Source organism: Rhinopithecus roxellana, chromosome 21 (genome assembly GCF_007565055.1).
Source record: "Rhinopithecus roxellana isolate Shanxi Qingling chromosome 21, ASM756505v1, whole genome shotgun sequence".
In the NCBI taxonomy this organism is placed as follows: domain Eukaryota; kingdom Metazoa; phylum Chordata; class Mammalia; order Primates; family Cercopithecidae; genus Rhinopithecus; species Rhinopithecus roxellana.
The window spans coordinates 25,339,299-25,627,656 of record NC_044569.1 but is presented as its reverse complement, the minus strand read 5'-3'; the positions used below and the strand labels follow the sequence as shown (position 1 = coordinate 25,627,656).

The window sequence follows — 288,358 nt, the reverse complement described above, 5'->3', positions numbered from 1 at the left end:
TATTTTAGAGCTTTAGGTTTTTTATAACAGATGTTAGAGCAGTTTCAGATCCTCAACAAAATTGGCTTTTTTAATATATTAAATTATACACTCATGTTTATTTTATAATTTCACTGCTAACATGTTCTATGCTTTGAGGAATGATTTCAAGAGTGATTCTAGATGCTGAGAAGGCTATTAAACAACCAAGAGTGAAAACAGCCTCAGAGAGTTAACCAAAAAAAAAGAAGTCTGGAAGGAGAAACACTCTAAGGAACTGTCAGGCAACTATGACAGGAAGAAGCAAGGCTTGCTTAAGAACTAAAGGAAAAAAAAAAAAGAGAGAGACAGAGAGGGAGACCAGGATAGCTGGCATGAGAGAAAGGCAGGAATCCCCTTGTACTATACAAAGGCTTATAGGATATTTGAAGTTTTATCTTATTCCTAAAATAGTGGGAGTTGTACATAGTTTTTATGTACAAAACTGTGGGAGAAGGTTGAAAGTATTACAGACATCTTTTCTAAGCCAAGAAATATTTGGAAATGTCTTTCAGACATGTATAACGCAGGTGAAGAATAAACTCAACAATACTAAATTCAATAACATTAAATATAAATATAATCTTATACCTTTGAAATATATAATGAATCTACTGCCCAGTGTCCCTGGGGCATGTAGGAATCATTGCTACACACTATTACACCGTGAAGAACAAACCTTAAAAAATCAAAAACAAATATGCAAACAACAATTTGACAGCAGAAAAATATCCCCATATAAATAACAGTTTATTTAAAAGGAAAGTCAAAATAGCAATATCAGCCTCTTCTCATGTTATTCCTTTCCATTGCTAGAAGCTTCTTCAGAAAGAAGCACGCATTCTTTGTCTGTATTTCCTCATTTCTGACTCACTGGCCTCAGGTTTATTGCTCAAATTATTTAAATTAATCTATTCTTGTTACTAACAATCTATTATAGGACAAATTAATTGGTCTCTAAATACAGCCATTGCACTTCTGGAGTATGAGATATTGATAACCATCCAAAAATCTTCAAAATCCGTTTACCTTTAAATTTTAGAGTATTGCTTTATCTGAGAGTATTTTCTTTGCTTTTTCTGATTATTTTACTAATTTATTTGATGTATCCTGCTTCTTCTTCAAGCTCAAACATTTTTCCCAGGTTTCAGATCTCTCTTATTTTAACCCTATATTTATTAAAATAAACACTATCTGCTTGTCTGGATTCATTTGACTATGACTCTTTTGGCGATTATATGACTAGGATTTGGAATATAGCTAAATTGTGATAGATTGACAAAGTGAAAGTATTATACACATGATAGAGTAAAAAAGTATGTTCACATTATATAGTTAAAGGTTTATTTCAGAATATAAAAATAATTCATATATCAGTAAGATAAACATAGACAACTCAATAAAATTGATCAAAAAACTTGAACAGGCATTTTATGATAACCAGAGAACCAAAACACATATGAAAATATGCTCAATTTTATTAGTCATTGGGGAAAATGCAATTGAAACCCCACTGAAGAATGGAAAGGACAGATAAAATGAAGTATTGGTGAAGAGACAGAGCAACTGAAACTCTCATATACTTCCAATGGGAGTATAAATTTGCACATTCTTTTTGGAAAACTGGTAGGCAGTATCTTCTAAAGGAGAAAGTATGCATAATTTGTGATCAGGTGTTCATATATATTTAAAATGCATTCAAAATATATTCACAGTGCACAAATATTTACCAAAGGAAGCTATAAGAATGTTTAGCACAACAATATATGCAATTTCTAAAACACAGTAAAATTCAGGTGTCCAGGAACAGCAAAATGAATAAGCAGATTATGGTTTATTTATACAGTGAAATAAAAAGAAAACCAACAAGAATGATCAATCTAGAATTACTGACAAAAATGTAAGAATTCCACAGACACGATGTCAATATGAAGAGTCCAGACACATTCTCAGCAACCTGGAGATTGGAGACTATTATTCTAAATGAAGTAACTCAGGAATGGAAAAACAAATATCGTATGTTCTCACTCATAATGGGAGGTAAACTATGAGGAGGCAAAGGCATAAGAATGGCACAGTGGACCTTGGGGACTCAGGGGGAAAGCGTGGGAAGGGGGTGAGTGATAAAAGACTACAAATTGAATGCAGTGTACACTGCTTAGGTGATGGGGCACCAAAATCTCACAAATCACCACCAACGAACTTACTCATGTAACCAAACACCACTTGTTCCCCAATAACCCTATGGAAATAAAAAATAATAATTTTGAAGAGGCCAGACACATGAATTGATATGATGTATGACGGTATTTGTATGACAGCATTCAAAACAAGCATAATTAATCTATTATATTAAAGGACTGTTTTACCCCTTGGACAGAAGTTTAGCCATTAATGAAGCCCCAATTCTAACTGCTTTTCCAACTCTGTTACCGCATTTTGAACTTACAATTGAATAAATACATCCCATATTATCAAAAAATGTTTTCTATCTTGACTCGCCTATTTCAGATGACATTAAAGCAAAAGACAGATAATTTTGCTCATTTTCTTAGCACCTTCATCCATGACATTGCCAAATAGAATGTATTTGAATAAAATAGCTCTTTAATTATTTCCAAAACTATTGTCTTCCCTCAGTCCTATTTATTTTATACACTAATACCAGATTGCACTTCCTAAAATGCTACCTTGATTATATAAATCCATGCTTACAAAGAGGAAATGGATCACAACTTTATTCAGTATCTAGACTTTATTCTTCACTTTAATGTTCAGAGCTCATCACAGTAATGTTTCAGTTTGCCTTACCTGTCTGATTCATGATTCTCCCACATAGAGCCTGTAACACGTGGGAACTGGCCACTGGCACATGAATGTAAACCAGCCAACTGTGTCATTCTTTCTGCGTAAAGTGCATTATAGATTTCTCAGTTTTACTTCTGCAATGGAAATAGTGCTCCTTACAACAGGTATTTTCTGATTCTTTCTAATAGGAATATAATCAGTATTTTAAATCACAATTCTGTTATGACTGTGTCTTACTTTTAGTAGTATAGTTTTCTATAATTGTTATTTTTATTTATTCTGTTAGAATAGTATTTCTCAAACTTTATCATCTATCACAGTGACCTGGCGAGCTTGTAATAAAGCATATTGTTAGGTTCCACCATAAAAATTTCTGATTAAATATGTCTATAGTGATATTATGAAATTTTCATCTCTAGCAATTTCATACACGATGCTCTTGCTGTCTGTGTGCTACACTTTGAGAACTACTATATTAGCATCAGTCTCAAAGCCATAGGTCAGGTCTTATTAGCAACTGTTTTTCCTAAATTTATAACATAAATTTGCCTAAATTTGAATGCAAATTTTAGATAAGCACATACATACACTCCATGCAAAATAGCTAGAATTATAAGATATTTTGTCCCTTATAAGCACAATCATAATTATATTGAGATGAGATTGCAAAAGCTTTGGAATTTGTGAAATAAAATTAAAATAAAAACTTATTAAAATAATATATCACTTCCATTAAGATCATATTCAATTCTATTTTGTTTATAAGATTTTTGATGAAATAGTAAACCAATTTTAAGATTACCTCGAATGGAGTAGAGTTATAAGCAGCCACATGAAAAAAGGATCTTTATGAAAGTAGATGTGTATTTACAAAAGCAGACTTTTACTCTATTTATTAGAGTCTAAGAAGAATTAATATCCAGATACAAAATATTTCTCATACATAATAAAATATTTTGTGCAAATAACAGGAAATCAAATTAGTATTGAGGATTCAAAAATCAAGATTGAGTAATATTGCACCTTAAAATAAATATATATTTTGTGAGTGTTTTATTTTCAGTACTGTGTTAAATTACACTTTGTAGTCTACTTATGTAATGAACATTCGTATGTTTGCATCATCAATTTCAAAACAAAACACAAATAAATTTAACAGGTTATAAAGAGAGTGGCAGAAACAGAAATAAAATCAAATAACAATGATATATAATAAAAACAAGTGAAGATCGTGGAAGGAGCTTTCCAAATGTAAATATGAAAAGCTTAATAATTCAGCAGTGAATCTAAATTACTTTTTAAAAATTGTGTGCCAAAAGTCCATGAACATCAATTCTAATGGCAATATAAAGCCAAAAAAAAAAAAAAAATCTTTTAGAACTGTGCGTTTGGAAGGAAAGGCAGAAAGGTGGTTTTGAAGAGAAATAGCACAGATCCACTTCAAAAGCCAATATAGGCTCTCAGGCAGTGGCTCATTCCTGTAGTACTTTGGGAGACTGAGTCAGGAGGATTGCTTGAGGCCAGGTGTTCAAGACCAGCCTGTGCAACCTAGCAAGACCCCATTTCTACAAAAAAATTTATAAACAGCTGGGCATAGTGGTCTCAGCTACTGCAGAGGCTTGTGCTCAGGAATTCAAGGCTGCAGTAAGGTCTGATCATACTACTGCACATACAACCTGAGTGACAGATTGAGACAGTCTCTAAAAAATAAATAAATAAATAAAAAGTGCTTTGTTTAAAAAGCCAACATATATTGGAAACTTACTCAAAAACTATGTCCCATATTTTTATTCTTCATGAACTTTTCCTGGTCTCCTACTCTATGTCAAGTATTACACCAGAAAAGGGAAAGATAACATCGAGCAAAATCCACACGCTTTTATCTCATAGTGATAGTGTCCCATTTTAATTGAAGAATTTACATTGAGATCTAAAGAATGAGTTAGAATCAATGCACTAATTTTTCCAATACTTTCTTTGTCAGTAAATTCGAATTTCATTAATGAGCTAAATAAGCTGGAAACCTTGGTTTTCTTATATAGGTCTCAATTATCCCATTATGCCAATATTTTATATTTAATATGTGTGCATGTGTGTGTATCTCTTCACCTCCATTTTTACATTTTCACAATTCTGGAACAATTTTCTGTCACCTTTGCCTGGTCTAATGCAATATCACTAATAAATCTTCATATATTCTCGCTTCCCTCCGATGTTATCTACAAATGTAGTGTCAGAATAATTTTTTTTTCTTTTTTTTATTTGAGACGGAGTCTAGCTGTGTCGCCCAGGCTGGAGTGCAGTGGTGTGATCTCGGCTCACTGCAAGATCCGCCTCCCGGGTTCATGCCATTCTCCTGCCTCAGCCTCCGGAGTAGCTGGGACTACAGGCGCCGCCACCACGCCCGGCTAATTTTTTGTATTTTTAGTAGAGATGGGGTTTCACCGTGTTCGCCAGGATGGTCTCGATCTCCTGACCTCGTGATCCGCCCGCCTCGGCCTCCCAAAGTGCTAGGATTACAGGCCTGAGCCACCGCGCGCGGCTGAGAGTATTACTTTTAAAATGAAAGTCTGACCCTCTCGATAACTTCTGTTGAATAGTTCCAAGTGCAAGTCTTACCTCTTTGATGGCTTCCTATTGTTTTTAGAACATGCTCTACAATGTCTTAAGACTTGCGCGGTCTCCACTGTGTCTGCCACGCCAGGCATTTCCTGTGCTTCTGTTGCCTCATTCTTTTAGATATAGCCAAAGGAACCTGCTCTTTAGATTTCAGAACACTTTGCTTTCCACAATATCATAATTCTTACTTCTGTTCATATTTTGTATAGAAATAAGTATTTGAAAGACGATTTTCCGTACCTCGGGGCTTTAAGTTATTTTAAATGGCTGCCTGCAAAAATGCAGCCATTCAATTTTTTCTCATTTAATTTTTTAAAAAACTCTTTTATTTTGTTGTTTCTTATTTCTAAGTATTATGGATACATAATAGTTGTACATTATTATGGGGTACGTGTGGTATTTTGATACAAGAATGAATATGTAATGATCAAGGTAATTGGGATATTCATCACCCTAGAAGCATTTACCATTTCTTTGTGACAAGGACATTTCAATTCCACTCTTTGAGTTACTTTGAAATGTACAATAAAAAAATTGTTAATGGCCGTCCCCATTGTGCTTCTGAGCATTAGATTTTATTCCTTCTATCTAATCATATTTTTGCACCCAGTTACCTTCCCCTTTTTGTCCCCTTCTCCCCACTACCATTCCCAGCCTCTTGTAGCTATCATTCTACACTCTATCTCCATGAGTTCAACATTTTTTTTTCTGCCCCCCAAAAATGAACATTCAATATGTGTCTTTCTGTGTCTGGCTTATTTAACCTAACATAATATCCTCCAGCTCTATTTATGTTGTTGCAAATGACAAGAATTCATTCTCTTTTAATGGCTGAATAATATTTCATTGTGTATAGGTACCATATTTTCTTTACCCATCTTGGCTATTGTGGTTAGTGCTGCAATAAATATGGGAGTCAAGATACCTTTTCAATATACAAATTTCCTTTTTTTTTTTTTTTGATATATACACAGCAATGGGATTGCTGGATTATATGATAGTTCAATTTTTACTTTTTTGAGGTATCTTCATACTGTTCTCCATAGTGGCTGTACTAATTTACATCCCCACCAACAGTAATTGATGATTCCCCAAATAATCCAACTAAAACACAGGCCAGATATCTGAATAGACATTTGTCAAAAGACGACATACACACAGCCAATGAGTATATGAAAAAATGCTCAACATCACTAATCATCAGAGAAATGCAAATCAAAACTACAGTGGGATATCATCTCACTCCAGGTAAAATGGCTTATGTCAAAAAGGCATGCAATAATCGATGCTGGCAAGCATGTGAAGACTTTATTTTTTAAGAACAGTTTTAAATTTACAGAAAATTGAGGAGATAGTACAGTTTCCATATACCCCACACAGTTTTCCCATTATTAACATCCTACATAAATATAATACATATATTACCATTAATGAAACAAAATTGATATATTAACTGAGATATATAGTTGTTTCTTATCTCTTCACTTTTCACCTGCTATTTTATTTCTGTTCTAGAATTCCGTCTAGGATCCAAATTGCCATTAGTTACCACGTCTCCTTAGGCCCCTGATGGCCATAGACGTTGCTCAGACTTTTCTGGAAAGAAAAATTCTAGGCTCGTTTTTTCTGTTTCTTGTGCTGGTGATAGAACCAGCAATTTTTCCAAGGAACCCTGGATCCTTTTAGTGGAGCATGGTATTTGAAACCAAGATCTTGGCCCTAGGTGTGCTTGTTGCTACTGGTGTTTTTGTTAGTGATAACAGTTTTGAGGAGTACTGAGTAGATATTATGTAGGACACCCACTATTGAGATTTGTCTTATGTTTTTCTCAAATTAACACTGCGTTTAGGAGGAAAACCAAAGAGGTAAAGCTCTATTTTCATTCCATCAAATCAAGGGTACATACTGTCAACATGACTTATTACTGTTGATGTTGGCTTTGATCACCAGGCTGGGATAGTGTTTACTATGTTTCTCTACTCTAAAGTGACGCCTAACACCCCCTTTTCATTACTGTATTCTTTGGAAGGAAATCACTATGCATAGCACACATCTAAGAAGTTGGAAATTATACTTGTCCTGCTTGAATACAGACTACAGAAATTATTTGGAATTCTGCATGGGAGATGTTTCTTTCCTTTACTAATGAATTTATTCAGACATTTATCTATATCATATAAACTTATGGATATTTAACTTATATTTGAGTTATAATCCAGTTATATTTGATTTATTTTGTTGCTGAAGTTTTTCCAGCTTTAAACACTGAAAAAATTATTCCAGTTGGTTACTCTGAACATTTTGACATACCACCATCAGTATGTTTAGCACTTTCTTACTCTCACATTATAAATCAGTATCTAGGGTCCTACGTGTGCTTGTTGCTACTGGGGTGTCATTTCTTTTTAGGCTTGCTCGGTTGACAGAGCACAGAAATATATGTGTGTATACTAACTCATGTATATACACATATCTATAAATACATGTACAATACTCTGTGTCTGAATCATTCTAGACTTCATCCTTTGTCCATCTGCCAGTTCCCACTCCAACTGTAAGAAAGTTATTTTCCATTATCTTGCATCCATTTACATAATTATTTAATGTTATTTGCATGTATAGTAGTTTCAAAATGTTTAAGCCACACCTTGTAGAAAACATCTTTATCACCTAGCGTACAGCGCTTATGTGAGGTTCCTTTTGCATTTCATCTTCCTGACTGACTCATTTCTGAATTTACTTAGGTCAATGCCATTGCTCCCTACCTCCTTCAATAAGGTTGCTTCATAGTAAATTTTCTGTTGCTGTTTGCATAATTTCCTGGAATCCTCTAACCCTCTAAGTGATTTTGAAAATTTGCACAGATTAAAATTTAATCTTTCGCTGTAAAGTTTTATGGGTTTGACAAGAATGCCATGTGTAGATCTTCACAGTCTTTACTGCCTAAAACACCCCTTGCTTCACATATTCACCCTCTTCCTCTCTCTCTCTCTCAAACTCTCTGTAGGCAATGATTATTTTTATTGTCTCAATAGTTTTGCCTTTTCAAAAGTCATAAAATTGGAATAAAAAAATAAGTAGCTTTTTCAGATTGACTTCTTTCAAATAGGAATACAAATGTAAGGTTCTTCCAATTATTTTTGTGACTTTATAGCTTATTTCTGTTTATGCTAGAACAATATTTAATTGTATATATATAGTATTCAGAAACACTATGTTTCTATAATACAATATTTAATTGTATGTATGTATTATAGAAAAAATATATTTTACAATAGAATAGGACACATATAATACATATCCTATTAAAGGATATTTTTTGGTTTCTTCCCATATTTAGCTGTTACGAATAAAGCTACTATTAACATTCACCTGAAGGTTTTTCTGCGGACATAAGTTTCCAAATCTGTTGGTAAATTACTTTGGAGCACAATTGATTGATTTTTGGTAAGACTATGTTCATCTTTGACTCCAAAGTGACTGTACTGTTCTTTATTTCCATCAGTGAGAGTTCCTGTTGCTCCATATGGTTGCCAGCATTTGGTGTTGTCAGCATTTTTTGAATGAGCCATTCCAATAGGCTTGTATTGGCACCTCATTATTGCTTCAGTTGCAAATTTCCTGATGACATATAATGTTGAATATGTTTTCATATGCTTACTTATTACATTGGCTATGCCTTTCAGGTCTAGGACAAGATTCTACAGAAGACAATATACGGTCTGAATTAGCATGCAGTATATGGTGTTCTTTTATTTTTCTTTTTGCAGCCAGGATTCATGGGTCCAGGAATCAACATGTGGAACTAGGGGTGGTGCCACTCACTATCTCCCTTGAGGACCCAGTAACAAAATATCTGTTCCCTATTCTCAATATTTTATGATATGCTGGCCTGGAGGTGTCATTTCTGGAGAGAGAAATGTTTCTACCAGAAGATACGACAATGATTTTATTGATCTGGAAATTAAGACTGCCATATGTTCACTCTGGGTTCCTCATGCCTTTGAATCCACAAGCAAAGAAGGGTGTTACTGTGCTAGCAGGGGTGATTGATCCTGATCATCCACAGGAAATTGGACCACTGCTTTACAGTGGTAGTAAGGAAGAGTGTGTTTACACAACAAGAGATCAATTAGGATGTCCCTTAGTATTACTAAGCAGGCGACTGAAGCCAATTCAGATAGGACTACTAGTGGCCCAGACCCTTTAGGAAAGAAGGTTTGGAGGCCATCAGATAAAGACCCACAACCAGCTGCAGTGCTTGCTGAAGATTAAGGAATACGCAATGGAAGAAGAAGCTTCAAATATAAGTTATCAGTTCATGACCTATTACAAAGATGAGGACTGTTATTTTCATAAGTGTTTCCTCAGTTTTTATAAATATGTATGTGGGTGTATATGTGTGTATATATTTTTCTTTCCTCTCTCACTTCATTATCACATAACATGAACTATATAGACTTCATTTTATGCTGTGTAAGTTTTGTTAATTTTACACCATGTGTCTTAGTCCATTAGTGTTGCTATGAAGGAATATCTGAGACTAGATAGTTTTTAAAGAAAAAAGACATAAACAGTTTATTTGGCTCATGGTTCTGCAAGCTGCATAAGAAGCATGGCACCAGCATTTGCTTCTGCTAAGGGCTTCAGGCTGTTTCTACGCATGGTGGAAGGCAAAGAGGAGCCAGCATTCAGTGATCAGCTGGCAAAAGAGAAAGTGAGGGCCAGCGAGATGCCAGATTCTTTTTAACAATCAGTTATTGCAGGAACTAAAAGTGACAACTCACTCATTCCCATAAGAATGGCACAAGACATTTGTGAGGGATCCACACCCACAACCCAAATATCTCCGACCAGGCCCTACCTCCAACATTGAGGATCAAATTGCGACATGATTTTTGAGGGTCAAATACCAAAGCTATAGCATTATAGTATTTCACTTACAGGATAGCAAGAGGAGTAAATGTCACATAAGGGCTTTACTTATTCTGGGAAAGGGACTAGTTCATTTTCAGTTGTATGTAGGACAATTTTATTATGTTTGCTGGAATTGTAGTTATGTTATTGCATTTATTTAAAGATTAAGTCTGTTTTAGGGAGATGCATATGGGTGCCAACTTGACAACATGTGCACTTATGATAGTTAAATTTATGTGTTTGTCATCTGTATTATGTCACTGAGTGCTTAGATACTTAATTAAATATTATTTGTGCATGTATCTATGAGGTTGTCTCTAAAACATGTTAGTGTTTGAATTCATAGAGTGAGTAAAGCAGCTCATTCTCCCAAATGTGGGTAGATATCATCCAATCCATCAAGGGTCTGAATAGAACAATGTTGCAGAAAATGACGAATCTCTAACTCTGCCTGCTTGAACTGGGACATCAGTTTTCTGCCCTTGCAATGGCGCTATTGGTTTTCAGGTTTTCAGACTTATGCTAGTATTTATCGTATCAGTTTTCCTAGTTCCAAGGCCTTTAGACTTGGACTGGAACTATGCTATCAGTTTCTTGAATCTCTAGTTTACAGGGAGCAGTTCTTGGGACTTCTCAGCCTGCATAATCACACAAAATAATTCCCCGTTTGGATTGATGGATAGATAGATAGATAGATAGATAGATAGATAGATAGATAGAGACATACAGATCTATCTCCTATTGGTTATGTTTCTCTGAAGAACCTTGATTAATATGTCTTCACTTTTCTGATGGGTACAAAAGAAATTGTTGATTTTCAAATTGCTCAGCTTCTTTCTTGCTATAAGTATGAGGTATAATGATTTCCAAGGTCTTTCCATATCCAAGGTGAAAGCAAAGTCTTGTTCACCATATTCAGTACCAAATACATAGGTCATTATAGGAAATTCATAAATACTTATTGAATGAGTGAATAAATAAATTAATGTATTAGAGGAGATAGGATTAAGAAAATGCTAAAAGCTTGGTATGAGATATACAAAACATATTCAAGGAAATAAAAATATGTATAGTGATAAAGTAACAAGGAGCTAGAAATAGGAGGATGGGAAAAATCTATTTCAAAATGATGACTACGTCATGGAGGCATTGTCAGAGCTATAACTTAAAGTACTTGGCAGGGTAAGTTAAGGGGTTAAGACTTCATTTTATGAGTTGTGGAGACTCTTCAAAGGCCTGGGGACTCAACACGATCTGAATATTATGTGTTAAACATAGATTTAGTGGGTTTTATTTGGAGAAATGATGATCGGAAAACCATTTGGGAGATTATAAACAGGATAGAAGATGATGACGGTGTAAGTTAGGGTATCATGAGTATCAAGAGAAGCACAATAATTCATGTGATATTTAAGAAACAGAACTAGTAAAACTAAGAGATGGAAGAAAACAGGGAAAGAAAGGTAACCTAAAATATTAATAATATAAATATTAATAATATTAAAATATTAATAATAACTTCTCAACTCCTTAGACACTGGGTTAGAAACTTAGAGATCATTGAAACTAGAAATATAAGAACAAGTTCAAGTTGAGTTTTGGGGTGGTAGATATACATTCAGTTTTATATATCTTACTCTTTTAGTATTATTTTGGATGTAAATGTATAAAGCTCAAAAAATATATCTGGGCATAAGATTGAGGTTTGAAGTCATCGTCAGATATTAATTGAAGAAATGGAATAACATAGGAAAGAGCCCTGTCAAATGTTACAGTTAAGACATTGAAAAAAAAAATGAAACGACCCATGAAAATAGAGCTTATGAGCTCTTCTATTTAACAAAAGGAGAGTAAAGGGGAAAACCAGGTGAGGACATAAAGAATCAAAATAACACAGAAAACAAGAAAAGGAAATAGGTCAGGAAAAGAATTATCGATAGAAAATGCTGCTTACTAAGAGGCCTGTTAAAGTTAATTTGGATTCAACAGCAAGGGAAGTACTTAACAGTTTTGCAAGACTAATTTTAGGGTAAAAGCAAGTGTGCAGTGAATTGTCAATTATTTGTATGGTGATAAATGAAGCTAGTAACTATAAGAAACAATATACTAAGGAGGGAGACTCATAAAGCAGAAAAGTAGACTTGGGTATGCTTAATGTGGATAAGAATGTCAATTAGAGATTGAAATATAATCTAAGCTTTTAAATGACTTCTGATTAATACCTTCTTTAATGACTTCTGATTAGATATATATTGTAATCACACTTTAGCAGTAGTTGATTCATTTAGTCACTTTGTCATCCTTAAAATGCTATTTTCACTTGGGCTCAAGAAAGCATACATTGTTTTTTATTCTTCTTTTGCCTCTTAGTCCTTGCTGCTGATTTTCCCTAAGATTTCTGAATTTTTAATGTTAAGGTATATGTAGGACTAATTCTTCAATCTCCTTTTCCCTACTCATTCTCATTGCTGTGTGGATTTCATCCAATGTTGTGTCTTTAACTTCTATTTATATATAAATATTTCTTTAAAATTTTCATTTAGACATTCTCTCTAAAATCTAAAATCACATATAAAACTAACCACTTAGCTTCTCCACTTCAATGTTTTAATAGTCACCTTAATTATACTATAGCAAATACTTTGTGAGGTTTTATGCCAAATCTCTTCTTACGGTCTCAGCAAATGACAACTACATCCATTCAGTTTTTCATGCAAGACCTTGAAGTTATGATTGTTCTTTTCTTTTTCTCCCCATATAATAATTGCAAATACATGAGAATCTTGTTGGCTCTTCGTCCTGAAAACTATGTGTTCAGAATCTGACCACTTCTCATAATCACTAACATTATCATCTTCTATGTACAAGTCAACATCATACTACATCTGGATTAGTGAAGTAGACCAAAAAATATAAACAAAGACTTTCATGGAACCATTTTTGTAGTATTAATGTCCATCACAATTGAAGACATAGTTAACTTGTGGAATATTCATAAATTGAAGAGATCATGGCAATGCAAATTCCACCAGATACTATATGGAAGAAGGTCATAAAAATGGTGAGTAAAATAAAATAAAAGATGCAATATAATTTTACTTTAAAGTTCAAAATGTGTAAAATTTAAAATAAATTTTGCTCAGGAACGCATAACTATGTAGTGAAAATATCCAGTTAGGACTTCTACTTCCAGTCATAACGTAGTGACTGCTACTGGCCTCAACTTTCTACCACAAAGAAATATGTATAAAATTGGACATATGAGGAAAATGCTTTAAGGAAATTCTGAGAGACAGAAAACTCATGAAAGAAGAGGAAGTGCTATATCACTTCCATTTTTTTCCTGGGAACAATTTTATGACTGCAGTGTGGACAGCTGGAGCCAAAGAAGACATATATATTTTTTAAGGATCTGAGAATAAAAGTACTGAAGTGGCTTGAATCATAGGGTCAAGACAGCACAGAAGAGACAGTTACACATTGTGGGGATCCAGAAGTCTATGTCCAATTCCCCTATGTGTCTTTGTACCCAGACTTGACTATATATATGTAGAGTTTATCAGAGATTATCTGTTATGGTGATAAAAGGAAAACAGTAATGCTAGGGGTATATCAGTGCTCAGAAACATTGTTCCAGCTCAGCCAGGCTGGAGATATACCTTGAGAATAAGGAGCAAACCCTAGAGGAAGGTCTAGTCAATAGTCATAGAAACTAAGTAATGTAGTTTGGATAAGTGTCCCCACCCAAATCTCATGTTTAATTGTAATCCCCAATGTTGGAAGTGGGGCCTTGATGAAAGGTGATTAGATCATGTGAGTGGATTTCTCGTGAATGGTTGAACAACATCCCATTGCTGCTGTTCTCATGATAGTTAGTTCTCATTACCTCCGGCTGTTTAAAAGTGAGTGACCCCTCCCCCCAACCTTGTTCCTTCTTTCACCATGTTATATGCCTGTTCCCCCTTTTCCATCGACCATGATTGAAAGCTTCCTGAAGCCTCTTCAAATGCAGACACTTCTATGCTTCTTATACAGCTGTAGAACCATGAGTCAATTAAACTTCTTTTCTTTAAAATCACCCAGTCTTAGCTATTTCTTTATAGCAATACAAGAATGACCTAATAAATTAGGTAAATAAAAGCCAAATGTATAAAGATTTTGGAAGTTTAATATACAAAGTTAAAAGAATTCTGAGCTTTCCACAAATCAAACATAATAAAACATCCGATGAAGGGTAATCAAAATCTATATTCACAGCCAGTAATTGGACAACCCACCAAAAACAAAAATTAAAACTCTTTGGAGGAAATAAGGGAATCTAGAGCCCATATATTATCCAAAACATTTTAAATACAGTTCAAAAATCACTAGCCATTAAAAAATAGGAAAGTACAACCAAAAATAAAAATGGTAGTCAATATCATCCAATTGCAAGATGGCACAGATATTAAATTTTGTATAAAAAGATGTTTAAAAATGAATACAAATATTTTCAAGGACTTACAGGAAAATATGGTCCTTATGAGTGAAGAGATAAACTAACTGGAGAAACTAAAATCAAAATTAAAATATAACCAAATAGAAATTTTACAACTAAAACTAGGATAACATAAATAAAAATTTCCCTAAAAGTATTTTAACAACAGGTAAAAGATAGTAGAATACAGTATAAGTGAATTTGAAGATAAAACAATAGAAATAATTCAACCTGAAGGACAGAAAGTAGATGTATTGTATTAATCAGGGTTCTCTAAAGGGACACAAGTAATAGGATATACAGATATAAAGATGTATATAGGTATAGATATATGGGATATCTATATATAGATAAATATAGATATATAGATATAATTGGGGTTCTCTAAAGGGATACAACTAATAGGATATCAATATATCTATATCTATATAGATATCCTTTTAGATATATTATATATATTATATAAATAAATCATAATATAAATAAAGTAGTATTAACTCACGATCACAAGATTTCACAATAGGCTCTCTGCAAGTTGAGGAATATGGTAGCCCGTCCAAGTACCAAAGCTGAAGGACTTGGAGTCTCATGTTTGAGGGCAGGAAACATCCAGCACAGGAGGAAGATGTAGTCTGGGAGGCTAAGCCAGTTTAGCCTTTTCACGTTTTCCTGTCTGCTTTATATTCTAGCTACTCTGGCAGCTGATTAGATGGAGCCCAACCAGATTAAGGGTAAGTCTGCTTTTCCCAGACCACTGACTCAAATGTTAATCTCCTTTGGCAACACCTTCACAGACATGCCCAGGATCAATACTTTGCATCCTTCAACTCAATCAAGTTGACAGTATTAACCATCACATGTATTGACAAAAAAGTAACAGATACTCAAGGTCATGTGGAATGATACAATAGTTTAAAAATTACATATAACTGGATCTTCAAAGTGAAAAGGGAGAATGAGACAAAAAATATTTTAATAAATGGTTGATTTCCAGTTTTGATTTTTGAGTCCCAATTTTGATTATCACCATAGTTTTTTAGAAGGTAGAAAAGTTAATACTGACTTCAACATAAGAAGTATAATTCTGAGGGGTCAACTTGGGATTCTAACCATTATACACTATTAGGATAAGACTCTTCTGTTCATTCTACACTATATGTCATGAATTATGAATACTGGTTAGAACAGACACTGTCAGCATGAAGTGAGTGCTGGGTACTGTCTCTAATCCTTTTGGGTTGTTTCTCTGGCCTTGGATTGTTTGCTCATACATACACACTTATAATTACTCTGCTGAATAGTCCAGGAGGACCTTCCGGATAAGTCCAGAATGCCCACTTTGTGCCACTCCCTCCTACCTGTACTCTATCCTATGAAATCTCATTGCTTGGTTTTTCTAAATTTCTTCCATCTCTTTAAGTCTGCAGTCTTCCAGTCTTTGCTTTTGTTCCCTCTCTCTACACTGCACCCTGGAAACTCTATCAAGGCTGTAAAATAATGCAGTTATAGAACTTCCATCATTTTGGGGTTTGCCTCCCATCTTAAGGGATCAATATCACATGTTTTTTGATGTTTATTATCTTGAAAATCATTACTTCAAATATTTTACCCAGTTCTTTTGGTCATGTTAGGCAGACTGAGAAATTCAGTCTTTGTTACTCTATATTGACCAAGAGCAGGAATCTAGGAAACTTTTATAATTTAAAAAATGAATATAATTGGATACAGATAAACCATTAGAAAATTAAAGCCTGTTAACCCACTGATAAATATGGAATACTAAAAATAAGTATTTATTTAATCCTAAGTAGTAATAAAATAGAGGAGGCACAAGTAAAAAAAAAAATTCACAGAAAATAAATCCAAAATTATCAATAATTACATCGGATGTTAATTGACTATATGATCCAATTAAATGTCACCAATTATTAAATTAGATTAAAAAAGAAGGTCCAGTTATATGTCATGTTTATATTTAAAGATCTACTTTGAATAGAAATTTGTGAGCATGCTAAAATTATAGACAAATTTTTTTTAACTAAACCGAAGTATTTTTTAGAAAGTTAAAACAATATTAAACAATTTGATCAAAATGACATTAACAAAAATTACATTTAATAATTAAAGAAAACACTAAAGTACACAGAAAACTTTCATAAAGGTAATCTGTGAGCTGGACTATGAAATGATAATGAATGTCAAAATACTGAAATTTGACAGAGTATGTTTAGAAAATGGAAAAGTTCCTTGAAAAAAGATAAAGAGAAGCATTTCATGGTAAAAAGAAAACATTAACCCAAAGAAATCTGCAGGGCTACACTGCTTAATTGATGGATTTTATTAAACTTGAAGATATTAAAATACTACTAGTCATGCATAAACTCAGAAAACCTAAAAGGCTCATATGGCTATATTAGGAACTCAATATTTATTTTTATTGAATAAATATATTTAATAACATAAATAATTATATATATAGTTATGTAATGAAACTTAGCAATGTGTACTTCTCTCTGTCTCTCTCTCTGACTCTCTTTGTCTCTCTCTCACATAAACAAACACACACATGCTCACACAAACTGAATAAATTTTGACTTTGACCAACAATTGGTCACTAGTTCTACAGACCTATTCCAATGCTTCTGAGTTTGTAGAGTCATCAAATAGGCCATTGTGTTGTGAAAAAACACTAGTTGTTCTTTATAATTTGTAATGATTATTTTGTGTGCTTGCAGAGTTTCACTTTTACTCCACAATACTGAATACTTAAGCAGAAAAGAAGAATACATTAGATTATATATATGCCATGATAAAAGATACATTCTATATTCACTATGAATTTGAGATTACAATTAGTTCTCAATAGGCATTAAATAATAATGTGATGCAATACAACCCCAATTATACACACAGCAGGATAATGAGGACTACTCTCTGAGGAGAATAATCCATTCATTGATATTGTGCATTATTTGCTGATTCAGAAAAAGAATGTTGCTTTTTAAACACCTTCTGAAGAATTTGTCTTTTCTTTCATTACTAAATGCAACTGTATTTCACAAACTAAAGAACTAGTTTATAAAATAACACGCAATTAAATTAATTGGTATCTCAGACTCACATTAGACAATGTAGATACAAATTAAGGTTGATATATGAGTATTCATGTTCATTTATTTATTCATTATTTGAATTTTATTGAGCAAATATTTAATATCTACTAAATTCTCTGCACTGAACTAGGATAAAGTATGCAACATAAGGTATGGTTTACGATCTATGAATATTAAGTATAAAACATCACCTGTTTCAATAAGAAGATTTTCCATTTAAACTTGTGTGTGCATTGGCAAAATGTAATTTATGATAATATATACAGTGAAACTCACAGGATGTAAGTTCTTGTTTGGTTTCATTAATTATTGTGTATTTTTCTATACAAAGAATCAGATGTTAATACATTCCTTACAAAATCTATCTTTGTGACCAAGGCATTTTTCTGCCTTTTCTAAAGTGAGACCTTCCTTTTTTAACTTTCTAAAGTAGAATTTTCCTTCCGTTTTTTAACATAAATGTTAAAACTTAACATTTTTAACACCAGCACAACAATCTAAGCAATTATGTGAATCTCTACAGATGGACCCCTGATGAACCACACATTCTGGTATCCATGTTCATACATAGCCCCTCTTGCATTTATGCCCATTCTTTCACTATTTTAACCAACATGAGAGAAGGTGGTACTAAATTTCTTCCAAGGCTTGGAAACAAGACACCTTGTAGCTTCCATCAGGATCTCTTCAAACACCTGCTCTGAAGAACACCAGCTATAATGTAAGAAATCTGACTACCCTGTGACAATCATATTGGCTCAGACAGAAGCCAGAGGAAGAGAAAGAGATGCTTAGCAAACTCTAAGCTTTTGTAAGCATCCACTTGTGGTATAAGGTGTGTGAGTAAAGTAGTTATGCTGGACTTCTAGCATGATTCAACCTTCATCTGACTCCAGTTCCAGCTACCATCTAATGGCAACAACATCAGAAATACAAGGCAAGAATTGCACTGATGAACCCAATTAAACTTTAGAATCTTCACAATACATTATTGTTGAAGTAATAATTTTTAGATTACTTTTATGCAGCAATATATTACCAACATGTTAGTTGATATGGTTTGACTCTGTGTCCCCACCCAAATCTCACCTTGTATTGTAACAAATCCCCACATGTCAAGGGCAGAACCAGGTAGAGATAATTAAATCACGGGGCAGTTTCCACCAAGCTGTTCTTGTGATAGAGCTCTCATGAGATCTGATGGTTTTATAAGGGGCTTCCGTCTTCAGTCTGCACTCATCCTCTCTCCTGCCCACCCTGTGAAGAGGTGCCTTCTGCCATGATTGTAGTTTCCTGAGGCCTCCCCTGCCATGTGGAACTGTGAGCCATTTAAACCTCTTTTCTTTATAAACTAACCAGTTGCAGGCAGTTTTTTATAGCAGCATGAGAATGGATTAATATAGCAAATTGGTACTACAGAGAGTGGGGTGCTGGGTAAAAAGGTACCTGAAAATGTGGAAATGACTTTGGAACTGGGTAATAGGTAGAGATTGGAATAGTTTGGAGTGCTTAGAAGAAGGTAGGAAAATGTGGGAAAGTTTGGAACTTCCTAGAGACTTGTTGAATGGCTTTGATCAAAATGCTGTTAATGTTATAAACAATAATGTCCAGGCTGAGGTGGTCTCAGATGGAGATGAGGAACTTGCTGGGAAGTAGAGCAAAGGTGACTCTTATTATGCTTTAGCAAAGAGACTGGCAGCATTCCGTCCCTGACCGAGAGATATGTGGAACTTTGAACTTGAGAGAGATAATTTAGGGTATCTGGTAGAAGAAATTTCTAAGCAGCAAAGCATTCAAGCGGTGGCAGAGCACAAAAGTTTGGAAAATTTGCAGCCTGTTGATGCAATAGAAAATAAAACCCCATTTTCTGGGGGAGAAATTCTGCAGAAATTTGCATAAGTAGCCAGAAGCCAAATGTTAATCACCAAGACAGTGGGGAAAATGTCTCCAGTTCATGTGAGAGACCTTCACAGCAGCCCTTCCCATCACAGACCCAGAGGCCAAGGAGGAAAAATGGTTTTGCGGTTGGGGCCCAAGCCCTTCTTTCTATGTGCACCTAGGAATTTGGTGCCCTGTGTCCCAGATGCTCCAACTATGGCTTAAAGGGGCCAAGATACAGCTCAGGCTGTGGCTTTAGAGGGTGCAAGCCCTAAGCCTTGGCAGCTTCCATGTGGTGTTGAGCCTGAAGGTGCACAGAAGTCAAAAAGTGAGGTTGGGAACCTCTGGGTTGGAGTGCCCACACAGAGTCCCCGTTGGAGTACTGACTCGTGGAGCTGAGAGAAGAGGGTCACTGTCTTCCGGATCCCAGAATGGTAGATCCACTGACAGCTTGCACTATGTGCCTGGAAAAGCCACAAACAGTCAATGCCAGTCCATGAAAGCAGCTAGCACTGGGGTTGTACCCCACAAAGCCACAGGGGCAGAGCTGCCCAAGGCCATGGGAGTCCACCTGTTGCAACAGTGTGACTAGGATGTGAGACGTGGAGTCAAAGGAGATCATTTGGATCTTTAAAGTGTAATGATCGCTCCACTGCATTTGGACTTTCTTGGGGCCTGTAGCCCTTTTGTTTCGGCCAATTTCTCCCGTTTGAAATGGGCATATTACCAAATGCCTGTACCCCACTGTATCTAGGAAGTAACTAACTTGCTGTTGATTTTACAGGCTCATAGGCAGAAGAGATTTGCCTTGTCTCAGATGATAATTTGGACTTGGATTTTGGGATTATTGCTGGAATGAGTTAAGAATGTGGGGGATTGTTGGAAGCGCATGATTGTTTTGAAAGGTGAGGGCGTGAGACTTGGGAGGGGCCAAGGGTGAAACCATATGGTTTGGCTCTGAGTCCTCACCCAGATCTCATCTTGAATTTTAATAATCCCCATGTGTCAAGGGCAGGACCAGGTGAAGATAACTGAATCATGAGGGTGGTTTTCAGCACGCTGTTCTTGTGATAGTGAATGAGTTCTCATGGGATCTGATGGTTTTATAAAGGGATTTCCCCTTCACTGGGCACTCATTCTCTCTCCTGCCACCCTGTGAAGAGGTACCTTCCACCAAGATTGCAAGTTTTTTGAGGCCTCCCCAGTCATACAGAACTGTGAGTCAATTAAGCCTCTTTTTTTCATAAACTACCTAGTCTCGGGCAGTTCTTTGTATTAGCATGAGAACAGACTAATACATTAGTTAACAATGATAAAGATAAAGTATATTTGAAATAATATTAAATGATAAAACCACATGTAATTAAAAGAAACATAAACAATTTGAACTTTATTACAATTTTCAGTTCCTCTTTGTACCATATAACATTTTTTTATTAACAGAATATTGAGATAAATATAATTTAAAAAAAATTAAGTTCAACTGTTTATTACTTTCTTTTCAGACTTTAGAATTAACAAGCAAAAGAGCAAAATATGATTTATATCATCCTAACTTTAGAACAAGATACATTAAGGTTTTTTTTTTTTTTTTTTTTTTTGGTAAGTCTACACTTTTGTGTAAACTCTGATCAACTGGAATCCCTAATATTTCTACTACAATAGTTTCAGAAGCTGTCTCTAGATTCAGATTACAAAGAATGTCATGAAAGATCATCAATTGCTATCATTGGGGAGAGGCTGTAATATCCCATGTACCATGTGTTTTTCTATCCAAAAACCCCAAAATAGCTTTAAAAAAAAATTCATCAGTATTCACTTTTCCAAGCATGTAAGCAGATGTTACCACTGTAGGAATGAGTTAGGGCCTTCTTTGGTTTTTCTACACCCAGGAAAACTTTAGTAAGAATAGTTATAATTGGCCCCATCAAATAGGATGCCTTCTCCTGCTAACAACGTAAATATATAGTTGAGAGGAGATAAACCAATCCCTTTATTTAAGGCATTTCAAGCAGAGCGTAAGAGAGTACCAAGATAAACAAATGGCCACTGGAGTGTTTTACTGGAGTACAAAGAAAGCATATGGCCCAAGTTGAAGCATCGTTCCCTTTACAGTCATTGCTATAACTTTCTTTCCCAATCTCTATTTGGCACTCTACATGCCTGTCTTCTTACTATATGCTTTCTCTTTCTTATCTTTTATTTATTTTTACTATTTAACTAAAGGTGCTACTCCTCATTCCATATGCCCTAAATAAGGCTGTTACCTGATGTCTACTTAGAAACCAACCAAGGAGTATGCAAAAGTGCAGGAATAAAATAACTAGGGCACTTACAGTTATTTCACAGATGTCACTTAGAAGTCTAGGGGACTAGGTTTAGAACAGGCTTAAGATATATAAAGGAGTGATGAGAGGCCGGCTAGAATATCACATTGCTATCAGGATAAATATACCTCAAAGGAAAAATATGTGTTATGAAATATAACACCATCCAATGAGAACAAGTAAAATGTTAGCTCACACTGTATGAGTCATTGGTGGTGTATTTTGTGGTCTTCTCTTCTTTTGATTAACAACATAACAATAAGCTAAAATTTTGATGGCCAACTTGTTTTGAATATAACAAAATGAGGTGTTAAATAATCTTTTTTATTTATGACAACAGACAGTAAGAACATAACAAGTCAAATTCAAATCTAAAATGCTGATTCAATATAGTCTTTGTAGTATTCTGCTCTAATTATAGAAATTATAATAGGCTGAATTATTTGCTATTGAAAAGGCAATCTTTCATTAGATTATTTTAAATAACCCTCATTTGAATCATTTAATAATGTTACTCTTTTCTGCCAATTTACTCATGTTAGAAGGTAGCACTCAGCCAGATCACAAGCTTTTACCCTAACTCAAAAGGGTTGGAATTATAATTTCAATCTTCCAACTTTAAAACAGGAGGTTAAAATATTATGTTGAATAGAATGTTAAAAAGGTTTAAATGCAAAAATTGAGGCCTTGACCTCAATTTTTCCTTATTAAAAGAGTTTCTCTATCTTTTCCGGTTGAACCACAATGACCCTTCATTAGAGAGATTAACCTATTAGCATACAAGCACATTCAATTCGGCTGATTAAATTTTCCCCAGATTAAACCTGAAAAAGGGAGAGAGGCATTATATATGTATATATATGATATACTTATATGTCATATATATATAGTCGCCATTTTAAGCTTTAATCTTCCTTCATGCGAAAAGAAACACAAAACATGTACGGTTTGCTACTAAAAATTACTTTTAATCAAGACAAACTTATGGTATATTGTGTAATTAAAGACACATATCAGCAAGCAGTGGACACTTCAACTTTGAGAATGGCAACTATACCACACCTTCTATGAACAACTCTTAGGGTATCTTCATTTCAGTTCTATTCATCATCTCTTGGCCTTGGATGCTTCTGAAAATTTCAGTTGTTCTCTTGCCATTTGAGTTAATTTTATTTTTCTCTTTAGAAAATAATTTGGCAACTTTTATATGTTTGAATGTACACTTACTAAGTGATACTGTAATTACATTCCTAGCTATTTACCCAAGAAAAACAAATATTTACAAACAGCTGTATACAAATATTTACAGCAACTTTGTACATGATCACACAAAACTGGAAAGACACCAAATGTCCTTCACCCAGTGAATAGAAAAACAAACTGTAGTGCGTCCACAAAATACTGTTCAGATATAAAACAGAACTATTGGTTTCTACAACGATATCACTTTATCTCAACCACATTTTGCTAGGCTCTTTCAAGCCAGATTCAAATGCTACATACTGTATTACTGCATTTACGTAGCTTTCTGGGAAAGGAGAATGTATAGGTATAGAGAGTAGGTTTCCATTGGTTTGTGGGATCAGGTGTGAGGATGAATTATATAAAGGGGTAATATAAGTAAAGTTTCTGTGGTGAGGTAAGTGCTCCACATCTTGATCATGATGGTAGATACCAGAATTTATGCATTGTTAAACTTCATGGAAACGTACAACAAAAAATAATTTTATCATGCATAAATTTAAAAATTAATATTAAGCATACTTAAAAATAAAAAGTGTACTTCTCTGTAAGTTTTTTTGTTTCAAGTACAGGTCATATGGGTTTGTAAACTATAATATATATTGGCCAAAAAGTGAACAGGTGAAGAGCCTGATTTAGTAGTAATGAGTTTTATCCCATGTACACAACCTGTTTCAAGATAGACTATTTCTTTTGAAATGGGCCAAGTACTGATGTCCCAGAAATCAGACTAGGATGAGATACTGTTTCACTTTTACTATTCATCTTTATTAATTTCATCCTGAATGTAAATGCAAGGTGTTCCAGTTCAGACAGATTATCATTATTCACAAAAAGCAAATAATGAGTGTATAGTTTCCCACGTATTTCTTGGTTTATTATTCCTCCTGGAGTGATGCAATGAAAGCCAGGTCACGTCTCAGAAAATCATAGTCTGTATTTTAGATAAGGAAATAGATTGATCTGCTCATGCATGTGAAAGAGACAGAATTGCCTTTTCCTTCCCCTCCTTAACTGCGGAATAGAAACCTTTGCTCCTTGAATAGAAAGGACCTTGGGCTCTCACCCTAGCCTTTGGAATGTAAATGCCTGTCACCAAGGACCAGACAAGCACCTATGTCAGTGTCTTTCACTTTCATCACCTGGACACATATCCAAAGTTGCAAGCTTCGTTTTCCCTTGAAATGAAAACACGTAGTTCCAGAGTTAGGTAAATCTCTTAGAAATTCTTATAAAGTTTTTTCACTGACTATATAGCTGGAAATTAACTTCCCCAAGGCTTTGATGCTAACCCAAGATTCCAAGTTTTCAGCAAAATTTATTCAGAAAGCTGCAACTTGGAGAAACACAAAAATAGTTTATTTATATCCCACAGGTAATCTACCTAAGATGACAAATATAGAAATGAATAGGAAAGGACATTTAGAGGAAAATTTAAAGAATGCTCTCTGATAGGTATAGTGATGTCTCATTTTGGCATCAATTTGTATTTCTTTAATGACTTATGGCATTAAGCAGATTTTTGTGGGCTTGTTTGAATACATTTTCTTTGGTAAAATATTTATTCAAAACTTTCATCTATTTTTTATTGGATCACTTGTTTTCTTATTGATTAAAAAAACTTTTTATACTCTGGAATGAAGACACATAAATTGCAAATACCCTCTACAAGTCATTTACTTGCCTTTTAATTTTATTAACAATGTATTTTGGATGGAAGCTGTCTAAATATTTATTGATATGCATCTGGAATCTGTATTCTGTTTCATTGACCTCTGTATCTATTTTTTCATCAATATCGCACTGACTTGATAATCCTAGCTTTATAGTAAGTCTTGAAATTGGTGGTGTGTGTCCTCCAACTTCTTTTGCAATTTATCTTAGCTATTCTACTTCTTTTTCTTTTCCATTTAAATTTGTGCACCTGAATTTTTTAAATTATAAATCCAGGAAAGATTTGGATTGAAATTTAAAACTAAACATTATTGAGTTTTCTATCCATGGACATAAAATATCATTCAAATTCTTTAAACCTTTAATTTATTTTATCATTGTCTTATGGTTTTAGGTGCATAAACTGTATGTTTCATTTCTTTTTCTTTATTTTTATACTGGATATAATTTCCAATACAATGTTGAACAGGAATAGGGTGAGATGCATCCTTGCCTTGCTCTGAATTTGAGGGAGATGACATTCAGTCTTCAACATTAAGTAAGACACCATTTTCACAATTTTATCTAATCGGTAGAATTTATGTGAGGTGCCTTTTATCTAATCAAGGATGTACCCTTTTACTTCTTGAGTGTGGATAATTTCTAATCAGTAGTAAATATTGAATTTTGTCAATAATCATATGATTGTATACTTTTTTATTCTTTTAATATATTGAATTACTGTGACTGATTCTGAAACACCAAAATAGACTTGCATTCCTAGGATCATTGTCACTGAATATGATTTATTACAATTGATGAATCTACACTGACATATTATTATCACTGAAAGAACATAGTGTACATTAGGATTCACCCTTAGTGTTATAGACTCCATGTTTGTGTGCTGGTATCCCCACAGAATTTCCGTCTTTAAACTCTAACACCAATAAGAATGATATTTGGAGATGGAACCTTTGAGAGAGAATTACATCACAAGGGTAGAGCCCTTATGATGTTAGTGCACTTATTAAAAGAGACAAAAGAGAGTCAGCTTCTACTATCTCCCTCACCACGTGAGGACATAGCAAGGAAACCATTTACCAACTAAGAAGAGAGCCCTCACTAAGCACCCAAGCATGCTGGCACCACGATCTCACTCTTCCAGACTGTAGAACTGTAAGAAATACATTTCTGTTGTTTAAGCCACCCAGTCTATGGTAGTTCTGTTCCAGCAGTTTGAACTGGCTGAGACAGTATTGTAGATTCTCTGGGTTGGATACATAGATAATGACATGTATCAGTCATTATAGTGTCATGCTAAGTAGGTTCATTGCCCTTAAGATCCTTTGGGCTCTCGATATTCATGTCTCCTTCCTCACAAACCTCTGATTTTTTCAATGTCTCCTTAATTTTACATTTTCCCCAATGTAATATGTGGGAATTATACAGGATGTAGTCTTTTCAGATTGGTTTCTTTCTTAATAATATTCATTTCAGTTTCCTCCATGACTTTTCCTACATGGTAACTTATTTCATTTTAGGCCTGAAAATATTCCATTGTCTGATTAAATCACAGTTTATCCATTCACCCACTGAACAACATTTTGTTTCCAAGTTTTGTCAACTGTGAATAAAGCTGCTATAAACATCCAAGTACAGGTTTTTGTGTAAATATACATTTTCAACTCCTGGGCAAATACCAAGGAGCGTGATGGCAGAATTGTATAGTAAGAGTACATTTAGTTTCACAAGAAGCTGTCCAAATGGCTGTACTACTTTGCATTTTGACCAGTAATGCATGAGAATTTCTATTTCTCCATATCCTCACCAACATCTGATTTGTCAATGGTCTAGATTTTGGCCATACTAAACAGATACTGCTTCACACCTATTAGTATTTTTATTTTTTTATTTTATTTTTTATTTTTTGCCAAGTCTCACTTTGTTGCCCAGGCTAGAGTGCAGTGGCATGATCTCGGCTCACTGCAGCCTCCACCTCCTGGGTTCTAAGCTATTCTCCTTCCTCAACCTCCAGAGTAGCTGGGATTCCAGGTGCACACCACCACGCCTGGCTAATATTGTATTTTTAGTACAGACGATGTTTCAACATGTTGGCCAGACTGGTCTCAAACTCCTGACCTCAGGTGATCCACCCACCTCGGCCTCCCAAAGTGCTGGGCTCACAGGCATAAGCCACCATGCCTGGCCAGTATCTGCTGTTTTAATCTGCATTTTCCCTGATAACAAATGATGTGAAACACCTTTCATACGTCTACCCGCCATCTGTAGAACTTCTTGGTGAGTTATCTGTTTGGGTCTTTGGTCCAATTTTCAACTAGGTTGTTTATTATCTTATTGTGAAATTTTGAGTTCTTTATATATTTCAGCTAAATCTTTTATTAGATATGTCTTTTGCAAATATTTTCTCCATCTCTAACTTGTCTTTGCATTCTCCTGACAGTATCTTTTGAACAGCATATATGTATATATTTAATTTTAATGAAGTCTAGTTTATCAGTTCTTTTATGTATCATGCCTTTGCTGCCATATGTAAAAAGTTATTGCCAAACAAAAGACTATCTACATGTTCTCTTATGTTATCTTTTAACTATTTTATAGTTTTGTGTTTTCCATTTAGGTCTGTGGTCCATTTTGGATTAATTTTCATGAAGAGTGTAAGGATTTGTTTAGATTTTTTTTTTCGTTTTTTGTGTGAGGATGTCTAATTGCTCCAGAATCATTTGATGAAAAGACTGTCTCTTTAAAATTGTATTGCTTTTGCTCTTTTGTCAAAGAGCAGTTGGTTATATTTATGTTGGCCTATTTCTAGGCTCTGTGTTCTGTTCCATTTATCTACTTATCTTTTCTTTTTGCTAATAACACACATTCTTGATTCTGTAGCTTTGTAAGGAAAAACTACAAAACTTTAATGAAAGAATCAATGTCAAACTAGATAAAGAGTTATTCCATGTTCATGAATAGGAATATTTAATATTGTCAAGATCTCAGTTCTTTCTGCTGGATTTATAAATTTAATGCAATCCCAAGAAAAATCCCAGTAAGTTATTTTGTAGATATTAACAAACTAACTCAAAAGTGTATATGGTGAGGCCAAAAGTCTAGAATAGCCAAGACAACATTCAAGGAAAAGAACAAAGTTGAGGGACTGACATTACCCAATTTTAAGAATTATGATAAAGCGATTACATGGGAGTTTTGTAACTCAGATGATTTCTTACTGCTCATTAACATCCTTTTCTTTCAGACTGAAGGACTCCCTTTAGCAGTTCTTGTAGGGACAGGTCTGGTGTCGATGAAATTCTTCAGCTTTTGTTTGTTTGGAGGAGTTTTTGTTGCTCCTTCATTCTTTAAAGATATTTAACAGGATATAATATTCTAGGAGTAAAGGATTTTTGTTTGTTTGTTTTTTTCTTCAGCATTTTAAATATGACACGCAACTCTCTTCTGGTCTGTAATGTTTCCACTGAATGTCTTCTGATAGATGTATTGGAGCCTCGTTGTACGTTATTTGTTTCTTTTTGTCTTCCTGCTTTTAGAATTCTTTCTGTACCTTTGGCCTTTGAGAGTATGATGATTAAACACCTTAATGTAGCCTTCTCTGGGTTAAATGTGCTTTACGCTGTATAACCTTCTTCTACTTAAACGTTGACGTGTTTCTTTAGGTTTGCAAGTTCTCCAATATTATCCCTTTTAATAAACTTTTTACCCCTGTCTCTTTCTCTGCCTCCACTTTAGGGTCAATAACTCTTAGTTTTCCCCTTTTGAGACTTTTCTAGGGCTTGGATGCATGCTTCATTCTTTTTTACTTTTTCTCCACTGTGTATTTGCATATATCCTGTCTTCAAGCGCACTAATTATTTCTTCTGCTTAATTAATTCTGCTATTAATTAAGAAACTGTGATGCATTCTTCAGTATACCAATTGCATTTTTCCACTCTAGAATTTCTGCTCAATTTTTTTTAGTTATTGCAATTTCTTTTGTACGTTTATGTGATAGAATTCTGAATTCATTCTCTGTGCTATCTTAAATTTCTTTGATTTTTCTCAAAACAGCTACTTTGAATTCTCTATCTGAAAGGTCCTATATTTCTGTTTTTCCAGGATTGTTTTCTGGTGCCTTATTTTGTTCCTTTGGTGAGGTTATCTTTTGTGGATGGCCTTGATGCTTGTATATGTTCATCAGTGTTCGGGCACTGAAGAGTTAGGTATTTATTGTAGTCTCTGCAGTCTGGGCTTCTTGTGCCCATCCTACTAGGGAAGGCTTTCCAGGTATCAAATAAACTTGAGTACCAAGCCCAATAGCACTGTGGTTTTTGTAGACTTTTAGAGGTACCACCTTGGTGGTCTTGGATGAGATCTGGAAGAATTCCCTGGATTACCAAGCAGAGACTGTTGTTCTTTTCCCTTTCTTTCTCCCAAACAAAAAGAGAGAGACTCTAAAATAGAGTTTTGCATTATCAAACCTTCAGTTTCAGAAAGCTAAGCTCACACAGAGAGAGAGACTCCATCTTGGAGTCCTTAGTTTTCTAGAACTGAAGGTTTGTTGATGCAAGTACTCCTATAGCCACCACCACCGGGATCTGTGTTGGGTCAGACTTGAAGCCAGTACAGCATTGGTTCTCATCCAAGACCCACTATAACTGCTACTACCTGGCTACCACCTATGTTCACTCAAGGTCCTAGTGCTCTACAATCGGAAGGTCACAAAGACAGCCAGGTTTGTGTTCTTCCCTTCAGGGCGGTAAGTTCTCCCAGGCCCCAGGCAGGTCCAGAGATGGTGTCTGAGAGCCAGCAATTGATACCCAAAACCTTAGAAATTTACCTGATATTCTGTTCTGTTGTGGCTAAGCTGACACTTAATTCACAATACAAAGGTGTCCCTGCACTTTTCTCCCCTTTTCACAAGCAGAGGAGCATCTCCTTGTGACCACCACCACTTCCAGCCCATGGCGGTTCTGCGAGGCCACCACCAATGTTTACTTAAACCCAAGGGATAGTCAGTCAGCTTGTGGTGAACGCTGCCAGGCCTGCAACTTACTGTTCAGGGCAGTGGGCTTCCCACTGGCCCAGGGCAGGTCCAGAAATGCTGTTTAAGAGCCTAGATCTCAACTTGGGGACCATAAGAGCCTGGTTGTTGTTCTACGCCACTGTGGCTGACCTGGTACTTAAGGTGCAAGACAAAAATCCCCTTTACTTTTCCCTCTGGTTTTATCAAACAGGAGTCTTTCACCATAGCCACCACCGCTGGGAATGTGCCACATCACACCTGAAGCCAGCAAATTTCAGAGCCCAGGGTCCATGGGGTATACTACCTGGGTATCACTGCTGGTTATTCAGGACTCAATGGTTCTTTAGTCAGCAGGAGATGAATCCTGCCAGGACTGAGTTCTTCCCTTTAAGGCATCAGGTTTCCTTTTGGCCCAGTGTGTGTCTAGAAATGTCATCCAGGAGGTAGTTCCTACAATGAGGGCCTCATGACTCTGCCTGGTCCTCTATTTTACTGTGGCTGAGCTGGTAGCTAAGATGCAAGACAAAGTCCTCTTTACTCTTCACTCTCCTCTCCTCAGGCAGAAAAATTAGGCTACTTTTTGTTTGTTTGTTTGTTTCTGTGAGCTGCACTGCCTGGGGTTGTTGGAGAGATGGTGCAATCACTCCCTTAGCCACCCCAGCTAGTGTTCCCCTACCTCTTGTGCCACCCTATGTGTTCAGGATCTGAGCCAAGCCTAGCACTAGAATTTCCCTAGCTATTGTAGCCATTGTGTCCAAGACTTCCTTTCAAGTTTACCTAGGATCCCAGAGCATTTTGGCCCATGGTGGCAAGGCTTACTGAGAAACTCAAGTTTCAATGGCTGGGATATACAGTTCCCTTCAGGCTAGGTCTGTCCAAATTCTCCCTCCATGACTGGGTGCTGGCTGAGCTCCGCTTGGCTTTGCCCTCTGTCATGAGCCCTCCCTCGGCAAAGTGCATGTATTCTCTTTTGCTGGGGAATGAGTAACATTGACCATTCAAGATCATAGTTTCTATCCTCTTCAGTGATATAAAGTTAAAACTCAGGTGATTGCCCACCTGATTTGTGGTTCTTGTGATGACGCTTTTCTGTGTACAGATAGTTGTTACAATTTGGTGTTCCAGCAGGAGGGATGAATAGTGTAGGATTCTATTGAACCATCTTGCTCTGCCTCCTGGAAAAAAATTTGTTGCTATTTTCAAGTATTTTTCCCATTCTCTCACACTTAGGATTTAATTTTGTTAGACTACTCGATGTTTTCCTAAATATATTAAATACTTTTACCTTTTTTTCCCATTCTTTTTTATTCTTCTATTTTACCCTGAGTAAACTGAAAACATTTTTTATTGCTCTATTGTCAAATTTAGTTTTTTCACCAGTCCATTGAATATGTTGTTAAACACAATCTTTCTATTTTTATATCAAGAATTTCCATCTCATTCTTTTTTGTAATTTTTATCTCTCTTCTAGAATTATTCATCAGACATTTCATACTGTCTGTCTTTTCTACCAGATCCTCTACCATATTAACCATAGTTATATTAAATTTCTTGTCTGATTTTTTTCTAAGAGGTAGCTCATATCTGAATCTGTTTTTTTTTTTTTTTTTTTTTTTTTTTTTTTTGTCTTGTCTCTTAACCATATGCTACTGGGTTTTTCTCTCAGTTATGTATCAATCTTTTTTTAATGAAAACTGGACATTTTGGTAGAATGGCATAGATTGAAGTTAATAGATTCTATGCCAGGAAACTGGCATGCCTTTTCATCCACGAGAACTTCAGAGTGAGTCATTAAGTTGAAATAGATGCTTTTTCTCTGTGTTTAGGAGTTGATTTCAGTATGGTTACTCTTAGTGCTACACAGGTGTATTAGTCCCTTCTCACGCTGCTGATAAAGACATACCCGAGACCGGGTAATTTATAAAGAAAAAGAGTTTTAATGAACTAATAGTTCCACATAGCTGGGGAGGCCTCACAATCATGGCAGAAGGCAAAAGGTACATCTTACATGGTGGCAGACAAGACAGAATAGGAGAACCAAGCAAAAGCAGTAACCCCTTATAAGACCACCAGATATCCTGAGACTTATTCACTACCACGAGAACAGTAGGCAGGAAACTGCCCCCATGATTCAATAAACTCCCACCGGGTACCTCCAGCAACACGCGGGAATTATGAGAACTACAATTCAAGATGAGATATGGGTGGGGACACAGTCAAATTATATAAACGGGCTTCATATTGCATTTAATGTTACATTGTGTTTAATTTAAGGACTATTTTGCCAGCAAGTTTTTGTCAATGTCTACTCTACCCTCAGCTTTGCATCTTCCCTTTGTCCCAGACCTCAGAGCAGTCTGTCTTCATGCTCTTCACCTTTTCTATCTATAACTTGCTACTTGACACATTCCAGACTGGAGATGAGGTACAGGTTCTAGGTTGTTGTACTTAAGCCCATTCATAGGTAGGCACTGTGATCCTGGATCTTTGGGGTGAGGTCTCCTTTGTGCTTGCGCTGAGTCCTGGCTGTGTGTTTTTGCCCGGCTTGTATTCTTACCCTCTTCCATATGCAGGGGGTTTGTTCCTCTTCCACAATTTAAAGGTATTTTTTACTGGTTTCTGAAGGGTGACAGTGTTTGCTGCCTGTTCTCAAATAGTGTCAGGGTTTTTGCTCCATAGGAGAGCCGCGGGGCAGTGGGAGAATCTGGAGGAGGGGATGAGTCGTGGAGCAGTTTCCATTTCTTACCGCAGCTTCTGTTCTTCTAGCACAGTTGTGTACTATGGGGGAAAAAAAAAGGCTTCTCAGGGTTCTTGTCAATGACTTTTGTGAGCATCTGGTGATAACTTGTGGAGAAAAGCCGGAAGGAGTACCCATTTCCCTAATGCCTTCTGTCCCTAGAGTTTCTCTATTCTCTAACTAGTAAACACACATCCTTTTAAAAATCCATATTAAAATGTCAGATAATTTTTTAACATGTGTTTGGCAGCATCTCACCCTGCCAGGTAAGCAAGGCCGCATGCCCAGTCTCTTTGTGGAGGCAGTTGTCTTTCCTTAAATTTTAAAAGCAAGAGTTCAAGATATTCACTAAATGAGAATACGATGTCATTTTAAAGCTACCATTCATTGTACAGTTACATAGCTAAGCAAAGCAAATAAGATGAGGAATATGTTACTGTCCTCAGCTTCAAAGAGGTGCAGTATCCACACGGAGATAATCACAGAAACAGACATTGAATGCAAGGTATTACATATCATAATCACATGCAAATAGCTAGCCGAGGATATGTGGAAAAAGGGAATATCCTATTATTAGATGTTTAATTCCATTGCACTGCTGGACTCTAACCTAATATTAGAGCCTAGTCTAATATTAGTTATCAATTTAATCTATGACAAGGGTTATGCTCAAAAAGATTATAAAAAATTCATGTTAATTTTTATGCTGAGGTGACTGGAGATAACTCCTTTCCCCCTCTTTTTCCTATTCAATCATAGGCTCTTTTCCAAAGAAGAGTGCACAAAGAAACTACCAGAGAGATAGGGCAAAAACAAAGAAAACATTTTATTTCAGAAGCTCAGAAAGAACATTTTGAGAAAAAGATTGTCCAGTGTTCTAGTAAGTGTTTGGGTCTGTACGTTAGGACAAATTGGTTCTATGGACATATTTTTTGCCTTATGGTTTAAAAATAGAAAGTTTTTCCTATTTTCCACCCTTCCATAAATTCAGAATTCCAATCTAGCATTCTGTAGTTTTCCAGAACAAGCTATTCCCTGACATGAAATGCAGAATGCTCACAAGTTGATTAGTTGAATTATTGACATATAATGCTGCTCAGTGATTTCTATATGCTGATTATCTTTACTTGCTAACCAACATATTTTCTATCATTCACAAAAGGTGTTAATGACAAGAGATTTTTATAATGGTAGTTGTCTGCAAAGCCTTTGGCGATCAAGATATTTACATTTCACAGATACAGCATTAAGGTAAAAATTCAATCTTCATGTGTCTTCTTGTCATGATAAAAACTCAAAATATTTATAACTCTTAAAAGATAGTGAGGCACAGTAGTCTTTGAGGACCTCATAAGTCAAAATCACATGCGGATTGTTCATCATTTTCTCTTCCTAGGGAACTGCAATATAAATAATGTTATTCTTTTAAAAATCTATTTCTGAATACACTGTGAAAAAGGAGAAAAAATGAAAATCTAAAAAAAAGATAATTGTTTAAAATTTTCAGTGTGGTATATATCTGTGAAATGGATAAAAACACAGATATCTACGTATTGAAAGCACTTAGCAAGGAGTAGCCCCCCCCCCCAAAAAAAAAAAAAAAAAAAGAAACAAAACCTGGAACTAAAAATAAAATAATCATACACCAATTAATTGTGGAATTTGGAAATTATCAGTAAGACAACTTTTAAAATAATATTTCATGTCTTTATAAAAGCAATATTTAATTTATATATATATATATACACACTTTTATAAAATACAGGCTATTATGGAGCAGAAACATTACCTAAAACATCCATGCAGAGAAAATGACAACTAATATTTAGCTATGTCTTCTGTCTTCTTTCCAGGTATGTTTCTATATGTGTAAGTGTGGTATATACACTCATGTATAACAGATAATTATTTCTAATCATTTTACTATTGCATGTAGTATTTTATAACATTCGTATTAGTATTGTGCTATGTTTTTGTATGTGTATATGTGTATAAAATGCCTGTATCTAATTGACACATTACATATTATTGTGCATCTACCATTTTGCATCAGCTTTTACTTAACTTTATGCCAATAGCATTTTCCGAATCTTCATAGAATCTTAAATGCTATTTTTTGAATGAATGTTTAGCATTACCTTGTATAGATATACTAATTTTATATAATCATTTTCAAACTGATGCATGTTTACTTCATTTCTAAATTGCATAATATTTAAAGTGTTGCCATAAGAACATAAGTACTCAGTTGTCTGTGGGTGTATCTAGTTAGTCATAGAATGAGTATTATAAATTACTATATAAAAATGAATATGTGGCTGGGCACGCTGACTTGTGCCTCTAATCCCAGCACTTTGGGAGGCTTAGGTGGGAGGATGACCAGAGGTCAGAAGTTTGAGATCAGCCTCACCAACATGGAGAAACCCCTTCTCTACTAAAAATACAAAATTAGCCAGGCGTGGTGGCACAGGCCTGTAATTTCAGCTAATCAGGAGGCTGAGGCAAAAGAATTGCTTGAACCCAGGAGGGAGAGGTTGTGGTGAGCAAGATCACACCATTGCACTCCAGCCTGGGCAACAAGAGTAAACCTCTGTCTCAATAAATAAGTAAATAAATAAATAAATAAATAAATAAATAAATAAATAAATATGTATCAGGTTCTTGATACATATTTTTTGAGAAACACAATAGCAATTTTCACTCTCACTTAAAGAATATGAAATTAGCACTTAAATTTCATTTTAATGAAGATTTGCCAGTTCACTTGGAAATCAGATAATCCTCAGGACAAAAATTGTATGGTATGTATACCAATTATCTCAACCAAATTGTCTGTCTCCACCTCTCCCATCAGTCAGTGACCACAAAGTTCAAGCAGACATGCGCAAGCAGATAAATTATAATGGTATTAACACACATTAAAAAAATCAATACAAAATACCACAACTTAAGTTATCCTATAGATATACATTAAGATAAAAAAATTTAAGACTCAATTTACTTTATATGAGTTAATTATAGGAAAATATTATAACAAACTCTAGTGACATATATTATGCAGTAAATCCTTAAAGATAATTCTATTTTGAATTGGTTAAATGTGGTAACTAAAAATATTCTATTAAAAATGTAATACTTAAGCAGCCTATGGAAAGAAAAAGTTTAAAAATAAACAGTGACAAAGATAGTTTGACCACTCAAATACGAGATACAAATTAACCTATAAGACCCTGTAAGAGAACTACTGGGTACATACTAAGCCCCAGGTTCTGTGTAAGACTTGGGATAATTGTAAATGTACAGATAGGCTCCATATTCTCATGCCACAATCTAATGGGGGACAGAGATAATAAATAAAAAATGCATAACAATTATGTAATAACGATGGTGATATCTATTATAAAGAACAAGTAAAAAGAAGTACAGTGTGTTATATGAAGGTGTAACAGAAAACTTTGATCTTGATGAGATGTTAGGAAAGTAAAATTTACACTGAATGCTGAAAGGTGCTTAAGAGTTAGGCACAGAGGAAGGCAGGGACGTCTCAAGAACCAGAGACAATCTATGTAAGAATTTGAACCAGAAAATACCTTGATGTATTTGGAAAACTAAAATAAAGTACACTACTCAATGTAGTGAGTTTTAAATATAAGAGATAAAATTGTATCTCAAGAGCAAGAATTTCAATCACAGAAGTCCTTAAAGGCCACGTTGAGAAATTAAGAGTCGATCTTTAACAAAAAAAGGAGCCTGTTCAAAAATGTGCTTCAAAAAATTAAAGAAAAACCTATGGTATCTGATAGAAATTTCACAGAAAGGATGCAGAACTATAAGAATATCTTCTAAAATTCTGAACTCCATACAGCATATATATCAGTTTTTACTTTACTCAGTAACAATGGTAAATACATTCCCCCAAGTAAGCAATGTTTGTATCATTTAAGAGAAGTACTGTATATTAAAAAATGGCTAGGAGAAGGCAGACCCTCCTTCAGATACAGGAACCAATAACCTTCATCACTTAGACACATTTTTCCTAAACATTAAATCATAACATAGCAAATATTTACATGACTCTATTAAAATTTTCTGTGATATATCTCATGTATACCAAAAGGTGTAACTACTGCATGACAAATAGGACTTCTGCCTCCAGTTAGACTGTAGAAGTTGATGAAAAAACACTCTAACAATTAACAAAATCAGATAAATTAAAATGCTTGTTTTTTTAAGTGTCAGAGAGTTGTGGTTACGATGGAACTTAAAAGACCTGCAGTATAAAGGACAAGCCTAGGTGAGAAGAAGATGGGGTGCAGGGCCTACTTTCCTCCCTGAGGGTCCCTAAAGGAGCCTTAGCAGGAACAGAATTAGAGCACCTGTCATGGGCAGAGGACCCAGAAGAGTAATTAAAACCAGGAAAACATGGAGAACAGTTATCATCTTTCTATTTATTCATTCTGTTTCCCAAATCTTAGACTTCACATTTTTTTTATTTCAGAGAAAATCTCAACTATTATCTACGCACATGTTGGCTTCCTTCCTAATTTTTCATGTTATCTTCTGATTTTCCAATTAGATAATTAGATATTTCTCTTTTTAGCACATTTTCACTAAAACTCTTCCATAATTTCTTTTCTTATTTTCCTAGTGGCGAACTAAATATCTGTTGACTGACTGGTTGGTCCACGTCCATATGATCCAAAACTCTAGGTCAGACAAAAAACAGCATCCTCATTGAATAGGAATTAGTGGAATTATACGGAATCTAAAGAAGCTTTAATGAAACTGTTAGAAAAAGAGACTGTTTTTGACAAACCAGAAGCAAGTAACCTGTTCCACAATTACTGGGTACTATTTGATTAGAAAATTATTAATAAGTTTTGAAAATTTATACAATTACCCTTTATAAATGCCATCATAAATGGTTTAAAGACTGTATTCTTAAAGAAAACAAAGACACTCTTCAAAAATTGCTAAGAAATAGGTTGATCTGCAATTTAGATACTTATGTCAATATCAACTTTTCATCCGGTGTGTTGTATTGAACTCTTAGTTATTTGACTAAGAATTTTATATGACAAATGATTATCAAGTGATGTTACATGGTTCTTTTTGTTAATATTACCTAGGAGTTTTACTAATTCAGAAACTTTTCGCACAATTCAATTATATAAATTATTGGATTAAAATAATGGGAGAAAATTTTAGGTTAATAAGCAACAAAACAAACCAGTGTTGCATATTGTGTGTTCATTTTCAAAATGGTAATTAGAGCATGACTATTTGTGTAAATTACAGATTAATTAAATTTCACCAGGGTTAATTTTATGCTCATGATACTTTATTTAAATGCTTTTCCGTGTGCAGTAGCTCATACCTGTAATCCCAGCACTTTGGGAGGCAGAAGTGGGAGGATTGCTTGAGCGCAAGAGGTTGAGGCTGCAGTGAGCCATGATCATACCACTGCACTCCAACCTGGAAAACAGAGCAAGACCTTGTCTGGAATAAACAAATAAATGTCTGATATAATAGTAATAATAATTCACAATATAGAACAGAACCAATTTAAAATATAAAAATTTGTCAATTGAGTATCAATCCCAGTAAAAATGAAAGACTTTAAAATTTGCCTGCAAATTAATCTGAAGTTATTATTTTGAGTATAAACACTAAGGAACCTAAAACATACTGATATTTTATATATATATATATATATTCAAAGATAAATAAGAACTAAAATACTCAAAATATTCAAAGACCCAAAGTAAAATAAATTCATTTTTATAAGATATTGTTGAGAATTTTTTAATCATTTATTCAAGAATTCTATAATCATTTTGGTTAATTCAGAAGCCAACAGCAATATAATAAATTTTCGTTTTAGAGTCACAGAATCATGGGTTGAAATCTCTGCTTTTAAAATTTACCGTATCTTTTATCCCACAAATGCAATTTAATTTATCTGAGTCTCAGTTTCTCATTTATTCATGAGAATGAATAAATAAAATGAAAGGGACAAATAGTAATCTCCTGTGCATGTGTAAAAATCAATTACATTCATTTTTATGAAGTATCTAACAGTAGGTTTAACCTGTAGTGAACACTGAGAAATATTTTCATTTGAATCAATAAACATTTTATCACGGTTCACAAAGTTATTCACATTTTTTTTAAATCTCAGAAGTTCTACACGCAGCAAGAATTAAACTTCAGTGAGCTGGCAGAACCTCTCCCTGAAAACACAGGTGGCAGAGGAGTAATGAACATCAACAACTTGTGTTTCTCCAGATTGTAAAGCTGAAGGATTACTTACATGTACATTGGTATGAAAATAACTTGGTTTACAATAGTGAAATAAAGGAAAGCAAAATATGGCTTGGAAGATAAGGATAGTCTCTTTAATAAATGGTGTTGAGAAAACTGGATATCCACATACAAAATAATTAAATGAGACTCTTATCTTACACTATACACAAAAATCAACATTATATGGATTAAAGACCTAAATGTAGACCTGAAACCATAAAACCTCAGAAGAAAACTCCTTGGGTGGAAAACTCCTTGATATTGGCATTGGCAATGATTCTTTTTTGTTGACTGACACACCACACCAAAAGCTCAGGCAACAAAAGCAAAAGTAAGCAAGTAGGATAAAGTTAAACTAAATATGTCTGCCCAACAAAGAAAACAATGCAAAAAAGGCAGCATAAAGATTGATAGAAAACATTTCTGAACCAAATATCTCATTAACCAAGGGACTAAATACAAAAATATGTAAGGAACTCACACAACTCAATGGCAAAAATCAAAAACAAGCAAACAGACATTCGAAAATGGGCAAAGATCTGAATAGACATATTTCTGAAGATGTCATACAAATGACCAACAGGTATGTTTAAAAAATGCTTAACTCTATCAATCATCAGAAAAATACAAATCATAACCACCATGAAATATCACATCACATTTATTAGAATGTCTGTTATCAAAAAGACAAGAGATAAGATGTAGTGAACAAGGGCGTTGAGAAAAGGGACTCCTCGTATGCTGTGGACAGAAATGTAAATTATGTTATTATGAAAAACTGTATGGAAGTGCCTCACACAATCAAAAATAGAACTACCATATGACCCAGAAACCCCTCTGCTGGATATGTACCCGAAGGAAATGAAACCAGCACTCTGTAGAGATCTCTACAGTCCCATGTTCATTCTAACAGCATTCACAATAGCCAAGGTACAGAACTAACCTACATGTTCATTGATGAATGAGGACATACATTGTGGTACATATATATAATGAAACATTATTCAGCTGTACAAAAGCAAAAAATACTGCCATTGGTCACAACACAGCTGAAATTGATAGACATTATGCTAAGTGAAAGAGGCCAGACAAATACTGCATGATCTCAGAAAGACAAATATGGCATGATCTCATTCATATTTGGAGTCTAAAAATAAGCAGAATATATAGAAACAGAAAATAAAATAGAGTGGTGGTATAACCAGAAGAGGGAGGAGAAGGAAATGAGAAGTAGGTCAAAATGTGTAAGTTTGCAGTTACATAGAATGAGTAAACTGAGAGACCTAATGTACTGCATGAGGACTGTAACTTAATAATATTGTGCAGCATAATGAAAATTTGCTGAGTGTAGACCTTGAGTCCCATTTCCTCAAAAGAGAAAGTAATGTTAACTATGGAAGGTGAGGAATTTGCTGACTAATTTGCTTGACTAATTATTTCACTATGTATATGTATACCAAAACCTTATGCTATATACCTTATATATATGCAATAAAATAAATAAATAATAAAAATGTAGTAAATCCAAATTTGAATGTACCATGCATATAAAATACAAAATGCACCTTGAAGACTTACTATGAAACAGAATGCAAAGCAACTCATTACATTTTTTAATACAAATTGCATGTTAATAGAGTAATATTTCAAATACATTCAGTTAAATATAACATGCCTCTCTCTAACTGTGCTATTTCAAGAAAGTTACATAAATGGAATCATCTGGTATATGATCTTTTGGGACTGATTTTTTTTCACCCAGCACAATACCATTGAGATACATCCACGTTGTGCTTATCGTTAGTTTATTCCTTTTTATTGCTGAGTCTGTTCAACATTGACCTATTGTAAGATATTTTGGCTTTTTTTTTTTTTTTTTTTTTTTTTGAGATGGATTCTAGCTCAGTCACTCAGGATGAAGTGCAGTGGCATGATCTTGGCTCACTGCAACCTCCGCCTCCCAGGTTCAAGCTTTTCTCCTGCCTCAACCTCCTGAGTAACTGGGATTACAGGCGTGTGCCACCACTCCCGGCTAATTTTTGTATTTTTAGTAGAGATGGAGTTGGTCAGGCTGGTCTCGAACTCCTGGCCTCGTGATCCGCCCCTCCCCCCCTCGGCCTCCCAAAGTACTGGGATTACAGGCGTGAACAACCGCACCTGGCTGAATTTTGCCTCTTATGAATAAAGCTACATACGAACCATAAAGAAAGAAGAAGAAAATGCATGAACTATCCAGTTTAAAATCTAAATGACAAAACATCTAAGCCAACAACAGAGCTCAGTACTTAGACAAATAAATGTGGTAATCTAGGTCTACAGTGCTTTCTAATTCTGGCTCAGTCCTACTCTCAGTAAGTTCCGTGGCAGGCTTTGTGAGAAAGGGGGTCAGTCTATGTTACACTGTATTTTCCTTTTTTTTTTTTTTTTTTTTTAACATTTTTTGTTATGAAACCAGCACAACGCTATCTCTTTAATTTTATTTCACAAATGCTCAACTTCTCATGCTTTGACCCAAAATTTAAATCTCTCTAGTGACTTTTAAAAAGCTCGTGTTTTCCATTTCCTTTTACTTCATATTGGAATAGAATGGTTCCTAGGGGAATAGGTGAATGAATCAGCAAATGGTCAGCAGGTGAATGTTAAACAGACTCAAAAATAATAAAAAGGTATAAATTATTGATAAGCACAACATGGTCCTAGGGGACAATCTGGGCCAATGTCCTATCTTCAGTTTACTGTTTGAAAAATAAATGCTTTTAGCATTTAACTTTCTATTCCAAGCTATATATTCTATTTTTTAAAGCTACAAAATTTTATAAAATTCCATCAGTATTACATAATTTTCTTTTTGAGGATTAAGAACTAGATAAAATCCTTTATTTGACAAAAGTGTATGTACTGTGAAGATTGTTATAGAAAGTCACAAATATTTCTTGAAAATCCTGTATGAAACACATAACGATGCAAAAGGATAGATTATTGATTGACTTATTTCTATTGGAACTGTATTTAAACTCAAAATGCTTAATAAAAACACTAAATTTATGTAAACAGAATTTCAGGTGCATATGACAGTAAATGTCATAAAGAATATTACTAAAAGTATTTTTAAAAATAGCTAGATTATTATTCGAGTATGTATATTTGAAAAACATAATATTAATTAGAAACTGCTCCTATCAAAAGATTAGGAGCATAAGAGGCCAATTCACTTTGTCAATGGCTTTCCCTGGATTATCTAGAAGGAAAGCATGAGATGGGGATATGCCTCTCATCTGAAATATTGCAATCGCTTCTTAAATTGCTTCCTAGTTTTCCACCTAGGTGCTTTCACCTCTGATCATATTTCCTTTTTTTTTCTTTTGTATTTTTGAGAAAGGATTTCACTCTTTCAGGCTGTAGTGCAGTGGTGCAATCATAGATCACTGGAGCCTCAATTCCTGGCTTTAGCCTCCTGCTTTAGCCTCCTGAATAGTTGAAACTGCAGATGCATGCCATTAGGTCCAGCTAATTTTAAAGTTTTGTCTGGTAGAGATAAGGTCTTTCTACATTGCCCAGGCTGGTGATCATCTCCTTTTTTCTTTCTTTCTTTCTTTCTTTCTTTCTTTTTCTTTCTTTCTTTCTTTCTTTCTTTCTTTCTTTTTTTCTTTCTTCTTTCTCTTCTCTTCTTTTGCTTTTCGGGAGGTATTCTTCTTTCTTTCGGCTTCTTTTTTCTTCTTTTCTTCTTCTTTCTCTCTCGTTCTTCTTTCTCTCTCCTCCCTCTTTCTTCTTTCTTTCTTTCTTTCTTTCTTTCTTTTTTCTTTCTTTCTTCTTTCTTCTTTCCTTCTTCTTTCTTTTTCTTCTTCTTTCTTTCTTTCTTTCTTTCTTTCTTTTCTTTATTTCTTTCGTTCTTTCTTTCTTTCTTTCTTTCTTCTTCTTTCTTCTTTTCTTTCTTCTTTTTTTTTTTTATGCAGTTTTGTTCTGTTGCCCACACTGAAGTGCAGTGGCACGATCTTGGCTCACTGCAATTTCCAGCTCCTAGGTTCAAGCAACTCTCCTGCCTCAGCTGCCTGACTAGCTGGTACTACAGGTGCGTGCCACCATGCCCAACTAATTTTTGTATTTTTAGTAGAGATGAGGTTTCACTCTGTTGACCAGGCTGGTCTTGAACTCCTGACCTCAAGTGATCCACTAACCTCAGCCTCCCAGAGTGCTGAGATTACAGGCATGAGACATTGTGCCTCCAACTGGTGATCATATTTCTAGCATGCTTAAAACTATAAAAATATGCCCCCAAAATCCTCTTTGAACAAGCATAATATTAGGTATGGTCCACAATGGGCATGTGTCTCTTGCATCTTGTGTCAGACCCTGCCTTCCTTTCTGTGAGCCTGCCATATATATTCCCTGCATTTTCTCCAAACTTGAAGTCTTTGCCTGGAATTTCCACGCAAATTCACATCCTAGTCATCCTTCAGATATTGAATAAGTAGTTAATGTTCTACCTTCTCCCTCAAAAAAGACTAGGTTAAATTTCAATATTGCGTTTATGTCACTGTGTATCACTCATTTGTATTTCTTAACAAAGTTACCACTTTAATAATCTATTTGTATGAGTATTTGACCAATCTTTATGCCAACAGATTGACAAAAAAATAAAAAAGAATAGGAACCAAGTTTTCTTTTGTTCCCCAAAGTATCATCAGAATTTAGTACTATTTCTGGGAAATGGTAAACATCCAATAAATATTTTTCAAACGAATCAATCAATGAAAATGAGGTAACATTCTGTGATTTCAAGAAGTTGTATCTACAGTTAATATTGCTCTTCTTTGGAAAACTCAAGACCACTTACTATGAACAATCATTTTTTGTTCAGTAAATCCTATTAGCTACACATGCACTTATTCCCTTTTCATGTGCAAATTAAGAAAATAGAATACAAATGCTTTCCAATGTGGGTTTATTCTCTTTCAGATACGTATTTAAATGATTTGTCATCCTGAATTCTAGCAACATTGCACATTTATATTTGAAAGTACTTAGTGATGTCAGAAATAATTATCAAGTAATATGTAGAAGTATGTAATTACTTTGTGCTGTCGTGACACTTGTAAAGTAATTGCTTGAGGGGGATGAATACTTGAGCACACATAAAAAGTGAAATTAAATAATTCTGGGCAAAAAAAAAAAAAAAGAAGAAGAAGACACGAAGGCTATTTGTTCCATGACAAAACTAATAACGTTATAATAAGAGGAAAAAAGAAGAGTGATGTAGATAAGATAATGAAAAGAAGAGAAAGAACAGCATATGTGTGTGTGACTTTAGAACTTGTCAATATTGGACTGCTACACTAGACTAGTTTTCTCTCTCTCTTCCCTACCTCTCTAATAAAATAGAGGTATTTAAAATGAAAGTGGAAACATATCTTCCTAGTTTCTGTTTAAGTATGTATAAATATGACATACAACATTATTTTCACACAGTATATTTTGAAAAACCAAATGTTATAAAATGAAAAAAACAAACAGATAACTGCATAATTTGGTAACTTTTTAAATAGTCTAGAAGAATTTGACCTGTTTTGAGTCTTAGTTCAAGTGAGCAACTATAAATGGCTCATTAACATTAGTAATCCAGGAATGACACTGCCCATTCATCAGAGAATGTGTGATTAGGCAGCAGGGTCTTAGTCTAGAGCCTCATCTTTTCTAATTTTGAAAGGCAGCGGGCGTATCTCATTTCTTCATATTAAATGTCTATGATGCTTATTTAGATTAGGAAGCATTAATATTTCCTCAACAGATGAAAACAGATGGCAAGCCAGCATCTTTTAAAAAATAAATGTATTTTAATTTTAAGAGGGAATACTGTTTACTTTGCTTAAATACATTTCTGTATCTGTCTAATTTGTCAATGCTTAAATCTTAAATCAGTCATTAATCCAGTATGACTTTAACCTAAAGGTAATAAGCACAATTGAATTTCATTTTGCTGAACTAGAAGATAGAAAGTAAATAACTTTCTCTTCTTCGATGTTAATCTGTATTTCAGTAATGGTTATGATTGTTCCCACAGATCACACACTTTCTGTAAATTGGCACTTTGTAGCTCAGGAAAGAATACGTTTCAGAGGCTCCATCCTGGCTATAGAGCTACATTCAAAATAATGTGTCAGAAGAAATCCTGTGACAGTAAGTTATGCCCATATTCCAGTCCATTAAATATCATAAAACATAAAAGTTAAATATTAAATGAAACCATCTATTAGTTGAAGTTCTTCAGAGAAACAGAATGAAGTGTGTGTGTGTGAGTGTGTGTGTGCTTGTGTGTGTGTGTGTAAAAAATCTTCAAGATGAGCCAGCAGGTCATTTATCAATTAAATGAGTCCATTGCTAGTCAATGTCTTTATTACAGATCCTTGACAAGTAGATACATGGAATATAAAATTATATAAATATAAAAGCCAACTGCATAATCAAATAACTTTTTTGCTAGAGATGTCCACCACTGACTATAAAATTTAAGAAGTTTTTTTAAATGAATCTTGGGTAGGGAGTAAACTATACAAGAGTGAGCAAAATGACTTCCAAGGAATAATATTAAAAATACGTATCAATGCAAACATATTTAGCATCTGTTATTTATACTTTGTGTTTTAAGATTTTAAAATTTAAAATATATGTAGAATGACTGAAGTCTTTTTTGAACTCACTCCTCTCTAAAAGTTCCCTGCTAGAATGACCACCATCATGTTTGCCTGGATTATTTGAATTTCTTTTATTTTATAATCAGTTATAATTATTCTTAAATAATATCTTTTTTTGATTTATGCAGGTTATTTTCTCTCATTAGAACACTAACCATAGTTATATAACTGAAGAGACTGGGCACTATATAAAAAGATACATAAGAAAGATATCTATTAGTCTCAAAATTTAAAAACATAAGCTAGTTTTCACAATTACTATTAAATAACTGTTGCTACATGTTGAGTTCATAGACTACATTGCTACCATCTGAGCAGAAATACTACACTGAGCCATTGATAAGTATTGTAAATAGAAAATAAATGTGAATATTTCATGGTTCCTGAATAAAAATGGGAATACTCATTGATCCCCATGATAAAACTACAAAACAAATAAATTACAGACAAAAAGTAGACTCAGACTCTAACAAAAATTAATATAATAATTCCCTTAATTATTTTTGAATTTTATTTTCAATCACAGGCATTCAAGCTAGAAACTAGAAGAAAATAAAAGGACTGGCCTGACATGATGGCTCATGCCTGTAATCCCAGCACTTTGGGAGGCGGAAGCAGGTGGATCACTTGAGGTCAGGAGTTCAAGACCAGCCTGGCCAACATGGAGAAACCCTGTCTCTACTGAAGATACAAAAATTATCTGGACATGGTGGTGTGCATCCGTTATCCCACCTACTCAGGTGACTGAGGCAGGAGAGTTGCTTGAACCTGGGAGGTGGAGGTTGCAGTGAGCCAAGATAGTGTCACTGCACACAAGCCTCGGTGACAGAGTGAGTTTCCATCTCAATAATAATAATAATAATAATAAATAAGGGGAAATAATAATGACTAGTAGAAAATGGAGAAAATATGTAAATCAAAATAAGACAAGTAAAAACATAGTAAAATAATTGTACTTGTGTTCATTCACATATTGAAAAATATTTAAAGCACTAGCATTTTTATTTCAGTGTAATTACTGAACAAAAGCTAGAACTAAAAATTAGGGTTTCTTTTTTTATTCTTGTCGTACTACTACAATAAATCTGTCTTACCGGATCAATTGATTTTGTTTTAAAGTACAAAAACTATAATCCTTAAAATCATATAAAACCTAGATTTTTTTCAACTATCATAATTTCCTGTACTTATCATATAATCTCCAATTACAAAACATCTTCTGAAAATGATGTGGGATCATCTGCTGGAGAGGAGTAATGGTGTCGTAGCATAGTTTATGGTGTGTAATGCTGTGATATTGTACAAAGAGAGAAAACATACACTACGCCAGACAACGTTGGTTTAAATTTTCATGTTGCTGTTTTCTTATTATGTATTTGGGCAAATTACTTAGTCTCTCTGTTCCTTAGATTCCTCATCTGTAATATGAGATTAAAAATAATACCTGGTAAAAGTGAGAATAAAATTAGTTAATACATAGGGAGACCTTAGAGTAGTAGCTGACACAAAGTAAGCTCTATAAAGTATAAGCTATGAATATATTAAGAAGCAGTATTGCAAATATTTTTAACGTGTTTCTCACAATTAAGCACACATTTTTCAGGGTAGCACTCAAGTTCTTACCCAATGTAACCTGGTCTAATTTTCTAGAAATGTTTATTATATTTATGACTGTAAGCCATTGTTTTGTAGCTTTTTATATTAATACACTTTTATATCACCACCAAATTTTTAAATTGGAGTTTAGAATTTGAAATCTCTACAGGAATTTGCTACCTAGGCTTAAAATATTACTAAATTATCACCTTGTTATCAATACTACCTTGTTATTTTGAAAACATGGTTAATAACACTGACTAATTTCTTGAAGTCACTAGCTTATTTTGGGAAAAAATTTTAATATGACAGGGATACATGTGCTTTGTTGCTGAACTGAACTCACACAATGACATGCTTAGCTCCCATACCTGATACCTCATGAAACATGAACGATAGACACATGCATGTAGAACCTAACCCTTCCATTTTCCCTGACACTTCCATTTACAGAGAGAAGTTTTGCTCATACAGGTTAGATCTCACTCTGCATGTTAGAGCAGGACTATAAAAACAATGTGCAAGCCGAAACTGTGCAAAGTGATCTTAAAAACCGAAGAAGAATATACAATTGACTGTTCAGGGACCTTTAACCATTTTGACAAAACATTAAAAATTCTCATATTGTCGGTTATGAATGCATGGGAAAATAAAAAATATATTTAAATTTTATTTCGCAAACTGAAATTTAAAATATTAGAAACATAGACAAGTAGAATGTTGTATTCTTCATAAAAATTTATCAAGACTAGGCGAAAAGTTCTTGCTTCCTTCTTAGTATATCACTTATATTAAGGAGAGAAATAACTGAATAATTTAAATAGTTGTAAAGTTCGATTTTGTGTCTCTATTTTAGCTTGTTAGTTTTACATCTTTCGTTATTCTTTTAATGGTTGTCCTACAGAGTGAAACATAACTCCTTGATTTATTAAAGTCTAATATAATGTACTTCTGTTAGCATTTTTCAGAAAATACAAGAATTTTAGAGCACTTTAACTCTATTTACATCCCTCTTAGGAATAAAACGAAGTCAGACAATTTTTCATATTTAATGTCCAGTTTTCAAATATTACCCATCTTACCAGGAAGTAAGACTTCATGACTAAAAACAGAGCAAAAAATAGAACATATAACATAACCATAGTAGGTTCAGATATCAGAATTATCAGACACAGATCTTAAAATATATATGACTTATATATGCCAGAAATCAGATGATATGATAAAGAAATACACTAACTTCTATGCTATGAAAAATATCAAATGGAAATTCTAAACCTGAGTAACACAACAAATTAAACTTGGAGCTGAAAATATGGATCTAAGCTTTTTTAAATAGAATAAAAAAATGTATAAATTGGAACATAAGTGTCATTCTAGGTTTATTCCAGCAATACCAGTTTACTCTACCATTTAAAAATCAATTACTATGATTTGCCATATTAACAGAATAAAGGAAAATGCACATTCCAATAGATCAAAATTTTGATATCCAGATACTTATTTTTGAATTAAAATTATGGCAAATTAAAAATGGAATAAAGCATGTTCAATCTGATAAAAAAAAAAAAGTATGTGGGAAATAAAATTACAACATGATAATTCGGTTGTGCTTTGCTTCCAACTCTATCTGGCAAAACTATGTGGGTTAGCACCCACATCTGCTCTTTTTTTCTCCCAGTAATTATAATAGAAGCTTAATTAATATGAGTAGCTTTTGCTGCAATCCCAAACACTCCATCTGGTGGTTACTTGATAGAAAATTGTGAGAACAAAAGCACACAGCTTATCTTATGTATGAAGTCCTATATTGACCCTCAGTTTGCCACACATCCTGTCTTTCTTATCAAACACCCTGTCTTTCTTTTACACCTAAGAGATTGGTGTAAAATATGTGAATTATCATCAACCTAAATGAAAACAAAGAATCTATGAAATTGAGAAAGATCTTTTTGGGAGTTTTTCCAGTAGATTGCTTGTACAGTAGTCCACCTTATCTGTGAGGAATAGGTTTAAAGTCCCCCAGTCAATGCCTGAAACTGCAGATAGTACAGAACCTTATACATGCTGTGATTTTTCCTATACATATACACCTAATATAAATTTTAATTTGTAAATTAGACACAGTAAGATTAACAACTAATAATAAAATGGAACAATATAATTATATACTGTAATAAAAGTTATATAAATTTTATCTCTTTTACTCTCTCAAAATGTCTTACTCTACTGTTGTGTTGTGCCATCCATGTTGCCACAAATGGGATAATTTTTTCTCTTTTTAAGACTGTATAGTATTCCATTGGGCATTTACACCATATTTTCTTTCTTCATCCATTGATGGACACTTAGGTTGCTTCCATATCTTGGATATCGTGAATAAAGCTAAAATAAACATGGGAGTGCAGCTCTCTCTTTAAAAACTAAAAATAGAATTACCATATAATCGAGCAATGCCACCTCTGGATATATGTCCAAAGGAATTACAATTGGTAAGTTAAAGAGATATCTACACTTCCATGTTTATTTCATCATTATTCACTATAGCCAACATATGAAAAGATGACTTTGTTAAGGAAGACATAAATATAAAATTTAAAAAGTAAAACAATGCTTCATTTGAGTACATCCAAATGTAAAAACTTTCTGTGGAAGCAAAGAAATAAAAACAAAATTATAAGTACAATCTATTTATTGCACAAAGCATGAATGGCTATGAATATTTAAAGAATGCCTAGAAATCAATGAGGAAAATGCAAACAACTAAATAAGAAACTTGGCAAAGAACAGTGTAAACAATTCACATGCACACGAAGTGAATGGGGACAAAATTCCCCATTAAGAAGAATAAATCAAATAGAAACAATAAAATCTCATTTATTTCCCATCACACTGGTTAAAATTCAAAAGTGTAACAATAATATATAATGAAGATTTGGAGAAATAGGCACTCTCAAACACCAATGGTGAAAGTATAATAGAACAGCCACCTAGGAAAGCAATTGTTGCTTTACAGCATAGTTGAAAATACATATATACTGGTAACTGAAAATATTGTGTTTCTCTTTGGAAAAATTGTATAATCTTTTTTCTTAGTTTTCTAATTTCAAAAAAAAAATACTGGCATGTATTATAAAAATGTTATAGGGATAAAATCAATAACCAAATGAAAAAGCACTCAAAATCTGGTACTATTATTTTTATTTTTATCATTAGTATAAACTAGGAGACACTAATACATAGGCATATGGAGACATTTACAAGTAAGCATTGCAGCACTGTCAGCAAAAAAATGAGTGTAATGTAATTACTCATCAATAACATAGTGAGTATACAAATGAATTAGTCTCATGCTTAAATATTCTTAGAAATAATTTTAAATATTTTTTTAAAAAGTAATTAATACATACCTGATACTTCATTTAGGCTTAAATGGTATGAATTTGTTTATGATACTAATTCTCTTTACTGATAATAGGCAGATAAATCCATGTTCAATATGATGCTGTGAACCACAAAACCCAGACAAGGAAGGAGATTGGTTTTATTCAGGCTACTGCAATGGAGAGAGCACCCTTCATCCTAAGATCAGAGCGTCTCAGCTGAGTGGTTCCATATTAGATATTTATAGGGACAGAGGATAAGTTACGGACTGGATGATTTACACTTGGGATTGTTTTGTAAGGAGGGGAAGTCTCCATCAGTAGGCTGGACAGGAAACATTTTCTCTGTGTTTTGCTAGTTTAAGGGGAAAAACATTTCTAAACTTAGCTAATAATTACTGGACAAAAGAATAAAAGTTGGGGCAGGAGGCAGAGTGAGTTCAGAGTGAGTTAAGGTCGGCCCATGTTATTCATAAGTTGAAAACCTTTTAAGGAAAGCAAATAATACCAAAAAATGTACGCACACACACATGTGAATAAGTTCACTTGTGTGTGTGAACTTGCAAATGTAAGGCTGAATATTTGATGCAAAATTTATCATAGGCAATGCCTCTAGGAAAAGAGAAAATGGAAGGTATCTTGTATTAGATATCAAAGTAAACTTCAGCTTTAACTCTAATATTTATTTAAAAATAAAACAGGAAGTATTTGTGACAAAATCTTAACATTTTTTCCTGATCAGTGAGACTATATATGTCCCAAGAGAATTATTTTCATGTATTTTATGATTTTATGAAATTATGAAAATGATAAAGCAAAATAATCAGTGAAAATGAAAGAAAAATGGAAGTGATAAAATAGAACAGAAGACGTGAACAAGGGAAAGGAAAAGCATTAGCTCTAGTGTGAAAACAGGGGAAATGTTATATAGAAGAACTGGAGTATTTCTGCTGTTGTGTTGTGGAGGACATTCAAGTCTTTTGTGAAAGTAGAAGTGACAGACGTCAGGTTGGAGTGCATCAAGGGATGAGTAGAATGTGAGAAAATGAAGACACAGCAAGAAATATTTGAGGAAAGAAAAGGCAGAAATAGACAATTAAAAATGTGTAAGGATGCAAGGAATAGCTTCTTGTTTTATTTGGCTTTTGTATTATTTTCACAATGAGAAACAGTAAAGCAGTCTTTCTCAATTGTGGCTACATATTAGAACCACCTGGGGATTTTAAAAATTTTAAAAATTGCTGGTGCCTTGTCTTATTCTGTTCAGGCTACCATAAGAAAATACCGCAGACTGAGAAGTTTAAACAACAGACGTTTATTTCTCAGAGCTTTGTAGTTGGGAAGTTCCAGATCCAGGTGTCGGCCAATTCAGGTTCCTAGTGAGAGCTTGGTTCCCGGTTGGAGATGGCTGTTTAAAGAAGTCGTTCACAACACTTGTTAAGATTGTAAGAACATGTGGAGTGGAGATTTACAGGCAAGGGGTAAGGTGAGGTCAGTGGATGGAAAATTATGAAGCAGAAACATCGGGGATTTTGTTATTATTTTTTACCAGAACAGTTATTAATTAAAAATAAAAGAAAGGCAAGGTACAGTGGCTCACACTGGAAATCACGGTGCTTTGGGAGGTTAAGCAGGAAGAATTACTAGAAGTTAGGAGTTTAAGACCAAACTAGGCAACATAGCAAGACCCTGTCTTAACAACAACAACAACAACAGCAAAAAATCAAAAAAATTAGCTGATTGTGGTGGTGCACACCTGTAGTCCAAGCTACTAGGGAGGTGTGATGGTTATTACTGAGTGTTAACTTGATTGGATTGAAGGATACAAAGTATTGATCCTGGGTGTGTCTGTGAGGGTGTTGCCAAAAGAGATTAATATTTGAGTCAGTGGGCTGGGAAAGGCAAATGCACCCTTAATCTGGTGGGCACAATCTAATCAGCTGCCAGCAAATATAAATCAGGAAGAAAAATGTGAAAGAGAGAATTATATGCATATATCCTATTAGTTCTGTTCCTCTGATAGAACCCTGACTAATACAGGAGACTAATGTGGGAGGATCACTGGAGCCGAGGAGTTTGAGGAAAAAAAACAAAAAGAAATACATTTTTAAACTTTGTTTTCTGTTAACGTCACTTTTGCTTTCTTCATGGAGATCCAAATTTCTGATCTATATAGCATTTTTCTTCCATCTCAAGTTTATTTTTCAGTCTTATTGACTTATAATCGATAAATAAATATCTTCTTTTGACATTTCTTGTAGATTATGTCTGCTGGTAATAAATTCACTCAGTTTTTGTTTTTTGTTTTTTTTTTTTTTGAGAAAGTTTCATTTCTCTTTAACTTTTCAGAGATGATTTTTGCTGAATATAGAATTCCAGGTTGATTGTTTTTTCTTTCAATACTCTGCAATACTTTCATTACTTTACTCTCCTCTTGCTTGAATAATTCCGAACCAGAAGTGTCCCACTTCACCTTCCCCACCCCCCATCTTCTTTCAAGATTTCTCTTAGGTTTTATGCAGTTTGAACCTGATATTTCTAGGTAGAGACTTTTTGTATTTATCCTGCCTCGTGCTCTCTAAACTTCCTGGCTCTATGCTTTTGTGCCTGCCATTAATTTTGGAATACTTTCAACCATAATGACTTTCATTTGCTCCATCCTCTCTTTCTTCTCATTCCAGTATTACAACTGTATGTGTGTTACACTTTTGAAATTGTCTCACAGTTCTTGGATATTCTGTTCCTTTTTTTTTATTATTTTCATTCTTATTTTTTCTCTTTGCATTTCTGTTTTGGAAGTTTCTATAAACATTTCTTAAAACTCACTGATTCTTCAACCCAAATGTCCATCTGTGACAGACTGGATTAAGAAAATGTGGCACATATACACCATGGAATACTATGCAGCCATAAAAAAGGATGAGTTTGTGTCCTTTGTAGGGACATGGATGCAGCTGGAAACCATCATTCTTAGCAAACTATCACAAGAAGAGAAAACCAAACACCGCATGTTCTCACTCATAGGTGGGAACTGAACAATGAGATCACTTGGACTCGGGAAGGGGAACATCACACACCAGGGCCTATCATGGGGAGGGGGGAGGGGGGAGGGATTGCATTGGGGAGTTATACACGATATAAATGATGAATTGATGGGTGCTGACGAGTTGATGGGTGCAGCACACCAACATGGCACAAGTATACATATGTAACAAACCTGCACGCTATGCACATGTACCCTAGAACTTAAAGTATAATAAAAAATAAAAAATAAAAAAAAACTAAAAAAACCTCACTGATTCTTTAGTTGGCTGTGTAGCATTTTCTGATAAATCAATCAAAGGCATTTTAAAATTTTTGTTACAGTGTGTTTGATTTCTAGCATTTCCTTTAGATTATTTCTTAGGGTGTGCTTATATTACTTATCTGTTCTTACATGTTTTCTACTTTTTCTATTAGAGTTCTTAATATATTAATCATAGTTCTTTTAAATTCCATGTCTGATCCTTCCAAAATCTGTGCTGTTTCCGAGTTTAGCTTTGATGCTTGCTTTTTCTCTTAAAACGGTTAACTTTTGTATTATAGCACACCTTTTATGTTTAAAGGCAGGCATGATACATCAGTTGATAGTAACTGGGATAAATTTGGCTTCAGGGTTAAGTTTTATATTAATCTTGTTGAGTGTGGCTATGTTTAACATTTGTCGTAGCTGTGGGTGTCAGACGCCTCAATTTCTTCGTTTGTTGTTTTTGCCTCCCTTATTGCCTTTGGCTTTTACTAACAACTTCTTATGTACAATTTACAACTTTTTCAGCTATCATCCACTGTTATACTGGAGTCCTGTTTGTGTAAGACCTGTTTGTGGAGTCCTCTTTGTAAGATGCAGTATTGGTGAAGTGCATCCTATAAAATTATGATTGAACCTCAGTCATTAAATTGGTCAGAGTTCTTGGGCTGTGACCTTCACAAATGTGAAGGTGTTAGTTAGAGGAAATGCCCTCTCCTACATGCAATACGTATTTCATGAAAAATATTTTATCTTGGAGAGCATGACTTTGTCATGGAGAAGGTGCAGGGAATATTTCACAATGGTTACTCTTTTGGGCTCCTTACCATGAGAAGCTGCTGGGTGTCCTTGAAATAAAACCTTTAAAAAATGTGGGGTTGCCCTTGAGACTTAAGACTATGACCCCTAGAAATTTCTCATTCTCATGCTATTCTACACTCAGCCTCCAGCAATTTGTCAAAATTACCATTTAAGTGTTCCCAGCACTTTATGGCTCATTGGATTCTGCTCCAGGTAAGTTCAGCTTGGCTGTGATTGTCTGGATTTGCCTGTCTCTCCAGGTTTGGGGTAAGGGGTGGTTATTGTCCTATGACCTCAGTTTTCAGATATACCAAAGAAAAATAATTGAACTTTAGTTTTTTTCTGTCTTTTTCTTATTTTAAGGACATGAGTGAAGACTTCAGCTCTTACAGTTTGGATCTTTAGATGAATTCTTAATATCTCAATGACATAAACAAATCTGAGCCCCAGTTTTATTGGAAGTGAAAAGCACACCCTGTTGGTGAGAGTTGAGGGAAATAATGAAAATGATTTTTTTTTTTTTTAATTTGGCAAAGCATCTTAAACTCCAACTGTTACATGAAATGCTATTGACAAAAAATTCCCTCCAAGACAGTCAGTGTTAAAAGAGTCCCAGTGATTACAGAACTCTAACATTGGTTTGCTATAAAAACTAGAAAGCCATAGGTTCTATTCCTGGATCTGGATAAATTCTCTGTTCCTCCTTTCTTTAAAATTTGTGCAAGTCCAGTTTTTAATGCCTGTTTTATGGGCTATATTCACTTGCCTACAGTAGGCAAATTTATTAGTTGTATGCTATGCACTAGGCACTGTTAAGCACTTGAGGTTAAACAGTATGCAACAGAAAGAAAAATTCCTGCCCTCATGCAACCTACATTCTCATGTAAAGATAAAGAAAAATGAGAAAAATACATAAAATATAGTATGCTGGATGCTAGTAAGATCTAAGAGGGAAAAAATCAGACAATGGAAGCCTGGGGAAATTTGTTTTAGATAACATGACCAGAAAAGAGCTCTTTAAAAAGATAGAGTAAATGCCTGAAGAAGGTAAGGGTCTCAACCACGCATCATAACTGAGGAAAACATTCCAGGAAAAAGGAAGAGCAAATGTGAAGGCTGTGAGTTAAGAGGTGTCCCAAAGTTTTAAGGACCAACAACTAAGAAGCCAGTGTTGCTGGATTTGAGGCTAAAGGATGTAAAGTCAGAGAACAAAAGTAATATTGAGAGGAGGCAGGGAAATACTGGGTAGAAGAGGGTGGTCCCCAGTGAGGGCCCCACCTTCAAGCCTTGACCCACAGCCCAAAATGAAAACTTTGCATCCCTGTTTTCCCGCTCCAGTGTTGCCTTTTCCATAACCACCCTGGCCCATCCTGGCCCCCATCCTGTACCAATAAAATCCCCAGGCTCCACTGGCAGAGCAATGACAAAGAAGGAAAGAAAAGAAGCAGCAACTTGACATTGGAGAGAAGCAGCTTGACTTCGGAGGGAAAGCTTGATGGTGGGACCTCGGAGAGGAGCCTGGTCCGGGCCGCCAAACTCCTGCAGAAGAACACCTTCCCATTCCACCCCCTTTCCAGCTCTCCATCCTGCTGAAAACCACTTTTGCCGGCAATGAAATCCCCCACATTTACCATCTTCAATTCATTTGTGTGACCTGATTCTTCCCGGATTCTGAACAAGAGCTCAGGATACAGAGGGCTATCACACTGAGCTGTTAAACACTAAATCCATCCATGGATGGCAAAGCTAAAATAGTGCACTGTTAACACATGCCCTCTTGGGCTCTGGAGGGTCACGGATACCCCCCTACATGCTGCCGCAGGGCTGCATGGAGTTCTGCTTCTGCCAGTGCCCAGAGCATTCATCCCAGTCCCTGAACCTGCTCACCTGCATGCTCCCCACCCTGCAAGAGGCTGAGAGCTGCAAGTTGAGTAAATGAACCACCCCTTTCACAAGTCCCACAAAGGAGTCAGGGAAATTTTCGCATTTCAAAAGCAGAGCAGAAAGAGAAAAGTCATCTTACAAGTGCTTATGTAGGATCGTGTGTGTGTATGTGTGTGTGTGTGTGTGGAGAGAGAGAGAGAGAGAGGGAGAGAGAGAGATTGAGAGAGAGAGATGAGGGGTCTTGCAATGTTGCCCAAGCTGGATTTAATCTCCTGGGCTCAAGTGATCCTCCAACCTCAGCACCCTGAGTAACTGGGACCACAGGCATGCACCACTATGCCTAGCTGATTATTTTAATATTGCCAGAACTATAGGATCAAATCTGGGTAAGATACAAATCCACTGGAGGGTTTTGAGCAGAGACATGACATAATTTGACATAGGTTTAATAAAATTATTTGACCAGCTGTTCCTAAGTTGGGAGAAAATTATTGAAAGAATTTTTTAAAATGCATGTTTTTCCAGGCATGGTGCCAGGTTATGTATCATAAAATAAATAGTTTCATTTTATATCAAAAACCATCATCTATGACAGATAGTAGAATTAGTGAACTACAGGACTAATAATATTTGATCGAAGGAAGATGAAGGAAAGGGAAGAAATACACAAAGACAGACACGGTGTTGTGCCATGTTCTCAGTATCCTAGTGCTGGAGTCAGAGACTGACATAAAAGAGATGTCACTGAAAGTAGAGGAGGAGTATTACAAAGAGAAAAGGTAACAAACTTGAAGTTTTGCTAAGGTTTGACTCTGACACAGCTATCTTATTCTGATTCCAGTGCAATACCTTAGAATCATCTCGGCACTTTTATCCATTAGGTTTTCCTTGCTTGCTGCCTGAGACATAGTTGTCTTCCTATTTAGTCTGAAAGTTCTTTAGTTTGTTTACTTGACTCATATGTAATTGTTATCATTCCTTTGCCCACTTCCCCAACATCTTCATATAAATATTTCTTTCAGATACACAAAAATGTGACCTCATTTTCTGATAACTGTTTCTCATGTGTATCAAAGCCCAAAGTGTTTAGCAATTCAAGAATGATATATTTTATTCTTGCTGAATATAACTTTAATTTTCTATGGAGATCAATAAAAACAATATAAATTCCTTTAGGAAATGTGTCCCTGAGAGAGGATAGATACATAAGTGAAACATGAACCTGACAAGAAATGAGAATCCAATAAACATTTACACATTAACTTGAGAGCACTTTGCAGCTTGCCACATTTCTCTAAATTAGGATTTGATAAAGTGAGGCTTTATGAGAGATTTTCTCCTGTAAGAGCATTATTAAAGTTATTCACACTACATCTGAAGTCTTAGATTATTGAGAATCATCATCTCTCTGTCAAAGCAAGTATTAACTAATTGGTAACAGGGGACTAGAAGGTGTGAAAAAATACACATGGTCTTAGAGGTAATTTATTTTTTGAAAGCAATTGTTGACGGTTTGACATTACACTTAGTTAATACTTCTAGGGGCTTTTAAAATTATTCTCTCTGTCAGGCAGAACAGTGTCTATGCTTTCACAAGACTTATGAACAGACATTCCTTTTTTGATTTTCTTTCCATGCATTTTAATTAAAATGCAAACCTCTGTTGCTGCCTTTGCCAGATGCTATCCCAACATTTGTAACAGCTGCAATGTCCTTTACATTCAGATTTAACATTTTCACCTTTCAAAATGACAATTATTTTCAATATTTCAAATTTCTCTTTGGCAAGTAAGGAAGATCCCAGAGTAGAGCTAAAAATCTGTTCTATATAAATTCTGGAAAGAAGAGAAGCTTAAGCAGTTGGCAGTAAACACCATTAATAAAGACTGTATTTCTTGCTATAGAAAATAGTCTGCCTTCTCCAAACATCTCACATTTTATTATAATTTCAACCGTTTCTCTGCTGGATGATGGTGACCTTTTCAGATAATAAAAATTTTATAACTGAATTATGATTTTTAGACTTAAAATCAGCTGGAATTAGGCTTCACTGGGGTATTTTAGGCGTTGCTAAAAGGTGTGTAATACTTTTACCTAGACTGGGCACAATGGCACAGCTTGTAATCCCAGTACTTTGGGAGGTTGAGGCGGGTGGATTGCTTGATCTCAGGAGTTTGAGACCAGCCTGGGCAACAGAGTGAAACGTCATCTCTACCAAAAATACAAAAAATTAGCCGGGCATAGTGGCACACACCTGTGGTCCCAGCTACTCAGGGACTGAGGTGGGAGAATCACTTGAGCCTGGGAGGTGGAGGTTGCAGTGAGCCGAGATCATGCCACTTGCACTCTAGTCTGGTACAGAGCGAGACCCCAAGTCAAAAAACAAAACAACAACAGCAAAAGTTTAGCTACCTGATCCCATGACTACAACTACCCTGACAACTTGGTTTCTAACACTGGAAATGACTTAAAAATGGCAATTGTTTGGGTTTTTTTCATAATTAGCTATAACATTGGAGCTGAGTGTGGTGGCTCATGCCTATAATCTCAGGACTTTGGCAGGCCAAAGCAGGTGGATCACTTGAGGGCAGGAGTTTGAGATCAGCCTGGCCAACATGTGAAACCCTATCCATACTAAAAGTACAAAAATTAGCCAGGCATGGTGGCGCATGCCTGTAATCCCAGCTGCTTGGGAGGCTGAGGCACAAGAAACATTTGAACCCAAGAGATGGAAGTTGCAGTGAGCCGAGATCGCTCTACTGCATTCCAGCCTGGGTGACAGAGCAAGACTCCATCAAAAAAAAAAAAAAAAAGATATAACATTGGAACTCAAAATATTTGTTGGTTGGGTTTTAGATTAAAATTGATTCTTTTTTTAATGCAAGTAATTTGTAAGCAAGAGGAACCTGAAAGACTAAAATTAGTGTTGTGAAAATGTACAAGTAGATATCAGAGAGAAGAAATGGAGCTGAATTTAATAATATATAGATCATCAAAAGAGAATTAGACATATTTTGCCACCACATTGTAAGGTATGATCCTACATCATCTGTACTATCACTACACTGTATTTCATTGCACATGTGAGTTTAGAGCAATCTAACATATGAACAAGTGTATGAATAAAAGAGATACAGTTATATAAATTGTCCTTTAAATTTGACAGAAAAGTATACTTGAAAATGACATGTTCATCTTAAAATGGTAGTTTTTCATACACAAAAATACAAAATTTAATTAACATGAAGATTTATTTATCATATGGCTATGGTAGTAGTAGATTCAAATTTTTCCCAATTAACTAATTATAATAAACAAGAGAAAGGAAAGAATGTATTTATCTTTCCTAACCCTAGCCATATCCTTTTCTTAGTTTTATGACCTCGAATTTTTCCAAGTGATCAAGTCACAACACTTTTTGTATCAGAACATAAAAATCAAGTAACCATCAATAACCCTTAGGATTAGGGAACTAAGTCGGTCTTCTAGCCCATGTGTGGAGCCAAACTCCTAACAAACCTTGCCCTGGTAGTCAGGAAAGGCCAGAACATCTGCCTCAGGAACTGTAGCCTGTCTTCATGACATTTCATGGCCAAGAAATTCTCTAATCTTGAAATTCAGCAAGGACCCCAGACCATCAGCACCTATAGGAAAAGTAAACAAATTTCTTTCTGGAGGAAGAGAATGTTATCCTAAGACTCATGTTATTTGTATCTGTTTTTCTTCAATAAAATGTCTGATATACAAAGATCAAGGGAAACAGTGGGATGCATCACAAATGACCACAAACTAAAATAAATAAATAAATAAATAAATATCAGAAGATAAAACTAGGCTTAAAAACTTCATCAGTGAAGCAGAAATTCTAAAATTAGTATAGTAGATTTGTAGAAAAATTAAAATTCTAGAATAAAAAATACAGTAACAAAATTAAGAGGTCCCAATAGATGAGTTTATTAGCATATTAAAAACAACTAGAGAGACAGTTAATAATTGAAAACAAGTCAGAAGAAACTATAGAAAGTGATAGGCAGAGAGACAAAAGATGGGGAAAGGAGATGGTATGAAAAACTGACATATGTTTAATTGATTCACATGAAAAAAATAGCGAAAGTGAAGCAGAAACACATATTCAAGTCTTAAATTTTTGCAAATTAAAGACACCAATCCTGATATGCAAGAACCCAAAATATTTTCAAGAAAGGATAATAAAAATAAACTTACAACTTGTAAAACTCCAGAAAGCCAAATGCAAAGAACAAAGGTTTACATAAAGACCCCCAAAACACATGATGATCTTCAAAAAATTGAGAGTATGAAACTAATCTCTACAGCAACAGTGGAAGTCTAAATAAAGGTTAGCTTGTGATTGATGGCAAAATCACAGTCTTAGTGTAAAGCAGTAAAAGTTTACTTCTTGCTCACATCTCTGTTCAGTGAGATTGAATGGATCGCATCCATCTTGTATGTATGGCAGAGAAAGCACGATTGTGGGCAGAGAAGAAAGGGCAGAAAGATTCCACAAGATGATTTGGAGAACCCAAAGTGCTTTACTTCACTTTCTCATATCTCACATTGGCTGGAACCCCAGTATATGGTCCATACCTAATTACAATAGAGTCTGAAAAATGTGGAGAAGACCATTATTTGGTGAATCCTAGCCATCTCTCTACCTGACAAAAATACACTTTTGCTGGCATTACACAAAGCAAATACAATTAAGTTATTAAGGGAAGACAGTACAATGTGATTCCGATTCACTGAATTCAGCTCAAAGTCCAAGATATATCAATAGTGTTCAGTTCAGGCTTCAGAAAAATAAAAAGAATTAAAAAAACAAACCGAACACAACAGTGGTCATGACATCATTGTAATCCTGCAGATAATACACTGAAAGGGTATAGGGTTCCTTTAGTAGTAATTTTGCCCAATTATTACCTGTGTCGTTTTCTTTTCTACAGCATCTACTCCTGCCTTCTGCAAATTACTTCTCATCTCTCATGATTTTGTACAAGTAAAGTGAACACATCAAAATATGTCCTTTTGAACAAGCTATATACATATTTCTTGGCCCAACAGAAGGATGGATTCCTAAAAGATGTGTAAAATAAAAGTTTCAGAGGCTTTAAAAAAATCTAGGCTTGTGGTTTCTTTGGCAATACAACTTTCTCAAAGAACATTGCATTATTTTAATTTTATTTGATTCTTCAGATTTATTATTATTTATTATTTAAATTATTTATTATTTAAATTTATTTGATTTTTTCATGCACCGGTAACAATATCCAATAATACTCCAAATTGTTTTCTTCAATCATATTCATAAAATATGCTTTTTTTTTTTTTTTTTTTTTTTTTTTTACTTTATTGACTTTCCTTTCTCTCTCTATCCCACCCCTTTCCCTTAATTCAGGCTACTCCAAACTTATTATTCTGGTCTTTGTTTGAGTTATTTTATCATTTTATCCAATTGGGTAATTTAATTGCTTGTAACATTCTACTTATGTTTTAATATTTTCCCTGAGTTACTATATTTAACTGAATAGTTTTGCTCAGCCTCTGTCTTACAAAGCCTTTCTAATATTTTCCATTTTGTCCTGATATTTTCAACACTTTAAGGTCTTGGTTTATAGTGTTCTTTTTTTTTTTTTTTTTTTTTTTTTTATTATACTTTAAGTTCTAGGGTACATGTGCATAACGTGCAGGTTTGTTACATATGTATACTTATGCCATGTTGGTGTGCTGCACCCATCAACTCGTCAGCACCCATCAATTCATCATTTATATCATGTATAACTCCCCAATGCAATCCCTCCCTCCTCCCCCCTCCCCGCTCCCCATCATAGGCCCCAGTGCGTGATGTTCCCCTTCCCGAGTCCGAGTGATCTCATTGTTCAGTTCCCACCTATGAGTGAGAACATGCTATATTACCATCCACTTTTTGACTTGTAATCTTATCAATAATTTCTTAAACTGCCATCCATGTCACTGCAAGTTTAATTGAATATTTTGTCATAGCATAATATGGATCACCAGATACTCTGGTGACCAGATTGTCTAGTCTCCTGTATAAAGAGTACATGATGCATTTCCTCCCTTCGCAATGTATGGTTAGCATCTTATCTCTTGTTTGTATAAGGTGATGGAGTAAATCTGAATTTCCAGCATGTACATACTTCTCCATAACCCAGTAACTTCATCTGCAGAAGAATATATAGCTAAGTTTGCACGAAAAATAGGTTTCCAGTGTGATACTCTGTACATGTGCAATTTCAATATTAAAACACTCAAAATGAAGGTTCAAAGAGATATTAAGCATCACTTAATTTACAGTCTAGTAGATAGAACACCAAATTCCAAACATTTCCATTTCTCAAACTGTTCATTCATTTTGATTCTGTTAAAAAAAAAAAAAAGTGAAAGTATTTTGAGTCCTTTTACATTTTAACCAAAGTTTACCTGATCAGAAGTGGGAATTCAGTTACAGAATATAAGATGAACCTACCCAACTTCTTCCTCAAACAGAAAAGTTGTTATTTCCACGGTTCTCAATGTGAAAATTGAGCCTCACCCCTAGGCACATAATGAGCAATCAATAAATTCTAGTTGCTTCTTCTTAAAGACAAGAAAGACACATTGCTTATTTAAAGCCGATGTATAAAGCTAAGCCATCTGTACAGTTTTATTGTTCCCTGCGGTAACAGCACTATCAGGGATTGCTAAAGAGATAGTTGTTTAAATATAAACACTGAAGGCCAATCCATCTAAATATTTGAGTGTGTTTGCATGTAAACTGATTAATACATATTTAATTTATGCTTAATAGTAAATTAGGACTACCATCAAGATAGACTGCACTGAACTTGAAAATCAAGACAAAATCTGTAATATTTATTTTCAGGGACCAACTTCTATTCTAAACATATTTAAATGGATACTTACAAATTTCAAATGTGAATTTTTTTTGTGTAAGTGAAACTCAAAGTTCACTAAGAACCACTTATTTAGAAAACTATTCAAGTTACTAATGCATTTCCCAGCATCTCAATATATCAGCAACCAAAAGAATAATGTTATTTATAAATATTAATAAACATACTCTCCCTTAACACCAAAAGGTAGATGCATTTTTATACATAAGATGTCTCATATTTACTTATTAATTCTCTAATAAACAATTATATAGAATTTTGCTTCCAAGAACATCTCTGAAAGTTCTAGGCTTGGTATTTACCTGCTTGATGAAACTGGTTATTTATCTGAAAAGAAACCTATTATTTAACAAAAAATAACTCTTTGCACTCTATTAAAGAAGAATGAACAAAATCAATGCAATTCGATAGCTGAATTTTTAACAGGTAATAGCCTTTATACATACATGGAATTATATGAAAATTCCCATTCTTTATGTAATGAGAGCAGTCTGGATGTTTGACTTGAATATATTATGTTACAAATTTTCTAGAATATGACCGAGAGTTTTTTTTCCTAACAGTTTTAATATACAATAAAATCCCAAATTTATATAGATATTCCACCACTGAATTAACTTGTCACATAGGATCTTGGTTATACCCATTGTGCCAAAGGTTTTTTGTATATTTAGTGAATAGATACCGAAACATAATAGAATGTCACAAAAACAGAAAATATATTAGAAATAATTTAGTCCAATACTGCATGTTCTCACTCATAGGTGGGAATTGAACAACGAGATCGCTTGGACACAGGAAGGCGATCATCACGTACCGGGTTCTACTGTGGGAGTGGGGGAGGGATAGCATTAGGAGATATACCTAATGTAATGAATTAATGGGTGCAGCACACCAACATGGCACATGTATACATATGTAACAAACCTGCACGTTGTGCACATGTACCCTAGAACTTAAAGTATAAAAATAAAAAAAGAAATTTAGTACAAACCCTTTCTTTTCAAAGAGAAAAGTGCAATCTCATATAACTGCCACTCCAAAGCCTCCTAGCAGCAGAAGCAAGACAGATCTGACCCTTGACAGCACTACATGGTAAGTGGCTTGAACCAAATACCTTTCTTCTGGCTTTACTCCCAAAACTACCTGGCTAAAACACGGGAATTGGTGTTATTGTGTAATAATTACTCTGTACGAGGATGAGCTGAAAATAATTATCACCATTACTTGACCAATAAAAAACCAAGATACATGAATGTAAGAGGTATTAAATTCCTCGAAGCATGACTCTGTTACCCATTATTTCTAATTAAAAACTCTCATGTTGAAATTATTGACCTATCAAGCAATACTTTTCTGAGATATTAGATGAGTAAATAGAAAATCCATTTACGTGATTCAACGAGTGAAACCTCTGTCAACCAAAGGGTTATATTATGAAGCACAGCACATTTGGATGACTCACTTAGACCTCTAATTCTGTTTGAGATTTACTCCATTAAGCTGAAAGCTAAATATAATTGGCTATAGCTCTAAAATAAGACGTAAGGATAAGCATTCTATTAGGAATCTGTTCTATATAAATAATTTGATAATCTATGTTTTTTTAAAAAAAACATTTTAGCGATTAATATGTATATGAATTAGAGTAATTTAAATGGAAATTGAAAAATTCAAATTTTTCCTAAACTGCAAAATAATTCTTTATCTTAACAAAGAGACTCACTCTCAACAACATTCAACATATGAGAATTAAGGACAAGGTATTACCTATAAATGACCACATTTTCTCTGCCAGAAAGGAATTACCTACACATAAGTAAATTATAGTATAACTTAAACACTAGAAGTGTAACATACAGAAAGTAAAATAGAAACTGTGGTGCAATGTAAGAGATTGTAGCAGGCTAATGGGATTGTTTTAATATATAGTTAGTACATATGCATTTGTTATTATAATACAATCTAGAATTGCACTTAAAATAGATTGTTTTAAAAGTTTAGCAAAAGAATAGACTAACTGATTTTACTCAACTTGAGATCTTTTAAGGAATTAGTAAAAATAATAAATAATGCTTATAAAGCCCTTACTATGTATCAGGTTTTATGCTTATTACTTTAAGAAGGCCTCTACATTTAGTTCTCATCTCAGCCACTTGAGGTGGTGGGTATTCTTATGCCGAATCTAGAGTTGAGGAAAGTGAGATATATCAAATTTGCCCATGAGTGCAGTCAATAAGATGAAAGTTAGAGAATCAATTCAGAACTACAAAACTTCAAGGTCCAAACATTTGGTCATTATGTGCAGAGAGGTCGTGGCACGAAGGAGTAAGAAACCAGCTCCTAGGATGTGGCAGGCACTGCCCCAGATTCTGGATATAGGAGTGAGAAACAGGCAAAGTCCTTATCCACATAGAACTTAACATTCTAGCCAGAGAGACAGGTACTAGACAAACAAAAAACATAAATACATATTAAAATACAGACTACAATACAATGAGTAAGTCATGAATAAAAAAAATTCTATGTGAGATTATAGACTGAGTGCTCTCTTACAGACATTGATCAGAAGAGGTATCTCTGAGGAGATAATATTGAAGCAAAGGAATGAATGAAGCAAATGAGTCAGAGAACATCTAGAATATCAAGAGAAAAGGTGTTTTAGGGAGGGGAACAAATAACAAAACCCTGATGTAAAAGTGTGCTTGGAGGAATGGAAGCCACTGTAATAGGAATGAAATAAACCAGAAAAAGAGTAGTAAGAAATGAGATGAGAGCGCTAATTAGGAGTCAGATCATGTGTGACGCTGAGTCCAGGAAAAGGACTTCGGATTTTGTTTTGCACGGTGTGATTAACCATTGCAGGACAGAGATATAGAAGTTTCATAATTTGCTGTATACTTTAAGAGACCCATTCTGAAAGCTGTGTAAAGAGAAAACAGTATATTACCATGACTTGCAGTGAAGGTACTAGTTAGAGGATATTATGGTACGTCAGTCAAAACGGATGTATTAGTATTGCACCATTTCTTTACGTAGTACTAGACGAGATGCTGGAGATTGAGGGAGTAAGAAGCAGTCAGATCGAATGTTGCTTTTGATCACAGATTTAATTTTATTTGCTGCTGGATTGTATATGCGATGTGACCAAAAAAGGATTAAGAAAAATTTCCTAATATGGCTTAAGAATATATCTTCTAAAATTACTGGAGGATAAACAGACTTGGTCTGAGAAATAGTCAAGTAATCAGTGTGTACGTATTAAGTTTGATATGCCAGTTGGTTTTCCATGTGAAGATGTTGAGTAGCAAGTCCAATATAGGATTCTAGAGTTTAGGAAGAATTTAGGGATGGAGATGTATCTTTGCACTATGCAGTGAGTTGCTGCTGCGTAATCAAGGAGACTAGAAGATTTCAAGTAAACCCTTGGTGTACATAGAGAGGTGCTTTGAGGACTAACTCTAGAGGCCCCTCAAACTTTAACTTTGGAGAAGAGATGGAGGATTGAGTTAAGGGATTGAGTTAAGGAGGGTGAGAAAGGGTGAAAAATGAAGTAAGAAAGTAGAATGTGATGTTCTGAACATGAAGTATAAAAAGTGTTTCAAGAAGGGAGAGATCAACTCTCAAATATTGCGGAAGGAACAAGTAAAATGTGGACTAATAATCTGACATTGACTTTGATAAAATAGAATAACTGGTGGTTACCAAAGGGACTGAATTATTAGAATTCATAGTCCCAGCAGATACTAAAAAGTAGAAAAATATAGAAAATCCCTAACTTGACTTCCTCCAGGGATAGGTGAAAAGTTTAAAGTAGCTGCACCCAACCAGTATAATATCTGGATGTTTTCTGTACCAGAATAACAATATCCTAGTTAGGCTACTATGAGAAGCCTCTTGCCTCAGGGTCAGAAGATCATAATTAGTTGCAAAGTGTAATGGTGGTAAAGAGAATATTGCATTTGTGAACAAAAGCTGGGACTCTGAATTAAAGAACTGGGTTCAACGTTCAGTTGCTTCACTCAGAAATTCTATTATACTGTTGCTTAACTTCCCCGTTTCGTTTTCTTCAATAATAAAGTATTTTAAAAGTTTTCAGCATATAAGCTTGCTTTAAGAACTTAGTAAATAGTTGGTTCATTATTACTATTATTATTATTGCGACAATGGCAAAAGAAGAGATCCCCTACATCAAGCTCCCCACACACAGAGCATTACTCTTCCATGTGCCAATCCATTTTCTCCACTGAAACCAGAATAATTGTTCTAAATTTAAATGTAATTAAGAGGAATTGTTAAAACAGGGAAACTACTCTGTATGATACTATAATGTTGGATACAGGTTTGCTCAAACCCAAAGAACATCAAGAGTGAAAGCTAACATAAACTGTGGTCTTTGTGTGACACTTCTGTGTCAATATAGGTTCATAGATTGTACCAAATGTACCATCCTATTGGTGGTGGAGATTGTGCATATATGAGGCAAGAAGCATATAAAACTCTCTCTATTTTCTGCTCAATATTTCTGTGAACCTAAATCTACTTTAAAAATAAAGTCTATTAAAATTTAAAAATAAAAACATACTAGCGCATCTACATATTTTATGAGGATCAGAGGCCATATATTTTACAAGGATTGTTGGCCAGGGTGCAGTAGGAAGAGGATATAATTGGAAAACCGAAGTTATTTGTACCTTGACTTCTACTTAGAATGGCCTTATTTTTGCTAATATTTCTGCAATGGATAGGAAATTAAAAAGACAAATCACGTATAAAATGATGAGTTGCATTTTCCACATATATATGTGTGTGTATATATATATTTGAAACAAAAAAATTATTAATAAACCCTTAAGTTATTATTTTGGCTAAAATCTTGTCTTCTCCAAAGTAGAAGTAGCCCTGGGAAACACAACATAAGAGTGTATTAGCTGTGGGGTCATAAAATCTGTGGGCAGAATGCTTGGACTCAAGGCTTATCTCAAACACTCACTAATTGTGTGACCTTGGACAAGTGATGCAACTTTTTAAAATTGACAGATAAAATGTATATACGTCATGTGCATCATGATATTTTGAAGTGTATATATGCATTGTGGAATAACTAAATCTGCCTTTTCTCCAAGTTGCTCCTAGATGCTGAAGAATGCCCTGGGGTATTATTAAGTAACGTCCTGCTTTCATTATCCAAGTGGTACCTTAATATCCTGAAATAGCTGATTCAGCTAGCTAAACTCACTGGGATCAGATAATGTTTTAAACACTATGAGACTCTAGTGTAGCATTACATTGACTGAAAATTGTGAAAATAAGTTTTAATGGTCCACTTCAACAAGAACTATTACAGTTCCATTTTTAAATAAGAATAATCATTAACATAATAAATGGCGTCCTGGCAATATAAACTTTTAAAAATTCAAACTGTTCTTTGTAACTAGAGCTTGGCTATTTTAAATATTCTCCTCAAATCATTGAGGCTCCTGGCCTTGCAATTCAATAATGTCCAGATAATACAACTAATGTATTTAAATGTATAAAGACGTATCTCATGGTTTTCTGCAGACCATTATTTTATTTCATGAATGTAAATGGTCTCATTAGCCAAGATTGCCATGGGGGTAAAGCATCAACCAGGTCTAAAAGTGCATTTTAAATGCTTTCATAATTCTTGGGCACATTTTGAGAATTTTAGTGTTTTCTTTTTAACTGTCATTCATGAAATTAACAAAAGAAAAGAAAATCACAACATAGAAGAGATGAGGTAAAACTCAGAAATTAAAGCCAGAATGAATATGTGGTTCCTCTGTTTCCTAACTAGAGACACTGTTCAAAATCATCTGAAAATATTGTAGAGGGGACTGAAAAGACGGGAGTTTTGAAGTAACATCTCTAAGGGAACTCTTGAATAAAAGAGAAAATTCAAAAAAGCCTAAGGGAAACATGAATGTTAAAATGACAGAATTTTACTACCCACTCCCCATCTGCCATAATCTTTTGTCATAACTTGTAATAAATAGCTACGTTTCTAATTGAGATTCTAATGAACGCTAAGAGAATCTGAGTGGGTTTTTGGAATTTAAAGGAGGAGAGGGAAATAAACTCATACAACAAGGTTTCCGAAAAATCTAAACGGTTTAATTACTCAGTGGTTAATTTGTAAACCAGATTATTAGTCACTCAGTTTTCACAGTTGATGTTTAAAACGTATAAAGCCATGGAGTTCAAACGCTGGGATGAGATCGCCCATTCAATCTAGTGTTAAATATATACATAAAACTTAGCTCCTCTCTGTGCCTACTGAATCCATTTTAATGAGTGTGGGGACCAGGGAACTGTCACTTTTAACAGAGTAGGACCACTGACCTGCCTTTTGCCTTATCACCAGTTGTGTGCCTGTGGCTAAAATTTCATGATCAAGTTAAAGGCTAAAGAAAATTATCCTCTTTTAATCACAAGCCATATGATCCTCAGGCCAACTATATTCTTTATATTAGTAATACGACTCTCTCTAGGTTGCAAGGAGTCATGACCTCCTTGGGGGTCTAAATTCCTGAAATAACTAGAAAGTTATTGATGAGAATTTTGAGTCACCCTGGGCACTCTACCTAACTCTGCTGCTTACAGAGACAATGTTTTACATGGATTTTTCTCTTCCAGAACACAGGGTTTTAAAGCCTGGTTTCCTGATACTTACTAAATCTGTGAGACAGTCCGAAAACGGGGCTGGAAAAAACCAAGGCAGTTTCTCCTGACTCCAAATCCTGCACATCTTTCCTTCCCAGTGCAACACAGCAAAACATGGCAGACATTCTACTTGGGCGCTCATTCCCACAGTCACACATTCACCTGACGCTTGTTTGGGTTGCTGTTTATTTGTGTGTTTTCTTGAGTCTTTCTTTCAGAAAATTGAAAATAATTTATGTATTTTCTGACTTCTTTTAAGTTGCATCATTTTTAATGCAATATTAATGATACATAGAAGAGTTTTTTGTGTATAAAATTAACTCAAACTAAAACATACTATTTATGAAGATAGTAAATGTTGGATTTGTTGTTCCTTCTAAGCATAAAAAAGACAAAAACAAAGTGGACTAATGTGTTAATTCCCTAACATTGTCGCAGGAGGTAAGAGTAGGTTAGTTGTTCAAAGGCAGTTTTGATTGATCTTTCACCTTTAAATTTCTGAGTATACAATTGGTCCATCTCCATCGAGCTTTCCAGCAAGCATGCTTTGTTGATGAATTTATATTTTGGAGACTGGATGCTTCCTCAAGTATTGTGTTTTTGGAAGGGGCCATCATTCCCTCTCCTTCAGTCTATCTGACCAGACCTGGTAGAAATTACATAGGAGTTCAATGAAAGTCTCTCTAGACAAGTCACATTGGGATTAAAATTCAGGTTCTAGCAATTACTAACAAGAAGAACTTGAAGAAGTTGAATGATCACTGTAAGCCTCAGCTTTCTCATCTAGCAAAGCAGGTAAATACAGAAACTGCCTCATCTGTTGCTAATTATCTTCATATATATTTTATATGTGTATATATAATATATATTTTATATATAAAATATATATGAAGATATATAATATATATTATATATAAAATATATATAAAATATGTAATATATAATATATATTATATATAAAATATATATAAAATATGTAATATATTATATATATTATATATATATATTCTGGAAAAGTTGAATTTGAAAATATTTTGCGAGACTTTGCAACAAAGTCTTCTAGATTGCGGGATCATAAAAGTGAAGAAAATATACAGCTCTCCTTAAAAAGTTTGTAGCTTAGTTGGGAATTAGAACTTCCAGTGTGGGGAGAGTTAAATGTAACAGAGAGGCCAAATCAAAGGTCCATTGGGAGCTTATAAGGGGAGCACATAGCCTGGTCTTTATGCTTATTGTGCATTTTGGGGAGCAGTGGTGGAGATGAAGAAGGGAAGAGAGAAGAGGCAATGAAGAGAGCCTCCTGGGGGATTTTTGAAAATATATTCTTGGTTTATGAAAGTGATTATTTCTAGTCATTATTTTTTGATTAGTCCAGGAGTATCTGTCTTAAAATAGAACAGAGTTTCCTTAAAGGATAATAACATTTTACCAAAACAAGTGACTTTAAAAGCTGGTCAGAATATAGGTAGAAAATTAATTTTCCATTACCATATATTTTGTATTGATTTGAAAAATACCAACTTATTTTCCTTGCAAAAAAGCAATTGTCATGTGCATAATAATGGGTCTTATTAACATAAAACTCTAATAGTTACTATAAACCTTTAGGAACTAAATTGTTTAAAATATGGCATATATTTTAAGAGCACTTTTCCTTCTTTAGCAAATTAACTTTTACAAGCTCTTTAGCAAAAATGCATGGATCACCGCAAGGAAAATATCTCCTGAATGCTCTCAAACCTCCATCCAAGTCTGATTTATATGTCCACATATTATCATTGCACTGTCATTGTTGGTTTGCTAATCTATGCTTTCTGCTAGACTCCTAGCCTTTATTGGAGTAATATACAGTTGACTCTTAAGTAACATGGGCTTGAATTGTGTGGATCCATTTATACGTGGATTTTCTTCAACCTCTACCACCCCTGAGGCAGCAAGACCAACCCCTTCTCTTCCTTCTCCTCCTCAGCCTACTCGACATGAAGACGATGAGAATAATGATCCACTTCCATTTAATATATAGTAAAATTTGACTAGAATTCAAATTTTCTGATCATTAAAATGTATTTTACTTTTTCTTATAATTTTCTAAATAACGTCTTTTTTTGTCTAGCTTACTTTATTATAAAAATAGAGTACATAATACATATAACATAAAATACGTGTTAGTCAACTTTTTATTATTGGTAAGGCTTCTGATCAACTGTAGGCTATTAGTAGTTAAGTTTTTGGAGAGTCAAATGTTATACACACATTTCTGGCTGTGCAGGGATTTGGCCTCCTTTACCCCATCATTGTTCAAGAACCAACTATAATCTATTCTTTTATTTTGTTATTTACGTGTCTATTTTTTAGCATCGAACTTGACTCTAATAACTTTTACCAACTGTATGGTGATTCAACTAGCGAAAGGATTAAACTGATCAAAGCCATATCTTAATGAAAGCCATGACAGAAAGATTCTGGAGATTTGATTTAATAGGCAGAATCATGACCTCTCTCCCAAAGATACCATATCTTAATCACCCAAATCTGTGACTGTTACATGACATGGCAGAAGTGACTTTGCAGATGTGATTAGTACAGACCTTGAGATGGGGAGATTATCCTGAATTTTCCAGGTGAGCCTCAAATGTGGGGAAGGTATTTAAAAGCGATAAAAGGCAGCAGAAGAGGAGAGTCAGAGCAATGATCAGACAGAGAAAATGTTGCTGGCTTGAAGATAGAGGAAGAGGGCCTCAAGAGGACAAAAGCAAGGAGGTAGATTCACATCTAGGGCCTTTAGGAAGATACACTGCATGACCTGGCTGTTACCCACCTTCCATCTCTCTTCATTTTATGTCATGCTACCCTTGACTCACAGTGTTCTGGCTGAACTTGTTCATTTATCATCCCTGCCGTAGGACCCTGCCACTGCTCTTACCCTCAGTCTGACATGCTCTTTCCCTACATTTCCCCTATCCTAACTGATCTTACACATCCTTCCTGTTTCAGTTCAAGTATCATTTCCCCAGATAAATCTCATTGGTCAATCTCTCCACTCACCCTCAGTAGAGGTCAGATCACTTTATTATTTGCTGTCACTGAACTATTGTTCATTCTATTAGAGTACTTACTTCATCCTGTATTTGAGCATTCATCAGAATGATGGCTACCTTCCATCAGACCAGAAGCAATGTGAGAACTTAGACTGGATTTGTTTTGCTTAACATTGTGTAACCAGCCACTGCCGTGTCACAGTAACTGGTATAACTCTAATAAGAACCAGATAAGAAATTTTTGAAAAAAACAATTTATTAGTGCATCTCAAAATAAGATATTGGGAGGTTTAGAAATATGGAATAAAGAGAAGCAATTTCATTAAACTACCCTAAATTTTGTTTATTCACTACGTGTAATTTCCAGACTCCTACCAAAATAACATATTCACTATTATTGCTCTCCCAAATATTTTTCCTTACTTCTTGATCACAGTTTGAGGTGACAGATACAATTACATTCAGTTTAAGGATAAACAAAAGCAGAGTTGTTAAATGTCATAGCCAAGGAAAACGTTAATTTTATAGCTAGGACTAGAACTCAAATTTTCTGATCATAAAATAAATGATGTAAGACTCTTTCAGCTAACTGTGTATTTCTAAAATGGCCTGACTCAAATATTGACATGGAAATTCCTTTGGTATTCAGGGCTAGTGACCACTTTTTCAAAATTTCTCTTTTGAGACATAATCAAGATCCTGTCATCTTAAGATCTCAGAGCTCAAAGAGCATGTAAAAATTGAGCAGTGTGTTAAGGTGACATACTCCAAGGCCATTGAAAGACTCATAACTCAGAGGACATATTAACAAGCAGTACAAACCCTGGAGTGGTGTCAGTTTGAGACAGAGAAGCAAAGGAAATGAGGTGAGTTCCTTTAAATAATGCCAAGATCATAAATTCAATAGTTGTATGAAAGAAAAGTATCAACAATGGGTAATAGAAGATCAACAAGAAAAATATTTTAGTAACTTGATATGAAAGTTGTGTTACATAGCATAGTCTATTAAAATCTTAATTTGATATTTTCATGACATTAAAAAGAATAAAGTATAAATAGCCCTAAAATATGACTTATCTTAATTTTTAAATTAGTTTCATTGAGGTATAACTTACATAAAATTGAATTCCCACATTTTAGGTGCACAACTTGATTAATTTGAACAAATACATGTAGTGTAACCACCACCATCAAGACATAGAACATTCTCATCACCCAAAAGAGTTTGACTGCACCTTTTTGCAGGCTGTATCCTCTCTTTTCCATGGTCTTGATAACCACTAATCAACTTTATATCACTATAATTTTTCCTGTTGCAGAATTTCATATAAGTAAGATGATGCAGTGGTCTTTTGTGTCTTTTGTGTCTGTTTTCTGTCACTTCACATCATGCTTCTCAGATACATCTGTGCTAATTGCATATATCAATGTTGTTTTCATTTTGGGTGGTTCTTACTTTCTATCTTCTACCAAAGTCCTTGTCATATTTTTTTCTTCTACCAAAGTCCTGTCAAAATTTTTATATAAAAATGCTTTAAAATGAACAGTATGATTAATTTAAAATTGATTGCTTTGATTTTAGCCCCAAATAAATGGTTTCTGATTTTCAAACCCCACATCTCTTTCCCACCCACAACTAAGGCCACAGGACTTTCACAATCTGGCTCTAACCAAGTACCTAAAGAAGAAAATGACTTCACTTCCATTCTTGACTCACTGTCCATTAAATTGCATGCTTTTCTCAGTTGAAATTCTCTAATCTCATGATTTTATTCACCTATATAATGACAATTAACAAAATTGTGTCTTTAGATCGACTGGTCACCTGAGCACCAGACCTTTAGGACTTTCCTCTTGATCATATCTACATGGCCTTGTCTGCCCCCACACACAGGTCTGCTGGAACTGTGAAGAGTTTAAACTTTTACATTCCTTAGAAGCTGACAAACCTTCCTGTCAGAGTTTCTGATGGGGTGCTGGTGGAACACATGAGACTCCTGAGCCAGAGACGAAGGACTTCATCACACAGGCACAGTAGGCAGCATGAGCTTCATGTTGCTTCAGTTCCTCGCTCCTCCCAGATCTCATCAGGTAAGGTGAAGTGACCTGGGTAGAAGCTGTACACACAGTGGGTATATGTCACTGCTTAGAAACCATGACCTTAGGAAACTCCAGTCTTTTAAGGGAACTGCAAGTGAACCTGTTCAATCATTGCCCCAGAAGGAATCAGTGCCTTTATTTCCTTAGCCAACAAACGAACCTACCCTCTGTCCCAGAGCGAGATGTTGTATCTCTTTATGTTCTATATCCTTAGAAAGGCAACCCAGAACAAAAGATGCTACAAGGAGCGTAGAAACATAAGAGACTCAAGGAAAACTATCTCTCAAGAATCTCAAATCCCCAAATCCTCAAAGTGCAAAGCATAACATCTTTCTTACTCTCTCAGAAATGTCTGCCAAGTGTGGTGGCTCACACCTGTAATCTCAGCACTTTCGGAGGTCAAGGAGGGAGGATCATTTGAGGCCAGGAGTTCGTCACTAGCTGGACAACACGGTGAAACTCCATCTCTACAAAAAGTAATTTAAAAAGTAGCTGGGCATGGTGGCATGCACCAGTAGTCCTGGCTGCTTGAGAGGATGAGGTAGGAGAATGGCTTGAATTTGCAGTGAGCCATGATCACACCACTGCACTCCAGCCTGGGTGACAAAATGACACCATGACTTAAAGAGAAGAAGAATAAAAGGAAGAGGAAGAGGAAGAGAAAGAAGAAGAAGAAGAAGAAGAAGAAGAAGAAGAAGAAGAAGAAGAAGAAGAAGAAGAAGAGGAGGAGGTACTATTCTGTTCCTCCCTGTTGATTTTATTATCACTGCTAATATTGTCACCCAAAAGTATGAGGATAATACCAGACTTAAATGTAGTTACTTTCTCCTTCTTGAAAATGTTTATATCTAAATAGTTATCAAAATTATCCTCTTCTCTGCATTCTTATAGTGTATTTTTAACCTGAGTCCTCTTTGTTACTGTTCTGAAGTGGTACAATCATCTAGAATAGTCGTTCTCCAAATGTGGTTTCAGGTCAGCAACACCACCATCAACAGAAAACTTGACAGAAATGCAAATTCTGGGCCCCACTCCATAATTACAGAGTCTCTGGGGGTAGGGCACAATAACCTGCTTTTGCATGTCAAGTCTTCCAGGTGATTCTGATGTATATTGAAGTCCTAGATCCCCTGTTCTCAGTTGTACCATCTCCAGTCTTCTCTGAAATAGATTGTCCTCTTTGCCATAAAAGTGAGTCCATAAGAACACAAACCTGATCATATCACTCTCTTGTGAAAATTTTTAATATCTTTATAACTGGAGGATAAAGTCCAAGATTCTGCTTAGGTAGGCTGCTCCAGAAATCCCTCCTAAAAGCCTTAATTTGTAGAAAACCCTTCATCCCCTCACAACACCTGTGCATATTTTTAATAAACTACTTTAAGAGGCAGTTAGAGTTAGACTTCAAATTAGACTCACCTGAGATTGACTTTTTACTGCATACTAATTGTGTGTCTTTGATGAAGTAATATATCCTTTTTAAACTAGCTTTATCCTCTGTAAAGTTGGGATACTAATGGCACCTGCCTCAGAGGGAGAGTATTTAATTCAATAAGACATATAAATGCACAGTACATTCTCCTTGTTAGCACTGGCTTATTTTCCATTACTTAAAATTTGTTTCACTAATTATTATTTATAATATTTATTATTATTGTTACTAATCATTATTATTATGGTTGTTATTCTGGCAACACAATATATATTGCAGGTCTATGCTTACCTAACTGTACTCTTCTCTTATCTGAGTGATAACAGCAGCCCTGACAAATGGTTTTAAATAAATGTTTTTTAACTAAACCCACCTAATATGTTGTCAATAAAATATATAAAATCAAAAGAAATATAAAACCTATATAAATAGAAACTCATTCAGGTGAATAGTAATTTATATATTTAAGCCATAAGTAACAAAAACAATTTCAGCTTATATTGATTTGGCACTTGTGCATTACCCTTGAGAATACAAAGATTGATAAAACATAATTCATGTCCTCACAAAGCTCAAGGCCTCATTGGGGAAGACATTCTAGTAAACAGATACATTGCAATGATGTATTTCATAAGGATATGTGCTATTGAAGTTGCCTCCCCCAAAATTTGATAGGAACACAGCCTGGGCAGGAAGAAATTGGGGAAATGTTGTATCCAAGCTAATAAAATAAGGTACTGCATATTGAAGATATAAAAAATACAAGCTGGCAGAAAAATTTATGATTCCGTCTCTTAAAGCCTCTTCTTTACTGTTCAATAAAGTTGATGATAACAGCTTCCCATTGAATGAAGAAGAAATAATTCACGTAGGAAATATTTTTCATTCAATTGGGACTGAGGATTGGTAAGATCTTGACAAATGCTGTGTTGGGAAGTTTGCCAGGAGATATTTCTAACTGAGCAGCACCTTCGAGAAAGAGGACATACATACACACCAGAATCAGGGCAAGAACACTCTTCGTCTTTCCCAAAGTAGAACTCATAAAAAGAGATGATGTTGTGCTCCCAAAACTAAACCAATCTTAATGTTCCACTGATTATCTCAGGTATGACTGAGGCTATCAGACATCCTGCACAAAAAATGACTGGAAACATGAAGCAAATTTAATCATCTACAGAAGGAAATTAACATTCCCAAGAAATCTTTTAAAATTATTTTTATAATTTCAAAAAGCGATTCTTCCATAAAAATACAAAAATGGATTCTATGGAAGCTTGAAGATTTGCTCAGTATCTCAGTTTTTATCAGACACCCTTTAAGAACTAAGAATTCCATCAACCCTTTTCCCTGCAAATTATACAACATTGTTGCTGTCATTGTCAACCAGGTTAAAATAGTGGGTCTTTTCTTTAACATGTGAATTTTACAAATATTCAACTGTTGTATTATAGGCTCTTTTTACCTTGCATTAATTTGCAGAGTGAAACTTTCTCCACTTATTAACTAGGCTTTTGAATAAACCTATTTAACACAAAAATGTGGTTGCCTAGAGTGAGTAATTTTTTAAAAACCTACATATCCTCCTAGAAAATAGAATAGGACAATATCCAGAATGTCTCTAATAGAAAACAGTGTCTGCCATTTAATGCCATTTTTGATAACTGCAAATTTTCTTATACAAACAAAATTTGAACTGAAATTTGCAGAGGTTCTATAAAAAACTTACAGTATTTGGGCAAACAACTGCAGTCAGGTGTCCAGTTACCTGTAGAGTGAATGAATAGCCTTCACCCACAAACATCTCCACTGATTGAGGACATGGATCCGCTAATGTGAGGTTTTCAGGTTTCCTTGAGTCCTCTTGTACAACTAAATATACTCCTGCATAACACTCTTGAATGCTTCTGGTCATATATTATTCTGCTGCCTCCCTCTGACGATATGTTACTGTAATAAATCATCACAGTGCACTGCTGCTCTGATGAGCTGTTGCTTCAGTACACCATTGAAGCTGTCACAGGGATAATGTATGAGAAAGGCATACTGATGATGTTTTACGCAAAAGATGGTACTACCCAGGGAACAAAAGGTTTAGGAGAAGATTCAACATAATTACCCGATAAAAGTCAACCCGCACACAGCATGCTAGGAAATGCATTCATGGGTATGGTAAATCACTTCCCCTTAGTGTGTGGTACTTCTGGTGCTACTGTCATAAGCCTCTTTCCCTGAGCTACAGATTGGTCTATTATAAACATTTTTTTTAGTGGAAGCAAAAGCTTAAAGGGTGAAATTAAAATTCACCTAAAACTCAAATGTATAGGTTAACTCACAAAATCTGTATTGTAAACTAGTAAACTGGTACTGAAAGTTTTGTTTATGTTGTTGGAGAAGGAAATATTCCCTATTTGGAATGACCATGTGGGACTATTTCCCGGGAAAAACAAAAGCTTAAAGGGTGAAATTAAAATTCACCTAAAACTCAAATGTATAGATTAACTCAGAGAATCTGTATTGTTAAGTAGTAAAATGGTGCTGAAAGTTTTGTTTATGTTGTTGGAGAAGAAAATATTCCCTATTTGGAATGACTATGTGGAATTATTTCCTGGAAAAATATTAATACCCAGGCTAAAATCAAGAATTAATTTAGTTTTACACTCAATTACTTACCATGTAACATTTAAATGTCTGAGGAGCCACCTTTAATCATGACTGCTGGGACAAGATGCCAAATTATTTAATTTAAAAATGGCCTCCTGATTTTCATTTTTCTTGCCTCAGTTAAAAGAACATAAAAACAGGAATATGCAGTTTCCTCAAGTTTTCAGAGAACTAAAAGCTTGACACTTTCCTCTCTTCCTTCCTTCCTTCCTTCCTTCCTTCCTTCCTTCCTTCCTTCCTTCCTTCCTTCCTTCCTTCCTTCCTTCCTTCCTTCCTTTCTCTTTTTTTCCTTTTTTTGAGACAGAATCTTGCTCTGTCACCTAGGCTGGAGTGCAGTGATGTCATCTCGTCTCACTGCAACCCCTCGCCAAGCGATTCTCCTGCCTCAGCCTCCCAAGTAGCTGGGATTATAGGCGCCCACCGCCATGCCTGGCTAACTTTTGTATTTCTTAATAGAAACAGAGTTTCACTATGTTGGCCAGCCTGTTCTCGAACTGCTGACCTCAGGTGATCCAACCTCCTCAGCCTCCCAAATTGCCGGGATTACAGATGTGAGCCACTGCACCCGGCCAATTGATGCTTTCTGTATCTAGTTCTCCGTATGTAGTCAATGCTAAATAAATATTTGTTGATTTCATGTAAACTTCATAATTATTTGTTCCTTTATGATACTAGCTTTATTCCATGATGAGAAATATCAATCAACCAAACCAAGCAAATGAAATGAGCAGAAAGTATCCTAGAAGAAGAAGGAAATTTTTCTATGCTAAGTTTTTGAGGATTTTTGTTTGTTTTAAGTTAAGCTCTTGCAAAGAAAAAAATATGGGGAAATGCTCCACATCAACCCCAGGATGAGGACCAGTACTGGTCTGTGGCCTGTTAGGAACTGGGCCACACAGTGGGACGTGAGCAGCTGGTAAGCAAGTGGAGTTGTATCTGTATTTACAGTCACTCCCTATCACTCGCATTACCTCCTGACCTCCACCTCCCGTCAGATCAGAAGGGCAATAGATTGTTACAGGTGTGTGAACCCTATTGTGAACTGCGCATGTGAGGGATCTAGGTTGTTTGTTCCTTATGGTAATCTAATCCCTGATAATTGATTTGCAATGGAACTGTTTGATCTCAAAACTACCCCCCCACCCCAGCCTGTCATTGGAAAAATTGTCTTCTATGAAACCAGTCCCTGGTGCAAAAAAGTTTGGGGACCTCTGCTCTATACCACATGCAATCAATTAATTGCTATTTTGCTCATAGTTCCAATATAATTGACAATACATTTAATATTTCATCACATTCTGTTTTCATTTTCCATAAAAATTCCTCCAGGTTGGTATAGGTAGGTTTTCAGGAAATTGTCTAATGAGCATCTGTACAGATTGCATTTGCTCGAATTGTTAGAAAATGTAGGTTAGTCTCCAAAGAAGACATAAAAACTGTCTTTAATTTTTTACTTTGTTCCTTTTTCTACCTTCTGGAAAATACTTAAATTAGCTTTTCTCTGGAACGTTGACAACTTATTGCTTCTTAATCTAAATCGGGTTTTGGTAACCTCAAAATCTCTTGTTTAAAAAATCTTTTCCTCTTCTTTTATGCTGTATAAAGCTTACCTCAACCTAACCTCCTGGGTGGTACAGCAAGGAGGTGGCCATTTGTTAGAATAAATCTCTCCTGCAACCATCTGCTTTCTGGTAGATGCCAACAAAGGCTCAGATAAACCTATCCACAACCAAGGAACCTGGAAGTAAAATACTGTCCGGGTGCAGTGGCTCATGCCTGTAATCCCATCCCTTTGGAAGGCCGAGGCAGCCCTACTAAACTATAGCTGCTTAGGATCAAGCATATTTTCTAACATGTGCAGAACGTGCAGGTTTGTTACATAGGTACACGTGTGCCCTGGTGGTTTGCTGCACCTATTGACCCATTCTCTAAGTTCCCTTCCCTCACTTCTTACCCCCCACAGGCCCTGGTGTGTGATGTTCCCTTCCCTGCATCCAGGTGTTCTCATTGTTCAACTCCCATTTATGAGTGAGAACATGCAGTGTTCGGTTTTCTGGTCCTGTTTTAGTTTGCTGAAGATGATGGCTTCCAGCTTCACTCCCTGCAAAGGCCATGATCTCATTTCTTTTTATGTCTGCATAATATTCCATGGTGTATATGTAACACATTTTCTTTATCCAGTCTATCCTTGATGGGCATTTGAGTTGGTTCCATGACTTTACTATTGTAAATAGTGCTGCAGTAAACATACATGTGCATGCATCTTTATAGTAGAATGATTTACATTCCTTTGGGTATATACTCAGTAATGGGATTGGAGGGTCAAATGGTATTTCTGGTTCTAGATGGAAAGACATTTGCAAGGCCAAAAAACATATAAAAAAAAAAGCTCAAAATCACTGATCATTAGAGAAATGTAAATCAAAACCACACCATCTCACGCCAGTCAGAATGCCGATTATTAAAAAGTCAAGAAACAACAGATGCTGGCGAGGCTATGAAGAAATAGGAGTGCTTTTACATTGTTGACAGGAATGTAAATTAGTTCAACCATTGTGGAAGACAGTATGGCAATTCCTCAAGGATATTTTCTTACTCTTTTTAACCCTCTTCACTAGGTCCCTGTCAAGAATTAAATAAATAAGTGTTAAGTGAAGACATGCAAATAAAATCATTACTGCCAAATATATGAAGCATGAATATTTGTAAATTCAACATTTACTTTTAGTATAAAATCTCTTTCTATGCATATTATAGGTATATCACAGGTAATTTAGACATCATAGGTAATTACCTATCAAACATGTTGGTGTTCAGTAAATATGAGCTTTTTTTCTCTCTCCTACAAAAAGCAAGACTATCTATCTACAGCATGTGAACAGTTTAAAGAATGTAAAGTGCTAAAACCTACAATCATCTTCCTATGAAGATTTGGATCATTGTTCAAATATTGATCAGCATAGTGTTGTGGGAAGAACATGTGCTTTGGATTCAGACAAAGTGTTAGTGTTTCAACCACTTTTTTGAAAGTGTGAATTTGGTAAAATTCTTAGCATTCTTCAGTTTCTATATTTAAGTAGAAATAATCACACTTACCTATTACAGAAAGGGTTGCTGTAAATATCAGCGCAATGACCTTAGGATTGTGCTGGTTGGAAATGGTGACTCAGGAATGTTAGCTGCATCTCTAACTCAGTTACACCAGAGTTATGGATAATTAATTATCATATGATTAAGTTAATATCAACGTATTCTATTATGAGACTTTAGGTGATGTTATTAATGTGCTTGGTATTCGGTCAAAAATATATAATCCCTTTATATTTACATAGCGCTGCTACTAGATTATCCAGACCTCAGTGGCAATTGGAAGCGTAATACCAAGTAGAAGGGAAAACAGTAACCATTGGAGTCTACGGAAGAGGAAGTTGTTAAAATGGTTATTAAGACTTTGTCTGAATCCAGAGAATATACTTTTTGCTTTATACTAGGGGCATGTGTGTATGTGTGTGTGTATGTGTGTGTGCAAGTATTTGTGTAGTTATGACTCACTCTACTTTGCAAGACTGATTCAGCCTACCAGAATCTAGGTCAGAATCTAACCTAAGCATAACATTTACATAACAGTAAAGTCCATCAGATATTATCAATTTATTTATTGATAATAAAAACCACCATATGATTTAAGAAGTAACCTAGTGAAAAATATTGAAAAAATGTATTTTACATAACTTTTATGATATTACTTTTATGATATTATGAAGGTAAAAATCCTGTTTTCATAAAAAGAAAATCTATGATATATATCATTTGAGCACAATATGGTGTGATTTTTAGAGAGATAGTTTGAATATTATTACTCCTGGCCTCATACATATGTGGTTCAGCAATTAAGCATAAGCAAACATTAACAAAAATAATTCAAAACAGATTGCAATCGAAAATAGAAATCATGAAAATTTAATGGGGCTACAAGAATGTTATTTACCTAATGTGGTAGATGATTCATATATTTTCAGAATTATGTTAAAAAAAAAAACAAAGAACATCAACAGAAAAAAAAATACTTATCATTGTAATCCCAGCTTTTACATTATGGCACTCCATCTGTTTTATGAAGGTAATGTAATAAAGTGTATCCTATTGTAACACCAAAGAAAGAGATGGCTTGATATTTGTAAGTGTCAGTAATGGACTTTATGTAATCTCTATCTACCTATCTATCCATAAAATTTGAAAAAATGTTTCTCATTCCCATATTTATTCATCAGTATTTCAGAAGTCATTCACTTTAGAGTGAGTAGTTTACTGTGGACAAGCATAGAACCACAGCGGAGTTCAAGACTCACTCAAATGACAATTTTTCTTCAGCTTGATTTTTTTTATGCCCACCCTAACTTCACTCATCTGGCTGATGATTCAGGTTCTGTCATTTTGTTTGTCCAATTTCAGTTTTCTTTTTTCATGAGTCTTAGTGTAAATAACATGACACAATAAAATGCAGGCCAAGGTAGTAAGATATCATTTCTAAAACAAAAGTAGTTTACCTTAACCTTTAAGACAGTTTTGCCATGTAGATTTGGAGTATGATATTATGGCAATTTGTAAGCTCACAAAAAGGAATTTTGGCAAACACAGTGTTATATTACTTTCATGGAAATCTTATACTTAGCTTTATTTTATTTTCTCATTAAATAGTAGCACTTTTAATACATTGTAACAGATGAGAATTTCAACAGATATATTGTAAACGTGTATGTTTATGATTCAAGGCTTGGAGAAGGAATAGACTAAGGAGGATCTACTTAAGTACCACCTATGCATAACTGGCTGCCACATCTTAGAGCAAGGATGATAAACAGATCTACAGTTTCAGTTTTTTTGTACAGCATTTTTCCCTTCACATTTACCCATAAAGCCTATAAAAAGATAAAATTTTCTTCTTGAAAAAGTATTTTATAACAATTCCCATCACCTATCTTAATCATTAAGTTCTCAGATTTTGTTAGCCACTTTTAAATAACATTTTTAAAAAAGAGTGAGTGAACAGGAAGCAACAAGAAGGAGGCAGACTGAATACTGAATACTACTAAACTATCAGGGTTAGGATTTAAACCAAAAGGGAAAAAATAGGCACATGTAGAATAATAATAGTGAGGATGCACATAGCAATACTATTTGGAGGGAATCGTGATGAAATAAAGTGAATATATTGGACCAGGAATCAGAAAATTTGGTTGTAACACTGACTACCACTAAAAGGTATAAGATATTTGGTAAATTCATATTATCTGTCTGAGTTTCATTATATTCGCAAAAGGTTATACAGCTCATGACCTGCATTATACTTTTCAACTCTACATTTCTACAATGTTGGTATAATTTCATAAAAACAAAATAGGGGCAACCCATTTTTGTTTCAGCACACAGTTTTTTAGATATAGGAATTTGTCCAGCATTGTGTAAATTAAAAGACTCAAAACTAGCGAGTCAGCAACAACTACAATGCAGTCATGACTACAGGATAACAACCTCTCAAAGGGACTATAAAATGCAGCATTTGATACTCTGCAATTTACTTACCTTCAGGGCTGTGTCTTTGAGCAAAACTGTCTAATGCTGTAACCCCGCACTTTTAAATGTTCCTGGGCCAACGTTCTCATATGATCATTGGAACAAGCAGTTGTAATTTTTCTTTTTGTTTTATAAAGGGCTTCATGTTTTGCTTCAATTTTGGAGCTCTGGCGAACAACAAGCTGCACCTACTCCATCCCACACTGAATGACTCACCATGATCAAAATGAAATATAATAGAAATTACTATGCCAGTATCCAGCCCTAGTGTAACACACACACACACACACACACACACACACACACACACACATTTATCAATATTTGGCAAAGCAGGGCTCATAACTCTAGGTATGATGGACTGAATGGTGGCAGACCAACACTCTAACAAGAACATTAAGAAAAACTAAAAGAAAAAACAAACAACAACAGAAAAAAAAAAAAAAAAAAGAAAACAACCAACCAACCAAACAAACAAAAAAAACTATTAAAATCGAAGCTTGTGAAAGAGAGAAAATCAAGATATTGGTTTTCTGAAGAGGAAAGCACCCCAGAGATGTGAGCTGACTGTCTGGAGTGGCTTTTTCCCTAGGGAAAATGATGTGTCTTGGCACAGGGCAAGAGATTCGCTATTTGAGTTTTGCAAAAGCAGATGGCTGTGACCAAGGGGCAGGGGAACTAGTGCTGTTTTGTGTGATCTTGAAAGTTTGGAGAGACAGAGAATTGAAATCTGACTTGTCTCAGAGGTAGAATTATTTCTCATTGCATGGTATATGCTGAATTCTGAAACCAAACATGGCAGAAGACTGAAACACTAAGCAAAATATCTATGACAAGTAGAATTCAAAGCAGTCTCCTGAGATGATGAGACAAATATTAGAACAAAAGTATCTCTAAGAGCAGGTTCCTGATAAATTCACAAGCTCTGAGTTGAATGTCCTGCAAGAGGATGTCTGTGTTCAGGAGGAAATAGAACCAAGCCTTATCAAAATCTACTGACCTCCATCTGATTGCATTAAAGTGATCAGACAACACTGTATCACTCTGGCAAAAGAAGTCAAACAACTGAGCAAAATAGAAAGGGTTTTAAAAAATATATTAATTGATTTACTAATTAAAAAATTTTTAGGAAAAATGTCAAACAAAGAAAGGAACCCTCTCTAAAGAAAGATAACATTGTCTGCAAATTCTACCATATTTCACCTCATGGTCTGGCACTCAATTCTGCATCTGCAAATTCTGCCATATTTCACCTGATGGTCTGGCACTCAATTATCTTAGTAGCCACACCAATAACAAAGACTAAGAAAAGGGGAACATTTCCTGTTTCAATAATGACCAAGAAACAAGAGAGAAACCACACAACAGAAAAATCATAGGTAATTAGAATATTGCAGTAAACTACAAAATAACATCCAGTAAAGGACATTTAAATATTGTAAGATTGTTATGTTTAATAAAATAGATTTTATATTAAATCAGTAGATGAAAACAGTAAGGTTGTTATTAGAAAACTGATTCTAATAACTGATAAAAAGTCAATTATGTTCTACATTTTATAAGAACATAAATTCAAGAAATAGGAAAGTTTAATAAATAAAATTAAGAAACCAATGGATAGTGTTAACATCAGAATAAACATAATAGAAGACAGGTCCATAAAATGATAGCTGAACTGAGGCAAGAAAAGAAATAAAAATAAAGAAAAGCCTCAAAGGCATGTAGGAACCAGCAGAAAGATCTGACATGTATTTAGAATTGAAAGAGAAAGATTATGAACACAAAGAATACTGCAGTATTTAATGACTAAGTATTTTTAAACTTATGAAAGACATCAATACACATATCCAAGAAGTTCTACAGATGGGGAAAGCAAAGTGACAGCACTTTTTCCTTGACTAGAGAGCTAGAATGTTGCAAATCTGCTCACATTTTCTCAGAAAACTTTGCATAGCAAGCATGCCTCTGAATTCTGAACCCTAAATATGTCAGGTTTTTAGGCCACCTTGGTTGGTGGTGACATGATTACACCACTGTCCAGGCTACTGAGACTGAGACTTCTCTCTTGCCGACCAACAAGACACCACCTATATTAGACTGAAAGCTTTGGACAGTAGATGGTAGAGGCACTCACTAAATTCTGACCTAGTGGCAAATGGCAAAGGAGTTCCAGCTGAGAGAGTAGTACAAACTTATATTGGAAGTGTTGCCAAATAATTGTCAATTTGTCTTGGTTCTTAGGTGACAGTGTGAGAGCAAAGAAGGCAGTGGCAATGTCAAAGATAGCATACCAAATGCCACTATTTTATGTAATGGACTCAGTTGCAGTCACAATGTCCAGAAGAGATGGAACAATAAGAATAAAAACTAAATTCAGTTGCTAATCGTGGCCTGTAAGCCCCCAGTTACGTTAGCATTTTTCACTTATACTGAGCTGTTTATTTGAAATATTGCATCTCTTACAAAGTCTGTAAACTTTAACTACTTAAGGCGGTGATTTCCTTCTTTCTTCCTGGAATGCTCTATTGTTGCTTTTGGACCACCCCAACGGGATGGGGAAACTGATTGAGGAATAATTCAGGTGTCAGACTATCATTTCTCTACATATTTGTTTTCCTGATCAGAATCCACTATGTACTTTGTGAGCATTCGCAATACAAGCACGTAAAACACCAACAGTACTTATATATTCACCAGTGGAAGCCAGAATAATATATTATTTGGATCCAAAGTGTCCCTCCCTCGAAGATGAAAGTATAAACTAGTATTTTGCACAAATCTAAAACGATATGTGTGAATTAAAACAATGTCGGTATTAAGTGATCTTACCATAAAAAAAAAAAAAAACCTATGTTACGTGATGGATATGTTAATTCACTTGATTACAGTGATCATTTCAATGTGTATCAAAATGTCACATTGTACACTGTAGATATATATAACTTTTTTCATTTATTTTTCATTTTTGTTTTTGATAGAGATGGAGTCTCTCCCTATGTTGTCAGGGCTGGTCTCGAACTTCTGGGCTCAAGCGATCCTTCCACCATGGCCTCCCAAAGTACTGGGATTACAGGTATGAGCCACTGTGTTCAGTCCAATATATATACATTTTATTTGTCAACTACACTGCAATAAAGCTGGTGTAAAAAAAAAAAGACAATGTCTATAGGAAAAAAAATAGAATTAATAAGGGAATCTCTCAAGAAGTTGGATACAATGCCAATAGAAAACATGAAAAAAGAAAAAAAAAATAGGCCAGGCGTGGCAGTGCATGCCTGTAATCCCGGCAGTTTTGGAAGCCAAGGTGGGAGGATAGCTTGAGTCCAGGAATTGGAGACCAGCCCAGGCAACATAGGGAGATCCCATTGCTACAAAAAATTTAAAAAGTATCTGGGCATGGTGGCTCACATCTGTGGTCCCAGTTACTCTGGAGGCTGAAGTTGGAAGATTGCTTGAGCCCAGAAGGTTGAGGGTGCAGTGAGCTGTAATCACGCCACTGCACTTCAGTCTGGGTGACAGAGTGAGACTCTATCTCAAGCAATGACAACAAAAGACACTTGTTTATTAGAAACAAGAAGCAGGAAATCAAATTTTAAAAGTGATGTCATTTGGAATGGCATCAAAAATCCTTATATACCAAAGACTAAATCTGAAAATACTGCAATTATATTTAAATAAATTCTTAAAATCTAAACACGAGAAAAAATTCCTTCATTTGTGGATTGGAAAATTCAATATTATAAAGAAATTAATTCTTCCTAAGTTGATCTAAGGATTCGATCCATCCTAATCAAAATTCTATCAATTTTTTTGTGGAATCTGACAAGCTGAATTTTAAAGAATGAAAATACAAAGAATCAAAAACATTCGAGAGATCTTAAAGAAAAACAAAACTAGATGGTATAGTCTACTAGATATCAAGGCTTATTGTAAAGCTATAGTGACTACAACACTGTGGCTATGGGACAAGAGTATGTAAATAGACCATTAAAATAGAACACAAAGTCTGGAAACAAACCCGCTCCTATACAGATACATAATGTATAACACGAGTGACAAATGAACACCGAGTCAATTTTATACAAGATAAATAATTCTATATAGAGTGTTGATTTATATGTTAAAGATGAATAATAATAAAGGCTTTAGAAGGAAATATAGGAGAATATCTTTATGTTCTTCATATCCCATGGCAAAATTTTCTTAAGTAGAACACAAAAAATACCAACCATATTAGGAAAAACAAAATTGGATTACATTAAAGTTAAAAAGTCTACTCATCGACAGCACTGATAAAATTGTAGCCACAGAGTGGGAAAAGATATTTTAGACACATTCAACAATGACTTAAGTGGAGAATATATGTCTCTTAAAAATCAATCAGAAAAGGACAGTCACATAATTTTAAAATAATAAATAAAAATTTTGCATGGTTTTTTCAGGAAATAAGGTATCTAAAATCCAATTAGTGCATTAAAATATGTTCAGCTTCATGGCTCTTGGTACAATACACATTAAAATTGTAATGCAGTAGTACCACACATCCACTGGAAAGGCTTTAAAAAAATAAAAATAAAATAAAATAAAAAGTAAAACATATCAACTGTTTGCAAGCAAGTAAAAACCACCAGGTCTCTCACATACTACTAGTAAACACATAAATTGGCTTAACCACTTTGGAAAACTGGTGCCATCCATAAAGCTGAAAATATGCATGTCTTATGATCTAGCAATTCTCTTAGGACACAAGGATATTCAAAAGAATGCATACATATGTTCACCAAAAGACATTTACAATTATATTATTTGCAGCACTATCCATAGTAGCCAAAATTGAGGGGAAAAATGTCCAGAGGCTGATGAATAATGTATGACATATTCACGTAATTGAATATTGTATTGCCTTGAAAGAACTAAACTATGTATAACAACATAGATGGATCTCATGAGCCTAATGCAGAGTGAAAGAAGCCATGTAATAAATGGCGCACAAATTGTAAGATTCTACTTACATCAAGTTCAAAAACAGACAGAATGATTTATTATGTAGAAGTCATAATAGCCACTTCTTTAGAGAGGATTAGGGCCCAGAAAGTGTTCCTGGGGATCCATTAATGTTCTGTTTCCTCTTCTGAGTATTGTTATAATGAAATGTGAGCTTCATGAGAAGTCATTGAGTTGCATCATTACAATTTGTTCACTTTTATAAGTATTTCTTTATTAAAAAGTTTACTTACAGAGTCAAAAGCCAATAGCTCTAAAGGGTTATGTTTGTGCTGCAGCAAATGGACTGGGTAGAGTAGGCTGAGTTTCTTGTTCAGCTGATTTTGATTGGAGATCTTGAGCATTCAAGATGTTTATGTGTGGGTAGGCTTGGAGTTCAAACCTTCATGTGCAGGGGAGAGGATGGAACCAGCATTGGACAGAGGTAGAAGGCAAACTGTAATGCAGTCACAAAGAAAGACTCAGCTCGCCTACGGAGAGCTAGAAGCTGGACAGCTCTTAAGAGTTCTTCACAATGGTGGTAAGGGCGTCTCACCTTCTGGGTGACCAGTTATTGGATATGGTCTGCCCCTGGAAAACCTGTAACCTGAGTTAGGCAGTTTTCTTTAGCTGAAGCCACCCAAAGTCAATGTGAGTAAGGGTTATCTTCCCGCAGCATGCCCAGCAGATGGGGAAATCAATTCTCCATTCCTGTAGGGGTCTTTTGGTGGCCCGCCACAACATTCACCACACAGAGGATCCCATCTGAAGGCTTGAAGAAAATAGTGTGACAACGAAGGGAAATGGAACATTGAACAATGTTAAAATAAGTAGGAGGATATCTCCTGTTCAGTCATCCTAAATTCTCAAGAATATTCTTCCCTATAGCTAATCTTAAAGTCTCATGGGGCAGTTTTAAATTCATTTAAATCTGGCATCAAAAAGTAAAATAGCTGCTGAATAAAAGAAAACTTTATTTCTACCCTTTCAAAGCCAGCACTGTAACCTACACCTACAAGCCCAGACAAAAGATTTTAAATTGCTGAGCTAAACATTTCAATTCACAAAGGCTTTTGCATTTCCTCTTGTAAAAACCTTCGAAAGAATTCAGTAAAGTAGCAACCTTCTTTCATTTTTCCTATGTCTCAAAATAAGAAATAAGACAGATTTGAAAAGAGAAAAATCACTCTCTTAAATATTGAGCAACATTTAGACTCAATATTTTTCCAAATTCTAAATTTAATACTTGAATATTTTTGTTGCAATATATCATTTGGCAATAATCAGAGGTATAGATGAGACTGGTTAAATGACTACGATGTTTTGTTTCCTTAAGCTTGATTGAGATTGTAAGAAGACCTCAAATATTTACTTTATGCTATGTATGCATATTAATTACTCTGCCTATTATCATCATAAATCATTCTTTCCCCCAATGGCATACTTTTCACACTAATAACTGAAAATTATAAAGGCAAGCAAACTAATCTATCGCACAAAGACGCTTGATTTTGTTAATTCAATGAAGCTTAGCCCTATATGTCTAACAACAACTGTCTGGTTATATTTTTCCCTACCCTTGTGCTATAAATGCCATGTATTGGGAGCAAAATCTCGGACCACAAGGAAACTCTATTATTCTTTAATATCTTTTTTTTTTTTTTTTTTTGGAGACGGAGTCTCACCCTGTCTCCCAGGCTGGAGTGCAGCGGCGCGATCTCGGCTCACTGCAAGCTCCGCCTCCCGGGTTTACGCCATTCTCCTGTCTCAGCCTCCCGAGTAGCTGGGACTATAGGCGCCCGCCACCTCGCCCGGCTAGTTTTTTGTATTTTTAGTAGAGACGGGGTTTCACCGTGTTAGCCAGGATGGTCTCGATCGCCTGACCTCGTGATCAGCCCGCCTCGGCCTCATAAAGTGCCGGGATTACAGGCGTGAGCCACGGCGCCCGGCCTATTCTTTGACGTCTTTAAGAAACCACAGGAAAATAGGAAATAAGCTATCACTTATAAAAGGGCAGACTATAGTGTCGGCAAATTTATCTAATCTAGGTAAGAAAGAACCTTGGTAAACTAAAGCATTATGACATCCCTAAAACTTGATATGGCCCAAGTCATATCAGGAAATACATTCCCTTCCTTTGAATTGATACATATTCCTAGAATTCAGGAACGGCTTTTTATGTTTATGTCTACTATGCATGGTACAAATGCTATAGTCATTAACGAAAAGCTTACACTTTCTCAGGCACAATTTGTTAACCTGTTTAAAACATGCAAAATCCCTATTAGATAGGTTTCTATTTTTTTTCTCTGCTTTAATGATGAAGAAATGAAGTCACCAATGCCTTGCTCAGGGACATGAGTAACTAGAGAGTGGTGGTGAGATTTCAACCCAGGCATCCACCCAGGTGGCAGGGACTCCTACTGGGCCGTCGAACTACACTGCCCCTCCTGTATCTTGGTGAATAGTTCAAGTAAGTACATGCTTGGATTAGTTGGGATTTCTACTCTCATGTTATCTTCATATTAGCACTGTGTAGTAAAGAATATGTTTCATAGCACTGGTGAAGTTGGACGAGGCAAGTGTTGCAAATGGAGTTCTGTTAATAAGGAAACTATGGAACACACACCAGCAATCTAAGAAGTTGTTACAATAGGCTTTTCCAAGGCTCAGAACGAATGCTGTAAATTCTGTGTTGCATCATCAGTCATGATCATCATCAAACAGCACTTTTTTCCTTTTTCAAGAACAGTCTATTGGTGGGTGAAAGCATCATGACTTTTAATCACTGGGTGATTAATATGCTACTCAGTATTTCTGTCCTGAGTGACTGAAAGAACTAGGTACAACTTGTACTTTTGATGTAGCGGCTAGTGCCAGCTACTTTCCCCAGAGAAGGAGAAGAGAGGACCAGACAGGAGCTGGTATTTCAGCAGAAAATTTAATCTTATTTTTTTTTTCTCCCTAAACAATCTTCAGCATCATCTACAATAATCTAGAAACCTCAGTGTTAAAGAAGAAATCTATGAGAATTGTACTCTAAATTAAGATATAATATTGTTTTTTTAGTGGGGAAAGAGGGAAGCATTGTAAATTACACATCTCTTCACTGTATTTTCTTCTTCATCGTCGTCATCACCCCTTTCCCTGACTTGAGTGCATTTAATGAAGAAGTAATAAGATCAGTCACAAAATCAATATACGTTTCCCAAACAAATACTTAAAGTAAATTATGTTGGTCTAAACAAAGTGAAAACTGTGCTTTTGAAAGGGCTGTATTTTCACATTAAAGAAAACAATGAAAAGTTAAAAGTCCATTTCATCTTCTTCCTTTTCCAAACTTAATAATGAGGAAAAATAATTCTTAATATAAATATTTTATAAAAAGTTAACTGACTCAAACCTTTCTCAAAATCAGTTACTTTCCTTTTTAGAAGTTTCGCATTGCAAGGTCATTGTTTCTATGTATGCTATGAAACTGCTGAGGATCACATATATTACATCCTTCAACATTCTTTATTTTCATGCCAATTAATTATGATATGTTCTCCTTTATCCTAGAGCAGGGAGCACATACATCGTCATGTTTTTCTTACTGCTTAGTACCGTGGGAGTTCAGAAACAGATTTTTAACTTGTCCTCTGAAAATAAATAAATATTACTTTTAGGTAGCTTCTTTTCCTTGTCCCTTTTTTCTTAAAAAAAAAAAACTAGCATTTTGTAATAAGTGAGCTCAAATATGTTTTAGAAAGAGACATAGGATAAATAAATTAAATTAAAATATTTAGATGTAATAAATCAATAAACAGAAAAAAGAAATATTAAATAACACATTAGACATGAATTTCAAGTTTAATGGTATGTAGAAAGATCACTATCATTGTGCAATTTTTATATTCACATTCTGGAAATAAAGTTTTGTGCTAGGTAAGTTGTAGGTCCAGATATTAACTGTAGAAACTATGCTTCTCTGAATACATCCCTTTATCCTTCCAAGTATACTGTTATTTTTTAGCTATATGTGTCAATTTTATTCTGTAATATGGTCACTGTAACTATAAAACAAATTCAGCAGATGCAGGTCACTTAAAAATGTCCAATTCAACTGTGTGCTTTTTAGAATAGATTTGTCATGATTTCTAATCTATCAAAGGAAAAATATTGTTTGCCAAGTATTCAGAGAAATAATTGCCTAGTATCTTCTTTGGAAAACAAACAAAACAAAACAAAACAAAATGGCCAAAGGGTAATACAAGAAAAGCAATCAAATCAGTGGTAAAATGGTGCAACATTGTGGCCCTGTGGATAGAAAAACTTCAGAGAACAGAGGAGTCTCCCTGAGCCTGATGGTTCAAGGTTTTTTGAAGATGAGATTGAGGTTAAACCCAAGAAAATGATAAGAAGATGAAACAAGACATACTGTAAACAGAGCTACAGATATTGGAACATTTCAGGCTTGAGTAGAAGGTTCATGTGAGGAACAATGAGAGCATTGGGGTTAAAAATTAAAATTTTTAATTAAAATTTAACATTGGGGTTACAAATTAAAATAGTGTCCTTCTCAAAGAAATGGCAATTTCGTAAATGAATGTAAGATTTTTCTCCTGATTGTTAACTGCCACAGGACCCCGTCTTCTCCATTCAGTTTCCACAGAGAAAGGGCCTCTTCTTGTCTCAAGGGCTAGGCAAGTGACAATCACTTCGTGCCTCAGTTTCCTCAGCAGTAAATTAATGATAGCAGTATCTAACTCATAGGGTTGTAGTGAGATTCAAATGTGTCAATGCATGGAAAAATACTTAGCACAGTGCCTGGAGCTTAGAAAATTGACAATAAACATCAGCCATTATTATGTCAATACTAAATAAAAACTCCTTCCACCTCGTATATACTTTTAACTACTTCAGTGATTCTCTTTCCTCTGCAAAGTCTAATTGATGGAGGGCAGGTGAACCCCTAAACTGGGGCTTCACCTGGGAGGGTTTTTGTCTTCACCTAGGAAATAATCCAAAGGCAAGCTGGCGGTGTCAGCAATTTCACTGTAGCAGCAATGTACAGTAGCAACAGAGGTATTGTCCCTCATGGAGCAGGTCTACCCCATGGCAGCTGTGCCCAGAGCAGCAGCATATGGGATGTGGGTCTCTGTATTTATACCCACATTTAATTATATTAATTAGCATGTAATTAAATGTGGGTATAAATACAACTGTCAACTATATTCAGTGGGCCATGCAGAACTTTCTGGAAAAATGTTTCTAGAACTTTTGAGGTATTTCCAGGACCATATAAGGTAACTTTCTGGTCATTGCCAAAGCCCATTGCCATGGCATTTATAAACTGTCATGGCACCAGTGGGAGTGTCTTCATGTTAATGATGAGTGAGGGCAACTAGAGCTTGCTTTCATCGCCATCCGCTGGTTTCAGCGGGCTTTTTCACTGCTCCCTCTTTCAACAAGATGTGGCTTTAATTAGCAGGGTTGCAGCCAGGGTCAACCTATGCTCAGAAAGTAAGTCCTGATGAATTCCTACCTCATAATGATATCTCTTGATATTCAAGCTTACTCAGTTATAAAGATCAGAGGGTGTTCTAGTCAGGATTCTTCAGGAAAGCAGAACCAATAGGTTAGAGATAGATGATAGATAGATAGACAGATAATAAGGAATTGGCTCACATGACTGTGGAGGCTGAGAAATCTCAGGATTTGCAGCGGGCAAACTGAACATCCAGCAAGGCGGCAGATGGCATAGCTCCAGTCCTACCCCAAAAGGCTTCAGAAACAGGACAGCTAATGGTGTAGATTCCAGTCCAAGTTGAGTCTGAAGGCAAGAGAAAGCAGATGTCCCAGATGGAAGACAGCTTGGCACAGACTGAAAATTCTTTGTTATCTCACCTCTTGTTCTTTCTTGTCCTATTCAGGTCTCCAAGGATTGGATGAGGCCCACCCACTCTAGGAAGTATAATTTGCTTTAATTAGTCTCCAGACTCAATGTTAATGTCATCCAGAAATATACTCTCAGATACACCCAGAATGATGCTTAAGCAAATGTCTGGGCACCCTGTGGCACAGTCAAATTGATTCTCACAGGGAGTAAGAGTCACAATGTTCACTCCAATTTGTTCTTTCATCCCATCTGGTATTTGTCAGTTTCCTAGCATTCCACTGAAGTTGGCCTTAGTAATGTTACTTCTACTCTGCATGTGGCCAAATCCGTGTATCCTCTTCCCCTCATCTAGCTTGTCCTTTCGGCTTCACTGGAGATGTCTATCATTTCCTTTCTGACTTCAATGAAACCACATGTTTTCATGCTTAAAGTTTACTTTTCTAGACCTACTTTTTTTTTTTTTTTTAACCTGACCTTGAAATGTTTAGTATTTTGAGCACTTTCCCTTTAAAATACTACATAGGTAGGTTATTCATCTATTGTGTCTCAGCTCCAAAATCACTCTTCTATATTTTGCTCTGTCATACAGGCCTGGAACTCTGCAAACTGTGGGTCTTAGACTCCTTTGTCAGACAGCTCCTTGATCTGCCTATTTGTTGGTATGCCTAAAAGGAAAATTAGAAGATAAGAGGCAGTTTTGTTGTCCTGTTCACATCACACTAGCAGTTCGGTTTGCCCTATTCCTCAGAAAATTGTGGTCATTCCCGGAATCAACCTCATTTACATCAGTACCACCAGGAGGAAACCATTTATTCAAGCTCTTCTGTTACCTGTGAAACCTATTAGATTTCCTCTGTTTGAAAGTTCAAATAATGTTTCCACTTTCCTGACTGGATTCTGACTGATATATTATTACATGCTGACATTTTCACTTTAAGATATTCAGCCCGGCCGGGCGCGGTGGCTCAAGCCTGTAATCCCAGCACTCTGGGAGGCCGAGACGGGCGGATCACAAGGTCAGGAGATCGAGACCATCCTGGCTAACCCGGTGAAACCCCGTCTCTACTAAAAAAATATAAAAAACTAGCCGGGCGAGGTGGCGGGCGCTTGTAGTCCCAGCTACTCGGGAGGCTGAGGCAGGAGAATGGCGTAAACCTGGGAGGCGGAGCTTGCAGTGAGCTGAGATCCGGCCACTGCACTCCAGCCTGGGCGACAGAGCGAGACTCCGTCTCAAAAAAAAAAAAAAAAAAAAAAAAAAAGATATTCAGCCCAGAGCTGGATTTCTATTCATGTAATTATGTTTTTCTTTTTACAGATTGACCGTGGTATCATTTGAATACCGTGGAATTCACTGTATTTAAATGTACAATTCAATGACTTTTAGTATGTTTCCAGAGTTGTGAAGCTATTACCACAATTTGATTTTAGAACCTTTACATCACCCCCGTAAAAAAAGATGACCATTTGCAGTCTCACCCCATTCCTTTGTGCAGCCAAGGCAGCAGTTTTACTTTATTTCTCAATTGATTTACTTTTTTGGGACATTTTATGTAAGTGGAATCAAACAATATATGGTATTTTGTTAGTGACTTCTTTCACACACCATAATGTTTTTTAGGTTAATCCAAATTATAACACCGAAGAATACTTCTTTCTTTTTACTGTCAATAATATTCTATTGTAGGCATGCACTATATTTTGTTTATCCATTTACCAACTATTGGATATTTTCTCCCTTTTTTGGCCATTAAGGGTAGTGTTGCTGTGAGTATTTGCAAAGAAGTATGCACATATGTTCTCATTTCTATCAGGTATATACCTGGGGATGGAGACATTGGATCATATGGTAACTCTGTGTTTAACATTTAAAGAAACTTCCCAACTATTGTACAAAGTGACTTCACCATTGTACATTCCCACGATTGTTTCATGCTGTAGGCCTGCTTTACAGTCTGGGGAAACCTATGAGCCCCTTCTCAGACTAATGGTTTTAACTACATAAAATGACATATATAGTATTACAAAGAAAATTGCTGAAGTACACTTATCAAACTATTTTTTAAACTAATTTGTGAGATAATGTAAGAAATTCATTTAATACATTAAACAATAAAATTTAATGGAATGTTAAAACTATTTTACTTACATAGTGCTGACAGCATAAATGTTGAGATGTCTGCAATGACTATAAAGTACCATGAAAATATCTCTCATTTCTTTTGATGACAAAGTCACAGGCTCTTCAAATGTTATGGTTATTTGGTAAATTTTATTACGAGTGGGAAAAAAAGATGCAATGTTGACTCATTCAAGTGAAGAACCCTTAGTCCGTTTTCTGGGTTTTTGTTTGTTTGTTTGTTTGGTTTGGTTTGTTTTTAGTTATAACAGATTACCTGAGACTGGGTAAGGCTGGAAAATCCAAGATGAACGGGCCATTTCTGGTTGGCTTCCGGTGAGGGCCTTGTGCTGTGGCATAACATGCTAGAGAAGTAGAAGGAGAACCAGACAGGTGCAAACATAGTACACAGGAGAGGCAGCCTCATTTGGTAACAACTTGTTCTCACAGTAACTAGCCCAGTCCCTTGAGAACTCATCAAGTCTCACTTAATGACCTATTGACCTCTTAAAAACCTCACCTGTTATTGCTGTCACTTCAGGGATTAAACCACAACCCGAGTTTCAGAGGGAACAAAAATTTAAACCATAAAAGACCCTTAAATTCTATCCACACGTCTCCAAGGAGTGACCCCTAGTAGGAATTCCTAGGAATGGTTTCAATTGTGTTTACAGCAAACCCCTTACCACGTCTTAAAAGACCCACTTGATTTGGTACCCACCTGCCTTTCACCTCAGTGCCTGCCCTTTAATCTCACTCACTAAGATCTAGTCTCACTCTGCCTTACTGTCTCTCCAGGAGTTCTAGAATGTGCCAAGCTCATTTGGTACAGGGTCTCTGTATATGCTGCTCCTTCTGTCTGGAATGTTTCCCTGACTCCATAGCTGCTTCTTGACCGATCTTCCTCAGTACACTTTATTTTTGCCATAATAAAATGAATCACACATTTTAATTATTTTATGCAATGGTTTTACTTGCTTAAAAATATTTTCTCTCCTACTAAAATATGTTTGTGGGGCTAGAGAACAAATATAATGCCCTCAATTATATCCCATCCCCTGACATAGAGGAATCACACAGTTATAGGTATATATTGCAAAACTAGTGTTAAATAAATAAATGATCCTATAAACCTCCACAATCTTTCCCCTGAATGTCATTATTTCCAAGTGTACTATTGCAATAGCTGCAGCCCTTGCTTTCTTACCTGTGCTTGTTGTTGTTGTTGCTTGTTGTTGTTTGTTTTTGAAACAGAATCTCACTCTGTTGCCAAGGCTGTAGTTCACTGGCATGATCTCAGCCCACTGCAACCTACACCTCCTGGGTTCAAGCGATTCTCCTTCCTCAGACTCCTGAGTAGTTAGGATTACAGGCACATGCCACCACGCCTTGCTAATTTTTTGTATTTTTAGTAGAGGTGGGGTTTCACCGTGTAGGCCGGGCCAGTCTCAAACTCCTCACCTCAAGTGATCCACCCACCTAAGCTCCCAAACCTGTGTTATTTTTAATGAAACAGCCAGAGTTGTCTTTATTTATTTTTATTTAATTTTTTATTATACTTTAAGTTCCGGGATACATGTACAGAATGTGCAGGTTTCTTACATAGGTATACACGTGCCATCGTGGTCTGCTGCACCCATAAACCCATCATCTACATTAGGTATTTCTCCTAATGCTATCCCTCCCCTTGCCCTCCACCCCCTGGCTGGCCCCGGTGTGTGACGTTCCCCTCCCTGTGTCCATATTTATTGTTCAACTCTCATTCATGAGTGAGGACATGCAGTGTTTGGTTTTCTGTTCCTGTGTTAGTTTGCTGAGAACGATAGTTTCCAGTTTCATTCGTGTCGCTGCAAAGGACATGAACTCATCCTTTTTATGGCTGCATAGTATTCTATGGTGTATATGTGCCACATTATCTTTATCCAGTCTAGCACTGATGGGCATTTGGGTTGGTTGCAAGTTTTTGCTATTGTGAATAGTGCTGCAATGAAAATACTTGTGCATGTGTCTTTATAGTAGGATGATTTATAATCCTTTGGGTATATACCCAGTACTGGGATTGCTGGGTCAAATGGTGTTTATGGTTCTAGATCCTTGAGTAATCGCCACACTGTCTTTCACATTAGTTGAACTAATTTACACTCCCATCAACAATGTAAAATGTTCCTATTTCTCCACATCTTCTCCAGCATCTATTATTTCCTGACTTTTTAATGAATGCCATTCTAACTGGCATGAGATGTTATCTCATTGTGGTTTTGATTTGCATTTGTCTAATCACCAGTGATTATGAGTTTTTTTTATATGTTTGTTGGCCACATAAATGTTTTCTTTTAAGAAGTGTCTGTTCATGTTCTTTGCCCACTTTTTGATGGGGGTGTTTGTTTTTATCTTGTAAATTTGTTTAAGTTCTTGGTAGATTCTGGATATTAGCCTTTTGTCAGATGGAGAGATTGAAAATTCTGGATTGAAAATTCTTTTCTTTAAGAATGCTGAATATTTCCCCCCAATCTCTTCTGGTTTGTAGGGTTTCTGCAGAGAGATCTGCTGTTAGTCTGATGAACTTCCCTTTGTGAGTAACCCAACCTTTCCGTCTGACTGCCCTTAATATATTTTCCTCCATTCAACCTTGGTGAATCTGATGATTATGTGGCTTGGGGTTGCTCTTTTTGAGGAGTATCTTTGTGGCGTTCTCTGTATTTCCCAAATTTGAATATTGGCCTGTCTTGCTAGGTTGGGAAAGTTCTCCTGGATAATATCCTGAAGAGTGGTTTTCCAACTTGGTTTTATTCTCCCCCTCACTTTCAGGTACACCAATCAAACGTAGGTATGGTCTTTTCAGATAGTCCCACATTTCTTGGAGGCTTTGTTCATTCCTTTTCACTCTTTTTTTCTCTAATCTTATCTTTCCACTTTATTTCATCAAGTTGGTCTTCAATCTCTGATATACTTTCTTCTGCTTGATCGATTTGGCTATTGATACTTGTGTATGCTTCACCGAGTTCTCGTGCTCCATTTTTCAGCTTCATCAGGTCATTTATGTTCTTCTCTAAACTGATTATTCTAAGTAGCAGTTCCTGTAACTTTTATCAACAGTCTTAGCTTTTTTGCATCGGGTTAGAACATGCTCCTTTAGCTCACAGGAGTTTGTTATTACCCACGTTCAGAAGCCTGCTTCTGTCAATTCATCAAACTCATTCTCTGTCCAGTTTTGTTCCCTTGCTGGTAAGGAGTTGTGATCCTTTAGAGGAGAAGAGGCATTCTGTTTTTTTGGAATTTTCAGCCTTTTTGCTGGTTTTATCTCATCTTTGTAGGTTTATCTACCTTTGGTGTTTTATGTTGGTGACCTTTGGATGGAGATTTTGCATAGGCGTCCTTTTTGTTGATGTTGATGTTATTTCTTTCTGTTTGCTAGTTTTCCTTCTAATAAGCCCCTCTTCTGCAGGTCTGCTGGAGTTTGCTGAAGGTCCACTCCAGACCCTGTTTGCCTGGATATCATCAGCAGAGGCTGCAGAATAGCAAAGATTGCTGCCTGCCCCTTCCTCTGGAAGGTTTGTCCTGAGGGGCACCTGCCAGATGCCAGCCAGAGCTCTCCAGTATGAAATGTCTGTCAACCCCTGCTGGAAGCTGTCTCCCAGTCAGGAGGCAGGGAAGTCAGGGACCCACTTGAGGAGGTAGTCTGTCCCTTAGCAGAGCTCAAGCACTTTGCTGAGAGATCCAGTGCTCCCTTCAGAGCTTACAGCCAGGAATGTTTAAGTCTGCTGAACCTACACCCACAGCTGCCCCTTCCCCTTTGAACTCTGTCCCAGGGAGATGGAAGTTTTATCTATAAGCCCCTGACTTGGGCTGCTGCCTTTCTTTCAGAGATGCCCTGCCCAGAGAGGAGGAGTCTAGAGAGGCAGTCTGGCTACAGCAGCTTTGCTGCACTGCGTTGGGTTCTGCACCCAGTTCAAACTTGCCAGTGGCTTTATTTACACTGTGAGGGGAAAACCGCCTACTCAAGCCTCAGTAATGGCAGACGCTCCTCCCCCTCAAGCTCGAGCATCCCAGGTTGACTTCAGACTGCTGTGCTGGCAGTGAGAATTTCAAGCCAGTAGATCTTATCTTGCTGTACTCCCTGGGAGTAGGATCCACTAAGCAAGACCACTCTGCTCTCTGGCTTCAGTTCCTTTTCCAGAGAGTGAATGGTTTTGTCTCACTGGCATTTCAGGTGCCACTGGGGTATGGAGAAAAAAAAAAAAAAAAAACTCTTGCAGCTAGCTCAGTGTCTGCCCAAATGGCCACCCTGTTTTGTGCTTAAAACCCAGGGCTCTGGTGGTGTAGACATCCAAGGGAATCTCCTGGCTTGCGGGTTGTGAAGACCATGGGAAAAGTGTATTATCTGGGAAAAGCATAGTATCTGGACCACATAGCAATGTCCCTCATGGCACAGTCCCTCATGACTTCCCTTGGTTAGGGGAGGAAATTCTCTGACCCCTTGCGCTTCCCAGGTGAGGCATAGCCTCATCTTTGGCTCATTCTTCATGGGCTGCACCCTCTGTCTAAGTAGTCCCAGTGAGATGACTGGGTACCTCAGCTGGAAATGCAGAAATCACCTGCCTTCTGCATTGGTCTTTCAGGGAGCTGCAGACTGGAACTGTTCCTGTTCGGCTAACTTGCCTGGTCCCATCGTTGTCTTTAAAAAATGCATATCATATTGTCACTCCCTTATATAATACTACTAGATGGCTTACTTGGACAAAATCCATGGTCCTTACTTGTCATACAAAAACAAGCATGGTTTCACTGCTGCTTTACCTCATCCATTTTAAACATGTTTTCACTGTTATTAAGCAACCATAAGTTATGAATTTCATTTTTGAGTGGTGAATTCTGCTAGTGTTATTTCTACTTATGAGAATAAGTGTCCTTTATCTTTTTCTTTCATTCTTCAGTTCTCAACCTAAATGTCACCTCTTTAGAGGAAATATCTCTGAATATGCTAACCAATTAGGTTTTCTCGTGGTTTTCATGATTCTCGAATGTGCCAGGAACTTTGCTTTGCAGTAGTGAGTTGCTTTGCACTCACTGTATGATAGTGAGTGCAGAGTGGATTTATCATGAAACAAATAAAGCTTAAAATCCAGAGCCTTCCTGATTGCATGGACCCTGTCCAAGACTATTGACAAGTCTTAAATATATTTAATTGATGCTATGCTCTTGCAAAAATTTAAATGCAAAGGGTTCAGTCTACTCTTTCTCGATATTCTGGCCTATTATTTATCAAATAGTAACTAACTATTTATCTTAAATAAAACCTATTTAAACTATTTATCTTAAATAAAACCTATAAGCAGAGTTAGCCTGGATGAGAAAAAGCTGCCATGCCCCTGCTTTAAACTGTATATCAGTATAGTTTCATGACAAACAGAGACATTAAGTGGAGGATGACACTTCTAGTGCAAAAATGACTGTGCTGGAGAAGCCAAGGAAGTCATGAAGACCTATTACAGTGAAGATCAATTTAGTCATCTTAATATATCTGTCAGAGAAGTGTAAGGTATATTATCATCAACTATTTTAAAGATAATGAATCATAAATTGAAACATGGTCTTACTAGAAATCAAAGCAACACAAATTAAAATAATGGAATACTATGTATCACCTATCAAATTGGCAGAAGTGAATAACATTAAATTATGGAAAGGAAAGCAGGCTTAGTGGCTCATGCCTGTAATCCTAGCACTTTGGGAGGTTGAGGCAGGGGATTTCTTGAGCTCAAGAGTTTGAGACCAGCATGCATAACATAAAGAGACTTCATCTCTACAAATGTTTTTTTGATTAGCTAGATATGGTGGTGCATCCTTGTAGTTCCAGCTATTCGGGTGGCTGAGATGGGATAATCACTTGAGCCCAGGAGGTCAAAGTTGCAGTGAGCTATGACCATGCCACTGCACTCCAGCCTGGTGAAACAGAGCAAGACCGTATCTCAAAAAAAATAAAAAATAATAAATTAATTTTTAAATAAATAAAATAAATTATGGAGAGATAATCATGTGACACTATCTCCTAGACTTTGAGAAGCAATTGGTTGTATGCAACAGGAACTTTCGTAAGGATCACAAACATTGGCCTAATAATTTAACATCTCAGATTCTATCAAGGACTATAAGAAGATTTATATGTAAAAATTATGCATTTTAATTTTAGTTATGATAGCATTTCTTTGATAATGATGCATTGAGTAATAGAAAAAAATGGTTAAATAAATTGTGCTACCTGTACATGATAGTGTGTATAATTTTATTTATTTTTTATTTATTTATATTTTTAAAGATAGGTTCTAGGTCTATGGGTCAGGCTGCAGTACAGTGGTGCAATCCTAGCTCACTGCAATTTTGAACTCCCTAGGCTGCAGCAATCCTGCTGACTCGACCTCTAGAGTAGTTAAGAATATAGGCACATGTCACCATGCCTAGCTATTTTTAAAATTTTTGTAGAGATGGAGTCTCTCTATGTTGCTCAGGCTGGTCTTGAACTCCTGGCTTCAAGCAATTTTCCCACCTTAGCCTCCCAAAGTGCTAGGATTATAGGCATGAACCACCACACCCAGCCAAAAATTCTACTTTGAGAGACTTGTTAAGGAAAAGAGAAAATATGCATAATATATTGTTAAGCAAAAGAAAGGAGATTAAGAGCCAAGTATGGTGGCTTACACCTGTAGTCCCAGCTACTTGGGAAGATTACTTGAGGAGTTTGAGGCCAGCCTGGGAAACATAATGAGACCCTGTCTCTAAATATAAAGAAATAAATATTAAAAAGAAAAGAGACTGAAAACCTGTCTACATAATAAAATCTTAGTTACATATAACTACCAGAAACAAATATACCAAAATGATAACAGAAGTTTTCTCTGGTACAGAGATAATAATGCACAGCTTTTATTTTCAATTTTTAATTTTCTATATTTCAAATTTTCTGTAATGAGAATGTATTATTTTAAAAACATGATGAAAAAATACTATGTCATATAAGCAAATTAAGTCATTTTAATAAGAAAAAAGTGGTTAAAGTATACGCTTCTTGGACATAAATGTAGATTGCATACACTCATGAAATTGTATTGAAAACAGACAAGATTAATTCTGATGAATCAACTCTGTCTCTTGTAAAGGTTTTCTTCTTTGGCACTTGGGTGGTGTTGGGTAATTAGCATGATGCTGACAGAGGCTTAAAAGAAGTGTTTGAAATAAAGTTTTCTGACTTATTAATGAAACTACAAGGACAAAATCAAATGATTCAATAGGACTTGTGATCTTAGAAAAGACTGATAATGGATACTAAATTTTAATGAAGTCCACAGTAACACTGAAATGCACCGTTTCATTTGCCGTTAACCTTTCTGCTATGCTACTCAGAGGTCTTTAAATTCTTAGGACAGGATACCATTTAACGACAAGGACAGGTGACTGTTTCATTTAAATGAGCATACTTTACTAAAACATGGCTGGGGAAGAAAATCAGTGAATGATATATGTGAAGAGATATGGAAAATCTAGATGAAATTCAGGCAAAAACAAAGGAAGGGAAGGAGTGTTTTTCACAGAATTTAGCAAACTACTGATACTTCCATATGTGTTTTGGATATAGCACATTTTTTCAAAGTAATAAAATTTTCAAATGAATAACAGTCTTTTACAGATATCTGACAAGAAACATTTAAATCTAATTCCATAAAGCTTTCTTCAAGTATTTATTCAAATAAAAAACAATCTCTCCAGAGAAGTTCCGCTAAGGGAGCAATTCAGTAGTGAGATCTGAGTTGGAACACATATTGTTGGAAATTGGCAGTATTGAAAAACATAATTTTGCAACATTTCCACTATCATATTTCATAGCAGCAGAAAATTGTGAATATCAAAGTTACACTTCACAGCCCAGGTTCAGGATGAGACAGGTGGCATAGTAGTACGATGGATGAATCAAAAACATAGGGTACTCTTTCACACAATACTACAAGTGTTGAGTTGATTTTAGTTTTAGCTTTGTGGTTATAATGTTACCAAAAAATTCAGAGGCAATGCATCCAGTTGAGTGAGGAAAATAAGTGCACTATAATCCTCTGTTTTCTGCTGCAACTCCTAACCGCCTTCCTAGTCTCAGCATCTGATCCATGCTACCAGCCAAGTACTTTCCTGAACCCTGGTAAATGGCAATGCCTGCTTCCTAAAGCAAGGTCATTCATTCCCTTTCACTAATGTAAGAACTTCTCACATGGGTTTCAGTTTAGGGTTTAAGCCAGCACCTATTGACTACCTCACAGCTTCTGCAGGTTAGAACTCTGCTAGCTCGAGTGTATCCTCGGCTTAGAGTCTCACTAGCCTCACTGAAATCAAGGTGTCAAGGCCCGAGTTCCTTATTGGAAGCTCAGAGGAAGAATCTGCTTCCAAGTGCATTCAGGTTGGTGGTGGGGTTTAGCTCAGTGGGATTGTAGAACCAAAGTTCATGACTCTTAGCTCTCAGCCAGAGGCCTGCCTTTGCTCCTGGAAACTTGCTCCCATACCGTCTCAGGCTTTCTGTGAGGCCCCCTCCAGCAGTGAGAGGTGAGACCCTCTTATGTTTCCAATCTTTCTGATTTTGCCTTCTGCTGCATTTCTCTAACTCCAGCCAGAGAAAGTTCTCTGCTTTTAAGGACTTTTGTGAAGACTCAGATAATCTAGTTAAACCCCCCCATTTAAGGTCAGTAACCCTAACTACCTATATGAAGTTACTTTTGTAATGGAAGGTGACATATTCAGAGATTCCAGGGATTAGGAAATTGATTTCTTTGGGGGACCATGCTGTCTACTACACAGATACTAGATGTGTGCCAGATAATTTATTATTGACTTTTTTTGCATTGAATTTTAATGATAATTAGAATAGATTTGTAAGATACAACCAGTTTTGTAATTTTTAAGATCTTTTCAGAATAGCTCTAATTACCTGGTCATTTAGAATATATTACAACTTTCAAGTAAAAACTTCACCAAATCCATTATAGCCATTACCTTTCAGAGAAAACTTTGGGCATTTGCTGTGCTTTATTTATCAATATTTTGACAAAACCAACAAGCAAACCCCTCATAAGAATTATTCAATCCTTAGTAGCTGCTTTCTGTCATTAAATTCAAGAAACTAAGCATATATTGTTAACCAACATTTTATTAATTTATCTCAATAAAGGATTCATTTTGCAAAAGTGAAACTTCGTATTCTTTGATAAATATCCCATTTGATCATTTCACGATGTATATATATATCAAAACATCAAGTTTTACACTTTAAATATGTGTAATTTTTGTCAGTTATGCCCCAGTAAATGAAAAAAATAAAGTATGACAGTTATCTATAAAATAAAATTGTATCTAAAAGTATAAGTCTAAAGCACTATTGATGTATATATGAGTTATTACACATTAAATAATAAGCCAAAGACCATAAGGAAACTGACATTTTATTTTTTTTAATTTTTTTTTCTAATTATTATTTTTTTTTTATACTTTAAGTTCCAGGGTACATGTGCATAACGTGCAGGTTTGTTACATATGTATACTTGTGCCATGTTGGTGTGCTGAACCCCTCAACTCGTCAGCACCCATCAAGTCATCATTTATATCATGTATAACTCCCCAATGCAATTCCAGGGGGAGGAAACTGACATTTTAATGATTACACTTAAGCAATGATGACTTATAATTTAAGAAGCAAAAATAGAAACATTTTAATGAGGATTTCAAGATCGTGCTTACCATGGACTGATAGCAAATACTTAAAATTTCAGGAATTCCAAATACATACACACATACACATATACACAGAGAGAAAGTGCTTTACAAACTTGCCAATTACTGTATGGCAACGAGAATTCACAGAATACTGATTTAGAATTATTAGTAAACTGATCTGGTAGGGCATCACTTTAAAATTATGAACAACTAATTAAATAACATTTTTAAAATAATTTGTTTTAGATGTAGTAAAAAAAATCCTATGTTGTTGGTAAAAATACAATTTTGTGAAGGTATTCAAAATATACATTTTTAAAATTTACCTTTTTGGACACTTTGCAGTCTACTAGCAGGATATTCTTTGCCAGTGATGGTGTGCAGACTAAGTGCCGCTCCTGATACATGAAAGCCCCGATTTGCTGCATTTCCTATTACGATGATATGAATACTCTCACCAGGGCCCATTTCAAGGTCTCCACATGACGTCGCTGAACAGGTTGCTAGAAACATATGCACATAATCAGATCTCCTGAGCAGATTGGAGCCAGCTCCAGTACACCACAATCTGTAACCTGGTATCATACTTTGAGAAATATTGTTCTGTGGTTAATGTGCATCCGTCATCATCAAATTTCATTGTCAGACAGACTTGGGTCAATAGTCCAACTCTTTTCAATGACATCAACTTAATAGCCTCTGCAAACAATTAACTCATCCATTAAGAGAGGATAATACTACTTTCTTAACAGTTTCGTCATGAAGATTAAATTACATAACGTATGTAAAGTATTATACCCAGTGAATGCATTAACTCATATTATTATTATCATTGTTACAAATCTGTTCTAGAGAAACAGATTTTGCTACCCCAGATATAGAATAAAGTCTGTAAATAAGCTCTGTAAAACATCATAAAGAGAGTCTCCTAACAATATAGCATAATGTACAAAACATTTATGAGGTTTCAAGAATAGCCTATACACACGTGCATGTGTATACACACATACTGAGCCCAGTACCTTTAGAAAACCTGTTGTACCAGTCCGTCCTCACACTGCTAATAAAAACATACCTGAGGCTGAACATTTTATAAAGAAAAAGAGTTTTAATGGACTCACAGTTCCACATGGCTGGGGAGGCCTCACAATCATGGTAGAAGGTAAAGGAGGAACAAAGGCAGGTAAGAGAGCATGTGTAGGGGAATTGCCCTTTATAAGATCAGATCTCATGAGACTTATTCACTATCATGAGAACTACATGGGAAAAAACACACCCTCATTATTCAATTTCCTCCCACCGGGTGCCTCCCACAACATGTGGGGATTATAGGAGAGACAATTCAACATGAGATTTGGATGGGGACAGAGTCAAACCATATCACCTACTATGCAAGTGTCTTTACTTATCAACTGATTTTAACACTCAAATATAGAAAGAAATGACAAATTTTAAGGTGTGGATATTTATGAACTCCATTTCGTATACCATATTCTTTGAACTATTGTTGCAAAATATATGGAAATTTTACTTAGCAAAAGATGTTTGAATTAAATCATTCATAAATGGTTTCCTAAAAATGACTAAGAGAAAAGACAAAAACAAACTATACTGAAAACCATCTTTCATATGAGTATCCTGAAAAATATGCAGTATTCTTGCAAAGTATGTTTGGAATATAATCTATATTTCATGAAGTTTAGTAACTTTTTTTATATGACAGCAAATAGCACTTTAACATATAAAAGTAATAATTTGACATTTTTGAAAGTGTTGTTTAGATCTCAAATGATCCCTATTTGTTAAATAATCTGGATACCATTCTGTGAATATAATATCATACCAAAATGAAATAAAATAAATGTAAGAGAAGCCATATAAGCAGATATTTGTGTGCCACAGACTTCTCTGAAATCTTTCACTTCTTAGAAAATATATATCTCAGAAACTATTTCTATCCATATGTACTTGTCTTTTATATTTGTTATGTTTTGTTTCCTCCATCATCTCTGGGTTGGAGAACAAGAACCTAGTACTGAATCCAGGGTTTGTGTCAAGGCTGGAAGAACATTTGGTCTGGCTAGAGATAAACCCATATTCAAGCCATTCTGAGTCCTTTGCTTTCTCCAACTTTCTTATACACATTAAAACTCCCCAATAATAGAAAATTTGTATCATTTTTCCACCTTATCTACCACTAAAAAATATCCATTTATATATCTGTGTATTCAAAAAGTAATATAGACCTGAATGATGACTTCTTCCCCAAGAGCTCTGATCTTAGTACTTCAGGTGTGCTTCAGACCTATGGCGACCATGGCTAAGGAGGCATCAAGCTTTCCAGCCCATGCCAAAGTTGACCATAACTGAAGTCAAATACTTGAATTATGCTGCATGCTAATCTAATATTTTCTCAATATATGTCTGTCTAGTTATATGCTCCTTGCTTTGGAAAACCCATAGTTGTTTTGTCATTTGATTTTTTCAGAGTAGCTGAAAGCATTCATTTTAAGTACTAAATTATAAGTATGAATTTAGTACTTATAATGTACGAAATTGCCCGGGCACGGTGGCTCACGCCTGTAATCCCAGCACTTTGGGAAACCGAGGTGGGTGGATCGCATGGTCGGGAGATCGAGACCAACCTGGCTAACACGGTGAAACCCCGTCTCTACTAAAAATACAAAAAATTAGCTGGGCGCGGTGGGGGGCGCCTGTAGTCCCAGCTACTCGGGAGGCTGAGGCAGGAGAATGGCGGGAACCCAGGAGGCGGAGCTTGCAGTGAGCCGAGATCGCACCACTGCACTCCAGCCTGGGAGACAGAGCGAGACTCTGTCTCAAAAAAAAAAAAAAAAAGGATGAAATTACGGAAATTAATTTATAAAAAACAAATTTTAATGTTGATTCTCTTTTAAAGTAAGCTTAAATGTGATTAATATGCAGTTCTTGATAAATTGGTATGGTAATAATGAATACATTAAGTATAGCAATGATAATTCTGAGATCATAGAACAAAATTATGTTAACAGATATTTTCATCCCATGCCATTAATGATCTCTGATAACCAGACATTAATTACTACTAGTTATAAATCATTGTTAAGTTCAACTCACTATGTATTTATAGTTTAGTTTCTATATACAGCCAACCATATATATGCATCACTTTTTAAAAATTTTACTTTAAGTTCTGGGATACATGTGCAGGACATGCAGGTTTGTTACATAAGTGTACATGTGCCATGGTGGTTTGCTGTATCCATCAACCTGTCATCTAGGTTTTGAGCCCCGCATACATTAGGTATTTTAACACACTCTTCATTCTCCTCCATTTCTATTTTCTCTGCTCAGTGATAAATTGATTGCCGCTCAGTTCAGACACAGAATTGAGCACCAAGGGACTCTGACTACAAAGTGATGTTAGAAGGTCAGGATGAATCATAGCAGCTAATTTAGATCTCCATACATGAAAAAAGATGAAAGAGACAACCTGCCCATAATTTTCATATTATAGCAGAGGGGAAAAATAACAAATATAGACAAGGATTTGATGTTATGCCAAGCATTTATTTTTCCAATCCATGAAAGTTCATATAAGCATAAGTTATCATTTTATGTTGCTATGGCAGTCTTTAGAGAGCTGCACACAAAATGTGCTGCCAAGCCATACACAAGAGAATTGAACTTGTATCTTGAGAGAGGGAGGAAGAAGGAAATGTGGCAGTTGGTTAAAATAAGGAGTTTATAAGATGAAATATGAAAACATAAGTTTGTGATATTAGAGACTTACGCATTCAACAGAATTTATACACTCCTAATGTTGAAAGCAAGACACTAAAGATAGAATCTATTCCACTGACGTTATTTATATATCACATTTGAAGGAATATATATGCTTTAGTAGTTAGAAGAATACTTGAGCTAAAGTCAAATATGAAAACCAGAAGGCATGGACTAGTGACAGGATGCTAGTCATCCTACCAAATGCTCAGAGAATATGAGTATTTGTCTTTTAGAATGGGAGCAATCACCCTGCAAAGTAAATGACTAAGAGAAGCAATTAGCATAAAGAGTTTTTAAATGTTGTTAAATGATCATTTAATTTGAAAGAGTCATAAAGGTTCCATCATTATAAGGACTATATACCACACTTACATATTTTCAATGTACTTTATGATCATTAACTAGTAATTAGTGAAAAACTTTCTCACACCAGAGAAATAAATGAAAATACATTTTTTGCTTTCCTTACTATATAAAATCTCCTGTGCAACTTCACCTAGCTTGTAGTGGATTTAACTCCTTGTTTTTCTTAGTATCTAGCAGAGGTCTAAACCTTTATGATTTGTACCAGTGTATTTACAGAATGATTTAAAACATCCTTAACAAGTTAGTATTCAAACATCATTAAATATTTAATACTGGAGGGATGCTAAAAGTTAGCTCCTGTTCCATGAGAATAGTGTTAAAGAACACAACAAAAACTTATTAAAACTGCAGAGCTGGAGCAGCAGAAAAGTAAGAGGATCAGAAATTAAAATCATTGTCTCAAGGCAAGCTGTGACTAATGAAAATGTACTACTGATCATTACCTTGCATGTAAACTGCTTTTATTGACAACCACACATAAAATCAACAGAGGAGGTATGGAGAGTTATAGGAAGGAAGGAAAGCAACAAAAGCATTAAATCTTACAGTAACTATTTCAAGTATTATTACATTAATTTACACGTGAAGTAACTGAAACCGAGAAGGGTTAATAACCCAAAGAATAGAGTAAGCGAATGTCAGAACAAGGATTCCAAGTTTATCTGATTGAAAATGGCTTCATCTCCTCATCCTTCTATTTTCACTGCATCATCTCTGCCACTTCATTACATGCATAAACAGGGTCTAAATCTGAGTCCTGACTGAGAATTCTGTCCCCTAAAGAATACATAATGTACCTAAGTTCCTGAGATGTGAGATTTGATACTAATGTTTTCTAAAGTGGGTGGAGTAATGGGGTAAAGAGGGAAAATGAAAGTTACATTGCTCTTAAAAATGCTGCTTTGTGGCAAAGCATAGTGATTTTGCTAGTATGCCTTGTACATCTATGCAAAAGGGTTTCGAGGACATAAGGAAATAAACAAACGGCGATATTATGTGTTGCTTTGGAAATGACTAGGCAGCTGCCATGAGTAATTCACTTGTATTAATTCTTGACATTCCTCAAACATAACTTAACTATTATTGTTGTCTTTGTAGATTCATGCTCATGCCAAGTATCAAGAGGAATGCTCTGATGGACTATTCAGAGTCCCAATTTCTGTAACGATCACTTCTCAGTGTATTGAAAGCTGCTAAACATCAGAATCAACTGAACTGACTTTATTGTTTTATTACACTATATCGAATTGGATTCTTTGAGATTCTTATTCCCTCAGCAATGAAAGGAATAAATATAAACTGTGTCTGACAAGTGAAGAAAAGATGGAGATCAATAGTTTGTTAAAATAATTTTGATGTAAGCTATTATTATGAAATAAAATTTTGGTAGAATAATATAGGTATGCCACTGTTACTAAACAGTTTTTTATGTATTCTCATCATTTAAAGCAAATATAGCAATATGTATTAATTTAAACTCAACAAATTTTGCTATTAAAGTTATATCTAGATAGAAACTTATAATATTCAAAACTCATTAATAAGCAGATTAAGAAAATGACCTAATTTAATAAAAAATTACAGTTACTAGCTTGTTCCTTTGAATGGCTAGTTCAAATTATTAACAATTTCAGGAAAAAAATTTAAATTAATGATACAAAACATAGTATTTTGCAACGTCCTTAGGTATTTGTCCTATTTGATATCATATGGTTTCATGTTTATGAAGAACTATTTCAACTATGTCCTAAGTTGGTTTGCTACAGTTTTGCATATGACATCAGTTGAACACTCATAAGACGAGTGTTTGAATAAAATACGTTCATAAATGATAGACATCTCCCTGAGTACTTCATTTTACAGCAGTCTCAGACTTTTTAAATAAAAAGATAAGATTATTCAAACAGTGAATTCTCACTCTGGTGTGCTCAGAATCACCCTGAGGGCTTATTAAAGTTTGCTAGGCCTTACTTACAGAGTTTCTGATACAGTAAATCTGAAAGAAACATTCGGGGTGAAGGAGACTGGAGCAAGATTTGCATCTCTAACAAGTTCCCAGGTAATGCTGATGCTGCTGCTCAGTGATCATCCTTCGAGAGACACTACTATAAAGAAGGCTATTGAAGGTATTTAGCCACCTGAGTATGAGCATTCCGAGTATTCTGTATAATACTTCATGACAAAATTGACTAGATTGATCACAATAAGGCAATTTTAAACTCATTCCAGAAGAAAGGTTTGATTTTCATAAATCATTCATAATGTAGTTATTTTATAGTCTTCATAATTAGGTGAAAATATTTCATAAGATAAATATATTACCTAAATACTTCTTTGGTCTACCAGTCAGATTTAAGTTCAACATGCATATATGCCACTTTGGGTCATGTGAGGACTATCCAATCCAAGCTAGATCTACTTTGTTTAAATTAAACAATGAGACTAAAACATCAGAATGAATGAAACGGAAAACTCAAGGTGACATTCTCCTAAACATTTAGTCATTATGGGGAAAAATAATAAAACAAGATAAAAAAATGAAACAAAACTGTCAGTTATTCATGTGTTTCAGCCCTTTCTGATATTTGCTAACCTTATAACCTAGTATATTTTGATCATCTGTAACCTATTATATGAGTTACCCACATCATTAAACTCCTTTTGGGAAATAAAAATGATGGAATATATAAAACATATTAGATGCAGCCAATAAATAAGCCATTCCATTATATATATTTGACCATGCCTACCCTGAAGGAACCTAATAAAGTAACACTTTCTTAGCGTATCTTTGTTAAAATATAGCTGGTAGTAGATTTGAACAAAATCTACATGGTTCATTATGGGAAAATACTAATTCACAAAGTTTATTGTTTGAACATGAACTAGAGTTTTGTTTACAAACTCTAGGGTTACAACTTAATGAACAAAACTGATGAAACCATGATTCAAGGAAAAGATTAATTGAAGAACGAAAATTACCTTTGACTAAATAAAAGATAAATTATGGGTTAATTACCCAAGAGCCAGACCCAAAACAGAGAAATAATGTTTAAGGTTCGGAATTTACTTAATATGTAGGTAATTAATATCATGAGAAATAAATTTTAAAACCCTAAACTATTTATAATTGGGAAGCATTTAATAGGTTTTCTTTTATCTCTGTATTACTCTCTTTCTTCTAATTTTGATGATAGTTTCAATGGTTTGAAGTTGTAGTTATGAATTAATTTCACAAGAACCAGCCAGTACCCTTTATATATGGTCCAATACTATAAAAAAAAGATTTACAGTGACTTATGGTGATAAAGAAAACACTTTAAAGCCCATCTGGCAACCTCAATGCAGATGGCCAGGATTCACTGGACAACTATTGTCTCCCTAAGCTGGGGTGAGCCATAAGGAGATTAGCCATGGATAATTATTAATTCCCAATTGCTTGTTGGGCCGTATGGGAATACATTCAACTATGAAAAGCATCAAACTGCTCCAGTTCATATAATAAGAAGAACAGATAATCAATGACTTGAAACAAATGCTAATGACAGTTCTGTGTACAGATCTGAAGCTGGCACTTGAAGAATGCATGCAAATACAATAAAAAATATGTACATTATAACAAGCCCAGCAATATAACAGGGTAAATTTTATGTCTCTAGTAAACACAGCAGAGTATCAAACTAATTCTTCAGAATAAATGTAGAAACCGCAAATAAATTTATTTATTTGTGCCTCAAGTATGAGAGAATGAATCAGTATGGTAAAAATAGAATACCACATTTAGAAGGGTATGGCCCTTGGAACACTTTGAATGATAAGACTAAAATAAGGAAGAAAGATAAAGTCCTGAAATGCTTAGGTATAAATGACTGTTATGTAGGTAAGATCCACATGGATTCATTGGAAGAGGGCTAAACATTTAATTGTGTATATGGGAATTTCTACTTCTGGTCAAAATGGAATAACAGAGGCTAGATTTATTCTCTACAATTGCAAAGCCAGAAAAATAAAATAAAATCACTCTTGCAACATGAGACACAAGACAATGAGAGACACTGATTTCTGAGGGACAGAAACAAATTAGGTGAACCCTCCAAATACCCTCAGACATATTACCAAAAATAAATTATGTGGACAGAAAAAAGGCACATGAAAAGGGCTCAGGGTCATTAGTTAATAGATAAACACAAGTTAAAATCACAACTAGATAGCTCTACATGTCTACTTAAATGCCTAAAACTAAAAAGACTGTGCTTGTAGAGTGTTGGTGGGGATATGGAGCACTTGAAATGCTTATGTACTAGTGTGGTAGATAAACATATACCCACCACAGGGCACAGCCAATCCTAACTCAGAGGAGATGAATGCGTATTTTCATTAAAAGATTTCTACACAAATGTTCATAGTAGCTTTGTCTGAAATAGCTGAAAACTAAAAACAATTGAAATGTCCACCCACAGGATTATAGAATATCTATACAATGGGCTCTGAGACAGTGCCCTCACTGTCTAAGAGGCTAAATAAATAGAAAAAAAGAAAATAAAGCAAAAACAAAGAATTAATGTTCAGTAACAAGAGGAAGAAACTATGGACACACATAGCAATGCAATGTGGATGGGTATTGAGTGGTTATGCTGAACAGAAGAAGTTGGATTTTAAAAAATGCATTCCTTTCATATAAAATTTTAGAAAAATGAACTATTCTATAGTGAACCAGATCATTGGTTGCTTGTGAATGGTGGAGACACAAAAGGGCAAGAGGACAAGATTATAAAGGGGCACAGAGAAATTTTGGGTGGTCATGGATAGGTTCATTTTCTTGATTATGGTGATGAATTATCACCATATGTGAAAACATATGATACACTTTAATCATGTACTATATATTGTAGTTCAATTATACCTTAATAAAACTGTAATAAAAATAAGCAAATAATTGCATACATAAGAAGTTGCAGATGTGACCTATCTATATTGGAAAATGTCAAGTAGAGCATGGTGAAGAGGAGAAGTTGTAGAAATTCAAAGTGTTGCAACCATAGATCAGAATGTGAGATCCTGGCAATCTTTGGTATTGTAGCACACTACATATATATATAGTTCTTTGAATATATATTCAAAGAACTACACTTTTGAATTCATAAAAAATTCCTTTATGATTGAGAATGTAAAATAAGTTTTCAAAAATAAATCATATTATATAATTTGAAGAATTTTGCAGGACAAAGAATTAGCAATAACAGGAAAGTTAATGAGAATATTAGGTCAAAGTTGCACTTCAATTTTTTGGTATGACAAATCATACAATTGAAGCAGCATTAAGAAGAGGGATGTCTGAGAAATCGCAATATCCAAATGTAACACTCACAAATATCTATTCACTTTGGTTGCTTCAACGTATTGAATTTAGTGTGTAACAGTTGAAATTGTGCCATTTGTTAAATGGCGTTAGTCACAATGAGTTTGGCTTCTCTGATCAGCTTGGGTGCCCTAGAGACCTAGACTTTGAAAGGTTTGTAAAAATGTTTTTATTCATTTTAGGAACAATTTGTGATATATTGGACAGTGAGAGAAAATGGCAAAAAATTCTAATATCAGATGATTTGTAGACTAAAATTATTTTAAATGTGCTGCAAGGATCATAACTCATAAGGCTAATCAATAGCATTATTAGCATTATTAATTGAAAGGCATTGATGCTCTTTACGAGTTTATAACAGCTAGGCTAGAACATTTAGGGGATAACAAGTATCTTGAGCCCACAAAGCTTAATTAAATTGGGATAAATAAATAAAATTTGTAAGTCAATCTAATTAGGATCAAATACAGTGGTGCAATTATCTTTTATTATAAGACAGAGCCCATGGAGTTGAAAAATAATCCACTTCCGTGAAAAATACATTAAATGAACAGCAATCTTAAAGGAGAAGCTGAGAAGAAAGTAACCCATTATGCTTGGTCATCTTAGTCTCAGGTAAGAGAATATGTCATTATTTTAGTAGTATCATACGATTGACTCAGAGCCCTCTTTAATTTCATGCAACTTTTCTAAATGATATGTAGAATTAAGCAGGAAATATTTCAAAAATTACCAAACAGGGGATAAAGTATACATTGCTTTCAAAATGTTATATCATCCTTCTAAGAAAACTATGATGTTTGTGACTTTAAAATAATAATGTTACAGGATAGAGAACTAAGATTCTCAATGTCCTAAACTACAACTATAAAAAGTTAATATCTTCATTATAGAAGAGAGTCCAGCCCTTTGAGATGAGCAGGGACCAAGTTGAATCTATGGGTCAGTGAACACAGACTAGCCTCTTTCTGTAACAAAAACACTTTCAGTTTGTTCACTGATCATCACTTAATATTATCCTAGATATAAAAACTTTTTAAACTGCACCGCAGATAATGTCAAGATAACTCCAAGTTTTCTCTGCAATTTAAGAAATATACCTTGAAATTGTAAATATTTTCCGCATATTTTATGAAATAATGAATTTAATAACCAAAAAGTGGCAAAGAAAGAGGGCCCACTCTAACCATGGCCCAACTAATTTTTTCAACATATATTTTTGAGTCAGTGGACTTTAGAGTAGAAAAGTAGAATATTTTCTAATGCCAGATCTCCTTGTAGAGCACTCTGAGCTATACAACATTTTCAGTAATTCCTTTAACTTTGAATTCACATCAATAGGCTTACTGTTAACTTCTAACATCTCTTTCTCACAAAACTCAGATCAATAATTGGACTCACCTTCTTTTTAATATGACAATGCTCTTAATTTCTGGTGATGGTATTCATCCTAAACACTCTTTCCAATTTATGTGACAGTCATAGGTTGTAGTATACAGAGAACCAATATTTCTCCTCTTTGTATACACTACAGTTAAGTTAAGTGTGAATTTCTGTTCTGGATATGAGCAGTTTCATCCAAGTGTTAAAAATACATTTCCTAGTTTACAAATGTGATTGCTTTTGTTATTCCATGTTGTATAGCATTAATATGAGGTGTCATTTAATAGTTTCTTTTGACAAATAATCTTGCCAATGGCTCTCCTGCTTTACATGTTTCTCAGCAATAGTGTTTCTTGTTTACATTCTGGCTATGAGACATGCCACTTTGAATTGTGCCTTTGTAATTTTGTCTACTTTTCTACCTTTTAATGTTAGATAACTAATTATATGTAAGAAGGATTTGTTATTAAGCTTGTGGAGAAAGAAGATATTGATTCATCCAAGAAATTAATGCATTCTATAAATCATGATAAGCATTGATGGCTCATGAGACTTTTGATAAGTTTTCATATTGTGCACCTCTGTGGCAACTAGGGCTCTATGAATTGCAAAGTTAATAGAATGCAATTTTTACCATTCATGGAGATCCCTTCTACTTTTTTTAAAGCAATTTTTTTAAAAAGCAGCTTTTCATGAATTAATTAATACAGCACAAAATTATATATTCTGTTCAAGAATATATAAATTCGCATTCTGTACTGGCACTAGGCCCTCATTATTTGCATTAATAATGTTATTTTTAGTTGTAATCATTATGTGAATAACATTACTACCTTTTATTTCAATAACCCATGTTTTGGCTAATAATTCAGTCAGCATTTTGGAGATTTAATAGAACACAACAGTAACGATTAAAATGCAAACTTAATGAAGATAATGACAAAAAAGGGATGTAAAATTACATTTACAAATGACCTTCTGCTAATTTAGTATCTGCCAAGGCAAACTCAACAAGGTAGGCCATATAGCACAGAGTGATACTGTTTTAAATGTAATGAAGTTTGCATAAAAGGCTTATAATAAACCCTTTATTTCAATTTGTAAAATGAACATGCATTTTTCTTTCAAAATGTTTTTCCCTGTAAGTCACAAAACTGCCCAAAGACCAACAGGTTTTGGGAAAACTTGCTCCAGTGACTTCCTGACTCAGTATTAAAAGTTTAAACGACGAACTTTCTAATTATTTTAAAAATGATTTTAAAGAAAAGATGATCGTGTTCCACTGACATTTCCAAGGTATATTAAACCTATATTCCAAAAAGATTTTTTACTTTTCACATTAATACAATTTTTCACTTATTCTCTGTTTCAATAAAGAATTTTGCTCAATTGTCATGCCAAATAGTCTTCTCCCTCATTTAGCTGAAGATTGTGACGCATAAATAAGAATAAAACAGAAACAAAATAATGAAATGTAGGCCTAGAAGGAAAAAAACTGAGGCAAAATTAATATAAGTAGAGAGTTTATCTGGTAAAGCTTGAGGATTGCAAGCAGATAGCATAGATTCAAGTCTCTCTGAATACACACTCCAATTAGCAGCAGTTACAAGTAGGTTTTTAAAGAAAAAGAAGAGGCAGTTCTAAAGTTGTTCACTAAGAATTTACGTTAAAACAACCTAAACTGGCCAGGCATGGTGGTTCATGCCTGTAATCCCAGCACTTTGGGAGGCCGAGGTGGGCAGATCATTTGAGGCCAGGAGTTCGAGACCAGCCTGGGTAACATGGTGAAACCCTATCTCCACAAAAAAATACAAAAATTAGCTGGGCATGGTGGCATGCACCTGTAGTCTCAGCTACTTGGGAGGTGGAGGCATGAGAATCAAGAATCGCTTGAACCCGAGAGGCAGAGTTTGCAGTGAGCCGTAATTGTGTCAGTGCACTCCAGCCTGGGCAACAGAGCAAGACTCTGTCACAAAAAGAAAACAAAACAATCAACTATTAATTGTCTATACATTGTTCTTTATTATCACAAATTCCAGGAACGTGAAGATAATGGATAAAACATCTAGTCAGGAAAAAAGTGGCTTTAAACAATTGACCCCAGGCATTGGTGCCATGGCAGCAGCTGACTGAAGTTCCATACTCCTACCACTCTGGGCCTGATAAATTTTGCATGCCTCACATAACTCAAACTGCTCTGGGCTATCTTCCTTTTCTCAGAAACCTGATGGAAATGTAAACACCTAAGAACACCTGTGAAACCTACAACTGAAGGTGCAGTTGTATAAGATGATTAGTTTTTTTTTTTTTTTTTTTTTGAGACGGAGACTCGCTCTGTCGCCCAGGCTGGAGTGCAGTGGCCGGATCTCAGCTCACTGCAAGCTCCGCCTCCCGGGTTCCCGCCATTCTCCTGCCTCAGCCTCCCGAGTAGCTGGGACTACAGGCGCCCGCCACCTCGCCCGGCTAGTTTTTTGTATTTTTTAGTAGAGACAGGGTTTCACCGTGTTAGCCAGGATGGACTCGATCTCCTCACCTCGTGATCCGCCCGTCTCGGCCTCCCAAAGTGCTGGGATTACAGGCTTGAGCCACCGCGCCCGGCCTCGATGATTAGTTTTATACCCCGCTCTTTTTCCTGGGGCACACTTCTCTTATTCTTTGTTTTTGCTTTTGTTTCAAAGGCCGGTGTCACATAGAGTTTTGACATTTTTTTGATATAAAAAGCTAATAACATAACCCATCAGATTATGTTTTGGAGACACTGGATTACAATAATATCTAATGGAAATAGAACAGTATGAACTTCAAAGAAGCTCAAGGAAAAAATATGAAAACTAATGAATTAAAAGAAAAAAGTTGATAGATAAGGCAAATGTAGCCTATAGAATTAAAGTCTCACTTCTGTGCCAGCGAGAAAGGAAGGCTTTCTGCTTTTATTATTATTATTATTATTTTTGGTCACACAGGCTTATGATCTGCAGTGGTATAGAGGAAAACATGTTTGTCAAAACGAATCTGGAGTGAGCTAATCTGACACCAGCTTTAATAAGTTCCTGGCTTAGAGCCAAGGGAGCTGAAGTACAATGATAAATTAAAGTTAATGACAATGGTTTTTACATTATACTAGGACAAATCACCACTTTGCAACTGATTGGGGGAAATAACAACAAACTTTGTTTCACAATCAAATAAATACTAATGGGAGAGAGGGAAAGAAGAATGTAATTTAAAACTTAGTGTTTTGTTGATGAAAAAAGTCAAATTGTAAAATATTTGACTAGATTCTGAGCCAGATGTGAGGGCCCTGACCCATGGCACAGTCTCAGGAGGTCCTGAGAACATGCCCCCAAGTGGTTGGGTTACAGCTTGATTTTATACAATTTAGGGAGATAGAAGTCCAGGTGCAGTGGCTCACGCCTGTCATCCCAGCACTTTGGGAGGCCAAGGAGGCGCGCAGATCACCTGAGGTCAGGAGTTCAAGACCAGCCTGGTCAACATGGTGAAATCCCATCTCTACTAAAAATACCAAAATTAGCTGGGCATGGGGGTTCACGCCTGTAATCCCAGCTACTTGAGAGGCTGAGGCAGAAGAATCTCTTGAACCCGGAGGCAGAGGTTTCAGTAAGCCAAGTTTGTGTCACTGCACTCCAGCCTGGGGCACAGAGCGAGACTCCATCTCAAAAAAACAAAAGAAAACAAAAAACATAAATCCACACTGTACTTCATTAAGAAACTCTTTTTTTTTTCCTTAGAATACTTAGGTAAATCACTTTAAATGAAAGCAGCAACAACAACAACAAAAAACTCCTCTAATTGATAGATGACCATAGCAATAAAATGCCATATAGCCATTTTAGAAATTACAGCCAATTTAAAAATAATTTCAATCCGATTTGCAGGACTTCCAGAGTCAAATCACAACTCAAATCTTAAAGCAATATTTTCTTTCTGCCCACAGTCTACAAGTTGTCCATTTTGGCAATGTCCTTTCAAATGACGCAATTAGCGATCCCCAAACATGAAAAATACTCAGAATTTCAACTGATATTTTATAATTTTCTAAAACTTGTTTGAAGTTAAACTATTCTTTAAAAAATATATAATAAATTAGTGGCTCCATATCACTGCTTCAAAAGTCTACCATTTGGTCCATTGTTTGTTTCACATGGCAAATGTTAATATCACTGAGAGGTGTTTTCGCCAATAATACAGATCGGTTTTGAACTACTAAAATTTTTCCAGGGCTAGGAGACTTTTTTAAACCTAGTACAATTATGTATAAACCATGATCATAAAAATAAGAATCATAAAAATACCAAAGCTGGGAACACTCGTTCTATTTCATAGAATGAGGTAATGGCAATTTCAAATATCAAGAAAGAAAAAGAAAGAAAATCCTATCAAGGCCTAAATTATAGCATAGAATCTAAAAAATAAGAACTCTTCTGTTACTCTGTGCCATTTTTATCTTTCTTGCGTCAAGATACAGTATTCTTCAAGCAAGTACAAAGATTTTGAATGCTGGTCCACATGCTAGTTTAGAAAACCCTTTCCATTTGCAATCTATTATTTTTGAAAGCTAAGAGCACATACCCCGAGGCATGGCTTGCACAAACGTAAGGAGGAGAAGGACAGAGTAATTCAGAATACATAAATAATCACTTTTTTGATGGCTGCTAATGGGCTAATCATGTATTATAAACATTTTAAACATATGAACACATGGATTCTAATAATATTATAGGATTATTAAACAGAAGTATTTGTTCCTTGAAAGCACACAACAGCAAAGAAGTCTCAGAAACAGCAGATTTTGATAAACATCTCATCTGTACTTAGCTAGTTTTCTTTATTGCTAAATTGATGCTGATTTTAATCCTTTTTTTTTCTTAGATGTAACCTTTCTTACTCCCTTAAGTGGCCTTGATTTTTACCATTTAGCTATTCATTTTTTTTCTGCTTATGAAATTATGTTTTAAGGCCTTATTTGATTATAGCTAGGGACCCAAAATGCCTTCAGTTCACCTCAGTTTGCCTGCAGTTTAGACAGGCTTCTTCCTGAGAGTAGACTAGACCTCTGATTTACCTTTGCTTATAACATTTACTGTAGAAAGCTTGTCATTGTTCATCCTTTCTCTGCCCCTTTGGGATGTAAATCATTTTAAAACCTCTTTCTAGTTTCACAACCCAGGGATGTCTTTCTCAAGGACCTGGGAGCCATTCCTCTGAATGCAATCAGCAAGGAAGATGGTGCCCTACCTCCCAGTCTCTGTGGGAGGGTAGGGTCTTCACTTCACTGGGCACTTTGCCCCAAGTTGTGAAAACTACTTCCTTTCATGAAGATAGGAGGAGAAAGTTTACTTTTCCTTCAGGTAAAGCCAATTAGCAAACATAGAATGCCTAAGATCTTTCCACTCCAGCTCATAAAAATTCTGAAGCTTTCCACCCTGTTGTTTCAGGGGAGTTGAGTGCAAACTGAGTTCTGGCCTCTCTCTTCCATTGCAAATAGCCTTGAACAAATTCTTGCTTGCCTGTTTGACTGTCTGGTGTCATTTTTTGCTTTGACAACAGCATTTCATAGTAAGTTTGCCTGTGGTCACTATTGTTAATTTTAAAAGCAATTCCGCATGTACAGTCTAAAATGATCTTCTCCATAACCTGTGATCGGCAAGAAAGTTCTTTAAAGTACTGACTTTTAAATGCTATTTTGTCTGCCCAAGAACACAAATAAAACCATGGCTACTGTTTATGGATCTCTTCCTACTTCCATAGGTAAGTCTATTGCACACATTAAATCAATTCTCATAACTATCCCATAATGTAGGGAACTGAGCTGCTTCAGCAGGAAAATTGGGGCCCTTAAATGAGGCCAAACCTCAGCCATGTTGCAGCAGCAGAGAGATTCTGAGAAGTGTTTTGGGAAAATAATATGCAGACTTTTGCTTTTTGTATATCAGTAATCTCAAAGGAGATAGATCAGAATAGTGTTGTCAGTTCTCTACCATGGAAGGACAATTAAAAAAAAAAAAAACGGTTATAAAGTTGACTTTATAAAGGAAAAATTACTTTGAAACCTGAAATTAGAAGGGATGTTATTTGAGAGTTAGGATAGCTTTTTAAAGTAATTAAATTTAAATTTCTGCAGGAAATCATCTATCTCATGGTCTAATTTGGAAATCATTAGTTTAGAATGCATAACAATATTATATCTTGGAATGAAAACTACAGAAGTTATGCTGGAAAGTATTAGGGAGAAAGAAAGTGATGGAATACGGGTCACTGAAGGCATGAGTATGAGCGTTCAAGACAGGTGGCTTGGTTTACTTACCTAAGGAACAATGAACAATGATTACACAGATCTGAGGTAGGTAGGGTTGAAGTTGTTTCAGTGCTTAGAAACACCTGAGGTCCCCTGTCTAGATCAATATGAATTTTGCACTAATTAAAAAAGGTGATGTCCTCTCAGAAGTCCTAAGCACGGTGGTTCTTGATAAGCCTCTAAGTGAAGAAAAAGGTGGCCCATCCTCCAAGCTGAGGCAGACCTGGGAGAGGATACATGGGTTGGCTAGGAAAGAACAGGCTGGATCTCCATCTGTATTCCTTGTTTTTGCTGGGTGCTGTTATAAATTTCACAAACTGTGTTTTTTTTTTTTTTTTTTTTTTTTTTTTTTTTTTTTTTTTTTTTTTTCTGCGGAGCCTCTGAGGTCCCAGATAGCGTTTACGTTTTGTTCTCTCTAGCTGATTAATGCTTGTGCTCAGCAATCTAGATAGCATAATAGTGTAAATCTGCCCTACATAATTTACCTATCAGGAAGAAATTTAGGAGAATAAGGCCTGTTTTTTCTTCTTTTTTTTCTTTTCTTTTGGGTCTTTGGCCTGCCAGCTTGCCCTATATATTTTGGACTGACTAGCCTCCACAAACATGATAGCAAATTCCTTAAAATTTATCTCTCACTGTCTTGCTCTCTCTCTCTACACATACACACATACATAAAATGTTACATACGTGTATATCTGTATGTTTGCACATCTGTATGTATGTTTGTACATCTATATCTGTATGTTTGTACATACATATATATACACATGTTTTATATGTGTGTGTATATATATGTTATATATGTGTGTGTGTGTGTGTGTGTGTGAGATTTAGATTTAATTAAGTGCCTTACATTTATTTTATCTGGCTATCCTAGTTTGAAGGAAAGTCACAGGAAGTATAGAACAGACCTAGCGTGACAGATTGATTTCAGTAATGTACCTAATGATGATTAATTTATCAACTTATTTGTATTTTCTTTATGACAAGCAAACACATGAAAAGCTTATTTTAGTGCAAGCTATGCATGTCCAATGCTATAGATGCCCAGTGTCATTGATCCTAAGGAAAAAACAAATTAAAATTAAAATCCCAATGAGATACCACTCACATCTACTAAGAAGGTTAAAATTAAATGGACTGATCATACCAAGTGTTGATAGAGAAACTTGAACTCTCACATATTGCTGGGGGGAATAGAAAATGGTACAAGTTTGGAAAAGTTTTCCAGTTTCCTAATATAGTTAACAAATGCCAATTATATTATCCAGACATTTATACAAAAATACCAAATCCTATGTATACACAAACTATTATGCACAAATGGCTATAAAAGCTTTATTGGTAATAACCAAAATGGAATACAATCCAAATATCCCTCAGGAGGTAAATGGATGAACAAACATTAGTATATTTATTAATGAAATATTAATGAGCAGAAAAAAAGAATGAGCTATTGTTTCAACATCAATAAATCTCAAACGATTTCCCTGATTGAAAGAAAACAGATTTTAAAAGATTATGCACAGTATAATTTAATTTACATAAAATTCTAGTAACCAATCTATAGTAACAGAAGGATCAGTGCTTTCCTGTAAAGGGCATGGGTAAGGGGCAAGGAAAAAAGAATTATATTTAACAGGAACACTTAGGCAATCAATTTCTTTCTAGGCACTGCTTTGACTGCATCCCAAACCTTTTGAAATGTTAGATTTTTGTCGCTTATTTTAAAAGATTTTATAAATTATCTTTTGATTTTTTAAAATTCTATAATTTATTTAATAGTATTTCCAATGTTGTGGGGCTTTTTAAAGTATCTCTTTTTTATTTCTGACTTAGTATTGTTGTGGTCAGATAGCATAGTCTATAAGATTTCGCCGGGCGCGGTGGCTCAAGCCTGTAATCCCAGCACTTTGGGAGGCCGAGACGGGCGGATCACGAGGTCAGGAGATCGAGACCATCCTGGCTAACACGGTGAAACCCCCACTTTTTGAAACACATTGGTCCTTATTTGATGCCAAGCCCATCCTCTGTGTTGGTGGATATTAAATGTGAACTTGGAGAATATAATTTATATTTTTCACTTGTTCAGTGTAATTTTCTATAGGTATAATTTAAGCTCTTTTGGTTTATATTGTTCTTTATAGTTATTGCTGATTTTTAAAATTGTTTTTATTTCAGTATGTTTTGGTATACAGGTGGTTTTGCTTACATTAAGAAGTTCTTTACTGGTGATTTCTGAGATTTTAGTGAACCTGCCACACTGTACTCAATATGCAGTGTTTTATCCTTCACTCCTCTCTCAACCTTGCCTTCCGAGTCCCCAAAAATGATTGTATCATTGTTACGCCTTTGCATCCTCATAGCTTACCTCCCACTTACAAGTGAGAACATACAATATTTGGTTTTATAACGGCCTCCAGCTCCATCCAAGTCGCTGCAAAAGACATTATTTTGTTCCTTTCTATGGCTGAATAGTATTCAATGTTGTATACATACCACATATTCTTTCCCCATTTGTTGGTTGCTGGGCCCTTAGGTTGGTTACATATCTTCACAGCTGAAAATTGTGCTCATATAAACATAAATGTTCATGTGTCTTTTTCATATAATGCCTTCTTTTCCTTTTGGTAGATACCCAGTAGTGGGATTGATGGAAAACTTACTGTTTTTGGTTATACTAGTTTGTATTCCCACCAGCAGTGCAAAAGTGTTCCCTTTTCATCACATTCATGCCAACATCTATCATTTTTAAAAAATTTTTAAATTACAGCCATCCTTGAAGAAGTAAGATGGTATCTCATCTTGATTTTAATTTCATTGCTGAAATTAAAATTAAAAAATTTTAAATCTGCACTATTAATGTAGATTTAGCTTTTTTTAACTGCAGACCTTCCAGTTTTATTTCATATATTCTGAAATTCTAATCAATACACATTTTTACTTGTTACATTTTCTTGATGAATTGATGTGTTCATCATTATGAAATAATTTATCTCTGGTGAGATTTATTACTTTGAAGTCTGCACTAATTGATGTTAAGAAAACTGCACAAGTTTTTAAGCAGAAAGCTTGTCTGGTGTATTTTTTTCCATATTATTCATTTCAACCTATGCTTGTTTTGATATCCACACCTACACTGTGTGCCTCTTTTATATACAACATACAGCTCTTTCTTGATTAACATCAAGTTTGAAAACCTGTTGTTTTCATTGAATTATGTTTTTTCTATTTATATTTGCTGTAATTTTGATATCTTTTGGCTTAGGTCAACCATCTTGGTATGTGTCTTGTCCCGACCTGCGGGATCATTAACGCAGACCCTGGAGGAGGGGGTGGGAATTTAGAGAGACAAGAGACACAAGAAACGGAGACAAGACAGTGCTCTGATCAAGTCTCCTTTAATGGCGGCGGTGCAATGCCTTATATAGGCTGGCAGGGAAGAGGAAGGGCTCAGAGCAGGCAGGGAGGAGAATAATGAGAGACGTCACCAGGCGCATGCTTGGTAGACTTAGTCTTTCCGGGCTGGAGGTTATCTACGCGCGGGCGGGAAAAGTTCGTGCGCGCGGGTAAAGTTGATGATGAAGCACCAGGAAGTGCGCCATCTAGTCTTCACAATGCGGAACTTAAGCAACAGAGGCCGTGGCAATTTTCGGGCCTCACGGCTCCGGACAGTGTCTTCCATTTATCATTTCTCTTTTTTTGTTTTTCTGTTACTCCTTTCTCATATTCCATTGGCTTAATTGGCTGGGATTTTTTTTTTTTTTTTTTTTTTTTTGTATTTTCCTTCTTTCCTTTTTGGGCTTTTTAGCCATGTTTATTTTCTATCATTAATATTTAGTGTTTGTGTTAGTTTAATGATATCCAACTTTAATCTATCAGACTGCTAAATCTCAAAGTTTAATCACTTCACACTTCACTCATGTGCTCCTTTTCATTCAACAGCTGAATACCTTCTGGTTTCGCCTACCTCTGTCTTCAAATGGTTATTTTTCATCTATTTTAATGATAGTGTATCGTTAACTACAGGGAGATTTTTCTGATATAAGCTACTTCACCATCACCAGAAATGTAAGTCTTCATTTAATTTTATACACATGATAACATATGTTAGAAATTTCAGAATAAATAACACATTATCAAATATCTCTAGCAGGTTATTAAGACTATTCCGGAGATATTTGTTGTTTGTGTTTGTTTTCACATCATGATGTCTAGTCTAGATCTGAGATACACTTCTTTAATATGTAAGGTTGAATGTATCTTTAATGAATCACTGAGATTCCTTATTCAAATTATGTTGGTAGCCTCACCTCTTTTTCTTCTAGATTTATTGTTCAAAACAATATATTTCAAGTATATGCTATGTGTGACTCAGAAGGAAGTCTTCATATTTATGGAATGAAATAAGATATAAGAGAAGAGATTTTATCTTGTCTCAAGAAGTTTACTAAACAGTTGAATACAACAAACATGTTAAAACTAACTTCAGATTTTTAAACCTGGCAATAAAGTGTGTAATGTGTGTACAGATTTATGGTCATAAGGTTGAGGAAAGTCTGTAATGTCTTATTCGAACACGTTATTACATCTTCTCTCACTCTAAATTACAGTTTTCAAGCTAGAACTCCTGAAGACCACTCACTAGTTAGACTCAGATAAAGCAAATTAGAATTCACACGAAAGGTACATTTTAAAATCCTTTTTAAATGGATATAATGGTATCAGCTCTTTCACAGGAGTTAAGAGAGTCCCCCAAAACCAATGAATCAGAAGCTCACATTTTTGAATACTTTGCTTTTCCTTTGTTCTGTGGTTATGTGTTCATTGGTTTATATTTGTGTTTGTATTTGGAAAGAGTATAGTGTAGTCTATAATCTCTCTGGATTTTTATGATAAAGGAAGGTAATTGTTTCTTGTCTGTTAGAATTGTCTTGGAAAAAATAAAAGTACTCAGTACATTTGATATGATGTCTTTACCTTTTCTTTCTTTCTTTCTTTCTTTCTTTCTTTCTTTCTTTCTTTCTTTCTTTCTTTCTTTCTTTCTTTCTTTCTTTCTTTCTCTCTCTCTCTCTCTCTCTCTCTCTCTCTCTCTCTTTCTTTCTTTCTTTCTTTTTTACCATATCTAGATAATTAAATGTTATTACGGGGTTATTATCAGAGAATTAAAGCCATTACATGGTCAAATTTAAAATACTTCAACCAGAATTAAAAATACTTTGTCAATACAAGTATTGACCAAATATACAAACCCAGTTTTCCACTCTCAAAGAATGGACTGTCTGGGTACATCTGAACTATTTTTTTCGCAACACTTGTTATTATTTTTCAGGTTGATGTGGATTCATTTCTACATAACTATCTGATTTGTTTATAATAATGCAGGCATTCTTACAGAATACAACTGGCATCATGCCTAAAACTCAATTCTTTAGCAAATTTTATGGCATTAATTCCAAACTTATTTCAAATTTAGCATAGCTCTTCACTGGGTCTGGAGAGAGAAAATCCCATAGAAAAGGTGAAAAAGCACCAGACAGAGTAAAAGAATCATGGAGCATATGAACAGTCATATATTTCAAGTTGCTAAGGGCAGTCTTGTAAGATGCTGAGGGACTATTGCCCTCTAAATTGTCTCTTTCCATTCCTCTGTGTATTTTATGCTTGTTTTAGAGGCTCGAAGGCACTGGATTTATTTCTTGTGGAATGCAGCTTATATTTTACTCTCCTGTGTTCAATTTTACATTTTCCAAAGTGCACTACATTTAATAAATCTAGGTTAACAGTTCTCAAATGAATATGGGCAATTGTCAACACAACACAACATATTTCTGAGCTGTTTAAAGGTTGTGGCACACACTCAGGAATCAGTGATATGCACACATGATTAAAAATGCTTTTTTTGCTGCTTGCGAATGATGTACAATTTAAAAATCAAATCATTTGACTTTAATTTAGCTTTAAGCATATTTTAGCTTTAAGCATCAAGTTTGAAAGTGATACAGAACAGTCTGAAATTGAATGTCCAAGACTAAGGATATCTGCAGAAATACTCAAAGAAATAAATTATTAATCTTCAGATAGTTCAGTTATATCAGCACCTGAATTATATCCTGTTGCTCAATACAAAAGGAATAAATATACTACTTGAAACATTATGTCCTTTACACAGAAAAGAAATTCTAAAAAGTGAGTCAATTGCAGGTTCAAAACAAAGTTGAAAAAATAAACATAGAGGAATCTCTTTTGTGTTAAACTGGGGAAGCACCTTGAAAAGGAAGTATTCATGTAAGTTCTTTTCAGTGTGATGCAGAGGTTTATCTCTAACTTTTTTTTTTTTTTTTTTTTTTTTTTTTTGAGACGGAGTCTCACTCTGTCGCCCAAGCTGGAGTGCAGTGGCCAGATCTCAGCTCACTGCAATCTCCGCCTCCCGGGTTCAAGCCATTCTCCTGCCTCAGCCTCCCGAGTAGCTGGGACTACAGGCGCCCGCCACCTTGCCCGGCTAGTTTTTTGTACTTTTTAGTAGAGACGGGGTTTCACCGTGTTAGCCAGGATGGTCTCGATCTCCTGACCTTGTGATCCGCCCACCTCGGCCTCCCAAAGTGCTGGGATTACAGGTTTGAGCCACCGCGCCCGGCTATCTCTAACTTTTTAAAAAAATCCTTAATAAAGTAAAATGAATTTAATGATTGCCATTAGATTAATCTTTTTTTTTTCTAGAAGTAAGAAAGGTACGAGATATCATTAGGTACCTTTTAAGAGATATTGTTCACATGAAGGCCATTACAGTTATGTGCCTAGTTCAGTAGGAAGATGTATGAGTTTGCTTTATTTATATCCTGAATTATAAGTAACTTAAATACCCTAGCAAGCTGCAAAGAGAAAATAGTCCTTCATCTTACAAAAGACTTCATGCAGCTGTCCTAGTTTTGTAACATTATAGGGGGAAAAGTTCTGCAGATATCAATACCCACATTTTATCACTGAGATATAGTAATGGGAAGTACATTTTCCAAGGATGGTGATAGGGTTATTTGTGCTTTTTGTCCTCACCCCAATCTCATCTTGAATTGTAATCCCCATAATCCCCAGGTGTGAAGGGAGGTACCAGGTGGGGAGGTAATTGAATTATAGAGGTGGTTTCCCCCATGCTGTTTTTGTGATAGGGAGTGAGTTTTCAGGAGATCTGATGACTTCATAAGCATCTGGCATTTCCCCTGCTAGCACTCTCTCTCCTGCCACCTTGTGAAGAAGACACCTGCTTCTGCTTCACCTGGCACCAAGATTGTAAGTTTCCTGAGGCCTATCCAGCCATGCAGAACTGTGAGTTAATTAGACCTCTGTTTTGTATAAATTACCCAGTCTCGGGTATTTCTTTACAGCAGTGTGAAAATGGACTAATATAGGTGGTCTTTATGTTTTTGGCAACTTATAAATAGAAAACAAACTACATGAGTCAGAACTGAGTCTTGGAATCCAACTTGAGTTGAATGGCAAAACATATACATACATACATTAGAGGATAAATATTTGACATCTGGCCTCCTTTCTTTCATTAATAATTCTGGTGGTTTTTAAAACAAGCTTTCTAAATCCCTGTAATTTGCATATTCATAGTAAGTATAATAATACATTAACTTAATAAAATCAGGCTGGAAAAATAAAACTAGTTCCCAATGTTAGATATGTGAAATTATTTCTTTCTTAAGTTGCCTTTTCTTTCTTTGTTCAGGTTATAGTTCTAATTTTTAATCTAATTGTGTTTCAGAAAGGCAATTTTCTGTAGTTTAAAAATATTTTCCTTGTAGACAATATCCCCAACTCACATGCTCTCAAATGGTTTGCAGTTATTAAATACTTTTTATTCTCATATTTCAAACTAGTTATCTAATTAATCTGTATTTACTCTATAATACAACAAAATGAAGAAGTACTGAAAAGTTTAATGTTTTCTGAATAGCTTTACCATCATTTCCAGCTTCATAGGAAAATAGGTATGAAAGGGCAGAAACAGACAAATAGTGTTCAAACCTTTGTTTGTTCTTGGAAGAAAATGAATGTTTTAATTTTTATACAATGCATGCACCTTTATAGTGTCCTTGAATGTAAAATGCAATGTAATATCACACACGGTAACTTTTATTTTTCTGGGTATTGCCTGTAAGCAAGGCAAAATTGTTTGAGAAGCAAAAGAAAATCTTTGAAGAGCATTTTTATAAAGTAAAAAGGACTTCATTCTTAATAATTCCGATCGAATGCATCTCCAAAGAGAAAAGACGATCAGTGCAGTTAAATGCCCTGTCGTATTCCAATAGAAACTTATTTCTCCTGGGTGGATTTCGGCTCTTCCTGTGATGCTGTTAGGCAGTTTTTAGGCACCATTCCTTGTCTTAATGCTTTGCTTCTAAAATAGATAAACTTGATGACTTTAGATTATTGCTCTCCCTCAAAATTTAATCACATTTTACTTCTTTCAAGAAGATTTAGATACTTAGAATGCTAGAGTCAACTAAAGAGAATTTATTTCTCTTAAAAGTTTTATTATTTGAATTTCTATAGACCTGAGAAAGAATTTCATTTAGTAGACCTCATCTTTTCAGATTTTCTTAGAATTTCTGGACATGTCTTACAAATCTCCAGTCATACAAAAAAGTAAAGCATAAAGAGAATTAAACAAATATTTCAAAAGTTTAAAATATAATATGAAAACTAGAGCAGTAGAGTAGTGATGAGTTGTAACAGGTTTTCACATTGGGGATGTCCTCTGATAGTACACGATAATCCTGAAAAGTCATGTTAGTTAATTGGATGCATTCAAAATATATTCCATTTCTTAAAGGGGCCTTTGGGGGTAGTAGTGAACATAGAAAGGTGTTCAACAATATTGTCTTTGGATCTCTCTCTTTTTCTCTCTGATAGAAATAACAAAATTAATTAGGCAAGGGTGTATTCTTTTACTCATATGAATGGTCAAATTAGTTATGTGTTAATAATTAATTATCATTAAGCGGGACTGAAGATTTCTTCAACATTTTTATTGAACTTTTTTTTTTGTTTTGTTTAGTTTTAATGTTTAATTTTTAGTTTTTTTAAATTTTTTTTGAGACAGAGTCTCACTCTGTCACCCAGTGTGGTGTGCAGTGGTGCAAACATGGGTCACTGTAGCCTCCCGTCTTAGCCCCCTGAGCAGCTGGGACTACAGGCACATGCCCAGGTAATTTTTTATGTTTTGCAGAGATGTGTCTCCCCTGTTGCCCAGGCTGGTCTCAAATTCCTTGCCTCAAGCAATCCTCCTCCTTCAGCCACCCAAAGTGCTGGGATAGACGCGTAAGCCATGATACCTGCCCATTCTCTAACTTTCAGAACAAGTTTCTACCACTACTCTTCTAGAAATAACAAAATGATGCAAGAATGCTTGGGCAGGTGGGAAGAGCGCTTTCATTCGTGAGTGGTTTCATACTTACACAATGAAAGTCACTCAGTAATGCCAACCATAATCTAGACCACAAAGACTCCCAAACGACTACCAAAATTAGACATGTCAAATAGGCACAGTAATAGGCTGGTTCTATTAGTTCATCCATTTGATTTTATTTTTTCAAAGTAATCCAGGGATTTCAGTTTGGTAAGATTTCTGTTTATTTGGCAAATGCGGTGCCTAATACTGTTCTAAGTACTACTTCATAAGTGTTAATACGTTTCACTGTTTTAGCATGCATAGGAAGTAGATTATATTGTTCTGCCCACTGCATAGATGGTACATTTGAATATAAAGAGGCAAATCTTTTGCCTGGAGTCACTCAGAAAATAAGTAAGCTAGGAACCAGTAGGTCTACATCTAGTGGCTAGACATGATGGTGCCAGGTGGTCTCCCCTAATGACTTCTGAAAAATTCACCTTAAGATGTATGTGTGTGTATGTGTGTGTGTGTGTATGTGTCTATGCATGTGCGCAGGTTGATAATTAAGTAAATCAAAAATTAGAAGGTCAATACATACCTTTGCTTAAATAGTATATGTACTATGTTGGGATGTGGGATTGTAGAGACAATTTTAGTTGATTTCTGGACATGGTCAATAAGTTCAATAAGTGTTGAGCCCTTCCTGCTTGCTGCCAGAGGTTCTAGGATGTTGATGTGATCCTTTCCCTTCCCTTAATTATCTAATTCACACTTTTCTCTCATCCATCATTAAGATTTCTTCCACTTCCTCACATTCCACGGATGATTTTTCTCTTCTGTTTAGTAAGAACAATAAAAGTAACCCAAGAAGAAATTCCACATGTTCCCACTTGAACATGTTCCCATTGATACTAGTATCATTATGACTTATTATCTCTATTTTTCTATTTCTGGACTCTTCTTTTTTTTCTATCTAAGACCAATCTTTATGCATTCACTATACCCGTTCATGCTCACCTTCTAAAAGATGTAACTTCAGAAATTTTCTCCCCTGCATTGGTTAGCAAAAATATTGAACTATTGTCTTATCTTTAAAAAACTCTCCTTTGACCCTGCATTATCTTACAGCTACATCATCCTCTGCAATCCAACCATGTCAATGTCCAGAAGCCAAGGACTACCAGTAATAGACATATATAGTTCAACAATACTGAGTTTAACTGCGATTCCCAACAAAGGAGAACACATAGTACATAATTGTTGGGCATCTTAGTATGAGGATGTTAAAAAAGGCATATTATCAGAGCTTGTGCTTCAGTGACATAGGAAAGTTTCAAGAAAGCAAGGTCTCTGAATTTCATGCTGCTGGGAACTAGGATGATATCCTGATTGAGTGTCTTAAGAAACCTTATCTAAAAGGCAGAAGGAATAAAGGGAAAGGTAAACTTGTTGAGTTCATTATACACAATGATATTTTATTTTATTATTTACTTATTTATTTTTGAGTTGAAGTTTCACCCTTGTTGGGCTGGAGTGCAATGGTGTGATCTCTGCTCACTGCAACCTCTGCCTCCCAGGTTCAAGCGATTCTCCTGCATTAGCCTCCAGAGTAGCTGGAATTACAGATGCCTGCCACCACGCCTGACTAATTCTGTATTTTTAGTAGAGACGGGCTTTCACCATGTTGGTCAGGCTGGTCACAAACTGCTGACCTCAGTTGATCCACCCACCTCAGCCTCCCAAAGTGTTGGGATTACAGGCATGAGTCACTGTGCACGGTCCACAATGATGATTTAAATAGGATTAAGAGAAAATTTAAGATTCTTCAGTGGCAGATATTTAAAGGCAATACTATTAATTACACACAAAATTATATTTTATCTTTTGGCAGCCTTTAAAGCAGATAAAATAAGTCCCCCTCCATTTTATTGTATTGTGTTAGAGTGTATTTTGTTATTTTTACCCTTTGCTTACATATAATAATTTAAATTTCTTAAAAATGCTTGAATATGCAAAATGCTTCTCTAGTATACTGCGAATCTGTCAGTTGCAAGAGTTTTGACAGTAAATAATACTCAGCAATGACTCAAACCATTAGGCATTTATTATTTTCTTAATAAGTACAATGAGTGAGAATGTATCACTTAAAATACATCATGATATTTTCAATAGCTACCATAATTTCAGATATTTTCTAAAGAAAATTTCTAATTTTAAATTAATATATAGATTTCCATTAAATGAATCTATGTCAAACCAATCAAATACTCTGCCATTCACGTAGTATTAAAAAGTGATGTTGGTTACAATCTTTATAGACCTTTATTTAAAAAAAAAACTAATTGGATTATTTAAAAATTAGTTATTATCACCTAATATTCCAATAATAAAATATGACCATGACTAATAATCACAATAACTAATTTTTGAACAAACCAATTATTTTTGTAACATACATATACTTTATAGATCATTTCTTAGAATCTTGCAAAAAGAAATACTGTCATATGGAAAAAAAATTACTGATTAGCAGCTCTTTGGCAATCACCATAGAAACTATTCTACTTCCAAGTCTGCATTGTATGCATCAGTATTGCCATGTGCAAATCTATCTTATTTTATCTTATCTACTTTGATTTATCTGGGGAACTAAGATAATGCTGTCTATACTATTCTATTTCTACTGTAATTAAATATTTCATTTGTTATTTATTAAATAAAAAAAGATTTCTTCATGAAATCTCACAGAAGCTAGACTGTCAGGTTGTAGTTTCAGAAAAACATTTAGGGAAAAAAATGCCTTCTGACTATGAAAACACTTGCATTGCATTTATACAATTTTTAAAGAATCTGGAACCTTCCCTAGCTTTTCTTTATATTTGTTGATCTTGACATTTTTGAAAAATATAGGCACCTTATTTTGTATAATGTTCTTTTATGGTTTGTATTGTGTCCTTCTAAATAGAAATAGGTTATACATATCTGTCAGGAATAGCACAAAAGCGATGTTGTGTCCTCAGTGCATCGTATCAGGACATATTTCACAACATTTTTTTCTAATCTTTTTGATCAGCTAATTCATTGGTTCAGGCAGTGTCTCCCATATTTCTGCACCAGCAATTATTACCTCTGTAATTAATACATTCCTTGTGAAAAAAAGTTGAGTGTTATGTAAACATGTTTATTGTCTTATGTTATACACTAGTTTTAAAAAACTTTGATGAATTTCTACTTTCATCATCCCTTCAATATTTATTGGTTGGCATCCTACTACAAGAAAGTACTTGTATGAATCTCTAAATATTTATTTGTTTGTGCCAGCATGGACTCAGGTTATAACTCAGGTTATACTCCATGATCTTAAAGCGGTATCTCTGCTAGGAGTAACACCTGAGGTTCGTTGTCCCACAGCCATGGAAAACTAGGATGTGGACACACCAGAGTGAGGCTAAGAGTGGAAATTTAATAGGCAAAAGAAAGAGAAAAGCTCTCTCTGCTGCAGATAGAGGGATCCTGGAGAAAATGGGTTGGCACTTCTATGGTGAAGTGCAGGAGGTTTTACAGATGAGCTTGAGGAGGCAGTGTTTGATTTACACGGGGCATGAAAGATTGGTTAGACCAGGTGTGTGCCATTCGCATAGTGTGCAAAAATCTGGTCACCCCTACTCTAATCTTTGATTACGCAGTTTGGTTCTTTACCTGGCTGGTGCCATATTGCCTGCTTCTTTTACGGTACGTATGGTGACAAAGAAAAGGGAAGATGAAGCCTCCATGTTGAACATACCTGACGCACAGGTAGCCTTTTCCCAGTGGAACAGCTGCCGGCAGTCACCCATGGATGCTTCCAGCTTGCTTATCTATGTCCGCAGCTTGATTTTTTTTAGGCTGCTCTTTGTTAGAAAGGAAATGATTTGGGGGCTGCTTTTCATTAAAAAGAAAGCCTTGCCGAGGACCCCTTTGTCCTCACTATCTGCCTCTCCTGTATCACTCACTATTAGCACTTATTCTGATGGTCAAATTGCAAAAGACTATTTGAAGTGCTTCAAGTCAATGATGATTATAAAACTTTCCTTACTCAATATGGAGAACAATTGGTTCCCTGTATAATATTAGAATGAACATACAATGAATTTTATTTGCTGATCCGCATGGTGGAGAACCTGACAGAGGCACTTGTTGCTACATTTTCTTTTTCTTTCTTTCTTTTCTTTCTTTCTTTCCCTTCCTTCCTTCCTTCCTTCCTTCCTTCCTTCCTTCCTTCCTTCCTTCCTTCCTTCCTTCCTTCCTTCCCTCCTTCCCTCCTTCCCTCCTTCCCTCCTTCCCTCCTTCCCTCCTTCCCTCCTTCCCTCCTTCCCTCCTTCCCTCCTTCCTTTCTTCCTTCCTTCTCTCTCTCTCTCTCTCTTTCTCTTTCTTTCTTTTTGAGACAGAGTCTTGCTCTGTCACCCAGGCTGGAGGGCAGTGGCGCGATCTCGGCTCTCTGCAACCTCCACATTCTGGGTTCAAGCAATTCTCCTGCCTCAGCCTCCCGAGTAGCTGGTACTACAGGCGCGTGCCACCATGCCTAGCTATTTTTTTTTTTTTTTTTTTAGTAGAGATGGGGTTTCACCTTGTTGGCCAGGATGGGCTTGATCTCTTGACCTCGTGATCTGCTTGCCTTGGCCTCTCAAAGTGCTGGGATTACAGGCATGAGCCACTGAGCCTGACTGGGACATTTATATGGTAGTTGTTACTGATCAGGAGGAGAGAATGCCCTGAAATGCTAAGTTTTTCACTCCTAAAAATTCTAATTCCATGTGCAATATGAAGTCTGCAGAAACACACTAAACAAGAATTCTGTTATGTAACAGGAATTACTATCACTTAGGTAATCCAGGAATCACATTCAGAGAAAACTGTCTAGTAGCTCTAGTAATATTATCTCTTTAACTCATTGTTGTATAGCCAGTCCCCATCCCATACAGATGCTTACTTCTAAATTAATGAATGAATGATAAGATTTGTAGAAGCTGAATTGAAGATGAGGAAGGATTTTGACATGAATTACAACTAATTTGAATAATATTTTTCTATAAATATCCTACTCTCTTGTTTTACAATTTTTTGGTCTTTTTTAATCAACCTCTATTCTGCTCTAAATTACTGTACTTTCAAGCAACATTGTTTGAAACTTTAGCCAACAGTTTGAATGGGTTTAAGAATGCAGACACCTTTTTCTAATTGTTTATATATTAATAGCCTTGAAGATGATTTCAACTGCAAACATAACATGTTATAGCGGTTATCATAACAAAACTGTCCCTTTCCTGTTTCTGGTAGGTGCATTTGTTTCTCAGTGTGGTTAATACTGAGGATTTTTGTTTCCATCATACCTTCTACTTCTAGCCCTCATCCATTGTTTCACTAATTCACTTCTAATCTTTACAGTTGCCCAAATTGTTTATTGGGAATTCTTTTGCATTCCTGTTTGACTTGTATATACACCAATGTGGTGCTATGAAGGTGAACTGATATTTAAAACTTAAAGACTTGCCTACATAAATTTGACCATAAGCCCACTTCACACATTTTCTCACCGAAACATAGAGCTTAAAGGGTTATCTTTTTAGGGACCTTTCCCCTCTGAGCAGCTGGAGGAAAAACAATAAACTTCAGTTACTTATACTTACCTACCTATGTGATGTTAACACATACATTTATTTATTTATTTATTTATTTATTTATTTATTTATTTATTTATTTTTTGAGGCGGAGTCTCGCTCTGTCGCCCGGACTGGAGTGCAGTGGCCCGATCTCAGCTCACTGCAAGCTCCGCCTCCCGGGTTTACACCATTCTCCTGCCTCAGCCTCCCGAGTAGCTGGGACTACAGGCACCCGCCACCTCGCCCGGCTAGTTTTTGTATTTTTAGTAGAGACGGGGTTTCACCGTGTTAGCCAGGATGGTCTCGATCTCCTGACCTCGTGATCCGCCCGTCTCGGCCTCCCAAAGTGCTGGGATTATAGGCTTGAGCCACCGCGCCCGGCCAATACATACATTGAACAGGTGAAATTACAGTATCATCATATGAAACTTCAAATTACGAATGTTCATAGCAGTGTTAAGGCAGAATGGAAGTAAACTGGGTCAGGTCCTGCCCTATCACTCAATGCTTGTGGAATGTTGGTCAATTCATCGAACCTCTTGGAGTTTCACTTTCCTCGTGGGTTAAATGCTGGTAATAATACATGTCCTCAGAAAACACTTGTGCAATAATGGTGAAATATACTTCATATAAATAAGTTTTTTAAATTTCAGTTCAGGAGCATTTATGTGATTAAACCTCTCCTGATATAATTATACATAATAAAAATAATGCATAATGCATATTTAAAATTTAAAAATATCCTTTCTAAATAATTGGTACATATAATTCAACTAATTATTTTCATTTTGGAAGCTAGATATTACATGCTTAGATTAAGGAAAGTGAAATATGAACCTTTTTAAGTTTTTTAATATAAGTGAGACTTTGGTCTCTTCTGCATGCTTATAGTCATATGCACATTCTACTTAACCCACCATGAACTAGGAGACTAAATTTTATTCATTTACTATTCTTTTTGATGAGGGAACTGGATGGTTTTAAGTACAAAGGATCTATGCCTGTCATACAACCCTGGCATTGTTAACATCTTAGGAAAACAAGTAGTGACATATGCTCATTCCTGACCCACCATTGATGCAAAAAAAAAAAAAAAAAAAAAAAAAAAAAAAAAAGAAGAAGACAGCAATCTTTGCCTTGAACTAGTACTAAGAGAATCCCCTTTACTACCAAACTGTGAAATGGCAAAAGCACAGCTTAGTTATCTTTATGAAACTTTAAATCAAGATATTGAAGACCACCTAGAAGTGATAAAGATCAGAATTACTCACTGGTAAATCAATTGAGAGCTGAAGAATTGACCCAGTCCTCAACTCATTTGATTTTCTGGCTATTGAATATATTGTTAAAAGGATTTTGGTGGACTAAAGAAGTAGGAAGAGAGTATTTAAAAGAGAAGAAAAAACACAAAATCTTGATTTATGCCACTTAAATCATGATTATATTGTATCTTTTCTGTACAACCCAAATAAATCCCCCTTTTATTAGAGGAAAAAATAGGGCTTTATTTTGATCTTCACTAACCCCAGAGAAAGTAATCCAAAACACCGTAGAGAGAAAAGATAAATTAAAACACAGAGTCCATATTTAATTATCTGATTTTAATTAAAATTGCTTGGGCATCCTGATCACTTTTCATAGGTGTGCCACACATTCTGATGAATGTACATAATTTATTTTTGCTAGAATTGAAGCTTCATAAATTTATAACAATATTGGTTAAATGGACCATTAAGCTGAATAAATTAAACCAAGTCGTACGAAGTCGGTAAAGCTTCCTATAAAGATAGTGGCATAGGAGGCTTCAGGTGAAGTTAAGCTACCATTAAAAAAACAGGAGACACCTGGTATGGTGACTCACACCTGTAATTCCAGCATTTAGTGAGGCAGAGGCAGGAGGATGACTTGAGGCCAGGAGTTAAAAGCCAGTCTGGGAAACATAATGAGACCTTGTCTAAAAAAAAAAAAAAAAAAAAAAAAAAAAGTGGGGGCAGTGGAGGTATCACACAAGGCAAAGGAACATTCTAGAATTCTGATGAACAAAGATCACACTGGTTATAAGCATGTTAAACTCTGTATTTTATCCTTGTCCCTTATATTCTTTCAGATTATCTTTTTTTCTCTATGTGGCAGACTAATTTCTTGCATTCTATTTTTCAGCTTCACAAGTTCCTTCTTGCACAGTGTCTAATATAGTATATATGTCTAATATAGTATATACACTCTTCATAGTACTTCTAGCTTCAAAGATATATTTAAATCTTAAATACACTATTTGGTTATTTTGCAAGTATACACCATCATAGATCATCTTTTCATTATTGCTTGTGTTTTATTCTATATTTTACACAAAGTTTTTTCTTGTCATATTTCTGATAATTACCATATATGAAGTTCTTGGAGATTTCTATGAACCATCTCCCTCATGGTGGGTTATCATCTGTGTTTGGTCATTTTTGACTACTAATTCATATTTGGTCTAAAATAATCTATGGGAGATAGGGGTGAAACTGTCCTCAAATGACACTAGCACCTTTATGGATCTTGGCTTGATGCAGGTACCTTGCTGCCTTCCACAAGCCCAGTGCTGGGTTGGAGCTGCCCCCATGGCAACTTCAGTAGATCTGTTGGTTGACAGTTTAGCTTCATAAGATTTAGCTTTTTCTTTCTTTTTCTTTTTTCTTTTTGGAAAAGGTGGAGGGCTTGTTGGGATTTTTCTTCTACCCCGTGAGCCAACTATTCAATAACAAGTTTATGAATCTGCAAAGTGGGTAACCCTCAGAAAATCTGCTCTGCCATGTTTTTGTGCTATCATCCATTCTTAAAACAATGTCCCACCTCAAAGACATAATAGAATATCAGGGGAACCAGCCCTCAATATTTCAACATAGGTTCTTTTCTATTTTCCCTAAGTGTCAGCTGGTCTGAGAAATACAGAGAAAGAGTACAAAAGAGAGAAATTTTACAGCTGGGTCTCTGGGGGTGACATCACATGTTGGCAGGTTCCATCATGCCCACCTGAGCTGCAAAACCAGCAAGTTTCTATTTTACTAGGAAAAGAACTCAGCGATATTTCTCCTACTCTTTTTCTGCAATAAAGAAAACATGACTCTGTTCTACCTGGCCCCGCAGGTAGTCAGAACTTATGGTTATCTCCCTTGTTCCCTGAATATCGCTGTTATCCTGTTCTTTTTCAGGGTGCCCAGATTTCATATTGTTCAAACACACATGTTTTACAAACCATTTGTGCAGTTAATCATCACAGGATCCTGAGGTGACATACATCCTCATCTCACAGAGATGACGGGATTAAGAGATTAAAGTAAAGACAAGCATAGGAAATTAAAAGAGTATTGATTGGAGAAGTGATAAATGTCCATGAAATCTTCACAATTTAAGTTCAGAGATTGCAGTAAAGACAGGTGTAATAAATTATAAAAGTGTTAATTTGGGGAACTAACAAATGTCCATGAAATCGTCACAATTTATGTTCTTCTGCCGTGGCTTCAGCCAGTCCCTCCATTCGGGGTCCCTGACTTCCCACAACAATTGAGAATAGATTGAGACATACTGGTGAAGTGCCATCATCATGACAATATAAATATTTCTATTTTCTCATTACATGGAAACATAATTTAATGTCACATCCTGATTAAATTATTTTTTTAAAAAAAAGAATCACAAGGAAGTTTCATAATCCTAGTGAGGGAACTGAAGCCTAATTAAGATTGGAAAGTCAAATTATTAGAGTTTCAGCTATCTTCTTATCCTCCTAAACCAAACCATCATTTATTGACAGTCTAAGATAATAGAAAAGATAAAGGGCAAAATGTCCCAAAGTTTTTTTTTTTTTTCTTCTTCTTCTTCTTCTTTCATTTCCAGCATTTACTTTATGTGGTGTTTTTTTTTTTTTTTTCATAAGTTACAGTTATTCTGGTCATCAAAGTTTTTCCTTAAAAAACCTAACAATGCCTAACTTGAGTGATTCACAGACTTATATGAAAATTGAAATAATGTATATGTTAGAATGTTATGGAACTTAAAATTACATATCTATGGAAAAACTTTATTATGATAATTTTATATTAAAAAATCAGTCACTTAGAAGAAAATGTTAAACTTTAATTACAACGATACTCATTTTCTGTACCGAGTTGTCAGGAGGTATATGTTGGAAACCAGGTTGACACCACCATCAGAGCTGAGAATGATGACAATAGAAGTCTTCATTGTAGTGAGGTACCAAGAATTGAGGAAATTATTTTCTTCCATGTATCTTACTCTGTGACAATTTTTTCTTATTTTTTTAAAATATAGCAAAACACACAAGAAAATACAACAATACACTGATCTCTCACATTCTCACGGCTTGTCTTCCTACATTTATTTCAGTTCAGAGTACACTTTGTATATATCTCTTCACTTGTTAGTTCTGAGACAGTACCCTATTTCTTATATTTGTTTTAAACATCTCCAATACTGAATATTGTAGAAGCCTATTTGCCAGAAAGATAGCACTTAAGCTGAAAGAAAATAATCTATTTTGTTCTGACATACATCCTGACCTCAAGTTTTATGCTTCATGTCTCATTTCCAAGGTTAAGTGAACTGGATTTTCAGGATCAATTCTGCAGTCAATTGAATTAACATTTTTAAGACTGTTTTATTATACAAGTGACTCTTACATAAGCAAAAACATTTAAAAAGTGGTTTTAGTTCTTTTTAATGTAATTATAATGGAATCTCATAAACATAAAAGTCACAGTTTCATTGAAAGTAATGCTGTGTGTTTTACTAATGTGAATTGTTCATTCCTCTAAATTTCAGAAAAAAAATTCTGAAATCTCTACTAAAGAGAAGTTTTACAAATGGGCATTTTTTTCTCAGTATGCTCATATAATTTAACTGTAGAGGTTGGATCTAATTTAAAAGTCATTTACTTCAACAGTTAGCCTCAAATTGTGTGTGTTCCTGCATATGTGTATGTATGTGTGTGCATGCTCTCTCTATATATACACACACACATATGCACACATAATCCAAAGACAAATACATAATATATATAATATATAAGTTGTGTAGTGAGTTGTTTTTCCTTTTCCTTTTATTTTTGGACATTTAAAATTACTGCATGTAAAATGAAATTGGTATATAGTTATCTAATGTTTTAAAACTTGATTGTTCTTAAAGTATTGGTCATATACAATATACAACATATTCCAGATCTTGATATACAAAAACATAGTGTTTATACTCACAAAAATAGAACATGAAGCTGTAGGCTACTGAATCATATAATTTTTTCCAGCTTATAAAAATATAAACTATTACCATAATTATATTCATTAATAAAATGAAAATGCAAGTTTAAGTTTTTGAATGAAAGTATGCTGTACTTCTCAACATTCTCATTAGTTACATAGTTATTAATATATTTGTTTCTAGTGTCTGTTCACATGAGCATAAAATAACCAGATAACTAAGAGCTAAAGTTGAGAAGAGAGTTTATTAACATTCATCTTGGCATCACTTACAAAAAGTAATATCTATTGTATATTATTTTTTAGTTTCCTAGAGTTTCTTCATTCATGAGATTAAGATGAGCTATCGTAAGATATAAGAAGTGAGTTTGAGTCATCAAGAGTACATTGCATTCAGAATGGTTTTCACGTTAAGCCAATATCATTGCATTCTAATTTTTTCAAGTGTATAAATTATTAATTATACATATGTCACTGTGACTTTAAAAAGTATTGTATTCTCTAGAACTTCATTTTCTTTATCTACTCTGGATGCCTGGAAGACCACTTAACTTATACTCATTATTGTCTTTTTATTTTCTCTATTCTGGTGTTTTGTGTTCAGCAATGAGGTTGGGATCATCTAAAGGCAGGCCTTTGTCTTCTACTCAGTCATCATCATAAGTAGGAAAGATTTGTTCTTTATTTACAATCCCATTCACATATGGATATCAATTCATATGAATGGTTGAATTAGGTTGAGTTAAACTTCACTCTTTTAAGATCTTATGACTGTATTTGAATGGCTTCAATTAATTATGACAATTTTCTATTTGAATATTATTTCCCAATGTAGGATACCAAATTGCATGTATTTTTCCTTAATGTATATATCTCCAAACAGAATTTCTCTGTTTACCATATAATAATAATCGGCCTTTTTACATAATTCCCATTATTTCCCATAATAAAGCTCTATATTTTTATAGTGTTTTACAGTTTACACAGTCTTTCACTTAATCATTCACAAGCCTCTGAAACAGGATAGTAGTTAACTCAATTTTAATCATGAAGCTATAAAAGTTCAGAGAATTAGAATGGCATCTAGGGCACAGCAAAAATGTGGTGAAACTGAGCTTCTGACCTAGATTTTATAACCACAGACCAGAGGTAATTTCTGGTATACCACACCGACACCAAAGCCCAGTAACATTTCATAACAAATAATTCACACTGTATATTCTGTGTTAACAAGGAGATTAAATCTACACAATAATATGTGACAATTTCTCAAATAATTCAGCTAAATGTTCTTTCCTTAGCTACTGAAATCCTTATCCTAATATAAATTAGATGGTTACAGCAAATAAGATATTTCTCCTTTCATTCAGTACCATATTTTCTAGTCTTATTGCCTAACAGTCACTTGGCAAGTGACAACAATATGCCAGCATTTACCAGGCATTATGAGACTCTTATTTTTACATTGCTTCAGATACATCTCTCAAGGTTCCCAATCACACACATAAAAACACACACACAGGGACACATCCTTTTCAGTTAAATTCTGAGCCAGTAGAAGTTAGCATAATAATGAAAAAGTGTCAGAATGCAACACACACACTGCCTGCCTTGATTTGCTTGAAAAGTTTTACCCACAGAATCATACGTTACAGCATCCGCCAAATCACAGCCTTAAACATCTCCCATGTTTCTTAAGGTCTTATCCCACTCTTCTGAAATCATTTCAATTATATTTAAAATGCAAATGCTATTATTCCTTTCTTGTTCTTTATTATATCCAGCCAACTAACATGATTGTATTAGCTTTCATTGCCAACTTTCATACACCATCACATATACACACAATATACATTATTCATAATTAAAAAATAAACATACACTAACATAAAATAAATTGGTTTATCTATTAGTTGCCATATATATTTCACCTGCCTCCAGGCATCGTTGACCAGAAAGAGTTAAAAAATAAGTTGAAGCTTTCATCAACTTTAATTTGATTAGGTCAACTGTAAATAAAACTTTAAATGGTGACTTGGAAAATAATTAGGGTTATTATTAGAACAGTTTGTAAGTGAATATATGTTAAATTGAAAATCTGAAGATTAATATTTACAGCTAGTGCTTTAAAACTTTAACATGTTTAAACTAAATCATTTAGCTTCTTGCAGGGTGTTTAGCTTAGTTTATTTTAAGCTCCTTTAGATTTTATATTTCAATATAAATGCTAACACTATTTGCATTTGCATTTCTTGGGCATGTGGGTCATATCACAAATATCATTCCTACATTGTGTAACTATGCCGTTGACATGAAAATAATTGCCTATGTCTGTTTATCATCCATTGTAGTAAATGTAATTGTGCATGAAGATAAAATAATTTAAAACATCCTCAGAGGGCAGAGTGAAAAGGCAGCTACCATCACTTAACCACTACTACCTCCTGCATGTATCTTGTAGACAACTAATCTCAACTGTAGTCATAAGCAAATAAAGATATTTACCAGATCCCTGATCTGGTGATTGCTTGTAGAAAAATCTACTTATTGCCTGTAAATTACTACCTAATTTTTTCTTGATTTTGTTCCTTTAGCTGACTGATCTAGGAATATTTCTTTGAGAGACTAATTTGTGAATTGAGATTGATAATTTAGGTTTGATCTCCAGAAATCCATTTTCTTAAGTTTTGATTTTTATATTTTTATGTTGATTTTAAATAATGCAATGGTGACAATTCAGATTAAGGGCTTGGGTGTATCTCCTTGACATAGACAGTAACAAGTAAAATGCATCTGATTTTTCAATAAATTAAACTGTTCAAAATGGGCATAATTTGGCACACCCTGAGTTTCTATTGATGCTCCTATATGGACAAGTGGAAGATATTTAAATATATTGACTTCCTGAACTATTGTCTCTACTTAAAAATTAGCCATTGTTTTCCATAAAGAAGTGAATCCTCTCCTTGTCTACAAGTAGCTCCAAGGATTTCACGTCAGGAAATCACTACCATATGCATTGGTATTTAGTAGTAAAATATAGCATAAATTCCTTTCATGTCATTATTTTAAATCATATAAATTCATAACATATTTACAATTATCACATGTCCTTTTATAAAATAATTTAAGCAGTAGAGTTGCTGGTAAATGTTTAACAACTTGTTCTCCAGAGAAAAGGGTAGTGTTTGCTAATTACTGTTGTGGTCTAAATAATCCCACCAAGGCTGACATCAACATACCAAAATGATATCACTGTACCTGGAGTTGGGCAGAGATATGCATAATTAGTTCTTGTGAGCTCATTCTAGTTGGTTTCAGTATAGCACTGAATTTAAGCAACTTGATAATATATATTTATTTAAATGATTTTTGGAGAATTTTCCAAATAGATTTAATATTAATTTTGTCAATCAACTCTTCAATCTCTGTTTTTAAAACAAAGCATATATCTCAAGTATTGTCAGTCATCATATATAGCATTAGTTTTCAGAAGAAAAAAGAAAACTAAAATAAGCAACAGCAGAACATTTACTACTCTTACAATTAAGCTTAGACGACTTCATGTAAATACTACCTATATTAGGAACATTCTTCCAGCCATCTCAAAAAATTTTTTTAAATTAAACACTGAATCAAATTTAATACCGCATTGATATAATCATCTGCACATAAATAGCAATTGGGTATATGCAATAATTTTAAATTATTATTTAAATGTGAACCTTTCTTTTTCCAATCTATCACTGGTAAACATTTGAAAAAATTAATGAGAAAAAACACACATTTTAAAAGCGGAAAAAGAAGGGTGAATGATGTGTGTTCCTTTTCTAAAATACATCCACACCTCCGTTTAGTGATATGTGCAACAATCAGCAGTTTTGACAACATAATCCAAATGTACTAAACTATTTCATCTTCTTGCAGACAAAAACGGAATTATTACAAACTGTATTCTCAGCACCTTGCTGATTTACATTAACATCTATGTAATTCCTGCACCACATTCTGATTTTATTAAACTGGGTAAATACACTGCTTTTTTTTTCTTAATTTAAAAATCTTGCATGTGTGATTAAAAGTTATGAACAGTATATTTCATTCTGTTATAATTTTTTAAAATATATATGCATATTAATACAGCAAGAAGCATATCTATATAGTTATAAAACAATGTTTACAAAACTTTATTCAAATTAAAGAACTGTTTGCAGGTAATCAAATTTATTGGATTATCTATTTTTATGAAGCTGAAGGTCACTTTTACATACTTCATTTCTAAAGTTGGGCTGCAAGTTTACAGAATCCTATGTAGTTCTTCGTTGTGTAATCAACATATTAATATTCTAATTTCACTGTCTGCCTTTCAAAAAGCACTTTTAGAACATGATTCTCTACACAGTGTTTACTATCTGTAAATGTATTAGGAGCCCAACAATGAATTATTTTCAAAAGAGAAAGGAAGGAAAAAATAAATCCATTCTTACTTGAATATGTATGCACATTAGACTAGTATTAACCTAGGAAAAATAATAGGTAGAAATATCATTTTGGTCATGAAAGTCATACTCTAAGCAGCTCATCTCAGACTTAAACACATGATGACTTGCAATTGCCTTCCTTCCTTTGGCAAATCTAAACCACATAGAAATCATACATTGCTTGGTTAATTCTTGAGGGACATATTTGCATCAGAATTTAAAGATGGATTTTAGTCTTTATAACATTATATTGTTTAAGATTTTTAAGAAATCAGTATTTTACTCAATATGTTTGCAGCAAGAAAGGTTGGGTTCTTGAAAGTCTTTGGAGCATGTAGAACTTATGACCTTGAAAAATAATTCTTGCATCAAAGAAAATCTCAATTCGCTCTGAAGTCTTTCTAAAATACAAATATTTTATTCCAATGTTTTGACGTTCTAATGGCTCAGAAGAACAATTTATATGTCCTTGTAGCTGTGCTCCTCCTTGAGATGTGAACTGCAACAGGGCTCAATTGCTTTACTATTCCATTTCCATGCTTCATTTCCTTCATGTAGCTCGGGCTGGAGAAAAATCAGCATGTTCTGATGAGTTTAATACTATGAGGCAGTATGATGGACCTGAATTTAGTGGAGATTGGAGCTCCAAAATAAATACAACACCATGTGTCAAATAAAGAAGAAAAGATATTCTCCTGTACGAATCAGAAGAGAGAATAAAAATCAATGAATAGACAGCAACTTTTTTTTTTTTTATCATACCTACACAAGCATCTCAAAACTATCACAAACTTCAAAAATTATTTACCTTTTTCTTATTGGAACACTTTATAATTTATTGGATAGACAATGGTTTATATTGCCTTAAACTAAATTTTACTGGCTTTTGTGGCAGAGTTTTCAGTTAGGAAGGAATTTCTGGGAATTTACATATTGCTAAATAAAATATTTCTGTTAGTCAAGAGCAACATAATTCTGTTGGATTCAATAATATAGTAAGCTATAAGCATCTCTGTAAATTAAATTTGTCCCAAGTTTTGATATGTAAGAAGTTCCAGGGTTTTTCAATAGCTCATCATGTTCTCTTCCTCTCAATGACAGTACCATGAAGGTATGTACAGAGCATCTTTGATTCACTGACAACACAGGGCACTACTTTCTCATAGAGGTTTGGTGCCTTTGCAGGTAGATGAGAGTTGCTATCTATTCACAAACCACTGAGCATTTCTTTTTATCAAAAAACCTTCAAACGCTCAGAGTCTGTGGTCAGTGCAGTCCCTTAGATAAGTCTAATGAAGATATGCCTCACCAAGGCAGAAACCTAAACAATTAAAAATGGAGAAATATTTACAACCATCTTTCTCCAGCAAGTGGAGTTCTTGTTTTCTGTATGTAGTGGTTTATTTTATTTCATTTTATTTTATTTTTTGCTGTTACTTTTTCTTCAGTACATTTCAAGTTAAGGTTCCAAGGCTATGAGTACAAACTCTCTTGGCCAGTCCCATACATGTCCGCGAGTCGTTTAAAGCGAGGTCCCCAGTCACTTAGGTAGTCATAGTTCTGATCAGAGTTTGAGCTGATGGAATCTAAAGAGCTGAGTGACTCAGCAACTGAGCCATTTCCTTCGAAAGCATATGTTTGCAGGGAGTCATAAGGAGGAGCACTAGGATCAACATCGGCTTCTTTTAATCTTTCCCAAATAAATTCCCTAAAGATGACATTATCTGGGATGCTTTTAAAAGCTGGTCGACTCAGGAACTGAATTTCTGGAGTCACATCCCTCCGGGTCTTGGTGTCTCGGATGACGTTGAGGTTTCTCAGTGCAGCCATGTCAAAGGCTTCCGTGTCCTCCTCTCCCCCGCCCTCGTCATCGTATCTCACAATATTTTCTCTGATGTCTCTTTCTTCGTCAAAAATAAGGGGCTCTTTTTTCCGTCTTCTCATAGTGACGATAAGGAGGATCAACACTGAAACAATGAGACAGGAAGAGAAAGTTTCAGTAAACTCACCCATTGCCCCAGGTCATGGTAAAATTAGGCCCAGGACACTGAGTTACAGGTTTTCTTCCCTTTAAAGAGAAATGAATTGGCCACCTACTTCCACGAGGATTCACAGCGGTAGATGTGCTAAAATTGCTAAAATGGCTTTAAAATAGAACACTTTTATACATCAAGGAACCCTTTTTCACACCTGTTCAGAACTGATGTCTTCCTCTTTAACGTAACCTCCAATGTATTTGATAGAAGAAATTGAAGGGCCAGTTCATAATAAACATAATCATTTCAAAGCCAGGAAACACAAAGGGATTTTTTTGAACTCCTTAATTGCTGGAAAGGCAAATTGAAATTCATAAATGTTTTGTGTCTAATTTAACAACTGCAATTTCAGAAAGAAATGGATTATAGCATTCAGTCAGGTTCTTTGAAGAAATGCCTACTCCTTCTCTATAAAAGTCAACTGTTAAATAAAATCCAGCATGTCAGGCCATTTACAAAGATTAAAAGCTTCTCTATAATAAATTGAGGCCCACTTTCATGTATAACATACTGAACTTGGTCTTTATCCATTATACCTACAGACAGAATACAAGCTGTGAGATTTTCAGCAACTGTCCAAGCTAAATTTAAGAAATGAATCACCCCTTTAATGTTAGGAATTTATCTTCCTATATCAAAACTGATAATTAAATCTTAAAGCAGGAGATTGCACTGTAAAACAAATAAGAACAACTACACTGGCTATATGGGAGACTTAAACAACGTATTCTGTGCATTGTTCACTAGTATACACAAATAAGGAAAGTGCTCTGGCCTCCGAGTGACTGCATGCTCCTTGATTTGGGAATACATTTAATTTCACTGCTACTTCAACTAAACTACAATGAAATAAAAAGGGTATTCTTGAATTTTGGAATTTAAAAATATGTAAAGCAATGAAGTACCTTTATTCGTCTACAAAATACCTTTTAACAACTTATATTGCATCAGCTTAAGATTTTTTTTCTGGAAAGTCAGAACAGCCCAAAACGTATATTATATGGATTATCGTTTTGGCTACGTTATTGTCATCATATTTTTAAAAGCGGGCATGAAATTTTTTTTTTTTTTTTTGAGACGGAGTCTTGCTCTGTCACCCAGGCTAGAGTGCAGTGGTGCGATCTTGGCTCACTGCAAGCTCTGTCTCCCAGGTTCATTCCATTCTCCTGCCTCAGCCTCCCGAGTAGCTGGGACTACAGGCGCCCACCACCACGCCTGGCTAATTTTTTTTGTATTTTTAGTAGAGACGGGTTTCCCTGTGTTAGCCAGGATGGTCTCTATCTCCTGACCTCGTGATTCGCCCGCCTCGGCCTCCCTAAGTGCTGGGATTACAGACGTGAGCCACCGCGCCCGGCTGGCATGAAATATTTTTAAAGTATCTTGTAAACTTTTTACTCTGGCATTAGTAACACTTTTGAAAATAAAAATACAAAACCAAAAAGGGCATCAGTGTCCTTCACTAACTGCAGTAACTAGGGGTGAGGCATACTCCATCCCCCACCTCAGTGTACTTTCAAAAACCAAAAGACTGAGCACTTATTTAATTTTAAATAAAATGAATTCGTCTTCAATAAAAATATATGCTTTCCTAAATGTCTATCAGCTATCTGTGTTAACATCATCAACAGGAATGTGACTGATGAACAAACTGTACTGGTGATCTGTGGAAATAGTGGTGAAAACAACTTTTTGTGTGTGTGGCACTTTTTCCTTATCTTTCCCACTGGATCCTACTGTACTGCTCTTCTCATAAGCTTTAGACTTTAAGGATGACCTACAGTTCAGAAACTGATACATTTCTGAGCTTTTCTGGCCACCTTCTCATGCTGCATTGGCACAGATATGCCTGTTCTCTTTTTGCTCCTGTTTACTCCATTTGGATATTTTCAACCAGCTTCACCAAGAGGGCATATAGGTATTAGGTTGATGCAAAAGTAACTGGTGTTTGCAATTAATAGCAAAAATCACAATTACTTTTGCACCAACCTAAGTTCAAAAGTTACTGCTTGTATATCTTTCTGTTCCCATAAGTAGTCTGGTATTCACCTTCTTTCCCTGTTAAGCGGATTGTCCTTTCTTGTCTACTTAGAATTAGCACTTTCAGCACTCTAATGCCTTGCAGTTGTCAAGGTACATGCCAGAATGCTACAACAGGAGCTGCGGCGTTGGTGTCAGAAAGGCCTTGTCCAACCTTCCTACATATTAGTTGTGTGATGTTGGAACAAGTAACTTTTAAACTAACTGAAATTAGCAATATATGATAATCATATTCCACATCAATCTTCACAATGTGGACTGAAGAGATAAAGAACATTGGAAATAACATAAGTAGAGTTATCAGAATCCCAGTTACTTGTCAGTATGCAACAGAGCAGTTTGTTTTTAAGGTAACAAGCAACGTAGAAAGTGTACCATATATGGCTAGGCATATGTACCAAAGATTAAATGGGAAATAGGAAAGGTGGTATCGTGAGAAATGAAGGTCTGCACACAGTACATATTATTTAACACTCACAACAATTCTCTGGGGTAGGGGTTTTCCCATTTGATGGTTGTCTTAGACACATAAAATAACTGTCTAAATGTAATTAAATGCAGTAGTAAGGGGTGAGGCATACTCCATCTCAGTCTGTCTTCAAAACCCTCACGCTGTTTATAATACTGTATGTGTAGTACTTTCACAGAAGGTGATTAAAAAACAAAGGCTAAGGGTGACAAGTATGAAAGCTCAAAAGGTAATTGCTTGCTCAAGAAAGACAACAATTTTTAAAATACATGGATGAAAAAATAATTATGTTATATTTATATACAACTTCAGTTTCTGAAATTTTTTACATAGTTCCCCCAAAATGAAAGTAACTGCAGTAGAAAGAAAGTAGAACCCAGTAGAACTTCTTAGTGAGAAATCAAATAAAGGAAAGCAGGGAATGAAGAGGGATGTTGAGAGAAAATAGTGATGGGATGCACAGATGGAGGCAGGTAGAAATAAGACATCTGTTACACATGTTGAACAGCAAAATTAAGGAGGAGAAAGGTCCAATTGAGAACAAAAGGATGTAAGAAATGAATGAGTATGAGAGTCAGTAAGGGTATAAAGAGGGTAAGAATTACATAATAATTAGATGCTCTTTTAAATCAATGTCTAAATAGACAAAAACATTCCAAAATTATCAATTCTTTAATTATAATAAATGTTGTCATAAATATATACCTATATATAGTATATATCAATTATTTCTTATATTCGATTGTAAATGTATTTCATGCTACCAATAAACTTGACTTTTGATTCTCAAATCTTCAATCAAAGTAAACCTCTAAAGTACCTGTGGGTATATCAGCCCTAAGGTACAACACACATCAAGCATATTAATGTCTTATGCAGTTTGCTTTATTTCCCAATCTTGTCCAAGGCAAAGAAAAACATGGTATTTTGGAAAGTCAGATAATTTAACATTTGAATGACCTCGGAAAGTATTAATTTCTAACTATGTAAGTGCATATAAAAAATAGAATTTAATGTTTATATAGAACAAGAATTAACTGTTCTTCATAGACTATGGTGTTAATCACTGTATTAAGAAGAATACTCTGCCTAAATAAGCATAAGATTATATATTTTAAGAGGTTTTATCATTTCTCTTTTCTGTCATATGACCTCTACTTCTGAGTGGAAATAGAAGAAAAGATTTAGTTCTAGCTGAAATCTAGTCATATTTGACACTTAGATTGTTCTGGTTGTTCAGGAATTTACATATCTGTTTAACAAAAATATGTTAACCATTTATGATGTGCACTAGGTATTGTAGTGTAATGTTGTACATAGAAGCAGACATGTAACATTTACTCATGGACCTTACAATTCATTGAGACCAATAGATATTGATCCAAACATTAAAATAAATAAATGCAAAAGTGGAATTGTAATAATTGTTCCAAAAGAGGGAAACGTGATCTTAAAAGAAATATACTAGGGGAAATAGATGCAGACAAAAAAGACTTAACTGCTGATAACTGCAGGCTGAGGGTAGGGACAGGAAGGAGATGTGATATAGAGGAACATGCCTGGTACGGTGACGACAGTGAGCAGATATTTGAGGCCAATGTGGCTGGAGGGCAAAGAAAGAGGTGAGGTAAGGGTGGAGCTGTAGGCATGAGTCAGACCCTACAGGCCCAAGAACAAACATATTTTAAGGACTGCATGATATAATCAGATTGTTTCAAAAATAAAAAATAAAAAACATTCTTACTGGACCAAGGAGAGGAAGATAGGAGAGTCGATGTCAGAAAATAAGTTAGAGTGCTATTACAGCAGTAAAAGCACGATGCAGGCCTAAATTTCTGGTTTTGGAATTCAGTCTTACAACATTCAATTCAACATTTTCTGTGCATCCTAGGAGATAGGAAATAGTGCTACTTGCACTTGGCAGAAGCATATCAAGAGAGGGTTCCTACAAGAAAGCAGTTCCAACACTGTAGACCGTATATTCACAGATAAATATAGTATGAATCTTAGTGCAATTCATTGTAAGAAGATACAGACATGCATAGGTGCAGAGAAATATGCAGAAAAGAGAATTACAAGAATAAAATTATATAAAATTACAACACCCTACTGCGAACTATGTCACAAATTTTTATGTAATTCTTTACACTCTTTTGAACTGATGTGTCGTTAGCTTTATTTTTGTTTTATTTTTAGTGTTTGGAGACAGAGTCTCACTTTGTCACCCAAGCTGAAGTGCAGCAGAAGGATCTTGGCTCACTGCATCCTCGATCTCCTGGGCTCAAGCAATATTCCTGCCTCAGTACCTCCAAGAAGCTGAGACTACAGGCATGCACCACCACACATGGATATTTTTTGTACAGACAGGGTTTCACCATATTGCCTAGGATGGTCTCAAACTCCTTGAGCTCAAAAGAGTTTTGCCATTTTGCCCAGGCTGGTCTTGAGTTCCTTGAGCTCAAGCGATCCTCCTGCCTTGGCCTCCCAAAGTGTTAGGATTACAGGTGTAAGCCACCACGCCCAGCCTTTTGTCAGTTTTAAATTAGTTTTAGTTGTCCAGCAATTGGATAGAATCATTCTCTCAAAACCAAGATAAATAAAAGGAAGGGAATATGGAGAAAAATATTGATGTGCAAACACACACCATACTACAAATCAGTGGGCATCTTTCTTCTCAGCTATAGTGTGACCTTTGGCAGATGTCTATTTGCACAGTAAAGTGGAGCATGATTTCTACTGGACTATCGTCAAGTCCTACAGTCCTAACTAATCTTCCCACTTGATGATAACCATGGACTTACTGGTCTCTACAATTAAGCATCCCTTCTTTCCAATGAATGTGTTCTATGAGGAACTGTCCTATCCTCTTAAAGATGGCAGACACGTTAGAAGTCACCTAGATTTGCTCTACAGCAGGGATGTCCAATCTTTTGGCTTCCCTTGCCCACACTGCAAGAAGAATTGTCTTGGGCCACACATAAAATACACTAACACTAATGATAGCTGATGACCTAAAAAAATTGCAAAAATATTTCCTAAAATATTAAGAAAGTGTACGAATTTGTGTTAGGCCAAATTCAATGCTGTCCTGGGCCACATGTAGCCTGTGGGCCTCAGGTTGAACAAGCTTGCTCCACAGGCATGTGTAGTGTTTAGCTTGTCTTGAGTTGAAAACCTCATTGTCATCCTGAGTTCCCTACTCTGGATGTTCTGTGCCTGGAAATGCCAGAATTCTCAATATTCAGTTTTGGCACCCAGAACTAGCAGAATTCTGCCGATGAGATCTGATCACCACAAAATGATACCATTGCTAAATAAGGCTATATATATATACACACACACACACACATATACACATACATATATAGTTATAAATATATATATACCCTTTATATATATGCCTATATATGTGTATACATATAAAATACATATATTTAAAATTTTAAATTTTTATGTATTTAGGGATTAGAAGTGAAGAGTTTTTACATGCATTTATCTTGCAGTGGTGAAGTCTGGAATTTTGGTGTACATTACCCAAATAGTGAACATTGTACTCATCAGGTAGTTTTTCAACCCTTACTCCCTGCCAACTCTCCCACCTTTTGTAGCTTCCAATGTCTATTATTCCACCATGTTATATCCATGTGTACCCACTGTTTAGCTCCCATTTATAAATGACAACATGAGGTATCTGGCTTTCTAAAGCTACTTATATTAAAGAGAAAGTAACTCCACTAATGTATTGTTTTTTAACATATTTAAAATGTTGAATCTGGTATCCTTTTAAAGTCACTCAGTCATATAAATTACATCCCACTAGGCTTTTTCCTAGCCTAAAACTCTGTAAAAAAAAGTTTTTAAAAAACCAAATCGCATAAATTTATATTTGTATCTGTTAAATATCACTTTCTTAAGTTTGATCCATTGTTTAGTGGCTACTACCACAGGTTTAAAGCCTAAATTCCATTTAATTCAATAATATTTTTAATGAGTACTAATTGCTGAAACTGTAAGCCATATGAAGGGTAGTGACTTTGCTTTTTACAGATTTACCCTAAGCACAAAGAATAATACATGATAGTAAGTATGTGCTCAATAAATATTTGTTAAATGGGTTAATAAATTATAGGCAAGGAAATGTGACTAGAAATAAGTAGACTTGCTGGATTGCCATCAACAAGCCCAACATTCTGAATAAAAAATAAACAGTCAAATATCATAGAATGAATTAAATATATAGCAATATAAAATATGCTAGGAAAATTTGTATGGGAAAGGGATTATTTCTGCCCAGGATCCTCAGAGAAAGTCCAACATAACAGATGACATTTGAAATGTGACTTGAGGGATGAGTAAGTCTTTACCAAAAACACCATCATCTATATGGTGTCTTATGAACAATCTTCATTTCTAATTAGCCATAAAATAGTCATTTAAATTTTCATTGTCTACCATAGTTGCCACTAGCTACATGTGGCTATTGAACACTTGGAATGTGGCTATTCTTCATTGAGATATACTCTAAGTGTAAAATAAACATATGATGTTCAAGACTTGTTTCTTTTTTAAAAAAGTGAAATATTGTCTCAATAGTCTTCATGGATTACATATTAAAATGATAATTTGGTATAGTGTGTTTGAAATACATTATTAGCATTTATTTCAATAGTTTCTTTTTACTTTTTCTAATAAAGTTATGTGAAAGTTTGAAATTACATATGTGTTTCACACTGATGGTTCACAATAACTTTATTTTGCACAACTGATCTAAACAAAAGACTCAAACAGCAGAATGATCTAATTACATATGGTCTTAGAGGTATTCTCATATTTATTGTCAAATGACATATTGAAGAATAGGACAGCTATAATCAGTGTAATGATTAGTGTACCTATAAGTATACTTGAAAAATAATCTAATCAAAATAAAAAATCTGCCAGCACAATCTATATACAATTTCAATAATTTATTTTAAACAATCATCCACATTGACATGCAAATATCAATGTTTCTGTTTTGTAATTCTTCACCATGTATTGATCCTGTTGATTTACATGAAGTTTATTAAAAATCTATCAGTTTTTTCTACTGAGCACTAATTAAGTTTTAGTAATTTTTTTCTTTTTTTAATTTCAAAAATGGTTTAATTCTGTTTTTTAAATTTATTTTTAATTTTTAGACATTTTAATTTTTTAAAATTAATTAATTAATTAATTAATTAATTTTAATTTTTCTCACTCTGTCACCCAGGCCGGAGTGATCATGGCTCACTGCAGCCTCAAACTCCTAGGCTCAAGCAATCCTCCTGCCTCAGCTTCCCGGGCAGCCGGGACTTTGGGTGCATGCCATCATGCCTAGCTAACTATTTTATGTTTTGTAGAGAAAGAGGTCTTGCTTGTTGCTCAGGCTGGTCTCAAACTCTGGCTTCAAGTGATTCTCTGCCCTCGTCCTCCCAAACTGCTGGGATTACAGTCATGAGCCACAGCTCCCAGCTTCTTTTCCTTTTAATATTGAACTGAGCTTGAATGTTGTTGGCTTCAGATGGATCAGAAATAACCATGATGAAGAAACATGGTATCCTCACTCTTTTCAGGGTCAACTTGAAACTCTCTCCACTGCCTCCAGACACACTATTCCATCAGAGCTCAAACAGGGAGGACATTAAGTGGACACAGTTTCCTGAAATTTTCCAACCAACAGTTTATCTTCATATACCCTCAATATTATTAACTTTTATGTAAAAGTAGCCTACTCCACATTGCCACTTTCTTATATCCTGATTGCTCTCAAACTAGAGCAATCTGAGTTTTCCCTGCTATTTCCCAGGGTCCAAGGCTACCAATGACTCACATTTTGCCAAATCCAATGACCACTTTGTGACCCCTTTTTCACATGGCATGTGTGTCCTCTTTGACACAGAACTTCATGGAAAATTGTGTGGGCCAGCTCTCTTGAACTTACGCAATAGTAAACAATGCAGCTGCTTGCAGCCAGTTTAAAAGAAAAAAAAATTTATTTTCTTATTTCAAACCATTTTTTTTTTTTGTAGCCTCTCTCTTCTAAGAAGTACTTACAGTAAATCTTCCTCAAGTTCCATACTTGGCTTCTTGGCTTTTCACCCCACATTCTTCCTAGGCAAGCCCAGTGAAACCCCAGGTTCAACTGCCTCTTGTATGGCAAAAGCTGATGTCTCTGACATCTAAATCTCTCATTTATCTCTTTGGATAACCAGGCCGTATTTTAAAATGACTACTCCTATTTTTGATAATACAAATATATGTACTCGTCAGAATATAATAAATGTTCAAAACGGTAATTATTATCATTGTTATGATTTGTTATGACCACTTCCTTTACTGATAACAACGTTCTGTCCAATGACTCTCACTCATACACCATTCAAAATCTGTAAGTTTAATCTCATTAACGTTCCTCTGATTGGTTTCCTATCTTGTGTTCTTTTCTCAAGTAAGAGAATACCCAAACCAGAAACTCCAAGTCACCTTTGACTCCAGCTTCTTCATTTCCTCTTTGCTTCAACTCTTCATCACCACATGTTCCACTCAACCAATTCTTCTTACTCACTGTAACCCATGGAATACATCTCAAGTCCCATCCCTCAGTCCATGGCTCCTGCCTATTTAAGGACCTCGTCTGCATTGAATCCCTGTTATTCCATTTCCTGGATGTATGGAGGTAGGTGAGATCTTTTACTTCTCCTTGCCTCAGTTTCCCACTCTCCAAAATGAAAATAATAGTCTTTACCTCTTTGAAACCACTTCATAGTAACTTTATGAAGATTAAGTGAGTGTCTAATTGTAAAGGGCTTAAGTAGTGTGACCCACATAGGCAACATCTGTTTTTATTCAATAATAGGTCCTACATTGTGGAATTTCTACAATAAATTCATACGATTCAGTTCCAAAATTTTGGGTCTCACTAAAATTTGAGTCATGTAACTCATACACAGATAAAATGTAAACTTTACCATGCTCTCACTTGTGATTTTGATGACCTCCTGTAATGTAGTTAATTTATCTGTTATCTACTCTATTCTAACTGATGGTAGAATAATGAAGTATAGAGGATACTGGACCTATTCCTGAAGGGATTAAAATATGTGGATAAGGTTGCAAAATTTACTGTAGAGTACAATAAATAATATTTATGGATTAAAAATATTGTCTCTATATGTGCCTATGACAGGCCTCAATAATATACCGGTTAAGAAGACAGACAGACTTGAAGATCACTACATTGAAAAGCTTTTATATTTGAGCAAAACAAACAAACTTATATAGTTACAAGTTGTGATAAGCACTACAAAAGAAATAAATACTATGATGGAGAATAATGGTGCTTAGGACACTCCTCCTGGGGAGATAACACTGAAGCTGAGGCATTAAAGATAATCTAAACTTGACAGGTGAAGGAATGCAGCAAGAATGTTTCAGGAGGAGGGTAGCACACTTGAAAATAATGGGAAGAAATGCACTGTGGGTCCTCCTACTGGATGAGAGAAGGATCCGACAGCCTGATACCTTAGAGAGGTAAGCAGGTGGCCGAACATGCTTGCTTTGTGGACCATGATAAACATTTGGATTTCATGCAAGTGCATCTGATTCTTTTGAAATGTTTCAAGTAGAGACGTAAAATAATTTATGTCTTACAAAGGAAAGTGATAGGAAAAATGCAGGAGTACCAGCACCATCTGGTTGTGATCAGAAAAGGATGTCATCAGAAGTGGCATTTAAGCAAAGATCTGAAGGATGGTGGAAATCAACCTGTCATTTTGTCTGGATTTATGTGCTGTGGAATCTGAGGCTCATGCAGATCCCCAGTAATACAAGGCTAAAATTTTATCTTGCACTTAGGGACCCATTCTACTACTTTTGCAAAGGATAACTAAAGATTCATAATTGGTATGATCCAAGTGAGTGACTGAGATATTAACTGTAACATTTAACTGAATTTTAAACTGATAAATAAAATATCTCTGACATCTCATCTGCAATATTTTCTCTATCTACCTTTGGTCATTATTCTAATTTGTTTTCTTAAGCCATTATATAGTTCCATGGCTATTAACCTGAAAACATCATTTAAATTCTTTTAATTTGTGACACATCCATTTTCCTGAAGAGTTAAAGAGATAGACCAAATCTCAGAAAAAATGTCCTAAAAATATAAAGTCTTGGGAAACAGAAAAAACAGGGTCTAATGGAGATACTCCTACAGGTAATAAAAATAAGTCAAATCAATTATTCTTTTCCACAATTGAGTACATTCAAATCATTCATGCTTCATTTATCATGCATGTATGGAATGTTCTGTATGTGTCAGATCAGCATCTGATTAGCTGATATAAATAATGATAAAATAATGCTTTTAGACTGCCTCTAAAAGCAGTCTACTGGAAGAGATGGACAAGAAGATAAACCAATGAAACAGACAAGTCAGCCATGTCAGATGCTCAAAGACTGCTAGATACAAGGTGCTGTGCAAAAATACCTTATAAAGAACATTTAGGAGGCAGGCTTCCCTGTGTTTGGGTCCTGACTCTGACACTCGTTCGCCCTATAACTTTTTGTGTATTTCCTCTAAGTTGTAGTCTTCTTATAAAAAATGTGGGCATAGTAATACTTGCCTAGGAAATTTGTTATGAGCATTAAATTAGATAATGCTTGTAAAGCACTTAGGCTGATGTCTAGCACGTAGTACAAGCTTATGAAATGCAATTCATTTTTTATTATACTCATGCTTGTTTGAGAGAGGAACACATCTGCTACCATAAATTAGCCAACTGTAGTCTGCACATTATTATCTCTAGGGCTGCTATGCCAATTATGTTCGATCATTATAGATTATGATGGGGATCAATTTTTTTTACATAGTGCTACCACTTTTTTTTTCTACGCAATTTAACATATTTTTTCCTTCAGTAATGCTCACTATCACTTGCAAAAACAAGAAAATATTTTTCTGTTGGAAAAAAGTCATGAATAGCCACAGTTACTGGTGACCAAATATAGTTTAGTACTTGGGAGATCAGGGAAGAAAAGTGAAAAGATGCATGACAGCTCACTGTCAAGCTGACCATCATAGACATACTGGAAGAGACTGAATCCCATGCAGTGAACAGCAAGTTTCTACAAACACCTTATTAAACCTGAGTTTATGAAGTTGGGCTGGTCTAACTAATTCCAATTGTTCCAGAAGAGCAAAGAGCTGGAAGGAATGCTACAGGACTTCAATGACTGCCACCTCGAAGTCCAAGTACAGAAACACCCAAAACTTAATATAGTAAATTCAGTGGCAGCTTTATTGTGCAAGAAACAGGTTTTATTTTTGTGTGTGCGGAGGAAAAGAAAAAATTTAGCTGTAATATTTTCAGAATAGGAGTACAATATTTAATATTGAAACCATATTTTTAAACAAAACAGCTGAAATTCTTCCCCTTTATTATAAAAATCTACTGAATAATCTAATGTCTTAGTTATTCATAGATTTTTTTTCTTTAAAGTATTTTTAGCCTGGTAGAAGAATAACTGTATATGTCTGTAAGTGTGAATTTAACTATGATAAAAATGCATAATTAAATTGGTATTGATGTTATTCATGGGTTGTAATTTCTATTCAAAATTTAGAATACCAGAATATCTTGCCATGTATTGATGGACTTTTTCTGCATGAAAAATAATTGAGGCATCTAATTGATTATTTTATGATGAAATGTGAGTATAGCAATAACGTATCTCATTCAAACTGTACTCACTGTAAATAAAGGAATCCCATGTTCTAAGTTTTGGATTTTTTTTTCAAATTTAGAGAATTCAGGTGCAAATAAATTAGAGAGAGAGGTGAGAGCAAGGATGAGAAATCAGAAAGCAGTTCATCCATAAAGTTAGAAGAATATGGATGGAGATGAAGACTGACAAATACAACTCCAGGTAACATGGATTATTTCAGCAATATATAGGAGTAAACATTTTTATATTTTCAAGATGTATTTCTTGTGCAGTTTAATAAAAATCAGTGATTGAGAATAAGGAGACCTAGAATCTTATCCCATCATATCCTCTAACTGTACTCCTACAAATCCTCAAACCTACCCTACACCTCAACTTCTCCCTCTGTAAGGTTTGGGTTAGCATGGATACCTGGGATGCCTTCCAGCATTAAACTTCCGGTAACGTCAGTGCAGTCCCCATCCGTCATGTTACAAGTAGCTTTAATTTGTCACATCACTGGAACACAGACTTAACATGTAGTCAAATACTTTTATTTTTTAAGAGTCTAAAGTCCAGGTACTCTATAGTTTCATTCTTAACTGAACTTGATTTTCAAGTTGTTATTCCCATCTCCACCTCCTCACCTTGCTATTTCCTAGTAATATTTGTTCAGAAGTCTTAAAAGGTTTGAGTTACAAATCCTGATACCTAATGCCTAGAAATGAGATTCGCACCACTTTCTATGGTGTCATAAAGAATGAATTGTGTACTAGAACTCCATTTTCATGTCAGGCTGCAGGCCTCACTTGCACCCCCCGTGAATACTTAATCTCATTGACTTCAGCACTTATTGTGTGAAAATCCAGAGACTACAATACTGGCAACAAAACTAAAAACGTCTAAAAATTCCTAATTATCTGCTTTTAAAAACTTGGGAAATAAGACACAAAGAGACCACATTTCTGGGCTAAAATGCTAGCATTTGATGATACTGATTATTGTGCGGTCACTGTAGAAATGGAAGCTGCAGGCAGAAGTCCCTTGTTCCAAACAGTATTTCAGTACAATAGACTTTGTTTTACTTAAGGTTTTGGAGACTTGAAGTAACTCTTAAAAAATGAATAAAATATAGGGCACAAAAAAATGGATCCTTAGAAGTGGAAGAGGGATTCCAAATTTGGTGTCTACTTAAGCAATACGTTCAAATTTAGCAGAAAGAGTAGCAATACTTAAATTCTGACAAAATCCCTCAAACCTTTATGCACAGACACACACACAAACACACACACACATACTGTATATGTATACTTGTATATAGTATATCTAATAATGAAATCTAATAAATCTCTATTTCAGTGACTTTCAGTAATAATTAGCTGATAATTTTTAATTAATTAGAATCATCAAGCAACCTAAATCACAAAAAAACCCCAAATTCAAAGGTGAAAGTATTTACTAAAGTGAAGCAAGCTTCATCAGACAGCCTTAAAATAATCAAAAATCAATTCATTAATGAGGATCATTATAATTGGGGGAATACAATCTTATTCCTTTGAGGCATAATCTAAGTTGTTTATGATAAACGGACCAAACTTAAAAAGTCTTCCACACATCATCTACTTGTCCTCTCATTATTCTTTCTGATTCTGTGCCTTCAAGCTAAAGACATTCTAAACATGAATGGAATTTTTAAATCTTCTAATGTAGGTTATTCTGCTACTATAAAATAAATATGCAATTTACATCTTTTTTATTAAGTTTTAGATTCCAAAATTTAAATCTTTTGACTTCCCTGGGCCACACTGAAAGAGGAATGGAATACTTGTCTTAGACCACATATAAAATAGACTAACAACAGCTGAAGAGCAAAAAAAAAAAAAAAAAAAAAAGCACACACAAACACAAAACATTTCATAATATTTTAAGAATGTTTAAGAATTTGTGTTGGGCCGCATTCAAAGCCATCTTGAGCTATATGCGGCTCGCAGGCCACAGGTTGGAAAAGTTTGCTTTAGAAGCTTTTAGATCAATAAAAAGTTGTTTGCAGTGGTTCTACCTTTTTCAAAATTTAATCCCTTAGATTCTAATTAGATTTAGCAGGTAATTACTTTCCAATTCTAATGAAATTCTGAAAGTTTCTGCATCTGTGTAAAGTTCTATGCAAAATACAGTTTATTTTCTTTTAGATTTACTTGTTTAGCTTAAGTTACTTAAGCCAATAACATCGATTTTCATGACAGCATTTATAATGTATTAGTAAATAGGTCTTAGTTGATAATTTGCCATCAGTAACACTTAAAATTTATCGAACGTTCACCATGTGGTATGGTATATTGAATGTTTACTCTGTTCTTTATATGAATTGTTTGATTTAATTCTCACAACAATCTTATGAATCTAGTTTGGTTATTTTTCACTTTTAGGTTAATTAACCAGCTACTGAAGGATTAACATTAACCTTGGGAAGAAGGAGTACATGTTGGAGGGAGAAGTAAAAGCTCAGTTTACCTAAATCCACAAATCTAGTTTTTAAACATTATACAATGGTGACTATCATTGTAAATGCTGTTATAGAAAAATGTCATAAGTGGATTCACTAATTCTATTAAAACCCAGGAAAACACAGAGTATAGTTTCCGGTAACATATTAAGTGCTTGTTGTCCGTGTTACAGGCAGTTATGTTGAGAAGAAAAATGTTGCTTTGGAATGAACCCATTACCCAATGTCCACACTAGACGTCTCCCAATTTTTAAAAGGATGCTGCAAAATCTGAGTTCCTGCAAGCATGAGTTATAAATTGAATTTAACCAAGTAATAATCATAGAAATGTACAATTAAATATGCTAGTATTTAATACTTTAAAAGTATAACATTTGCATTGCTGAAATTGTAATCATTTCAAATTTGCAAATTATTTAAGAAAGCCATCTTAAATATTTTCTTTAAAAAGTAGAATATAAAGCCATAATTTCTAAAATAAGCATATTATCAAAACAATATAGAAAATGTATTGTCCAGTCTAGTGTATCTCCTCTGTCGAGTGCTCTAAAGCAAAGAACTGGGATGAGATAGATTCTTTTTAATCTTAAAAAACATTAATTTAAAGCATAAGCCATTTATCTTCACTGTTGTTTTGAAAATGAAATTGACAGAACTTTTGTCTGAGTTATACTTTAAATATACCACTGGAAAGTGTGGCCAACAATTGCATTACTTAGTGAGCAAAACACCATCCAGGCCAGGAGCTACGGCTCACTCCTGTAATCCTAGCACTTTGGGAGGCCAATGCAGGTGGATCACCTGAGGTCAGGAGTTCAAGATCAGCCTGCCCAACATGGTGAAACCTCGTCTCTACTAAAAATACAAAAGTTAGCTGGGTGTGGTGGTGCACCTCTGTAATCCCAGCTACTCAGGAGGTTGAGGTGGGAGAATTGCTTGAACCTGAGGGGCAGAGGCTGCAGTGATCCGAGATCCTGCTACTGCACTCCAGCTTGGGCAACAGAGTGAGACCCCATCTCAAAGAAAAACAAAACAAAACAAACACCATCTAGCAGAATGTCTGCATATGTTCACCAAATGGAGAAGAAAATAGGCAAGTCGTGACACATGGTTATTGTGACAGCTCTTTCAGAGCAAGCCCTGGAAACAGTACCTACCCAATAATGTCAAGACACAGGCGAGTATTGCTATCAGGGCTCCTGTACTGAGGCCAGCAGGTAAGACATAGGCCTCTGCATTGCAGGTCTGGGCTACACCGTCGGCATCACAGTCACACACGCGGATGGTGAGGGTGTTGGTGCTGCTAAGTGAAGGAGATCCACTGTCCACAATGAAAATTGGCAGATAGTAAACCGATTGTTCCTGTCTCCGGAAGCCATTTCTCCTGGTCAATATTGAGGCTGTGTTGTCTAGGATAACGAAAGCAAATGTGTAACACAAGATTTCTGACGGAATCAGTCTTCCCAAACTTTACTTAAGTCACTCTATTTTCTTTGATGCCTTAATTAGGGAAATCTCTGGAATTGCAGATTTATTTCAACAATTTTCTTTGAGTTCTCTGGGACAGAGGGACAGTTCCAGTTTAATACATTATAAGATACTTATGTTATTCTACACAGTATAACAATAGTTATAAAGTAAAACAAAATATGAAAATGTTTATGCATCACTTATTACATTAATTGCAACTTTATAAAAACTACACCTTTTTACTTATCTTAGATTTTATACCATAAACTTATAGAAAGGATGGTACATATTAACAGCTTAAATAGTTTGCAGCATCATCATATAGTACAGACAAAATTTTCAATCTATCCTTTTATTGTCAGGTTTCAAGACCAATATTTAAAAAGGGTAAAATCGGCTATTTTAACTTTATTTAAATGGAATATATGGGGTATTCAGAATAATTTTATTGTAAAATTTTAAAAATTCTATATTCGTATTTATAGCTACTCTATGTGTATAAACATTTTGTCAGTGATAAAACAGGCCATTTATGTTTAATTTGTATTCAATATTTGATTTCATCTAAGCAATTATAGTAATTATAAACTTTAAAAAAGTGATCAATAAGTCTTTATAACATGTGAGATTTATACATAAAAAATATATTTTGTCTCTGTTAGCAGTTTTCCAAATAACTTGTCTTAATTAAATAGAGTATTTATGAGATTTTTAAAATTAATAGCTATTGATAAAAATATAAAGGAAAAGAAGAAAAATCAGGATCAGAGTTCCATGCAGTGTGCTTTTATATATTTTTCTCTCTTCCAAATTGTCAAAAAGATTTATTCAATGATAGCATGAAAAAATTAATGGTACTCTAGTGAAACAGCAAGATGAAATCTGTCTCAAACAGCACAAAACAGCAAGCTCATATTAGACTGCAGAAAATGTATTACATGCAATTATAGAAGAGACAGTAATAAAACGATTTGATTTTCAGATTCCATCTGGTAGATTTTTATGTAAACAAATCTTTTATTTTAAAATGTATGAATTCAAGAAGGTATGCAATAAAAAATTAAGCTGGAGTTGTTGAAGGATACAGTTTTCAGTAAGTTCCTGTACATTTCACAGTAGCATGCAGGCCTATGCCTTTGCCTCCTACCAATTCAGATGTCAGATGCATTTATGACTTGATACAAAAAGTTTTAGAAAGTTGATTTGTAATGTAACATGAGTGATATCAAAATCACACACACACACACACACACACACACACAATTGAGGAACACAAGCTGAAATGCCTAAAAAGTGAGAATATGACTCTATATTCAGAAAAGCGATCATATGGAAGACTTCTTAAGAACTGACTTTCTCTGTATTCATATGTTTCCCTTCAAGGTACAGTCAAGGGAGCTCTGGGCTTAAAGTAGATAATTTTTCAATTGTGTGGCAATGTGGATGTCCTATAAATGCAGACATTTTAGTGCACGCACTGTACAGCAATCATGGTGGTATTGGATGATGACACATGGGGGATATATTCACATTCTCCTTGTGAAGGTCATAAATTCCCTTCTCTGCATTTGTACCAGACGAATCTAAATGCTGAGAATTATCCTTCTTAACTATGTTTAAGTCAGTGAGTCTGGAGTTACCCATGTAGAGAATGCTCTACCTTTTATATTACTAAAGGGACACAATAGTATTCTCATTGAGTAGGAAATAAGATCAGGAAAAATTATTACTTTCGAATTGAATTTTTGAGGCCTAGGTTGCACTAAATAAGGTGATGGCCTCAGGCAAAAGTTCTTGTCCACCTTTTGGTAGTAAGTCTGTTTTAAACAAGCCAGTACTGACTAGCAAATCCACTTCTGCATTTTTCCCTAAAACCAGATTTACATAAACAATATAAATTTTTAAAAATAGATATTTTCCATGTTGTTGGGGGGTACTATTCACCCTCTACATCAGTTTCAAATGCTCTCCTTCCTCTAAAATAAATATCTTGAATAAAAACTCATTCAAATATATAATTCAAAATTAGACAATGATAGCAGGTTCTCATGCTTTAAGTTCTCATAATTGCCAATATATAATATTATGCAAAACTAAAATCTACTTATCGGTATTTGTAAGTGTTTTTTTACTATAATGATATTTAGGAAACCACTAAGACTGTTTACCTTTGAAGCAGAGAAATATAATCTCACATGAGAGGGAGTCATTTTGTTATTTTTAATATTTCTTAGCTCATAAATATGTCATTATTTTATTATTATTTGCATGAATTACATTTGCATTTATGTAAAAATAAAAGAGTAAGGGGTGTTATTATTGAAAACATTAAGTCAAAGCTGATTTAGATTAAAATGTGTAATATCCAGTTCTTATGTCTCAAGTTGCATCTATGAGCATAGTACTTATTAGGGTATTTAGTTGACCATCAACTTATTAGATTATCTGGATAATCAACTTGGTACACAAGTAAAAAAATGAGTGCCTATAAGAAAATAATAAAAAAAATCTAACTTTCCCTCCTATTTGGCTTTAGGCCTAAAATAAGTTAAATAGCACCTTTTCCTTCATGACAGTAAATCCATAGATAAAAATTACTTGAGGTGCTCATTGCCCTTTAATTAATATCTTTGCTTTAAAAAAAAATCCATAATCACCATTCCTGAGGGAGAAGCTTAGAGTATCTGGACCTGCTACCTCTATCAGTAACAATATTAATACATTACCTTTGTTATCTTTCAATGAAAAGTTGTGGTTATTTGTTGCATCCGTTGTTAAGCTGAAGTAAAACTGATGTCCATTGGATGGCTCATCTTTATCCACAGCACTGATCTTCTGGATAACCTAGGAAAAGAGAAAGTAAAAGTTTAAAGCACACTGGTGTGCTATGCTTAGTTTTATGTGTCAGGACAAAGCAGTTTTACACTTTATAATAAATACCACCTCCCTGAATGAGCTAGGGAGAGAGGATCAAATGTATTATTATGAACCCAATCTAAAAAAGGGCTCTGAAAAACAAATCATGTCCTTTTCTTAGTTCATGTTTGAATTCACTTTTGTGAACTTCAGAAATAAGCTGTTCCAATTGATTAGACATCCCGGGAAACATTACAAGACACTGAGCAATAGAAGAACAAACCAACCTGAGATTGAAATGCACTTAATTCTTAGAATTGTAAGACACTTAAACCTGGTTGTGTAAGGTGGAAACAGCCCAATCAGCGTACTATGCTATCTTTCTCCTAAAGGAGTCTAAGTTCTTAGCCATTTAACAGAGCTTTTACAACGTTTACCTTTTCTTCCTGAGGAATTTTCATCACCCCAATTAAGCTGGAATTTGAAGGTTCCTTTAATATTAGTTCATGCTACACATCAAAGTGTTAGTTTTGCTGAAACAAGCTGATTATGTTTTATCTTAAAGCTAGAAGAATTTCAAAGGCAACTGCTGCTGGATATTTTTTAAGAAACCACAAATTAGAAGCAAAGTGTTCTGAAGACTCTTACCTGCCCTGGCTGGGCATTTTCACAGACGGTGGTCTCATAGTCCATGGCAAATTCAGGGGCGTTATCATTGATGTCAAGTATAGTGATGGCCACATAGCCTCTTCCTACTTGAGATGGATTCTCTAATAAATAAGACAATGTCTTATCATTTACGCCTTGCCCCTCTAAAGCACAATTCTAATAATAAAATGACTAAGCTGAGAATGAAATCTAGAATTATAATGCTGTATTACTTAAAAGGAGCTATAGAAAATTGAAAATATGATCCAAATACACACTCACATACATTCATATGTATGTATATATTTGTATATGTGTGTATATATACACACATATACATACATGTGTATACATACACGTGTATGTATATATACATATGTATACCCAAATATATACATATACATGATTATATGTGTGTGTATTTGGATATACATGCACATATAAAAATGTATATTTATAGTCTGTATGCGTACTTGTAGTTTTTTAGTCCCTGATGAGAAAATTGTTGAAAGAAGAATAAATGGTAAACCATGAATTTCAATATTCTTTAATGTTAGAACTCATATTTGTATGACTAGACATTTGTATTATCAACACATGTATTATAAATGCATACATATTAAAATATACAATATATCATATACATATATACATGCAAATATGCATTCATTTTTCAATAGTTTTTATTTTATTACTTATTATTTTATTTTATTTTTTATGAGGGACTAAACTTAGTTAATATCAGAATATTCAAATCCAGATGTCTTGGTTATAGATCAATGTACTAATTTTTATAAGCTATTTCACTAACTCCATAACAGCATAAACATGATATATGAATTGTGATCAGAAAACAAGAAATCCTGTGAAGGTAATATAGGCCCATTGTTTTTTAGTCCTTGGTTTTCATAAATTTTGTAAATATTAGCATACAAAGACAGTGAAGATAAGTATATTTCACAGCTTAGAAATTTGGTATTCTCAAGTTTTTGTTCAATTCATATAAGGAACTATTTTAATTAAGTTGAATTTACAACCTCATGACAATCGGTTCTCCACTCACTGTCCTCCATCTTAATTTAGTTTTAAGCCTCACAACTTACGGCTCTCCATTGCAAGTACTGTGATATTGTGAATAGCATTTGTCTCTCGATCCAAAGACTTGGCAGTTGTGATGACCCCACTGTTGGCATCAATATTGAAGTATCTCTCCAAGTCTGTGTTTCTGTCAATTGAGTACCTAATTGAACATTGAAGAAAAGAAAAGCCTTCAACATGCATGTTTGATTATAATTTGCTAAAACTATGTCATTATTTATGTAGCTCATCACTAAATCCTACTGACTCTCTGATCTGTCATATTAATCACATAAATGCATGCCATGTTTAAAACTCTACTCACATATTAGATGGTTTATAACCTGTGTCTCACTAATATATTTGCTTTTCTGTCAGACATTACTAAATGAACACCACAGTGATCTTCACAATGGCTTTGAATATGTCATTGGAACTACAAGTTCATTATTATTACTATTATTATTTATTTATTTTTGATACAGGGTCTTGCTGTCACCCAGGCTGGGGTGGAGTGGATCACTGTAACCTCGAACTCCTGGGCTTAAGGGATTCTCACACCTCAGCCTCCTGAGTAGCTAGGACTAGAGGCATGCAACACCATATTTGGCCATTTCATTATTATTAGTATTATTATTATTATTATTTGTAGATGCAGGGTCTTGCTATGTTCCTCAGGCTGGTCTTGAATTCCTGGGCTCCAGTGACCCTTCTGTCTCAGACTCCTAATATGCTAGGATTATAGGCGTGAGCCACCGTCCCTGGCTAAATTCATTATTATTATTATGACTCCTGTAAACCATTTACAATATATTTGGTAACCCTGCTCACGATTATGGACCCTTCTTTTTTTTTTTTTTTTTTTTTTTTTTTTTTTGAGACAGAGTCTCGCTCTGTCGCCCAGGCTGGAGTGCAGTGACGTGATCTCTGCTCACTGCAAGCTCCGCCTCTCGGGTTCCCGCCATTCTCCTGCCTCAGCCTCCCGAGTAGCTGGGACCACGGGCGCCCGCCACCTCGCCCGACTAGTTTTTCGTATTTTTATTATTATTATTATTATACTTTAAGTTCTAGGGTACATGTGCATAACGTGCAGGTTTGTTACATATGTATACTTGTGCCATGTTGGTGTGCTGAACCCCTCAACTCGTCAGCACCCATCAATTCATCATTTATATCAGGTATAACTCCCAATGCAATCCTTCCCCCCTCCCCCCTCCCCATGATAGGCCCCAGTGTGTGATGTTCCCCTTCCCGAGTCCAAGTGATCTCATTGTTTAGTTCCCACCTATGAGTGAGAACATGCAGTGTTTGGTTTTCTGTTCTTGTGATAGTTTGCTAAGAATGATGGTTTCCAGCTGCATCCATGTCCCTACAAAGGACGCAAACTCATCCTTTTTTATGGCTGCATAGCATTCCATGGTGTATATGTGCCACATTTTCTTAATCCAGTCTGTCACAGATGGACATTTGGGTTGATTCCAAGTCTTTGCTATTGTGAATAGTGCCGCAATAAACATACGTGTGCATGTGTCTTTATAGCAGCATGATTTATAATCCTTTGGGTATATACCCAGTAGTTTTTCGTATTTTTTAGTAGAGACGGGGTTTCACCATGTTAGCCAGGATGGTCCTGATCACCTGACCTCGTGATCCGCCCGTCTGGGCCTCCCAAAGTGCTGGGATTACAGGCTTGAGCCACCGTGCCCGGCCGATTATGGACCCTTCTAAAATGAAACATGTAAACATCTTGCCCATTTGTATATACTTAGTAACACCTTTTGTTCTGACAGCACCAACCTGTCATTAACCGTCTTTCTTTTATTTTTTTTTTTTTAAATCTTACTCAGTGGTCTTGACGAGGATTCTAAAGACATGTTTCAAAGTAGAACCCCTGAGATTGCATGGCTGTTTTTGCATGTAAAAGCCTTTTCTCGAAATATCTGTAATCCAAATATTTTTTCAGCAGTGAAAAATTACTGCTCCACTTGTATTTTTGTCCATGTTATTATTTGTTTTATACACAAAATTCACCCTCCCCTCATGATGATCAGCTTCAGGTTCCTCTCACAGTCTTTCTGGTTGGGTGAGATGGCTCTCATTTAAAAACAAACAATTAAACAAACAAATGAACAAAAGAACAAACAGAAAAAAAAAGCATACACCCACTTTAGACATGATGATTAGTAACTGCTTCAACTACACTCATGATCCATTAAACATAATGGTCTTTCATGTTCTTCATCTTCTTGATTCCTGATTTGCTCCTTTACTCCAGTTTTCATAGATTCTTATGAACATACCTTTGACTTGTCAGCTCTAATATATGCATTACTGTTGGAAACTCTACTTCAAGCATCTTACTCTCTGTTCACCACCTCCTACTCCAGCAATTCTCCATCCTGACAGGGATCTACAATTTACTGACACTAGCAACATTTTCTTAAAATCAGTTTGCCTTTATTTCCTCACATCTCTCTTACCAATTTATGTACTATGAGCCCTCATTATTATTACTCCTGTGTATATGCATATTACATTGTAATATATCAAACTTAGTGACATCAAACAATAATAATAATATATCTTATTTTGTTTGAGTCAGAAATTTGAAAGTGTGTTTGTAGGGCAGTTTTAGCTCTTAATCTCACAGGAGGTTGTAGTCAATGTTGGCTGGGTCAACCATGATTTGATGATTTGACTGGGATTGGAGGATCCAGTTTCAAAGTGTCTTATTCACACTGACGGCATGTGCATGGCATGGATGGTGAGCTGGTGCTGCCAAATGGACTCCTCTTCACAGCACTGCCTGAGTGTCCTCATGGCAGGAGAGCCAGCTTCCCCCATTTTTTTCAATTTATCTGACAGTGTGTTTTTTCTTCTTTAATTTCTTAGTATGATGAATTATATTGGTGAACTTTTGAATATTAAACTAATCTTATGCTTCTGGGATAAACCCTACTTTATCATGGTGAATTATTCTTTTATATATTGCTTGATTGAGTTATCTAAATGTTCTGTGGAAAATATTTGCATGAAAGTCTTGATCAAAGTTTTCTTTTCTTGTACTACATCTACCTGGTTTTGGTAGTAAGAATAAGGCTATGTGAAAATGTTGGGATGCATTCCCTCTTCTTGTATTTCCTGAACAATACTGTGTAGAACTGGTAATTCTTCTTTAAGTGTTTGGTAAAAATTTGTCACTGAAGTGATCTGGGCTCAAATATTTCCATTTTCAGAAAGTTTTTAACTAAAATTATAATTTATTTAATAGTTATGGGATTATTTAGGTTATCTATTTCATGTTGAGTTTTGAGAGTTAACACTTTTTGAATAATTGATCCATTTATTCCAAATTGTCCAATTTCACTGAAATTATAAACTTTATGTCAGTAGACGTGTTTATAGTATTTTCTTATTCTGGTTTTTATGTTTGCAGGGTCTGTAACATCTCCTCTTTTGTTCTTAATATTTATCATTTTTTCTGCTTTTTTTTTTTTTCCTTTTTCAGTGTTGGTAGAGGTTTATCACTATTTAGGTCTGTTCAAAAAAACAAGCATTTAATTTTATTGATTTCTGTATAATTTGTTTTGAAATGCATTGTTTTTTGCTCTTATAATTATTGTTTTATTTCTTCACCTTGCTTTGGATTTATTCTGCTAATGTTTTTCTAATTATTACTCCAGGACAGGGGACAGTAGAGGGAAAATAATGGTAAACCCATCACAGGTTTGGAGATACTTTGTAGTACCCTTCTTCACTAAACTACCTGCTAATATTTACTTTTCAGAGTTCTGATGGCTCCACTCTATCCAGGTTTCATAGTTGCATTTACTGTGAGATACAGGGTGGAATATGTTTACTTAGAACAGGATTATGTGTGTATCTACGTATACATATGTATATATACATGTACGTATATATACATATATATATGTATGCAACCAATATACATATATAAAATACACTTCTATACAAGTAATATTCAATGGCAATATGACAGCTGATATTAATGTTTGATAAGAGGATTGTAACTTAATGAGATTATAACCCATACATTCATGCATCAATTGAGCCAATATTAAAGCCTGAATTGTTCTCTTTGTCAAATCTCTAAGTTAATAACTGAGATAATGTTTGGATATTCATGAAAAAATAAATGTCTAGATTCTTAAAAGCAAAAAGGCCTTGAACTTGACAGACATCGGTCTAAATGAATTCATGAAATTCCCCACAGGGCTAACATCAATAACTAAAACACCTGCCTCTATTATCAATAGTCTCAAAGATCTTAGCATTAGAATAAAAAACATTAAAGTGGAGAATTTATTTAATATGCTAAACGTCTCCAACCACTATTTGCCTCACAGAAAACCACAAATAATTTAGGGATCTAGTTATAACCTAGGCCTCTATCTGTTTTGAAAAAACGTGGGCCACAAAAGTTTCTATCATTCAAATATTTATCATTTCTGAATTATAAATCTACAGCTTCCCCTAGTAGATATATTTATTTATTTATTTAGACAAAATCTACTCTGTAGCCCAGGCTGGAGTACAGTGGTACTCCATGAGCTCACTACAGACTCAACCTCTCAGGCTCAAGTGATCCTCCCATCTCAGCCTCCCAAGGAGCAAGGTCTACACACGTGGGCCATGTGCCAAGCTAATTTTTGTATTTTTTGTAGAGACATGGTCTCACTATGCCTCCAGGGCTGGTCCCAAACTCCTAGGCTCAAGCAATTCTCCTGCCTCAGCCTCTCAAAGTATTAGGATTATAGGCTTGAACCACACACCACGTCTGGCCCCCCTTCTAAATTGTGTGTATTTGTTAATAACTATAATTCCCACTTAGATCTCACTAAATAGCATATATATATATATATATATATATATATATATATATATATATGTGTGTGTGTGTGTGTGTGTGTGTGTGTGTATATATATGGTAATTTATGATGTTATAATTTCCTTATGTCTTCCATTTATTCATTTATGCATTTGGCAATTATTCTTGAGCACCTGCAAGTGACATACTATTTCAGGAAATACATTACATAAACAATTTTTTTTAACTTGCAACTAAAATAATAAATATTGAGGGATAAACTAAGAAGTTATTATGAAGGAGGTCAGGGTATGTTTGCAGAATGGTATTGACTTGAGAAGACATGGGATGCTTTGGCAAAGACAAGGTTTAGACTGACAATCCAGAACAGTCCTAGTGGTTATTACATTTCTTAATGACAAGGACTTGGGATCACCTAGTATTAAAGGGGTTTCCTATTTCTACCAGTCCTTCTGGACATGCAAAAACCTTAAGTTGTAGTATAAAGCATTAGCTAATGTATAAAGTTACTTGAGAAAAAAACGTCCTTAGGTAAGAAAAATAAAGAAAATACAGATACTTTTTAGAATGAGAAGTGTAAAATATCTCTGCCTTAGTAATGTGGGAGGGCTGATTGAGTCAAGAGAAGAAAGGCCCTAAAAGAAGTCTGAAAGGACACACTATTTGATGTTGTGGATTGACTGGCCTAGGGACCTGAGAAATGCAGTTGCCTGAGTTAATTGGAGGCTGAACTAGAAGTGTGAGGATAGGTGATTTCCAAATCATGAACCACCACCAACTACCGTGCAACTTCTGATGCCATTAGTGGTTTGTGGACTTAGAACAATCTCTCTAGCTTCTGCAAAATACAGCCTAAAATACTTGGCTACCTTTAGTGTATGTTGGAGTGAACAATTAGAGAGATCACTTTCACATTTTTGCAGCAACAGCAGTTAAGCTTCTGCCCTATCCACTTATTATGCTGACAGCTCTGTATCTCAATATCCAGTCTCAAACTAGTTCCTGAGATTTGTGTACACTGCTTTTTAGATGCCTGTACCATTACTAATACAATCATGATATATCTATGAGCAAATTTATCAACCTTTTCCCCAAATCACCCTACCTTCTGAACTTTTCTCTTTGCAGGATGTAATATTTAAAATATAGTTTACTTTCTTTCCTTAATTCTCAAACAAATATGTAAGGTCATATAGTGGCAGAAACTTCCATTTGCATACCTAATAATTATATTTCTCTTACGTCCTGTTAAGAGAACTGTGCTTTTGTTAGAGTCAGCCATACGTCCAGCTGAAAAACTATATTTGCTAGCCTCCCTTGTAGATGTGGTGTCTTTTTATTTAAGTTTTGGGAAATGAAGTACAAAATACATTTTTAGCCTACAGTCTAATTGAAAAACTCCTTAAAGGATGAGTGATAGTTGTTAATTTATCTGGTATTTGATTTCTGCCCTTCCCCTTTCTCTCACCTGAGGCATAAACACAATGGAAGAGATCCAGAAGCCATATTGTAAATAAGCGGTGACAAGTGCTTAAAAAATGAAGCCAAGGCTCTTGATGGCATTATACTGCCAAGGTGTCAGTCCTTGAGAACATAGCTCCAGACTTCTCATTAGTACGTCATTAGTGTTAAGCTTTGCTGCTACTAGCCAAGCACAATTTCTAACTAACGCAAGCATATGTTATTATTGAGGTTATCTCAATACTGGACTCTAAAATTTCACAGATGGGGGTTGGATCCAAGATTTAGAATCATGACTATTTGAGCCAGTTTTCCAGCACACTATGTTGCATATACATTAATTGTAGTTTCAGCCACCTACATCTCTATAATTCAGCTATTTGTTTTTTTTCCCCCCTCTGCTTTCCTATCTAAACTCATAACCAGTCAAACTGATGTATTAATTGGTGAACAAATATATACCACACACATCTCCAATTCTGTGCCTTTTCTCATGTTGGTCATTCTGTATCCCTGTTTTTCCTCCTTTCCAATTATTTCAGTCCTGCTATTCCTTGAAGACAAACTAGTAGCATTAAAGCAGCATGCCTTTCCAATTACATCAGAAGTCATGCTTTTTAAAGAAAACTTGCAGGGTGTGTGATCCGTGGAGTTTACCAAATGTTCCTTGTGCTACACCACCAGGAACCATAGACTGAGGACAGTATTTCTGGCTATGACCCTGTCACTAACCTACTGTACTAATTGGGGCTTTTCATCTGTGCTTTTTCTGTTTCTTCATTTGTTCAATGAGAAAGGTTTACAAGATTAATTATCATTTTCAGATCTAACACTGAATTTTTTAAAATGAGTTTTCATGTAAGATCTCTTCTACAGCTACATAACAAGAGGGTTTCTGCAAAAGACCGTATCTCATACATCTGTGTGTCTTCAGTGTTTGAACATCTGTTACAAAATGAATTCCCTAATGAATACCGGTGATTATCCTGCAGCTATTTGATAAGCTAAAGAGATCAATTAAAATGTTCTTCTTTATATTCACAGGTAGCATTCTTATCACCAGCTATTAATTTGCATATCAGTGTTCACAAACAGAAAGTGGGGGTGAGTGAGCTAGATTAACACAAATATATCATCAGTACTCCCAAAGTGGCAAAAGATAATGTAATAAAAAAGCATCAGAAAGTTTAATCAATTGAAATAGATGAATAATTTGAATTGAAAATTTCATCTACTATAAAGTTTGTCAGTATGCGTGTGCGCATTTGCGTGTGTCTATGTGGATTGCTGTAAGGATCGTACAGGTTTGATATAGACCTCACTAAAATCCTGGAACCATATTTTCTAACTGTGTGGCCAGGGATGTATTTACTTCTAAGAACATAGTAATAATAATGCTTGCCTGTTAGGAATTTAATGATAAGTAAACTTCAAAATAAACTATTGAGGCCGGGCACTGTGGCTCACGCCTATAATCCCAGCATTTTGGGAGGCCGAGGTGGGTGGAATGCTTAAATTCAGGAGTTAGAAACCAGCCTAGGCAACATGGTAAAGCCCCAGCTCTACAAAAAATTAGTTGGCCGTGGTGGTATGTGCCTGTTGTCCTAGCTGCTGGGGAGGCTGAAATGGGAGGATCACCTGAGTCCAGAAGGCAGAAGTTGCAGTGAGCCATGATTGTGTCATTGCACTCCAGCCTGGGCAATAGAGTGAGGACTTGTTTCAAAAAAAAAAAAACGAATAAAAATGAACTATTGATTTCTGAACTTAATGACAGCAGACACCTTGCTCACCCCTCTTCTGATTATGTCAACACAATTTTCCTTTAGGGTTTTAAACTTTTTCAAATCTCATATGCAATCTTCATGGCACTCAAGATGTCCAGAACATTTTGGAGAAGAGACGGCCACATATATCAATATATGAAAAAAAAAAAAAAAAAAAAAAAAAAAAAAACTCTGCAGCAAATGTGAATCTTAAACAGAGAGCTGCAAGAAAAGAGTTGCAGCTGATTCATCACAGTTGCTACATTCTGAAGAGCCTGCTACCCCTGCTACAAGTATTTACAGAGGAACCCTATTCCTCTCCTTTTCTGAAGATTGGTCATTCAACTTTTTCCTTTGATTCTTTGAGCTATACCCAATTATTCCAATAAACTTCTTTCTTTTTTTAACTAACCGTGGCCAATTTCTGTTGATTATGGTTAAAGAATATTAAGAGGACAGTACATGATAAAAAGTAATATTCCCTAACTTTTTAACCCCATGAATAATTCTCTACCATTTGCACCAAGAACATTGAATTTTTGTATTCCTTTATTAATGTGACTTTTCATTAAGTATTTTATTTAATAAATTATATATTATATTTTTAATATACGTGTGTGTGTGTGTGTGTGTGTGTGTGTGGCAGGGCATCACTGTGTCACTGAGGCTGGAGTGCAGTGGCATCATCTCAGTTCACTGCACCCTCTACCTCCTGATTTCAAGAGATTCTTCTGCCTCAGCCTCCCAAGTAGCTGGGATTACAGGCATGAACCACCACACCTGGGTAATTTTTATATTTTTTGTAAGGACAGGGCTTCACCACAGGGGCCAGGCTGGTCTCAAACTCCTGGCTTCAAATAATCCACCTGCTGTGGCCTCCCAAAATGCTGGAATTACAGATGTGAGCCACTGTGCCCAGCCCCCAGTAAGTATTTTAGATATGAAAAATACTTTAAGAAACAAATCAGAACAAATGTAATTTTCAATGAATTTATTTTACCTGGAGTCTTCCAAAAAGGTAACTAAGAAAGTCTTTGCTGACAGTAGAGCTTTGTAGTTCTACAGCAATATAATAAAACAAGAAAAAATGGCCGGGGTGGTGGCTCATATCTGTAATCCCAGCACTTTGGGAGGCTGAGGCAGGTGGATCACCTGAGGTCAGGCGTTCGAGGCAAGCCTGGCCAACATGGTGGGACCCTGTCTCTATTAAAAATACAAAAATTAGCCAGGAATGGTGGCGGATGCCTGTAATGCCAACTACTTGGGAGGCAGGGGCAGAAGAATTGCTTGAACTTGGCAGGTGGAAGTTGCAGTGAACCAAGATTGCACCACTGCACTGCAGCTGGGCAAAAGAAAAGAGAAAGAAAAGAGAAGAAAGAAGAGAAGAGAAGAGAAGAGAAGAGAAGAGAAGAGAAGAGAAGAGAAAGATGGCTCAGATAAATTAGGCATTTCCTAGAAAATTTAACTCTACAAAAGTTATCTCTGGATAGTAAGTACACTACTCTAACAAAAACACTTTATGTTTTCACCAGACATGAACATATACTCTCTTTTTTCATTTTTAGTGGTAGTTATGCTAAAATGAGCAGCATTTTGAAATAGAGTATAGCTTATAGTCTTCTCACAGATTTAATATCCGCTACTTTTTACGTTAATCAGTTTTACTGCTGCTATTATTTTTCTGTATGTTATGTTATCGGCTTGCTCATTTTCTTGGAATAAAATAGATATTCACAAATAATTTAGATTTCATATGTGCACATAAATGCATTAATACAAGCTACTCAAAAAATACACATTGAATTATTCAAATACTCCAAATATGTTCACACTAGTCACAAAAAGGAATTTATGATATACTATTACCAGTTTTTATGTGAGGGTATACAATACCAGGAATGCTGAAAAAGTCCACAGGTAAATATTATCCAAGAATCCTTTAACATAAATATAAACTTATTTCTATATTTAGATTATTAGAAATGCTTAAAATGATGCCTAGTACTTTTTCTTTTCCTGTATTCATATCTGATCTTATTTGTAATAATATCACGTTCCATTTCATTGGTCATTTTTAGCATAGGAATTTTGGGTTTGCTGTGATGCCTGCAGAAATGAATTTGCTTATTTCATAATTTAGTACTAGGCTTTTAAGATATAACCAAATAAAACATAAATGTATTTTGCATGATGTTTTCTTGGCTTGTCCAAATCTTGCCATCCCTTGAAGCCCTACTTACTCTACCACTCCTTCAAATGAAATCTCACAGCCTGAACTTGGAGTGCTGATTATTTATCATACAATTTGCCCTATTACAGTGCTGGCATATTTTCCCCGATATTGTTTAACTTTTATGAGATCTTATTACTTTATCCAGATTGTAAGTTTCTTGAGGTCAGAGGAAATGTTTCATTTATCTTTGTTTTCTCATTAGCATTTCCCCAGTGCCTTGCATAACATAGGTTTTTAATGAATGCCTGTTCAGTCATTGATCAGTCTGCCAATGCTGACATGAAAAATGAGTCAAATCCTCTAGACTTTAGGCTGTTCTTACAGCTTTTACCATCTTGGATGAGAAACACAGAAGTGAAGTTTCTATCATTCAGAAACATGACCAGCATCAACAGACCACAATCTGTCCTTCCAAGTTCAAGAGATAAAGCCCAATATTGAGTACTTAGGGCCAAAATACATGATGTGATAAACAGCTACTTATCAAATAACAAGCCAGAAACATGCTTGCCCTCAATTACCCATTTTTCCTAAAAAAAAAAAAAAATTTCCTCTAAGTATTCTCAAGTATCAACTAACTTCCACCCTTGGCTTTGGCTACAATTTTAGTTTACATATGGTTTCATTTCCACATACCACCCCCTGCCACAAAAGGACAGTACAGTGTACATGAAATGGTGGTTTACTGGACTTTCAGCTTAATCTTTCCATCTATGACAACTACACTTGCGAACATCAAAATGACCAGGTTCCAATAGTCATGTAGGTGCCCCAGTCTTTTTTTAAGGAAAAAGCAGATTCACAGAGAAGAGTTATGCATAACCTTTGGTCGGTACTTCAGTAAAGTAGGTAGACATTTTAAAATGCTGTGCAAAGCAGGGATCATGTAGGAAGACAATATCAACTTTGCCTTGCTGGGGGCAACTAAATATATATTTTCTAGAATTTTAACTTATTGCCTCATATATCAGAAAACATTACAAACATAAATGACATTTGCTAGATTTCAGTATTATACAACAAAGAATGTCAATAAATTCAAAACTAATCATCCCATTGGCTATACTGTTTTACAAGTCAAACCCTACTGGTCTAATTTTAAATAATTACAACAAAACAAATAATGCTTTTCCATTCCTCAAAGAACTACAATATTGCTAAAGGTGTAACGCACAAAGCTCACAATTGTTAAGACTCCTCGTGCCCCATCTCAATCTGGAGATTCACTTTTCCTAGTACCTCAGAAGACTGTGCTATTTATTCATCCACTGACATATGTTTTATTATGTTAAACATATATTATGAGACAGGATTTACATTTTGATAGTTATTGGAGTGCCTAATGCAAATACATGTTTATATTCATCAAAAAGCCCTATAATATGTTGTATCTTTTGGAATATGTGTGAGTACAAGACAACCTGCAATATAGATTGCCAATATGGTTGCGTACAAAATGCTATGTCTCTTTTACTGACTTCGTTAATCTCAGAATTAAAATGGCATGAAAACACAATAACCTATAATAATAGCAATACATAATAATAATACATCGTAATATTTAAGTCATGATTCACAGTTTAAAAGCTTCATTTACTTTTTCTCTCTTAGTCAATCATCAGAAAATCCTGGGATAAAGCATCAGTTACTTTTCCTTTTTGCTGGCTAATACAAAACCATAGGAAGCGGCCGGGCGCGGTGGCTCAAGCCTGTAATCCCAGCACTTTGGGAGGCCGAGACGGGCGGATCACGAGGTCAGGAGATCGAGACCATCCTGGCTAACACGGTGAAACCCCGTCTCTACTAAAAATACAAAAACTAGCCGGGCGATGTGGCGGGCGCCTGTAGTCCCAGCTACTCGGGAGGCTGAGGCAGGAGAATGGCGTAAACCCGGGAGGCAGAGCTTGCAGTGAGCTGAGATCTGGCCACTGCACTCCAGTCTGGGCGACAGAGCGAGACTCCGCCTCAAAAAAAAAAAAAAAAAAAACATAGGAAGCAAGGTGACATCTCCTAGGTCATTCCACAAACAGCAGTGCTGGGAAGGGAACCAGTCTTCAAGAGAATGCATGTGAGTAATGCAGACTCAACAAATTATAAAATAAGGAGACTGGCCTCTTAAGGGATATTATATAAAAGGATAGAGGAAGAGAAGTATGAGAAAGACAAATGCAGAAAAAAAAGGTGCAAATAATTGTGCTGACCTTACGAAAATCATGTAAAAACTTTCAAGTATGTAAGTATTAAACATGACTCAAGAAATTAATTCTACAAATGCAAAAGAAATATTCATATATTCAAAATAAAATGTTAATTCACTGGGGACAAAGTCTGTCTATTTCTCTCTTTGTGAGGAAACAATGTAAGCTAACACTAACTTGAACTTTCATGTCACTGTCATTACTTTTAAGGAAATGAAAGTGGAGTAAAAAACATGGTGCTGGGTAGATTCTCTTTCACTGATAAAGAACACAGAGATTTTTACTTCCAAAATTAGAAGTTCAGCCTTTGACCTCTGTGCTTCAGAGAACAGACCTGGAGCTGACTTCATCTCTCTCTAGTCACTACTTGCTCTTTCTCAAGTCACCTTCCACTTGGGCCCTCTATTCCTTCTTCTTCCTCAAATTATTATATAATAATATTGACACTTTTCCAACAAAAATACTATAAAAAGTGAAATATTTTCTTTTCTTTTTTTTTTTTTTTTTTGAGGCGGAGTCTCGCTCTGTCGCCCGGACTGGAGTGCAGTGGCCAGATCTCAGCTCACTGCAAGCTCCGCCTCCTGGGTTTTACGCCATTCTCCTGCCTCAGCCTCCCGAGTAGCTGGGACTATAGGCGCCCGCCACCGCGCCGGGCTAGTTTTTTGTATTTTTTAGTAGAGAATGGGTTTCACCATGTTAGCCAGGATGGTCTCGATCTCCTGACCTCGTGATCTGCCCGTCTCAGCCTCCCAAAGTGCTGGGATTACAGGCTTGAGCCACCATGCCCGGCCAGAAGTGAAATATTTTCTATGAAAGGCTTCAACAGAATGAAACAAGGGACTGGGTAATAGAAGAATTTGAACAGGATGAAAATATCAATGCAATCAGTGAAAATATTCTTAAATCCTTTCATTTTACTTATTCATTTATTTATTTTAGAGACAGGGGTCTCACTATGTTGTCCAGGCTGGAGTGCAATGGTTACTTACAAGTGCAATTGTAGCTTACTGCAATCTAGAACTCCTGGTCTCAAGTGATCCTCCTGTTTCAGCCTCCCAAATAGCTAGAACTACAGGCATTTGTCATCCCACCTGGCTCCATCATTCATTTTAGCAGTAAATTATGATATATATTACTGTCTTTCTTTCTCCATATCTCCAACTTTATGAAAGCATGTCTCTCTTTCCATTACATTAAATGATTCAAGCAAAAACCAAATTGTCCTAAGCAGCTAATCTATGCCAGTAATTGTGCTGTGGTTGATTGTTCATGAGGGCAAGAGATTTAAGGTTTCACTAAGAGATGGAATGCTATAGCAAAACTCACACTCATGTTTGCCCAAATTAATATAACTTGGTATGTGGGGCTGAACTGCAGTCAGGAAATTTTCTTGACCATGAAGGCAGGGCAATTACAGTGAAGAGGGGAAGCCTTATTCTATCTGCTATATTTGTGATTCATAAATATTCTTGTGCACAGATTATATTCTCAGAAATGGTCTATTATCACCACATTAAAAACAGTATAATCATCAATACATTCTGAAATTGCTGTCTAGATAAGGACATAATATGTATGATTTCATTTTTTAAATAACTGTTATTCTATACCAATCCTTTACAAGGTTCTATATATATGTGTATGTGTGTATATATATGTATATATACACACACATATATACATACATATATGTATATATACTACTTCAAAATATATGTGTGTGTGTATAAATGTATATAATCACTTTATTAGTTTAGAAAGAAACAACATTATGGGCTTTTTTAAACCAAGAAATATTAAGTAATTTTCATGACAATTTAGAGCCAAAGTCCGGACTTATCTCAAAAGTTAGCTGAAAAGCACTTACCATTGTTAAATATTATTTAAATCTAAAAATCTGTGGATAGCTTATAATTGAACATATCTGAATATAAAATAATCATTGTGTTTTCTTTTTCTTTTTTTACCTTATAGTCTTTGTAATCAAAATCAAACCTTTATGTTGAAAAGTGAAGTATTTTACTTACAAACCCAAATAAGACATATAATACAATAGATATTTTATTTCAATTATATTCTATTTTTTATAATGTTAACTTAAATAAGTCTCATAGAAACACAGAAACACACGTATACACACAAAAACACATGTAGATCTCAGATTATAAATTATAGCTAAAAAGTGCAAAATGTAAGGTTGACATATTTTGAAATGCTTACGTATCACCATTGTGTCAGTATTAAAGATATTATCTGGCTATAACAGTGTCTAGCCTCAACACAACACTACTGAAAGGATATTCTTAATAGTCTTTACATGTAGATAGTTTTTAAAAAATTTTTTAAGTGGAAATATTAAACTGAACAAAAATATACCGTTCAAGTAGACGAGTATCATTAAAATGATTTGTTTTCAAATTAGTCCCTAATTTGAATTGCTGATACAATTATTTTTCTAACATATGCATGTATCCTATAACTAAAACATGCATCGCTTCATTTTTGAACATGCTTTGCTTTAAAATAGGTTCAGGATAATTAGTTGAATAGAAACATAAGCTATGGCTTGTAGATAATAATGGATGCCTAAAAATATGGCTCAATGATAATGGCCTTGATAATCAGATGACGATTTTGAGTTAGTAAAATGTATGTTTCTAATCCTGTTTTACTTCTGCTGTTATAACTCTCTCTCTCTCTATATATATATATATAGTTTTTTATTTGTTATGAACAAAGAAGCATCATAGCATAAAACAAGAGTTGTGAAAAAAGATGCACTGTTTGTAAAACCATAGAAAAGGAGAGCAATGACTTTTTACCTCACAGGGCTATTGGAAGAATCTGGGTCATGAGCTGCTACAGTGCCAATGATATTCCCAACCTGGGTAGCTTCTGACACCTCCATAGGGTACAAGGGTGAAGAGAACACAGGCGGCTCATCCACATCTTCCACAATTATCTTCACGGTTGTTGTGTCACTGAATGGACCCAAGCTTAGAAAGCGGGGGTCGGCATCTTTATTTGCAGCTTCTATCCGTAGTGTGTAACTTGTTTTGGCTTCAAAATCCAGTTCCTGTAAAGAAAGTCATTAGGAAAATTAAATTACCAGTTAAATAGTCAGCAAAGCAGAGCCTTTTCATTTATGAATGTCAATAAGCACAGGAAAGAATCTGTCATGTAAATGCACCATCAGCATTCAAAAATAGTAAATAACAATGCCAATCAGAATTCTTGCTGCTTTCCTGGCTCACAAACAATGGTTAGTGCTTCTGAATCAACTTCATCCAATCTGCTGCTATACGCTGCATGAACAGACAGATATCAGTCTTTGGAATATTATTTGAAAGAAAAACTGGTCAAATTTATATTTTTCCAACAGGGACTTTCAATGTAATATTCTTCAACCATGTGATTTAACTGTACTACCCAGGGTGTACTTTAAAAATTAAGAAAAACATTACTTTCTATTGAATTTCTCATTTAAGGGTCAGTGATTTTGGGGACTACATTAGGATTCTGAGTTTTCAGGGCACTCAAAGTGTGGTTGCAGGGGCAAGTGTGCCATCCTGAGGTTGTTCAGTCTGCAAACATGGCCAGTTCTTTTCCATGAAGCATCCATCATGTCTGCCTTCACTATTCCTCCATCAAAATGTACTAGATTACTGGGGGAACCAGCCCCCAATATTTCAGCGTAGGTTCTTTCTATTTTCCCTAAGTGTCAGCCAATCTGAGAAATAAAGAGAAAGAGTACAAACAGAAATTTTACAGCTGGGCCTTCGGGGGTGTCATCACATATTGGTGGGACTGTGATGACGACCTCGAGCCATAAAACCAGCAAGTTTTTATTAGGGATTTTAAAAGGGGAGGGGGTGTACGAACAGGCAGTAGGTCACAAGGAATCACATGCTTCAAAGGGCAATAAAGATCACAAAGCCAGGCAAAATTAGAATTACTGATGAGGGTCTCTGTCCCACTGTGCACTCATTGTCTTGATAAACATTGTAACAGGAAACAGAGTTCGAGAGCAGAAATATCGGTCAGACTAGAATTTACCAGGCTGGAATTTCCCAGTCCTAGTAAGCCTGAGGGTACTGCAGGAGATCAGTGTGCATTTTACTTCTTATCTCAACCGCGTAAGACAGACAATCCCAGAGCAGCCATCTATAGACCTACCCCCAGGAATGCATTCCTCTCCCAGAGTCTCAATTATTAATATTCCTTGCTGGGAAAAGAATTCAGTGATATTTCTCCTACTTACACATCTGTCTATAGGCTCTCTGCAAGAAGAAAAATATGGCTCTATTCTGCTCGACTCTGTAGGCAGTCAGACCTTATGGTTATCTTCCCTCATTGCCTGAAAATTGCTGTTGTTCTGTTCTTTTTCAGAGTGCACTGATTTCATATTGTTCAAACACACATATTTTACAATCAATTTGTACAATAGTGGTCCTGAGGTGATGTACATTCTCAGTTTATGATGATAACAGGATTATGAGATTAAAGTAAAGACAGGCATAAGAAATTATAAGAGTACTGACTGGGGAAGTGATAAACGTCCATGAAATCTTGACAACTTGTGTTCTTCTGCCTCAGCTCCAGTCTTGGGGTCTCTGTTCGGGGTCCCTGACTTCCCGCAACACTAGATCTCTATTTTAGGAGGTTAACAGTTATATCTCAGAATCTTTACACTGTATCTAATTTTCCAACAGGATTTATATGCTACAATTTTCCTAAAAATTAGTGACCAACTCAAACTGCATGAGAGCTGAAAAAGTTGTAAGGACAATTAAACTAGTTGCACTAGCACAGTATCATCTTTGAAAAATAGAAATCGAAGATGGCCGAATAGGAACAGCCCCCGTCTCCAACTCCCAGCGCGAGCGACACAGAAGACCGGTGATTTCTGCATTTTCAACTGAGGTACTGGGGTCATCTCACTAGGGAGTGCTGGACAATCGGTGCTGGTCAGCTGCTGCAGCCTGACCAGCGAGAGCTGAAGCAGGGCGAGGCATCGCCTCACCTGGAAAGCACAAGGGGGAAGGGAATCCCTTTTCCTAGCCAGGGGAACTGAGACACACAACACCTGGAAAATCGGGTAACTCCCACCCCAATACTGCACTTTAAGCCAACTGGCACACCAGGAGAATATATCCCACACCTGGCCGGGAGGGTCCCACGCCCACGGAGCCTCCCTCATTGCTAACACAGCAGTCTGCGGCGATCTATCCGCAAGGCAGCAGTGAGGCTGGGGGAGGGGTGCCTGCCATTGCTGAGGCTTAAGTAGGTAAACAAAGCCGCTGGGAAGCTCGAACTGGGTGGAGCTCATAGCAGCTCAAGGAAACCTGCCTGTCTCTGTAGACTCCACCTCTGGGGACAGGGCACAACAGGGGAAGCAGCAGAGGCCTGTGCAGACGCGAACGACTCTGTCTGACAGCTTTGAAGAGAGCAGTGGATCTCCCAACACAGAGGTTGAGATCTAAGAACGGACAGACTGCCTGCTCAAGTGGGTCCCTCACCCCTGAGTAGCCTAACTGGGAGACATCCCCCACTAGGGGCAGTCTGACACCCCACACCTCACAGGGTGGAGTACACCCCTGAGAGGAAGCTTCCAAAGTAAGAATCAGACAGGTACACTCGCTGTTCAGCAATATCCTATCTTCTGCAACCTCTGCTGCTGATACCCAGGCAAACAGGGTCTGGAGTGGACCTCAAGCAATCTCCAACAGACCTACAGCTGAGGGTCCTGACTGTCAGAAGGAAAACTATCAAACAGGAAGGACACCTATACCAAAACCCCATCAGTACATCACCATCATCAAAGACCAGAGACAGATAAAACCACAAAGATGGGGAAAAAGCAGGGCAGAAAAGCTGGAAATTCAAAAAATAAGAGCGCATCTCCCCCTGCAAAGGAGCGCAGCCCATCGCCAGCAACGGATCGAAGCTGGTCAGAGAATGACTTTGACGAGATGAGAGATGAAGGCTTCAGTCCATCAAACTTCTCAGAGCTAAAGGAGGAATTACGTACCCAGCGCAAAGAAACTAAAAATCTTGAAAAAAGAGTGGAAGAATTGACAGCTAGACTAATTAATGCAGAGAAGGTCATAAACGAAATGACAGAGATGAAAACCATGACACGAGAAATACGTGACAAATGCACAAGCTTCAGTAACCGACTCGATCAACTGGAAGAAAGAGTATCAGCGATTGAGGATCAAATGAATGAAATGAAGCGAGAAGAGAAACCAAAAGAAAAAAGAAGAAAAAGAAATGAACAAAGCCTGCAAGAAGTGTGGGATTATGTAAAAAGACCAAATCTACGTCTGATTGGGGTGCCTGAAAGTGAGGGGGAAAATGGAACCAAGGTGGAAAACACTCTTCAGGATATCATCCAGGAGAACTTCCCCAACCTAGTAGGGCAGGCCAACATTCAAATTCAGGAAATACAGAGAACGCCACAAAGATACTCCTCCAGAAGAGCAACTCCAAGACACATAATTGCCAGATTCACCAAAGTTGAAATGAAGGAAAAAATCTTAAGGGCAGCCAGAGAGAAAGATCGGGTTACCCACAAAGGGAAGCCCATCAGACTAACAGCAGATCTCTCGGCAGAAACTCTACAAGCCAGAAGAGAGTGGGCGCCAATATTCAATGTTCTTAAAGAAAAGAATTTTAAACCCAGAATTTCATATCCAGCCAAACTAAGTTTCATAAGTGAAGGAGAAATAAAATCCTTTACAGATAAGCAAATGCTTAGAGATTTTGTCACCACCAGGCCCGCCTTACAAGAGACCCTGAAGGAAGCCCTAAACATGGAAAGGAACAACCGGTACCAGCCATTGCAAAAACATGCCAAAATGTAAAGACCATCGAGGCTAGGAAGAAACTGCATCAACTAACGAGCAAAATAACCAGTTAATATCATCATGGCAGGATCAAGTTCACACATAACAATATTAACCTTAAATGTTAATGGACTAAATGCTCCAATTAAAAGACACAGACTGGCAAACTGGATAAAGAGTCAAGACCCATCAGTCTGCTGTATTCAGGAGACCCATCTCACATGCAGAGACATACATAGGCTCAAAATAAAGGGATGGAGGAAGATCTACCAAGCAAATGGAGAACAAAAAAAAGCAGGGGTTGCAATCCTAGTCTCTGATAAAATAGACTTTAAACCATCAAAGATCAAAAGAGACAAAGAAGGCCATTACATAATGGTAAAGGGATCAATTCAACAGGAAGAGCTAACTATCCTAAATATATATGCACCCAATACAGGAGCACCCAGATTCATAAAGCAAGTCCTTAGAGACTTACAAAGGGACTTAGACTCCCATACAATAATAATGGGAGGCTTCAACACTCCACTGTCAACATTAGACAGATCAACGAGAGAGAAAGTTAACAAGGATATCCAGGAATTGAACTCATCTCTGCACCAAGCAGACCTAATAGACATCTATAGAACTCTCCACCCCAAATCAACAGAATATACATTCTTCTCAGCACCACATCGCACTTATTCCAAAATTGACCACATAATTGGAAGTAAAGCACTCCTCAGCAAATGTAAAAGAACAGAAATTATAACGAACTGTCTCTCAGACCACAGCACAATCAAACTAGAACTCAGGACTAAGAAACTCAATCGAAACCGCTCAACTACATGGAAACTGAACAACTTGCTCCTGAATGACTACTGGGTACATAATGAAATGAAGGCAGAAATAAAGATGTTCTTTGAAACCAATGAGAACAAAGATACAACATACCAGAATCTCTGGGACACATTTAAAGCAGTGTGTAGAGGGAAATTTACAGCACTAAATGCCCACAAGAGAAAGCAGGAAAGATCTAAAATTGACACTCTAACATCACAATTAAAAGAACTAGAGAGGCAAGAGCAAACACATTCAAAAGCTAGCAGAAGGCAAGAAATAACTAAGATCAGAGCAGAACTGAAGGAGATAGAGACACAAAAAACCCTCCAAAAAATCAATGAATCCAGGAGTTGGTTTTTTGGAAAGATCAACAAAATTGACAGACCACTAGCAAGACTAATAAAGAAGAAAAGAGAGAGGAATCAAATAGATGCAATAAAAAATGATAAAGGGGATATCACCACCGACCCCATAGAAATACAAACTACCATCAGAGAATACTATAAACACCTCTACGCAAATCAACTAGAAAATCTAGAAGAAATGGATAATTTCCTGGACACTTACACTCTTCCAAGACTAAACCAGGAAGAAGTTGAATCCCTGAATAGACCAATAGTAGTCTCTGAAATTGAGGCAACAATTAATAGCCTACCCACCAATAAAAGTCCAGGACCAGATGGATTCACAGCTGAATTCTACCAGAGGTACAAGGAGGAGCTGGTACCATTCCTTCTGAAACTATTCCAATCAATAGAAAAAGAGGGAATCCTCCCTAACTCATTTTATGAGGCCAACATCATCCTGGTACCAAAGCCTGGCAGAGACACAACAACAAAAGAGAATTTTAGACCAATATCCCTGATGAACATCGATGCAAAAATTCTCAATAAAATACTGGCAAACCGGATTCAGCAGCACATCCAAAAGCTTATCCACCATGATCAAGTGGGCTTCATCCCTGGGATGCAAGGCTGGTTCAACATTCACAAATCAATAAACGTAATCCAGCATATAAACAGAACCAAAGACAAGAACCACATGATTATCTCAATAGATGCAGAAAAGGCTTTTGACAAAATTCAACAGCCCTTCATGCTAAAAACGCTCAATAAATTCAGTATTGATGGAACATACCTCAAAACAATAAGAGCTATTTATGACAAACCCACAGCTAATATCATACTGAATGGGCAAAAACTGGAAAAATTCCCTTTGAAAACTGGTACAAGACAGGGATGCCCTCTCTCACCACTCCTATTCAACATAGTGTTGGAAGTTCTGGCTAGGGCAATCAGGCAAGAGAAAGAAATCAAGGGTATCCAGTTAGGAAAAGAAGAAGTCAAAATGTCCCTGTTTGCAGATGACATGATTGTATATTTAGAAAACCCGATTGTCTCAGCCCAAAATCTCCTTAAGCTGATAAGCAACTTCAGCAAAGTCTCAGGATACAAAATTAATGTGCAAAAATCACAAGCATTCTTATACACCAGTAACAGACAAGCAGAGAGCCAAATCAGGAAGGAACTTCCATTCACAATTGCTTCAAAGAGAATAAAATACCTAGGAATCCAACTTACAAGGGATGTAAAGGACCTCTTCAAGGAGAACTACAAACCACTGCTCAGTGAAATAAAAGAGGACACAAACAAATGGAAGAACATACCATGTTCATGGATAGGAAGAATCAATATCCTGAAAATGGCCATACTGCCCAAGGTTATTTATAGATTCAATGCCATCCCCATCAAGCTACCAATGACTTTCTTCACAGAATTGGAAAAAACTGCTTTAAAGTTCATGTGGAACCAAAAAAGAGCCCGCATTGCCAAGACAATCCTAAGTCAAAAGGACAAAGCTGGAGGCGTCACGCTACCTGACTTCAAACTATACTACAAGGCTACAGTAACCAAAACAGCATGGTACTGGTACCAAAACAGAGATATAGACCAATGGAACAGAACAGAGTCCTCGGAAGTAATACCACACATCTACAGCCATCTGATCTTTGACAAACCTGAGAGAAACAAGAAATGGGGAAAGGATTCCCTATTTAATAAATGGTGCTGGGAAAATTGGCTAGCCATAAGTAGAAACCTGAAACTGGATCCTTTCCTTACTCCTTATACGAAGATTAATTCAAGATGGATTAGAGACTTAAATGTTAGACCTAATACCATAAAAACCCTAGAAGAAAATCTAGGTAGTACCATTCAGGACATAGGCATGGGCAAGGACTTCATATCTAAAACACCTAAAGCAACGGCAGCAAAAGCCAAAATTGACAAATGGGATCTAATTAAACTAAAGAGCTTCTGCACAGCAAAAGAAACTACCATCAGAGTGAACAGGCAACCTACAGAATGGGAGAAAATTTTTGCAACCTACTCATCTGACAAAGGGCTAATAACCAGAATCTACAAAGAACTCAAACAAATATACAAGAAAAAAACAAACAATCCCATCAAAAAGTGGGCAAAGGATATGAACAGACATTTCTCAAAAGAAGACATTCATACAGCCAACAGACACGTGAAAAAATGCTCATCATCACTCGCCATCAGAGAAATGCAAATCTAAACCACAATGAGATACCATCTCACACCAGTTAGAATGGCAATCATTAAAAAATCAGGAAACAACAGCTGTTGGAGAGGATGTGGAGAAATAGGAACACTTTTACACTCTTGGTGGGATTGTAAACTAGTTCAACCATTATGGAAAACAGTATTGCAATTCCTCAAGGATCTAGAACTAGATGTACCATATGACCCAGCCATCCCACTACTGGGTATATACCCAAAGGATTATAAATTATTCTACTACAAAGACACATGCACACGTATGTTTATTGCGGCACTATTCACAATAGCAAAGACTTGGAATCAACCCAAATGTCCATCTGTGACAGACTGGATTAAGAAAATGTGGCACATATACACCATGGAATACTAGGCAGCCATAAAAAAGGATGAGTTTGCGTCCTTTGTAGGGACATGGATGCAGCTGGAAACCATCATTCTTAGCAAACTATCACAAGAACAGAAAACCAAACACCGCATGTTCTCACTCATAGGTGGGAACTGAACAATGAGGAAACTTGGACTCGGGAAGGGGAACATCACACACAGGGGCCTATTATGGGGAGGGGGTGGGGGGAGGAATTGCATTGGGGGTTATACATGATATAAATGATGACTTGATGGGTGCTGACGAGTTGAGGGGTTCAGCACACCAACATGGCACAAGTATACATATGTAACAAACCTGCACGTTATGCACATGTACCCTAGAACTTAAAGTATAATAAAAAAAAAAAAAAAGAAAAATAGAAATCATATACACAACATGTCGACGTTGTTTGTGACAATAACATGTTCCTTTTTCTTCAGTGGATATAGAAAGTAACAGCTTTTTATGACTTTCAATTTCAGTTTCACCACTGCAAAACTGTCCCCAAATTCTGTTTACATTTAATGATGTAAAACAAAAAGAATTAAAAATAGTTAAAAAAAAAACTGTATAGGAATACTGCAAAATATAATACATAATTTACTTAGTTGTCAGTATATACAAATAAAACATTATGAAATGTGAGCTAATATGTAATACTGAGAATTGTAATTCTAATTCATTCACTATATGTTTGGGTGTACGTGTGTGTATATATGCAGGCACACATTTATTCCAACTTAACCCACAAAGGATGTGATAACCAAAATAAATAAAACAATATAGTTACATAAGTATAAAATAGGTATAAAATAGGATATATATACACATACTGTACAGTGTATCATATATCCCATACTGTGTACAGTGCATATTCACTTTGCTACATAAAATATAACATATATATATACACACATATACACATTTTATATATAAATATATGTACACACATTACATATATATACACATATATGTGTGTATATATACACATTATATATATATATGTATGTTTGCACACAAATATTAAAGAGATCCCATGGTTTATCTCCGAGTAAGAAAAATGAAAAAAAAAAATGTATAAATCAATACAGAAAATAGGCTTACAATATCTAGATGAGACTGTACTTACTAAAATGCTTATTTAACATCTGTCTTAGCCACTAGATTTGAAGCCGTGACCATTTTGTTCATCACTATTACTCCCAGTACTTAAAATGCTTTTGATACATAGGGGAGTGTCAATAAATTCTTGAGCCTCCTTTTCTTGAATTAACACAACAACAACAACAAAAATTAGAACACGGATATTCAGGTACAAGTGGCTGAAAATTAAACTATACATCTGACCCAAAGAATCCTGCTGGTCAAAGTGAGAGACAAAGGAAGAAATATAGTCAGGTATATTGTTTTTCTTGAGCACGAAAACACTTTATAGAATTGCTCCACAACGAAAAAGTTTTAATTCTTATCTAAGGTTTTACATAAAAATGTTGGGGCACATGGAAAATACTGCCATTGTATTAACATTGTATTAACAAACTCAGTAATATTTTTATGAGGCTAACTTTTTTGGTTTTTTATTATCTAAGAGTTGGTTTTATCCAATGGTGGTCAAACAAAGGTGAGAATCAGAACCTACCAGAGACCCTTCCAAATTATGTGTAGCTCCTTCCAAGGGATTTTGATTCAGCAGGTGCAGGATGAGGCACAGGCAGATATATTTTTAGAAGACTCATCAGGTGATTCTGATGCAAATCTTCTCTTAAGAAACCTGACCTATTCATTAAAATTTTCTTGGGCCTATATATAAATTCCAACCTTTATTTTGAGGACACTTCTCAAAAGCATTCTCATTTACCTAAAAGCATCTACTGAGAAATCAAAACATACTTGCAAATAGTTTGGATAATAATCTCAATTTGTCCTTATATTCTTTATAAAAATTACTAACTATAAGAGAAAACTTATTTTCAAATATGATGTGTCTGTATGTAAAAGAATATGCTTAGAAATCCCATTTGTCAGCTCCTTTCAAATCAATGCAAAACCACAACTTTATTTATTCAGGTTTTCACATTAGCAAAAGGCATACCAAGTACTTCTGTATTCAAGTAAAAGTTTGTCTCCTTTATGAAAGAATAATTTAAAATTTACTGCAGAAATGAATGCAATTTTTTATAGCAACTTATTTTTTTAAATGTGTCTAAAAGGCAGTAACATGAGGTATAGACATCTGGATGCTAAAAAGTCATGAAGAAACACAGTATTATGCATGATGATTGGTTGCCTAAAAGCTATTATGAAAATAAAGCAATAAAAGAATTCATGTGAAAGTCTATGAATCAAGATTACAGACAAAAGGAATTGCTTCACAAAATTATTTTCAGAGCATATCAGAATATGCCAGGATCTAGTTTTCAAAGAGGGGAGCAGTGTGATGAATAAGACTGTTAAGCATTTGAATAAAAAATAAACTTTTACAGTAAAATTTACTTTTTATTTGATTTCTCATTGTTGATTTCTAGATAACATAGGCCATAATGATTAGAATTATTAAGATTATACTTGAAAAATAATAACAATTGAGAAAAGATACCAAAGAAGGAAATAGAAAAAAAAAAGTAATTTCTAAATAAATTATCTCGATGTTTGAAAGTACATTGTATTAGTTCGTTTACTCGCTGCCGATAAAGACATACCCGAGATTGGGCAATTTACAAAAGAAAGAGGTTTAATGGACTCACAGTTCCACGTGGCTGGGGAGGTCTCACAACCATGACAGAAGGTGAAAGGCACATCTCACATGGTGGCAGACAAGAGAAGAAGAGCTTGTGCAGTGAAACTCCCCCTTATAAAACCATCAGATCTCATGAGACATATTCACTACCACAAGAGCAGTACGGGGGAAAACCGCCTCCATGATTCAATTGTCTACCACTGGTTCCTTCTCACAACACATGAAAATCATGGGAGCTACAATTCAAGATGAGATTTGGGTGGGGACACAGCCAAACATACCATACGTGTAAGTGGATACTTACATAATTGGAAATTTAACCAGGATTAAAAAAGAAAAAAAAAAGGCCGGGCGCAGTGGCTCAAGCCTGTAATCCCAGCACTTTGGGAGGCCGAGACAGGCGGATCACGAGGTCAGGAGATCGAGACCATCCTGGCTAACATGATGAAACCCCGTCTCTACTAAAAAATACAAAAAACTAGCCAGGTGAGGTGGCGGGCGCCTGTAGTCCCAGCTACTCGGGAGGCTGAGGCAGGAGAATGGCGTGAACCCGGGAGGCGGAGCTTGCAGTGAGCTGAGATCTGGCCACTGCACTCCAGCCTGGGGGACAGAGTGAGATCCCATGTCAAAAAAAAAAAAAAAGGCTTCTTCTCTCTTTTAGTGTCTCTAGCCTTCCCAGAATGACTCTGTGGCTTCACCACTTCAAGTCTGGAATCAAATAGGGGACATACAGACCAGTAGATACTTTTTGAGTGACATCTGTGTTAGAGACACTAAAAGGGAGAAGGTTTTTTGTTATATTAGTTTCCAAAGTACAAAAGTAGTCTTTAAATTTATAATTAATTTTAAATTTATAATTAAATTTATAATTTAAATTTATAATTAAATTAGGATTAAATAAAAAGAATTCTGTGTAAGGCAAGGATCTGCAAACTTGTGAAGTGTAAGTATTAGTGACTATTAGCTTTTGCAGGGCATACATTGTCTGCCATATGAAAATGAATAAATATGATTGTTTGCAAATAGTAATTTTTTGATAGTTAACTCAGATTTTAAATTCTATATGGCTTTCATGTATCATGACACAGTTTTCTTGTTTTGAGATGTTCTAGTCATTTAAAAATATAAAACCATCTTTATCTCCTGGGCTGGGCTAAAACAGGCAGGCAGTTGTTTGCCAGTCTCTCATCTAAGGAGCCTAACATGGTAAGGCTAACATTTCAAGTGATCAGCATCCAGTACACTTTCTCTCTTCTAGTATATATCACCTGCTTCTCCTTCTTTCTCAGATGATTCAAAAATTCTATTTATTTCTCACATAACTTAGTCATTCCTCTCAGAGAAATCTTCTAGAGACTATCACCTTCTTAATAAGCATTTCCATAATCCCTTTACCTATGTAATAAAACTTTTTTTTATATTAAGAGCTAACTACAAAGAGTTGTACACACACACATCTTTAACATGCATTAAAAAAAAATGTAAGATTAGTGTTTCCTTTCATTTTATATTTGTGTCTGCCCCCCAAATACCACCAAAATTCATACGTTCAAATCCCAAGGTGATGCTATTAGGAGGTGGGACCTGTGGGATTTAATTAGGTTTTGAGTGTGGATCCCTCATGAATGGTATTAGTGCCCTTATAAATGGGACCTCAGAGAGCTCCCTCACCCTTTCTGCTATGAGAGGACACAGGATATGACTGTGTATGAACCAGAAAAAGGGGCCTCATCAGACGCCAAATCTTGACTTTGGACTTCTCAGCCTCCGTAACTGTGAGAAATAAATATTTGCCGTTTAAACACCCAGCGTATATTTCTGTTATAGTAGCCCAAATAGACTAAGACAATATTATTAATACACATGAAAAGTAAATAGCAAAGAGCTCTAGTGAAAGTCCAAAAAGCCCATGTTTAAAGAGCACAGATACTACATGAACTCACGGTCATGTATATCCATCACACTGTATAATGTTATCATGCATAAGCCCTTGCTGACCTCATCAACTTCATGAGGTTTTTGTAAATTACTGAGAAACAAACAGCACCTAGAACAGTGACTGACATAAAATAATCACTGTATAAATATGTGCTGTATTACTATTATGCTGTTATTAGAAGCATTATTTCCTGCTAGATTATAAGCAAATGGAAAGTAAAGAGTGTGTGTTTCTCATCTTTGTTCCGCTCTGGCACCTAGGTTATTTGTCTTTGGCAAATTCTATTGTTGGATTAAAAAATATGACTATCACAAATAGTGGAGTCTCAAAGTTTCCCTTGCCATTTGTAGCCTTTTCAATGATAAAACAAGTTAATTACTGAATTCATTTAATAAAATCATTGCACTTTATTTTTCTTCCTTAATATAGCTTTGCTTCTGGTTTATAGCCAAATATATACTCGTTAAGTTCGATGATCTTCTTATGGATTTTGCGCCTTTAGCCAATGATGTTAATGTTTCAGGAATTGATCCAAGTTAAATCCTTCTAAAATTCTCCATTTTCTGTTCTCTTTAATGGTAGCATGACACTATCAGGGCTGGATAGTGTATGTGCATATGTGTGTGTCTATATATTTAATGTCTTATGTTTAATGTTGATTTTGTTCAAAAGTTCTATGATGGATTGCCATCATTAAGAGTATTTCTTTCTCTGGAGATTCTAGCTGTTTTTTCAGATGAAAGTATATTTTGTAGCTTTCAATATCCATAGCTTTTCCCTACTTCTTGAACAAATAAATATGAATATTTTTTCCTAAGTAAATGGGCTTAAATGAGACCATACTTATGGAAAAATAACTCTCATTTATAACTTTTTCCCTTACAATAATTTTATGTTAGGTTGGGCACAGTGGCTCACACCTGTAATTCCAGTGCTTTGGGAGGCCATGGTGGGCAGATCATGAGGTCAGGAGTTCGAGATCAGCCTAGTCAACATGGTGAAATACTGACTCTACTAAAAATACAAAAGTTAGCTGGGCACAGTGGCACGTGCCTGTAATCCCAGCTACTCGGGTGGCTGAGGCAGGAGAATGGCTTGAACCTAGCAGGTAGAGGTTGCAGTGAGCTGAGAGCACGCCACTGCACTCCAGCCCCGGCGACAGAGCAAGATGGCATCTCAAAAAAAAAAAAAAAAAAAGAAGAAGAAAAATTCTCTAAATAAATATACTACCCAGAACCTTAAACCTGATCTACAACCTTGGATGAGGTATAAGAGCAGGAATAATTCTGTACATTTAAATATAATGATTCCCTAAGAATTTTTCAAAGTAAAATACATCCTCTTTATTATGAACAACTGCATTCTGTGGTTTTCTATTTTCTTATATCCCTGGGTTATGACCAAGAAGGCCTTATATTTCTTCTAGCTTGAGTAAATTTAGTCAGGTTTCTTTCTAATTTTAGGCCTCGACCTCTCTTTAGAAAATCTGTCATTGTAAATCTTTTCTCTGCCCTTTTAATATGTAAATCTTTTAAAAATCCTCTTGACACTTTTATTACCAAGGAATGTCTTCCTCAAGGACCCCAAAGCCATCTCTATGAAATTTTATCATTAAGGAAGATAGAACCAATACATCCCAGTTTCTGTAAAAGGATAAGAGCCTAACTTCAGCAGAAGCCTTGTTCCAAATTGCAAAACTATCCCCTGTCATGATGATACAAGAACATTTACTTTCCTATTGGTTAAAGCCAGTTATCAAACACAATTGGCCTATTATCCCCAGCCTCCATCCTAGCTCATAAAAGCTCTGCAGCCCTTTGCTTTAGCCAAGTTGAGTTTGGACTGAGTCTGGTTTCTCTCTCCTATTGCAACAGCCTTGAAGGAAGTCTTCATTACCTGTTTAACTGTCCTGTGCAATTTTTGTTTTCACAGAAAGTGATTTTGGCAAGTAGATGAGGGCTCTATTTTGAAATTTTTGTGACTCATGAATTTTAGCAAGAACTTATATTTTCTAGAGAAGAAGGTGAGAGAAAGATAATATATAAACAATAAATACTATGTTCTATCTAGGTGCACACTGTTGCTGCATTCATAGAGGTCTGTGGGTTATGGGGGAGAAGAGCTCTGGAGGTCTTGCCAGCTCTGTGTATTCTCTGCAGCGGGACTGACACTTTATCTTTCTAACTGTACTAGACTTGAGATTCCTATAGCAGGATCCTAACTTTATTAATCTTACAAATCTACAATAGATATGATTGTTTTTGAATAAAATAGAGATTTACTGATTTATGAAGAAAAAAATATCTAAGGCCAAACAAATTACCTGAAAAACAGTAAAATAAGTTTAAGCAAATTCAGAATAAGCAAAAGAGATTACTGGTTGTCTCCATGTCTATTTTATACTTTTATGATAGTCATTATCATTACTATTTTAATTATACTTGAACACAGATATTAGGACAGTACATGAACAAACACTTGCAGTTTGCAAATATATTATTACCAGTAGATAGAAAGTGCCTGTGCTCCAAAGGTAGGTTGAAACAAATACAATAAATAATTGCAGCAATGATTGGAGCCTAAAACCATAAATTACACAAAGACATGATCAGGAATACAATAATGATATAAATATCAGGAGATATTATTTTCATCATCTAGTAACACAAGTTAACACTGAAGAATGTTATCATCAAAGTAACCACAGCCATCATGTATTATTTTAAACTGAGCACAGAATTTCTGGCTCTGCCTATCCAGATTCTTATTCATACTTAGTTAACGAGCGTCTTCCTTTCTCTCTTCTGTTCTCCTGTCTGGATCAGCTTTCGCCCCCACAGAAATGTTCCATTTTGATTTCTGCATTAATTAATTTCATACTGCTACAGTAACAAATTACCAACGTCTTAGTGGCTTAAAAACAAATTTATTGCTTTATAGTTTGGGAGGTCAGAAGTCTAAAATCAAGGTGTTGGCAAAGCTTCACTCTTTCTGGAGGCTTCAGGGGAGAATTGTTCCAGTGTCCAAAATCTGCAGTATTCTTGGCTCATAGCCCCCTCCTCCATCTTCAAAGTACATCACTCCAAGCTTGGGTTCCGTTACTGTATCTCTTTTTTATAACACTGACTCATCCTTCTTTCCTCTTTAAGGAGCCTTGACTGCACCCAATTATGTGATCCAGGATAATGTTCCCATTAAGCTCCATAACTTAATCACGTTTCCAAAATTCACTTTGCCACATAAGGTAAAACATTCACATATTCCGTGAATATCTTTTTGAGGAGGAGGCATTATTGTGTCTACCACAGCCTCCTACTGTGAACTTAGGTAGTCTGTTTTGATTTTATAAGAATAAAGCAGAAAACAAGCCTTGGAAAGGATGGTTTTTCTGCCCAGCATCTAAAACCTGGTTTACCTTACAGCTCAGACCAATTCCCTTACTATGCTGAGGTCAACATTTTCCAGCATGCACTATAGCTACACCCAATGACTTCTAGAGGGTTTCATACATTGTCTGGGAAGCAGAATCCACATTATGACCTGAAGACAACTCAGCATATGCTTTCCTGGAACCCTTCATCAAACAGTGGCAAATCTTAACTGATCTTGATCAATAAAATGACTTTGTGAGATAGGCTAACAGAGGAGAATTGATGATGAGGGAAGTGGGCAGACCTGAGATTCAGTATTTTCTTTGCCATTTCATGAAGTGTAACCTGAAGGTTAGTTAGTCTCTAGAGCAGCGCTGGAAGTCAACATATTTTTTCGACTTTCCCTGTGTCCACAATACTTTATTGCTTCTTTCTTCTCAGGGATGTTTTTTCCCTTCACTACCTGAATCTAGGTTGTCCTGTGTCTTGCTTGGGTCGATATAATGTGGCAGAAATTACGATGTGCCAATTTTGTCTAACAGCCTCAAAAGACCATACAACCTCTATTCTTACCATTCTTGAAACAAGCCCAGGTTACCCAAGTGATGATAGGAGGCAGAGGTCCAGGCCCCTTGTTTTCTGGGCGGACAGACAGCCACCTTCATGGAGGCAGAGCCACCATGCTGACCAATAGCTGATGCATATGTGAACCCACTTAAGACCAGCATAAAAACACCCTACTGAGCCCAGGACAAATTAATGACCCACAAAATCATGAGCTAAGGAAATTAAAGCACCAGGTTTGGGGATGATTTATTAAGCAATAAGGTAGTTGATACAACCACAGATAGAAAGAGGATGAGAGTGGGTGACCAGTTTTTGTCAGGTGATGGCAGCGTATCCTGATAAAATGAACCAAAATAAACTTGAAATGGCCAAATTAAACAGTGGGGGAGAAGTCAGATCTTGACATGTGAATTTCTTTGAACTCAGCAAGAGCTCTAGTTCCTTGACTATTCGAATCTTTGCCTTATCTGTTATGTCCCATCATTACTATGTATCATAGATATCAGGATCCGTCAATTCTCTCTTCTATTGGTAATATATGCATTTTCTTCTATTCATCTAAATATAAAACTTTGTTTATTAGCCTCTTTAATAAGTTATTTTTAACTCCTCTTAAAATATCTTAATTCTGAAAGAATAAAACAGTTTGCCTTCTCTGAGTCTTTCTTTGCCATAATAACTTAAATTTTTCAGTTTCACTAAGAAATGTCTAAAGCCTTCTTTTCATCATTTAATGTATGCTCTCCATGGATGTTATCAATGGTCTCTTTAATTTTGATTACCATGCATGTGCATATAACTCCTAGACCTAAGAATGTACTATAGACCTTTTCCTTGAACTACAGACCTATATTCACGACTTCTTAAACATATTTACCTTGCTATTACAGTGCATCAAACATCACTTGCTCCAAGCCATCCTATACATCTCCACCCCATTCTCAAAGAACAACACAAGTATTCAGCTATTTACACAAACTAGAAACACTGGCTTTGTCTTTAAATTTCCTTTTAACCTTCCTCATACAATTAGTACATTCTCTCCTATCTACTTCTTATATATCTCTTTCTTGGAATCCTACACATTGAAATTGACCTAGGAACCAACACACCATGGGAGGGCTGGGGGGAAAGGAAGGACAATTTTACATGATCTGTGATTTGTGCTCGGCAAAATAAACTCCATAATGGACTCACCGAAAAACGTCTTTGATATACACATATTCTGAGAATACTGCTATAATAACTATCAAAATTAAAAAAAATCAAACAAAAGCTGAAATACTCTTAAGTGAACAAAATCAACAAAAGTTGAAATAATCCTAAGTGAAAAAAGGCAGTGCCTTTTGATCAGGTCAAATGTGTCAACATGTAAATTAGTATAATTTTCTTCAAAGAATGTTGATTTCTTATTTTCTTATTTTTATAAAACTCTATGTTAATCTCTACTCTTGACTGCTCAAGCACAGGTAAATTTATACCTTAATTAGCAGATAATAAGCCTATATACACAAACACACACACATAATGATTAAAACAGTATATACTTATATACATAGTAACAATGATTGAATTAAGTGGAAAATATAATCTGAAGTCCAGAAGCTCACCAAATTTTCTCGGCCTTTAAAACTAAAATAATCCAAAATTTATGCCTTATAATGGTCAAATGAGAGCAATGTCTTTGCTCAATTTTAAGAAATATGCATCCCGAGCAGCAGGATTAATTGAATAAAATGCTTGAAAGAAAATAAAAATGAAAGGAAGAAAAATAAATTGGAATTAACCTTGGTTTGATTTTCTTTCACCACATATCAGCAACATTTATGAAATACTAAATGAAATACATATTTGATTGTGGAAATTAGCCCTCAATATTGCAAGTAATAGGCAAAAGAAACATTTCAATACAAGATAGTAAACTCCAGATAGTCCACATCTGTGCAGCTTGAGTTGAAGGTTGGAACTGAATGGCAGGCAGACGGCATTATGAACGCCTCCACATCTTGCTCTATTATTTTGACTTCATTCAGCCTTTCATAGGGTATAGATATGAGAATATTTTGAATCTAGCACAGCAAAATTAGCCTTCAAAAGCCTAAATGTCTTAATAGTGTGACAATGTGGACCACCAAAGAAATCACATGTCAGATACTGGATGCATAGTTGCTTTCAGAGGAAATTAATTTTGAAAATGCTCATTTTTTACTCTATAGTAACTCCATAGTAACGTGTTTTATAGAAAAATAATCCATATTTAATCACAACTGAGGACTTATATTGAAAACCGAGGTCCATTGGAGGAGAGACCCCATATATTAAAGAAAAAAATTTAAAAAATACTAAAGTACCTAATTTTAAGTTATGATAGCAAATGTAAAAAGAAATAATTCTAGGTAAAACAAAAACTATTGTATTCACTGAAATGTGATAATCTCTATGTTTACACTATGTAAGTTTTCAAGTCCTATTTAACTGGTTATAAAGGGTATCACAGAAGCATTCATAAATGGTCAAGAAATAGTATTTGCATTGCTTTAACTGTTTAAGATGAAAATTTCATCATCATTTTTACCTTTAAACTATATAATTAGGTTTATTCTTACAGGAATGATTAAATCATAAAAAACTGTCATTATTTACAGCAATCTTTAGCCTTCCAAATTCTGCACATTTTGTCATATTAATAAATATTTTCTGTATAAGATATTGAAACAATAATAGACTAACCACCAGCATTATTTTCACGTTTCTCTATTTATTCTTTTTCAAATATTTATTTTAAAAATGATTGCTTTTGTGTTTTTCTCTTCCTGCTTCTAAAATTATTCTATGCCAAGTACAGCACATTCAAATGCTGCAAAATACAATGACAACTTTCGCAAACTGGAATAAATCTCATTGTACATATATCAGTACATTATTTATGAAAAGGGTATGGACCAAAGCTTTATTATAGTATAGAATAGAGAGAAAATAGATTCAGATGATTATCAAGCATGGTCTGCAGGTAGAAAGTAATCTAATTCCAATAGAAGTTACTCTATCCAGATGGACATTGAAACTTGATTGTCCAAATGTGAAGTAATATTGAGACATTCAGAACCACCAGAACAAGCACATTTATGACTTATAACAAAAATCTTGTCAACATCTGAGCAACGTCTGGTTGTAAATGTTTTCTTATGTGGAGAAGGGACTGGGAGACCAACCAAAAAACTGTTCGATTTGGTGGACTGCTATCCCAGTAAAATTTTAAAAATATTCTGTGGTGATAAAAGGAGGCCAAATTTATCTCTTTTTTTTTTTTTTTTTTTTTCAGAATTTCTGGGTTTTAGTCTTCCAACTTGGATTCAAAAATCCATTCTAAATTTCACATACAATGCCACTACTTTCTGGGACAGAAAGAATACTGAACTTAGGGGACTCATACATTGTTTTGCAGATCTCTCCTGCTATGAAAGGTCCCTGGAAAAGTTTTATCTAGAGAATAATGTAGGCTCCATGTTTATTTAAATCTTGGTAAGTAGAATTGAAAATCAAAATCCTGTCTTGTTAGGGCCACAAACAGTAAACTTTTAGTTCAGACAGAGAAATCTTGAGAACAAGACTTCCTTGATTCTGGGAAAACAACTCCAAATAAACTCTAGCTACAAAATGGTAAGCAAATCTTTCCTTATGAAATTGAGTATAGAGATACTGTTGGCCTTATGATGGAAAGACACCTGGATTTGGCGGTAAAGGCTGCCTTTGTTGGGCCAGCAGATCACATTCTTTTAAGATGGAAGGTTTTAGGGATGTGAATGAGAGTGATGGATATTCCTTACATAGGTCCTCACAGCTTGCTCTTCCACGGTTAGATTAAGCCCAGAAAATCACACAAATTTTCTCATGAAGTATATACAGTGAAAGTATTCATTTTTAACTTGTTTTGAAGCTCTCATTATTGAAAGTTCTCATTAATTTAACAAAGTTGTGATAAATTATTTTAGAATTTCTAAGTATATAATATCATTCTATAATAATTATTTCACTGCTTCCTTTCAATTGCTGATATTATTCTGTCTTTTTCCCTTAGTATTAGGTCGATTCTTTTAAGACTAGTTGGAATAATAAAAATATATAGTTTTGAGTTTAAACAGCAATTTTTTAAAAAGATGTATTTAAAAATGAAGAAGTTAGAAGCAGGCTATGAACTAGGTGTGGGGGACATAAAAATAACTTAAGAGGTGAAGCAATGATCACTAAGCTTAGGATTGTGTCAAAGGGAAAATAAACAGCCAAGAGCTATCATGACAGGAAGAGGCAAGGAAAGAAACTTAAAATAACTTCAAGGCTAAGAGAGAATAAGAAAAGAGAGAAGAAGGAAAGAAGGAAAGAAAGAAAGAAAATGAGAGAGAAAGAAAAAAAAGAAAGAAAAGACAAGAAAGAAAGACAAGAAAGAAAGAAAGAAGAGTGAGAAAGAAAAGGAAAGAAAGAAAGAAAGAAAGAAAGAAAGAAAGAAAGAAAGAAAGAAAGAAAGAAAGAAAGAAAGAAAGAAAGAAAGAAAGAAAGAAAGAAAGAAAGGAAGGAAGGAAGGAAGGAAGGAAGGAAGGAAGGAAGGAAGGAAGGAAGGAAGGAAGGAAGGAAGGAAGGGTATTTATAACCAGCAAGTAATAACGTTTTAAATAAATATTGATATTCATTATAATACAGTCATTTGAAAAGAAGTGAAAAGCTTGAAATGAATTAAAGTTATCACAGACACTTCCATGAATAAGTGTTTAAGAGAAATAAGCAAATATTTTAATTTTTTACTCATATTTTATTGAGCTGCACCTAAAATACCTTACAATATGTTTCATGTGTAATCCATTCTATTTGCAAAGCACTGTACATATATGTTCCTATTTACCAACAGCAGTTTTGTGAAGGAGTATTAAAAGCCCTCTCATTTATATTACCTCATCTGTTGCCCACATTCCCTTCCTCATTATTCTCCAGTGAAATCGCCCCAGTTCTTCTTTCTGTATTTAGCAGGTTATCTCATAAGTGAAGTCTCTGCACAGGTGGTTACCTCTGTGCCGCTTTCCCTTGTCTACCTGAGAAAAACAGTGTTATGGATCCACTATTCAACTTCTTCCCCAGGGCATGTTCAAATCCTTGAAAGCCCTGGTAGAACCGACCAGTTGGCTGACAGATGGGGCCTGAGTTCTCTTGGACACTTCTAAAAAGCCTTGGATATTTATTCAATCCTTGTGACCACAGCTAAGTCTATGAAAAAGATCACAATATTTATGGAACTGGGACATCTATATTCCATGATTAGACCAGTTCCCATGACTGAAGGGACACACACACACACACACACACACACTCCCTAGAAAAAAAAAAAATACATCTTGCTGGTCCAGGCGCTACGCTTCTTCTGTTTACTGTTTAAAGAAATAACAGGAGCGATTTTTTAGACTCAAAAGATGAGTATGGTAAGGGGCATGAAAGCAGAGCACAGGGGAGTCACCAGGCAGGGGGAGGTTTGAAGAACTGGAAAAAACTTTACGTTGCTTTCCAGGAATTACAAGTAGTTTAGTAACTGCTCTAGATTGTTGAGTGAAACTGAGGAATAGTGATATGTATCTGGCAATTATGAGTCTGAAGCGCCACAATTTTTTTTTTAATTTTACCTATTTCAAACAGCAAAGTTTCAAATATCTCGTTTTAATACCCATGTATCCTATTCTGATGAGTTAATGATCATAAAAATTTTACAGACCATACTGCTTAGGTTCATGCCTTCTGTTGCTATATACTTTAACTTTTAGAATCTAATGGTTCTGCCTCAGAATGGCAAACATAAGATAAAACTTAAAAATCAGATCTATTTTCCTCACTAGAAAACTGAAAGCAAGTTTAAGAGATCCCAATTCTAAGCATCTAATAGTTCTTTGCAGTTCATAGAAAGCATATGAACAATGTCTGAGGATAACAGGACAAACCCTGGATTATTCTGGAACCAATTACAGGGTAAGAAGCATAGAAGCTACACATAAACTTTGAATTATATATTTCAATACATTAATAAAATAATTGCTGAGAATAAGAAAATTATGAATTAATGGTAAATTTTCATCTAAAAACTAGATGAATATACAATTGACCTCTGAAAAACGTACGGGTTGGGAGAACCACCCCCGACACAGCCAAAAATCTGTGTATAACTTTGGATCGCTCAAAACTTAACTACTAATATCCTACTGTTGGCCAGAAACCTTACTGATAACACAATTAGCCTATTAACACATATATAGACTAATATCTTCATATATTTTAGGCATTCAATACATAACTATTTTTCTTAAAATTTTCAAGATGTCTAGGCTACATAAGTCATCTGTGAGTATTTTCAAATTGTCACAAATTTCCAAAAAGATTGTAATATAGTTATTGAAAAAATATCTATATATAAGTGGACTCACTCAGTTAAAGTCCATGTTTTTTAAGGATCAACTGTATAACACCATAAGCTTAAACTGCAGTAAAACTCAAATGTATCATTTCCACTATTTTTAGTCAACTCTTACAGAAGTTATTTATTTATGTTTGTTTATTCCAATGCAGATGAGAAAGTAGGATTGTTTGGACACTGGAACATATTAACAGATGATAAAACATTGTAAAATTTTTAAAAATTAGTTTGGAGGTGGAGGGAGCTTTGGAAATAAAACTTAAGCTCCTGTATATGAGTTAATTTTCCACTATCTAGTATCTACTCAGAACTACATGGAGAAGAAGGAGTGTAGGAAGAAAGTAAAAAGTAACATTTGCTAAGCCTAAAGATATTTTAGCATGAAGAAAACTGAGATCTTGTTTTCATTTATCTCCATGTTGATATTATCTGCTCTATATAAAAGCACCATACCATAGGTATTTTTAAAAATATTTTTACCTATTTCAAACAGCAAAATTTCAGATATCTCGTCTTAACAACCATGCATCCTATCATGATGAATTAATGAACATAAAAATTGCAGACCATACTGCTTAGGTTCATGCCATCTGTTGCTACACATTATTTTACTTTTAGAATCTAATGGTTCTGCCTCAAATGGTATATATATTCTCCACATTAAGATAAAACTTAAAAATCAGATCTACTTTGCACATTAGAAAGCTGAAAGCAAGTTAGTGCCATCCCCTTTAAGAGTAATAAACTATGATTAACTTCTTAGTCTAAATTATTGTTCATATAAACAGTGTATTTAGGCTCAAAATGATACAGAAAATCATGATAGCATTCAACAGTCTGAACTGTCTACTGATATGTATAAAATCCCTGGGTAACTAAACGTTATTTTTTTGACCTTTGATAGCTACTGGGTTTGGTTCTACACTTCATAGTAATTCAGGATGAACAAGAATTGTTTCATTACATATGAAGATTTACATTGGCTACTTATGACATAGAAGTAATATGAAATTTTTCAGCCACTGTTGTTTCTTAAGGTTCTCCTGTATATTGTGTGTGCTTAATTATTCCTAATCTTTGATGTTATATAAGAAAACAAAGAATTAGACAAGTATTTATGTATTGGAAGCCATTTAAGAAAATAAAATTTAATTTTAGTTGATAACTATCTCAAGTAAAAATAATGGAGTTTTGACCTCATATTCATTGAAAAAATTGTTAAAATATTTAGCTAACTTCTCATATAATGATTGATGAATAAATATTTAATAATAACCAATTATTGACTTTTATTAGATTCAAAGCATCACTCAGATTTTGGGCAGAAGTAAGGAATCTCTAGTACCAAAACCAAAAATTCTATTAATCTAAATTTTTAAAAATTTGGAATGTTTTTTAATCATAACTTATTAAATAGAAGATTATATCTTTTTTAATACCTAAGAGAACTTCATACATGAAATTTGGGTCCACTGAATATCCTTTCTGTGACTTATTTCTGCATTTGTAAAATAATTACCATCTCTAATAATAGTCAAAGTAGATTATACAGTGTTTTTAATGAGATTTATTTCAGTTTGGCCTTTTGAATAACTCTTTTATATATTTAACAACATTTCAATTATAACAATAACTAGTGAATACTACATATTATTGAAAAAGTAAATATAAGATCTAGAAATGATACTACTAACATTTTAACATTTTTCTTGTAATCTGTTATTCTGTATAAATATACTTTTTATAAAATGTGACTTTGTAAAAGTTTGGATACTGCCTTTTAATAATTTTTGAATAAAAATTTTCATATTCATTTGCAAAAACAACATCACCACATTACTACAATGATGGATGCAAATTTCTTAATATGATAATATCATAAATTATTTACCATTTCTTCAATTGTTCAATATTTTATGTTTCCATATTTTCAGTGTCCTAATAGTAGCTTCATGAAATTGTTGAGAAAATAAAATAAAGCCTGTAAGTTAGTCAAAAAGAAAAGCCTGACAGATATTAATTGCTACCTATAAGAATAATAATGATTTGTGATGTTTTTATATTGTTATAAGTGATAATCAAATTTATCCCTGCAATTTTTTCATGAGTTTCATGTTTTTAGATGACATAATTTTTAACCTAGGTTTTTTATGTCTCCTTTTGTAACAATTTTCTAAAATTTCCAGAAATGATATAAAATTAGAAAATAAGTTTTATATTTCCTTTACTAAATCAAATATTTTATATTGAATTTAGAATTTTCAAAGATTCGTGCTACCTTCATTATAATATATAAAATACAGGTAGCTGTTCAATAAAAAGTTTCAATTTGCATTAAAAATTCTTGAATGTGAACAGACTGATTTCAGATGACTCTTTGAAATCTTTGAGCAGCATTGCACCTTACTGAATTCCTTTTATTTTAGACAACAAAACAAAACATTTTACCAACAGTTGGCCTACTCTAGTTATTAAAACTTTTATACACAGATTGTAACCAGCTTAGCTAAAACAGCAGCTGTCCACTGGAAATAATTGCAGAAATGTATTTCTCATTGGCCTGAAATCAAACACATGTTTTCCTATAACAACTAAAATATAACTTTATTTATTGATATGTGCTGATTATTGAAAAGCATTAATTACAAAGTTATGCACTGGATTTTCACACTGACAACAAAATTCATATCTTAGGGATCAATATATTGATATATTTTTAATGTTTCAAATAGTTGATAAACTAAGACTACATTTTGAAATAACAGCTTTTGAGTTATTTTTGATTAAATATTTGTAAAAAGTCATGTCTCTATATTGAAAAGAGAAGAGTCCATTTTCTCCTATAACTGTGTTGAGAACTAATTTAAATATACTGATGGAAAATAATCTTTAGTTTAGGCTGTACTGACTTTCTCTTTCACACTCTAGAAATTACGATAGGTTTTACAACTTTTCATGCTCTTCTTGTATGAAATATTCAAGTCTCCCAATTACTATAAATTTTAAATGGCAATAATTGTTAATGTAGCAAGTCTTCAACATTTTGGTTTCTACTTGAAATTATATTATTTTCATTCATGGAGAAAATAATAGCATATGTTGTTTGCATCCACAGGCTTTTAGTTGATTTTAGGGTTTCATTAGTGGAACAGTCAAGGCAGAAACATATTCATCTCTCCAAATAGGTCTTTAAAACAGCACCTTGCCAGTTTGCTTTATTTTTATAGTGCTATAGATAACGGCTGTGAGTTTCTTAAAGAATAGAATTGATGGGTGTTATTACAAATGTAACTCAAGGTTCCCTAAGAGTCTGACACCTAAAAATAAATGCATAGCTTATCTTACTAAAATTAAAATAGTAATGATCCCATATGGCCATTCGTTTTGTCTAGTGCATTCTCCCATCAAACAGACAGGACTTCTCAGTAATCTGTGGTAAGAGATAAATAAAGAAAACATTACCTTCTGTATAGTAATGATTCCTTCCTGTGTTTCTTTGTCAACAGAAATCTTAAAAATGCCCAATCCATCACCATCCACAATTCTGTACTCCATTTCAGCATTAGCTCCAATATCTGCATCGGCAGCTTTAATTCTGGCCACAACTGAGGCTACAGGTAATGACTCTGGGACGTTATATTGATAAGACCCTGTGAAATTCAAAACAAGAAATGAATACATTATACCAAGACAACCAATAAAAACTTAACTATTGGGTTATTTTGACCTCATCTTAGCATAACTTCTTTTTATTTTTTGATAAAAAATATGCTAAGATAATGGAAAACAAAAGATGTTTCATATAGCCTTAAGAGATTTGATGGGAATGATTAGTTAATAATCACTGTGATAGCAGAAATAGATGGTGAGGAAAAGCAAGAGAAGAATCTCTAATTCTTGTATTTCTGGTGGTGAGAAATATCCTACACTGAAAAATAAAAATAAATTGAAAGTAATTATAATTGATATATAATTATTAAATGTAATTCAATATAATAATTACAATAATGTGTAAAACACTAAGAAATAAAAATAGAATAGATTGGGCTTCCAATGGGCAAATACAAGCCTAAATCGTTTTCATAACTTAATGTTGGAATTTTCTTAGCATCTTTTACCAAGAGAGTTTCAGAAAACTGGGTAAGAAAACTGGATAAGAAAGGATAAGAATGATTTGTGTGGGTCGTACGTACAACGGATTTGGGCCACAATGGTCCAGGAGCCTAGGCAATATTAGTCGAACAGAAAAAAAAAAAAAAAAAAAAAAAAAAGCCAGTAAAAGAGAAAAACACAACTTTTAAAAATTTTTGTTTAAATTTTGTAATAACTCGTCATCGCCATCCCTCAAACTAAAGAAAAAGTTTGGGGGCAGATGAAGAAATACATGAACCACATCACTCAGAAATGAGGAAACACCTCAGCACACTATATTCCTTCACTATTTCTTCTCTAATCATTTACTTTTTCCTGCCTCCTTCATCTTTTTCCATTTCCTTTGGTTGTTAAATTTTGTTGCATTTGTCCTGTCTTGGGAAGGGAGAAGAAAGGATTCTCTCTGAGAAGAATATAGAAAGGAAAATGTGTCTGTATGATGGAAATATGTATTAGACTGAGATTTGTTTGCGATTTTCTAGATTTTGTGAATAGTTACTGTTTGTTTTTAAAATGATTATAACATATGCTATTACTTTTGAGTGACCCCTTTCACACATCTCAAAGTGTCCTTTGTAAAATTCAAAAATGTCAAGGTTAAACTAGTGATTCAATGGTAGAGAAAAATCCCAGTAAAAATGAATAACAATGATATATCCTTGGCTTTTTTCACTTTAATAAGTTTGAGGGAAATCTATAATGGCCTAGAAAACCTATATCTTACTAAAATTCTACATAATTGTATCAATCTAGGCTTAAACAAAAGGAAAGCAGTTCATTTCATTATAAGCCCAAAATAACTGCATTATTTCCTTTTATAATTCTAAAAGTCCCTCCTTCTCCATGATAAGCCATCAAGATCACAATTAAGAATAGGCTTATTTAAAGAAAATAATGCTAAACTTGGGGTCACTTTTTTATATTACCAGGAGATATCGTTTCTTGTATAATATAAATATTAAAACTATATAAGATAAAGATGAAAATTTTAAAGAGGCAGTCATTGAAGGAAAAAACAGTGACACTCATATTTGCTCAGACAGCTTCCTTTTTTGATACAATTCACTTCTAAATTCTGTTGGTGGGAGTTTAGTTCCCATTTCTACTGGAAAAGCATTTTAGAGACATTGTGCAGACATTGTAGTCTGTACAATCTCTTTATTTTCTTGAGCATTCTAAAGAAATAACACATACACTTAGGGAAAAAAGGGAACTAAAAAGAGAGTGAGATGAAACGTCTTTTCAAACAGCACACCTTTACCTAGAGAATTTTTTTTTCTTTTTTCTTGGTTAAATCAAAAGCCCCTTTGGTCAAATAAGTGGAATTGAGGGCATTTGGTTTTTCAGTTCTTTAGATTGGTTTTTAAAACACTGAATGTTTGCACAAGAAAGATGTGGGGGAACTACTAATGGAATGTTCAGTGTGTACAAACTGGCTTTAAAAAGTGTGAAATGAAAAACTGGAAATGTTTATTACTCTTTTTTAATTTTCAAAAATAAATCAATATTTTAGTGCACAGAATGAATAAAATGTATTTGAATATGATTAATTGGCAACAACTTTATAATTTACAAAATATAAAAAGTAATTCTTAGAAAAAATACTAATACATAAACACAATTAGTAATTGTCTAGTATTGAAAATGTGAATGAAAGAAAAATCTTACTATATTTAAGATATGGTAGTCAAAATTTGCATTACTTAGAAGTAATACAAATAAATGATGGCTTCTATTTCTTCTCAATACCCTTATAATCCACATTGTTGCTGAATCAAAATTATGTCTCTAATGAAATGTAAATTTGGAAGAATGAAGTAAGATAATTATTTGCTTTAGAAATATTTGAAACTGTCAGGAAAAATTATTACACTTGTATCACTTAAGAAAACAACTTACTTCGAGGAAAGCGAGGTGGGTTATCGTTAACGTCTGTTAGGGTCACAGTGACTGATGTAGTTCCTGACAGTCCTCCATTTTGACCAACCATATCCTTTGCCTGAATAACAAGCAAATACTGGTCTTTAGCCTCTCTATCCATGTTTGGAAGGGCAGTCTTGATGACTCCTGTAAAATTTCAAATCCCAGTAAAACCCATCATGAATCACTGCATTTATACTAACAAAGAATACTGATACAAGTAGTAAGTCGCTCTTGAGTTGTTGCCTTTTGTTGTTTCGTTTGTTTACTTTAAGTAATTTTACTGTTTATTAAACACCAAAGGAATATGATAGTTTTACACAATGTTACAAAACAGAGAAAACATTATTAATGTGGTTTCCTCAATACTGAATAAAGAGGATTATCTTTAGGTTTCAGGGAAAAGTGGTTAAGAAAATAACAATTTATAAATAAATAAAATGGCCTTTTACCTAGAATAATGGACAATCACCTGTAAAAGTACACAGCAATGAACTTGTCCTTTCCTTCCATCTCAACAGCTTATAAAAATGTATAACCACTTATTATCAGTTTTCAAGTTAAATAATATTCTTACTATCCTTAGCAACAATACTTTTGTTTAAATCTGAGCACATTAGCTCTCAAACACAAACATACACATACATCAGCAACAGATCTGTATTGTAAGCATTCAAATTACACTTATTTGAGAAGTCCAGGTTGCTTATTTATTTTTTGACATTACTCATTTATTCTCATACATGAAGTGTAGTTGGATGCTATTGTCTTGGTAATCCAGGCTCACTTTACATAACACTTTCAATGAGTCCTTATGCGTGTCTATATATTTTATAATTGATCTTTGAAATATCAGAATAAAAATGAAAAAAAATCATGTACAAATTAGGTCCAGGTGGTAGATATCTAATACATATTCTTCTTAGAGCCATAATGATTTTATGGATTTTTCATGTTTGCTCTTCAATACTTCTATTAACTCTAATTTATAACAAAGCAAATATTGACTTCCCTCATACTGTCACCAAACATAAATAATCTTTGTGTGAGAGTTCTGGGACATATCTCCACCTTTTCCTTTTCTGTTTTTTGTTTGTTTGTTTGTTATTTTTTTGCTGTTAATCATCTTTATTTCTGTAACCCTTTTTTAAAAAATTGAGCATTACTTATTTTGAACATGACCAACACATATTTCATTTATATGAAAAATATTAATAAAACGAGTTATTTTTGGAAAAGAAGTCCCACTTACTTTTATGTTTTTTAAAAAAATTTGATTCATCTCTCATTTTTCCTTCTAATATCAATATGTGTGTTATCATCTGTGCATATTTATTGTGATGGAGAGAAGTCTATAACCCCTCAACTAATCAGTAAAGGAAACACTGCAGCCTCATCCTCTCATGGGTTTGCTTAGCGGAATTATTTTTGAAAGGAAATATAGCATCGTTAAGATAGAAGTCTGGTAGTCAACGTTTCTCACTTATTTTTCACACATCTAATTGTCTCTTTATAAGTGAGCCTATAAATAACACCTTTCCAAGGCAGAAATCATCACAAAGTTTGCAAATCAATGCAGGTAGGAAAGGTAATTTCCAAATGCCTCAACTATTGAACATATTTTTGACAAGAATAACATCATTGGGAAAAGCTGATTTGAAATAAGAACACCCACTAATAATAGATTTCTACTTGTATGGCATTTGCTCGCTTTTACTTTTAAGTAAAAACTGTCTAAATTTGGGAAAGCATTCTCATACATTGGATTTCATTTGTGTTTTGTCATGTATTATATAATTGTATATATAAATACACGCACAGAGAGAAAACTGTTAATATCATATTACTGAACTAGTAAAGTCTAGTCTTGACCAACTGGATACCTCTAACTCTGTGAGATTTTCATGCTTAATAATAATCAATAATTTTAAGTCACATAGGCTTAGCAAAAGAAAAAAAAAAGAAATTCTATCTATGGGCTCTTTGGAAAAGACATTGGCTTGTATTTTAGGCTTTGTGAATAATAATTTTTCTATAACTATATCATCTGACACCATAACTCAGAACTTTTCATTTATTTATAATCCATGTTCACAAAAAGCATTGTGCATGTGAAACATAAACTTATATTGCTATTGTTCAAAGCTGTTTTTAAGTACAGGAAAAAAATCTGATGATCCAATATCGTATCAGCCTCAGATGATTTTTTTAATGCATATTCAGCTACTATTGAATCTTTTTAAAAATTTGGTATATGTACCTCATGTAACAGATGATAGCCATTTCTGAAATCTTCCGCACTTTAGGGAAGGAATGGAACATGGGTTCTGCATACTCAGGCTTCAAATTACCCTCAGGAGTCTAGACAACCACGTGAACCCAAGGATTAATAACCAGGGGCTGGGGAGATTCACACTGTGAGGGCTCAACCCTTTAGGATTGTACTCACTAAAACTAAATAAACGTTTTTGGATATCACTTTGACTAGACTACCATTCCAAGGGGAATCTCAACATTGCAAAACCGGCTTCCTCAGGGATCTTGTTAACTGAGGAAGTACCTTTTCACAGTAACCAGGATCTGGGTCATCTGCACTTCCAACTCCTGCTCTCTCCATTACAGCCTTTATTGTTTGTAGCTATTCCAAGAATTCTAAAACCATACAATTAGACATTAAAGAAATTGGTTTCCTTACGGTTTTTATGTACTTAATAACATATATCAAGAGGTAAGTGATACCAAACAGTCAAGCCCCCAAATTGGGACTTAGCCCAGGAGATTCTTGGTTTTGGCCAAGAAAGAATTCAAGGGTAATCCAGTGGGTTTTGGATAGCAACTTTTATTAAATGGTACTGCTGTTTGTGGAGCAGTGCTAACTCATAGTCAGTGTGCCCAAACTCTGCAATCTATGGTCTCTTGGCAAAGTTATTTATACTTATGTAAACCCAATTTCAATTACATGCAAATTAAGGAGTGGGTCAATGCAAATTGAGGGGTAGATTATTTAGAAATTTCTAGGAAAGAGGGAAGTAACTTCCAGGTCATTGCAACAGAGACAGGTGGTAACTTTCAAGTTGTTGCCATAGTATTTATAAACTGTCATGGCACCGGTGGGAGTGTCTTATGCCAATGAGCAATGAGGGCAGCTAGGGACTGCTTATGTTGACATCTGCTGGTTCCTGCCAGTTTCTTCACTTTATCCTGTCTGAACCAGATCCTGTTTTGGTCAACAAGATTGTGACCAGAAAATCAGTCCTGTTGGTCTCCTACCTCATAAGGACCATGAATGAACTAAAGCCATTTGGTATGGCCATCACCAAAATGGAGCAGCCAATGAAGGCAGCACCATTGAGATATGGACAGGAGAATCACACAACAGCAAAACCTCATTTCAAATACATGTAGTTTGGCTGTTTGCTTTGCTTTTGTTCTAACAGAACTAATTGGATATCATGTTAGCTCTCTTGGTAACTCCTTTAAAGATAATTATTTTTGTGTGATTATTCCCTAGTGAATGAGAATAATAGATATAACTGGTAATGAACTGAATATGTATTTATGTAATCAGTTTCTGTCAACATGTATTCTTAGTATTTAAAATATCTCAGTGATACTTGTGACTAATATTAACTTATTCTGTTTTACATTATATCAATGAGTGCTATGTTACATGATGTTTAGAAATATAGTACATATTCAGGAAAAAATCCAATATGATGTCTTGCTAATGAAGACACAATTGAATATTTTAATTCAATGTGATCAGCTGTTATGCTATCTCCCCCATGCACATTCTGACTGGATAACAATGATCACTTCTGTAAATTTATTCTGAGTCCTAACTGCCACCTTCTTTCCCTTGGACAGCTCCTGTTGGAGCAATTCACCAATTATAATAAACTCAACTCATTCTGTAACATATTGATAACTATTGAAATTAAAAGAGAAAAAACTCAAAACCTTATAGCATACAAAGTTAACTAAAAGTAAATTAGAAATAAAATGGAGAATGGGATGTATAAACATCCTTAAGTATGTGCATCTTTGAGACTTGAATTGCATTGTGAAGACAAATGTACCACTCTATATTTTAAAAATACCATGAGTGCAATACATTGTGAACTCTTGTGTTACCTATTTGTAGAATTACAGAGACGAATACAGACTGGGGTCAAGCAACACTCTTTCTTGCAAATGTAGACACTGAGGCAAGAAGAAACAGATCCTGAACAAAGCAGTTTCAAATTAAAAAAAAAAAAATCATGATGCTTGAAAGTTAAATTTCAAAGGAACTTAGAAACTGAAATGAGCACAAATGTTTCAGGCTTGCTTTCTATTTTTAAAAATATCCTTTGATGATAATCGTTTAAATACTGGAATACAAATTATAAATGAATTTCATATAATAGGCAATAAAATCAAGTATGGCACTTTTATTACAGACATTTATCAGTAAATCAAATATGAAAGAAATGCACAGCCCTGGCTATGCAGAAACTATGTTACTGATTAGCTGAGAAAACTCTTGGGAGGAAGAACCTATTTATAAAACAAAATCACAAAAGTTTTTGGATGCTCATTTTGTTTTACACTTAAGATAAAAATCTGCTAATGAGTTTCTATTTCTTTCTAAATTTTGTGCCTAAGCTCTGTATTATTTGACTTGTCTATCTGTAGTGTAGATATGAAAGAGCTATAAAAAGATGGAGAAAAGCCAACAACAGTGAAGTAGTAAAGTTGGAAAATTCTGGAACATCAAAGAATTCCAGTGCTGGAAGAAAATGAAGAGTCATTGAGGAAGGGACTCTTTTTGCAACCTGTGGGGGATGTTCTTAGCAAGCTTTCAAAAGACACAGCACTCTTGCATAGAATGAGAACCGGGAGTGTGTGAAGGGTGTAGTTGGAAGAGGTCACTTGTTCTGGCAATATCCTTTACATAAAATTATGATGTAATAGGTATGCATGCAACACATAATGCAGCCACCACGTAATCATACGTCTTATGTCTAAAAAAGAAGTCCTAAATGACAAATGATGTTTAACACTCAATTCATTTTCCACGGCTTGCTTCATGGCCAGGTGGGCTGTACCATCATTCTCACCCTGTACTTAGTTTAAAGCTCTGCTGCTGATGTCTTCAAATCCTTAATCATTTAAGAATAAAGGACCTGCATGTTCATTTTAAGTTGCGAATTAGGTAGCCAGTCCTCCCATATATCACATAGACCCAAAAAAGGTATCTGTTTGCTTGCAGGTTACAAAATAAATAGATACACCTTAGAATGATCCTAAGTATGTTTAATGGAATAAATGTAATCTCCATAATCCCCTAGTAAGTTTGTGGACATTATGAAGATAGGTGTTGAGAAGTTTGAAGGGAATGTGCTTTACCTTGTTTCCAGTGTCATGCTACCTTGCTTGTTAAAGTCAACTGTCAACACTGGGTTTTGCAACTACTCACATTCTAGCTTGGGGGAAGGAGAAATTGATGCGGAAAACACAGTTTCCCTCTGGTCATTCAGCCTGTAAATAGTGCTATAGATGAAAATTTGTGCTCTGAGATTTTAGTCATGTTATTTTCTTAGAAATTGAGAAGAAGAAATTTATAGAAATGCACCTAACATTGATGGCTTGTGCCTATGGTTACATAATTTTTATTTAGCAAAATTTCAACATTTTTCCTGTCAAAATTTTACTTTCTGACCCCAAATCCCTCAGATTTGAAGGGGAAATAATGTTATTTCTCACATATAAATGAATCAGACAGACATCAGGAAACGAAGACTAACAAGACTAAGTGAACCTTGATTTACAATTCCCCATGCCCTTTAGGTCTGAAAACTTTCCATTTCTGTCAGAAAAACACGTAACTTATTTTTTCTCACAAGAAATGTACTCTACATATTATAAATTAGCAGAGAGGACAAAGATGCCCAGAATATCTCTGTATTAATGACCATGTAAAAAGAAGTTCCAGTGATTACCGCAATTACAGTATTAAAAAAAAAACTAAACTAAACTTTCCTCTTCTCTTGAAACACACAATCCTTTCAACTCTGAAATTAAAATCAGGTTTGAAGTATTAATAATGTAATCCTATGACATATACCATTGTCTAGTTGATCAACCGGTAAAGCTTTATCTCCAGAGTATTACATGGAAATCCTGTTATTCTGCAGCAAAGCCAAAATCACAAGCCAATCATTAGTAGCAGCAAAATATTTAATCCTTGAACTTAATACACGCTATTTTTGGACAAGTTACATAAGGCAGGAGCGTATGATTGTGAGCAAATTGTCAGGAACTTGTCAATGTCTTTTTAGGTTGTCAAGAGTAGGCATAGAAGGGAAGAGGTGGGTGTTTGAATTTAGATTTCTCAGATCTATCATTCAGTCAAACAGAAGCACGCTTTCCACATTCACAGGATTCATACCATAAATCAAATACTTTCATTTATTTCTCCTGTAATACTTGCTTAATCATGACTGTTTCTTCCTTATTAGACTTTCCATGTGGTTTCCAAGCCCTATCTCTACACTGGTATAAAATATGCATTCCATCTCTATGAAAGCTCTAATGAATGAGCTAAGATTGAATTTACTTCTCTGTTCATGCACATTACAACGGTCATTCCCAAAAGGTGTTCATGAGAATAAATGAATATTGTTCTTTTCGTAAATATGAAAAACAGGATCAATGGCATTAAAATATTCATTTAGGATTACAGGTACTGATGAATATTCATAATCATAAATTTATATATTTGAATAATTCTAACTCCATGATAAAGGCAAAATTATTTTTCAAAAGAGAAAATGTGGATTTTCACAGTGATTAAAAAAAATCAGTGACACACATCCACTAATATTCACACCCACCCACCCTTCCCTACACACACAGGACCAGAAAAACTGAATTCATTAAAATATCAATTAATAACCAAGATAACAATGTCCCATGTTATAGTCTTAATGTAAACAGTTTCAGTTTAAAAGCAAAACAGAACAAACCAACTATACATTCTATCCATACCACTTTTCAAACCAGTAAAAATTGCTCCCCAAAATTAGAAAATAGATATATTTAGTTTAGTTTTTGATTTGGCAGATCATCACCCTAACTGTTATGTTTAAACTAATTTCCCTGAGAAAAATAACATCTGGAAGAATAAACTGAAACTACTACCTATTATATTACATGGCAGAGCAGGTTTCTGCTTGAGATGTAAAGATTACCATGTATAATTTCCTATGTGAATGAAAACACAAAACTAAACACAAGTAAAACTCTGAGGTAAAGTATCAAAATTTCCTTAAGCATTCAGGAGATAGAAACTGAAATATTTTTGAATATATAGCATTATTTTTAATTTTAAGATACTGATGAATAAAATAAAATATTTTAAATGGTGATAAATCCTCAATAATATGATGCTTACCAAAGTAGACATATTGAGAGAAGCAGAATAAAATAGTATGTTATTAGTGTCAACTATATTTAGAAATAATGATATTAATTGTAAGAAACAAATTATGACTCTACAAGAATGTCACATTTCAATTTTTACCTGTCTTTGGCTCCACTGAGAAGTATGGCTGTCCTTGCAGAATACTGTAGACCACTCTGGCACTGTTGCCATACGTAGGATCATCAGCATCTGTCGCTGTCACTTGTACCACTGAGGTCCCTAGATGCCAATCCCAAAACCACTGAATTAAAAACTCCCAAATACCACAAAAGAAAGTAACTTACAAAATGTTACTGATTCCACATTAAGCATATTTGAAATTTTTCATTTATCTTTTTCAAGGCACATAAAAAACTGATACAGTATTATTTTAAAATAAACCAGCTCCAAAGAAATGATAAATATTAACAAAACCCTTGAAATATTTAAGGGATAAGAAAATATTCTGGCAAAAAAAACAAAAAAAAAAAACAAAAAAAAAAAACCATCGATGATGCCCATTAGGCTGGGATATACTCCGAATCGGATGGGACTGAAACTTTAGGTGTCTCATCCATTGGCCTCAGGTAATATATTTTCATCAACGGCAGCTTCTATAAGACTCAATCACTGTCTAGAAAACAGCATGACAACAGCATCTTGGACACTTGAATCATTGCAGGTACAAAAATGTCATAGTTAAGATGATCCAGATGGAAACCAAAATGTCATTAACTGACAAAGAATATTTGATGCAGCTAACTGGATATTAGGTGGCTACCCTATCTCCTTGGGATTTTTTAAAATTTTTTCTGCCAGTTGATTTAAAAACAAAACAGGAAATGAAAATTTAAACCAAACCTCTTGTAAAAGAGGAAAGCCATAGCAACTTTAAAAATTGCATTGATAGTTTTTTGGTTGTCACATATGATGTACAACATACGATGTTACATACGAAATGTTGTATTCTTTCTTCATTTACTATGTATTCACACATTCAATATGGAAAGCATTTCTTCTGATCTGTTATTTTTTTCCATTTGGAATGTAATCTTTAAAATATCAGAAAGACTCATGTTTGCTTAGTTTATATATTTAGTTATATACTATTATTTAGTAAATATCCTGTCTTTTAAATATGGAACAGGTCCCTTTCTTTATGTATTCTTTAAGGTCCTAGTTTGTTTCAAATAATTTCCTGAATATGACGTTTTTAAGCTAACATATTTTTAGATTGATTTCTATGTAAATATCTCTTTCAAAATGCCTTAAGCAAGTCATTAATGTCCACTTTGCTATAAATCCACTTTATTTTCTATATATATTTCATTGCCAATTCCATTTTCTTTAAAATTATGTGGAAATTATGAAAGTTAAGTATACAGCACTATTCTTTAAGCCCTAAAGTTTTTATTTATTTTATTTTATATTTTGAGACGGAGTTTCGCTCTTCTGCCCAGGTTGGAGTGCAATGGCACAGTCTCGGCTCACCGTAACCTCCACGTCCCGGGTTCAAGTGATTCTGCTGCTTCAGCCTCCTGAGTAGCTGGGATTACAGGCATATGTCACCATGCCCAGTTAATTTTGTATTTTTAATAGACACGGGGTTTCTCCATGTTGGTCAGGCTGGTCTCGAACTCCCGACTTCAGCTGATCCACCTGCCTCGGCCTCCCAAAGTGATGGGATTCCAGGCATGAGCCACCACACCCAGCCTGAAGTTTTTTATTTTATGGACTTAGATGATTGTGCCCTGCGGATGTCTGGTGGGGCCAAGATGGTAAATAATGAGTATTTTAAAATCTTTTTTAAGAATTAAATTTTGAATATTTTAAATGTTATAATAAATTACATTGATGTTCTCTCTTTCCTCTATATGTATCAGCTTTACAATATTTATTTTGGTAATATGCCTAAGTATGATTTTGCTACTTCATTTTAAAAGAAAGAAAACAATTTTAAACCAAATAATAAAAACTAAACTTCAGTAAGTTTGGCTGTGAACAATAATACTTTTTTTTTTCTGAAAAGTTCATTATCTCATTTAACACATATAGACACACAAACCAGATAATACACACACATATTCACAAATAAATTTAAACTTTCCATGCCTGTCTATGTTCTTCTGGCAATAAATAAAATATCTTAAAGGCTTACTAGTGTGTTTAAAATTTTAGGATTAGTTAATACCGAATAAAAAAAGATCCCTGGATATTAAACACTGAAAACTTGCATGGCCTATATCATACTATTTGATGGTTATTATACTTGGCTAGACTTAAGCACTTTGATTAACTGTAGTGTTTGATAAACTGTAAGTCCATACAACATATGTTATGTAGTTTAGATATTCCATGTTCTATGTCTCAATTTTTATATTAACTTAATTGTCTGAATCAGTGTCAGATAAACCCTGAAGACATCTGAAAATAATTTTCTAAGAAAGCTCCGAACCCATTTGAATCAGCCAAGTAAATAACTTAAATATAAATTATTTAAACACTGTGATATGGGCCTGGTGCAGTGGCTCACGCCTGTAATCCCAGCACTTTGGGAGACTGGGTCGGGCAGATCACGAGGTCAAGAGATCGAGATCATCCTGGCCAACATGGTGAAACCCCATTTCTACTAAAAATACAAAAATTAGCTGGGCATGGTGGTGCACGCCTGTAGTCCCAGCTACTTAGGAGGCAAGAGAATCTCTTGAACCCGGGAGGCGGAAGTTGCAGTGAGTCGAGATCATGCCACTGCACTACAATCTGTAAACACAGCGAGACTCTTTCTCAAAAAAAAAAAAACAAAGAAAAAGAAAAAGAAAAGAAAAAATAAAGAAAAGAAAAATGACTTAAAAAAGAAAAGAAAAAGAAAAGAAAAATTAATGACTATAATGCACACTTAAATAACATAAGTTATTTAACTTACAACATACATTAAGTATGCATAATAGTCATGCTGTTCCATGTCAGAGTACCATCAAAATCAAAACGACAGTGCACTATTAGATTTTTCTTTTTTTTTTTTTTTCTTGAGATGGAGTCTTGCTCTGCCTCCCAGGCAGGAGTGCAGTGGCAAGATCTCAGCTCACTGCAATCTCCACTTCCCAGGTTCACACCATTCTCCTGCCTCAGCCTCTGGAGTAGCTGGGACTACAGGTGCCCACCACCACGCCCAGCTAATTTTTTTGTATTTTTAGTAGAGACGGGGTTTCACTGTGTTAGCCAGGATGGTCTTGATCCCCTGACCTCGTGATCCGCCCGTCTCTGCCTCCCAAAGTGCTGGGATTACAGGCATGAGCCACCGCGCCCGGCCACTATTAGCTTCTAAAACAAAAAGTTCACATATACCTATATACAATTTGTATATCTATATTTTATGTGGGAAATGAAAACACTGGCAAGCCAATGAAGAACAACCAAAATGTCCATGAGAACTAGGAGTATGAAGTTGAATTAAACTGCTCAAACACATCTCAAAAATTCCTGATTTACCAAACATTACTAATTTGGGGAGGAAGATGTGCCCTTTCTTTTTTCTAAAATCTCCAAAATCTTGTAACAGTTACTGTTGCTGCTGCCCTTGTTGGTAAGCAGGAACAGCAGAAAGCACTTGGAAGGTGTGGATGGTAGTGAGGAAGAGTGAACACACCTGTTTGGTCACAGAAATGCTAGCAATGCTTACATATGTGCTAATTATAGTAAGATCATGCCACTGTGGTTCAAATTCTTCTTGGCCACAAGCATTGATCCTTCTGTCTCCTTGTCATTTGGCATTTGTCTAGCAGCTAGAAGCATGGTGGTGCCCCAAATAATTTCCCCTCTCTCTTCTAATAGGAACAGAAATTTAGGGCCACTAGACTGGGATCCCTTTAAGAGCACACATTATACACATCTTTGCAACCCCACTCCTCAGGGTCATAGGTATGTTGATTGAATGATTGGATGAATGAAATGACCTTTAAAAAAAATAAATCACATTGGTTAAAATGCCCATGCGTTAAAATATAAGTTCCATTATTATTTTAAATAAACTTCCTATTTCAATATTAAAAACAGCAGGAAATTAATATATAAATCAACCCATCTCTCACCCAGTCTCATAACTTTTTATTTTTTTTGTAAGATTGCCTACGCTTAAATTACATACTGGCTGTAAACTATTCCAAAAGTATTTGAATAAATGAAATTTAAAAGATAATTTCTATTATTTGATATAAATAAAGTACACACTAGAAATACTTTACTTGCTGTCTTTCTAGTAATGGTGCAATGACAAAAGGCCTTTGAACAAAAAAGCCTTCATTTTTTTAAATATATATCTCCAAATGGGTATCTCCTTACCATTGCTATAAATTCACTATAAATTTTCATTCATTTAAGGTTTTGGATAATTTTTTTTAAATTACTGGTGGCATGGACACATGGCAGGGAACAACACACACTGGGGCCTGCTGAAGGGTTGGGGGAGGAGGGAGAGCATCAGGAAGAGTAATTTAGGGATGCTGGGCTTAATACTTGGGTGATGGGATAATCTGTGCAGCAAACCACCATGGCACACGTTTACCTATCTAACCTGCACATCTGCACATGTATCCCTGAACTTAAAATTTTAAAATAATCAGTGGTGGCATGTGGATGGCCATTTGTAGGTTCAATCATACTCATTACAATTAAATAGATCAGCCAATCCAAATATTAGCCTGGCTAGCCATCAACGTCCTTCTTGATACACTGGCCATAGAGAGATGTTTAGAACAATGAATCAATATCTTAATAGCATGGAAAGAAAAGTAAAAGATCATCACTGGCCTGTGTCTGGAAGAATTCTGTTTGTTAACTTCTGAGGCATCACTGTAATCATTTAAAAATATAAATAAATATCAAGTTGAAAAAATGTAAGATTAAAGTAATTTCCTGAAAACATTGAAATAGCTGTATAAAAACAATTTCCTAATTTTCCATACAAACAAATTAATAAGTTAAGTTAATGGATACTGGCCACCAACATGTCTCAAATGTTTCCCTCACCCTAATTGACAATTGCTCTGCACATACTAATATATATACATATATAGTATGTATATATATACACATACTAATATAATATATATATATATATATTCAGTACTTAAGGATGATTTAATTTTAAATAAAAAACTCCCCAAATCAGCCACAGGCTACAAAGCAGATTGTTCTTTACTTACCCACAGGAGACATTTCTGGAACCCCTGCCGTGTATGGGCCATCCAAAAATTTGGGTTCATTGTCGTTGATATCCTGAATTTTGATGACAAACTCCGACTCGGGCTCCACGGGTTTGTTGGTGAGCCTGTCCAGAGCTTGAGCTCGGAGCGTGTAGTAGGCCTGCTCCTCACGATCCAGTCTCTTGGTGGCATGAATATCCCCAGTGTTCTCATCAATAATGAAAATGGAACTTGCCCCTTCGCCTGACAAGATGTATTTGATGGAACCATCTCCTTTATCAACATCAGAGTGAAGCTGGTGAAAAATTCATGTGAGATGAGATTAACTTACAAGAGAGTCAGCGATACGGAGATATGTAAAAATAATTCTTATGTCAGGTAGGAGTACAGGAAATTTTATTGTTCTTGGAAAGATAAGCTGAACGCTTATTGTGCACAGCAGAAAGGCTATGAGAATGTGTCAGCTTGTACTTGTGAGCAAGACAATTTCATTTCTTCCTGTAAACAGTCACATTTCCAAAGGTATTTTATATCAGTCCCAAAGTTGGGAACTGATTGTACTGTTATTTTTTATTTGATCTGTCCTTGCCAGTTTTAGCTATCTTCTTTGAACACAGCAGGCATTCAGTAAACATGTATAATTGGTTGATTTGATCTACTCCAAGCAAAGAAACTTTCTATAGTACATTTGTAAATCTAGTTCCAACATACCATTTAATATGCTTAGAAACCCTCATATTATTTAAGGGTGCCCTTCTCTCCCTCCTTCCTGCCCTGTCCCCACTCACACTCCTTTCTGTGATTAATGAGTATGGCTGGATGTCCAGTCTCTAAATCTGTCTCCAAATCCTGTTCTGTATTTTAAAAATTAGAGCTGAAAAAAATAACACAGCTCTCTCAAGTAGGAATTTTAAATCAATACACGCATGAGACTTCAGCTAAACACTTTCTTGAAATACCAAGAACTGCATTCGACTTGCATGATTAAGCACAGCATCAGCAGCACAGCAGTCCCTCCTGATTTGCGTTTCACATCTGGAGCTGTCCCTGCTGTATGTCAGAACATTATGCTGAACAGAGGAACCTCAGGAAACTCAGACATAATTACACATTTCCCTGAACTTCATAACCTGAGAAACGCACTACTCAATCCGTCATTTCAACAATCTTTCACCCCCTGTAACTGCCATCATTCTGGGCTTTGGTTAATATGAATGTAAAACCCAATTTACCAAATAATAAAGCTTTTCACTGCCCTTCAGAACTACGTTTGCATTTTTTAAAAGACAAGGTGCTAAAGAAATATAAAATATGAAAAAAAAAACCACCAAGGAAAGTATGGACAGTACATTTTCATCTTTCCCTGGCAGCTGTTGAGGACATAGCTTTTTGTACCTTGAATTTCTGTAAATGATTGTTTTACTGCACTGTAACAGCTGTGTTTATCCTCTGCTTCCAAGTACTTGAATACCTGATTTATCTTTTGGTTTCGATGGGACTAAATAATACAAAAAGTAAATTTCTGGCACGAGTTATAATTTAATATTTTTCATTGTGAATTACCTAATGGATCCTAAGCCACACGTTTATTCAGTGTATGGAAAAGGTGTGTTCTTCAACTACTGTGAATTATTTAACTTTCTTAAGTCATTTTTAGGGTTATGATTATATATGTAACTCCCTCTAATTTATAATACAAAGGGTGAAATATGAGAATTATTATAGTTTTAATTATTAAGAACTTCCTAGATGTCAGTCACTATGCTTAACATTCTTTTTTTTTTTTTTTTTTTTAACAAAACAATACTTTTATTTTAGGTTTGGAGGTACATGTGAAGGTTTGTTACATGGGTAAAACATTATTTACATAGTAACTCATTCAATATTCACATTTTCCCTTAATCCTACTAACAAATGAGGAAACTGAGGTAGAGAAAGGCTAAGAACCTTGCCTGAAGTGGCCCAGCCAACTCTCTGGCAGACCCAGGATTATGAAAACTGGCAGGCTGGTCTAAAGCCCACATCCCCACTCCCTATAATGAGATCCAGCCTCCAGGATAGGGACTGTTGTGCTGTGTGCTAGGGTCTTCAAGAGTTGATGCAAAGGGGAATGTGAGGAAAGAAGGGAATATGCAACCAACCCCACCTGATCACCCCCCAAATCTTCAAGAAGCTCAGTGCTTCGAGTGGTTTCCATCTGTACATTTTATGACTTACCAGCAGGGTCTCTTCTTGCCATTACATAACAATAAACTCCACCACACTCAGTAGCACATAGCAAAAAACTTGACTCCTAAGACAAATGCAGATGATGGATGAAAATAAGTTGTTTTTAAAACAAGCTTCCAGTCCCTGGGCCGCTTAAATGTTCAATGCTGCTCTCCTAATGCTCCCTCACCCTCATCTGTGCTCCTATGGGGCGGCAGCTGGTAGCAACTTATCTACACGTTACTGCTGACAGTGGCGTGCAATGTTAGAAGAACATCCAGAAGACCACAAGAAATATCAATTATACATGAGTCATGTCTTTAATCAAAGCTTTTTTACACTGAAATCACATGAACGATTTTCATTCACAGAACAAACCCTTATGATTCATTTACCTAATTCCTACCAGCTGATCACTGTTTTCGTGGCATGGCGCTACAAAGTCCAGGTGGTATTCCAAGTATGAGAAACAAATCAAATTTATTTTCAAGAAAAATCACAAAGTAAGTCCTGACTGTGAACTTCAACCAGAGCTCTGACGCTGCATTTTATTAAACATTATGGGGTTGTCAGTTGTTCTCCATTACTGACAGCATCAGAACTTAAAAGTTTCATACTGCTTGATTCTCCAATCATTCAACAATCAAATTCTTCCTCTTCTACTACCTACCCATGCCCCACCCATGCCCCACCACCCCCAGCCCCGCACACATCCTGTTTCAAGAGCCCTAAACTTTACTATTCTTCCCATCGCTGACAATTTTCTCCCAGCTGGTACCATCACTAGGCTTCTAACCACTGCCAAAATTCACAAGCAGAAAATTGCTTGGAGCCTATATTCAGTGTCTTTGCTATGTTACTGTAAGCATCTGTGGTTAAAAGTGACCAACTTTGAATTGTTAAAATGGGTACATAATTATCTGAGGCACTCAGACATTTAATCTGTGAGACTTTGTGCATTTTACTAATCTTAATAGGTGGAGTGAAATCCACACTCTTAGTAAAATCTCCTCTCTCCTTGATGAAAAAGAATGCTCAGCAAAGAAGAGAAATGTTCTCAAGTGTAGAAATAGCAAATCACGTTCTTAAGTTGACAAGTGTCTACATAGGCACGTGCACACTCACGGACACACACACATGCATGGACACATGCATGGACACCTTTGAGAATAACTATAACAACCCGAACAGAAAAATGTTACTCTCAACTGTGAAAACCTTTGACCAAGAAAAAAACAAACTATGATCCTATAAAATGGTAAATAAGTACATAAGCAAAATAAACAGTGCAACCAAAGACAAGTATTTGTGCTCTATCTGGGGGCAGAACAGCCCGAATCACCTAAGTCTATTCTATTCACAAATACCCTTGCAAATGTGAACCTGAGATTAGCCTAAACAATAATAAAATAAAATTATAATAAGCAGACAAAATTTGCCTTTACTCTCTGGGTTCCTAAATCATTTTCAAAGTATTTGTTTCGACTTCAAAGTAACTATTTACAGATTTTTTTTTCAAATGAGCACAAAAAGTGAGAGGCATAGGAACCTTAGTTGAATGTAGCTCATGATAAGGCAAAAGATAAGCTGAGGAGGAGGTACAATTATGTAAATCCTGTGTCATTATGTCAGCATTATGTATTAATATGTGAGAAATATCAGACTCTCATAAACTACATAGATCATGAATGCAAATCACATTTTACATGTACCCTAAAATATATCCGTGAATAATCCATTAATGTTCCATCAGGCCCTACTTGATAGAGCACCTCCGACCACGAGTCTATTGTATCCGAGCCCTTTTTCATTCATTCTGAACTATAATCCTAGTTCAGAATCATCAAACCTTTCACTTGGGCTATTGCAAACCACCTCAATTATTTTTTAATTTAATAACTCACATTGTCTAGGCTGTCACAATCAAATTATTTCCTCTAAAACATACATTAAATTATATCACATCCCTCATTAAATATGGTTTTGTCCACAAGAGTATCTTTACTGATAAGTGCTGAAAGATAACACTGAGATATCATGATATATCATATTTGCACAACAATGTTAGCTCTGAAGGACTTTCATGATGGATCACCCCCTGGGTGTGGCCTGGAGCTTCCCGATGGTCCAGCCAATTGTGGCTGATTATTCCAGGAAGCATCTATTGCTATGTTTATGCTCATTTTAGAGCCTATGGAAAGTACATCTGTGCTGAGAATTCAACTCTTTTGAAGTTATTTCAAAGTGTATGGAACATTTACTGTGCTGACTCTTGATCCTCCTTCTTTGGCCTTTTCAGCATGCTCACCAAATATATGTAATTGCTTCCCATGGTCTATGGATTTAACCGAAAATTCTAAGCATGAGTCCCAATCTGATTCCATTCTATCTCCCTGGCCTTGTTTTTCCACCACATCTCACACTGTAGTCTATGGTCCAAGCGTGCTGGACTAGTTCTCACTGCCTGAGCATAGCAAGCATTTCCCATGCTTCCCCACACACCCACTCACAGACATCCAATTGAGCTCGATGCAAGTTCCCTTTTTCTGAAGTTTTACAACTGTCCTGTTTATTTCCCATAGTTTCTTATTTCAATTTCTATGATCGAATTCATTTAATTCTGCTTTATACTGAAAATCTAGTTATTTTTATATTCAACTTTAATTTATAAACTCCTTAAGAACTAAGTTCTTTTTATCACTATGTTCTACATCCTTAATAAAGTCTGTTGTATTAAATTTGGTAAATTTATAATCCACTTTGTAAAATAGCAGTATTTGTTTTATTTCAATTTCTGCCCTTTAAAGTTTTAATAGCTTTTTAAAGAAAAACAAAACAAAACAAAAAACATCCTGTATCTCTGGTTTGTTCTCCATAATCCTCTGAACCACTCAGATGGAGTTCAGATGCCTTGCTTTGTTGCTCATGGTAACACTTAGTGTATGATTTTGTACTTTCACCCTTACATGTTTTTGTTCCCCAGGAGACAGAGCCCTGGTAGAAACAGGCATCTTTCTTATTCCTGTTTCCTCAGCTGTTATATAGTAGTTCTCTCTCCCTTTTTTCTCTCTCTCTCATAAATACACAGATACACACACATGCACGTGTGTTAAGGGAGGGTTGAAACCTACTTGCATGTCCTTGGGTGCCAGAATATCCATTACCTTCATTAATGTTTTGTTTTGTTTTGTTTTGTTTTTTTGAGACGTAGTCTCGCTCTGTCACCTAGGCTGGAGTGCAGTGGCCGGATCTCAGCTCACTGCAAGCTCCGCCTCCCAGGTTTATGCTATTCTCCTGCCTCAGCCTCCGTAGTAGCTGGGACTACAGGTGCCCGCCACTGGGCGGCTAGTTTTTTTGGTATTTTTTAGTAGAGACGGGGTTTCATCGTGTTAGCCAGGATGGTCTCGATCTCCTGACCTCGTGATCCGCCCCTCTCAGCCTCCCAAAGTGCTGGGATTACAGGCTTGAGCCACCGCGCCCGGCCCACCTTCATTAAATTCTTATCCACCTTATTTTTAAATTTAAGACTGTAGAGACCAAAACTAACAGAGCAACGCACTGATGTTCTGGTGATCTTTTTACATCTATATAACCAGATTACACATGATATGAACTACCCGGTCTACCACTTTCAATCCATCTGCTTAAATAAAAGTCTGAAAATGGAAAACATCCTCTATTTAGGAGATGAAGGTAAAAAAAAAAGTTAATTCAGTTTATTAATCAACTTTTCTTTCCTCTAGTACTTCTTAAATTCTGCTTCTTATTTGATCTTACTGATGATCTTGTCTTTACTACCTAAAGCTTAGCCCTGTAAAATGGAGACAAATATATTCACACTTGAACTTGCATAATTGTGACTAGTACTTGAGATGATACGGTGGACTAGGATTCATAAAAGTAAATTATTGTAATGTTAGAGTTGCACTTTTTGATGTCTTTGCCTTTGAAAAAAATACTAAATTTTCATGCCACAGAAAGACCATCTACAAACATAAGGTGACATTTTATGAAAGAGATAATATGTATTGTGAAAGCTTTAACATTAACAAATGAAACCAGAAACTAAAGCCTCTGTGATGCTCACTGACTTATTTACAATAAGGATGACAATAATTGCAGTTTTGTATTAAATGTTTCCTTATATTGAACGTTGGAATAAGAAAAAATACATTGTAATATAAGTAACACACATACTGGTGCCATTGCATTTGTGTCAAAAAAAATGAAGTAATGCTAGCAAAGTAAAAAATGTGTTTTTCAGAGCAGCAAGTTAATCAATCTGAGAGTGATTTGTATTAAATATTAATAAATATTAAAAGTAAATTTTACCACTAATTTACTTATTATAGATTCCTGATTTTTAAAATTTAAAAGTGTATTCCAGATTATTAGAACTCATGCAGGGTAAGTCTATTAAAATTTTACAAGTTTACAATTATAAGTATAGAAAGTAGATTTAAACAATGATTGGCAGAAGTATAATTGCCTGAATATACAAATTGCCTGATAAACAAATTTTCTTTTCTCATAATGTCTTTTAATAAGTATTTTCCACATACCACTGGATATGTTGCAATTATCAAGCTGTTGAAGAAATGTTATAGATGAAAACAAATGTATGAGTCATTTCTTTCTGGTTGAAGTATTCCCAATTTATAATTATTACTGTAATTCAAGGTAATGGAACACAATTTACTTGTAAAGCATCTCTAATGAAGACAGTGGTTTAAGAAGTAAAGATATTGTTTTACAAACAGGAATAAAGGAAAGAAATATAACTCAGGAAGTACATAGGTAATGGTAATATTGCTGAAAAATTCATTTCTTTTATTGAGTAATAAATAAAAAGAAAAAAATACTACTCATATTGTTTTTATTCTCAGGAAAATTTCACAGTAAGTCACTTGTGACAAACAGCCATTCTAGGGGGTCACAGTCCATTTTCTTAGAAGCAGAATGACCCAATTGGAAGGTCAATGCAAAGAAGCCCCAGGTATGGCTACTGAATCTCCATTCTGCTCCATATTGTGTTGTCTTGATGGTGCTCGAGTCCCAGTTTATGCATCTGTTATAGATCCATATCTGTAAATGGACAATTGGCTTTGAATGTTGGAGTGAAGATAAAATAAAAAGATGCATTTGGAAGAAATTTTGTAAAATTAAATTTTCCATCCATATTAACACATTTCCATATAGTGGTGTAATATACTTATCTGCATTCCTTAGGGAAAACGGTCCTGCTTTGGAGTGAAAAGGTCATAGATCTGTGCCTACAACATGGTTACTTAAAGCTTCATGTTCACAGACACAGCTTTTTCATCAGGGACCAAGAGACAGCAACTCAAAAAAGCATTCTTTATTCCACACAGCTACACTCACTTCCCTAAAGAAAACCCCACTCATCCTATCTCTGATTGCTGTCTCCAGGCCAGAACCACGACTCTCACACAACTTACGAAATCCGCCTACAGTCGAATTCTTAATGACCAGAATTGAAGCTGCGGCTTCATCCTCGCTTAGTGTAACTGTGAATGCTTCATGTGCTCTACTTGAGGGCTCGCCGGATAGGACAGTACCTTGTTCTCTTAGTTGTAAACTCCATGAAATAGGCCAGAAGCACTTAAAAGCAACCCCTGGAGAGGCTAAGCTTTTTATCAAAAGAATAACTTTTAATTTTACTTTTTAAAATGAGACCGGTTGAGCAGGAAATGTATATAACCAAGGCAAAAGCAACACCACTCAAAGTGAGGTATCTGTTTTTTGGAATTAAGATAAAAACAGAATTTGAGATGAATGGCTTAGCAACTGTTATAGTAAGCTCACCAAGTAATTTCATGTCTGTTGAACCCAAATACAATGATAAAAATAATGGGAATTGACTTTATTTATCTAAGAAATTTATTTTTATTGCATTTTACAAAACTAGCATCAAGTGACAATAGTATAATGTGTTCTTAAAAAAACAAATGTGTGCACAAAAACACAACCGACAACAAAACACACCTTGGCCTTTCATCACAGATCCATTGAGAAGCACTGGGCCCATGAAGAAAACCCTACATGAAAACTGTTTTCAATGCTTCTAGGCAAAAATCCATCTAACACTTCTTCCCTGTCATAACATTAGAGATGACTGGAAGATACCATGATGAAGGCAGAGAGCAATCTGAGAGCTCATCTTTAAGACTTGCACAAATGTTTTGTACCCGGCATTTTGGAGAAGGTATGCACATACATGTTGCAGACGCCAATAGCATAAGGTGTTCGCAAAATGTTTCTCGGAGTTGTCTGCACTACAGTGCTTTGTCCATTAGAAAATATCAACAATAACAGCTAAAGCAATGGAAATAAAATTTTAGAGTCTCCATTTGGTTGCAGGGAGAATATGTCAACCCTTGTATAATCTAAAGAGAGCATTTTCTAAAGCATCTTTTCAATTCTAATATAAGAAAAATATTTGTTCAATGGAAGCCAATGCCTGGCAAAGATATGGACAAACACAGAATGTCAGAGATAACGCAGAACAAGGAGGGTAAACTGAAAAGGAGCTAGGTAAGAGGAGGACAGATGGTGACTTAGCCACAACTCTTTTTTCTTTTATTTTTTGTGGGGGGGATGGACTCTTGCTCTATCGCTCAGGCTGGAGTGCAGTGGTGCAATCTTGGCTCACTGCAAGCTCCGCCTCCCGGGGGTGAGCAGAACACTGAAGACCAAGAATCAAAGGATCAGAGTGGGATTGTCCTTCTTACCTCACTCCTATGGACTCACTGGGTGTGGATGTGTGCTTCTCATTCCTACAGCAGGGTGACTCTACCAGGTTCACAAGGTATGTCTGTCCCATTCTCTTGGGACTCCTGGCACCAAGGGACCAGCAGACTAGGACAAGTGTCACAATCCTGGTAGGTGTAACCTATCTTGATCATCAGGAGGAGGTGGGCTTCTGTTACCTAATGGGGGCTTCTGTTAGTATCTGGGCACTAGAGTGTCTCTTGATGTTCTCTTGTCCAACTTAATGGCAAATGGACAAGTGAAAGAGCCTGTCCAAGGGGGATTTGGAGATGAGAGGGATGTGATGAGTACCATTTGCAACCTGGAGATTCTTAATCTTCTTGTGAATTCTAGCAGGAAAGAGGGCCTAACATATTTCTGCAGAACTGTTTCCTGAACTTACTACATGAAGCAAGTAGATATGAGTGGTGCAAGGAGCTGACTCTAGGGCATGTCATAAAAGCCTCCCAGATCCCCTCCCTGCTTCACCAAATGAAACACTGGTGTGCTGGTGGCCAACACATCTCAGCTAAGTCCTTTCCAAAAGTCGTCCTCAGTTGAAGAGAGCCACCTTGACCAAAGGTAACACATCTTTCTTAAGAACAGGCTACATCCAATGATGATTGGCTGCCGTGAGCCTTTAAAGCTCCTTCTCCCCTTAACTCAGGACAACTATGAAGACCCTTCCCTACTCCTGAACTCTCCATAAGGTCAGCCAAGTCCTAGGCTGCTTTGTTCAACAACTTTTACTGCCCAATCCTATTTCCTTCTTTTCTCCCTCATAAGTGTTTATTGCAAGAATGCACTCCAATAAATTCCTTACGGGCAAATCCACCCTGGTCCAGGTCTGTTTCCTATGCAACCTTACCTGCAGCATGCACACACATTACCAACTCAGTAACTAATTAATCACAGAGCTTGGCTCCTTGGTACTCATGCATACCATGCTCTCTCCTTCAGAGGCACAGGTGATAGAGGGGAACATTTATGTCATTTGTTGAGAGATGTGTACTTGTTGATAAGAAGCAGCAGCCACTGAAGTAGAGGCTGTCAAATGGTAAAATTTGTAAAAGTTGTAGCCCCAGGCAGTGAGTCACTCATTTCTTTCAGTAGATATCTGACATAATCTTATTTTTGCATGCTCTCAAATGCTTTGATTTATGGAAACTTCACACTGTGAATGCACCAATCCCAAGAGCATGAAGGATTTATTCTGGTGTTTTTTATTTGAGAAGAGAAAGAAGCAAAATCGCTTTAGCTCTGGGAAGCCAGCAACCCAGTTTGCATGCCTTCCTCCTCAGTTCTCTATGTCAAGGGTTGAGTATCTTATGCTCACTCAAGTGCTGTGATGCTCAGACCACACTACTGAATAATTCAATCAGAATATCCATCCATAGTCCCAGGCTTTTTTATTTGTAAAAGCTTCCTGGGTCAAACTAGTACATACCCAAGGTAAGAGCCACTGGCCTAAAAAGAAGAGAGAAATACAGAGGAAGTTTGAGGACAATGTTCTTCCATTGTACTATCATTTTGAAAGACAGAGGAGAAATAGGGTTATTAGCTAGTTACAAAAGAGGGAAAATAAGCATGTCTGCAGAACGTTTGAAACAATTTGCTGAGAAGGTACAAATGTTTAAAACCTTACCTCAAAAAGTCTCTGGCATAATTTCAATTTCAAAACACTAAAGCTTCCTAAATGAAAAACAAACCTAGTTCACATAACAAGACCCTCCATGGAATATGTAATCGTCTCTTCTAAAATAGAGCTGATATAAAGAATAATAAGACTATACTCTAGCCCAGGTGACCTAAGGAGGCCTGAGAGAGGTTTTCTTCTCTAAGCAAAATATTATTTAGAAATACGTGAGGAAAACAAAGTCTCCTCTGAGCTCTCTCAGGGACTCATCTCTGCAACCAGAGAAACTTCCATCCTCTGCTTTCCTGCACACTAACAATCTTGACTGCAGTTGTTAATGCCCTAAGGATAAACATTTTCATAAAGAAATGTAATCAAATTGGCAGAAATCAATAGGAAGAAAAAGGGAAAAAAAGAGAGTGATGTGGAAGAAACAAGCAATGACCATAATAAAGTCAATAATTAGGTTGATGTGAGAATACGACATTCTCAAATAGCCATTGATATTATCCCATGGACTCTGGAAAGGCATATTGGTTTTCCAAGGAGAGATTGGCCACGATTTTGTTGTTGTTGTTGTTGTTGTTGTCGTTGTTGTTGTTGTCTTTGCATATTAGCTGCTCTGGTGTTAACAGGAGGCCACCACTAACACTGCCTGGAGAGAGTCGACCACATCACGGAACTGACGAACAGGCAAAGGAGAATCAATAACACCATTGCTTGAGGAAGACGCTTTCTGCAAAATTCTGTTTAGCGTTTCAGCTGTTTAATTTCTGTTTAGATTTTTAAACTGTAATAGGTGTCCTATTTTCTTAACGGCTACATTTATTTCACAGTTTGACTCTTCACTCCTTCTGCCCAAATGAGTATCAAATACAGAAGTATATTCAGTTATTTATTAATCCACAGAACTGGGATTCAAGATGAATCAAACAACCTCTTCAGCAACATAATTAGAATTGCTCGAGCGAGTCAGCATGATATTAAAACTGCTTCAAGCCTGTGTTATGTGTTAACATGCATGAGAGCCATGGGATTTGGGGTCTCATGCCCTTGTGTTGCTCTGATGTTGGGCAACCTGCAGCCATCATTACTTTCTCTGGTCTTTACTTTGTTCATCTACAAAACAGATTGAACCAAGGGGTCTTAAAGATCTCTTCTATTCCCCAAACTCTGTACATCTCATCTAAATAAATGTGAGTAAACTACAATAATTAACTCAGTCAATAAATATGTAGTAGCTACCTAATGAATATTGTACATCCCAGGAACTGCACAAGGCATGGGGGACTAAGTTCTGCATGTGTAATGTTATCTTATTTTAAAACAATTTATAACGTGACACATAGGAATTGTGTAGTTATGCCACCTTGGGAAAGTCAGGAATGTTTTCAAAACATTCATGTTCAGACTATTGTATCCAAAAAAAATTCTTCTATAATATCAAAATGTCTATTTAGTTATGGCTTGTGCAAAAAAAGGACATTAGGTCATTTATTTCCGGATGCTTGGGAGTGACGATCTTTGTTTTCTTCCTTTTTTTTCTTTTTTTTGAGACAGAGTCTCGCTCTGTCGCCCAGGCTGGAGTGCGGTGCCGCCATCTCGGCTCACTGCAAGCTCCGCCTCCCGGGTTCCCGCCATTCTTCTGCCTCAGCCTCCCGAGTAGCTGGGACTACAGGCGCCGCCACCACGCCCGGCTAGTTTTTCTCTATTTTTAGTAGAGACGGGGTTTCACTGTGTTAGCCAGGATGGTCTCGATCACCTAACCTCGTGATCCGCCTGCCTCAGCCTCCCAAAGTGCTGGGATTACAGGAGTGAGCCACCGTGCCTGGCCAATGATCTGTGTTTTCTTGTGTATATCAGCTTGGAATTTGGTTAAGATAATTCAACAGAAGAAAGTAAATTTTGATTTAAAAATCTATGTCCCGAGGCAGGTGGATCACGTGGTCGGGAGATCAAGACCATCCTGGCTAACACAGTGAAACCCCATCTCTACTAAAAATACAAAAAAATTAGCCGGGCGTGGTGGCGGCGCCTGTAGTCCCAGCTACTCGGGAGGCTGAGGCAGAAGAATGGCGGGAACCCGGGAGGCGGAGCTTGCAGTGAGCCGAGATGGCGCCACTGCACTCCAGCCTGGGCGACAGAGTAAGACTCTATCTCAAAAAGAAAAAAAAAAAAAAAAAAAAAACTATGTCAAGAATATACACAAAATATATTTAAAGGATTTTGTACTAGTCCATTCTCACACTGCCATGAAGAAATACCTGAGACTGGGTAATTTATTAAAAAACAAAGTTTTAATTGACTCACAGTTCTGCATGGCTGGTGAGGCTTCAGGAAACTTACAATCATGGCAGAAGGCACCTCTTCACAGGGCGGCAGGAGAGAGAATGAGGGTGGAGTGAAGAGGAGTGTCTTTTATTAAACTCAGATCTTGTGAGAACTCACTATCATGAGAACAGTATGGGGGAACTGCCCCCCATGATTCAATTACCTCCCACTGGGTCCCTCCCACGACATGAGGGGATTATGAGATTACAATTCAAGATGAGATTTGGGTGGGGACACAAAGCCAAACCATTTCAAGTATGTCAATATAATATGTTACCTGAACATGCAATTTTCAGGACAAGTGCATTTATTTGAAAGGACATATTATGAATGGTACTTACTTATAATTTATCTAATATCATGTACAAATCCAATTGGTATCACTTACAAATACACACACTAAGAATGTTCATTTGCTCATTTCTCTGAGATTTACAATGTTATACCTTTTCTCATCCTGTCACATAATAGATACATAGTTTACATGTATTATTCTATTTCAATTTTAACTACTCAAAACTCCTTGCAGCAGTACTGGGATGATAATGATTTCCTGGTAGAAACCTGCTTCTGAGGGATATTATTATAGCAAAATATTTCTGGAGGGCGTAATTTCGGATGCGTGTTTCCTCCCCTATTATCAATGTTGCTTTCATTAACTAAAACATCCTTTGCTGTGGGGGAAAAAAGTACCAACTAAATCATCTTTCTTTTACATTGCTTATAATTATTAAAAACATATCCTACAACTGAATGGGCAAGTGTCAAATATAAAAAAATTAGTAATCGCTGTTATGAGTTGACTCTGAACTTCAGTACTATGTGAAATGGGAACATTTTAGCAATGATGAAATTATGATGGAAAGTTTCCTGGCACACTTGATCCATTCTAATTTAAAATCTCATCACTACTATTTCTCTATTCCTTATACTACTTTACTTCACATTTGCAACCCTGAATTTTATTCACTCCACTTCACAAATTGTTTTATAGCTCTTTTATTCAAATAATTAACAGCTAATATTTATTGAGCATAATTATGTGTTAGACACTGTGGTAAAGGGCTCTTTGATTCTTCTGACAAACTTTTGTGGTAAGCATTATTGTACTAATTTTATACATGAGAAAACTATGATTAAGAGGATTCAGGCTTTTGTCCAAGTTTACGCAATAATTTCACAGACTTGAATGCAGGTGTCTCCAACAACGAAGTCTGTATTCTCACCCACCACACTACCCTGAGTGTGGTCATTTCCACTCCCACCCATCTCCTCTCAGAAGACATGACTTAGAAAAGCTTGGATTCTTACATTTCTCTACATGAAAAATCCAATCATTATTAAGGCAAACACGTGAACTTGAAACAACTAAATTTTTGGGTTTTTTTCTGACCCCTCCTTGTCCCTTGCTCCCAACCCCCAATTGGTTGTCAGTTCACAATGTTCCATCTCCATAGCTCAATAACCTCCTTTTTCTCTGTCTCCATTCCACCCATTACTGCCCTGAATCAGGATGGTTTTATTTCTCACACAGATTAACAGCTTAGCAATTTATACTTTGTGTAGTAAAAAAGACTTGTAGATGTTTAAAGGGTCACCTACTCTTCAATATCTGTAATCCATAGTATTACGTGATTGTCATGTGCATCTTATTAAAACACATCGCTATTCTTCTCTAGATCGAAATCATCGATAGTTCCCTACAACTTTCCATATTAAAGATCAGCTTAGTATTCAAAACGTTCAATGGTGTGGTGTCATTGACTGTAACGTACACCATAATCTTACATACTACCACCAAATACAAAAAGTGAGTATTATCACTTTAAAATGTTATGTATCATAACAAGCATCCTGATTTTGGAAGGTAAAATGTGGAAAAAGATGCATTTTATAATTGATAGTATGTGCTATTTTTGATTCTTTTCTCCTACTTCCTACTTCTAATTCCCTATTCTTCTGTATTCCCCCTTCTGCCCTGGAAATGCACCAGGCTTTACAAAGCAACAATATATCACCCACAGCTTTCCTATAATCAAATGCATCAAATTCTATAGCAAAATTATTCATATTTTGCACTTTTCTAAAATAAAAATCAAGAAAAACCAAATCAAAGTGTAAGGAGCACATGAAGTCATGAATATTATGTGTTGTTCAAAGAAACATGATGACAACAGCTTCAATCAATGCCAGCATTTTGTTTATTACTGCTACTGCATGTGTTTTCTTCACATCTAAGATTATCTTACTTTTATTTTCTTTACAAAATCAAGTCTCCTTTGCAATCACACTGAATGACAGGATACTTCGATGATTAGTACAGTGTGATGAGATGTTCTAGGCAACTTATAATCACCACCATTAACAATAAATCTTACCTAATTTTTGAGATCCGATCTACAGACATAGCTGTGATAATATTGTTTTACAGGCTTTTAATGCAGAGAGAAATATTTCTGTTGTGTAATAAAATAGAAATAAATGTATCTGCTAGAATTTTCTCTCTCTCTCTCTCTCTCTCTCTCTCTCTCTCTCTCTCTCTCTTTGAGACTGGGTGTCGTTGTCACCTGGCTGGAGTACAGTGGCACTACAAGACTCCACCTCTCAGACTCAAGCAATCCTCCCACCACAGTCTGTGGAGAAGCTGAGATGACACATATATGATACCACATCCAGCTAATTTTCATATTTTTTAGTATTTTTGTAGAGACAGGGTTTCGCCCCAGGCTGGTCTCAAATTCTTGAGCTCAAGTGGTCTGCCCACCTCAGCCTCCCAAAGTGCTGAGATTACAGGTGTGAGCCTCTGCACCTGGCCTCAGAATTTTTTTTAGATTTATGTAGAAAAAAATGTTTCATAAACTTTATGTGGTGGAGAGTGAGAAACTCACCCACTGCACACTAATGCTCAAGTTGTAAGAGATAATTACTAAATCTCCCAATACAGCTAAAGAGGAGCGAGATAAACCAGTAGCTGATGCTCCACAGAGTACAGCATCAAGGAAAATACATTAAACCCTCCAAGGCAGGGTCTCAGAGGTGGGACAGCCAAGGGCAGAATACCAGATGAGGATTTGTTAAGAGGGATGCTGTACTGCACTCCCCACTGCCTCCCTTATCTTTAATAATGATTTTTAAAAGGTTACAAAATGCTTGATGTAATTGGTTTTTTTATGGAAATTGGCAAAGAGCTGAGTTTTCATGCAGGCCAAACAGAATTAGCCTGCATGAATAAGAAGGCTTCTGGAGACTGGGTAACAATGGATAGAGTGAAGAGTGTTTTGATTTTTTTTTTTTTTTTTTTGCTTCTCTAGAGGGCACAGTGCTGCAACATTAGAATGCAACTCTGTGGCCATATAAAGAAAAAGCAAAACAGCTGAAAACCTACTATTCCAGAATCCAGCATCGTCCACACACACATTACCTTCGAAGGAAGATGCATAGATTGTCCTATCTGCATTGTCCTTTCTTAAATTATAAGGTGAAAACACTGTAAGGTAAAATGGCTAACACGCAGCCATAGGGTGGAATATTGCCTGCTGCCTCACCTACAAGCTTCTCTGAGGGAAATGACACGGGGCCTTTTCAAGGTTTAGTTGTTTGATTCTTTACACTTATACTCAACAGACATTGACCTGGTTTTGAGCCCTACGGGGCTTATTAATTCACTCTTCCCGAGTACAGAAATCAGAAAACCCTCCTTTTTCCTTTTCTTCTTCTCTTTCCCAAATTCTCTAAGATGTCTTCCCTATTTTGTCAGTCTTAAAAAAAAAAAAAAAAAGACTGGCTGCAGCAGACATTCTGGGGTTCCATGGAGTACAGCTAGAACTTTAAGAGCCATTTTTAAATGCAGAGAATGTCAGCCTCAGGGGCACTTCAGAAAAATATCTAACATACCCCTATGTAATAAATAGTTAACATAGTTTGCAAACCTTAATGTCTGGGTACAGTATAAACACATTAGCATACTAGGCAGAGAAAGTTTATTTAGTCAAAGGCCATTTAATTAAAAACCAGAGATAGCCATTTAAAATAAAGGCCACAGAGAAATAGATGAAAGATAAGGATGATTTGAGAACACACACAACCATTAGAGTAGAAGGAATTTAAACTAGACAAGTTGCATTTGTTTCCCCAATAATTCTGCCATATTCTAAAGAAATTATGAAACTAGGGACAGTGTTTACTGAACAGAATCCCAGAGTGAGCTTTACACGATTATATACATTATGTTATGTCACAAGGCTCCTATGAATTCCATAAGCCATTTTCTATATCTTTAAAGAACAGAAAATAAGTCTTGACATAAGCTGGCTACACTGTAACATTATTGGACTAGTTCATGCAGTGAGAATTCACAGCATCTGACATCGGATTAAACAGAGAATGGCTCAGAGTGGAATGGAGAGCATGGTCTGTGATCAAGTAGGTTTGACTCTACTGCTTATTAAACTTTCTCTCAGCTTAACTTTCCCATATGTACAAATGAACTAGTGAGAACAATGTCTCCTCTACCTCATTTTTTTAAGACTCCAGTGAAATAATGTAAAAGAGCATAGCTTACAAACCACATAATATTAAATAAAGGGAATTATGTTAGTGCTACTGGATCAAGAACACCGCATAGAAAGACCAGGGTTTCAAATCAAACTGTGTTACTAATTTGTATGTATAAACATATGCAAAGAGCTGGCCTATTAAATGTGTAACATTGTAATATACACAAACATGCACACATACATAAACACACATACATGTATTCTCAGATGTTTCACGTTTCAAATGAAGATGATAATCAGAGACTAAAAGACAGAGGTGTTATTTCTCATATTCAGATTAAATCATTCTTCAAATATTTTATACATGTAAAGGAAGGTTGCCTTATAAGCAAGAATATTAATGAAATCTTTAAGTTAAACATTTTTTGTTTTTGAAAGCCTGTTTTGTAAGTAACTAGATTTTTTTTTTCTGTTCAAGGTGTCTAAATAACGTACTGTTACAAAAACAGCAATGGTTCATAGGTACTTCATACTTTAGTGGGTCTATTTTGAACTAATCAATTACCTTTTGTTTGTTTGTTTTGTTCTGAGACAGAGTTTCACTCTGTTGCCCAAGCTGGAGTGCAGTGATGCAATCTCGGCTTACTGCAACCTCTGCTTCCATGGTTCAAGTGATTCTCCTGCCTCAGTCTCCTGAGTTGCTGGGATTACAGGCGTGCACTACCACATCAGGCTAATTTTGTATTTTTAGTAGAGGTAGGATTTCATAATGTTGGCCAGGCTGGTCTTGGACTCCTGACCTCAAGTGATCCTCCCGCCTTGGCCTCCCAAATTGCTGGGATAGCAGGCGATCAGTTACCTTTTATACATAGTCTGTAACAATGATTTTCCTATAAAGACTACTAAGACTACTTAATGTAGTATTTTTTAAAAAAAGTATTCCTGACTACTTGGGTGAACAGAAAAAGAGAATGAAGAGGAGAAAGAGAATATAAAAATCAGTGTATTACTCCCAATGCAATCTCTCCCCCCTCCCCCCTCCCCATAATAGGCCCTGGTGTGTGATGTTCCCCTTCCCGAGTCAAGTGATCTCATTGTTCAGTTCCCACCTATGAGTGAGAACATGCGGTGTTTGGTTTTCTGTTCTTGCAACAGTTTGCTGAGAATGATGGTTTCCAGCTGCATCCATGTCCCTACAAAGGACACAAACTCATCCTTTTTAATGGCTGCATAGTATTCCATGGTGTATATGTGCTACATTTTCTTAATCCAGTCTGTCACTGATGGACATTTGGGTTGATTCCAAGTCTTTGCTATTGTGAATAGTGCCGCAATGAACATACGTGTGCATGTGTCTTTATAGCAGCATGTTTTATAATCCTTTGGGTATATACCCAGTAATGGGATGGCTGGGTCATATGGTACTTCTATGTAACAAACCTGCACATTATGCACATGTACCCTAGAACTTAAAGTATAATAATAATTTAAAAAAAAATCAGTGTATTGTAGAGTACTTGTTCTTACCCTTCACTCTCAAGGGGCCCTGTTAATAATCAAGCTTATAGTCTATTCTTCTTTATTGAGAGGCATTAAATAATATATGCTTCACTATCAACCAGGTTCAATTATTTTTCCCATATACCTCTATATTTTGACTATTTCATGCATGCACACCTCCACATAGATATCCCTCAGGCAACTTTTTTTTTTTTTTTTTTTTTTTTTTTTTTTTTGAGACAGAGTCTCGCTCTGTCGCCCAGGCTAGAGTGCAGTGGCATGATCTTGGCTCGCTGCAAACCCCGCCTCCCAGGTACACGCCATTCTCCTGCCTCAGCCTCCTGAGTAGTTGGGACTACAGGTGCCTGCCACCATGCCCGGCTTTTTTTTGTTTGTTTGTTTGTTTTTGTATTTTTAGTAGAGACAGGGTGTCACCGTGTTAGCCAGGATGGTCTCGATCTTCTGACCTCGTGATCCATCCTCCTCGGCCTCCCAAAGTGCTGGGATTACAGGCATGAGGCACCGCATCCAGCCTCCCTCAGGCAACTTCAAATTTAACATGACCAAACTGCAACTTAATCTTATATATTCTTCCTAGAGCCAGAAATAGTGGATTTGTCATTCACTGAATAGAATATACTATGGGAGAGGTCCCCTTGCTGGTGCTGTAGATGCAACAATGAGTAAGACACCTCCCTACCTCCTTTCCCTCTGCCTAGATCCCTCCTAACATCCTCAACTCCAGACTTAACTGTTAAACATCTCACAACTACTCTACTTTCCAAATAATTGTTATTTATCTGATCCTTTTAACTTCATCCGTGACCATTTTTCAGTCCTCACCATATCCTGCCTGGAATATTTAAACTCTCACTGACTTGGTTTTCTGTCTCCTGTCTTACCCACCACCCCAAATGTTACAGACTTTGACTGTGACAGAATTGATGTTTCTAAAATGCAAACTGGCTCAGAACCATCCTCAAACTTATCGAAAGACAAACAAAACAAAACAACAACAACAAAAATACTTAGCACATATATTAAACTTTCATGATGTGGCTGGCTGTTACTGGTTGTCTTCGTTTTTATTTGTCCTATACTTTGACCATCTGAATCAACTACAGACTCCTAAACAGATTGTATTTTCTCCAGTCTCCATGCCTTTGCATAAGCTGCTCCTTTTGAACAACACTATCTTTTTCTCTAGTCCCATTTATTTAGGAGTCACTTTCGCATCCTTCAAGGCTCAGCTGAAATATTACCTCCTCTTTAAAGACCTGCCTGATGTGCCAGGCTGATTTTGATATACTTTCCTTATTCATCCGCTGCACATTTATAAAATTCACCAGCAAACAACACTGAGATTAGACGTATGTTTACTCATATTACAATCTGCAGGAAGGACAAGAATATTTCTTTGCTGTATTTTAAATCCGCAGTATGACCACATGGGTGTACAAATTACATACACCAGAAATATTTGTTCAAAGGGTAAATTAATAAATATCCTTAAAAACATTCATGATAACATAACTTTTTATAGGACCATGATAGACTACATATTTCTTCTTGTTTTTTACACTTCCTTAACCCATAAGTTTGATTTTCAACCAGGCAAACTGTGTTAGCTATAGGTAAAATTTAAACTTGGGTAGGGCAGAACTGTACAGAAAAAATTCTTATTGGAAACTTTTACTCACTGGAAACTTTTTCATCTAAGCAAAAGCAGGTATAACTCTATTTCCTCTTTTCCATTAAAAATATATAAAAATAGCATTCACTATTCTGTTCTTTGAACTGCGCAAGTGTCTGGCAAGTGGCATCAGCCAAAAAGTCTATCTGATCCATGAGGTGGTGTTTTCAGAAGGCTGCAGGTGGCTAGAGGCTCAAGCAAATGCATTAGTTGAGCAAACCGGCAGATGGCCCCTGTGATCTCTCAATCTGAAGTGATTATCTATAAACATACCTGCTCGCACTACACAGCATGGCTTGCAGCTACCAACACGAACTTTACACACCATGTGATAAGTAGGGTCTTTCTTTTTCTTTCTCTCTCATTCCCTCTCTCTTTCTTTCTTTTAGAATTTCATATGTTTTACGTGTTACTTAGGACGAGTAGATTAGACAAAGCAAGCACTCGGAAGCCAACTATTTTAGTGATGATGACCACATATTGTTCCCTGTGTGCAACACTTCTGTCTGTAAACTTAATTGATGATTTTAGACAGTAATGTAAAATTTGCTATGAATTTTAGTGGTGTGACCTTGGTACATCCAGTCAGGATGTTCATTTTAACCCATGCTTTGCAAGCAACCAGTCCTGTGTCTGGAGCCCAACAGTTTAACAAGTTGTTCACCTGATAAACCTGAATCATTTCCTGATTATACAAGCTTATTTCCAGAGTGTGTTAAAATGAAGGATGGAATTCAGTAAAAATATTGGGGAAAAAAAACCCAAAATCCTTAGAGTTAATACATGTTTTTCTTTTTGCCTAATATTTTAATACATGATTTCAACATTTTGATTTTCGTATAATTTAATCTGTTAAAAAGTAAATGGGATTTACTCTTCTCCGTTCTTCACACTAACTGGTTACTCGCTTTCTCTTAAATTTCACCAACTTTTTCAGGAAATACATTATCCATATATCTACTGACTGTATAGTCCCGTTAGCCTCAGACTACTTAAAAATTGTAGTATTGTAGCTATGTTCACCTGCGTAATGTATTTTAAAAACACATACATCACATCATCTGCTAGGTGCTGAGAATGCAAAATTGAGAGCAGATCCACTCTCACTGGAGAGAAGAGCAGTCCACTAAATGGGTAATCACAGCTCTGCCTTATGACTTTGTGGTTCCTGCCTTTATATATCTGGAAAGGCCATCCAGTCTTTCATTGTGTAGAATTTAAAATCAAAGCAGCTCTAACTTTGTCCTTTTTTCTGTCTGGACCCTCATTACTTATACCAAATCTCCTGAAATGTAGATGAAGAATTCCTTAAAATATGTTACTTGTATTTGGTAACTACTCTCCATCCTCCTGCTAGTAGGTAAAGGCCTGCTGAATCTTGTAGAATGAGTGGCAAATGCTCAATAAATCCCTGTTAAATTAAATTGAACTGATGTCAAAATCATTTCCACTAGCAGGAGCAGCACCAACTATGGTAGCAACAGAAGTAATAATTGGGAACAGCGGATAACCACCCCCCAGTCAACTTCTAATAATCCTTCTTGTATGTAGAAAGAATGTATGTTGCATAATTCGATAAATTTAAAACAACAAACTGTTTTGTCAGAAAAGCCCTTTCTACATATATATGAAATCTACGGAAATGTTAAAATAAATAATTTTCCATAAAAACTTTGTTTCATGCCTGACTTTTGGGCTGCATGTGTCGACAAATACTGCTAATGATAATGATCCTGAATCTGTTTTGGTGAAAACACATAAATATGTGACAGTTTCGTATCAGGAAAAAAAAAAAGTTTTCGTTGACGGGCATGAAATTTAGGAAATAGAGGAGGCCTAGCGGTTTGCACCTATAATCCCAGCTACTAGGGGGGCTGAGGCCATAGGATCATTTGATGCCAAGAGTTCGAGACCAGCCTGGGCAACATACCAAGACTCTGTCTCTATAAACACAAATTTTGTTTAATTAGCTATGCATAGTGACATGCACCTGTAGTCTCAGCTACTCAAGAGGCTGAGGCGGGATGATAGTTTGAGATCAGGAATTTGGGGCATCAGTGAGCTATGACTGTACTACTGCACTCCAAACTGGGCAACAAAGCAAGATCTTATCTCAAAGAAAAAGAGAGAGAGAGAGAGAGAGAGAGAGAGAGAGAGAGAGAGCGCAGCAGCCAAGGAAATTATCTCTGACTCAGAGAGTTATCAGAGTTATCATATCTCTTAAAGCTATATTTTACAACATCATTTTAAACAAGAGCTGAATCCCATCACAGACATTATATTAATATACTCAATTAAACATTATCCGTACAGATTTATGGTTTGCTATGCAGAGGGAGATTGACTCTGTGCAGGCTAAGATTTAGAGCCTCACACTTGCATAGGTCATTCTAAAATCCAAGAACTGGCGGGGAGGTTGTGGGCTTAGGAACATAATGATAATATTGTAAAATGTCCAAAATAAATTTTTATGTTATTTGAAGCTTTAAAACCCATATATTTTATGTCAGCCTGAGACCTCACAAAACTCATATCTATCCTTGGTTATCACTTTAAATGTTAGGTATGCTTCTAATGTCATTTGTCAATCAAATCAAACTTAGCTTGAAAAAAAGTACTTTCTCATTGATCTCCCTGATATAATCAGGTACATTCAGTGTACAGACAGAAGCTTGAAAATATGTTAAATATTACAGTAGAAATTTCATCGTTATCCATTCATGCTACAACCATATTAATGGGCAGTTCTAACTCAGATCAATCATCACCATTTATTTATTCAGGGTAATATCTTGGAGCCCAGGAACCAAAAGCTGCATGCCAATGTATGGGAAACATGCAGGTGCAATCAACGCCACATGTATTTATAATGTGTTTTAAACTGAACATCTAGCATCCTAGTATAATATGCTGGTATAATATGTTAATATTCTATTGCTAGAATATTATAACATCCTAGTATAATATCCTAGTATAATATATTAATATTCTATTGCTATCCGTACTTTTACACATTTTATTTCTTATGTTGAAAAGTTTAATTTCGCTTTAATTTTTGTGTTACTTCCTTGAGTAGAAAGGAACTCTTCTAAAGGAAAGAATTTTGCAATCATAATTTTCTTGCTTTTTATTTGGCAATATCAAAATCAGAATAAAATTAATAAATATATCCTCCATGATGTATACGATGAACTCAAAACTAATGCCACTAGGAAAATAATATATATTAAGTTTCCCTAAACTCCATTAGATATTTTTTCATTGTTTGTCACTTAGGGTTTTTTTTTCCTTTTTCTCAAAGATTTTAGAGGCTTTCTCCTATATATGTAATATCTACTACATTGGGCAGAGCTGACTTAGAATGCTGGTTAAGAATTTATTGTTAATGTACCTTCTACCAATAAAAGTTCTACGCTAAAGAATGTGATTCTTAAATGACCAGTATTTGCCTCAAGAATGACTCAATTAATTCCATGCTACAACTTTAACCAGACATATTTTTACTAAATTGTATTTAACGTTGTACATAACCTTATCTACCACACTCATCATAGTCTAATGAAATGATATAATTTTCATGCTATCTCTACAGAATACTATATGTCATATTTGTTCCCATTATTTGAGAAAAGCCTAATTTTATCTATATATATATGACATATATTGTATGACACATATGCTTGTTTTAGACACATCATGGTTCTCTAATAATCAATTTCATAAAACTTGTCAGATACAACATACTGGATTCAGCCAAATTATAATTTAAATGTATTGCTTTACAAGTGGATGGTTGCAATAAATTAACCAAAATTCTAGTTAACTAAAAATCAATCCAAAAGTCATTAATTGAACTACAGTTGCCACAGATATCATAAAAGAATAAAAGTTCAATCTCCTGATTATTATTTATTTATTCATCTGCCTATTATAAATATCTTCATCTGGAAGGGAGTTATAATGACTGACAGGGACACTAAACATAATATAACACATAAATGAACAAGGGTAAAAATGTGGAGACACAGAAAAGAATTAGTAATAGGAGGGAATCAAAACATGCTATGCAGAACTTCTTGACATATTTGTTGGGTCAAAAATTAAGTTCTGAGAATTGTGGCAAAAAATTAAAAGCTTAGAGATTTAAAGATTCAACAAGGAGATGAAGTGCAATGATTCCTGATATAAAGTCCACTTAATGACTTCTCTCAAGGAATTCATAAAAAGAATACTGTGGAATGAAATTAACAAGATTAAGGACAGTATTTCTATAGCAGACATGAAGAGGGGTTTTCTAGGACTTCTCCTTATGGTATATTTTAACTGCAGTACAACATCATTATGTCAAAGAGCACTTCACCCACTGGAATTATATGGTGAGCCAGATAATTCACCAACTTTGTGAGAAGCTGATTCTCCTTTCTTTTCATACACTACTTACTCCAAACTAGCCACGCTGGCCTTTTTTACTTCCTCAAGCATAGCAAGCCACCCCTGCTTAAGAGTCTGTGCTCTCACTGTTTCCAGTGTCTGGAATTCACCTTCCCCAGGTGTCCACTTTGTTCATTCCTGCGTTTCTCTGGGCTTTGTAAAAATATCACTTTAGGTGAAACTGACCACCCTTTTAAAAACTACAAACTTTTCAGCTAAGCGCGGTGGCTCACGCCTGTAATCTCAGTACTTTGGGAAGCTGAGATGGGTGATTAAGCCGAGGAATTTGAGAGCAAACGGGGCAACTTGGCAAAACCCCATCTCTACAAAAAAAAAAAGCTGTGGGTAATGATGCCAGCCTGTGGTCCCAGCTACTCAAGAAGCTGAGGTGGGTGGGAACATCTCGTAAGCCAGGGAGGTGGAAGTTGCGGTGAGCCAAGATCGCACCACTGCATTCCAGTCTGAACAGAGCCAGGCTCTGTCTCAAATAAATAAATAATGAATGAATGAATAAATAAATAATTATGCCTTATCCATTCATTGACAGCCTTTATTTCTATTTTCTTAGGGGATTTATCTACAGTATTTATCAGCATCTATTACACTCTTTTTTAAATTTGATTTTGTTGTGTTCCTCACTAGAACGTAAACTCTGTCATATTCTTGGTGTCTTTCTCTATCTTCATTTTCAGCTATTAAGACTACTCCTTGAATAGCTGTAGTCAGGATTTTCATGAAAAAGATTAGACTAATAAAATACAGTGTCAGGCACGTGTGAACCCCCATTGCAGCCTACATCAGTGAGCCTCAAGGTGCTATCTTCAGCCCACCAACCTCCTTACAAATTCTACAGAAATTTTTGGACCATTAAATTTTCCATAGAAACTCTATATACTGTTAAGGGTTAGTGCAAGTACTTGACTAATTTGGTATTCATAATCTAAAGTTAAGACACAATGGTCATTTGTAGATTAATTCGAAGTTCTACAAGAGACATGGCTGTTAAGAAATAGTGCATTATTTTGCCAACCTCCTATATTGTATATGTGCATAAAGTGATTTAAAAATCCTTTGTTGGCCGGGCGCGGTGGCTCAAGCCTGTAATCCCAGCACTTTGGGAGGCCGAGACGGGTGGATCACGAGGTCAGGAGATCGAGACCATCCTGGCTAACACGGTGAAATCCCGTCTCCACTAAAAATACAAAAAAAAAAAAAAAAACTAGCCGGGCGAGGTGGCGGGCGCCTGTAGTCCCAGCTACTCGGGAGGCTGAGGCAGGAGAATGGTGTAAAACCGGGAGGCGGAGCTTGCAGTGAGCTGAGATCCGGCCACTGCACTCCAGTCCGGGCGACAGAGCGAGACTCCGCCTCAAAAAAAAAAAAAAAAAAAAAAAAAATCCTTTGTTTTCAGAAAGGATGCTGGATGATTGGTGATGTTATAAGCTTTTCAGAATGTTCAACTATTGCTATTCTTGCTTATAATTATCTTTGTTAATTTACTTTTTATTATTGTCAATTTTCTTTCCTCTAGATTGTTTATTTGGCTGGATTCATTACCTAATAACAGAATGTTGAAGTGCTCATGCCCTGTGGTCCAAAAGCTTACTCTTTTCTAAACAGATACAGTTGATATTTATTATTGCAGGAATTTGTATTTGGGAATTCATCTACTCAATAAAGTGTATTTATCTGTGGTCATTCTTGAACATACACAGACCAGCAAAATATCTAGATGAGTGTCCTGATTCACACATTCCCAACTAAGGCTGAAGAAAGCAACACCCCTATCTCCTCATTCTGCTTCCATATTGTAAACAATTATCCTTTTTGCAGTCTGTTTAGTGACACATTTTTCCTATTTTGTACTTTCTGTTTGTGGTTTTGCTGTTTAAAATGATCCCCAGATATAGCGCTGAAATGCTTTCCAGTGTTCCTAGGCACAAAAAGGCTGTGCTGTGCCTTAGGGAAGAAACATGTGTGTTAAATGAGCTTTTCCAGGCATTAGTTACAGTGTGTTGTCTGTGAGTTTAATATTAATGAATCAATAGTATATATTAAATAATACATTAAATTACACAGAAACACACATGAAGCAAGGTTAAGGGTTGACCAGTTCAGGAAAACGTTGGACCACAGTCTCAAAGAATCTAATCTCATATTTCTCCTAAGAGCAATGGTTCCCTATGCGCCAATTCAGTGTTCATGGTGTCTTTATAGAAATAACTATCATAGATGAGAGTCAACTGTACATAAATTATCACCCATCCAAAAGAAAATTTTGCTCTATTTTAATATACTTGTAAACCCCACATTCCACTTCTACCTACAAATAGAAATCAGGCTGAGCGAAGTGGCTCATGCCTGTAATCCCAGCACTTTGGGAGGCCAAGGCAGGTGGATCACTTGAAGTTAGGAGTTCAAGACCAGCCTGGCCAACATGGCAAAACCCCATCTCTACTACAAATACAAAAATTAGTCGGGTGTGGTGGCGCATGCCTGTAATCCCAGCTGTTCGGAAGGCTGAGGTGGCAGAATTGCTTGAACCTGGGAGGTGGAGATTGCAGTGAGCCGAGATGGCGCCACTGCAATACAGCCTGGGCAATGGAGTGAGATTCTGTCTCAAAAAAACAAAAAGAAAAGAAAAAAGAAAGAAAAAGAAAAAGAAATCAACCAATAGCGTAGCTAGACAGAAAGGTTGCTTGCTCTATTTGTAGTTCTCCCTCTTAAGTATCAGACAGCTATTAAGATGTGACAGAAGAATGATTTTTAAAAAGGAATAGAGTGTAGAAAGTTGAAAAGGTAAGAAAAAGGATTTGAATTACATATATTGTTTTGTATTTCCTTCTCTCCAATAACGTAGCCTTTAAAAATGTCTAAAATGTGAAATAATTCCAAACTTGTACCAAAAAGCCACATTCAAGTATATAAAATGTTCAGTGTAAAAATAGTTATGTTATATATGCTTGCATATATTTCTATGTAATTTATATGTATGGTCAGATTATTTCATGCTATTTAAAACATAAAATTTAAATGTTAACCTGATTCCTTATTTAAATTAATGCTTCTTTTCCCAATCATGTTTTATTGCCTGCCAAATGTGGTTGACATAAAATTAAATACATTTGAAATATATACAATGAAAAGTAACATGAGGCTAATCTAAGTAAAAGGGCAGTAAGCACCACTCTCGAATCTGAGGATTCAGTGTCAATTCTCTGATAAACTGGCAATGATGTAGCCATGAGAAGAATCAGATTTAAGCTCTGCCAGATGTTTCTCCTAAAACACTGAAAGAGATGCAATTCTTCCCATTCCAACACCATCTTGGGAAGATTCTTATTTGTGTTTTATAGCTCCACTGACTTCCAAAGAGTATTGATGAAGAGCATATGTGACTCAAGTGAAGATGGGACCATAGCTAGCGCAAATAAATGAGCATCAGAGATTTGGACAGAAAAATCCTCCTATTTTTTCTGGGGGAAAAAAAAAACGGAATAGAGAGAGGCAAACATGGCAGGGAAGGGTGCAAAACTGAAGGAGGAATTCTATCTCTGCAGTGGGCAACTGCTAACCCTACCCCTGTTTTTCCCTGAGAGTGTCAGTTTTCTTAAGAGCGAGATACCTGGGGCACAAAACTTTAAAAGGTGCTCACTCTCAGACTCCTGTAAGTTCTGATTGCAGAATAGGAGAATGGAAGGATGGTGGATATCCTGGGAATAAAAAGAAACCAGTTTCCTCTGTACAGTTTTCCTGGTTTGGTTTTGTAATTTAGTCCATCATGTTCTATAATTCTGTATGAATTCAGAGTTGCATGCTTTTGAGTCAGCATGGCACTAGTTCTTTTCTTCTTCTTCTTTTTTTTTTTTTTTTTTTTTTTTTTTGAGACAGGGTCTTGTTCTGTCACCCAGGCTGGAGTTCAGTAGCATGATCTCGACTCACTGCAACAGCTGCCTCCCGGGTTCAAGGGATTCTTCCGCCTCAGCCTCCTGAGTAGCTGGGATTACAGACATGCGCCACCATGGCCGGCTAATTTTTTTTGTATTTTTAGTGGAGACTGGGTTTCATCATGTTGCCCAGGCTGGTTTCGAACTCACAAGTTCAGGCAATCTGTCTGCCTCAGCCTCGCAAACTGCTGGAATTACAGGCGTGAGCCACTGCGCCCCACCCCCCACCCTGCTTTTTTGTTTTTTTTTTTTTTTTTTTTTTTTGGAGACGGAGTCTCACTCTCTTGCCCAGGCTGGAGTGCAGTGGAACCATCTCGGCTCAATGCAACCTCCACTTCAAGTTATTCTCCTGCCTCAGACTCCTAAGTAGCTGGGATTACAGATGTCTGACACCACGCCCAGCTAATTTTTGTATTTTTAGTACAGAGAGGGTTTCATCATATTGGCCAGGCTGGTCTCGAACTCCTGACCTCGTGATCCACCCACCTCGGCCTTCTGAAGTGCTGGGATTACAGACGTAAGCCACCATGCCCGACTAGCACTAGTTCTAAATAAACATAGTAATGATAGACACATGTATCCTTAGCATTTTATTGTAGATCAGCATAAAATATAAAGGAAATGTCATTGAGCGCCTGAAAAATACAGACTAAAATTGCTAAATAGCTGATAATACTTCTCAATGAGATACAATCAAGCTCTGACAAATGTGAATCTAGAATTTAGCTTTTCTAAGGAGACACTGCAACAAAACCAACAAAGGTGGCATTGCAATGGGCATATTCTTACATACTCGTTAAAATTTAAAAATTACGTAACAGTTATAATTTGGTGAGTAGTAATTATGCTCTAGTGGTGGGCGGGAGGAGAGCATGCATTCCTACTAGAATTTTCATTCCATAAATGGCAGGGAGGAAGGGAGGAAGCGTGTTACCCAAAGTTATGTAGTGATGACTTTGTGATGCAAAGACAAGTATGCTTTCCACTTAACCAGATGCTTCTGCTTGGATGGATAAAACATAATATCCATTTGAGTGGATAGATTTGCTTCAGGTTTGGAGAGTTTTACTTTTCACCTGTAGGCTAGTATCACTTCAAAGATCATATAATAGATCTCCTTTTGGAGACTCTGGAGCTTTTGGTGGGTTTCACATGCATTTTATCAAGAAACCTTGAGTATTCGCATACTCAAATGTAGAGAGTTTGCCCTAAAATTCATGTACTTTTCATCTGGATATAGTCAACTGACATGATTATTTTTGTTTATGAAGAAATACTTATCTTCACATTTTTTTCAGCTTTATATTGCAGAATTACATTATAGGAAGCCCCTGTGGATAATTACTTTCAGCATCAAGTCTTTCATTTTATTTAATTTGTGAAAAGAGGAGAAAAATAATCCCTGATCTTCATTTTTCTTCTGGTTTTTCTAGAACAACTGCCTACCCAAACTGATTTGTTAGCAATGGCAACTCCTAAAAGCCTGGCAAAAGTTCCCCTTTTGGTCAGTCTATGCCCCTTCCTCTATATGTCAGTAAAACTATTAGAATTGTAAAATATTTGGTTTCTACTAATTTATCTTTCCAAAGGTATAAAAATGCCCGTTTATAGAAGTATGTAAATTATATCAAGATGTTCAGCACCTTTTCCCTGCAAACTATCAGAATTTCACTACTCTAAAAATGCAATCAGTATTAATTTTGAATACTTAAGCTGCTGATATTTAAATGCTACCACTTGTGGAACTAAAATGAATTTGTCAAACTCAGATTCTGAATGTAGAACTTTACAGAGCATAGGATCAGTAAACCTCAGCGATATAATAGGTTGGAGCCAAACTCCAATAAATTCAAGGGTTCAATGAAGTTCTGACCTAAGGCATGGTCAAGAAAAAGACAGAGAAAGAAGGACAGAGAGTGAGAGAAAATTAACTGAGAGATTAACAAGCAATCTCATTTATTTAGTTTCATTAAGCATCACTTTCTTCAGTAGAATCCTAATGGCACTAGAATCTCTTGCTTTCTGGGAAACTCTCAAGAATTTCATTAGCTTTCAGCATTTGAAAAGTATTTGAGAATAGAACAATCCTCTCTCTCTCTCTCTCTCTCTATGTGTGTGTGTGTGTTCTACATTTTTTTCAAATGTGTGATTTGAAAAGCTGTCCTAGATAATTTTAATTCTGATTTGATTCTGAATATGTAAACTCTTAAACCAGCAGTCAAATCCTGGAAGTGTTTCTGGTATATATAAAATATTACTTGCTGGGCACAATGGGATTCACCTGTTGTCCCAGTTAATGACAAGACTCCATCTCTAAACGAAAATAAAATAAAGTACAAAATACCATGTATCACTCATCAATAATTGCCAAAAGATAGTTCCAAAGTATTATTCATAAATAATTACCAAAATGGGTGTATGTGTTGCCAATTCTGTTCTTACTCTAATAATTTATAAATATAACTAGTATCTGTTTTTCCCATCAGAAATAACTCTTATTTAACATGTAATACTTTATATACTTCAAAGTATTTTAGCAGGAGTTATCTGATTCAAAGCTGACTCCAATTTTAAGGAGGAGGGAGACCTAGCATCATAGTTCCTTTCTCATAGATGAGAGAACAAGGAAAGGTAATTTAAGGGACTTGTCTGTTGTCACAAAGTGTGCCAATGTGATGACTCTTTCTTGAGTTCATCCTTGTTTTTTCCTCAGACCAAACTTGTCCAACCCAAGGCCTGCAGAATACATGCAGCCCACGATGGCTTTGAATGCAGCCCAGCACAAATTCATAAGCTTTCTTAGAACATTATGTATTTTTTTCTTTAGTTCATCAGCTGTCATTAGTGTTACCGTATTTTATGTTTGGCCCAAGACAATTCTTTTTCTTTCAATGTGGTCTAAGGAAGACAAAAGATTGGAAATCCCTGCCTCATCCTTTATGTTGTTTTAAAAATATGCTTGAAAATAAAACACCTGAATTAGGCCAGTTATAGAAAGTAGCAATTGAATGCAGAATAAAAATATGTGCCACTATTATTAACAACTAATCCTTAATTAATGTTTGTTGTATATAAAACAAGAAGTCTTTATATATGTTAACTTATTTAGTCTTGACAACAATTGTATTACATGAGACCTATTGTTAAACCCATTTCACAGAAATTAAGTGGAGAAAAGTTGAGCCATTTCAAAGTAAATAGCAATGCTGAGACTCACAGTCACATCTTCCACACTCAGCACTACAGTGAAAACTACTAGGCTAAACCTCTTCTCTATGTACTGGCATAATCATAATTCATTACTGTCTATGCCATCTGTGTTAGGTAACATAGCCAAAGACAATCATACAACATAGGAATTGCTGCATAACTTCCAATTCTCTATGAGAATACAAAACAAAAAGCTTCCATCTTTCCATCTTACTTTTAAAAAATCCTCACCTTCCGGGTTCAACACACATTTCCTGTCTATATCTTCAACACTTTACTTATCGGGTTCACGCCATTCTCCAGCCTCAGACTCCCGAGTAGCTGGGACTAGAGGCATCCGCCACCACGCCCGGCTAATTTTTTGTATTTTTAGTAGAGGCGGGGCTTCACCATGTTAGCCAGGGTGATCTCAATCTCCTGACCTCGTGATCCAACCGTCTTGGCCTCCCAAAGTGCTGGGATTACAGGCGTGAGCCACCGCGCCTGGCCTGAAATGTGTATTTTTAAGACAACTCCTGCTTCCACTAAGAGATGGACCTCAGGCTATCTGATCACTCATCAGTGATTTGTACAAAGAATTTCTGAATTCAGGAACCTAAAGTAAATGAATTTCAAAGCCCCGAGAAACTCTAATATTAAAATACAATAAGAAGAAGAATACATTTTTTCTTTTTAGTGAACATATATGATATTCATATGATATTTATATTCAAGTTTAAGGCATTTATATAATTTGATAAAATCATTACATGTGATTTATGTGTCTTTTATGACCAAAACTATATACTTTATATTTTTTGGTGAATTCCAAGACGATGCTTGGAAAAATAATAAAAAGAGTTGTTGTATGACTGTTGAACCTCCAAGGTAGCCTAAACTCCTTCCTCCTTAAACTTTCTATTTCTTGCACATATGCCTTAGCTCTGGTTGAGCAGAAAGTTAAAAGTTAAGTAAAAAACTGAAAAACTGGACTTTATCAATGTGCCCAGTTTACAGAGAAATTAAACATAAATCGGAAGCCACAGACAGGGTGAAGAGAGCAGCACTGAGAAAAATATACATATAAGATGTTAGTCATTCAAATATTGTTTCAGTCATAAATATCCTCTGTGAAATCTGATTTGGATCTGAAACAGAATGCACTTCCTCCTCTGACCCTAACCCTGAATCCACACTCACTCGTATGTATTTTCCATCATCAGTTGTACTCATGTTTCCCACAGATGATCTAATCAATGGGAAAACTGTCTTGTTTCAGGTCATTACGCTTCACATCTGCTCTTCCAAAATCACTGAATGCAGCTGTGCAGCCATAGGTAAAAGTCTCCTTGCAAGCGTTACAATAATCAGCCAAGAAGATAACTTAGCCTTTGTATTAAAGTTTGTGTTTTTAATTTTAATAGCAAGCTTTAAACTTTATCTCATCACTAGATATTAACCTTGTAAAAATCTCTTTTCAAAGGTTGTGTCTATGCCGTATAATGCAGTTGCTTTTATTTTACTCCATATTATAGACTCTACATTTCATTATAAGCCTTATGTATGACTTCAGCTTAACAAATGTGATAATTTTTCAATGTGATAATTTTCATCTATTTCTTTGGTAATCCTTTTTAACTGTTGATGGCCACATGTTCTTAGGTATAATTAAATCAAATCCCAGTGACTAGAACTCCCCAGTATCTGCTTCTCCAGATAAAGCAAAACGTATCAGTTAACCACCTAAATTCAGCTCTTATGATTCAGTTGAGAAAATTATGTAAACTGCATCAGAGATAGAGTAGATGAGAAATACAGAACTGAGTTTCTCAGATATTTTATGGGAAAGAAAATGCCGATTTTTATCTTATTTCTTCTTCATTTCAAAGAATCAAGTGCGGAATGTGTAATCTTTTCTTCTCCATACAGATTCCACTCCAATATGGACCCTTAAATGACTCACAAATCAGAAAAATCTAATTTAAGCATGGTTTGACTAATTTCACTGGTGATCATCACAAATCTTTCAAACTCACATCTGTTGAACATTATGTATGTGTTGTCCAAATTTTGATTGTGTGTTTTCAGTTAAATACCTTAAAACATGTCAGCATTTTAACGAAGGAGATAAGCAAACATTCTAAGGGAAGCATTCTTATCAGATAATTCTGCACTGTTTACATACACAACTTGCTAGAATGATGTTAATCATTTTGGTTCTGGTACTTTAATTACCATTCCTGTAACACAGCCCCATCTTGAGAAACTACTCTTCTGCATTTATCTTACAAAAGACAAAGATTCTAGCCTAACTAGAAATGTAGATGGCCTCCCCATACTAGTTTGTTTTCCCCCGATGTCTTTTGGCTCTCTTTCTTTTTTGTTTGCATGGCAAAAGGACAGAAGGTAATTCTCAGGCTCTTGGCCTGAGACCTACAGTTGACTGAAGCAAACATGGGTAAAATTTCTAAACTATTTTTCTAATACTTTTTTGTTTGTTTGTTTTGTTTTTTCTTTTGAGGCAGAGTCTCACTTTGTAGACCAGGCTGGAGTGCAATGGCATGATCTTGGCTCACTGCAGCCTCCACCTCTCGGGCTCAAGTGATTCTCCTTTTTCAGCCTCTCAAGTAGCTGGGAATACAATAGGCACAGGTAATGATGTCTACATATATATATATACACACACACACACACACACACACACACACACACATATATATATATATATATTTTTTTTTTTTTTTTTTTAAGTAGAGATGGGGTTTCACCATGTTGGCCAGGGTGGCCTCAAACTCCTGACCTCAAGAGATCCACACATCTTGGCCTCCCAAAATGCTGGGATTACAGGCACGAGCCACTGTGTCCCGCTCTAATACATTTTTGAAACTGCTATGTAAACTTCCACTCGTTAAAACTAAACTATAGATTACATTATTATTGTCAACAATTACTTGCTATTCATTCATTTCCTATGAATTATAATGAATTTAGGTACTTGCTGTGAACCGAGTCATGACCCTCCACCCTTCAAAATTCATAAGCTGAAACCCTAACTCCCAATGTGACTGATTTGTAGGTATGTCTTCTGCAAGTTTCCTAAGGTTAAATGAGGTTATGTGGTTGTGACCTGAATCCCATAACACTGATAGCCTCATTAAAATAGTAAGAAATCTTTCTCTTCTGCCATATGAGGACATGGAGAAGGAAGGCTGTGCTGTCCTCAAGCCAAGAAAAAAGCACCACCAGAAACTGACTTTTCTGGCACTTTGATTGTGGACTTCTCAGCCAGAACTATGAGCAAGAAATTTCTATCGTTATCTAATCTGATATTTTGTTATGGAAACCAGAACAGACAAATACAACACTGAACTTATATATCTATCTTCAAAATATGATTGGCTGGTATTATGACAGAGTAGTATTAATTTGAGTTCTAACTCTACTAAAATTTTAAGATTTTTAAAAATGATAATTATTCATTGGAGACATCTGATATGCCTTCTAGCTCTTCTCAATTATAATTCTAATGCTGTTCCATTATTCTACTTATTTTATTACCAAACATATACATTACTTGAACTCTAACATAAGAAAGACAACTTTCTAATTCACAAGGCTTTCTAAAGATTTAATAAGTACTGACTAGGCAACAGGAATATAAGTTTTAAACAAGAATAATTAGAAGAAACTGTCATTACTAATTTTTTTCAACGTTGAATATAATTCTATGAGTTGTTTAGATTTCAACCCTGTGAATATATTAAAATGTAATATATCAGATTGTAATGTCTTGTGTTAGTTCTTTAACTTATAGGATTCTAAGTGTTTATTATTCCAAAACAATGTTTCATTTGTAATTACGATGGCTAAGTATTTGGGGCCCAAACTTACAATGCAAAACAATTCTTTCCATTTTATAGGCAATGTGCGGAGAAAGGTCTTATTTTTAACTTTATATTAGTAAAAACTTTCCTGCAATTCTGGACTATAAAGAATATTATTGCATGGTTCAGAAAAAAATAAGCAAAATCAATTGCCCTTTGACACCTTAAATTGATGCATTTTTGAGAAACAGTCAATTGCTACATAAAATTATGAACATTACCTAACTGTCTTACAGATTTCAATCTGGCTCACACTCCTCATTCTAAACATGGACAACAGATTGTACGGAATCAACCCTTGCACCTCCCTCAAACCAGCAGTAGTATTTATTCCCATCTGTAATGAGAGCTTAGGTTATTTTCTATCTCTTTCAAGATTTTAGAACTTCCAGATAATGTTCATTCCGTGGAGGAACCTGGCAGACGCCACCTTAACCAAGTGATCAAACTCATCATTATGAATGAGTCATGTCAGCATCCTCTATCTTCTGACGTGATACAGTGAGAAGGGAAAAGCATCACTTCTGTCTTATACTTGCCAAAAATATATTCCCTGAAACATATGCATTAAGAAGAAACATGAGACAGGGTCATATTATAAGATGTTCTACCCAATTATGGGTCAGAATGACAACGAAAGACTAAGGAACTATCCCGGACTGGAAAATGTAAGGAAACAGGATAGATGAAAGGTGTGATATTGAATTGGTTCCTGCCAGAAACAAGTATTTAATACTTTATTAGAACAACTGGCAAATTTTGAATATATGCCGTTATTTAGTAAATAGTATTGTACCAATGTTAATTTCCTAGCTTATATAATTGCTGTAGTCAGGTAAGATACTACCATTTGGAAAAGCTGGATTAGAGAATAGCACTTTGCAACGTTATTTATAAGTTTGAAATTAGTTCAAAATAAAAAAGTTTAAAACTTTACCAATTTGATCACATCTTACAGATGAGAAAAATCAAAACTTATTGTTTCAGGGCTGTGTTTAAAATAACGAGAAAATTGCTACTTTAACCTGGAGTTTCTGCTTACTGATCCTTCTACCATATAAAGCTTCTGTCAATATAGTTTTAGAAAACTCTGCCCTATTTTCTAAGAAGATAATTTGCTTTTACTTTGATTTGAAGATTGTATGAAAAAGATACAAAATCACAGAGGTGCACCAGGTGTCCTCATGCAAGCATTTGTTCTTGGATCTGTGAGTTCTTCCTCTGTGGTAACCACCTCCACAGCTGTTGGTTAGCTTTGGAATTTACTGCTATCCACTGTCATAGGGTTGCCTGCTTGGCTTATCAACCAGACTGTGAATTTTATGAAAGAGTTTATTTTTTAATGCTTCTATCTAGCACATTATCAATCACAGTATAAGTATGTGATAAATATTTGAAAATAAAAAGGAGAAAAACAAGAAGAAAGAAAACACAGAGGGTAGGTTTAGCAGCATACAAGAGATTTTCTTGGATACAAAGTTAACCATGTTTGTACAAACTAGCGTTTCTCTCAGGTAATCAACCTAAGGCATATAATCAATATAAATCATACAAAACAATGAAGACCCAATTTCTCTCAATACAGTCCTTGCCTACATATGCTCAACCCAGTAAAGTCTCAGTGACTGTCCTGCTGCTTATCCAATTCTGTCATGTATCCTGGTGAGTCACAGAGGGCTGCAGATCCCGTGACTGTATCTATGAGCAATGCACATAAAGCCTGTCCAAACAATTACAGTGCACTTTGTAGAGAAAAAACTCAATCATCGTTTCAGTTTATATCTTGTCCTTTGCACCTAAAACCTCAAAATAAATACAATGTTAAAACACAGCTAATACACATTTTGGGAGGCCAAGGCAGGCAGATCACGTGAGGTCAGGAGTTTGAAACCAGCCTGGCCAACATGATGAAACCCTCGTCTCTACTAAAACTACAAAAACCATCCAAGTGTGGTGGTACATGCCTGTAGTCCCAGATACTGGGGAGGCTGAGGCAGGAGAATTGCTTGAACTGGGAGGCAGAGGCTGCAGTGAACTGAGATTGTGTCACTGCATGCCAGTTTGGGTGAGAGCGCAAGACTCCATCTCAAAACAAGAACAAAAAAACACAACTAATACAGACTGTATTTGAAAATGTTTGCTGTTTTTATCACAAAATAGGAGGCAAGTAGATTGCACATAAATACAAACATGGTTAAAAAGGCAGAATTTTTAAATGATTTTGATCAAAACACATAGACAATCAGGAAATGTGGAGTCCAATCTAGAGTATCTAATTCAGCTATAATCAGGCAAATAACTGAAAGTCCTCCACTCTGTCCAACTTTTAGCTGTATAGCTAAAGCCTTTGGTAATTATAACCTTCATTTCTGAACTAAGATGCCTTTTTAAGATAATTAGTCATATTAAGCTGAATAAATGGTGGGTTTCCGCATTTCAGTGGCACAACCTAAGATGTTATTTACAACATGGTAAGAATAAAACAAAATGACAATTTATTCATTTATTAGAGCATTATAAGAGCTAAATATAACTGCCAAGAAGTATTTCTAAAAATCTGAACTTATTTGCATCTGATAGAGCTGATCCGTGTCCAGATTTCTTTTGAAATCACCAGGAATTTCACACGTCTATCAGCAAACTGACAAAGAACAAGTGCCTTTACAAATTAACTCTGGTTGTAAAGTTACTATGAAAATGGGGTTTCTACTCATTACTAGAAAAAATAAACTGTCTTTGTTTTCTTCTAAGAGTTGACCTGGTGTTAGGCAATCTACATTTTCAGAGGACACTTTTCCTGTTTGTCTTTTCTCAGCAAAATCTATAACCGGTAAATGTTACTATGATGACTATGTTCTTTCCTGTCGCTCATACTTGGCATTCATTATTGACCTTTTCTGTATCTAATATAAAATTTTCCAGTTAAGGAATCTAATTTGTAACCCAAGATTTTTAAAATAAACACAACCTATTTTCAATATGAAACTTTCTTTTTGGAACACTGAATGTATCTTTAGATATCAGGAGGTAATTTCTTGGTGAGAGATACAGCTGAGGTATAATTAAATGCATTGAAAATGCTCACCAACACTTCCAAGTTAGCTTAAATTTAAAGCAAAGCCAATCCTGCAAACTGCATTTCTATGTATTTGATTTGTACTGGGGTAATAGGTATAGATTTTCCCTGAACAAGCTGGGAAAAAAGGGGAGTAGTAAAAAAAAAAAAAAAAAAAAAAAAAAAAAAAAAAAAAAAAAAAAAAAAAAAAAAAAGGCAAGAGTGATGTTAACAGCTAGGGAAGCGATTGTGGAAGAGGCATGAAGCACACATTTCAGTAAAAGTAATGGCCTAGGGCACAGCGATCAGCTGGCAGCCCATTACAGTTAGGAAAGATGAAAAACACTTAACACCTGGAACAGAGGCTGAGTGGTTTTGTAGACAAATTTTTTTTTTCATCAGATAATTAGGGGACAAGGGGACATCAAGTGAGTAATGCCAAGGTGAGTAAAAGACTGGGCTGAAAAAAATGCAGTGTGATCCAATGAAATGGGTGGAAACTGTGACCTCCTATGTACTGTAAATAACCACGGGAGGGGTGATATAAATGTAAAGGAGAAAAGACAGGATCCTCCCCCCTTCCTTCTTCCCATATAAAAATAAGAAAACAGGCATGATGGTAATTAAAATATACATGCAAGGAAAGGGGCACTATTATTTTTAAAAACAGAACTCAGAGTAACACCCAAGGACTCCTTCCTTAAGTCTATACATTTAGGGTCAGGAGTTTATCAACTTATTTCACAAGAAAATGATGGGAAGCTAATGACAAAGGTTGAACCATCAGAGTCTAGCATAGCCCAGAAGTCTGTGCCCTGGTGGTTCCTGAGCATGGGTTCTAGAAGCACTCCTGGTTCCACTCAACAGACTGTTCTACTTTGGTCTTTGGTTATCATATGTAAAAACTAACTCAGTCAACTACCTAAAATAATATGCTTGAAAGCCATATTATAGCCTCATTATCTTCAATGTCTTAATGACCAAATTTTATTGACTGAAGAGTCATTTAATTGATCTTGCTGCTCACTTGTCACTAACATGGACTCGAAATTTGAAAGTCTAAAATAACTCACAGGCATAATTTCTCTAACATTTGAAGTTCTTCTATTAAGGATTGAAATTTTTACCCACTAATGATATCTCTACCACAGTTTAATCGTATATAAATAATTTCTTAAAGCTGCATTGTTAAGCACCCCCAGAACAGACATTCCTATAATTAACTGGAATAAATATAAACACTATTGGAACATAAAATAATACTGGCTTTCACCTGAGGAATCACACAGATAACACTTGACATGTAACAAAATAGATAATCCAGAACTAAGTTAATTTATAATTAATATGTAGTGAAATATAAAGTATAATGTCTAGAGTAATTGAATATATGTCATAATATTTTAATCGATTTATTCAGTAACAGAATTGAATTGTGGATACCATTTTTCTATTTTAGAGATCAGAAAACTTAATGATATTAGGCAACTTGCCTCCAAGTTATACAACTAGTAGAAAGTTGTAGAGCAAGAAAATAAAAATGACGTCAATTTTGACACATGTAGTTATCCATTATGTGATCAAGTTAAGGTATAAAATGTATCAAAGTCATCACCCATATTTTCCAAATTACCCAAATAGCTAGATTGTGTTAGGATGACTAAGAGTGTGACCATCTAACTAGCCTAGGTTGAATATACATCTGTGAAAAGCACTGATTAATCAGGTTCTTTCTTTTCTTTCTATGATTACCTGCCCAGCCATTTCTTCACATCTTCTTCTATAACTTTTAGTCCTATAAACATTTCTGGGCACAGACATCACCTCCCCAAACTAACAAAAAAAAAAAAAAAAAAGAAAGAAAGAAAGAAAAGAAAATATGTCTATTTACCCAAATAATAAAAAATGTACTTAAGTCAAAGTTGTTATATCTCTGCTTATTCAGACCACCAAATTATTAATAAAAAGAATAATTTCATCATCTCAAATACAAAATCTATAGTACTCAAGTTCTCTGCCACTTTTTTCCAAGGATATATGAAAATTGTTCCTGTAAGGCCTTGTATTTGTCTCTCTTGCCTATAAATTCTCCCTCCATCTGAAATTATGTTATAGTCATTTTTCTGTATTTTAGTCAACTTTAAAAAAACTTAAATCCATTTCCATCCTGGACAATTTACTATGAAAGGCAACACTGAACTCCCAATATACAGCATGCAAAAGATAAACATGAACTAATTTCTGTCATATAAATATAAGTGACCTTCTTTGATTACTTGAAAGGGAAGTACATAATGTTTCCTGTTAACTACACAATTTCTCTTAGAAAAATAACACCTTTGCCCAGTAATTTTGTATGCATATGGAATTTAAGTAACATAGGGACATATCTCTTCATAATTTTAAATGGACTTATAGGAGTTTTATGGAATAAGCATTCTGAATTATTATGTGAAGGTTGTGAAATTCAAAAGAAGGGCACTTAAATTTTAAAACTATATTGATTTTTTAAATGTCAGCTTCACCCAAGCAACTCCATTTAACATCAAATTAAATGGCATTTACTTTGGAAACATTTTTGCTGCTTTTAGAACATTTTACATTGTCACAAAATATGATTTTGCTTAATAACTATTACTTCCTTTTATATGTTACTTGAATATTACAGATCTGTCCATTTAAGAAAGTTGGATGACTTTGTTAAATGTCCATTAAAAATGAATGAAATTAAAAGCTAGTTTCCTAATCAAATCCTGATCATTATGGTTACTCCTCTCAATTTCTTCATAAGAAAATGAGTAAAAAGAGAGTGAGACAGAAAGGTAGCATATAAAGGTATAGTAAATACGATGGTAGAATGGCTATAAAAATATATATTTGTACACAAAACACCTCTGTATTTACATAAGCTTAGGTAGGAAAATGGTATAACTGGACCAAAAAAAAATTCTAATTCACATCCCTAGAAACCTTTAACTTATTAACATCCTTTTGTTTACAAGGCAGTAAAAGTCAGTATTTATAAAATATAGAGACATTAAAATGAAATAATAAATATAATACAGATTACCTTGATTGATGTAGATGCTCATTAACAAAAATAATTTTTGCCCTTACTTAAGGTGTGCTTGAATGAAAAAAATGACCCATGGAGTAAATCAACAAGATTATTCCTCTATCTTTTAAAGTTGAAAAATCGATTTGTAGATAAACTCATTAGGTAGCTATGCTTCATTTTGCCAGGAAGACAAATATAAAACTGACAGAATGAAGCGTAAAAATACAGAGGCACAGATTTCTTGCTAATATACCCTATTTAGAAAACCTTCATCAGTACTCAGTACCAAATTGAGAAACTCAGTAGGCCTTTACAAATATTAAAATAACTGAACCAGAAGCAGACCAGGAACTGGGAACATGATAGGCCAAATGGCAGAGAAAAGGTCATGCTTTCTAGAAGCACCTTTTGCTTCAGGAAGTTCTCCAATGAAAATCTCCTTCTCAAATATTCAGACAGAAGGAAGCTGTAAGAAACAATGTCTATCCAGCTAATACCTGGTCATGCAATAAATAAATGCACCATGAACTGCCCATCACTTGTCTAATATCGTTTCTAACTGACGTCTGTCCACCATCATTTCTAATCCAAAGGAAAATGTTTAAAGCAACCTAAAACACACAAACACACATACACACATACACACACACACACACACACACACACACCCATCAAAACAAGATTGCTGAGAAAAGTGGGTTTGAATTGTTCATAATTTAGAAACACTAGGCTCAATAGTTTCACTTTGCAGTTTTTCCACTGCAAGTATGAGGGAAGGATATCTAAATACGAATGTTAGCATGGACATCATTTTCACAACAGCCCAAAAGCAGCAGCTGAAACCAACTGGCTATAAGAACCTACCACTCTTCATTTTTTATGAATAGTCTTGCTCTACTTTGGCAATGACAGTTTTATCAGTGTGTTACGACCAGGGTAAACTAGGGCTCTGTAGAATCCTCATCTGTTTTTAGGAATGAAGCATCATTCTCTAAGATACGGCTTCACTGTAATGAGTATTATACCCTGATTACAACTTCGCAGTGGCTATCGCCAAAAACCTTCATTAACTTTCATAGAAATGATGTCTTGTATTTATCATCCCCATAGCAAAACATATATATGTGTGTGTGTGTGTGTGTGTGTGTGTGTGTGTGTGTGTGTGTGTGTATATATATATATACATACACAGAAGTTTTTCATCCAACCACAGACATGGACAATAATCATTTATAACTTCGAAAGGTCACATACCCTACCTTTCCTACATAGAGGGGGTCTGAACCCATGTATTCCTCCAGCACAAAGAACTGATTCCACACCCAGCTGCGCTTGGTCCGGGACCTCCCTGATTGGAAATAGGGCTTTGATCTGGACCTTGAGAGTTCTGCTTGACTCATCCCAGAAAAACACAGGAAAAGAGCTATCAGCTGCAGAAAATGGCAGAACTCCACTTTGCCCAACTTCATCTTTTTTTTTTCTTTCTTTTTCCTGTGTAAGAAAAAAACCTTGACAAGAGAAAAGGCACAGTTCCAGTTGGCTTAGTAGCTCTTGCCTCCGGCAGGGTGTCAGCTGGGAGTCCAGAGATAATAATTTGTAGAGTGTTGGATTGGAAGAGGTCACCACTGCCGAATAGCCTTCGCCAAAGAATGGTGTAATAAGTACCTATCAGAACAAAGAGAAGAGCTGGTGTCAGGAACCAAAACACATAATAATATTTAGCATTCATTTACTAGCCTACTATTGATTTTCTTAAGACTATACAAATTTCCTAAGATTATACAAATATCATTTTTGTATAATTAAAATATTAATTATATACTTAGAAAATTATAATAAACATTGCTATATTTGTGGATTACAGAAATACAGCTGATTCAGAAATATCTTCATTTCATAACACTACTTTAAAGTATCACTTTTCTTCTAGGGCATTTTATTTGAGCATATAGTTTATTTTACACAAATGTAGCAGCATCATTTTAAAAATCATTTTAGTGTTAGCCTTTATTTTTTTTATTTTATATTACAGTGGTTTTCATTCATTGGTATTAGAATGTGAAAGCGAAGCAACTCGAAGCAGAAATTTAACCAAATGGGAAGGACATATGCTGGTTTAGATCTCTTCTGTGAAACTGGAAAGAGAAATAAAGAAGTATGAGGTGATGCAAAACTGGTTGATTGATTCTGAGTCACAGAACACCAGCTGTTTTGATGTGTTCTGATTTGATTGTGATCAGCTGAAAAGCTCAGTAGTTTCCATTTTCCATCCTTCGAACTTATTGTCATGTATGCTGTGTAGCATGTTAGCTCATGCTATTGTACTGCGGTTATTTGCTATTTTACAATTATTTATTGAGCATCTTGAAGCACGAGTTGTGCATAGTAGGGCCTCCCTACATAAACATTGATAGAACTGAATGACGTTGACCAACAGAAGGGTAAGAAAACTCAGCTGTATTTGTGAGGCCCATTCATGGTTGGCATGCACCCAGGACGTGCTTTAGCAGAAGCATGGAAAAGCCCTTTTATTCTAATGTCTATTTATTTCAGTTACAGAATTCTGATTATGCAAGAGATATAAAATCAGCCACAAAACAAACTTTCAAACACACCCCTAAAACACAGAGAAATGAGAATTTATGACAAAGTGCTCACTTAACTCACTATGTTGCACTTTGGTTTACGAATTCATTTTACTTCCTATAAATAAATCAATAATAGAATAATTAAGGCAAAAAAGTATCATTTGCCTATTTCTGTGTTTTTTTTTTTTTTAGGGAGACAAATATAGCATTGAGAATATAAAGCCAAAAGCCAAAAGATGTCTCCCCATTAAGGCAGAAAATGCACTATCCTCATAAGCTTTTCAGTCTTTCTAACTGTCCCTTGTGTAAGAGGAGTGTCTGTTATGCAATAAAAAAATACTTTTGATAGTCAAATTTCTTAAGAAAATGCTATATATAGTAAAAGAAATGTGAAATATATACATATATACAAATTTATCAAATTTTTAAATAGTTCACACAACGAGAACAGTTTCCAATGACTTTGTGCAATGAACTGTTAAAATGAATGCATACAATTAAAAATATATATCTATAAAGTTTTGATATTCCAGAGGGCATTTAAGAAAAATCCAACGTTCATCTAATTATTGTACCTGAGAGCCACCAGAATGGTAACTCTTATTAGAGCACATTAACTGCAGCCTGTGCAGAGAACACAATCTCCCCAAATCCAGATACCCTATCCAAGGATCAAAAATAAATTTACTCCACTTAGAAACCACCCTAGAGGGCCAGTTGTTCTAGACTTTGACTTAAAAAGAACAAGTAACTTGGGATCATTCCTTGGTGTTCCAATATAGGTACTTTAATTAAGTTTGAAAGTTTATTGTAGATAGGTCTGACTAACCCACCTGAAAGGCATGCTTCCTATAGTTTAAAAAGGCAGGGAGGTGCTGAAACTTTGATCTGGACATGGTATACTAGTGTAGAGATTACTCCAGTAATGAGATGAGAATCGTAAAGAGTGGTCTTCAGTAGGAATGGCTGACAGAATGGGAAGGGGCAAAGTCATGTAGCTTCTTCCTTCAGCTAGTGGCAAACCAGTCTCCTGGGGATGGGGAGGGATGGTTTAGAGTTCTGCTCAGGTGGCTGAGACAAGCATGTGAAGCCTGTGGCCATAGAACAGTTCCAGTTTCACCACTCTTCTCAAGAGAATGAATTATCTCTTAAAGACAATGACATAAACACTTTGGCTCCAGATAATATATTTTTTAGATGCAAGAGAGCAAAAATTATATCATTTAGGCTAACTTTATGTTTTGAGTGGATGTGGTAACATTGTTTCAGAGAGTGACAACACATTCAACTTCTAAAAACCTAAAGAGCAAATGAGCTTCTGGAATTCAATACTTGAGGAGTTAGTTACCAGTAAAGACTGTTGGTGTCTGCATCGGATCAAGACTCAAATTCTAGGCCAGTTATGTCTTAACTATCTAATCTTGAACAAGTTAAATTCTAAGAAGTTCCAGAAATAAAGCCTTAAGTCTCTCATCTATAAAACAAAGATGGTAATAATGGCATCTACTTCATAGGATTAAATGAGCAAATCATGAGATGCCAAAAATAGTGCCTGGCAATCAAAAATGTGTTTTTTAAAAGCTCTTGGGATTATTATCATATTTTTAGTTTGAAACTGGCTATGTTAAAATTAGTTTAAGGGTTGATGTTAGTTTTCACTGGAATGTTATCTATGTTCAAATGTTTTAGACAACTCTTACACCAAGGGAAAGCATTTTGATAGTTGTAGTTGGTTCCAGAGAACCATATGGTCATAAATCAAAAAATCAAGATGAATACAAAGGTGCCAAAGTACTATATATATGTATAACTCTTTATTTCTTACAGGCATGCCTTCTGTAATTTTTTAGAAATCAAACACAAATATCAGAACTGGAGAAATTTATTTTACTTCACTAGGTGTTTACTGATGAGGAACAAAGCACACAGTCTGGACTAGGGATAAGATCACAGGATTCACTGTCCTACAAGCTCCCCCACTTGCTGTATGACCTTGGATCGCTCTGGGATTTTATTTTCCACATTTGCAAAATGAAGGAGCTGAACTCAATTATCTTATAAAGTCTATTATTCTATTATTTTTCAGGTCCTATTTTTCTACTTTTTGACAATTATGTAAAATTGATTTTGTTAGCTCTTTTAAAGCTGTGATAAAATATATATTGTTAATAATAAACGATAATGGGGGCTGGGCGCTGTGGCTCATGCCTATAATCCCAGCAGTTTGGGAGGCCGAGGTGGGAAAATCATGAGGTCAGGAGATTGAGACCATCCTGGCTAACATGGTGAAACCCTGTCTCTACTAAAAATTTAAAAAAAAAAAATTATATATATATATATGTGTGTGTGTGTGTGTGTGTGTGTGTGTATTAGCCAGGCATGGTTCCACACACCTGTAATCCCAGCTACTCAGGGGCTGAGGCCCAAGAATCGCTTAAACCCACGAGGTAGAGGTTGCAGTGAGCCACTGCACTCCAGCCTGGGTGACAGAGAGAGATTCCGTTTCAAAAAAAAAAAAAAAGATAATGGACAGAATGTAAAAGAAACATTTGACTTGCTTATAAAATGCAACATTCACTTTAAGAAGAGGTGTTTAATGTACTCTTCTTGCTCTTGAAGATCATTTCTCTTCCATTCAACAAGACTGGGGATTTATCAAACTAGCTAGAACATATAAAAAAGGGATTTACAGAACATAGCATGGGTGATATTAAAGTCATTGAAATAATGTCTGTGAAGGGAAGACACTTGATAATTGTGTAACTCATTTTAATCAAGGGTTTTTAAAAGCAGCTAGTATAAACATAAACCTTGATGAAGAAGGAGACCCACCCTATCGGTTGCATCTGTAGCATCTAAGACTGAAGTAGGCACATAACTGACATTCGGAAACTATGCAATGCTCATTTTCATTATGATCAACCTCATTTTTTAATATGAAAAGTTAACCATATAACAAGTCAAGATACAAATTCCTTGGTAAGTCAACCATGTTTATAAGTCACAATCACTTTCAAGAAAATTCCATTATATTTCTCTGCAGTATTTGAAGTATTTGCCAACCTCTTGAGCTAAATTGTCTTTACCCTGATCCAAATTCTACCAGAGTGCACAAGGATATTTAACTGGCATTGTGTATATTATTAGAGGATGAAATTTTCTTTTTTGAGATAAATGTACCTGTCATACCCCTTGTGGAGTGCACTTCGAAAATCAGAAAATAGTGTGTGAACCATTGTGATCTGAAGTGAGGATGTTTCATAATGTGTTCCCCAGTATTTTTGGCAGTAACCAACTCTGCCAGGAACATATGCCCTCTATAGCAGCGGAAGAGTCACATGGCCTCAGGTCAGGTGTCACCTTTCCTTATCAGTCTTTCACGAATGTTTGCCTTCCTTTTCAATCAAATCTCATTTTCAAGAGAAAGGTGAGTATAGCAGTTCAACTGATTTCATTCTGTCCTGAGCTGGGTATCATGAGAGAAATAAGAACTCTGAAGCATTATTTTAAAAAACCTATAGTTCTTTGTGGTTGTCAACCAGAACTAACCCAAACTTAAACTTGAGAATTTTGTCATATATTATATAACCTCTTTATAAGGCTTTTTATATTCTCACAAATATCAACATGTAGAAAGCTACCACAATAACTTTTATTATATTTAAATGAACTTGAGTACAGAGTAACAAATTGTTGACTTTTCACAATGGATTAAATATTGCCTCACAAATCTGTGCCCTAAAGCAAAAACACTGCATCCCTCTTTAGAAGTCTATGTGGTTTATCTTCTCTCTTTCTTCTACCTCCTTTCCCACCTGAGTTTCATATACAGGAGTTAAAAACAAGATTCACATCAGAAAAAAATGAGTACTCTGCATCCATGCATGTGGTTTGGAGAGTTGACCTCTTCACTATCACTAGGCCTTTTTAAAAGTGCAGGAAAGAATATAAAATATATATGGGTATACAGTTGAAGAAATGTCCACAGATCTGTATAAACTTTTGGACAGTAATAATATGGAGCAAGATGGAACACTTCTGAAGAGAAAAACAAGAACAGGTTATATCTGAGGAGAGAATGGCACAGAAGTAAATCACAGATGTCTGAGGGAGTAGTGGGCTACCTGATAAATGATTAATCTGAAACGGAAAAAAAAAAATCTGACGAAGATTTGAAATGATTTTGTTTACTCTAATATTTTAAGGCTAAAACTTGTATTTTAAAAAACAATTCATAATATTTTCCCATGTTTTACAAACTGAAATACATGAAAATCACCACAAGTAGTACTGTGATGAGTATAACAGACCTTAATCATCAGAATATAAAATGAAACACTGAAAAATATATTCTGAACAAACTGAAGCAAAAAGAAAAAAGAAGAGGTAAAAATCCCTTAGGCAGTATTTACTAAACCAACATCATTTGATATTAAATCGCTTGATCATGCTACCATTTTGTTCCAATTATTTTTGTTAAACTAAGTGGCAGTGTATTAGTTCCAAGTAGACTGTTTATTATTCATTTAACTTTAACAGCTAATGTTATTTTGCCAAAACAAATTCATTACTATAAAGTTTTCTTGTAATTTCTACTCCACTTGACATCTCTAGGAAACCACTTTTAACAGATCAAGTGACTATTGTGCTCTTAATCCAATGGTGTTTTCATACTTATAAACAATGACTAAAGGTCCTTCCATGCAAAAAAAAAAAAGAAAAAGAAAAATACTGTTATGCATTAGCATGTCAATTACTAATCAGCAGAACTGCAAGTCTTCCAGAACCTGTTCCATTTAAAGTCAGCATGCTAAAAACATAACAAGTATACATCATATTCAGCCATTGCACATTAACATATCACCACAAGAGTAGTTTTAAAAACATGTCTAATTGCCAATTAATTCATATGTTCTAGACTGCTTTTTTAAAAAGTGCACAGTTCTGTATGCTTTCTAGAAATAACATGTAATATAATATCTATCAGCTATACTAAAGGAAATATAGGACTATTTTTGGTTTTGTGCCACTTAAAGTTGAACTGGAATGTTTGTTGCAGTCCAATATAAATAAGCAATGACTTACCACAATTAAAGACCACATTCCACCAAAGTTTCTCTAAATTCGAGGCAAGGAGCAGCTGCTCATGCTCTCTGCTGTCTGGAGTCTACCTCAGATTCAGGTCTTCTGAAACTGTTTTGAAATATACTTAATATATACCACACTAACACACAGCTTACTGTCAATTGGTAATGCTGATTTAAATAAGTTATGCCTCTCTTTTAAAAATTGGTATAGTTTATGAGTAGATGGAGCATGGTAGTCCAAAAATAAATTCAATTATTTGCATTTTCTAGAAAAACAATTGTAAGAATGACATTTGAGGACTGTCAGTGTACTTACTAGAATAATCTACAAGAATCAAAAAATCCATAATGGTTGACTGACAAACACCTCCAGAATCTGATATTCCCTGAGACATTTTGTTGGCTGACCTATGAAACATAATAGTACAAGAAATCACAGTCGGAATAATAGCAACAAAATATAAAAAATCTTGTTGACCTATTGGGAGTAAACTATCATTTCCAAGACTGCTTTAAGGTTGAACTACATTTAGACAGTAGCATGCTTTTAATGAATCTCTAAGTAAGGTGAAAGATGCACATGTTTAAATGTGGAAATGACAGCATTCCACAGCAGGGGAACTATGCAAGATATTACCAAAGTTTTAAGACCAACCTTCTATTTACTAGTGTTTTTGTTTGTTTGTTTGTTTGTTTGGTGTAGTCTGGGAGAAGAACTCTGTTTCTTTTTAGGAATTCCTTGGGTATTTAATGGTTTTATTTAAATTCAATGAAGAGATTGCCTCCTGATTCATCCACTGTCTTCTCTGAAGACTTTCATTTGCTCTTGTGTCCCTAGTACAGCTTCCACCTGTTACCACTGAAGTCCTCCCTGTGATTCATCCCAGTCCACAAAGTTAGAGTAGTCTGCTTTGTGTACAGGGTAGTACTTATCCATTGTTGCTTTCGCCTATTTTTAATGTAGAACCGCTTAATACATTTTTGGGAATGCCAAAGGGGAAAAATATGTTCTAATTCCCTCCCATTCATGACTGAGCAGATGTCAGAATACAACACTAGAGAGAAAATAGTCCGGGACAGAGTGTTTTCAGAGCTGAAGCCACACTTTATTTTGAACCACAACACCACCAGCCACACTACTCAGGACAGTGTCTAAGACATAAATAAAGAGGAGACTATTTCAATACTGAAGAATGTAATAGTTTGGTTTTCATTAGGATTCATGTTAGAGGAAAAACATTTTAAAATCCTCAAATTCTGCTGCTCCTTAAGTTTGAAGATTCCCAAAGTGGTGGAACCACAGATTGATGACATGTTTGAACTGCAACAGACGTTAGCAAAATCCAAAGTAGCCCTTTCTTTACTTTGAATACAATGGAAATCTACAGATTCCCAGTGAAATGCCCAAGGTCACACAGCTAGGTACTGATCCAATATCCATTGCATAACTGGATGTAATGAGTATTTTCAAGTATTTGTTAAAAATTGCTCATTCTGATAATGAGTGCTTTTGCAATGTGTGATCTTTGGAACTTGCCATCTTTCCTAAAAGCCAAACAAAGTAGATTTGATTGTACTTAAATTTTTATATGACCATAAGTTTTAATTTTCTAAGGAGGTAATAGTAACCATAATTATCATACAGAAGAGCAGAGAATGCAGACTAAGAAGAAAGGGTGAAGGAACCTATTGTTTAGGGTTGTATGTTTCTATCTTACAAAAAAATGAAGTGTGAGCTGTATCCAAATTTAAAATTGCTTTTTCCCTTCTAAACAACTCTGGAATCCAAAAATAACTTCCTACTACATTATAACACAAGGTAGCTAACTATTTCCACTGAAATTTAAACAACAGCCTAGCAAACATTTTAGAAATAGGTTACCAACTCAGGACAGTATGTTAGGATAGAAAAATCTATATATGGGGCCATTTTGTTTGGCAAAATAAGTATCATTCCAATTGTACCCTTTCAGTTGGTGATATCAGTCCTATATTTTGAGATGACTGCTTGCTCCTGATATTCCCATTATAATCATCCTAAACTTAATGTTGCTATCTTCAGTTTCTAGTATAGTAATATACGAACATTAATTTGTTTCATCTGAATGCCATTTAAAGTTTAACATTACATTCAATAATTTTAATTTTGATGAAAGAGTCCTCTCTTTTCTACTTAAAAGGTATAATTTTTTACATTTTAATTAGTGAGGCTGGGGACTCTCTGTGATATGTGACTTCTCACGTAAAGAAACTGTGATCAAATCCATCAGCTCCCTGGGCCAGATAACATTACAACTACAGACCACAACCTCCTACTGTTAACTGGCCTAAATATGCAGGCAGGGGCCCTGAAAATGAATCACATAGCCTGTAGTGTGCATCTGGTTATCAAACATAGAAAGAAAACTTCTCAAAGTGGATTACAGACTCAATTTCAACTAAGCACAACCTCTGCTGTGGGTGAAAGGAATTTTTAAAAAGGGGAAACAAGAGTTTAACTAGAAGAAGCCTTTGTGAATTAAAAAGTAAACAAAGTAACAAGGCACAATCTTTCTGAGTGATTTATGTAATAACAAAACGGTAAAATTATATTCAGAGAGTTTTTTATAATTTATTCTTACAAGAAATCTTAGCTGTAGCAACTTTAATTTTTAATTTACCCTTGTATTTACCTTGTGCCACGTGTGATTTATGTGACTTCAACAAAAGTCATCAGGCTTCAATAAACACTTTGCAAAATAGCAGAAAAGAGATTCTACCAGAATGAAAATCTATACTCTAATCTGAAATGAAGATATGGACAGATGTCTGCATATTCATTTGCACTGGTAATTTTATCCGTGAGACTCACAGAATAACAAGGGGGAAGTGCTTGCAGGGGTATCTTTCTGCAGAACCAGCAAATCCCCAGAGGAGGCACTCGTGTATTGCTGGTTACAGCTAGATCTGCTCTGCTTGTCAGACGCTGGGGAGATGGTCACACACAAGACTCTGATCACATGTCTTCTTTCCTTGTCCTCAGCTCCCCTTTATCACCCCACCAAGTAGCATCTGATTCCTTCATCCAAGGAAGAAAAAGCTTCCATCTCAATCCCTTTGCAATCAACTAATGCATGTTAGTTATTTTAGAAGTTCCTGAAACTTCCAATTTAAGCTAAGGCTTTGAAGCCTTCCAATCAAGTTAAAGACATTTGTGTGTGTGTAAAAGAGAGCGAACCGTGATGTGATACAAGCTATCAAAGCAATAAATGTAAAACCTTATAAAACCCGGATTGGAATCATTCAGCAATAAATATCCACAGCACAGAACAATTTGCGAGTTCAGTATTTTATAAAGTATTTCCGAAAGATGTGACAAAAAAAAGTATTTGCTCAACACAAAAATGTATTCACTTCCTCATACCAGTACACACTCTGAGGAGTTTATATCAGCTTTGCCATCAAAAAAGCAAAATGCTGAATAACAGGGAAACCAGCAAAGAAACAGTGCCGGTGGAGAGACAGTCATTTGATTTTTAGGCCAAGGAAGGCTGAACAGTGGCCAACTCCGCGTGCTCTCCACCCCCTCTTCTTCATTGGATACTAAACACTAGAGTCAATTCAAGGGTAAATTGCAGTAATATAGATGCTTTACAATTATCCTTTTATAAGAAAGGAAAAAGCTCTGTGCTATTAAATCAATAAAAGAAGACTTAAGAAGAGTTGTGAGTCTGTCAAGTGATTGTTAACACAATTCTAATGACCTCTTGCAGCCCTTAATTACAATAATATCTCACGTTGTAAATGCACAATGCCCTTTTATTAAAGCTGCAAACCTTAATAGCTTTTAGCAGGGTGATGGTCTGTGCTACTGAGTATTGTTTTCTTTATTTTTCTTTCCTCAGACAGACTCAGCTAGCTTTCCCAGATAAGACTATTAACGTTGGATGTTACCTAATTGCTCTGCTATCCCACTCCATATTAAACAGTAACACAGAAGCAAGACTTCCACAAAGTTGCCAGTCTTCCTACCTGCCTCAATTCTTTTGCATTTTAATTCATACTGTTCCAAATAGCCTTAAAAAGAAAGAAAAGGATTCTTCATGCATTTCCCCTTGACATATAGTAACAAGAAAATATCTTAGGTAAATCAAACTCTAACTAGTTCGTTAGGAAAGAGGTAATTCTTGGTGAGTTACTGAAAGCTTCAAATGTAACTTTTTTTTTCTTAGCTCTTTTCTCCCCTAACAATTTGCCTTTATTAAGACACTCTTAAAACTATTTAGATATTGTGTCTACACAAACTTTCCTTTAGAAAAAGACTGCTACTGCTCCTAAACTCTTAAAATACACATTTTTTGTGTGAGGTGTTATGTGCTTTTAAAAATACATACCATACTTGTCACTTGGCAAGGGCCATATATTAACAAGTCACTTACATTTTTCTGTTTTTTTTTTTTTTTTTGTATAAAGTTCTGTTTATCTACTTCTCTATGAAAAATGATCTGAACACCTGTCTGGTAGTTATAGAAATTATGAGGACAAGTCTTACATAAAGGTCTCACTTAATAAACGATCTAGTAGAGACAAGATATTTATTGCAAAGCAAAAGATGTTATAAGTACATTCCTGGTTCAATTTACAGATCTCCAAAGCCTTGATACACCCAATCCTTAATGGTTTCTCAACAGCTTGCCATTTGCCCAGTGCTGGGTGAACTCATTGCCAATCTTTACTCACCTGAACTATGACATTTAAGAAATCCGTAGGGTTAACGATCTAAAACGTGAAGCGGTACAGAATAACGGATCTTTTCTCATTAATCCACACTGGAAAGTTGAATACCAGCAACTAGCAGTGTACCATGTGCACCCATGAAGAAGTCCACCATGCCTTCAGAGAAGCAGGGCGCCCTTTTCCCAGCGCACACTTAAGGTACTGCCAGGCGGAGGGGACGCAGGATGCAGATGAACCAAATCAGCAGAATACTAATTATAGAGGAAAAAAGTAAAGCACCCTGAGGTGAGCTCCACCTTCACGAAAGGTAAAAGGTGTCTAGAGCGTATGGTTCAAAGGACTCCTGCCCACAGCGGCGCATACCCCCTTCCAGCCTCAGACCTCTGCAGAACCCGGCGGCACAGCCGGCGCGGAGTTGTGCCCCCATCAGTCCGAGGTCGAGGGAGGAGCCTGCTTGTGCCCCTCTTTGAGGAGAGTGCTCCAGCCTGCCCATGTTTGCCGCTGCACCTGGAGAGTGCCGGGATTTGCTCTTACCCTCAACTACTACTCCTCGTGTCGCACCTGGTGTCTGTCAACACCGGCTTTCCGGGCCAAACGCCCCCGGCTCCGTCCACAAGCCTGTCCTGCCTTGCAGAGCCACGTCTCACGGCAACACGCAGTAACTTGGGGACGCCAAGGGAAACTCCGCACGGACATCCCCGCCCGCTCTCCGCTCACTGATTAGTCCTGCTTCCAAAGGCGCACAGCAAGGGCGCACATCTGCCCAGCGGCGCCTCCCCAGCCCCGCGCAGGCAGGCACACTCACCTGGGGCCTCGCTGCCCTCCCCGCGGCGTCAGACGCCAGGGACCCCGGCGTGTGCATCCGAAAGAACGTGCGCTCAGCTGCCGGGCGCCCGCGGGCTCTTGAGGACCCAGTGCTCGCAGCTCCGCGCGCGGGGCAGACTGGAGGCACCGGCTCGACACCCGCTCGGCCCGCCCGGCACGGGCTCCTCCTCCAATCACAGCCCACTCCGCGGTGCGCGGGGACCCTACCCCGGCCTCGGGCGCCCGGGGCCCGCTGTCTCCGCTTGCTGAAAGGGGCCCCTCCGGCTCGCCCGGGCGGCTGAGACGCAAGGTCCGGAGCCAGCGGGAGCGCGCGGCCGGAGAGAGGGCGATAGGGCGCGCGGGAGAGGAGCAGAGAGCGCGCTGGAGCCGGGGCCGAAGAGGGAGGAGAAGAGGGCGACGGTGGTGGGCGGCGGGCGCCCGCTGTCGGTGCCGTCGGAGGCCGGCCCGGGGACTTCCGCGCCTCCCAGAGACCCAGTGGGGGCTACTGGAAATGAACGCGAAGACGGAGCCGCTCGGCCGCCACGCGCGCACACACACAAGCGCGCACCCTCGCGCACCCTCCTCCACCTCCCGCCTGACAGATCTGTACAGATGGATTCCTTAGCAGGAAAATAAAGAAGAGGGGTGAAAGCAGGAGGGGCTGCAGCCCATCCATCTCTCCGCGAGGCATTTGCATCTGAAAGCACGGAGCTGGAGGAGAGTTTTGAGGGTATTTTCAAGCTGCCCCCCCAACACCCACCTTAGCCTGTCGTGAAAGCCGTGATCAATTGAGCTCCTGAGGCATGAAGGCAAAGTCATAAAACTAATCAGAACTTACAGTTTTCTTGCTTGATAGTTTTGCCCTTTCAATCTCCTCAGACTGCCCTAGTTCTAGTTTTTTTTTTTTTTTTTTTTTTTTTTTTTTTTTTCTTGCAGACAATTTTCTCTCCAGCTGGGCTCTCTAATGCAAAACTTCCAAAGTGTATGATTTACTCGCAGGGCGGGACAGAGGACCCTTGCAAGGTGTGGAAGGAAGGGGATCTGGTCTTTTCTTTAGAGCACGGTGCAGTCCCTGGAGTTGAGCACGCTTTGTTTTCCCCTGCTCTGGTGCTCGTTTTAATCTGATGACTGGGTGTTCTGTCATAGGGGTTAGGAGGGGGAAGAGATCATTTCCAACTACGTTCGTTTCATTTTTCTCACTCTACCAATGGAAAGTGTCCTCTTTCTCTTACGCACTTATTCTTACTCAACCTTAGCAGTAATTCTTCGAATACCAGTTACATGGGCTTATACTTCTCCGTGCTATTATCTCTGATTTCGTGTGCCGTCAAGCACACTTTTCTCTCCCCAGTCCAGCCTCTCCTGGTCATTTAACTGGCACCATGCCTCCCCCAGCTCGCCCATTCAATTTAGTCAATGTTTAAAACCAAATTCTATGCTAATAATTCCAACAGCAATTTTGGACTCCTATTAAGTTCCAGATACCATCCTATGTTACTTACTTAACATTATGCATCTTAAAAGTTCTAACTGCAACCCCAAAACTCTCCAGATCCAGGGCTGCTTGGATGACCATTTCATGGTCCATTTCCACTCAGCTGTCAGCCATCACCCACATTCAAGATGTTTAGAAAAGACCTCTGTATCTTTTCTTAGATAGTAGCTTGAATTTCCCCTGTATGTTATTTTCTGTCAGGGGCACTATCGTTCACCTGGTACCCAGATATCAAACCTTGGCTTCATCTTTGAGCTCTTTGAAATGTGTTAAAATGCTCAATTATTCTGGCTCATGTAGTACAATCTTTAGATTAACTTTAGATTTTTCTGGTAACGTTACGTATATTTGCCTTGTTTTGCCTATGAACTGACTTCTGGGATGAGACTTTTTCTTATCACTGTTCTGAACTAAAAGCTTCAGGAGAGCAGTAATTAATATTCAATATCAGCAAGACACAGCACATGTTTGGCCCATAGTAAGCATTTCTTGAATAAAGAAGTGTTTGTATCCCATCTAGCATTTATCACAAATCTGACCATGTCAAGCTATTTTTAAACTGCTCATGGATTGCCTGGGTTGTTTGTCTATAGGAGGTCATGTTGTGATTGGGAATCAGAAACTGCGCTGTCTTCGTCTACTGGCTTGTTTTGATCAAAGGACATTGCATAGAAAAGGAAAATATTTTGAGGCCCTTTAAGAAAAAGATATTTTTCCTCAAGTTTTCGTTGTTTTTCTCTTCTTACGACTACTCATAAATATTGATTCCAAATGCATGCTTTCTTCTTAAACCATTCTACGTGCCTTCCTTTTTTAAAAAATTTCCTGAAATAATAACCTCTACGGAATCCAAAACAGGTGAAGTAATTTCACTTAACCAAAATTCTAGCCCTGGTTCCCACATTAACAGCTGTTGGTCTTAGAGGGAGGTCTAGATTCTTCTTGACCAAAAGTCACAACCTAGAGCAAGGGTAAGAAGTGGGAATAATACAGACAGTAACCAAGGGACACCTTTTATCTAAGGAGGCTGGGGATGGTCTCTTTCTGAGGAGATGGCACATAGACTGAGACGTAATGACGACAATGAGTCAGCGTTGTACAGCTCTGAGGGAAGAATTATCTAGGCAGAATAAACAAGGGGAATGTCTGTGGCAGGAAGGGGTTGGATGTATGTACTGCAGACAGGGAGGAGAATGGAGATGGATTATGTTGTAGTAATGGACATGGAATAGATCTTTCTAGGTCTTCCAGCCTCTGAAAGATGTTTCTATTTTATTCTGAGGAGGAAGCCCAGCATCAAGAACAGCAAATAAGAGTTCACCGGGCTTAAGCTGTTGTCAAATTTAGGGTCAACACATGTTCTATTAGGTCCTTCCTCCTCTCCTTTCTTTTTCTCACAATTTCCGGTTTGATTAGAAGACCCAGTTTTCTGAGAAACGCACACAAAAAAAACAAACAACAACAAACAACTGTAGTAGGTGAATCCCAAGGCACTACCAACCAAGGCACTGCCAGTTGTTTAAGATTCCTTGAACTGCAAATGCAAGCCATAATGCCTTACTTACAAAATTTCATGTTTTCTTATACATTTCAAATGTATGTTATAATATTTCTATCCTTACGTGTGTATATACTTTCAAATTCCCTCAGTTGCAGGCTTTATGTCTTTAGTGTTGTATATAGCATTATTTGAATAAATGTCCCCTTTTCTACCCTACTTTAAAAAGTCCTCTTTTCAATTTATTTTCACTGTCTTGATTAAATTGAGAAAAGTTACCTGCACTGAAACTATATTTTGGAGAAGGAGGAATCAGTAAAATGTAGGAGAATTCTGTTA

At 35.5% G+C, this 288,358-nt stretch overlaps 1 protein-coding gene across 2 annotated transcripts; it reads right to left on the bottom strand.

The window, feature by feature from the left end:
* Positions 1 to 147,181: 147,181 nt before the first annotated feature.
* CDH7 (cadherin 7) lies at positions 147,182 to 285,915 on the bottom strand. 2 transcript variants are annotated; one of them, XM_010385602.2, is made up of 12 exons: positions 285,787 to 285,915; positions 273,091 to 273,496; positions 229,636 to 229,930; positions 224,555 to 224,674; positions 216,967 to 217,134; positions 214,378 to 214,565; positions 188,057 to 188,310; positions 172,757 to 172,893; positions 171,654 to 171,775; positions 170,876 to 170,993; positions 167,837 to 168,088; positions 147,182 to 151,872 (listed from the first exon to the last, which is right to left on the bottom strand). In XM_010385602.2, exons 2-12 carry the CDS (start codon positions 273,298 to 273,300, stop codon positions 151,379 to 151,381), a joined length of 2,358 nt encoding a protein of 785 aa, XP_010383904.2. In that variant the 5' UTR covers positions 273,301 to 273,496; positions 285,787 to 285,915; the 3' UTR covers positions 147,182 to 151,378. The 2 variants fall into 2 exon arrangements, with proteins under 2 accessions (XP_010383904.2, XP_010383903.2); XM_010385601.2 differs by lacking the exon at positions 285,787 to 285,915 and adding an exon at positions 285,028 to 285,256 and having other exon boundaries at positions 151,335 to 151,872.
* Positions 285,916 to 288,358: the final 2,443 nt, after the last annotated feature.

Excerpts from the sequence above, each read along its gene's own strand:
- CDH7 (XM_010385602.2), bottom strand. The coding sequence starts at position 273,300 with ATGAAGTTGGGCAAAGTGGAGTTCTGCCATTTTCTGCAGCTGATAGCT. Across the intron at positions 171,776-172,756 it reads AGTACTTGCAATGGAGAGCC|AGAATCCATCTCAAGTAGGA; the intron begins GTAAGTTGTGAG and ends CTTATTTATTAG. Across the intron at positions 168,089-170,875 it reads TTCATTGAAAGATAACAAAG|ACAACACAGCCTCAATATTG; the intron begins GTAATGTATTAA and ends TCGTTATCCTAG.